Below are 283,003 nucleotides of genomic sequence, written 5' to 3' on the forward strand. Positions count from 1 at the left end.
AAGTAAATAAATCTTTAAAAAAAATATACCGTTCAGGTGTTGATTCTCCTCACATGGATCTGTAGATTTTATGCAATCCCAATCAAACTTTCAGCAGGCTTTTTGGGTAGAAACTGACAAACCAATCCTAATATTCAGATGGAAACGTGGTGTAGGTAGAATAGCTGACACAATTTTGAAAAAGAGGAACAAAGGAGGAGGTCTTATACCACTTGATTCCAAGACTCCTAAAGCTACAGTAAGCCAGATAATGCAGAATTGGCAGAAAGACAAACAAATAGATCAATGGAGCAGAATAGAGAGCCCAGAAATAGACCCACACAAATACGGACAACAGATTTTCAACAAAAGTTCAGAGACAATTCTGAGGAAAAGGGATACGCATTTCAACAAATGTTCTGCAAAAAAAGAAAAAAGAACATTGATCCATACCTTGCGTCTTATAAAAGTATTAATCCAAACTAGATGTAAATGTAAAACTGTAAAACTTCTAGAAGAAAATCTTGTCACCTTGGGTTAGGTAGGGATTTCTTAGATATTGCACCAAAAGCACAATCCATAAAAGAACAAATGGATACACTGGATTTCATCCAAATGAAAAAAACTTCTGTTATTTTGATAGATACTCGTATGAGACTGAAGACAAACCACAGACTAGTAGAAAATACTTACAAATCATATATCGGATAAAGGACTTGTATTCAAATACATAAAGAACTCTCATAAGTTAATAAGACCACAAGTCGCTTAAAAATGGGTTAAATATCTCCCCCAAGAATTGCTTATTTTGTTTGATAAGCTTATGTTTTCTCTGTTGGATGACCATTAAGCATACAAGACCACTAAAATCATTAGTCTCTAGGGGAATGCAAATTAAAACCGCAATGAGATATTACTATACTTCTGCTAGAATGGCTAAAACTAAAAAGACGGGCATCTGAGGAGCTCAGTTGGGTAAGCATCTAATGCCTCTTGATCTCTGCTTGGGTCTTGATCTCAGGGTCATGAGTTCGAGCCCTGCATTGGGCTCCATGCTAGATGTGGAACCTATTGAAAAGAAATTATTAAAAAAGAAAAAAAAGAAAAAGAAAAGACTGGCCACATCAGGTGCTGGTAAAGATGTGAAGCACCTGGAATTCATATATTGCTGGTGGGAATACAAAATGGGACAACGACTCTGGGAAATACGGTTTGGTGCTTTAAAAATAAAGTCGCACATATAGCTGCCATATGACCCAGCCATTCTGCTTCTAAGTATTTACCAAAAAGAAAAGGAAATGTACAGCATAAAAAGACTTATAAACCAATGTCCATAGCAGCATTATTGGTAAAAAGCAAAAAACTGAAAACACCCTGAATGCTCATAGCACGTGAGTGGATAAATACATTGCAGTGTATCCATTTGATAGGATTTTATTTAACAATAAAAATAAACCTATACAAGTGAAAATGTAGATGAATTTCAAAATAATGATGCTGAATGAAAGAAGTCAGACAAAAAAAAAAGTACAAGTATGTACTTGTATTAGTCTTCTAGGACTGCCAGAAAAAAGTGGCATGGACTAGGGGCTTAAACCATAGAGATTAATTTTCTCATGGTCCTGGAAGCTGAAAGTTGAGATTGAGCATAGGCAGGTTTTGTCTCTTCTGGGGCTTCCATCCTTGGCTTGTAGATGGGTCTTTTGGTGTCTTCATATTCTCTTACCTCTGTTTTTTCCTAACTTCTTTTTAAAAAATTCCTTTTATTTTGTTAAGTAGGCTTTGTACCCCATGTAGGGCTTGAACTCACGGCCCTGAGATCAAGAGTTGCATGCCCTGGGATCCCTGGGTGGCGCAGCGGTTTGGCACCTGCCTTTGGCCCAGGGCGCGATCCTGGAGACCCGGGATCGAATCCCACGTCGGGCTCCCAGTGCCTGGAGCCTGCTTCTCCCTCTGCCTGTATCTCTGCCTCTCTCTCTCTCTCTCTGTGTGTGACTATCATAAAAAAAAAAAAAAAAAAAAAAAGAGTTGCATGCCCTACCAACTGAGCCAGCCAGGTACCCCCTACACTCCTCTTCTTATAAGGTCACCAGTCAGGTTGGATGAAGGCCTAATTGAATGACCTCATTTTAACTTCATCACCTCTTTAAAGGCCCCATCTCCAAATACAGTCACACTCTGAGATGCTGGGGGTGAGGGCTTCAAAATATGAATTTTGGGGGGACACAGTCCATCTCATAACAGTATTGTATGATTGCATTTATATAAAAGTCTAGAAAGTGCAGACTAATCTCTAGTGACAGTAAGCAGAGCAGTGGCTGCTGGGGTGAGGACGGGGTGGGGGAAGCAGGGGTGGGAGGAGGAGATGACAAAGGTACTTGAGGAAACTTTTGGGAATGATGGATCTGTTCATAATCTTGGCTGTGAGCATGTTCTCATGGGTGTATGCAGGTGTCAAAACTTGTCAGTTTATGCACTTTATTTATTTATTTAGTTTATACACTTTAAATATGTGCTGTTTATTGAATGTCCATTATACCTAATATATTAAGGTATTTTTTTAAAGCAATTTGAGGGGTTAATTCTAAAAGGTAGTCTCCTTCAAGTGTCCTGGACCTGGTATACTTCCAGTTGCATCCTGTCCACCTCTGTCTACGAAGATCTGACAGGTGAGAGCATGCTCCCCATTCACCCGTTTCCTCTCCTCAGGCTGGGCTCCACATCACCTGTTCTCCTGCAGCCAGGCTGGTCGTGAAGCACCCCCACAGACCAAGCTTCTTCCTCCCCTAGGGTGGAAGGGGAGGGTGGTGGTGGTGGGGGGAAATGCTGCCTCCTCTGTCCAAGGTACTCCAGCCCCCACTGGCCACCTCCTCCTCCTCCTGCTCTAGATCTTGGAGTCAGCTCTGTGCTTGGCCAAAGCCTAGAATGTCCTCTCCCATCCCTTGCCTTCCTCCCCAGAATCTGGGGTGATGATAAAGCATCACTCCTGTGGTTATATTATATCATTGACACAGGTCACCTCGAGATAGGAAGACGTGCACCCTCAGAGGCAGAGCACTGCTCCGGCTGCTGGCAGATGAAGGCAGGAGAAGTGAAGTGTGGGAAGGACTGAACCCACCCCAAACCACGGCTGTTCTGGAGACAGAGGGGCCTTGTGGGTGGGAATGTGGGTGTCTCCAAGTTGCTGAGGGAAGTTCCCTGCTGACAGGCCATCAGAAGACAGGGACCTCAGTTCTCACTGTAGACTCAGGGATCCCATGTTGAAACGTGAGCCACCGGGGCAGTGTTGGGATGTGGGGCCTCGGGAGGTGACTAGGTCAAGGGTGGAGCCCTTGTGAGTGGGGTTAGTGCCTTTATAAGAGACTCCAGACAGCTGTCTTGTCCCCTCCTGCCATGTGAGGGCATGGCCGAAAGACCGCTGCCTGTGAATCAGGAAGTGGGTTCTCACCAGACACTGAGTCTGCCAGCACCTTCCCAGCTTCCAGAGAGGTGGGAAATAAATGTTTGTTGTTAAAGCTCCCTGTCTAGGGGTTTCTGTTATAGCAGCTCCAACAGACCATGGAAGGCCTGTGACTGCAGAGAAACCGGACTCTGAATTGAATCAAACCTGGAAGTGGATTCTTTCCAAGAGCTTCCAGATGATAGCCCAGCCCTGCCACCATCTTGATTTTGGCCATGTGAAACCCTGAGCCTAGACACCAGTAGAGCCCACCCAGATTTCTGACCTACAGAATGGTGTAATAAAGGGGCATTGTTTTAAATGGCTGAGTTTTGTGGCAACTTGTTACACAGTAGAACTCAGAGAGGAACTCTCTGGCCATCCCCCACCCCTAACACCTTGATTCTTTCCCCTCAGTCCCTCTGTTACCCACTAAACAATAATTCTGTCAGTGTTGTGAGACTCTATCCCATTCTGCTACTTAGCCCATAAAGGCAAAGCCAGTGTCTAACTAGCTCATCCATGAGTCCTGAGTACCCAGGCCTGGGCCCAACCTGCCACTGGCCTCTAATCAGTGTTAGTGAATGGGTGGATGATCCCTGAAGATCACTGTAATCAAGTCATCTTCCCTGCACTCTTTTTTCTTCTTTCTTTCTTTCTTTCTTTCTTTCTTTCTTTCTTTCTTTCTTTCTTTCTTTTCTTCCTTTCTTCCTTTCTTCCTTTCTTCCTTTCTTCCTTTCTTCCTTTCTTCCTTTCTTCCTTTCTTCCTTTCTTCCTTCCTTCCTTCCTTCCTTCCTTCCTTCCTTCCTTCCTTCCTTTCTTTCTTTCTTTCTTTCTTTCTTTCTTTCTTTCTTCTTTCTTTCTGATTTTATTTATTCATGAGAGACACAGAGAGAGAGGCAGAGACATAGGCAGAGGAAGAAGTAGGCTCCCTGTGGGGAGCCTGATGCGGGACTTGATCCCAGGACCCCAGGATCATGACCTGAGCCAAAGGCAGACGCTCAACCACTGAGCCATCCAGGTGTCCTTGCACTCTTCTTTCTCAGGAACACGACTATAAGTGGTCATTTGAATTAGAAGGCTTCTCATCAAATATTAAAACAAATGGGATCTTAAAATTATTGTTATTAATTTCATCTAACCAAGGCAGTTGGCTGACTACTTTTCACAGCTAAAATTGTGATTTAGACCCAGGAAATTTTTTGGGAAAGATGCAGTGATACTGTTGTTTTGTAAAACATGACTGACCAATTCTTAGGACTCCTGAGAAGTGATTAGGGCTGGAAAGTGGTCTGGTGGTTCCTGGAAAGGATAGACGTGGAGTTTCCACTTGATCTAGCAATTCCCCTTCCTGGTGTCTACCCAAATGAAACGAAGACATGTGTAAACAAATTTGTGTTCATGAAGTTCACAATAGCATTATTCATGATAGCCAAAAAGTGGAAACAACTCAAATGGCCAGAAATTGGTGAATGGATAAATCAAATGTGGTATATCTATGCAATGAAAAGTTATTTGGACACAAAAAGAAATATAGCTCAGATACAACCATGGATGAATCTTGAAGATGTTGGCCCAGTGAAAGAAGCCAGAACCAAAAAAGCACAGTGTATGATTCCATTCATGTGAGATGTCAGTAATGGGCAAATTCCTAGAAAAAGTAGCTTAGTGATTATGGAGGGCTGGAGAGAATGGGGATGATGACTACAGAATGTGGGTTTCTTTTGAGGGGGATGGAAATGTTGCAAAAGGGACTGTGGTGATGGTTGCATGACTCTTGTAAATATACTAAAACACTCCATTGTATACCTTGAAGGGGTGAATTGCATCTCAACATACAATTCACCTACAATGGTATGTGAATTAGATCTCAATAAAAAAAAATTATATGCCATGAAGGTAAGAATAAGAAAAAATGTATGGGTGAGAGCTGCAATCATTACAAAGATGGAGAAGTGGGAAAAGAAGCCCCATCCCCATGCCCTGCTGGGACACCACCACCAAGACTCTGAATCTGAGGAAGCTTTCCTGCTCTGCTGCAAAGGCAAGGGGGTTTTCAAGTTTAATCATTGGTGTGCTTGCACTTCAGGAAAAAAAAGATCTAAAATTTGGCATGTGAAAGCCACTGAGTATACGTAATCTTCAGATCTTCTCTAATGGGATGGATGATGTCATGAAGGGATATTCTGGGTTTTTTTTTGGGGGGGGGTTTCCTTAGAATCCCTGCTGGGCCTTCCAAGAGCCCAGGCTCCAGGACCTTGACACCTTCTGCCAGAGATGGGCATGCCCGCCTCTGTCAGGGTACACAGAAGTTCTGCTTGCCTAATTCCTACAGCGGCTGTGGCTGATCCCCCCAGGGAATTTCAGAATGGTTGGAAGGAACCCGCCACCTGAGTAACACTTAGAGTAGAGAGGGAAAGGACAGTAGAGAGAGTAGAGATCCAGGGGGACTTGGGTCCCCAGTGACTCTGGGTTCAGGTTCAGAGGGTGCCTTATCAACACTATGCAGGGACAGATGTTATTTATGAGAATCAAGTCATGGACCCTGGGTGGGATCTCAGTTTGGGACCTGGAACTGTCAGGCATGTAAATCTGAGCCTGGAGAGATAGTTGTGGCACCGTGGCCTGTCTGGGTCTCACTTCCTGTAACTTCCTATATAGGCTTCCAGTTCAGGTCTGGAAAGAACAGAATCCATCTTTGGCCTTTTGTAGACTTTTCCACTTGACCCAGGAGGTGAGACCTGGTGTTCGGTTGTTCTGAGACCATGCTGTTTTACAAGGGCATTTACAAGCATGTGGCATTTGTATTATTCTTCCTTGGGACTGTCTATAATCATATCTGACAAGTATGTTTATCCCAGATGGACCGAGATGCTTGGTTCAATGTGAAGGCTTCCTGATGTCTGCCCAGTCCTTAACCTGGAAGAAAACTCTGGGCCTCAGCAGGGGTGGTTGGCTAGAAGAGAGTCACAGGACCTGTGGGTAGTACCTGGGACCGCAAAGCCTGAGCCCCCCATCTGGTCATCCATGATCTCAGCTCTTCACTGGTCTACACATCTCCCACTGCGATTAACACGTCCTTCCCCACTTGGCCGCAATCTAAATGAGGTCTTCCAAGATTGAACCACTTCAGCTCCACGTTGCCTGAAGGTGCAGGCTCTGAAGGGCTTTGTGCAAAGCTCTTGATCTTAGAGTTTGCACAAAGGTGGAGTGATGTTAGGCAGCCGGAGAGGAGTCCTCTCTAGGTGGGAACCCCCTCTGGGTGCTACGATCAGCCCTCACCAGGGGGCGCCACACTCCTCCTTTAACGTTATCCTGGTCCGGCTTCCAGATTTTAAAAGCTCAGGAAAGGGGATGGCGCACCTTCCAGATTCTCACAATCACACCACTTTATAAAGTGCTTGTAGGCATTGAAGTTTCCGAATGAATAGCCTGATGATTTTCGGAGAGTAAACACAGCTGACCTACCTGACAAAGGCTCTTTGATAAAATAGCAACAGTGGACTCCAAACTGAGTTTCCTTCTTGGTTTCCACTCTGGTTTTCGTTCCATCTTATGACTCAAAAGTACTTTCTCCTTTTTCCAAGTATAGCATCAGTCCCTTCTGGAATCTTTAGTGGTAAAGAGACCCTGAGAAGGTGGATCTAGCAAAAGGGAGGCTTTCTCTTAAAAGAGTCTAATCAGACCCTAATCAGTCCTGGGAGCAGCTGCTATGCCAAGAAACTACACCAAAATGGTTTTCTTCCTTGGCTGCTGTCGATTGTTACAAGGAGACCATGGTGGCAAGTCTTGGCCGCACAGGGGCTGGGCCTCGGCCTCGCTTCTCTCCCACGTGTACCAAGGGAGGATTGTTCAGGGATTTATTCTCTGTTGTCACAGCTCTCATTGTCTGCAGGACTGCAGGAAGAGGAGCTGCCCGGGATATCTGGGGGAGCCTGGCTAGGGGTCCTTGGAGGGGGAAAGGTCAAGCCACTGCCGTGGAGAGGGATCTCAACTCTCCTACCAGGAGAGCAAGGTGTGGTGTGCAAAATGGTGTATGAGATCACATGTATGTAACACTCACAGGCATGCAAATTGGGGAGTCCCCTTCCCCTGATTTTGCCAGTAGGTGCAGGAGTTCACACTCATGTCTGGAACCATTCATGAGAGCAGTCGATGGTTATGGTCTGGGTCTGTGTTGTTTCCAAGTCTTCCGAGGGAGCCAGTCTTGCTTTTCCTCTTCCACTGTGGATGTTCTCGCCAGTGACAGGCTCCTGGCCTCACTGGACTCACAACGCAGACAATACAGGGAGCCTGGGATGTTGGGAAGGGTGTCAGAAGGCCTCACACACTCATTACTTTAGTTGTAGGGTCCTGAGGCCACTCCTCGGGTGGCTGGGGGTTCTGGATCTCAAAGGCAGCTGTGGTTTCACTGGGGGTCTCTAAGGGTCAGCTTGGCCCTCTGTTCCTTGGGGATCTGTGTTCTAGCCACCACTGCCCTGCATGGGACTGACCTCGGTGCCTCCGTGCCCCTCAGCCTCGTTTGGGCACATTCTAGCCCTCTGACATTTTCACAATGGAGATATCATCTGGGGCAGTGGGAGAGGATGCAAAGGCAGAAAATGATGCTCAGGCTCATTTTCAGAAAGATGTCAGGAAAACCCCTTGCTCCTTATCCCACGGCTTCCTTCTGGAGCCCTCTCCACAAAGCGCCTCACAGAGCAGGTGTCGTCGGCAACTGGGTGATGAAGGGGTACACACTCAAGCTCTGAATGATCCTTGAATTCATGGCTTCCTAGAGCCAGCTGGGTTTTTTTTTTTTTTCCTTTTTAATTGGAAGGACTCAATGTTTCCAACTTCTCATTTCGCCAAATAAGAACTTTAAGGATAATAGCTGTATACTATTCTGATCACTCTTATTTTTATTTTCTTATAATTAAAAGAATAGTCTCCACACCCAATGTGGGGCTCAAACTCATGATCCCAAGATCAAGAGTCACATTTTCCACTGACTGAGCTAGCCTGGTGCCCCTTTTCTGATCATTTTAAAAAAAGAAAGGTCTTCCTACAGAATTACTGAATCCCAGAGTAAACGACCAAAAGATGGTCTTTATATATTTTTTCTTTTAGATTTATTTATTTATCTTAGAGAGAGAGCATATGCAGGGAGGGACAGAGGGAGGGGGAGAGGGAGAGATCCCCAATGATCGCAGAGCCCTATCCCACGGATCCAAGATCACCACCTGAGCCCAAATCAAGAGCCAGATGCTGAACCGACTGAGCCACCCAGGCACCCCAGATAATGGTCTTGAATGGAGCATATTTAGCTTTATGAAACACTTGCCACCTTTGCCTTTGTCTTTTCTCATTTCGCTGCTTGTCTGTGATCAGTCCTCAGGCCCCAGCAGGCTCTGCAGACCTGGGGTATCTCTCGCTCCCCTTCCCTCCTCCTCCTTGGGACCTGGGGGGCCTCCGATGTGCCCAATGTTGCTTTTTCACAGATACCTGTGTGGTGGCCTTTTGCATGTCTCTCTACACATCACATGTGCCCTAGTGCATCTCCCTCAGTGCTACCAGCTGGTTTTGTCACCCTTGGAGAGTGGGGGTGAGTGGGGGGCTGCTCGGAGTGGCTGAGCCCAGGTGTTTGTATCAAATACCTGAGGGTCAGGATAGGACTTTTCAGCAAGTTCCCAATCTCTGTTGAAAGACAATGGCAAAAAAAAAAAAAAAAAAAAAAAAAAAAAAGAAAGACAATGGCCCCAGAAAATTTGTCACCCACTCAAGATAGGGGACTGAGGTGGCTTGCAGGTGGAAATGCTCTCTGCTGAATACAGCCCATGCCTGCTGGCCCAGAGCATCCTCCACTGTCCTGGCCTTGGCGCTGCCAGGCTCTCCGTGTTCCCAGCTCAGAAAACAATCTCAGCTTGGATTGGGGTGGTGCCTCTCGGCTTCTCTCTCCTGCTACTCAAAACATATAAAGCTCACATTTTCTCCTTTTCTGTCTCTCCACTTTCTTCATTTTGCCACTGCCTCTCCCCCATCACCCTCATCCCCAGGGCTTACCCAATGAGCCTCCCATTGCCTAGCTCTGCCATGTGTGCCTCCGACCTAGGAGGGTTAACTTTTTCCATATAAGGTGATCTGGAAAAGCTTTTTTCCTGTCCTATCTGCTCCCAGACACATTTCATCTCTGTCCTTCTGCATATATATAGTGGAGCCAGCCATGGAGCAAGAGACTAAATACCAAGTTGCATTGCTCTGGGTGAAGTCTTTCCTCCTGCTACAGAACATATTATTCAGACACTTGTTGAAGATGGTGAGGCTGACTTTATCCAAGGGAGGGGCATGGTGACAGGTGTAGGGACCACTGCAATGGGGTCTTGCAGTAGGGGAGGGAGGTTGGGCTCCACTCTGAACACAGCAGGGGCAAGTAGGAAATGATAGCCAAGGTGCAGGGTGGGGTGGGGGATGGGAAATTACTGAGAGGGAATGTCAAGGGTATAGAGGGTTCTGGCTAAACCCACCTAATGGGATTCCTGCTGAAGGCAGGCAGGGTGGTTAGACATCACCTAGGGGGTGGTGGGTGTGGGGGTTCTTGCTGAATTGATTCAGCAGAGTTCTCTCACAAAGAAGGGCACAGTTTGGGATAGAAGTTTCAAGAGCCTGGAAAGGTTTGGTTAAGCAAAGAATCTTTGTCCTCCAGCATTTGCCCCAAGGATAGTGGTGCGGGATATACACCATACCACACAGGGCTCCGTAATGCTGTGGTGTGAGACGATGGCTTTCCTACCTCATGGAACCAGCATTCTCATTAGGGAACAAAAAGTCTTTGATTAGGAAAAGACCCAGCTAAGGGGTGAAAGATGAGGCCCTCAGAGTTAAGAGAAAAAGAGGACCAAGAAACAAAAGTCTCCAAACACCGAGAGCTGCCCTGAATCATACAAGAGCTGGCGTTTGGGGAGAGGGAGGAAGAGGGGCACGAAGAGGCTGGAGGCGGGAGAAGGGGACCAGAAGTAGGGCGAAGGCCCGAACCAGGTTGGCAGAAATGGCTTATGGGTGTTTCAGATCAGGGAAAACGCTAGTAATGTTTTGTTTGCATTTGTACACTTGCTCCATCTCCCCAGGCTTTTCTCGAGAATACACAGAAACGTCTTCCGCTAATAGTGTTAGTACTTGGTTTTCAACTCAGACGAATGAGGCTGCACCTGCCGTGAGCTGGCGCCCAGGTGCAGGTAACGCGGTGGGGAATGGGGGCGGGAGACAGGGCCGGAGAGGCGCGATGGAAGAAAGCCCGGGGTGGTGCCTGTAGCTGCCACCTGCGTGTAGCAGGTTTGCCCGCACTCATCTCAGGATGGTCTGCATGCCACCTCGAGACAGACGTAACTCTGCAAATCTGCTCTTTCAAGGAGCATTTATGGATCACTGACTGTGTCCAGGCCTGCCACTGTAGGACTCTGAGGATGCAGGAGGAACCTGGACGCAGACACATGGTTGCTACCGCTCCCTGGAGTCACCATGGCTTCCATCCGTGAAAGTGTTGCCAGCAACTCCTGCCTGAAGGTGAAGTCTGAACAACGGCCCATTCCAGAAGATGGATGATGACCCTTTACAGCCCAGGCCCAGCTTACCTGTTCGGCCCCTCCTCTGAAATCCCTCAGGAAGCTCCTCCACCCTCATATCACGTCTGATTCCCTGGATGTTTCTGGAATGCATCAGGCAGGCTGCAAAACATCCATGCCCCGAATTCCATTCCCCCTCCCTCCAAACCTTCTCCCCTGGACCTTTCCTACCCATCCTTCCAAGCCAGCTTAGTGGGCACTGGCCTCGTGGCGCTCCCTACCACTCCATCTGCTCTCCCCACCCAAGTGCCACCATCCCTCCCAACCCGGCCGCTGCCATCATGCTGGCATCCGGCTCCAGTGGTGCTCCCAGTTGGCAGGGATGGAAGGCTTATCATGAGTTGCTTCCATTATGTCTTTCCTCCTGAACTGTACCAGCGAGAAGAGCCTTGTCTTACTCATCTTAGTGTCCGCCCAGTACCTGGCACTCAGTGAGCTGTCTAGGCAGCGAGGATGAGAAATGTTTTCTTTTTCTTCCCTTTTTAAAAAAAAAATATTTTATTTACTTAAGAGAGAGAGGAGTACAAGCAGGGGGAGCAGGAGTGGGAGCAGGAGAGAGAGAAGTAGACTCCTTGCTGAGCAGGAAGCCTGATGTGGGGCTGGATCCCAGGACTCTGGGACCATGACCTGAGCCAAAGGCAGATGCTTAACCAACTGAGCCACCTAGGTACCCCGAGAAATATTTTCACCTAAGGATCTGCAGAACTTTCCCCAGTGTTGGGAGGATAAGAACATCAACTCTGGCTGCAGCCTCCTCTCTGACTAATTTTCATTCAACTCCCAGTATAAATAGCTCCCTCTCCCCGTATCAGAAAACATCTGCTCCCACTAGCTGCCCAGGCCTGTACCAGCACTATAAATATCCTGGCTGCATCTTGGCTGCTCTGGCCCAGAGACCAAGAGAACTTGGAAGGAGTGAACACCAAGCAAGATGAGGGCAGCGGGAGCGAAGAAGCAGAGATTGCCCAATCTCCCTCTCTTGAACCTCCAGGCACAGGCTGACAGCACTTCCCACTTGGGCTTGGAAACCCCCACCGTATTCCTGGGAATTCGGCAGAGGCAGATAAATGTCAGCTACTCCTGGTCTCGTGGTTTTCAACACACTGTCTGAAGCAAAGACCCAACTCCTCTCTCACCAGTGGGGAGGCAGCTTGACACTCAAGCTGAGCCAGCCCTCCCCATTCCAGCAGGGTTCTTGCAGGATGGGAGATGATATGGCTTTGAAAGGGTTGCTTTTCTTGCACATGTATAAGGAATCATGTAATTCTACGCTCCTTGAAGCTACTTTTTCTATTTCATAAACAGAAGAGCTAATGTCCACGTAGTGTTGTACTCTACAACCTGCACAGATTTCCAACGAGGGAAAAAGGAGGCTCGTGCTTGGGAGAAGGGACGTGAGAAGTAGTCAGGTTCCATCTAAAAATACTAGCTGCAGACATCACATGCTGTGTTTGTAAAACCAGGGTATGGTACAGAGTTTGTGGGTGCCTCTTCTTCACTCACCAGCCTGTTTGATGCTCCCTGGGAGGTGGGGTGGCTGATTTCTCTTCAAACCCCCCGGTGAAATGTCTGACTGCCCGGGGACCTTCAGTGGCTGCTGAGTAACAAAAAGTTTGCTGGTTGCTTCAAGTCTACAGAATCTCTGTGCAGCAAAGATTCACTGAAGTTAGATATTTTCCCACCCAACTTGGCTGCTCCCAACCAGAAGCAGCTGCGGTGGGATAAGGGGAGGGGCCCTTCTTGGAGCATTCTCCGTGTATGGGTCTGAGTTCTCCAGAGAAACAGAACCAATACATATATTTACTGTAATGAATTGGCCTCCAAGGATTACGAAGGCTGAGAAATCCAAGATTTGCAGTCGGCAAGCATGAGACTCAGGAGAGCCGATGGTGTATGTTCGGCTCTGAGTCCGGTCCAAAGGCAGGAGACCAGTGTCCGGCTGGAGGACAGTCAGACAGAGAGAGAATTCTTTCTTACTCAGGCTTTCATTCTGTTCAGGCTTTCAGTGGATTGGCTGAGGCCCGCTCACACTGGGGAGGGCTTTTGCTTCTTTCTGTCCACCGACTCCAATGCTAATCGCGGCCAGAGACACCCTCACAGACACACCCAGAAATAATGTTTGACCAAATATTTGGACACCCTGTGGCACAAACTGACATATACAATTAACCCTCACACTTGATTTCCCCACGTTTTCTTTTCTTTTTTCTTTAAGATTTTATCTATTTATTTATGAGAGACACAGAGAGAGGCAGAGATGCAGGCAGAGGGAGAAGCAAGCTCCTTGCGGGGACCCCGATGTGGGACTCGATCCAGGACCCTGGGATCATGCCCTGAGCCGAAGGCAGACGCTCAACCACTGAGCCATGCAGGCTCCTCGATTTCCCCACATTTTCTGTCTACCTTCTTTCTTTCCACTCGCTGGGCTGCCTTAGCTCCTCTAGGAGGAAGTGGGGTGGGGGGTACCCCAGTAACTGGCCACTGCTTCCTTTGGTCATGGAAAATATTTGAAGCTGACACTTTCTCCTGTGAGGGGCTTTGGGGTTCCTCAGTGACGCCCCATAGGCTGGGGGATTGCTTACCCATGGTTCTCTGAGGGGACAAGGACACTGTAGCTAGTGCCTTAGCATCTTTGCTCAATCCTTTCTCCTGGCAGCCCTCACTGCATCTGGTGTGTGGGAGAACCGGGGGGCAGGGGGGCTCTGCATCTGATCATGCAGCCGCCTCCCTTGTTCTGACTCCAGTGTTGTTGTCATTAAGATTTCTCTGGCATGCAACAGGTGCCGGTTGTCTGATCCTCTGAACTGCTGGGCATGCACATCAGCTCTGAATGGCCCCCTCTAGGACCTTCTCACCTGCTCCCTCCCCTCATTTGTGGGGCACCCCGCAACTCCTCTGAAGACTTCATCTCTCTGATTTCTTGCCACCCTCTCTACATGTGAGTGGTCACGGGTTTTCAGCAGGCCCAGCTGAGCGAGTCAGCACCTCACCTTGATACACGGTGGTATTGGCACCTACTGGTTCTCTGCATTCAAATTGAAATAGCATCATTTTTTAAAACATCCTTCCTCCTTTGGATTAGCAGAGGGTAGTAGCTCAGCAGGTAGTTATAATAGGTACAGTCTGTCTTCTTTGGCTTAATTATGTTCTAAACATTTCCAGTGTCCTTGGATCGCCATTGAGGTAGAGAAGGTTGGAAGCCAGAGAGCCTTTGTGTGCTAGGGTCTTAGTGGCTTTAGAGAGGTGGTTGTTCACTTCCTGGAATCGGGCCCACAGTCAAGGAAGGAAGAAGGGCGAGGTGGCATTGATGGTCTTACCTGTCTTTTACAGAAAAAAAAAAAAAGCTTTTCCAGAGGGTCCTCAAAAGACAGGCCCCAATTCGTCCTTTGGTAGGACTGTGCCAGGACAAATTGGCTCTCCCAGCCTCAGTGGAGCTGGGCAAGGGAAGAGGGGGCTGGGAATGTCAACATGGTAGTAATGGCAACAGTATCTGTGTCTTGTTCTGTGTCACCTCAACTGAGATGGTGACTCTGCTCAGGAGAACCTTCCCCATCCTTCTCCTCTGCTTCCTCCTCATTATCAAATATTAATGGGCTCTCATGCATGATGCCATGTAGATTAGACACTAGATGTGGGCAAATTAGATTCTGTCCTCAAGGGACTCATCCTGATTCTTATAGGATCCCTGTAGAGTCAGAGACATAGAAGTCACACTTTTTACTATCACCCACTAGTAGGAAATTGTGGTGGTGTTTCAGCCTCAACTCAAGAAAATTCAGATGTTGCAAAGTGACCTGGATGTAGTGGGATGGGTCTTAATGACAATGCCCAGTGGGATGGACTTCAAAATATGAAGATGTGTATCAAACTGTAAGAGAGAAGAAGGAGGTTCTTTGGAACACCTGACCAAAAATTGGATCTAGCCTTAATATTTGTTTCTCTTTCATGGAAATTTTAGTTTGAAGTTGGTTCTGTCTAGACCTTTCTAGATAGGATTGTTGTATAGGCTGCAGGTAGTTGAATTTGCGCTTGAAAATTAGTTTTCTAGTTAGATATCATATGATTCCCTGAAAGTAGGCTGGCTGCACTCTCAGGCTGGTTCAGTGTTTTTAACGTTGTTACTACTTCAGTTCAGTAAATCTTGTCTTTCAGGCCTAAAATAGCTTCAAAGTTACCAGACTCCATAGTAGAGACACTTTGGCACCAGAAAGAATCTAGCTGATAATGTGAAGAGAGCCTTTTAAAATGTATCCAGGATAACATTATTAGGTTTGGGAGGGGGTGTCCTATCCCACTTAAATTGGGATAACCGATCAGGTGCAGGGGCAGAGAACATGGAGATGGAAATGTCAGTTATTAGGTCTGTGGGTATGTGGGCTTGCTAACGTTGCACTCCTGAAGCAGACGTGCTGATTCATCCTGTCTGGTTGAGAGCTGCCCGGCTGCCCTGTGTGTTCTCTGCAGCTGGAGGATCCCAGAAGAGGAGAGAGGGGGATGCTCTGGATATGTATAGTTCCTCCCCATCTGCCCAGTTAGGAAAGTGGCTCTGCTTCCTTTGGGAGAGGAATGGGTGGGAGGAGGAAGTGGTAAGGGGTTGGGGGAGAGAAGCAAGAAGTGTCCCCCTCGGAATTCCCTCTGCATGACAACATGATGTGGGAATACGTGCCTGCCTCTTCCCCACGTATATAAACTTAAAACATTATAAACATAAGCCGGTACAGTATGCTCTGATATGTGATAGAGCAAATGGCTGGGATTCTAGACGCTTCTGTCTTTTTATGGATCTCCCCCCGCTGACCTACCTGCCATGTGTAAGTCAACTTCTCTCTGCGTCTCAGTTTACTAATTACAGCCAGAAAGATAATAACAGCCTTCATATTAATAGGGCTGATATAGAGGTTGTTGTATTCAACCTCAGCCTTGCTTTTGTCTTATCACAGATTTTATTATAATGCTAGTTATTAATAAATCATATCACCCCCATTAGAAAAAACCTGGCATTAAATACACACGAAAATGGCTACATCCAGACAATGGGATATTGTTTCACTCTCAAAATGAATGGGCTATCAAGCCTCGTAAAGAGGAAAGCTCGGTGCATGTTACTAAGTGAGAGAAGCCAATCTCAAAAGGCTGCGCACTATATGATTTCAATTATATGACATCCTGGAAAAGGCGAAATTAGTAGAAGGAATGGTGATTGCCGGAGGTTAGGGGCATTTATAGACATGAAAATGGTTAATAGAGAGGCCTGGGTATATTTATTCTTAGAAGTCCAGCCCATTTCATTCCCAAGGTCTGCCAACAAATTCTTCCTCCATATTTGAAATGGAGGTCATGTCAGGCGGAGGGAGAAAACACCACTACTCGTCCAGTATAGACATTTATTCAAGCAAGCTCACCTTCCTCTTCTCTTTGTCCGGGCTGCCACGGGGCTCGCTGTGCTCACCCCGCACACAGAGAGCATTGCCAGGTCAGCAGTATACACTGTCCCTTCCACACAAGGAGTATTATTTAGTCTAGAAACTCTCAAAGGAAATATCCGCTTGCACGTGAAAAATCTCTGGAATTTCTCTGTTCCTTGCTGTCCAACATCCCTGTATCTGTGAAACCGCCTTGAAAAGCCTCTGCACACAGGGCTGCTTTGTTCCCTGGTGAGGCAGGCCCACTGCAGCCCACTTCTGTCCCTGCCACTGTCACTCCGAGCTGCTCCCGCCCCAGCCCCTGGTGGTGCCCAGGAAAAGAGAAGAGGAGGAGGAGGAGGAGGATCTTCTGCAGATCCGCAGTGAGAAGTTTTGCACAATTGCAGCAATCAACAGAGGAACAGAATCTCTAAGCTTAAACCCCGCAGTCCTGGAGTATCTAGGCCTCACTGCTTCTCACTCTAGAATTAAGACAAGGAGGACTTTGGATCTAGACAATGAGAAAAATTGTGGGCTCATTTGATTCCCTCCTTACCCATTTGATCTGCCCACCCCCAGCCAATGGTGACAGATCTGGAGCTTATTTAGATCAGGCCCCCCAGGGATCCGGGGGCATCCAAGGGCCTTATCTGTGAAGGTATAATGAACTGAGCAACTGCTATGCCATCTCTTTGACATAAAGACAGGGACACTCTTTCCTCCCCATTTCCTGGGCACCCCTCCACTGTTGGAGGACTGTCTGGTCTCCACCTGAGTCCAGTGGAGACCAGACAAGCAAAGGTGAAAGACCACAAACTCCTAGCTCATTTTATTTAATTTATTTTATTTATTTATTTTATTATTTTTAAAGATTTTATTTATTTATTTGAGAGATAGAAAGCCAGAGACAGAGCATGAGCAGAGGGGGAGGGGGAGAAGGAGAGGGAGAAGCAGATTTCCCGCTGAGCAAGAAGTCTTGATGTAGGACTCAATCCCAGGATCCTGGGACCATGACCTGAGCCGCAGGCAGACTCTTCACCCACCCCAGGCGCCCCTCAGCTCCTTTTCTAAACAAGTTTTATAAATATCTTTCTCTTTGTGCCAGCAGGTTGGGTTAAACCAGACTAACACAGGAAAGGGAAGGTGGAAAAGGATCCGAGGTAAAGAGGGTACCCTTTGGAAAACAAGAAGTATTCAAGTACCAGGTGTGAAAGTTTTAAATAGAAAGCTGCTTACATTGCACTTGGAATAACAACAGCTGGCACTTGGAGGTCCCGGTTCTTTTCAGAAGACTAACATTTAAGTTCCAGACAGTTCTGGGACAGTCTTAACATCACATGAATTCGCTGTAGCAAATGCCCCAGTGCAGTGGCCTGTTGTGTCTGCGCCTCTCAAATTCTGAGTTTAGGAGTTTATTTTCTGAGTTATATACTAAACCTCTCACATTCCAACACACACACACACACACACACACACACACACACAGTTTTTTTTAAAATGCAGTCATACATGGGAATTTATGACATCAAACCCTTAAAAATTTTGGTTTCAAAATACTTACTGGGGGGAAAATAATAAACCTCTTGATTCACAATTTTTTTTCTCTGCTTCTTGTTCATTCTGGAACTGTGGCTGGCACACGCTTAGGAGATGGGGTTAGGAGGCATAATCCGGTCTTCACATACGCCCGGCCTGGGCGCTACAGATCAGAATAGAGAGGCTGCTTTTGGGTCACTCCTAACCTCACAAAAGACTTTTCAAACAAGATGAAAGAAAAGAAGTTCTGGTCCATTGGAACAAACCGGTGAGCTTTCAGATGGCAAAAATGCAGTGAGGCTCCGGGAAGGCGCCTCTGTGGGGTGGCTGAGGAAGGAGGGTTACAGGCAGGGCGGAGGAGGTGATGGAGGCCTCTGCTTCCTCCAGGTGTCCTTTACGCGGACTTTCCAGTCAGGCTCTTGGCTGCAGGCGGTCATCCTTTTTCCTGTGGCTCGGGCATCTGCTTTCCAGCTCTCTCTGGAAAGCCTGCGTAAGGGCCGCCTGCCTGCATGGGCTGTCTCGCGCACAGCTCTACCAGTTGCACAGCCCTGCTCGCAACTGGGGAGCATGACCACATTTCAGATGCATTTCCTCCTAGGAGCTCATAAAGAGGCATGCTCAGTTGGCCCTGGCACAGCAAACACCTGTGTTCCTAAATCATGGAAGGCTCCGTCTCCCTCTAGAAGATCCCCACTTTCCTGTATTTGTTGGGAAAACAGAATATACAGAATCGAGGAGGAGGGAGAGAGGCAAGCGGTGGCCCAACTCCTCCCACATCTCCCGGAGCACAGGAGACACACAGTTTCCTTGAGCTTGAGAAACTCAGAATTCCTCCATCGCTGGTGTGCAGCAAACACTCAGTAAGTCTTGTGGGATGAATACACTGAGCACTGTTGTAGGCGCTGGGCTGTGACTGAGGCCAAAGAGAGTCAGAAATCCCTGCCTGCGTGAAGCTGGCTTTCTCATGGGTGAGGCAGATAAGGAATGAGACAAGTAGTGGGTGCTGCTTGAGATGGGGACACAAGCTTGTGAGAAATTATGGGGGAAAGGGACCTCTGAAGACAGTGGTTGGGAAGATCTCACTGCTGAGTGGGGGTGTGGGTGAAGACCCCAAGGAAGGGAGTGAGGGATGACACAGAAAGAGGGCTCCTGGTAGAGGGAGCAGCATGTGCCAAGGCCCTGAGGTAGATATGTGCCTGGTGCATTTAGCCAGGGTGGCTGCAGCCGGGTATGTAGACTGCATAGACAATGAGCCAGAGAGAGTGAAGGAGTGGACTTTGTTTAGGGTCCCATCTTCAAAATCTGCCAGAAGCATGTTCAAGGGAAAAGTCATTCAGATGATAAGGTGGCAACCGTGACACTGACGGATAAGACAGGCTACAGAGTTGATGGCAAGGACGGGGAGTTTGGGTATGTAATGGGAGCATCCTGGGTCTGAGACAGGTTGTGCTCTGGAGGAAAGCATGGAAGGGGAGTGACCTAACTTGCCCTAGAGCAGGTGCTTTGAGCCCAACTGAGAGAGATGTTTTGACATTTCCTGTAACAGCTGGACTATTTTTATTTTTTAAATATTTTATTTATTTATTCATGAGAGACCCACAGAGAGAGGCAGAGACACAGGCAGAGGGAGAAGCAGGCTCCCTGTGGGGAGCCTGATGTGGGACTCGATGCCAGGACTCCAGGATCACCACCTAAGCTGAAGGCAGACGCTCAACCACTGAGCCACCTAGGCGTCCCTGGACTGATCCTTTAAATAAAAGAGCATTGAGTCTTCATCCTAAAACGATCTCTCCTGAGGTCAGCTCACCCCTTTCCATCTGGGACAGCACCTCCTCCGTGTTGTCCTCCCGTCTACATCAGCAGTTATTGGCCTGTTGGGAGGTAAGAATGTGTGGCGTGGCACATCCTCTGCTCTGTCAACATGGAGAAAGGAAGCCGCTTTATCGAATCTGCCCTTGTATCCAGTTCCTAAACCATCTGTTGCTCCAGCCTCCCTGTGACCCCCCATTTTGTTAGGCAAAAGTGTTCCAGCATGTCGTGCCCACAGTTATTTTGGGATCCAAACCAAATTACTATCTCTAAGCTTCCTAGGACCTCATCCTCTGTGATAGAGAAATTGTTGCCAGGCTGGGAAAGAGCCGCTTTAGACTCTGACCACACGCACCATTGCTGCCCCATGTGACAGCGCAGGACTTGTGCCACCAGGCCAGCAGCATTTGAGTCCTGGCTGCTTCCAAAGACCTTTGGAGCCGAGCCCTGTCACTGCTGTGGAGCGTCACCTTTCCTTTCTACCCTCAGCAGTGTTCCCAGTAACTTCTGTGAATGTAGAGAACACCACTCCATAAAAGTGTGTTCTTAAAATGAGGGTTTGAGCCCATGTGAGCCTTTTTTTGTTTTGTTTTTACCAGTGTGGGGAGTTGGCTCAGGGGCCATGCAGGCCTGTGGGACATAGTTACCTTTGGAGGTGGCTTGCAAGGCACTCTGAGTCACTCTCACACCCCACAAATGCAGCCCTCCTGGAATAAATACTTGAAAGAAAAAAAACCCCAAACCCCAAACCTTACCCTGTTTCCTGGCAGTTCTGAAACTCCTAAGGGGTGAGATGTTGCAATACCAAGGGGGCAGGTTAGAGCGAGGTGCTGGGCTGTGGGAAACCTGGAGTGATCTCATCATGCCCGGGCCGTACGTGGGGCTCTGATTACTGCCCCGGGAAGTGTCAGCAAAGCAGGGAGAAGAGCCAGGCCCCAGAAATGCCAGAGAGAGTGGCTAACCTGGGTGAGCCGTGAGGTTGCTCTGGAAGCCCTGACAACCATGGTCAGATCCTAGCGGGAACGCTGTCTGCTGACCAGCAGCTCTGATTCCTTTGCTCAAACCCCAGCTGTGCTGGGGACTGACCTCATTCATGAAGTAAACATTGAATCAGATACCAGCAGGCCTAACCCTGGTTGAGTGGAAATAACATGGATGTTTCCATAATTATGAAGCTGCCAATTGGATTTGGCAAGAGGATCTCAAAATATGTCAATCGGAATGAGTTCATTACCTTTTCTTGCCAATTCAATCAGGGGCCAATTGCCTTGTTGCGGTTGAAATTATTTGTATTAAAATGCTTTACTTACATTTGAGTTTTTATATTCCAAATAATGTACTGGAAAGCAGCGTAGTCTAGCAACAGGAAGACAATCCTGGGAGCTGGTCAACTGGCCTAGCCTTGGGGGGTGGCGGGTGTGCCAGCGGTTACCGCTACGGGTCTCCTGATCCTGATCCTGGAGGAGCAGCAGGGGCTGCAGAGCAAGGGTCCTGAAATGGGTATGGTCACAGGTCTTGGTTCTGGGGTCCCAGCACGCTAGGTCGGGGGTCGCACCACGCACTGACAGCTCATGCATGGGGCATCCCTCAGGTTGATGCTCCCAGGCTACCTGTTGTTCGTGCCCTTGACTTCCCTTCTACCCTGCTCCTCCCTTTCCACACAGCCCATTGAGGGGATGAAAGCCTTGGTTTGTGACCCTGTTGTAGTGGGCACCACCGTTCATAAAGCAGTTTCATAATCTGAGGGAGAAATGATACTCGACGGCTGTTCCTTTCTTTTCCTCATATATGTGTAGAGGCATCTAGAGCCCAGTGTGGAGCCCAGTGTGGAGCCCAGTGGCCTGACCCAGCCCCAGCTCTGCCCCCACACAAGACCTTAGGCAGGTCACCTCTGCTCTCTTCAGTGCCTCCATCTCACCGTCTATGAAGACAGCACCTTCCCTCCGGGGGTGCTGTGAGGATACAAGGGTTAGTTCATGCACAGTGCTCAGAACAGCGTCTGGCTCCTAGAAGAGGGTCGGTATCTTCATCACTATTATCACTAGTCTGAATGAGTGCACACACACAATCCACAACTGCTGGAGTTGTGCATAGTGTAGTGATAAATTTACAAGGTGTAAATCAACAACTGCATTCTAGGCCTGGCAGTAAAGAAGCAGGCAGCCAGAGTTCTGACTGGTTCACTTTGTCACTTAAATTGGTTGTGCCGGGTTCATGTTTAGTATTTCTTCCTTAGAATAGTCATCTAATTTTTAAAAAAGATTTTATTCATTTATTCATGAGAGACACGGAGACAGAGGTAGAGACATAGGCAGAGGGACCCTAGGATCACGACCTGAGCCAAAGGCAGACGCTCAACCACTGAGCCACCAGGTGCCCTGATTTTTGATATTGAAGTAACTCAAAGAAAGGGGTCATCATTTCATTTGAAGGTGATTCTGCTGATGCTCAATTTCTGCGTGAAGTCGCAGGCTGAATAACCAGAGGGCCCTGTCCCCGGCCCACGGAGCTTTCTTCACCGAGTGGTGAGAGCAGTTGGTATTTTTCAGCCTCACAAAGACCCCGCTGTCCCCTAAAACTAAGCCATTCAAACTGTTTCCTTGTAATGCTGTGCCTGCTTTGGCTAAGCCTCCTCCCAATACCCTAGGCCCTCTGTCCACGCCAGGAGGGGAGGAGGCGATCCCAGGGACTTGCTCCTTCTCTGTATGCAGGACAACTGGGCCAGGTGGCAGATCTAACAAGGCCTGGCAGGGGGCTTCAAGCATTTCTGATGTCTCAGGGTACTCTGAGGAATCATGGAGAATTGATGCAGAGATCCTAAATGTAAATATACACACATATATTAATTGGATAAACTGAAGGCCAATGAACTTAGTTTTGATCATGGGCAACATTCTGGAGCGGAGAATCAAATGAATGGTTGCCTCGCATTTAGGAAGGGTGATGATAAGGGTCAACATGGAGTATAAAGAATGTCTCTCACTAGATTAGTGAATGCGTGAGCACTCTGCCATAGCGCAATGACTTTGACAATAGTTTGTCAGTTTCTCAAGAAATTCTTATGGACAAAATAGTGATGAAAAGCTGCTAGAGCTTGAAGGGCCATTAGCTAATCATGTGGCACATCTCCATTTAAGGTGACACCACTTGCTTAAGACCACCCAGCTAATTACTGTCAAGACTGGAATCTGTGCCTGGCCTTGTTTCCCAGGTGAAGGCCCCATCCAGCGCCTGTGGCTGCTGGGCACTGTGAGGTGGAATCCTAACAGCAGATGGGATGGTGTCCTCCTAGGGGTTTCTCTAGGGGCTTGCCAAACAGGTCTGTCCTTGGCTCTAAACTCTTCAACATTCTATCAACAACTTGGATAAAGCCAAAGATAACTGCTTATCAACTGTGCAAATAACACAAGACTGGGAGAGAAGGCCAACATGTTGGAATTATAGAATCAGGATCCAAATTATCTCAACAGGAAAGAATGATTGGTGGAATCCAACAAGATAAAATGTAACTGGAATACATGTAAGGTCCTGCATTTAGCTCCAAAAGGCGATTGCAAAAGTATAGGATGTGGTTGGAAAACATGTCCGACCTCACCCATAATCAAAGAAATGCAAATTGAAGCAACCATGAGATAATCATTTTCCTTTATCAGATTGGCAGTGATTAAAAGAATGAAAATTCCCCACATTTGGTGGCTAGGGTGTGGGGAAATAGGCTCTCTTGTAAACCACTTGTGGGCGGATAGACAAAAGCACCCTTGCTGGAAGGCAATCTGGAAATATACAGCAAAAGCTATAGAATGTACCATTTGTCCCAACAGCTTCATTTATAGAAATGTATCCGAAGACAGGTATACAAAGATTTACGTACAAGAATAATCATAAAAACACTGTTGAGCAAAGAATACTTTTGGAGGGGTGTGTTCCATTTGGGAACAGAAGTCTTGAAGCCTCAGAAGGGTACCTTACAGGTTTTGCCAAATCCTTGATGCTATAAAGAGGAAGGATCAGGGTCTGCGTAGCTCCTGAAAGCCAGACCAGGACTTACAAGAGATAGTACCCGTTAATTCTGTTCAAAATTAGGATGGGTTGGTTGCCTTGTACATTCCCCATCACCAGCACATTATTGCCCTCAGATCATGACGCTTTGTCCATGGTGTCAAAGAGGACAGTCATTGTTCCTTAGCTATTGGGATGAAATGCTCGTCCTGGTTACTTCCAATGTGAAGAGGCAATGAGTCTTTGCTGCATTAAATCATCAAAGGGTGGGGTCACCACTCAAGTTTAAGGTGGCTGGGAGGTCACACCAGGTTCCACTTCTGGACACTGAATTCTAGGAACAAAGTGAGAAATCCTCTTGCCATCCAACGCCACTCTTACTGAGGGCCTGATCACCCCCTTCACCCCAAATCTTTTAGGAGTGCCTGCTATGGGTTGGTCCCTCAAAGGTATACCTAAGGGAAGTTTTTGGCTGAACCTGAAGAAAAGACATAGAAAGATGTATGCTCCTCCTTCTCACTAAATCATTTCCACCGTATTTTGGCTTCCAGTACACAGATGTATGGAGTAAGCATTCAACTGCTCTATCTACACTTTTGCTCCTTTGCATTACTTTCATCTAAAACTTTCAATTTTGGGCAGCCCTGGGGGCTCAGTGGTTTAGTGCCGCCTTCAGCCCAGGGCCTGATCCTGGAGACCTGGGATTGAGTCCCATGTCAGGCTCCCTGCATGGGGCCTGCTTCTCCCTCTGCCTGTGTCTCTGCCTCTCTCTCTCTCTCTCTCTCTCTCTCTCTGTGTCTCTCATGAAAAATTAAATAAAATCTAAAAGAAAAAAAATAAAACTTTCAATTTTAGGGGCCCCTGGCTGGCTCAGTTGGTAGAGCATGTAACTCTTGATGTCGGGGTCGTGAGTTCAAGCCCCATGTTGGGTGTAGAGATTACTTCAAAATAAATAAACTTAAAAAAATAAAACTTTCAATAATAGTCATAAACCACATCTGCCCAAACTATATTAACTAAATTATATGCAGTACCCCCAAATATGGAGATACACTACTTTTGGATGCTTACCTTTCAGTTTATGAAGTCCCTTCCTGGGATGTCTTTCATCTAATCTTTCCATCAACTGTATCAGGTGGGCATTACTAAAAACACCATCATTAACTCTTGTTAATTCTTTACTGAGCTCTAACTTCGAGCCACTCTGTAGGCACTCCATCAGGTAGTCACACAACTCTGGAGCTGGGAGTAGCCCTCCCCAAACCATTCGGTGTCAGAGTAGTCCATCCATAGGACAACTCATCACATCACCAGCAACAGACATAGGTGGTCTCTGAGGTCCCGTACATTCTGCTCCCTCAAACCCCCATCTGTCTCCTACCCAGACCCCTCACTCTGAGCTCAAGTCACATGGGCCTGCATGTTTTCCAACTTGGCACCCTCCTTCCAGCCACAGAATTTCTACACATACTCTTCCCTCTGCTGGAAGTCCTGGCTTTCCTTCCTGTGTATCCTTTGGGTCTTGATAATGCTATGAGATGGATCATGCTTCCCCAGCCCTCAATTCATGTGCCAAAGCCCTCACCCCCAGCACCTCAGAATAGGACTATATTTGGAGACAGGGCCTTTCATGAGGTAATTGCGTTTAATGAGGCCCTTGGGATGGACCCTAATCCGATCTGACTGGTGTCCTTATAAGAAGAGATAAGGATATCTAGAGGGACAGCAGGGGAACAGGTGCACTGAGAAAAGGCCTCGAGAAGGCAGCCATCTGCAAGCCAAGGAGAGAGGCCCCAGAAGAAACCAAGCTTGTGACACCTTGATCCTGGATTTCTACCTTCCAGGACTGTGAGAAAATAAATTTCTGTTGTTTAAGCCCGCTAAGCCACAGTATTTTACCATGGCAGCCTGAGCCGACTGATACAATTGAGAAGTCCTTCTGTCGGGGATGCTTTCCCCACCTCCCCCCCCCACCCTCGCCTTTGGCACTATCTGGCTTTTACTCTGTCACACTTGTCACAGTTTGTGAATAATCATACATTTGGATGACTCTATTGCTATTGTCTGCATCCCTTCCTCAGGATGTAGACTCCAGAAGAGTGAAGAAACATGTGCATTCAGGTTCTCCAGTGTGTCTTCAGCAGCTAGCACAACACTTGCTGCTCCTATAGGGGCCTTTCTATATCATTGGGTGAAAGGCTGACATATTGTTTTAATGGCACTGCAAATGAGGAACTTGAGGCTCAGGAAGATTAAATTTCCCAAAGTCACCAAGCAGCTAAGTAGCAGAGCAGGACTGGAATCCAAGCCCCTGCAGCTCTGGCTCTTAACCACTACAGGACACTCCAAGTTTTTGTTTTTGTTTTTGTTTTTGTTTGTTTGTTTTGTTGTTGTTGCTGTTTGAATCTTAATCACCAGGCTGAGGTAGGGTTTGTAGTTTCCTCCACTGTCCTCTTTTCCCCAGCCTCTGTCTGGTTTTGAAATGCATCTATTCTCTCAACAGATACTTCCTGAGTGCCTGTCACATGCTGGCTTCTGTCTACAACAAGGAAAAAGAGACAAAATAAATACAATGGAGCCCAAGGGGAATGAAGGATGGGGGAGTCAGGCTAGTGTTTAAAGTCAGGAGGTTAGGGACGCCTGCATGGCTCAGTGGTTGAGCATCTGCCTTTGTCTGCCTTTGTCTCAGGTTGTGATCCCAGGGTCGTGGGGCTGAGACCTGCATCAGGCTCCCTGCAGGGAGCCTGCTTCTTCCTCTACCTATGTCTCTGCCTCTCTCTCTGTCCCTCATGAATAAATAAAATCTTAAAAAAAATAAAATCAGATTAGAAGGGCACCTGGGTGGGTCAGTCAGTTAAGTGTCTGACTCTTGGTCTCAGCTCCTGAGATAGAGCCCCACATTGGGCTCTAGGCCCAGCATGGAGCCCACTTAAGATTCTCTTTCTCCCCCACCCTCAGCGCCCTCCTTCCCCCCAAATCTGGAAGTTAGAGTAGGCTTTTTTTTTCAGTAAGGAATGTGGGAGCCGAGACTTGAGGTGAGGGAGGGAGTCCTGGGAATATTTAGGACAAGTTCCTTGCAGAGGTAAAAGCAAGTTCAGTGTCCCAGAAACAGAAACAAACCTGGCAAATGACCCATGTGGCTGGAATAAAGTGAGTAAGGGAGTCACAATGAGGAAAGGGGCTCAGCCAGAATCTAGGAGTCTGGTGGTGCAGGACATTTCTGGCCATAGTAAAACTTTGCCTTTCACTCAGTGAGAAAGGGTCTTTGGAAGGCTTTCACAGAGGAGCCACATGATATGACTTTTAACAGAATTTACACAGGCTGTCATGTGAACATGGGACTAGGGAGGAGAGGGCTGAAGGTAGAATCTGGGGGACCAGTGAGGAGGCCATTACAATAACCCATGTGAGACAGGATGGGGACTTGGTCCAGGATGGTGTCAGTGAGGGTAGGATTCTGAATATGTTTTGAAGAAATAGCCAATAGGATTTACCAACAGGAGGGATCCCTGGGTGGCGCAGCAGTTTGGCGCCTGCCTTTGGCCCAGGGCGCGATCCTGGAGACCCGGGATCGAATCCCACATCGGGCTCCCGGTGCATGGAGCCTGCTTCTCCCTCTGCCTATGTCTCTGCCTCTCTCTCTCTCTCTGTGTGTGACTATCATAAATAAATAAAAAATAAAAAAAAAGGATTTACCAACAGGACAGACAGAATGTTGAGTGAAGGAGAACTCAAGGTTAAGAGACTGAGAAGCTGGAAGGATGGAGATGTCATTACAAAGAACACAGGTAGAGCACCTTTTGGTGGGGGGAAGCTCATGAATTTTGTTCTGAACGTGATGAGTTTGAGCTTGCCTACGAGGCATTCAAGTTTTGATGCCAGATAGGCAGTTGTACCGTCAAGTATAGAGGGTCAAGAGGGAGAGGTCCAAACCCTCATCAACGAAAACAGATGGTGGTTAAAGTCATGAAACTAAATGAGATCACTTAAGATATTAAATGAAAAGAGAGAGAAGTCCAAGGAGCCAGTCCTAGGGGCACTGCTACATTTAGAGGTCAGGGGAATGAGGAGGAACCAGCAAACGAGATATAGAAGCCAGGGATGCAGCAAGAAAACCAAGAGTGGGGACGCCTGGGTGGCTCAGTGGTTGAGCATCTGCCTTTGGTTATGATCCCGGGGTCCTGGGATTGGTCAGCATCGGGGTCCCTGCATGGAGCCTGCTTCTCCCTCTGCCTGTGTCTCTGCCTCTCTCTCTCTGTCTCTGTGTCTTTCGTGAATAAATAAATAAATAAATAAATAAATAAATAAATAAATAAAATCTTAAAAAGAAAGAAAACCAAGAGTGTGTGGCACCTGAGTGGCTCAGTCGATTGAGTATCCGACTCTTGATTTTGGCTCGGGTCACAGTCTCAGGGTCCTGGGATGGAGCGTCCCGGAGGGGCTCCCCTCTCCTCGAGGAGTCAGCTTGAGATTCCCTCTCCCCCCTCTGCCCCTCTTCCTGCTTGCTCTCTCGCGCAATCTGAAAAGAAAACCAAGAGTGTTTGCAGGTCCTACAAGCTAAGTGATGCGAGCGTTTGGTGGAGGAGATAACTGTCTCAGATGCTGATGACAGAGCAGGTAAGGCGGCCGCGGGGAAGAGACCGAGTGTGCCGGGAGAGCGCACAGAGGGAAGCGGGCCAGGGACCGCGAATACAGACATTCTTTCAAGGAAGCTGGGATGTTTAGATAAAGGGAGAGAGAGATGAGCTGGGAGCTCAGGGAAAAGCAGAGTCACGAAAAGACTCTCTTAGGAAGAAATAGTGATATGCTTTTGGGAAAGACTTCGTGAAGGAGACACCGAGACCCAAAGGCGTTAGGTCACTCCTGGCACTAAATTTCCCGGGCCAGTCTCTTCTTCCCACCGGACCCTGCTGGAGGAATAAACTTTAGCTTCACTGGGGCCTCCAGCCTTACTCTGAATCCAGTCTAGGGCGGTGTGAATTTCTACTTTCCTCGGGCCGAAGCACTTCCGATATTTACTACCTCAGGTGAAAAAGCCCCTCAAGTCGCACTGTGGGCTCGGACTCTAGCTTTGAGGGTTCCCGGGAATCGCGCTTCCGCAAGGCGCGAGGGCGTCCGCGTTGCCAGGCGACCGCGGGGGCTCCGCGCGCTTCCGGAAATCCCCCGGGTCAGCTGACCGGCTCTCCTCCAATCCCGTCTCGGAGGCGGGGCCCGACGCACCGTCTCCATAGCAACGCCGTTGCCAGTCCGCGCTCCAGGCTGCTGCACCACGGGAGGCGCGCTCCGATGACACCACCCACCCCGCGGCGCCTGCATGACGTCACCCGGGCTCTGCGGAGGGCCCCCGCCGACGCGCAGGTGTGGAAGCGAGCAGGGCGTGGGACGCGGCGTCCGTGTGATGTCAGGTTGTGTCAAACACCACGATGTGAGCGAACCCGACGGAGGTCGGCTTGCAGCCGCGCCTTTCGCCTTCCCGGGAACCGGCGGAGGTGCTGCGGTTCCATCTGGCTGTCTCGGAGCTGTCTTGAGTCAGGCAGTCCTCACCTCCCGGTGCCTCCCTCCTTGCATCCTAATGCCCCCTACCAGGCCGAAGATGCTAGTTGAATTCCCACGCTGCCCATTCCAGCAAGCGTCCTCAGCAGGCCCTCTTTCTAAACCGGCGCCTGTGAGATCAGCAAGCAAAGTTTGTGGCTCTGGGTGCAACCAGAGTCCTACCGAGGGCCTCACAAATTCCCAGAGTCGGGACTTGTAGTTTGAAGGACTTGCAAGGACTTCTCTTGACTGCTTGTGCTTCTCTCACATTTTTTAGCCAGGATCGAAACAGTCGACGTGGCTAAGTAAATGCCCTCCAGGTAAATGAAGTGCCAGTGTTTCCAGACTCCTGGGCGGCACTGTGCTGACGCTGGGGATCCAGTGATGATGACATCTCTGCCATCCGGGAGAAGTCATTTCGTGGATGAATTCAAGAGACGTTTGTGACCTCAGCTGTGTGCTGGGCACAGTTTGGATTATGACTGTTCATTGAGAATGCAGGGTGATTTAGGATCTAGTGCGTGGCCAGGAGTCAGGTTTGATTTTGAACACAGGATCTGCTGAGTGATCTTGGGTGGGGTACAGATTCCCCTCTGCACCTTGATGTCATGATTTCTAAAAATGGGCATAATAATGCCTACCTCCTACAGGTGGATAAGAGCTAAACCTCATGCTACCGTTTGGGAGACCCTTTCTTTCTACTTTCTTGTGTTTCTTCTCAGAACGTACCAGGAGGACACCACCCCCCATAGAAGACAGCTTCCTGACCAGCACCCCGTGTCAGAGGTCATCCACAGATTCTCCTCAAATTGTTTTAAAAACAGCTTTCACCCAGACGCTGCTTTCTGTGGGTCTGTACGCTGAGGCCAAGTTATATTTAAGCAGAGCCCTCCTACCTCATCCCCAAGAAAGCTCCTCTAAAACCACCTACATCCAAAGGAAAAAAAAAATCCCTTTCTTCAAGTGCATGGTGACTTGAAGCATAACATGTGCAGTGTGTTAGAGGGTGGCCTGGGAGAATGGGTCGGCTCCTGGGTCTCTGTCTGGGGAGGAACAAGGCACCATAAGGGCTGGGGAGCGAGTGTCTGGCTCCCTTGTCACCACAAGGCCTGTGGTTTCCAACCCTGTCTGCATCCACGTCCCACTAAACAACAGTGGGAAAGAAAACAGACTTGCACACAAGCGGACACACACACACACACCCAGACTTGCACAGCCTTCAGAGGAAGTGGAGCACCAGATGTTCTGGGTTTCCTGTTCGATGCTTCCACAGCTGGTCGAGTCTGTGGTTGTGGTTTGTCTGTCTCGGGCTCATGTGAGAGACAAAAGCTGGGCTGACGGGAAACCTCCCCTCCCGGCCCCCCTTCCTCAGCTCTAACTGATCAGTCACACGGAAACCTGGCAGGTCAGACATTTCCTGAAACACCCAGAGCTTGGATTCTCCCAGGAGGAGGCTGACTCCCCCTCTGCTTGAGAAGCAGCCCCTGGGCTGAGGGTCAGCCCCCAGAGAACCTGGGGATGACGGCAGCGTCTCCGAATTTACTATTCATGGAGAGCTGCATCCCTGCTGAGCAGAAGGAAGCTGAGGCTAGGTTGCTAGAGTCACTGATCCGGGGCCTGGCATAGAGCAGCCCCTCAAAACACTCAGCATGTGCAGGAATGATGAGGAACAGAGAACTTCATCTCTGGGGGTTGGATCTAAAAGCTCTTGCTGGCCATCACTTCTTGCGAGTGGCTTTGGATTCAAACAGGCAAGGGTCTGACACTTGACGGTACTCCTGGTTTGCTGCAAGTAATTCAAACCTCTCTGGGCCAGGTTTCCTCATCTGTAAAGCGGAGACAGTTCTATCTATTTCACAAAGTTGTGAGGCCCAATGAGGCATGTGGATTTGCTTGATAAGTAGTCTTGCCCATAGTCACTGCTCAGTAAATCCTGGTTCCCTCTTCTCTTTGAAACACAGCCATTTATTTAAGGGTGCACCAAAAAAGCCAACCAAAGCATTGATCCCAGAACAAACGCCTGGTGGGGCAGTGGAGCAGGAGTGCCGCCGGTACAGGTGTCATCACCCATTGTAGGCAAAGGGGGCTGGGGCTATCCAGGGTGGGGCCTCTAGGCTCCAGGAGGGAACCGCCAGAGCCTTCCTCTGGGCGTGGAGGAGGGCTTGTCCCTGGGAGCTCAAGGGGAGAATAGATAGAGCTTTCCTTCACCCTTTAGCTCGGTGGTGATATTAATACTTACGGCTACTCTTCAGCCTGTTCTTGGACCTGGGCAGCCAGAACCCTGCCCTGAGCCCCAGCTTTTCAACAAGGCCCCTTGAGGCCCCCTGCAGCCGCAGTCCTCCCTATGGGTCATTGCCTCTGAAGTCTGATGGACTAGGTTCAAATATTGGCTCTGACACTCATGAGCTAGCTCTGCAGCCTTAGCAAGTTACTTTACCTCTCCGTGCCTCTGTTTCCTCATTTATCAACCAGGTAAAATAATAACCACATCATGGGGTAGCTGTGCTGCTGAATTAGTGAATGTATGTAAGCACTCGGAAAAGCCGCTGGCACAGGGTGGGGGGCATCACTAAAGGTCAGCTGTCGTGTGCCCAAATGCATTTGATTTTTTTTTAATTTTTATTTATTTATGATAGTCACACACACAGAGAGAGAGAGAGGCAGAGACACAGGCAGAGGGAGAAGCAGGCTCCGTGCACTGGGAGCCCGACATGGGATTCGATCCCGGGTCTCTAGGATCGCGCCCTGGGCCAAAGGCAGGCGCTAAACCACTGCGCCACCCAGGGATCCCACATTTGATTTTTATAAGAACTGGACGGCAGGTAGGTTCTGTACCTAGTTCCATTTCACAGATGAGAACACTGAGGCTCAGGGAAATGAAGTCAGTTTTGCAAGTTCACACAGGTAGTAAGTAGTAAGGCTAAGACTTCACTCTAGTTCTTTCTCATGTGTGAGCTTTTAACCGCCTCCCCCAGCTGTACTTTTTTCTTTTCCTCGGAGCTCCCCAGCCACCCCCAGAATGCTCAGCCTCTTCCTGCCTCCAGGACCTCACCCCCTGCAGTCTCCAGCTGGATTTCAGCTCTCAGGGCAAGGTCTTGACTCTTGACTAATGTTTCTCTGCAGGAACTTATCTTGCAGAGTCACTTTTTACAAGCAGTTGTTCCTAACTGGACAATAAGTTAATTCTAGAAACAAGTGCTTCTAGGACAATTTGTATTTTAACCCAGAGAAATGGGAGGGCAGCCCGGGTGGCTCAGCGGTTTAGCGCCGCCTTCAGCCCAGGGCCTGATCCTGGAGACCCAGGATTGAGTCCCACATCAGGCTCCCTGCATGGGGTCTGCTTCTCCCTCTGCCTGTGTCTCTGCCTCTCTCTCTGTGTGTCTCTCATGAATAAATAAATAAGATCTTAAAAAAAAAAAAAACAAAGAAATGGCCCTTTGGGGAGGATTTCACAAAAGCAGTCTGGCAGGAGAGATCTTTTGTTTTAGTTGGGGAGTGGGTCCTTTGCTAAACCCTCAAAACCAGCCACTCTGGTGCTGGCTTCGTCTGATAGGAGCAGCAGCAATGGTGTGGTGCCAGGGTTCTCAAATTTGGCATAATTATGGTCTGAAGAGCTTTGAAAATGCAGGTTCCCAGGCACCATCTCAGAGTCCACGAGCTACATTTCGAGAAATACAGGCATCATGGCAAGAGACACAAGACCTAGGTTCAGGTTCTCTAATTTAGCTGTGCAACCTCAGATGGACATTAAATCCTTCCGAGCGTCAGTGTCCTCATCCTTAAAATCAGAAATAAGCCTGTGTCACTCGCCTCATGGGGGATCACTGGTGAAGTACTTTGTGCTCTGTTACGTGCCTCAGGATGTGAGAGAAGTGTGTTTTTATGCAGTATTCAACCAAGGACTGCAGGGACCTTCAAAGGCAAGCACAGACGCCAGGCCCAAGTGCAAGGAAGCTCCCTAAATCTTTGGTGGGATAAGGGCCCCTCAATACACCCTCCTAAGCACTCCTTTGGGTGAAGGCTGAGGACTGGAGGAGGAGGAAGTGATGTCTTCCTTCCACCTCTTGGGTGCTGGTCTCTCCCAGCGAACAGCCTGGTAACATAAACCAGAGTGTGGTTGAGCACGAACCAGTCAGGGTGTGCTGGGTGATGGTGCAGAAACAATCTACCCTGGGTCTCAGCACTCGAACACAATACAAGTTTATTTCTCCCTCAACACCTATACATCCCAGCAGGCCAGCAGGCAGGTCTGCGGCACAGACTCGCTCAGGGCCCCAGGCGGACGGAAGGTCTATCTTGTGGCCACACCATCTGGAACACCCTGCTTCCAGAGTCAGCGGCTGGGGAAGAGAGCCTGCAGGATGGGGCATGGGCTTTTTACTGCCGTTGCTCAGTTTCATAGCCTCAGCTAGTCACCGGGCACAGCTGGGCCATGCAGGGGAGCACATGGCATATTTGGTGAGCATTCTTGCTTCTGCCACAGGATACCCCCAAGAATAGGAGATCGGAAAACCCTTGGCCCAGATTTTCAGCTTCCGTACAAAAACCCATGTCCCTTGAGAGAAAAGGCAGGAAGACTTCATTGAGTTGCTCTTGTACCTACATACTGAGAGATTCAGCTTTCCTGTCTGGTGGAGTGCCACTTTATTTGTTCGAGAAGGTGTTTTTTTTTTCTTTCCCTTTTGCTCATTCTTGTCTACCCTCAAAACGTGGGGGAGAGAAACCATTTGCTTCAGCCAGCCAGCAGTCTGGCCCAGGCCCCCTAGGATGAAGAGAAGCTGTTCCCTACCAGGCCAAGAAATATCCCACGTGCTCCCAGGGTCCTTTGGGTGCTGGGTAGGAGGCTGCCATGGCCAAGGGGCCTCGTGACCAGCTGCCAACTCCAGGGTCAGTCCTAGCACTCTGTGCAGAGCGTAGCTGAATGCAATGCAAACATCTCTGAAAATGGAGAACACTGGACTGGAACCCAGCAATTTGGGGCAGCAGTTTTCTGGAGCACATAGCTTGGGAATTTGCCTTAAGAAAATTTTCATTCCTAGAGTGTTGGTGGATAAATGGCACTTATTTGTTTAACCTCAAATCAAGCCACAGCCCCCATTTCTGGGCTGATTTGAAAGAGTTGTTTTAAAATAGCTGAACAAGCTGAAAAGCATGGGTCTACATTGCTGGAATGGCTTTGCAGAACGCGGCGGGCTCAGGAAGTTCCTGAATTTTCCATAGAATGTGACCAAGAGGCATGGGGAGGAGGGGAGACAAGCAGAGCCCGGGGCCCCTCTCCTGGAACACTGCACGTTGGCTGGACTGTCTCTGCGGTGGGTCCAACCTGGTCCTGGTCAGTGTCTCCTTGGGAGTTTTGGGGTGGGAGGAAATCTGGAAGATTCATTGCTGAGATCTCTGTTATTTGTCTGACCAGCCTCCGCTTCTGCTCTTTTGGTACTAGAATACCTCTGTCCTTAGGAGAATCTGTTTCATTGGTTTAGACAGGGCTGACTCAGTGGTGTGTTTAACAGATGGCTCTGGAGGGTGGACTGAAAAGCCCTGGTCTGTAGCATCTGCCAATTTCCATGGTGTAAATACTCTCATCATAGCCAATTTGAAGCTACAAACTTCACTTCACCGAACAACCAGCCCTCACAAGTACATCACTGGTGCTGATTTTACCCCAGCCAGGGATGGACACATGACCATGAGGTGCCTTATCAGAGTTCTTTAGGGTTGTCAGAGGAGGTTGGTTCTTTCCCTTGGCATGGCTAAATAGAGAGGATGGTAGTCTGGGGCTGCCAGCAGCTGTCTTGCCACTTATAGGGAGAGAATTTGTTCGAGAGAGAGAAAAAGGACACTCCTGGTAGCCTTTTTTTTTTTTTTTTCCTGGTAGCTTTTGAACTCCCGAATCCAGCCGTACCTGAAACTGGTGTATTCAGATATTCACATCAGTATTTCCCCTTCTTTGCCTAGGTACTGTGACTTGAGTTCCTGCCTATAAAAATGCCATGAATAACACAAATGGGCCACCCATAGGAAGCCAGTAAAATAGATCTGGTGTTTGTCTCTTGACTGTGGTGGTGATCTTACAGGTGCACACATCCATCAAGACTCAGTGAATTGTACACTCTAAGTGGGAGAAGCTTACTGTAAGTAAATGACAACCCAAGATGTTAAAAATGTAGATTGGGGTATGTGTAGGGGTGGGTGGGAGTGGCTTTTTCCATATTTTTTCTGCCAGGCAAAGGTTTGGGCAGGAAAGAAAGTGAAAGTAGAACCGTTCTACCATGTCATGTCAAGTGGTTCTTATTCTAACCTGTATCATGATTTATACCCACCGGCCTGCTTACCAGCTAGGACTCCTTGGAGAAGAAAGAGAGGAAGGCAGGATGGAAGGAGGGGAGGGAGGGGATGAGGAGAGGGAGGGAAGAAGGAAGGAAGGAAGGAAGGAAGGAAGGAAGGAAGGAAGGAAGGAAGGAAGGAAGGAAGGAAGGAAGGGCCTTTCTTGGAAGCAGGAGAAGCAGAGTTCTCCCAAGCTGAAGTTCAGTGTTCCCTTCTCTCGCAAGCCCTGGAAACCAGCCAGAGTTGCCATTATCCTTCCCAACCACTGAAAGTAGCCTTTAGAGCAACCACACAAAAGCAAATGGGGCCCAGCAGAGCTTTGCAAGGTGCTCCTTTGAGGAGGAGTTGAAACCAACCTGCTACAAACCCGGTTTTCCCTTTCTATCTCTGGGGTCTAGGAGAGGATGGGCTCTGGACTACGAGGGAGGGGAGAGCCTACGTTCGGCCTAGGGCCCCGGTCCCAGCCTCCAGTCCTGGCTCAGGGCTCTGAGGCTTCTGGCTCACTCCCACCCCTCTTCCCGTTGCTTAGGGCACCTGGGCCAACATCTCATCTGTGACACCGGCAGCTTAGTCACGATGGAGTTGAGAAATAATATTGGTAACAGCAGCTACTGCTACTTCTATCAGACTATTTGGCTGCCCACCCTGTATCTGGCTCGGCAAGCACAAGCTGATTTAATTTTCACAATCCTAGAGTTAAATTCTCCGATAATTGCCTTTATATAGATGAGAAAGCTGATGCTCAGAGAGGTTAAGTCATTTGCCTGGGGTCACACAGTGAAGAAGAGTCATTGCTAGGTCTCAACTCAGGTCTGTCTGGCCCAAAACCTAGCTTCCTGACCACAGAGGGCAAAGCACTGAATTCATAGTAATCAGCCCAAGCCACGTGAGCCATCCTAGGCAAGGTGAATTCCAAACGCCTGCCGCCCGCCTGTGTGAGAGTGCTCTGAGCAACACAGCTAGGGTAGAGGTTCCCAGGTACTGATCCCCACCTGCACCCCCCGCCAAGATCCTTGGGAGATTACTGGGGTGGGGGTAGAATGGGGCCACTCGGCTGCCATGGATCGGATCATCCCAGGACTGGCTCACGGCTCTGCCAGAGTGGCTGGGCACGCTTGCCCTCCCTGGCATGGGTATTATTCCAAATGTGACATAAGTCCTGTTCAGTCCAGCCTGCCCTACAAGCACCCCTCAGATGACTGCCTGGCCCCAGACAGAGGGAGTGCAGAGATCCACAGCCATTGATTGGCTTGCCTGTAGCATGAATGCAGGTGTGGCTCCTTGTCCCCGGTTCACTCTGGTCACGCCTGTTCTGGCCTCCTGAAGCTCCCCTTGGAGCCACCCCCTTTCCCACCAGCCCTTGTCTGCTGAGAGGCTGCTCCAAGGAAGGAACCGTTTTTGGCTGAAATTTTAGCTGAGTTCCAGGGATGCTGGCTTGGTCTGGTTGGGCAGTGTGGATAGATGGAATGGGGATGGGAGGACATGATGGCACGAATTGGGGAGGGGCCATAGGAAGAGGCTCAGATGTGGATGGAGAGGAGGAGAGTGGAGAAGGAGGAGGGGATGGGTATGAAGTGGCAGGGTGGTCCAGCGGATGGGATGTGGACCACCAGAGCAGGGAAGGTCCGTGAGCTTAGTGTGAAGGATGGAGGCTGAAAAGCAGGGAGGGGGAAGTGTGCCCCCCCCCGGAGGGGGGGGCTGGAGAGAGGAAAAACACCAGAGCGATTAGAGCAAAGAGAGAGCAGAGTGGGGTTATAAAACAGTTGTAAAACATAGTTATAAAATGATTATAAAACGTGACTGACTGGTGCTGTGTGCTGGGAGGGCCCAGGGGTCCTGGGCTGGGGAGGGCTGGGGAGGGCTGGGGAGGGTGGAGCTGCCCCAGTTTGGGGATGAGTGTCTGCTCTGGGTGGCTGCATGCCACTGTCTGGGCGTGTCTGTGACCGGCAGGAAGCCAGGCAGGGGCACCACCCGCCAGGTTTGGGCCTCGCTGTCTGTGGGTGTGCAGGGGGCAGCTGAGGGCCGCTCCACCCCAGGGGCTCAGAAGCCGACCTGGCAGCTAGAGGTGGGAGGTGTGCTAAGCACCATGATCTTTTCGCTCTTCAATTTTCCAAGCATTTACAACCCTGTGACCGGCGCTAGGTACACTCAGCTTTAGCATGCATTTATTTAATTTGCCCAGCCCTCCAGTGAAGGAGGCACTGTGCCCGTAGCTAGAGTCCAGTCTTCTGGGAGGTAACAAGCAATGGACCCGGGTCATTCCAGGAGCAGCTTGTCACTCTGTCTCCATGGAGAGGGGCAGGAGCCCAGCAGGGGCTGAGGCTGCTGGGGGCCCTCACATTTGACCCGGGGTGGCGGCTACCCCCCAGTGAGGGTAGTCGACCAGGAGTGCCCCTGTGCGTGTGCCAGGAGGGCAAGGCGACTCCAAGTGAGCGTGTGTGCTGTGTGTGCACGAGCACGTGCTGCGGGTGTGCATGAGCGCGAGTGGGGCGGGGGTGTGTGCTGCGTGTGCATGTGTGGGTGTGTGTGCACGCGTGTGTGCAGGGTGAGAACGTACGCTGCGTGTGCCTGAGGGCATGCGGGGTGGGAGCGGGAGCCGGGGCAGTGGGCGTGCAGGGTGTGTAGCGGCTCTGGGCGGGGAGCCAGCGGGAGGGGGGCCAGGGGAGCCCGGTAGTCTGGCTGCGGCAGGAAGTCGCTCGCCCTGCGTGTTCGGTGGCGTCGGAGGGCGCCTGCGGAGCCTGGGCCGGGACAGGATGCTGTGGTCTCCACAGAAAAGCGGGAACCAGGGAGGGAGTGGAGGCCCGGGCAGGGTGGGCGTGGGGCAGGTGCCCTGGCCTGGAGGCTGGAGGGGGGCCCGGCTGCTGTGGGGGAGCCACCCTCAGACACGGAAGAGTAAGGGGCAGGGGCTTTGCCTCCTGTTGGGGGGACGCTTACCTGTCCGTGTGCCCGCCGCCCGCCTGGCATCTCATTGCCTTTCCACCTCCTGGCCCCTCTGCTGGTCCCTCCCCGCCAGTCCAGGGCCCCGGAGCCCCATCCCCGCCCCGGCACCCTGCCTTCTTGGGCTCTGTCGCATTTCCCACCCACGGAACAAGGGTTTCTCCCTCATGGGCCCAACTACCCGAACTAATCTTTCAATGCTCCCCACCCTCCCCAGCACCCTGACCGCCATAGCCCAGGGCTGAGCTCAGGGATCCCGTATAAAAACCTGGCAGGTGGGGAGAGGGTCCCCAGTGAGACCTCATTCCCATGTTTCTCCTAATACCATTTGTTGGGATTAAAGATGGGGGGGCTTTGGCATGACACCCACGCGGGGCCTGGGTCACTATGTTGTTTTGCACGTCTCAACCTTTCATACTGTAATCCTGCATCTGGAAATTTAAGAATTTGACGCCATCTGGAAATTTAAGAATCTTAAAAACACAAAAGACTTTTCCATGTGAAGGTGTTCACAGTGGTGTTATTTGTAACAGTGAAGAATTGGAAACTCCCCGTATATGCTAAACATGGGAGAGCAGCCACAAGAATAATGTAGTCTATACACATAAATAACAGACAGACATTTTTAAAAGAGCATGATAACTTGGTGGTCACATAGAAAAGTTTTATAATAACATAAAATGATTGTAACTGTGTTGTGTGTTGTGTAACACACAACAATATCCCCACACCCAAAATGTTTGCATAGAAGGGACAGCACAATGTTAGAACTTTGGGTGATTTCTGATTTCTCCCTTTCACTTTCTGTAACAAGCATGAATACTGACACCAAGATTAATCATACCATAACGATCTGTTTCTTTTTTTCAAGATTTTTATTTGTTTATTTTAGAGTGAGCATGAGCAGGAGGGGTGGAGGGAGGTAGAATCTCAGTGAGGAGAATCTCCACACTGAGCGAGGAGCCCGACTCGGGGCTTGATCCCATGACCCCAAGATCATGACCTCAGCTGAAATCAAGGATTGGATGCTCAACCGACTGAGCTACCCAGGCACCCCTTAATAATCTGTTTTCTTATCTTGAAAGTCGTATGTATTTTTGGCAAGACAGTCCAATAAGGAAAAGAAGAAAATAAACATGGTAATATTTTGTGTATTTCCTTCCAGTCCTTTCTCCGTGCATATTTCTACATCTATAAATAGATGCACTTGGTTGACTAGGGAAGAAAAATCCCAAGGAATTTTGGAGGCGTTCTTTCTGAGCTCGGAGGTCTCAGTTGCCTGGAAGTGTCCTACGGCTGTGGGAAGTTAGGCCACTGGCCCAGGCTCATGGGGTAGAGCTGCTCCTTGCTCAGAATCTCAGGCCAGGGGAGCCTACCACTTTCGAACTGGGAGCCATCCCTTGGGAACCAGCTCATTGACCCGCTGTGCCCAGGCCTGCTGTCCCCAGGCCCATTGTCTGCACCGCACCTTCCTGTCTCCTCTATTGCCTTCTGAGGGACAGCAGAGCAATCAATCTGCTAATTAATCCTGACCTTTCCGAAGTCTGAAGTCTCCAACCAGTGGGAGACTTGCCATTTTCAAGTGGTTTGGGCAGCTGTTGGCCATGGGTGGGTGGGAGCGGTTTCTATCTCAGTTCCATGGGTTGGCTGATCAACAACAGATTTGGCCCTGGAGCTCTGATGGGGTTAGAGTACGCCTGGTCCTACCCTGAGTCGCCCTGCTGAGATGGGAACACTTCTCCCAGGGGTCTGGCCAAAGCCTCCGCCGCCCTGGCCCCCTGGGAGTCTGCTTGCCGCATTCAGGTGGCCCTACAGGGCAGTGGACTCATTTACCCCCACAGGTTGGGGCCAGCCCAACTAGCCCCCCCACCCCCTTTCCCAGGACTAGGATTGTCTCCTGGGCCTTGATCTCAGGGAAAGCACTGCCTTTGCTCTTCCTAGGAAATGCCCTGCACCCTGGGGAGGGTGGGGGATAAAGGAGGTGGGGTGTGAGGAAGAGTGTTCTCAGCGGAGGACCCCCTCCCCTTCCCATCTCCTCCCTCGCCCCACACCCCATCTTGTGGCCACATCTGCCCCTATGAATAAGATCCTGTGATTCAGAGCCTCTCATCCCCCTCCCGTGCCCCCCCCCCCCCCAACCACCCCTGCCTCTCAGCAGCTTTCTGATAACCACAGCTGTGTTTCTGTCTTGGTCAGAGGTGAACATGAATCAAGAGTCACTGGGTTCTGCCCTGAGCCGACTTTCCTTTGCAGCAGCCTGTTTCCACTTAGAAGGCAAAACAGGTCAAGCTGGCCAAGCCCTGCTTGCTGGGTCAGGGCGAGGACAGGGTGGGGAGGCTGGGCTCGGGACCAGGGCAGGAGTGGGAGGGTGGGACAGGGGCCCCCAGCGACTGCTGTCTGCACTGCCCTCCCGCGCCCAGGCTGGTACCAGGCACAGAGGAGGCCCTTGGAGTATTTTTGCAGAATAGATGCTCCTCCCAAGCCCCAGGGGTACATGGCATGGGATATGGTCAGATTTTACTTTTTAGTGCTGGGAACAAATTATTTGGGGTCATTCTCTAAAAGCTTAAATCTACCCAAAAAGCATCTGCTAAGCACCCACTGGGTATGGAATCTGTGCTTTGTTTTCAAGGGAAATCTCTGTCCTCCTGTTGCTGACCCGCCACCCGGCCCAGACTTGGAGCATCGCTGTCCCCAAAGTCTGAAGCCTTCAGCCCCAAGGGGGAAGACAGTGAGGCTGTAAAGACATGGCCTTATGGCCAGGCCTGGTATGTTGGAATTCAAATGAACTTCTTGGCAGGCCTGAACCACCCTCTGTGCTGGGAATGGGCCCTTCCGATTTCAGGGACAGAAAGTCCACTCAAGCTTTCCTCAGAGACTGGGGGACTGCTAGAAGGGTAACTGTGGAGCTAGAGCTGGGAGGGGGCTCAACCAGGCCACCCCAACAGGGGGGCACTGCTGTTTCCGCCTGCCCAGCAGCCCCTCTACCTGCTGATGAGAGCCTGGCTCCAGCCGGTGAGTCAATGTTCCCACCAATGCGGAGACCTCGCCCTCCTCTCCCTGGGGGTGGGCCCAGGACGCAGAGCCTGCCAATCAGGGTACCCACTCACACCTCTGGCTGCCGCGATTGGTTTAGGAATACGCCCTTGACCCAGACTGGCCAGTGAGAGCCCTTCCAGGCACTTTGCTGCTGGGCATGCTCTCTCTTTCCTGGGGGCTGCTGAGTCACAGGGATGGCAAACTATGGGTGTCAGATGACCCTTGTGATGGGCGTCAAGAGAAATCTTAATCTTTGAGATATGGAGAAAGATGGAGACCTGGTGACATCATTTGAACTCCTAGATCTTGATGTACCTGAAGCTGGCCCCACTGTAAAGTTTTCAGGTAAAACCTAATAGGTGCTCCCCTCCCCCCAAGCCAGTATGAATCGTGTTTCTGTCTCTTCAGACAAGCCCACAGTTACTGCTGCCTCGCCTCCACCGTGTTGGATGTGGCTTGAGTGTCCTCAGGAGGAACCAGTTCAAGTTGATTTTTTAAAAACTAGCCATGGAGGCACCTTGCTGGCTCCCTTGGTAGAGCATGCGGCTCTTGATCTAGGGGGTTGTGAGTTTAAGTTGCTCGTTGGACATAGAGATTGCTTTATTTTTTTTTAAGATTTTATTTATTTATTTAATTTTATTTTTTTTAAGATTTATTTATTCATTCAGAGAGAGCGGAGAGAGAGGCAGAGACACAGGCAGAGGGAGAAGCAGGCCCCATGCAGGAAGCCCGATGTGGGACTCCATCCCAGGTCTCCAGGATCATACCCCGGGCTGCAGGCGGCACTAAACCGCTGCACCACCGGGGCTGCCCAGATTTTATTTATTCATAGAGACACAGAGAGATAGGCAGAGACACAGGCAGAGGGAGAAGCAGGCTCCATGCACCGGGAGCCCGAGGTGGGATTCGATTCCGGGTCTCCAGGATCACGCCCTGGGCCAAAGGCAGGCGCTAAACCGCTGCGCCACCCAGGGATCCCCTAGAGATTGCTTTAAAAAAAGACAAAGCAAAAGTTGTAGCCTGGTGTACAGTCTTGATCCAGATTCTTTCTGCATCCTTGTGGCCCTCCACTCCCCCAGTCACACACACAAGCTTCTCTTGGCTGACCTTAGCATGGTAGACAGGATAATAGCCCTCCAAAGATGTCCACGCCCCACTCCCCAGAACCTGTGATTATGTGATCTCATATGGCAAAGGGACTTTGCAGATGTGATTGGAGTTAAGAATCTTGAGATGGGGGAGACTGTTTTGGATTATCTTGGGCCCCACGTAATCTCAGGCATCCTTATCAAAGGGAAGCAGGAGAGTCAGAGTCAGAGAAGGAGATGTGACAACAGGAACAGAAGCTGGAGTGAACTGGGGAAGGGGCCAGAGCCGAGGAATGTGGGCGGGTGGCCTCCAGAAGCTAGAAAGGCAGGGCTACAGGCTCCCCACTCAGAGCCTACGAAAGGAACACAGTGCTCCCAAAACCCTGATTCTAGCCCAGTATGTTAGTCTGCTTGGCCCGAGATAGCAAAATACCACAGTGTAGGTGGTTTAAACAATAGAAAATTATTTTCTTACAGTGCTGGAGGCTGTAAGTTTAAGATTAAGGGACCAGAAAACTTGGTTTGCGGTGAGGGCTCTCTTCTGGGCTGGTAGAGAGCTATCTCCTGGCTGTGACCTCACCTGATCTTTTCTTTGTGTCTCTCCCTCTTCTTATAAGGACCCTAGTCTTATCAGATGAAGGCCCCACCCTGATGACCTCATTCACATTAATTACCTTCCTAAAGGCCCTATCTCCAAAGGCAGTCACATAGGGGTTGGGGCTTCAACATGAGAATTTGGGAAGAGGGACACAAATCAGTCCATAACTCTTAGTGAGATTGATTCCAGACCTCTGACTTCTAGAAGGATAAAAAATAAATCTATGTTGTTTTAAGCCACGAAATCTGTGTTAATTGGTTACAGCAGCCACAGGACACTTGTACATCTCGCCAGCAATGCTCTGTCTCACCTTCATGGCTTCCCACACGCTGTACCTTCTGACTGGCGCTCTTAGCTGGTTAGGTCCTGCCAGGCCCTAGAGATTCAGCTCAGGTGTCCATGAAGTTTTTCTTGGCTCCATAAAATCTCCCGTTTATACATCTGTCTTTCTCAACGATGGGTGTGTATATAAACCCTTGCTGTTGACTCTGCAAAACCCAATGCTCTTGCCCTCTTGGAGATTTTGCTTCAATCAGGGAGCTGGACAGAGGGCAGGATCTCCACCTCTCTCACTTGCGTGTCCCCAGCACCTGGCAGCATCAGGTACATGGTGGATCCCAAACTGTTAAACTGACGCCAGACCCAGCGCGTGGGAGAATGGGTACCAGTCTGAAAGAGGCCCCGGGGTTCCAGGCCCTACCCTTGTACAAATCCCCAGGGCTGCCATTCTGGAAAAAGTCCAGATGTGGAGTCTCAAGGCTGGCTCATCAGGCAGGGTGTGCTTTGCTGGCTCTGAGTTCCCTGGGTCCTCTCGCACTTGTCAGGATTTCTCATTGCTCAGCCAACATCCAAGGCCAGCTTTGGGGCTAAGGGCACATGTAGACCATTCATCAGTCTGTGGCCTCGATGTGTCCGCTCTGAGCTGGGCTTTTCCCTGGCCCGCCTTTCTCAAGCTCATTGGTTCTCGACGTGAGAGAGTCCTCCCTCCCCCGTGCTCTAAGGACATTTGGAACTGTCAAGACATTTTTGGTTGTTGTCATAAGTCAGGCTAAGAGGGTGCTAATGGCATTTAGTGGGTAGAGGCCAAAGATGCTGCTGAACATTCCTTGATGCCCAGGACAGCTCTCTTCTGATACAAAGAAGTGTCCAGCCCCACATGTCAGTAGTCCTGAGGTTGGGAAACCCTGAGGCCTAATCCCACACTTTTGAATGATTCTTGGCTGGAGAGTGTTACTGTTTGGGTTATGGAGAGTTGTCACCTCTTTTTAGGAAAAGATGGGCAAAACTCTCTTGTATCGTGTCACAGTGGAGTCCTGGCCAGGGCTATCTGCCATCACATTATCTTCCTTTGAAGGCTTTCTGTTGAAACTTTGTTCTGGAGGATTCTACACGCTGGGGCCGTGATGTCTGGAGGCCACACTAGACTGAGAGTAATGTGTTCCCTGATTCACAACAAATCCCCAAGCACACCTGTGTTTCAGTCCCTGCTCATCTCAGCCCAGCTCAGGTGATTGGTGCCAGACTAAAGTCATCTTGGCCTTAAGATCCCCTGGGGTGCAAACCCTTGTCCTGAGCCTCGGAGCTTCCGCTTCCTGATTTGTGAAACCGAGACAGTTATACCAGTCATTTAGAGCTGCAGGGGAATGAGATGTGAGTTCACTGGAATGTTGGACCTGGCTTGTACTGGCTCATGAAAGGCAAATGTTCAATTTTCAGGAATTTCGTGAGCCAGTGGTTAAATATAGCTATCATTAATAATTCAGTTCTACAAACTTACAATTAAATGAATTATAAGAAAAACCAAGCTAATAGATACTCTTGAAATTCATCACTTCCTATTCGACTATGGTGTCTGCTCTTAAGGATATTTGTATCTACTGGAAATACTATGTAACAGTGGCTGCTCTGCTCCTCTTCTCTACTCCAGGTTCAGGGACCTCACATCGGCAGCTTGGAATCAGCCAGGGCGCAAGCATTAACGCCACGGAAATTGACCAGTGCTCATAGGACTTGCTTTGTTGTTTTGCTGATTTTCTAGATTTAAGACAGTGAGGGAGAAAGGGTAAAGAGGGAGATGAAACCTGAGAGAGAGTTGTGTCTCTGGTCATTCCATTGTGAGTAGCCCTCCAAAAAATTAAGGAAAACCTCTTCTAGTGTTCAAACACTATTATCCAGTTCAGCCAGGTAGGGAAGTCCCAATAAACATCTTCACCGTCTCACCTTCCCAGAGTCTTTCATTGCAATGGAAACACCGATTAAGCTTCATGTCAAAATCCCACCCACTCTTCAATCCATGAACTATTTCTTTCGCTGAGCTGGATGTAATGAAGCATTTATTTGCAGTAAAATTTATTTATTTACTTATCTATTTATTTAAATGTATTTTTAAAAAGATTTTATTTATTTATTTGACAGAGAGAGCATGAGGGAGCACAAGCAGGGGGAGCGAGAGAGGGAGAAGCAGACTCCCTACTGAGCAGGGAGCCCAACATGGGGTTCAGTCCCAGGACCCTGAGATCATAATCTGAGCCAAAGGCAGACGGTAAACTGACAGCCACCCAGGTGCCTTTATTTATTTATTTATTTATTTATTTATTTATTTATTTATTTATTTATTTATTTATTAAAGTATGCTCTATACCCAGCATGGAGTCCAACGTGGGGCTTGAACTTGCAACCCTGAGATCAAGACCTGAGCTGAGACCAAGAGTCGCATGCTTAACTGACTGAGCTACCCACACACCTCTGTGTGTAGTAAGATTTATAATGAACTTATGCATATATATTGATGGGATCATTGCCCCCCCCCATCCCCACCGGAGAACTGTTTGTTATACATTTAGCAGCACAGCATGGAAAGTGAGCCTAGATGTGGAAATTCTTCATGCAAGGAGAGGCTTCCACAGGGTCAGCACAGCCAACAGCCCTGCATCTGGAACTCTGTGTGTCTAAGCTGATATGGGGACTGGTTCTTGCAATCCTGGCCTAGAGGGTCCACTCTCCCTGCCCACCAAGACAACCTGAGTGGACATCCATGGGGCTACATGGCACATGCAGAGGCTGTGTCCTGGGCACAGGTGAGCATCTGAGAACCCGAAGTGGGCACCTCCTGGTTTGGGCAGGTCCAGTGCCTACCCAGTTTGTGAGATGGCCCAGAAACCCCAGGGTCCACCTGGACTGAGCAGGTTGGAATGGGAAGGTGTGAGCATGGGTGGCCCTTGGAGGTAGAGGCGGGGGTGGGGGAGGCCTTGAGGGGCACACTCAGAGTTAGTCCAGTCTAGCTGGCAAAATATTGGGTACCAGGTCATTTTCACTGAGTCACTCAGTCATTCAGACAGCATACTGGATACTGCCAGAAAGTATCCCATCTATGCTGGCACTGAACGGGGTGCAGTCATTCAGCTCATTCATCTTTCCTTCTCTTGGAGAGAAAGTTCTAAGAGAGAGAACTAAGAGAAAAACAGGCCCCAGTGGCTGGAGAGCATGGCTGGAATTGGGGGTAGGGTGGTGCCAGCATGGCTAGGTGGGAGGATGTGTTACAGTGACCACTGTAAACAGTAAACTCTAAGCCTGGCTCATGTGTTGCTCCTTTACTAGTAAAGCTCATAAGCAAATGTTGGTGGAGTGAAAACCATCAAGAGATGGAAAGCTCACTCCTGTGCTTCCAGGGGGAAGGAAGGAAAGGTTCTTGAATGTCTGAGAAGCTTCATGAGCGTCATTCTTGGAGGATAAGCCGTGTAGGAATCTCAAAGTCTGTAAAGACCCCCACCCACTGGGCAGAAGCTGAAAGGACACTATTCTCAGCAGGATGGAGCTGCCCAGGGAGATGGTTGGAGCCAGGGAGTCCTTTCCAAAGACCAGGTACCTCTTGCCTGGCAGGACAGGCATGTGAGGTCAGTAGGGCAGCCGAGTGAGCACTCAGGCTTTACGTAAAAGACCCAAAGACGAACCTTCCTGGGGCATTTCGTCTGAACCCCCTTCCCATGCCCCCTCCTGCTGGGAAGCCCCTCACTGTTTCACACATCCACCCCTAATGGAGCCAGATTTAGCAAGAAAAATAGGATGCCCAGTTACATTTCAATTTCAGATAAACAACAAATAACTATTTAATGTAAGTCTGTCCCCTGCAACGTTTGGCAACTCCATACCTCCTGTGCCTACCTGAACCAGTCCCTGGGCCAGCACCCTTTCTCCCCAGCCACCCCTCTATGTGGGCTGGCTGCTGAGCAAGATGGGCTGAGCCAGCCCCAAAGCAGGGAGCCAGGGTCACATCCAGATGCAAGGAGGAGCCCAGGATCTGGAAGACACAGAGAAGCAGAGGGGGGTCAGGCTAAACCTGTGAGGGCAGAGCTGGGCCTGAACCCGCATCAGGTCTCAAACTCTACCTCTCACCTGCTAAAGGACTTGCTGGCACCTCTCTTCTCTGAGCCCTTGTTGTCTGCCCCATCTGTCAGATGGGGATAATAATACTATACACAGGTGGCCGTGATGGTTACAGGGGATGGAGGGCACCCAGCACAGTGCCCAGCCTTACCGAGTGCTCAATAGATGGTAGGCATGACCATACGCTTATCCATTACTATATATATCATGTCATGTCATTACCAATGATTATTTATCACAATAATGAGCTATTATTGTTGTAGACTGGACTCTGGTTTTGCTGATTGTTCTACTGCCAGCATCTAGAATGGTGCCTGGAACACGGTAGGTACTCAATAAGTATGTGCTGAAGGACTATATCATGGGAATGAGAGCTCGGCCTCCAGGTGGCCAGGAAGGGACCAGGCACCCAGCAGCATCCCTGAGGTGGGCCTGGCCCATTCCTACCTGACCAAGCCACCCAGCATTGCCTGAATGATAAATAAACTAGACACATGGGAACATAGAAAACCCAGGCTGAAATGTGTGGCTTCATTTCCGCCGAGTTCTGGGAAATCAGACCTTTCTGACCTGGGACAGGAGGTGGGTGGCCTCTCGGTGCATCTGGGAATCCTGGCTCATCGTGGTCCCCTGTGGGGACGGAGCATGTTGTGATCCCAGCCCTACCCGTCCCTCCCGGCAGATGGAGAGGAACCTGGGAAAACAAATGCAGGATAGACAGCCACAGCTTCTGTTCCAGACGTCCCCCTGCCTGCCCTGGCCCTCGCTGGGGCCCCACCCCTGTGGCGCCCAGCATGCCTGGCCAGCGCTGCTGAAGGACACCGCAGCACCCAGCTCCGGCCTGAGCTCAGAGATTGGTCCCCTGGTCATTTGAGCAAAGGCACTTGCAAATTCCTGGGACTCTGAGCCCACAAACCCCAAACTCAGCATGTTTGAAGCTGAACTCCTGGCCTCCCACTGGGAACCTGCTTCTCCCCTCGTCGAGGAACACCTAAAGATTCAAGTCAATCACAGACACGATGACACCTCACTCCTGAACATTTATTTATTTAAAGATCTTTATTTTTATGTATTTATTCATGAGAGACACACAGAGAGAGGCAGAGACATAGGCAAAGGGAGAAGCAGGCTCCATGCAGGGAGCCAGATGCGGACTCCATCCCAGGACCCCGGGATCATGTCCGGCCCCCCTGCCGCTCACCCACTGAGCCCCCCAGGTGTCCCCCTCCTGAACATTTAAACAAGTGCCTTCTAAGATCAAGGACAGTCTCTTGTGCTACCAAAATTCCATTTGCATACCCAGGAATTTAACTTCAACGCCCGAAGAGTATATAAGGTGCAACCCATGACTGAATTCTCCAACAGCCCCTGGAATTAGCTGCTGTCCTTATTTTGCTTTGATCCAGGATCCAACCAAGAATCACACGCAATGTCCGGTGGTGCGTCCCCGTCGCCCTTCTGGCAGCACCTTGCCCACCGAAGCCCTTGTCCTGCCCCACGGAGCGGCTTCCACAAGCTCCCTGAGCGCAGGGCCCAAGCCTGTCTCCGCTGGTGTCACCCCGCTGCCCGGTGTTCCCAGTGTAGGGACAGCAGGCAGTCCATGCTTTCTGAAGCCGAATGGAGGAGACGACACACGTCCTGGGTGCTCACAACTCTCCTGTCCCTTCTCTGGTGAAACCCACCTCCTATAAAGAGGGTGCAGCTGCGGAAGCGCTTTGAACTCAGACCTTCACTCGGTCTAAACCATCTAAACCGCCTAAGCCGTCTAAGCCTAAGCCGTCTAAACTGTGGGATGTGCAGCCACGAGGGGAACGGGACCGAGGGCAGCTTGCAGCTCATCTTCGCTCTCCGTTTTTTTCCCTCTGAGGCTGCCCTAGTCTGACAGGGAGGGAGGCGAAAGGGGGCACCTGGGCAGGGATGTGGGGAGGAAGGGCCAACCGGAGCATCTTTCTGGCTCTTTCTGAGGATCTTTTATCTGTACCCCATGGCCATGAATGCCCAGGAGGTCTGGGGGATCCGGGTAAACGAGGCCGCGCAACGAGGACGCAGCAAATGCTTCCTGGATGAGGGACTCACTGGGTCACTCGCTCTGCAAGGCCCTGGATCTGGCAGGGAGAGTGACATGCTGGCTAAAATAACAATGGCCCGGACTGGGTCTTTGGAGGGGCAGGAAGGCCTTAATGGCCCTGCGAGACGGAGAGGTCATTCAGAGTCACCAATATTTATTGACACAGCCATGACTGTTCCTGGGACAGCTGTGAATCAGAGGAATTGCCGGGAATAGCACTCAAAGGCCAGACTCACACTGTCTGACCAGCGGCCGGCCGTGTCCCTCCCTCACCCCTGCCCCCAGCAGTGGGGCAGGAACCTCGCTGGGGCCCGTCCTGCCCGGACTCGGGTACTGCCCATGCAGGCTGGACGCAGCAGGGTGCCTGCTTCTGTAGCCTCCTGCACTAAGCCAAGACGAACCTCATTCCTTTGCTTGCTCAGTGCATCTTATTGAGCACCTACTGTACACCAAGCAGGGTTTTAAGCACTGAATTTGGTTTGAATAACCAATGCAGACTGAATGTCTGCATTTTTGAGCACCTACTGTGTGCTACGTGTGATCTGGATACTGGGTTCCAGTTATTGGTCTTTTATTTATTTATTTATATATTTATTTATTTATTTATTTAAATTTTTTATTTTTTTTTTCGGTTATTGGTCTTTAAAAAAAATCTTACTTATATATTCATGAGAGACACACAGAGAGAGGCAGAAACGCAGGCAGAGGGAGAAACAGCCTTCCTGTGGGGAGCCCGATGTGGGACTCGATCCCAGGACCCCAGGATCACGACCTGAGCTGAAGGCGGATGCTCAACTGCTGAGCCACCCAGGCATGCCTATTGGTCCTTTTTGTGTGCACCTACTATGTGTGTGTGCCAGGCATGGTATCAGAATGTTTGCCCAGGGTAATGCAAGGCAGTAAAGCCCAGAACCAGGCCCTGCCCTCACTTCCTTTGGGTCCTGACAGTGCTGCCTGGGGCTGGAGGGATGCAGTTTTCCCTCAGTCCAACAGGGATCCATGTGCCCCAAGGCCAGCCTGATAGGGGGGCAGCCCCTCAGGGGGGGCAGCAAGAGTGGGTGGCCCAGCTCCAGCCTGGGATGGGCATCCAGCCCTGGCCACTTACAAGGCTGTGCAGCCAGGCTGGCTGCGGCTCTCACCAGAGTGGCCCCCGTTGCTGGGAGACACCATGCAAAACAGTGCTGGCTGTTCTGCAAACCTGGCGTCACCCCCAGCCCTGAGGCCACTGCAAGGAGCCCAATCCCCTAATTAGAACCTGCCGGCTTGGCCCTCGCCCTCCCCAGGCCTGAGCTGACTTCAGTGGCCGTAAAACTTGCAAACTCTTTCCTGTGTGCTCTCTTGGGATGCAGCCTGCAGGAGCTTTAGAGGCGAGTCACTTCCCCTGGCCAGGGACGGGGCAGGTGCAGCTGCAGCCTCTGACCTCCCTGGCGGTGGAGGCTGTGGCTCTGGGGTGTAGGGCTGGCACACCGACCCATGCCTTTTGGGGCCTGGCACTCGGTGGGCACTGGGAAGGGACTGCTGAACAAATGAGCACACCCCTTCCCCCCCCCGGCAAAGGCCCCTCTCCAGCATCCTCACCACCCCAGTCTGCTTCAGCCCAGCTCCCCATCCTGCGAGGGTTGGTAGTGGGTTCTTCTCTGGGCTTCCATGGCATCTGTGCAGACATACTGTGTTGCCAGGAATTCCTCTAGAGTGGGGACAAGGTTCTGTCCGTCTCTGCATCTCAGCGCCCTCCTCTTGGGTCTTGGCTCTGCTGGGAAGGAGCCACCCTTCTTTCCCAGGGATTGGAGATAGCAAAGCCTGACTTCTTCTCCCTACAGACCCCCAGAGGCTGGAACAGCCTGGGCCACCAGTGTCTCTAGCCAGGTGGATCGAACTGGTTCCAGCTCAGAGGCAACTTCTGTCCAAGTCCGGGCCGAGATTTCTACTTGGAGAAGATCCCCATGGTTGGGCTGGCTGAGGACCCAATTCGGAATCTCTGACTAATCCCAGCTGTCCGACCTCTAGTCCCTGAGTGCAAGGGAGCAGCTGGCATAATCCTCCTCCCCAAGGTTCTCCTTGGCCGTGCCTATGTGAGAGGTGGGTCTGGGTTGGGCACCCCGAGGTCTTCTAGTTCCCCCTTTTGTACCCCACAGCCTGCAGAAAAGCTTGATCCCAGCCTCTGAGAACTGTGTGCTGTGGCTTCCAGCAGGGCCAAGCCCCGCTGCAGGTTTTCTGGAAAGATGGCTGCTCTTTTCTGAGTTCTAGGGGTGTTTGTCCACACCAGTGGCAGTGGGATTCCCTGGTGGGAGGCCAGAGGGAAGGGTTGACAGCCAAGGCAGGGACTTCAAAGGGCTCCTCTGGACTCACCACTTGGGCCTCCAGCTGCAGGATAAGCTGAGCTGCCAGCCTGGCAGCTGGCAAAACATGGCTCTGCTTGCTGGAAGCACCGAACAGCAAACAAGCTGCCCAAAGGCAGCTTTCTAATCAGAGTGACAGGAGGGTCCTCTCAGGGAGTGGGGATTGAGGGTGGCTGTAGGCAGCAGACATAGGCAGCTCCTCCCCGGGGGCAGAGTACATGGGATCCCCAATCTCTGAGTGTGTGACTGTGACCCTGCTTGGTCCTCGGCCACCTCCTCCAGGGGCAGGCAACTCAGCTTATGCTGATTATTAGTTACTCATTTGTGAGTGACCATACTGGGGCAGAGTGGGGATTGGATAGATTCTGGTCATGACACACGAGGAGGAGAGGAATCTAGCACTTAGTAAGCACCAACTGCATGCCTGGCTTGGTGCTTGATGTCGGGGATGGAATGAAGAAGAATCAGCTCATGGGGTGGAGAGAGGGGAGGATGTAAGTCCAGGCTGTGGCCTGTCCTGGGATCAGCTGGGAATGGGGAGGCCAGTCCCCTGTCCTCGGGTGTGGGGCCGGTCCAGAGAATGAGGTCTTTGGTGGGCTGTGGCCCTGGAAAGGAGGGAGGAGTGGAGGAGAGGAAGTGGTGTCTGGGCCGAGGCTGCAGCTGTACCTTCCTCTGAGCCTCTCCAGCTTTCCCTGGAGGCTCCAGGCCCCCTTTCCTCCCATCCCCGCTGTGATCCAAGCAGAGTCTGTGGGCCCCCCACCCCACCCCCCCGGGCCACCTGCCTCCTGGTCTCAGGCGTTCCCGTGTGACTCAGGAGGGTGGAGAAGCAGCCTGGACGCGTCTCAGCATCCTCTTCCATCTCCTCCCGGCTGGTGGCCAGAGCCCTCCACCTTTTCTGTGGGACCCGGATGGCCTGCCTGGCTCCTCGGTCCCACGGAGCACATGGGATTTGAACCCTGTTTCCACTCAGGAAAAACCTGGTACATTCCACTCAGGAAAAACCTGGCTTGTCCCTGGGTGTGGCTGGCTGGCCTTGGCCCGGGGCCCCGTGCCAACTGTGCAGCCAGTGCCGTGCCTAGGCTCAGACACCCCAAAAAGGCTGCTGCTCAGCCTCACTGATTTAACCAAGGGGTCATTTAAAATCTCACCAGGGGCCCCTGGCTGGCTCAGTCAGTGGAGTTTGCGACTCTTGACCTCGGGTTTGTGGGTTTGAGCCCCATGTTGGGTGTGGAGATTACTTAAAAATAAAATCTATAAAGACAATAAAATAAATAAAGTTAAATCTCTCCAATTGCTGGATCACCGAGAGCCTGGAATCCATCCAGAGGACAAGCCTGCAGGGACCAGGAATTATCCCATAGCTCCCAGCTCCCCCAGGACCTGTTCTTCCCAGAGGCAAGAAGCGGCACGGGCCCTGGCCAAGCCTGGTGACTAGGCTTGCCAGATGCTTCCGTCCCCTGGAGTCTAGTGTGACAGCACTCAGGGAGGCCCTGGGTTTTTTTTTTTTTTTTTTTTTATATATTTTTATTTATTTATTCACGAGAGACAGAGAGAGAGAGGCAGAGACACAGGCAGAGGGAGAAGCAGGCTCCATGCACCGGGAGCCCGACGTGGGATTCGATCCCGGGTCTCCAGGATCGCGCCCTGGGCCAAAGGCAGGCGCCAAACCGCTGCGCCACCCAGGGATCCCGAGGCCCTGGGTTTTTATGGAGTGGCCTCAAGGGTGACAAAAGCTCACACAGCAGTGGGCCTCGGGGCACCAGGACTGCTGGACGCTTTAGAGATGCACCCTCCTTTCCTTCTCCCCCCAGGGCTTGCTGGGACCTTCCCAGGACACTTATGGGGAGGGGGTCGTCAGCTCCTTGCCAACAAGCACCGCGGCTGGGGCTTACAGGCCATGTGGAGGCTGCCAGGATTCGCCCATTACACCAGTCAGTCCTGTAGGTGCCAACCCAGGGAACAGTGCTGGATCCACCACCCCTCCTGTCCCCTTGTAAATCTTTTACCTCTTTTCTTTTTTTTATTTATTAAAAGACTTTATTTATTTATGCATGAGAGACACACAGAGAGAGAGAGAGAGGGAGAGAGAGAGAGAGAGGCAGAGATACAGGCAGAGGGAGAAGCAGGCTCCATGCAGGGAATGAGGTTATGAGGTGGGGCCCTGTCTCATGGGCTTCATGTTTTTTTTTTTTTTTTTTTTTTTTTTTTTTTTTTTTTTTTTTAAGATTTTATTCATTTGACAGAGAAAGAGAGAGAACACTAGCAGGGGGAAGAGCAGAGGCAGAGGGAGAAGCAGACTCCCCGCTGACCAGGGAGCCTGATGTGGGGCTCGATCCTAGGACCCTGGGGATCATGACCTGAGCTGAAAGTAGACACTTAACCCACTGAACCACCCAGGAGCCCAATTTGTGTCTTTATAAGAAGGGACACTAGAGAAGCTGTTCTCTCTCCCTGTCCCCCCCCCCACCTCCCCCTGCCCAGGGCTGTGTACACACTGAGCCAAGGTCCAAGCACACACACAGTCAGGAGTGGTTGGCTACAAGCCAGGAAGAGGGCTTTTACCAGGAACTGAATGGGCCAGATCCGTCCTTGATCTCAGACTCCTCAGCCTCCAGAACCGTGAGAAATAAAACCCCGTTGTTTAAGTCATCCAGCGAATGATATTTTGTGTGGCGGCCTGAGGACGAGGTGCGAGGTGGGAGGGATGCTAAGGGGCCCATGAACCAGGAACCAAGGAACCCAGGCAGCCTCTAGAAGCTGGAAAAGGCAAGGAAGTGGATTCTTCCTGGAGCCTCCAGAAGTCAGCCCTGCTGACACCTTGATTTGGAGACCTCTGGCCTCCAGAACTGTAAGATAATCAATTTGTGTTGTTTTCAGCCGTTTTGCAGTACAGTCTGGTACAGCAGCCGCAGGAAGCTAAGGCAGGGCCCCGAGGCCCGGCCTGCCCTGTCTGCCCCGCTTCCCCTTCCCCTTCCCCTAGGAGCAGCCCCCGGCCCTTCCTCTGGGAACCCACTGCCCTGCCCGCAGCCCCTCCCCGGGCCACAGCCTGGAAACATCCAAACGGTACCTCTCCCTGTGCAGGGCAGGCCGCCGGGAGGCTGGGACTCTTGCTCAAACCGCGGGGAACCGCTCTTCCCACCGAGGTGGCCGAGGATGGACGTCAGCCCGAAGCCGTGGCTGGCCGGCTGGCCGGTGGGGGTGAGGCCCGCCCCGGGGTGCGGGCCACCCCTGAAATCAGGAACGCAGAACGGAGGGAGGACGCAGGTGCCTCCTGACCATCACCCCAGTCAAGCCCCATCAACTTGAACTTTCCGACACGGGAACCACTAGATCCCCTGATTTGCTTAACCCACTTCCAGGTGACACTCTGCCACTTGCAACCTGCAGCGGCTTATAATAATGTCACTCACTCCCGGCCACTGTGATGAGCTCAGGTGGGAAAGAAAGGGCTGGAATTACAGCCAGCCCCGTGGGAATCATCCCCACTCTGGCCTGTCTTATCTCAACAGCGGCCACTTCAGTATTTGGGGGGGGGGGTTAAGTGTGAATCACCGTGCTCCTCCTTGAACAGTTTCATTTGGGGAGCTTCCGTGAGAAACTGAGTCCTACCTGCTTGCTGTCTTCTACTCACCCTGGTATTGCACCAGGGGGAGGTGGGGACAGAGAACAGCCTCGCCCCAGGTGAGCACCTGCTTCAGTTCTCCTGGGCATCCTTCTGTAAAAGGACACCCTCTTCTCCAACGTTTTATTTCTATTTGTTTCTTTCTTTCTTTATTTTTATGTAGCCTCCACACCCAGTGCGGAGCCCAACGTGGGGCTTGAACTCACAACCCTGAGATCAAGACCTGAGCTGAGATCGAGCAAGAGTCGGATGCTTAACCCACTGAGCCAGTCGGATGCCCCTTCTACTGTGTTTTATTCCGTGACGCTCCGGAACAGAGTACGTGGGGAAGAAAGCGCACGTGGCTCTCTGGAGAAATCTCGTGGGTGCACATGTGACAACGGGTGGAGTAAACGTGCATTTATCAGCGGCCCCACAGACACAGGGTGGGCAGGGCTCCCTGTGCCCTTGGGCAGTCTGGGCCCGTCGAGGTCTCCGTGGCTTCTGTTTTTCACAGTCTTGGGGACAGTAGAGCCACCACTTTTGCTTTGGGGTCTGGGTGTGATGGGCACAGTAATAATAACTATTACTTAGTATCTTCCACTTGTCGCTTGGATCTTGGCTCCAGCGTCCCCTGCTTCCTTGAGGCTGCCCTGTGTGGATCAGGGGCTCCTGTGGCCTCCGCTTTCTGGTTGGGAAGCCCCATAGTGGTCTGGAGAAAGGGGGGAGGCTCAAGGCAGGGATTCTACGCTTGTATTAGTTTCCTGGGGTTGCCATCGCAAAGCACCCCAGACTGGGGGGTTTAAACAACAGGAATTTGTTCTTGCACATTTGGGGGGGGGTCATTAAGTCTGAAATCAAGAAATGGGCAGGGCCACAGCCTCCCTGGAGGCTCAGGGAGTGTCCTTCCCAGCCTCTCCTGGCTCTAGCTGTCTTTGAGCAAAAGAGAGACTTTATTGGCTCGTGTACATGAAAAGTCTGTGATGGTGGCCTCACCTGAGGCAGCTCTGGATTCAGGTGTGCAAATGATGGCTGAAGAAGGCATGTGTCCCTCCTGCCAGCTCCGTGTCTCTGTGCCAGCTCTGTTTTGGATGGTTGTGCCTGGGAGCAGTGGGGGGCTCCTGACCTCCTGGCTTCGGGTTCCCAGCAGAAAGGGGGCTTCTCTCTCAATGGGGCCTGCAGAAGTCCCAGGGAAGACACTGGTGGACAGGGTCACATGTCGGGTAGGTGGCTCCCCAAACGGAAATCAGGCTGCAGTTGAGACTTCTGGAAAGGGCAGGTGCTTGGTGGGGGAAGGTGGGTGGAAGTTTAGTCACTTGGGGCTGTGGGGGTTAGGAGGGGCCGGGCAGATATGGGACTAGGGCTCCTTCCACCCTAGCAGAAGGGTCCTCTCTAGCCAGCAATTGGGAAGGAAGGGGTGGTGGTCTGTCCGGGGATGGGGATGAAGGCACTTAGGTGCCGAAGGACACCCCACCTGGCCCCAGGGCTTCAGCACCATAAACCCTCCCTAGGGACGGGGCTGCTCCTTCAAAGTCTGCCGCACACGGACGTCCCCAGGTGCTCTCCAGGAAGGCTCCGATATAGTGAATGAGCAGGATGGAGCCCCATCTGCCACCTCTAGCTATGTGACCTTGGGCCAGCACCACTGCCCTCTGGGCCTGTTGTAAAAATGGGGCCTGCTCCCCATCACCGAGAGGACCCAAGGAGGATAAGCAGGCATCTGACAGGCGCCCTGTGTGGATCTAGGAACCTGACCTCTGAGTCCCACCTTGAGGCCTGGTGATGAGTCCAGTGCTCCACAGTGTCTCCTGTCTTTCTGGGTCCCCTTCATGTCCTCTCTGGTCATCTCGTGGCCAGGCCGCTGGTTGTTCCAGAGAGGTTGGCTGCAGGTCACATTCTATCCCTCCTGCCCTGTGCATCCTTGGGCACTGCCTGTGGGAACTGATGTGTGAATCAGGAGAGGGGCAGGGGAATGAAGCCATGGGTGGGGGGTGTTGGGGTTGAGGGGGTTGGGGGAACTCTGCTTTCTCCAGGCTGGGTGTGAGTACCAGGTCTTGTGCCAACTTGGTGCTGGGCCAGCGCAGGCCACAGAGGACGAGGCATCCGAGCATCTCCATCTGAACCCAGGCCCTGCCTCCTTGCAGCGGGCAAGCCTGTGCCCTGGATGCCTCTGTTTCAGCCTCTGTGAGGGCAGGACAGACCCCCAATCGCAGGGCAGCGCTTCCAGAGCTAAGGGAGGTGGAGCATGTGCGCGCCTTGCGTGGGGCCCGGTCACTAGTTGATCGAACAGCCCAGTGTGGTTTGACTTCACTCCAGTTGCTTGATCTCCAGCTGTGCTCAAACCATTCTTTCCTTGACTTACAGAATTTCCTTCACTTTCAGTTTTAACAAGCGGATGTGGGGCATTCTGATTCTCTGGTCTCTCCCTTCATCTCCCCTCTGCTCTGTCTTTGCTCCTCCTGTGCGTTGGGTGGGGGTCGAGGGGAGCAAGGTTCAAGGTGTATGGCCTCGGTCGCCCTGGTCTTTGCTGTCTCTCTCTGGAGCCTCTGGGGGTGGGGGCGTCATCTCCTCCTGTCCTTGCCCTCTGCTCCTGTCCCTGGGGAGATGCACCCTTGCTCCCTCACCCCGTCACTGGCAGCAGGATCAGAAGGATGACCTGTTACTTCCTGTGTCATTTGTTTGAGCCCAGTGGGGCCCATCCCCACCCCACCACCTCTCTTTGACTCTTGCTCTTCTGAGAGGTCCATCTGAAAGTATCAGCCTCTTGGTTCTTCGTAAATGTCCTTCTTCTGCTTGACTACTGGCCCCCTGGGATTCTGCAGCCCATACTAGGGGGTGAAATGAAAATTTTACTGACAAAGAAGGAGCCCGGTTTTCTGTTCCAGAGACTCAATCCAGCTGAGCCTGGGGGAAAGGAGGGGAGGTGGCACAGGGCCACCTTGTACAGGTGTTCAGGCTGTGTACTGCACAAGGGGGCCTCGGCCTATGAGGGCACTATTGTCAGTGTACACATAAACTGACTTATATGAGGTATGTGGGTAAATGTGGGAATGCAGGCCTGTGTATTTGGGTAGCTGGGGCAAGCCTCCTTTATGTGAACCCCACATTGGCCTGGACACACTTAGGGAGGCATCTGTACACTTCTGGAGCACACATGCATATGCATGTGTGCAGCTGTGCCTTCCCCTGCTGAGCTCTGGGGATGCCTTGAGGTCCCTCCACCTGCTTGCTGCTCTCAAATCCAATCCCTACCCTCACTGGGCTCCTGGGGGGCAGTCCTGAGGCAGGGTTCAAGGAATAAGTAGAGACCAAATAAATGAACAAATGAAGGAAGGGGCAAGTGACCAGACAGGGAGACAGACCTGCATCTCTATCAGCAACTGGGAGAGAAAGGAGCCGGCAAGCAGCTAAATGTCTGACCATGTGCTTTTACTTCCTGGGTTGAGCCACGCTCCGGACACAGGCTAGCTAGCTTCAGCATCTGTGCTGGGGGGTGGGGGTGGGGGGTGGGGGCGACGGACAGCCTTTCTCTCAGCTTAACCCCAAGTGGCTCTGGGCCTGGGTCTGCAGTCTCCCCCAGACCAGACTCGGGCCTTGGGACCAGTGGGTGGAGGGAGTACTGCCTTTAGAGTCCAGAGTCAAAGCCCCCCAGCCACCTGGGTGTCTGCGGCCCCGGCAGCAGCTGCACGGCGGAGAAAGGGAAGCACCGGGCAGAGGGCAGAGGCTTTACCAGGGCCCCAGTGGGCCCTCCAGGAGCGCCTGGCCTCCTTCCTCCCTCCCGCAGGGGGCACCGGCTCCCTGGTCCCCCGGGAATGGGGCTGGGGGTGGGGGCAGGGAGACGGGTGAGCTCTGTCCCAGCCAGCCCGCAGGGAGTCTGCTGGCCCCTCCCTGGGTTCTGGTGAGAGACTGGAACACAAAGCTATTTTTATTTATGATAGTGTCAGTGGGCTGGCCTCCGTCTAGACAGCTGGTGTTATCATTCGAGGCCATCCTGGAATGCGCAGCCCCATTTATTGAGAACAGAAGACAGTGTGCAGATTAAACAGCTCATAAAAATAAGCTAGGAGCTGACACTGGGCCGGGCAAACCAAGGTAACCGGCTAGGTCAACTGTCCACGTTGGTGTTGGACACTGGGATGTTTTCAGAGAAAACAAACCTCCATGTGGCTCTGAGGGAGCCAGTGTGCTCTGCTGGTGCCCCTCAGCAGAGGTGATGGCCAGGCAGGGGGCGGGGTGGGTGGGTGTTGGGGTGTGGGGGGAGGCTGCAGGGGCTCTGAAGTCTCTCTGCGGAGCCGGGTGCAGGCAGGGCTGAAGGAAGAGCCACCTTGCTCAGGACAGGTCTGCTGGGACAGCTGGGCCTCTGTTTGTGGAAACGTCAGCTTCCCCAGGGCCACCTAACACCCAGTCACCCTCTCCTGGGGCTTTTGGGCTCAGCCAGTGGCCAGTGCTGGTCACCCCAGTTATCTGGGTGACTGGTTGAAGAGACACATGTGCTGTTGGCAGGCTCGCCACCTCATTCACTCACTCGTTCACCTGTTTACCTGTTCGTTGGTTCACGGGCTCAGTCAACCCACAGATACGTCCTGAGCACTTGCAAGGTGCCAGGCAGTGACTCAGGCCTTGTCTTCGAGAGGTCTCAAGGCAGGTATGGGGGAGACAGACGTGAAAGCACAGACTCATATCCTGGAGTTCAAGGCCGGGGACTCTCACATGATCTGATCCTAGCACTCCCTGAATTAAAGGGCAGCCCTGTGGCTCTGCAGGAGGCAGCACCCTGGCCTCATTGCTTGGCCGTCCCACCCCCAGTCTTGCCTCTTGTGTACCTTCCAGCCCAGTGATGATGTCTACCCTCCCCAGGGGCCCTCTTGGCCTCGGAGCCTCTCTGGGCTGTGGGCTGTGTTTCAGAAGGCGTGTCCTTGGTCCTACCTAGGGCATGTGTCTCAGATGCCTCCACCTTGAAGAAGCCCTGGCGACCCCCACCCTAGACAAGGGTCCTGGCAGTTGCGTCCATGGGCTGTAAAGCCTCAACCCTTCCCTTGGGCCTTGGAGGTCTGGGAGGTCCCGGGAAGCAGGGGCTGGGGGCTGAGTGCCGTGTGTGTGTGTGTGTGTGTGTGTGTGTGTGTGTGTGTGTATGTGTGTGATTTTGGAGGACATGGCCCAAATCTCCAGTTCTTTCTGGAGGTGCATCCAGCCGCCCCGGGCCTCAGTGTCTTCATCTGTAAAATGGGGATGAAGACGATGTGGATAAGGGGCAGAAAGAGTTTGGGAGTGCGCTGGTGCGTGGTGAAAGCCTCCCCAGGCTGATGCCTATATAGCTCAATTGTTATCACTTTTCTCTTCACCTTTGAAGTCTGGCCACAGGGTTTGCCAGGAGGCTCCGCTCTCTGCTAGCATCGTGGGGGATCTATTTCTAAGCTCCAAACAGAAATGTCAGTTCCTGGAAAATGGAAAGAGGAAAAGGCCTTGGCCAAGAGTGGCCTTGACCAGCCCTTCTGAACGGGCAAAGCCGCCGTAGCTGAGGCTCTGATGTGGGCACGGTGGGGCCAGTGCTGGAGAGGCCAGGCCTGGGCAGGAGAGAGCTCAGTGTGGATGAGAAAGGCAGGGACCCAGCTCTGCCCCAGCAGACAATCCCAGCACCCCTCTGAGCCTCAGTTTCGACTTCTGAGAAGTGGAAGCTAGTGGCTCCCTCGCTGGCTTGCCGGGTATGGAGTATGCCCAGTGCTTGGGAGCATCTGGTGCTGGGTGGACGCTTGACTCCTCCTGTGAACAGAGGGCCAGGTACCCACTGCCGCGCACCAGATAAACCCTGCTAGCACAGCAGGCCGGCTGGTCCTTTGGGTAGGGGCAGAAAGCAATGTACTTTCTGGTATCTGGTGACGTCTTGCTGTCCCAAGTGCATCCTGGCCTCCTGCTCCCACCCTGGCACTGGCTAAAGGTACAGATTTGTTCTTCTGCATTACCCTGCAGGCTACCCTGGCCTTTGACATCAACGCCTCTCCCTGCGCCGGGAGCCTGTGTGGTCAGAGAGGGCCCTGTCCTCATTTTCCTTCAGCTTCAGGAAGCCCAATGGTTTCTCCTGCTAACCCTTCCAGCCTTGTGGGCAGCCTCCCCACGAGGCTTGAGCCTCCATTCCAGCCTCTTTTTTTGTTCAGCCAATATGTATTTATTGAACATCTATTATGTGCCAGGGTCATGTAGGGAATCACATATGGCACCTGCCCTCCCATGCCTGTGGCAGAAGAACCTCTGGGTCGGGTCCACTCTGTCCCCGGGTCACCCCCAAAGCCAAGTTCTGCAGGGTAGCAGAACACCCTCAACCACCCAGGGCGGCAACACAGGAGGGCGTCAAGAGCCTGAGGTTGGTGCCAGTGAGTGATTTTGAGTTCCAGCTTCCCCACTTCAGCTGTGTGACCTTGTGTGTGTGCGTGGGGGTGCTATCTGAACAACCGAGGTCATGAGGCACCCCCCGTTAAAGGCTGTCATGGTGATAGTACACGTTAATGTGCGAACAGCGAGTGCTTTAGCTGGCACATGGCGAGTTCTCGAGGTTGGGGTATTGAATAGAGGTAGATGTTATGATCGTGCCTACTTTGGAGGGTGGCTGTGGAGGCTCAGAGACGTGGTTTTGTTTTCCCAGGACCACTAAGGAGTCTCAGGGCTGCAGGTGGAGCCAGGATCTTTTACCCTCGTCTATTTTTGAATCTATTATCCCCAGGAGGAATAGGCTCCAGTTCCTGCTGGGCTCCTGCCCTGGAATGACTTAGGAGGAAGGCAGCCTCAATCTATTGGGATGTGCTGGGGTTCTTTCCACTCCCCGTCAGGCCCCATGACACTGCAGCAGCATCACAGGGCTGACCCGCTGACACCGTGCAGTGCCTGAGGGACCCGTCACCATGCACAGAAGAGGCCCAGAATCCCCCTTTCTTTTTAAAGATCTTATTTATTCATTTGACAGAGAGAGAGAGGGAGAGAGAGAGCACAAGCAAAAGAGTGGCAGAGGGAGGAGAAGCAGACTCCCTGCTGAGCAGGGAGCCTGATGCGGGGCTTGATTCCAAGACTCTGGGATCATGACCTGAGCTGAAGGCAGACTTTTAATAGACTGAGCCACCCAGATGCCCCATGGGGTCCCCCTTTCCCAGGACACACTGCACTGTGTGGGCTCAGAGTAGCCATCATGACTGCTCCCAGAGAAGACACCAGAAGGTAGGGCTCAAAGAGCCACAGGGACCAGCTCAGGCTCTTCTCCAGAGCAAGGACTGCTGGTGGGTTTAAGGGATGGAGCACCCAGGGCAATTCAGAGCCTCAGCATGGACCAGGAGCTGCCTAAGGATGGAAGAACTTCTGGATGTGAGCAGAACGCATGACCTGGGTACCTGAAGTTCTTTTTTTTTAGATTTTATTTATTTATTCATGGGTTGGGGGGGCGGCACAGACACAGGCAGAGGGAGAAGCAGGCTCCATGCAGGGAGCCTGACGTGGGACTCGATCCCGGGTCTCCAGGATCAGGCCCTGGGCTGAAGGCGGCGTTAAACCGCTGAGCCACCCAGGGATCCCCAGACACTACTGTTATTACTATTATTATATCCATGCAATCCTTCAATGGCACTCACTGTGCCAGACATTGTTTCTAGCACCTTTTAAAGAGCCACTCAATGAGCAGGTCTTATCACCATCCCTATTTCACAGAGGAACCTGTACAAATGGGCTCAGTCCACCTCCCACCTCCCCCACTGAAAAATATTTATCTCTCAAAACCCTGGTAGGTCATCCCTGCCCTGATCTCCTGGTAGGGTCCATCCAGAGCCCCTCTGCATCACTTGGAGCCCTATCTCTTGCACCTGCTGGTCTGTGCCCATCTACTGAACATCTTGCTCAGAAGCCTGCTTTTCTTTCTTGCCTTCTTCTTTCTTTCTTTCTTTCTTTCTTTCTTTCTTTCTTTCTTTCTTTCTTTCTTTCTTTCTTTCTTTCTTTTTCTTTCTTTCTTTCTTCTTTCTTTCTTTCTTTCTTTCTTTCTTTCTTTCTTTCTTTCTTCTTTCTTTTTCTCTTTTTCTTTCTTTTCTCTTTCTTTCTTTCTTTTTCTTTCTTTCTTTCTTCTTTCTTTCTTCTTTTTCTTCTCTTCTCTTTCTTTCTTTCTTTCTTTCTTTTCTCTTTCTTTCTTTCTTTCTTTCTTTCTTTCTTTTTTCTTCTTTCTTTCTTTCTTTCTTTCTTCTTTCTTTCTTTCTTTCTTTCTTTCTTTTTCTTTTCTTTCTTTCTTCTTTCTTTCTTTCTTTCTTTCTTTCTTTCTTTCTTTCTTCTTTCTTCTTTTTCTTTTCTTCTCTTCTCTTTCTTTCTTTCTTTTCTTTTTTTCTTTCTTCTTTCTTCTTCAGATTTATTTATTATTTTAAAGAGAAAGAGCATGAGCCAGGGGAAGGACAAAGGGAGAAGGAAATGATCTCAAGCAGATTCCACACTGAGCATGGAGCCCGACACAGGGCTTGATCTAACGACCCTGGGATCATGACCTGAGCTGTAATCAAAAGTTGAACGCTCAACTGACTGAGACACCCAGGTGCCCCAGAAGCCTGCTCTTCTGAGTCCGAATCCCTGGTGTTTCTGTGTGTCTGGCACAGACAGGCAGTCAAGACACGTTTGCTAAATGGGATAACAGAGGCTATAGCCCTTCTTTTCTTCATTCCCACAGGCCCTTCTGGAGGAAAGGTTTGCTCGTCTCCCTCATAGGCGGCTAGAATGCCCTAAAAAGCCTGCCTTCCAACGGTGAGTCTGGGCTGGTCTGCTGCCCCAGCTCATCCCCAGCCCATCTTTCCAGGAAGCTGGGGGTGGGGGCGATCCCAGAGGGGCACCCAGCTTCCAGGGATGGCTGCAGGATGCCAGAGGAGAAGCCACAGGACCGGGGTGGGGGGTGTTCTCTTGCAGGGGCAGGCATATCCAAGATGCTCCTCTTTCCTACTTTCTTGTAAGTGGATAAGACCTTGGGCATGTGTGGGCTCTAGCACAGTTCCAGGCATTGCCCCACACCCAGTCCTTTCAGTCTTTGCAACACCATGAGCCTAGCTGGAAGGTATCACTATTCCCACTTCACAGAAGAGGAAATTGAGGCTCTCAAAGGTGTCTGGAGTCACAGGATCAGGGACTGGTGCTGTGAAGTGCAAACCCCAGCCTTCCCGCCCCCTTGCCTGGGTCTGTCTGCACTTCTGCGGGTGACCGTGGGCCTCCCCCTGCAGCGGGCCAGCCTGGGAGCTTCCTGAATTCCACCACCATTCCTGGCTCTGTGGTGAGGACTCCCTGCTTGTGATCATTCCTGTCTCCGGTCCTCTGGAGGACTCAGAAGCGAGAGGGGTGCAGGGGCTGGGGCTGGGTGGTGGGGAGGAGCCAGGCTCCTCAGGGCGGCCAGGAGAGGCCGGCTGGAGGCGACCCCTTGCACTCCATGGGGCAGGGTCCCCCGGCCAGTGGGCTGTTCCTTCTGTCCCAGGGCCACCAGGCCCGGCTCCTCCCGGCACGGCCCGCAGAGGCGTCTCCTTCCAGGGAGGGCCAAACTCCAGCGCGCTAGCAGAGGATGTTTTCCTGCCCAGTGGACAAAACATTTCTGGCACTTTCAGCAGGGGACTGAACACTCTGTCCACTTTGGCTGAGTTCGGGGTTCCTGGACGGACACAAGTGTGCTTTCACATGCAGCAAGATTAATCACACAGCCTCCCTCCCTCCCGGCTCCTCACCTGCCCCGCCCCTTCCCTCATTGCCCGCTCTGCTCCAGAGCACACTTCTGAGAGGTCACTCCAAGTGGCCTCAGGAAGTGAACACTTGAATCATGTGCCTCCTGCCACAGGCCTCCTCAAGAGGAGGAGGGGCTGAGAAACACCCCCTCACCCCCAGCCCTGAGCCCTGTGAACCCCAACCATCTCCCGTTGGGCCCATCCCATCCCAACTCGCAGGGCTGGCCTCTGACCTGACACAGTGGCCTTGATCCAAAGGTTGGTCCTACTCGTGCCTCCCTGGAACTTCCCTGGTTCATTAGAATTTCCAGAGGTTTGGGAACCTTCCAGAATCCTCTGGATTGACTGTGGTTCCAGCCCTTGTTCCCCATGTTCTTCCATGCTTCATTTAAAAAGGCTGGCCTCAAGTGGCCAAAGTGAAATTAGTGGGTGGGACCAGGATGGGAGATCAGGAAAGAAAGGGAAAGGTCTGTGTCCAGACCTCCAGGGCCACGCCCAGGGCTAAGGGGGAACAGCCCTGGCTAGGAGGGCCTGCTCCAAGGATGCCCCATTGCAAAGCTGTTCTCGAGGGCTCAAGGTTTGTTTTAGACTCTGCCTCTCTCCAAGGGCCCAGTGGTACATATCAGATGGAACATTCCACAATCTTAGGGTGCTGGCAAGACACCCTGAAGTCAGGGTCACACTGCCACCCTAGGAAGACCTGATGCTCTGGAAATCGGGCTCCTACCCTGGCTCCCCTCAAAGCAGAACAGGCTTGGCCTGCACAGGAGGGAGGGGCAAAGCTCTACAAGGGCCCCGTGGGCCAGTGCCAGGGCCCTGAACCCGCTGGGACAAGCTGAACTCCAGCGGGAGGCAGGCTGCTAACCAGTAAGCAAGTTGTAAAAACCCAACTCAGACACAACATCTGGCAGCTGCTTCAAATAGTTCTGTGTCTGAAGTTGGAGTTGCTTGAGGCCCTCCAGTAAATCAAACCATGTGCAAAGAGGAGACTGCGCCGACCTGAAGCACCCTGCTTGGCAAGGCCCCAACCGTGCCTCCAGTCTCTCTTGCTCTTTAAATAGCCTGGGGCTCACATTCCATTTCCTTGTACGATCAATTCGGAGCTGGCCTGGCTGGAGAAGCTGCAGGATGCGAGCTACCTCATTCGGTCTCAAAGAAAGATGGAGGGAGATGGGCACTGAGACTCCATCCTACCCCTGGCCCAAACTCTGTTTCTGATGACCTCTGAGCACTGCCTGCATCTTCCAAGACCCTGCGACCCCTGACTGTAGCTGGCCAGAGGGACACCCAGAGAGAGCCCAAGTACTCTGTCTGCTGTCAGGTTTCCCATTCTCCTCACATCCTGCCCTGAGCCTGGCCCTATGGCTTCCACGTGCAGTCTTGGTGCCCACCCTATAGAAGAACAACCATCCATCCTAAAGCAGATATGCTCCGGAAGAGACGGGGGCAGAAAGGACATGCTGGTGTGGCTAATGATGCTGGGAATCCTTACTTTGTTGCCAGCACCCACCCTGAGACTGGCACTGGGTTACGTTCTCCATGCTCATCATTTTGTAAATCCTCATGATCAATCTAAGAGGAGGTACTATTCTGAGCCTTGGTCTTTTCTTTTTTAAAGATTTTTATTTTTTAAGTAATCTCTACACTCAACATGGGGCTTGAACACACAATCCCCAGATCAAGAGTTGCCTGCTCCACTGACTAAGCCAGCCAGGCGTCCCTAGGTGCCCTGTTCTAAAGATATGTGTAGAGGGTTGGATGATGGTCCTCAGACAGGTGGGTCTACGTCCTACACCCCATAACTTTTGAATATGACCTTATTTGAAAAAAAGCGTCTTTGGGCGCCTGGGTGGCTCAGTGATTGAGCATCTGCCTTCGACTCAGGCCATGATCCTGGAGGTCCAGATTGAGTCCTGCATCCGGCTCTCTGAGGAGAATTTGCTTCTCCCTCTGCCTGTGTCTCAGCCTCTCTGTGTCTCTCATGAATAAGTAAATAAAATCTTAAAAAAAAAAAGAAAGAGAGAGAAAAGAAAAAAAGGGTCTTAGCAAATGCCATTGAGTTAAGCATCTCAAGATGATTTTGTCCTGGGTGGGCCCTAAACCCAATGATGAGTGTCCTTATAAGACAGAGACACAGGAGGGAAGACCACATGACGACAGAGGCAGAGGTCAGTGATGTGATCACAAGCCAAGCACCGCCTAGAGCCACCAGAAGCTGGAAGAGGCAGGAAGGATTCTCCCCTCGAGTCCCCGACGGGAGCACAGCTCTGTCCACACCTTGATTTTAGACTTCTGGCCTCCAGAACTATAAGAGAATAAATGTGTGTTGTTTTAAACCACCCAGTGCATGGTAAATTATTACAGCAGCCACAGGAACCTCATGCAATTTGGAAATTGGGGGTCAGAGTGACAGCACAAGACCACATAGCTCTTCACTGTTCCATACTCTGCCTCCCTGATTATGAGGCTGATTTTTAGAAAACTGACCTCATTTCCATCCAGCAGGATGGAGGCTCTGGGGCCCAGGCAGTTTCCCTGCAAGATGCCTTCCTAGGAAAGCCTTATTCACCAACCTCTGAGCACACAAGGGTCTGGGGGAGTCCCAGGCAGTGTGTGAGACATCACATTAGCTGCTTTTATTGACCACTTACTATAGGCCAGGCTGTGTTCTACGTTCTTCACAAACCTGGGACTCACTGAATCTTCACAGTAACCTCAAGAGAGGAAATTTTCTCTCCGTTTTACAAATGAGGAAACCGAGACAAAGGGAAGCAATGGGGGAGGGAGTCAGGGAACACCCCCTTGGAAAGCCAATTGGAAGTGAAAGAAGCAGGACTGAAAGGTTACATGGAATATGGTCCAGTGCACAACAGGCAAATCCGTAGTGTCAGAGTGCAGAGTGGTGGTTGCCAGGGGCGGGCCAGGAGGAGTGGGGAGGGACTGCCAACGGACACGGGGTCTCCCCTGGGAGGATAAAAATGTTCTGGAAGCAGATAGAGGTGGTGGTTGCACAACATCACAAATGTGCTAATGGCACTGAAGTGTACACTTTAAAATGGTGAACGTGGTATTTTATGAGTTTTACCTCAATTGTTTAAAAACCCAGTTTGAAAAGGGAAAGGTAGGAGTCCTTGTACCCTGTACCTTCTAGGTCTTAGAGGGTCTGAGTAAGAAACTACTGCTGCCATGTCCCAGACGGGGTACAGCAAAGCTCCTGAGATCCTTGTTGGAAGTCACCATCCTGGGTGCGCTGGGGTGCTGGGTGTGCATCCCTGGCTGTCCTGGCTCCGGAGCCTGGACCCTCTGCATGGTCCTGCAGACTCAATATGCAGACCAGCTCCACGGTGAAGCTCTTTGCTTTACAGCTGAAGTTTGTTCTACTTGTGGCCATCACAACCCAGATGGCAAGTTTGTTTAACACGATCAGTGGGCAGGAACTTCCCAAAGTGCTTTGGTTGAAAAAGCTGTAAAAAAGTGGGGCCAATGGCCCAGGTGGAAGGAAGAATGGCTTGTCTGATCCTCATGCTGTAAAGAGAGGAGACAAGACACAATCGGGGAGAGACATGATCCTGGGGGGCACTGAGGTCATGGGACCCACCTGGGGAACCCCCAGTGGACAGCCCTGCTGGACGGCACCTGCACAGTGGCTCCGAGCTCCTGGTTCAGCTTTCTGGACTAATTTCCTTCGGAAAACCAAGGTTCCCTGCCTCCACTCTGGTATTTAAAAATTTTTTAAAAATTTATTAGAGAGAGAGAGAGAGAGAGAGAGAGAGCTCATGCACTAGACGAGGGAGGGGCAGAGGGAAGGGAGAAGCAGGCTCCCCGCTGAGCAGGGAGCCTGAAGTGGGACTCCATCCTAGGATGCTAGGATCACACCTGAGCCAAAGGCAGACGCCTAACCGACTGAGCCACCTAGGCGCCCCCACTCTGGTATTTTTCTCAGGCCACCTGGCTCACTCTTCTAGCCGAACGCTTCCTCACCCAGGAAGATGCTGGCGGTGCAGCCCCAGCTGGGGACTCTGCGGGACATTTGCATGTGCTCTGAAACGCAGGGTAGGGAGAGCTGATTTCCACGGAATCACCCCCACACTGGCGGTCTCCAGACTTCTCTGACTCATAGCCCCTGAAAGTCTCTGAAGGAAATGGGGAAGGCCAGGGGGTCTGCATGGGTACAACTCTGCAGATACCCCAGGCCAATGCATCAGACTCTGCTCCAATGTTTCACGAGGCAGAGTCCTGGACTTTACCAACTGCATCAACGTTTCTGGTATTTTGCTTTTTCCCCAGGGTGCCCTAGTGATTCAGATGCAGGAGGTACCTGCGAGGTTCAGCCGAGGGCCCCCAAGTCAGGTCCTGCTCTCTGTGTGCTTCTGTAAGACACAACCTTAGGGACGGCTGTGAGGTCTACCCTCCGAAGAGTCAGGGGAGGGATAAATGAGGCTTTGACTCTCCTGCCTACAAAGGAGACCCTGAAGGGCTGCAGCTGGGTCTGGCGGGGAGACAGACCCAGGGTAAGTCCATGCCACCTTCCATCTAGCCAGCTGCCCTCAGCCTGGGCTTCTCCATCAGGAACATTCCCTCTGCTCAGCAAAATCATTATCAGACCAGCAGCTGTGCGCTGGCCCAGGAAGAAAGGTTCCAAAGAAGTGTTAGCTTTCAGTTTTCAAGAAAGAAAAAGAAAAAAAGAGAAGAAAGAAGAAAGAAAGAAAGAAGAAAGAAAGAAAGAAAGAAAGAAAGAAGAAAGAAAGAAAGAAAGAAAGAAAGAAAGAGAAAGAAAGAAAGAAAGAGAAAGAAAGAAAGAAAGGAAGAGAAAAGAAAGAGAATAAAAGGGGAAAAGAGAAAAAAGGTCAGAGCCCCGCAGAGGACACGGAGGTCCGAGGCTGGGGCAGGATTTTGCTGAGCACACCAGGAGGACCGCCGGCCGCCCGCCAGCAGCTGAGCCCCAAGAAGCCCTCGGAGAGCCATGAGCGGCTTCCTCCGGGCTTGCTCGGCCAGGACATCATTTGTTGATTCTAGAGCCCAATCCCTAGCTCATGGTTTCCTCCTTGGTTGCCATGGTCCCGTACAGAAAACACAGCAAACTCCTGGCCCCGGGCAGCTCATTTATTTCAAATATTCCTTGCAGCTGGACTCCAACCATGTTTGGGTGTCTGGACTGGAGCATGAACTAATTGCTCTGTCTTCGCCCCCCCCCCCCCCCCCCCCCGCCCCCAGCTCCCCCAGCATACTTTATGGTTCAGTAAAGTCCACATTCCTCATCTCGCCGCCGAAGAGGCGCGGGAGGAAGGGTGGGAGGGAAGCCCGGTGCAGGAGAAGGAGGGGGTGCTCTTCCCATCTATGGCCAAGCCCCAGGCCGGCTACCTGCTCGAAGGCAGGGTATTAATTACAACCACATGGGCTGGTCTGCAAGATGGTTTTATTAAGACTGCTCCCTTCAACACGAAACCCTGCTCCCCCAGAAGTCTCTGGGCAGTACAAAGGGCCTTATTTTCCCTGGGCTTCCACCACCACCACCACCACCACCGCCGCCACCGCCGCCCCCACCCTGACCCCCTGCCTCCCCCTGCCACCTCCTTCAAAGCAAGCTGAGTTCCAACTGCAACCCAGACATGAACTCCAACCGAAAAAGAATTTCAGGCCACCCCTTTCCTCCCAAACACATCTGGGGAAGGCATCTAGGGCGCCCTTTCCCCCAAAACCCACCTTGATCTTTAGAGACTTTAGCCAAGAAGAAAGAACATTTACCAGGAAGCTGGTTTAGGGATGTTTGGACTGTTCTCAAAGACCAATTCCAGTCCAGGAGCTTCCATTTTCCAGAACAGAAGCGCACAAGCTTTTAAAGCATTTGTTTGCACACTTGCTGATGTGGCGGGCCCTGTCCTACAGCCTCATCTCATCCTCGCTGCCCTCCTAGAGATGGGCACTGTGAGGATTACCATTTGACGGAGGCTCATCCAAGAGTGCACAGTGGGGGAGGGGTCAGAGCCAACATTTGAACCCAGGTCTGACTCAGGAGTCCCTGTGCTCGTCGCTGGGCCAACCCACCAACACACTGAAAGAATTTCCCTTTCCTCAGCAACTTGTCCGGAAAAAGAGCTGACACAGTCGCAAACAGTGGTCTCCAAACTCTCTTAGGCAAGGTTGCTTGGGGAGTTTGAGAAAACTGCAGATCCCTGGCCTGGCCCCAGAAACGTTGATTCTGTTTATCTCAGGCAGGGCTCGGAGAAAACGTGCATTTTAGCCAACACCTCCCATGGGATGCCCATGCAGGGGGTGTGAGGACAGCTGGCCAGGAGGCTGTCAGAGAAGGGGACATGGGACTTTGGTCCTAGGGGTCTTGGGTCCTCAGACCAGGGTGCTTTCCACAGCACCGTGAGATCCTGAAAGGCCCACCGGGAGCTGAAATGCAATCTTGCCAATTCTTTGGAAACTAGTCATGACATGTGATCCTATCTAGGAAATTTCTTGACGATTTGTGTATCACTCACCAATCCTCTGAATAAGCCTGATTTTCCTGTCTTCTCTGCTAGAGGGTGAGGGGGAGGACCTGCCCACTGGAGCTGGAGGTACGATTCCTTCTACCTACAGCGCCTGGGCCCCGAGAGGGCTCACACGGGCTTATACCCTGCCCCTAAAAAGCCCACTGTCAACTCAAGCTGTAGACACAGGCGAGCCAGAGGCTCTTGCTGATGCGCAAAATCCTTTCTGTGAGGCTCAGAAAGTCTTAGTCTGGGCTGCAGGCTCACAAACTTCTGAAAAGGGATGGGGACATTCTAGGATCACCTTTCTAGGATTCGCCTCCTGCTGGGGCTCTCCTCACACCCTCTGCCAAAGTGTCCCAGGGGATCATCTCATTATCTATTGAAAACTAGACTCAGGGAGGCCTTGGCCACGCCTCTTCCCCTTTCCCCAAGGCACACAGAGGGACTCAAAAGTGGTTTTGTATTTTAATAAACTTTCCTTTATTAGGTTACTGACTATTATTAACCATCATAAAATAGAACGGGTGTTTCAAAACTGTACAGGTCACAAGGTTCTGAGCTGAGAGGAAAGAAGGGTGGGGCTGAGGTTTGGGAAACCGGGGACAGAGGTGCATAGAGATGACCAAGAGCCCACAATTCATCCAGCGTCCGTGGGAGACGGCTGGGTCAAGGCGGTAAGGCTGGGATCTGTGTAAGTAAAACTCTCTCGTGTGCAACATTCATGAGAACATGACCCACCCTGAAACAGGAGTGAGAAAATGTCTTTAAGAGTCTTATAGGTAAGGTTTCCTCCCCTTCCTCCCCCCTGGAAAAAAACCTCAAAATAATAAGGGGGTAATTTACATTCCTCACCCAGACTTGGCACCAATTTTGTGCTTTAAAAAATATACTCCACTGGAAGACTTTTTTTTTTTTAAAGGTACCCTACAGCAGCTGTTTAAAACATAATTCTTACAGACAAATATATATGTATATATATTAAACATTTAAACAAATAAAGTCATCTATTGTACCTGTACAGAAATGAACAGAAGTCAGATTCTAAGAGAGTTGACTTCAAGATCGAAGAAGCGGTGAGTACGGTGGCAGGGGCTGGGGTCTGCTACGTGGGGGGGCCGTGGCAGGGCACAGGTGGCCCTCTTCTGCTGGCTGCCCCTCCTCACCCCGCCCTGCTCCTTGTGTGGCTCTGGGGGGGGTCGTGATGAACTGAGGCTGCTCCACTCGGATGCAAAGCCCGGACAGGAACACTATGTGGAGGCCTGCGCTGGCTTCCCAGGGGCACCTCACTCTGCTCTCCCAACCCGGCCGCGCCCCTGGCTTCTCTGGGGCTGCAGACCCCACCCATCCTCCCTTCTTAGTTCTTGGGAAGCCAGAGCTTCTGAGGCTGCACATGGGAGATCTCAGCTGGGGAGGCAAAAGCAAAAAGCAACCCCCCACAGAAGACTAAGAAGTAAAACCACGTGCAAAGATGTAGGAGCTGGAGTGGTTAGGTGACTACTTGGAGACACAGGGAGCTGCCACGGCCCCTGCAGACGGGTCCCCTAAGACTCTCATATTGCACGTGAGGCTAACGTTCCCTGAGGGGCGTGCTCGAAAACCCGGAGCAGAGCCCCCTGGAAACTGTGGGCCCGGGGACCCACATAAAGACACCGTTGTGCCCACGTGAGGACATACCACAGACACAGCCCAACAAGAGGGGCAGGTGAGGCACGCATGTCCCCGGGAGGGGCAGGTAGAGCAAGAGCTACAGAACACTCCAGAGAGAGGGGAACGAAACAAGGTTTCCTTTCTAAATGGAATAAATAAATGGCTTTCGTTATTGTTAAAAGAATAAATACAGGGTACCGGGGGAGGGCTGACAGCCGTGGTGATGCTGGGCGCTCATGTGCCTGGGGAAAGTCTTGGCTTCTGCCTGGGTGTCCGTGGGGAGTTTCTGATGTCCTGAGCGTTGTCTGCTGTGCCACGGCCCCCCTGGCCTCAGCACCAGCCCTCATCTGAGCACCTCTTAGCCGCCCTGGGGTCTGCTCTTGGGGTCAGGGCACCTCCTCCTGGGACCTGGCAGGTGGGGGGGGTCCCCCGAGCCACCCCGAGGGCAGACTGGAGCTCAGTGTAGGGCTTCCTAGGAGTCTGTTCTCTGTGTTTTTTTCCAAAGAGGGACTGTGATACGGCATGCAGGGGACTTCTGCCAATGTCAGCATGGGGACAGAGGAGCCTGTGTCGAGCGGTCGGCGTCCGGCAGGGGCAGCGGGGAGGATGGAGAGGAAGAGCAAGGACGTCTTCCTGCAGCCGGATGCCAGTCCGAGGCACAGGGTACCGCACGGCGGCAGGCCGGTGAGGTGGCACCAGGTGTTTGTCGCGCTGGCGATGCAGGGTGGAGGGTCACTGGTAGAGGAGGTAGGCCTTGAGAGAGGCCGGCAGCGGCAGCGTGTGGATGTCACCCAGACGCTCCTTCCCGAGGGCCAGGCGCACTGAGCGGCGGCAGAGATCCATGAGCGGCAGGGGCTCGGCTGGGGGGACCGAGGAGAGAGCAGGGACAGGTTAGCACAGCTCTGGATGGCTCAAGAATGAACGATGCTAACAACAACAGCAATTGTAGCAGTGTTAGGTTCTATTTCATTATTTTTTAAAGATTTTATTTATTTGTTCATTCATGAGAGACACAGAGAGAGGCAGAGAGACACAGACAGAGGGAGAAGCAGGCTCCCTGCAGGGAGCCCAACGTGGGACTCGATCCTGGGACTCCAGGATCACTTCCTGGGCCAAAGGCGATGCTCAACCACTGACCCATCCAGGTACCCCACGGTGTTAGTTTTAACACATAAATAGTAATAAGACAATTTTACATTTTAAATCAACTGTTAATAGCTACCACGGAAAACCTGCTCTGGGCCAGGTACCTTTGTGAGCCCTCATTTAATGGTTTATTACAGTTGGCTATGAGGGACTCGATCCCAGGGAGGCATTATTATTATCCCCATTTTACAGATGAGGACACAGAGGGATAGGGAGTCCAAATAACTTGCCCAGGGTTACCGTGTTGGTAGGAGAAGGAGCTGGATCCAAACCCAGGCCGCCACTGCTCTCACTCAGTGGACAAGCCTTCATTGTGCATCTGATCCAGCACATGGAAGCCAGCCTGTCCCAGCACAGGCCCCAGCTCAGATCCCATACAGGCATTCAGGAAGGGAATCGTTCTATGTTAGCCCAATGCTTGTAGGTCCTGCAGCCGACCCCACCTCACTGGTGAGGGCGCTGAAGCAGGCAGGGCCTGATGTATCCGGGTTACATGCTGGGGTCTGAATCCAGGCAGTCCGAGCTCAGTAACCACACTGATTGCTGTCAATGAGGATGTAAGAAATGCTGGTCCAGGGGCGCCTGGGTGGCTCAGTTGATTGTCTGCTCAGGTCATGGTCCCAGAGTCCCAGAACTGAGCCCTGCATCAGGCTCCCTGCCCAGTGGGGAGTCTGCTTGTCCCTCTGATCCTTCCCCCTCTCATGCTTTTTTTCTCTCATTCACTGTCTTGAAAAAATACATAAAAAAAAAAATTGTAGGGGCACCTGGGTGGCTCAGTGGTTGAGCGTCTGCCTTTGGCTCAGGTCGTGATCCTGGAGTTCTGGGATCGAGTCCCGCATTGGGCTCCCTGCAGGGATTCTGCTTCTCCCTCTGCCTATGTCTCTGCCTCTCTCTCTCTCTGTGTCTCATGTATAAATAAATAAAATCCTGAAAGAAAGAAAGAAAGAAAGAAAGAAAGAAAGAAAGAAAGAAAGAAAGAAAGAAAGAAAGAAAAAAAGAAAGAAATGCTGGTCCAGAGACACACTCTATAGGAGGCAGAGCCGAGGGGCCGTTCCGGGCCCAGCCACCCCATAGCCTGAAGGTGCAGTGTCTACAGAAACCCTAGGTCCTAGGTACTTCTTCCCACCCGACACAGTGAGCTGAGGGCCCAGGCAAGGGAAAGTGGAAATGCCAGTCCAGCCTCAGCAACTGGGACCCTCAAGACTGTCCCAAGCACCGCCAGGGAAACTGAGGTCAGGGCTCATGGCAGCGCTGCTTCGGGCACCTGGATTTGAGAGGAACTTCCAGCTGCAGCCTACAGCCTGCAAGAGCACTTCTGTCCTTCTGTTCCTAGACAGCCTAGGATCTGTCTTCCCCAAAGGGAAGCTCCATGCAGCCTGCATCTCAGATAAACTCTGCTCCAGAAGTGTGCAAGTCACTCCCTGCCAGGCCCTGGAGGCCATGGGGACAGAGTGGGCCCTGGTCTCCCTGCAGTTGACTCTTCCTGGGTCTCTTCCCAGAAGCAGGGTGCAGGTGAGCACACCTGGAGCTGCTCAGGGTCACCCCCCAGCATCCTGGATGTGGAAAGAGCTGAAGTGAGGGCATCTGTGGCTTTGTCCAGGGTCTCCCCTTGACACTGAGACTTCCCTGTGACCAAAAAACCTGAGAAAAAACCCCCAGTATTTCCTTTGAGACCCCACTGCCCCAATGAGAAGTGGATCGAAGTTCTTCAATACTCACAACTGTGTCTCAGAATATTAAAAATACCATTTAAAAACCTCAACTATCGATGAGCAGATCCTATGGCTGGAGGTGTTGGGGGGAAATGGGGAATGATTACTGATGTGTTCAGGTTTCTTTGTGGGAGGAAGAGGGGGATGAAAGTGTTCTAAAACCAATCCTAGTGAGGGTTGCACAACTGTTACACCCTTTAAATGTGGGACTTGTACGGCCTGGAAATTACATCTTAACAGAGCTGTTAACAAAAGAATAAATCTGAGGCTTGGTAACACATTTATTAAATTCCTGGCTTCAAAAGAAGGCAAGCAACTGCTCTTCATCTCTCAGGGGCAGTTGGCCACAGCTAGACAGGAGAAGTATCTGAAATGGTCAATGTTGTTCATGAAAAGCTTTGAAATGGGGCCTTTCCTGGACAGCACAGGATGATTAAGGGGAGCCCTGGCTGGAGGCAGGAGGAGGAGCTACAAGCTCTTGCATGCTTTGGGGGCCAAGCATTCCAGCCTCCTGAGGCGCAGGGCCACCAGGTTTCTCCACCACAAGCCCAGAGAGCCACGAGTCTCCCTCATCGTAAGTGGCCCCACACCCAGCTACTTACTTCTGCCCTGCATAGCAGCCTGACTTCGAGCAGATCACTCCTTCTGCCTGAGCCTCAGTTTCCCCGTCTGTCAGATGAGGAATCTGGACCAGATGCTTCAGTCTCCTCCAGCTGAGATGCTGAAGGCCAGAAATGCCACCCAGTGGCTCTTGGCCTGGACATGCTGAGTGGCCCTTCAGCAGATCGAGTGGGGGGAAACCAGTGGCCCTTCCTCTCGTCCACTCAGGAGCTCTCTCTGTCTGCCACATCGGGCTAGCCCCTTTTTCCCCCAGGATGTGGCTCGGCCCCCATGGGGAGATGGAGGGGCTTCCCCTGGTGGCTGGGGACACTTGAGAAAGTATCAAGAGCCATTGAATGTGGCCAGAGAGCCGTGCAGAGCGACAGAGGGAAGGTTGAGAGGGAGTTCCTGTCACACCCTCTTAGCTTAATGGTTTCCCAGGCATCGCATGGGTACCCTCAACGAAGAGATGTTTCTAAATGGCAGAGCCTGCAACACCACCACCGCGCCCCCTCCCCCCACCCCAGCTTCCTTATTCTCGGTGACAGCCTACCTGAAATTAATGTCATGACCCCAGCAGCAGCTCCAGTTAGTGGAGCACAAATCGTGTGCCTGGTGGGGACTGTGCCCCCCACAATCTACAGATGGGGAAGTGACCTGGGGAGTAGAGAGCCAAGGGCTAATATGTGGATATGCATCCAGATCTAGCCAATTCCATAGTCTGGCTCTCTCTTTGCCAACATGACGAGGAAGCTCCTGATAGCCCCTTGTGCTTTACCCCAAGGGACAAGGACCTATGGCTACCTCCTTCCACCCCCACTGAAAGCAGCTGTGTGAGATGAGGGAGCTTCCTCTGCCTGGCCATCTCTGGACCACACTGAAAAATCCCGGTACGGAGGGGTAGTGAACCCAGGAGGGATGTGTCTTTCAGACATACCAGATCTGCCTGGATGAGTTGCAGGAGCAGCAACTAACAGATGCAGTGATGCATCTTGAGCCAAAAACATGACCAGCCATGCAAGCAGCCCATGGTGGGTCTGTTCTTGGGGGCCACAAGTACAAAAACAGGTCATTTCCCCCCTGGATCTTATAGGGGACAAACGATGATGCACAGGGCCATGGTCTGATTGTTTCTTAAAGGCTGGGCAGAGACCAGGAGTACACTGGCCACAGAAGTGGATGTGGTACCGGGCCATGGAAGATATCGGTCTTGATTTCAGTTGGTCACTAATAGATCCAAGAAGGTCTCCCTACCTCAACACTTTTGATGGGGGACTGCAGGCTCTGTATCCAGCTCCATCCACAAAGCCAGGTACCCACCGAAGTTCCACCAAAGAAGTTTCCAAACAGGGAAGGGAAGAGTTTATTTGATAACCTGTACGAGGGGCCTCAGCCACTAGGCCCACCTCCACGAAGCTGAGGCGCTCGTCCTAAACTTTACATCGTTTATATGAATGGGGTGTGAAGGGCACGGAGTTCAGCACAGAAACTGGGAAGTAAATCAGGTGCTATTTATGGAAAGTTGAGGAACTGGATGGGTATATGCAGGAACTTCCACATTTTTCAGAGAAATGATTACCTGGTGGCCTATCTGAACATGCATGGCCTGGCATGCCCGCCTGCGCCTCTCCCACAGTTCTCAGAGCGACTACACCTGACTCATGCCTCCAGGGCCTGGTGCTGTGCTAGTTCACGGGCTCAGGGTATGAACTTTGGGTCTGCGAGGTCGAGGACAGAGATCTCATGTCAGGAAGTGCCCCTGGTCCAGCCATGTTCACATTCACACCCATCGCTTTCACCTTCCTAAGACTGGCCTCATGCTTACTCCTACGAGTAGCTCACAGTGAAAATGCCCCATGAAATGGATTCTAGAAAGTCTTGGGTGGAGGACGGGCATCTCAGGATATGTGTGCATTTCCCCTCCACATCAAGCAGTTCTTATGAAAAAGAAGCAAGACCCCAACCCCTTGTACATGGCAACCAGGGAAGGATACTTGACACAGTGAGCCTAGAACAGCCTCTTCTCTCCTAAGTGGGATCTTTTCCCCAGAAGGAAGCCCTTGGAGGTTGGGGTGACTAGGAGGTTCTCTGGAGCCCAGCTGGAATGGAGGTGCAGGGGGGAGCCACCATCAGGTGAGGCGCCCCAGGAGGGCTTCTAGGGAGGCCAGGAGGACACCTGGAAGAGGTCACCAAGTGGAAAGTTTCTTGAGGAAAAGAGCTGAGCCCTCTCAGAACCCAGAATCCTGAAAATCCTCACCATACTCTTCTGGGAGCAGTAAAAGGGAGAATTTGAAAAATGGAGGAATGTAGAAAAAAGGATTCCTCAGTGGGAGACACAGTCACAAGCTGTGGGGGCAGGGAGGACCCAGGGGGACAGGGACTTTCCCTTGGGTGACAGCCAGTCTGCGGCTTGCAAGTAGGTCTTTTCTTTCTGTGCTTCTAGGGAGGGGCACAGGCAGGCCTGGAGGCCCAGCTGGGCCCTGTCTCCCCCTTACAAAGGTCATCTCCACCCCTTCACCCCAGGAAAGAGGAAGGTGACACCACAGCTCCTCTGGCTGTGGCTTCAGCCCCAGAAGGTCTCAAGGCTGGAGGAATCAGAACTAGTGGCCTGTGGTCAGAGCTGGCTGGGGACGGTGGGGGCGGCCGCACAGGGACACATTGATTACTCTGTGCCTTTGCTCTGGGCCCTGCCCCAGCAGGGGCAGCAACTCTGCTGGGGAGGGTGTGCCTAGGACACCAGGGAAGGGCCCCCCACTTAGCAACTCTGGCTGACAAGCTCTGCAAACTGCTACTCCCTGCTGAGGTCGGGACCTGGTGTCCGGGGTGGAGTGGGGTGGGGAAGGACGGTATAGAGGTCGTCCCAGACATCCCAGGGAGCGCTGACAGGTCAGATGGCCTCCGAGGCTGTGACCCCGGGAAGAGGTACCTAGCCAGCCCTGGCCAGACTCTGCCTGTCACACTCTGCTCCCCCGGGTGGGCCACAGATCTGGTCTTGCCATGACATTCCTCCTCCTCAGCTGCCTCAGAAGGTAAAGGAAACCCTCCTGAGCAGAAGACTTAGGTCCCCTTCGACCTCACCCAACAAATACCCTATCTGAGGGCCGTCTCGCCTTCCCTTCAGGGGGTGGCATGGGGGTCTCAGGGGGAATGATCTAGAGTCCCTGTCTCCACATCTATAATGAGGGGGATAGTGTCCTCTCTTCTAAATTCAGAACTCTCTGGATCCTCGGAATGTGACCCTCTTGGAAACAGCATCTTTGCAGATGTCATCACTTAAGGTAAGGTCATGCCAGAGAAGGGTGGGCCCTGAATCCAATGGCTGGTGTCCCCAAAAGATAAAGGCAGACCCAGGAGGTCATGTGGCAATGGAGGCGGAGATGGAGTCAGGCATCCACAAGTGAGGACTGCTTTCAACCAGCAGAAGCAGGAGGGAGGCCTGGGGAGGATTCCCCTCAGAGCCTTCAGAAGGGACCAACCTGTCGCCATCTTGACTTTGGACACCTGGCCTCTGGAACAGTGAGGGAATGCATTCTGCGGGTGGTCATCTGTTCCGGCAGCCCCAGGAATCAAACACACCATCCTTTCTGTCCGTCTGTAAACCCACTGCTCTGTCAGGCTTCTGACCCCACCCAACCCTGAAGACTTCTGTCAAGGCCACCAAAGATGGCCTTGATGTCAAAGCTGATGGACAATTCTCAGCCAGCACAGCACTTGACCTGGCATCACCTTGTCCTTCTGGAAGTCCTCTTTTCATGTGTTGTCCAGGCCACTCCTCTCCCCTTGAGCCCCACAGCCACTCTGTCTCCTCTCCCCTTCAACCGCCCTATCCTGAAATACAGACGTGGCCCAGCGCTCAGCCTCAGCCCTGCCCCCTCACTCCCTGGGTGATCTCATCAGGAGGCTCGGCCTTAAACCGCCCAGCCGTGGGTGACTGCCCCAGTGACCTCGATCCAGATTTGTAGAGCTACCGAGATGTGTGGAGTGAGAGTCTCAAACTTAACTCCCCTACCCTGGCCCAAGCCCTAGTCAGGCCACCTCTCCCCTGGATGACTGTCATGGTTCCTCCCCAGCCTCCCAGTGGCCACTCTCGCTCCCACCATTCATTTTGAGGCAGTAGCCAGAGCGATTCCATAAACGGGGCCCATTTATGCCCGACCAGGACTGGAAGAGACATTGAGAAGGCAAGGGAACACTCTGGTGTTGTCTGGCATCGAAACCAGTGGCCAAGGAATTCATGGAATGGATCACAGCTGCAGACTAACAGGCACAACTTTCTACCCAGATCTTTTCCTTCTGCCTTTAAATTTCACTGACTCTCGGGACACCTGGGTGGCTCAGTGATTGAGCGTCTGCCTTTGGCTCAGGTTGTGATCCCGGGGTCCTGGGATCAAGTCCCACATCAGGCTCCCCACAGGGAGCCTACTTCTCCCTCTGCCTCTCTCTCTGTGTCTCTCATGAATAAATACATAAAAATCTTAAAAAAAACTTTTTTCCTTGACTCTCCCTTGAGGGAGGCAGATTTGAGGCTTACCCTCCTGTCTCCTGGTTTGCCTGTCTCTCAAGTAAATCCTTTTCTTGCTGCATCCCGGTGATGGTCTGTGCTGCCCAGCGGGAAGGCAGACTTGGCTTGGGCTACAGCATGACATTTCTGGGGGGTGGAGGGTCCTCATCATCAACCAAGAGAATCCAAGGTGGGCTCAAGCCATTTGGCACTTGGGAGTCTCCATCCCAGACTCAGTTCATAGATGCAAATGTCTGCAACTCATTCCCAGGCCCGTTCCCTGCTCTGCTCCCCTCAACCTCCCCTCTATGTTTTCCCCAACAAGAAAATTTATAAAAGCATCCAACCTCCCATCGGATGCAGAGCTGACAGGGCATCTATTTCCAAGATGCGCATTTGGGCCTCCAGGGCCATCCTAGCAGAACCTTTGCCGAGCTTTGCTCTGACTAAGCAGAGGAATGATGCTGGTCGAATGTGCCCTGACTTGTCAGGTGAACAGGCCAGTCGCCTCCAGGCCGCTCGGGGCTCTGTGCTCTGTGTCAGAGCTGGCTATGTGAATGGAGAAGCCCAGTCAACTCCAACGCTGATGGACCTATTCCTGGAGGGGACAGGGGCTGCCCTGCTCTTGTCTCGACCAACGGTCTCAGTGACCTGGCAATGACACAGGGAGCCCAGTTGTTCGTTCATCTGTCTGTCTGCACAGAATGGGCATTACACTGACTAGGGCTGTGGTCACTCCTCTGTCAGGGCCAGGGCTCCTGAGATCCTAGTCCTGGGCAGGATGTGCCTAGTTCTCCCAAGGCCTGCCCACCCCAGCCTAGGGCAGATTTGGCTGTGGACTTTCTACTACCATCACCTGGGGTGAGAGACTCACAGAACTTGCTCTGCTGGTTCTTTAGATGATGAGGTTTGAGGTTATTTACTTGGGGAGGCTACCTGCCTCTGCCAGGAGTCCCATGACCTAGGGGTACTAGGCTGCACAGGTGAGGTTATTGCCATCACTCAGCCAAAGCCAGAGGCAAGAAGAGAGGGAAGGGGGGGGGGCGTGGACGCTTCCAAAGAGAAGAGTTTAAGAGTTCCCTCTGCCTTATGTCCCTGGATATTTTCTCTGATATCTTCCAAGGCTGAAGTAGGGAAGAGCCATGGGAGAAGCTGAAATTCTGGAGGCTTCCAAGACCAGAGTAAGCATCTGTGCTTCTGACCCCAGCAGGGCCTTCCCTGAATGCTCACGTGGCCTATGGGGTGCCAGGTCAGACCTGCCTCATAGGGATGGTCAACACAGGGCTGGGCTGGGCAAAGCTTTCTGCACCTTTTTTCAGGCTGGGCTCTGCAGATGGTAGAAAGGACCCAAGAAAGAGTAAGGGTCAAACATGGGGATAGATAGTTTTGGAAGCCTAGGACCTCCTGCCACCATGGGGTCCCAGCCCCGAAGCCAAACAGCCCTCCACCTCCTACACTAGGATAGTATCACCACATGGCTATTTTCACATGTGGTCTGAGAAAGGCCACTCCCTTTCCCAAAGGAAAGGGTGGAAATCACTGCTGATTCAGCCTGTTTCTAATCTACACACTCTTCTCCAAGGCCTCCTGACGTCATGACTGAACAAGCCAGGGGACTGTGGTCTAAAGGAGCCAACTCAGAAGCCTCCAGCACCAGAAGAGACTCTAAACCTGTCTAATGAACAAGAGAGGCTATTGGCTTTCATTTATGTAAGAGATCCTCGTACCCTCAAAACTGCAAATCCAAGCCCAATAATATGCTGGCTACTGTATGAGAATTTGGTCAACAACAGATCAAAATTAGAGGTAGATCAACCAGAAAGAAAGAGCAACTACCCATGCATCTATCCATCCATCCAGCCACCCACCCACCCATCCATCCCTTCATCTATCCATCCATACTCCCTTATCTATCCATCTATCCATCCATCCCTTTATCCATCTATCCCCCATCCAACCATCCATCCATCCATTCACTCATTCTCTATCCATTCATCCATCCATCCATCCCTCCATCTACTCAACCATTCTTCTATCCTACCATCCACTCATTCATCCATCCACCCATCCATCCATCCATCCGTCCATCCATTCATGAGGTGCTTGCTATCAGGTAATCTGGCAGATTCCAGCTAGAATTCTTCATTTAAGCAGAGGCAGGCAAGAATAGCCTCTGAGGATCCGAATATGCTGGGATATCTACTTAAAGACGTTTTAGTTTCAATGACTGTAAACTTTTGATCAGGAGCAGCCAGGACCCCAGGAGGTCCGAGAACACTGCCACATTGGACAGCACAGGACACTTACGGTCAAGTCCATTCAAGTAGCGCATGCGGATCTCACAGTGGCCCCAGACGGCGCTCACTACAGGATATAGTTTTTTGCCCTTGAGTCCTCGAAAAGCCACTCCCATGTACTGTCCGTCCACAATGAAGCTCAGAGTCCCGTCATCCATGTCCAGGGCCACGAGGAAGGAGTCGGGGACAATAAATGTCTCATCCGGCTCCAAAAAGGCCGGGTATGTTTTGCTTGGTTGGTTTTTGCCATCATGATAGAGCCGGTTGCGCCCCAAGTCCCAGCCCCAAGACTCATGGTTGTTCCCCACGAGGGTTGTATACCCGACAGAGTGCAGGGGGGCATCCGCTGTCGCCACTCCAACCACAGCGTGTGTGCCCCGCTGCCTCATGGCCCACGTGATCTGCCAAACATGCAGCCCACGCGTGTACCCAACTTTGCCCCTGATGGCATCTGTACTCTGGGCCACCGGATGCCGGTGAAAGATTAGCTTGTCGTCCTCCTTCACAAAGACATTGAGCGATCGGTCATTGTTATTCCATGAGTGGAGCAGCTGGATGTCGTAGGACACGGGGGGCATGTCTAGCAGCAGGTCCAGGCGGGTGGGCTTGCAGTAGTCCAGGCCCTGGAGCTCCTGCTTCAGGGGCCGGTACGTGGGGTCCCTCATGTCCACGGTCTTGATCCCTCCAGTGACCTTCTGACCCATGTTTGCCTTTGGTTTCACCTCTGCACTGAGTCCCAAAGCAAACTCATCAATCGTGGGGCCTTCCGTCTGGTTTTCCAATGAAGCCCAGATCAGTCCTAAGGAAGGTTGGTAGGCGGCCTCTGGGGACTGTAGGGCCCTCCGTGGTGCCTGATGGAAGGAAAGAGAAACAGGCTGGATGAGCAGGAGGTGCGGGAAGAAGGGGAATACAGTAATTAGGAGTATGAGGCTGCCCACGCAGGCACGTCCCAGCTACCTGATGCAAGGCAGGCCGCAGCCATGGCTCTGTCGCCACAGCCACACCACCAGGAAGGCGACAGGCTGTCCATCTGCAGTCGGCAGGGAGAGGTGGGCTGAGGGGCCAGCCACCACGCTCAGTGGTGTTGGCTGTATGGCACTCACCTAACCCTAACCCCAGTTTCTCAGAGCAGAAGGCCCAGTTGGCATGGATGTTGCATCAGCCCCAAGGCAATGGGTGTCCTCCTGGGTCAAAGCAAGGGGAAGCTGATTTCCCTTGCCTGCAGTCTGGAGGGAAGGTGAAGCCATAACATGCAACAGAAGTGGCCAGACCTCGTTTCCCAGCCCCTCTTCTCTTCTAGCACCGCTGCTTCCAAGGGTTCATGCCAGGGAAGGGGACCCTGGTGTAGGTAGAAAGCTCACTTGAGGGCTTGCATGGCACTCAGCTGGAAGGCCTCGGGGTCTCCTGGCTTGCGGTTCCCTGAAGCCACAGGGAACTCCCCAGCCAGCTCTGTGACCCTCCTGGGCCAGGGGTACCAGTGATACTCTTCCCGTGGCCCCTGGGCTGTCCCCTGATCAGGTGAGGACAGAGCTCTCACCCTCCTCCCTCAGGTGGTTCTGAACAACACTAAGAGGACCCCCACTTGTCCCTACCTGTACCCTTTAACCAGCAGCTGTTACTTGGCCCCTCGGGTGCCAACAGCCCATCTTGCGGGGAAGTCAGACCTCTGGACCCCTTGTTCCCACTCTGACTTCACCATCCCGTGGCTCCTCGAGGGAGGTCAGGGCCATGGGACTGGAGGAGAGATCTCACTCCATCTGTCCCGGTGTCTCCGCTGGCAGTGCCAGGAGAGTTACCTCCAAGGACGAGGGTCTGAAATGTGGGGCTGATCGACCACCCCCACCACACCTGTCCCGGTGTCCGGCCTTGGGTGAGGAAAAAGAATAGGTCATTTGGTTTCCGTTTTCTTCCCCGCAAGATTCTATTTATTTATTCATGAGACACACACACACACACACACACACACACACACAGAGAGAGAGAGAGAGAGAGAGAGAGAGAGAGGCAGAGACACAGGCAGAGGGAGAAGCAGGCTCCCTGTGGGGAGCTCAATGCAAGACTTGATCCCTGGACCCCAGGATCACAACCTGAGCCAAACTGAGCCACACAGGTATCCCTTTCTCAAAGGTTTTAAAAGAAACTCTTGAGATCGTTCCTAGGAGCACTCAGGTGTCTTAGGTGAAGAGGGCACAAAGGAATCTGCTGGGGGTTACTGCGGGACTCCCCTCTGTGGGTGGCAGGGAAGAGCACCTGCTGGGAGATGAGGGCCGCCGGTGGTGCAAGGGAATCCGGGAGAGAAGCTCCCAGCGGGGCCAGGAGGAGGGAAGGGATCTGCAGTGGGCTTGCTGTCTCTTGTGGTCGGTCTCCCAGCCGACCCTGAGCCGCCTCCCGCCCCCGGGACCACATCTTCAGGGCAGCTAGGCCTCTGGGAGGCTGGCTCTCGGGCAAGATAAGTGTCCCTATGTGGGAGCACTTGGATGCACCCCTCCCTGCCCCCTCATTGACCACATCCAGCTTCTCACCCTCCCCTTTCTGCTGTGGAATGGAAGGCTCACTCACTCCCTGAGGCATGGTCATTTTTTCAGAGACTCATAGTGTCAAATGTATGCAAAGCTGGTATAGAGCAGAGGTGTCCGACTGCAGCTAGAGGACCATCCCGGTTCTGGAAAGTTCTATGGAGATCATGACCTTAGTCCTGGATCCCCCAGGACAATACCAATTTCAAGCCTTCAGGCTCATTGACTCCTGAGAACCATCAATACTTTCAGGACTTGCCTGTGGCCCTGCGGGGACATCCCGTGGCTTTGGCACCTGCTTGTCTGGCTGTATGGGGGTGGAGAGATCTGGGGTTTAGGGGGTGCAAACATGGTCCTTGTAACTACAGACTGGGAGCCGCCTGGCTGCAGCCTCCCCAGACTCCATTCGAGTATCTTCCTGAGCTGGTCTGGGGCAGTTCTTAAAGTCAGAAGCACCCATATCCATCTCTGCCAGGACACCTCACTCTGGCCGGTGCCCTGCGACCTCTCAGTGCAGGAGGACCCTGTGGGGACCCAGGTCAGCCCTCTGGAGGACAGGGAGGGAGCTCTCAGGCCCCTGAGCTGAGACCTGTACACTTATAACTCTTACCTCAGCTAGACCAGGGATCGGAAACTTCCCGTGTACAGGGCTAGACGGCAAATGTTTTAGGCTTTGTGGCCAGGCAGCCTCAGCGGAACCACCCAACTCTGCCTTGTGGTGTGAAAGCAGCCACAGACAGAGCATAAATAAACGAGCATGGCCGGGTTCCAATAAAGCTTTATTTATAAGAATAGGCTGCTCCCCAGTCAGCCAACCATTGAGCTAGACAAGGGGCCGGGCACGTCATCTCCTCTGATGACAGAGCACTGCAGAAGGCAGGGGATGGAGGTGGGAAGGAATCTGATGGCTGCGAGGTCAGTCCAGCCTCGGAAGGAGCCGTCAGAAAAGACGGCATAACATCCCGGTGGCACCTCGGCTGTCTGTTGAGGCCAGTTCCGCAAGCTCTCCCCGCTCCACGGCCCCCTGGCCAGTCCATTGACATGGCCCTTGCGCTAAGCTCCCGCCCTCTTGGGCCATGACCCAGGGGACTGTCCAAGAGGTGGGGTCCTTCTGCCCCTGGACCACCTGACCTGGAGTAGCGGGAGCCCCTGGGAGGAAGGGGCGCAGGTAAAAGTGTCTGCAGCAGTGCGGGTGGCTCCCACGCAAGGGCACCCAGAGCCTCACCAGGGGGCACGGGCCACCCACTCTGCTGCTTCTGGGCCATCCTGCTGCAGTCACCCCAAGTGGGCAACCACCATAGCAACCCAGGCCACTCTTACCTTGTCTGTCACCTGCCTCTTCCCACCCTGCATCCACGCTACAGTCAGAGCCGACACTTTCTTCTCGTAGACCTCCTGCTGTCCATACCTGGCCACCTCCTTGCCATGCAAGGCCATTGAGGTGGTCCAGTTGCCCCTCCTTCCTTCTATTTTTAAATATGGCTGCAGAGATCTGCCCTTCTGTGGGTCTCCTGGAGCCCTGCCAGCCCCTTCTTGGGGAGAGCTGTAGGGTGCCCCCCCACCCCGGCCCCCGACCAGACGCCTCCCCAATCGCACCTCCCTACTTTGTTCTCCTCCACCAGCACTGCTCCTGAGGACAGGGATGGCTCTGCTGCTGCTGCCGCCACCACCCATCAGCCACACTCAGCCACACACAAGCTCAGAGCAGCAGCGGCTGCGGTGTCGGGGCTACTGGGCAGGAGGGAGTGAAGTCCCGACAGTGCCAGGCTGCGGCTCCTTCACTCCCTCTGCGGGAGTTCCTGTTCAGAAAGCTCACCCACATAGTAGCCTCGGGGTCCCCAAGGCCACACCTGCCTGCCCTACTCAGGGCCGTCCCAAGCCAGCCCTCAAGACAAATTCCTGGTGTACACCTGTCCCGCGCTGCCAACCTCTGATTGCCCAGGTAATAGCTTGCTCCCCGCTGCCCTCAGCCCCTGGTGCTTCCCAAGGCCCAAGGCACACCTGGAGCAGGGGTGAGAGGGGCGACCTGAGGCTCCAGGATGGGGGCAGGGTGGAGATTTTTGGACTGAGTGGGTGGATTGTTACCCTCCTCAGCAGCACAGATGCAGCAGGATGGGTGTCTCAAGGAAGAGTAAGAGTGCATTGTGTACACACACACACACACACACACACCTGTGTGCACATAGGCACTGAAATGGAAGCAAAGTAAAATATGTTCAAAGGAGCTCTACCTGGAGGACAATTCTTCTTGCATGTTACATGGAGTCGACAAGTCATTCTGGGTTGGGAGCTCTTAGTGGCATTTTTCTACAGGTAAAAGTAGATTAAAGTCTCCAAAGGGCCCAAGGAGAAAAATAACCATACAAGGATGGTTCGGAAAGTGCACAAGAGGAAGGACACTCTACACAACTGTCAGAGAGTGTGAAGTCATAACACAGAAGCACGCCTGATTGGGGGTCAAGTTCTAGAGCCAGTGAGGTCGTGGGGCTCAGTGTGGTCAAAGTCACCCCATACGGTTCCAGAAATGCCATATGAACAGCTTCCTCACTGGGAAGGGCAGGCAAGCTGCCCCCTGCCCCCCACCGCACTGCCACAGGCGTCTCCCTTGTCAGTTGGGCCACGTGGTTGTTGAGGAGTGGCTGGGCGGGGGTCACCAGGATTGAGTGTGCCCCTGAGGCTCCACTCTTCACGCTCCACTTCCCTCTGCTCCTCTGCTCCGCTGGGTCCACCAACCTCCCCCCACCCCCCTCCCAGGCCCAGCACAGCACTGGCCCCAGTCCCCAGGGGGACAGAGAAGAGGACCTGCCCCCAACATCAAAGCCAAGCTCGAGGTTGTGTCTGTCTCAAGCACTGGAGGGCTGGGAGTGGGCAGCGGAGGAGCACCCAGTGCAGGGGACGCAGGAACCACAGCCACCGGGCAGGGATACCTGTACTTCATACACTGGCTTTGTGAGCTGACCTGTTTTACCCTCAAGAGGGACACAGAGAGACATGAGCAAACACACCTTAGAAGCTTTAAGATGTTGCATTTACTTACAATCTCATGGATAATTTAAAAGCTCTGGGACTAGGGGTGGGGGGGTTGGGGGTGGGAGCAGAGAGAAAGGGTGTCTGCTGTCAGGCCAGATGCCACTAAGGCCTATGGTCTGACCTGTGGGGGGGGACCCCTTCCCCTCTCTCAACAACCCCCATCTCTCCCTCACTAACGCTACATATGCATCATCTTTGATGGGTCAAGTCAGTTCATGGTTCATTGCACAAGGGGATGCCTCCCCAACCCTCCAATGGGCAAAAGCATCCCTCCTACTATCCCTTGCAGCTGCCATGGGCTGGGTGACCTGTGCCTCCAGGACTCATCCTGTCCATAAAGGAATTCCAGGTGGACCCCTGGATTCTAAGCAGACAAGTTTCCAAAGCCTCCGGCTCCCACTGCTGCTACAGAGAGCCAAATTAAGGTGGTCTCAGTCCAGGATCAGGGACCAAGGCTCCTGTCACAAATGCCCGCTTTGGAGAGAGTTTGCTCGGGCCACAGCTCTCCATAGGGAGGAACACTAGAACCTCACAAACTATCTTTCCTTTCGTTTCTCAGACCCCTCCGGGTATGCTCTTCTGTGCCGTCAGATGGCAGGGAGGCCAGATCTGGAATTGGTAGCTGTGCAAGGAAGGATGCCCAGAACTACATACGGATCCCTATGGGGTGAGAGGAGCCAGAAGCATCCTCATGGTGCACTGCTGGGGCGGGGGGGTGTCTGTGACCTGGGCCAGGGCTCCATCTTAACCCCAGGTCTTTAGTGATCTAAGGCAGCAATTTTTTCTCAAGGGGAAGGGAACAGACACAGCAAATCTGTGTCTCCCGGGCACACATGGCAGGAGAACGGTGCCATGTTCTCACTCTACGGGTCAGAGTGAAGGGATGCTGGCAGACTGCCATCAGTGAGAGGGGACAGGGAACCATGTGGGATGCACAGGGTTAAAAAGGTTGGGAAGGAACTGGAGAGAATGTGGGGGAAAGTCACTCACACACAGGTGTGGGGGTGTGTCCAAGACATGCCACAGAGCAACCCCCATCCAGGTGTAAAACGCCCAGCAGTCCCCCAGCAGGTGCTCTTCCAGGGTCGTGTCTATGAAACCCAGGAGCTCTGCACAGGGACGCGCTCCCTGCCCTACGACCACACAGCCCTGAGAAGGAGACAGCCCCTCGGACTGCTGGCTTATAAATGTAACGTGATGCTCTTACATTTTAAAAAGTAAATTGGAGAACAATACACAGAACATGATCCCATTTCTGTAAGAACAGAATTTAAGAAGATTCTATCTGTGCACATTTATCTGTTTGTAGACATGGAGAAAGGGCTAAATGAATAAACATCAAACCTTTCACAATGGTTAACCCTGGTGGGGGGGTGGTGAGAGGGAAGATTTGTTCACTTTGAACGGTTTGGTTTTTTTTTTATGAGGCTCCACACCCAGCGTGGAACCCAATGCAGGGCTTGAACTCACTACCCTGAGATCAAGACCTGAGCTGAGATCAAGAGTCAGACGCTTAACCACGGAGCCACACAGGGGCCCCGACTTTGAACGTTTTTTGAATTGAAATTTTTTTAAACGCAAGTGTTACTTTGGTAATGAAATGATTTATAAGCGTGCGAAAAAAGAATAAAGGCTGGAGAAATACTGACAGTACACTTCCATCAACAAGTGGTTCCCAAAGCAATTCCTAGAGGCTCTCCACTCGTGTCACTTCGTCTAAAGCAAGCACAGGATAAATGTTTGATTTACGCAGGAAGATACACAGGAAGGATCCAGAGTCAGCAGAAGGGCTTTTAAAATAAAGGGTAGGGAGGGATCCCTGGGTGCGGCCCTGGGGCCATCCCAAAGAGGGACGTTATTCCTACAACGATTTCCCCCAAGACTTCCAACTGCACTGCTTCCAATTGGCAATTTTAATTTGCCCAGTAAAACCAGGGTAGCTACTAGTCTCCACTGGCCCCAAACAAGAACAGAACTGCTCTGTCCCGACACCTGAGACCCATGGCGGCTGCACCCTTGTTCTGTGCTCAGTGAAGGCCAGGTGAGGAAGGAGCACCTCAGCGGGCAGAGACAGGGGAGGGACAAGAATTTCAACCCTTGGCTCCCCGAGCTCAGCACCTGGCCGCAACGCTATACTGTCCCTTGGCTTAAAGCCACGCCTCTGCAGTTCCACTTTCCAAAAAAAAAAAAAAAAAAAAAAAAAAAAAAAAAAAAAAAAAAAAAAAAAAAAACACTTTGGAGTCAACTGGCCCCAGAGCCCACCTCCACTAAAAACTACCCCTCTGTCTTGTTTAAGGACAAGTCTGTTGAATGGGCATTAGTCTCTGACGGAGACACATCCAAGGGGACTAGTGACAAATGCACGGGGTGGAGGGTGAGGGGAGGGCACACACTCACCTCCCTTTTAGCTCAAACCCCCTCAGCGTGTCCGATTGACCCCAGAACAGTAAAACCATTGTTTTGACCCAAGACGGGGAAAGAATGAAATTCAGGATGTGGAACAAGGTGACCTATTTATAAAGCCTCCTTTCACCTGAAGATCAAATAAACTCCCTCCCTCCGCCTCCCCACCTCACACATCGGTGGTTGCAAGCCCAGAATTTTGCAAGAGAAGCATGCCCAGGAGCGGTCTGTTATTAGATCAGAATACAACCTCTGCAGCCTGGCTGAGTGGCTGCCCGGCTCTGCCTGCTAATTAGGGTGTCGTGCTCCTGTGAGCCAGGACTCGGAACCCTCTTGGTGGGGGAGCAGGCGCGGGGTGTCCGCCATGAGAGCCCGGCCACGAAGCCCCTGGCACGGGTGTCACCACCAGCAGGACAAGGCCATGCGGTTACAGTCCCCTGCCCCAACCCATCTGCCCGCTTGAGGAGAGATGCCTGGGAGCACCCAGGACAGCTGTGTGCTTCTCAAACAGGGATATAAAAGTAAGTCTCCCTTAGAACCACCAACAAAAAGTATTGGTCCCTTCTGGAAAGTTCTGACAAGTGATTTTGGAGAGAAAATCCTGCACGGTCCAGAGCTCTAGCCTCTGACCTCAAAAGACCAAGAATGCACCTGCTGTAAACACCTACAGAAGGACCCAAATTACTCACGGCACTTTCAGAAAGGGTGCAGATCAGTTGAACCTTGCCCCTGGGAAATCGGCATTACATTCATACAGAGACTAAAAATTAAAATAAAGAGTCACGACTGCAGCCTGAGGCAAGGTTGTGACGGCAGCAGCCTGTGCTTAGTTCGGATGAGAAGCCTTGTTCTTGGAGGGACCTCAGTGACACACAGTGACACATGGGGACCTGACCAAAAGTTTACAGGGAGCTGCAGATGAGCCTACACTGGGGGCTGGGCGTCCATCAAACTGGGCCTGGCTGGTACCCCAGAGACAGGGAGCAGGAGGGCAGGGCGGAGAGCTACACTCGGCCAGCTCCACAGGGACAGCCCACAGGAGCCCAGGGGAAAGGCCGGGGTACACAGGGCTAAGGGGCAGAAACCTGCCACCCCCAGGAGGATCTGGGGGCCTCAGTGGTGAAGCCTACCCTCCCTGACACAAGTGCCCGGAGGAGCCTCCGCAGGAAATAAGGGTTCTCTCAGGAGCCCTGGCATACTTCTAAGATACCAGTTGGCCTGCTCACCCCAGAGCCTGCGGGCCTGGAGCGATACCCCTGCCACCTGCCCCCATCAGGGAGGCCCCAGGAACAGAAGTCTGACCAAGCCCAGGCTTTAGGGCCTGGAAGCCTGAATGGGAGCAGGTGACACTCTCGCCTCCTCTGATGGGATTTGCCAGCTGGGAAAGGCCTCCTCTGGAGGGGTCCCTTGAGACTCGGTGGGCTGGCTGCCAGGGGAGTTAGAAGGCTGGTCTGCTCATCCTACCCTGCGACCCAGGTGATGCTCTCAAACCTCCTGGGGGCAGAAATGGTTGGGGGGAAGCAGCGCTCATCATTTCAATGTGGAGAAGCTAAAGTGCTCAACATGGCATCGGGCACACACAGTAGGTACTTACTACATGTTGCATCCTGCCTTCTCCCGTTCCCTCTTAACACCAGGGGACATGGATGGAATCTTGAATGTCTAGTGCAAAAGAGCACTGAGCCAGGGGATACTAGGCCACTACCAGTTATGGCCTTAATGGGCAGTCCAAGGAGCCCAGTCCCACCCAGGGGGCATCTTGGGAGTGGCTTGATGTCACTTGATGTCACTTGATGTCCACCATACTGCCCGAAGGAGGTGAGGAGGCAGGAAGCCCCAGGTGGGGATGAAGAACTTCACAAAACTCCAAACTAAATAATGTGAATTTCTTAGGTCAGGACCAGGGACAGAAAGTCCCAAAACTTTTCTCCAGCAGGAGGTAGAGGCCGTAGGGATATTCTACGATGATGCTCATGATAGCTATGGTGAGCTCACCCTGAGCTATGATGATGCTCAGGGGTGGTTCTCAAAGTGGGGTCCCCGGATCAGGAGGTCAGCATCACCTGCTGGTGAAGCAAATGCTCGGGCCCCACCCCTGACCCACAGAACAGAAACTCTGTAGGTGGGGCCCAGTGGTCTGCGTTCAATGAGCCCTCTGCATGATTAGGAGGCTGCTGGTTCAAATGAATTACGGCTCAACATTTTGGACTCTTGAATCCATGTGAAATAAGAACTGCCAGGCTCGGATTTACAACACCATTTTTTAAAGAACTACTTGTTCTATCTTGATTTGAAATATTTCAAGTGTCATACATGCTCATAAGAAATCTCAATCCAGAAACGTATAAAGTGTAAATTAAAGTGTCCCCCTCCCACTGGGGGTCAGTTCACTAAGGGGAAAGGATCACACCCACATGCTACTCCCCAGTTGGCTTTTTCCAAGTCATAGTATATTAGCTCCTGTGTCAATTTTATGTGTTAGGAGCCATATGTTATTCCATCATCATAATCTGTCACTTGTCTCTAGAGATGAATGTGTAGGTTGCTTATAGTGATGGTCATGTGTGGGGTTAGGGATTTCTCCTTGGCAGGGTGGCCTGAGACCAGCTTCCTCTTACTAGTTCATGGCTACCTTTTCTCTCATCACTCTTGAAGTCTTGGACCTCAAGGCCCCACCCTACTGTCCATCTTTAGCAGAAGAAGATTAAATGTCAAAGGAACCTCCGACTGGGCTTCCTGGTGTTGGGACTGGCCATGGTGCCTGGAAGGTGTTCAGATTTCTGCATAGCTAGCTGGTACAACTTCTTAACCCACAATGGCTCATGGACTTCCTCTTCTATGTTGCTGGACCTCCTCCTCCTCTCCTGTCAACCTGGGAAGTTCTGAACACCATCTGGGCTGCCATCTTGACAAGAGGGGCTCAGCAAATCCAAAGGCAGCGAATAAACCAATCCTGAACTTCCAGGCTGGCAGAAGGGTCCAGGTGCCATACCCCCATGGCAGCAGCTTGTCGCAGGGAGGACAAGGAAGGAAGTGGCCTCCCCAAGCTGAGACTTCTTGGGAATATTACACAGCCATCCAAGATGCTGGCTGGAAGGACCACTGTTCAAGGGGCAAGAAGAAAGGTCTGCGGTTTCAGATGAAATGAAGATCACCAACTGTATCTGCCCAAAGAGTAAAATCTAGAACATACTATAGAGGCATGCATGGGAAAAGAGATGACAAGGAAGCCAGAAAACTGAAAACGTGGCTGTGTTTAGTGTGAATTTCCCTTTCTTTCATATTTCCTTACTGTTGTTTTATTATCGTTGCAAAAACATACATGGATGAACTCCCATGTCTGTCAGTAGACGAACAGGTAAACAAACTGTGGATTATACATACAATGATGGAACATTATTCAGGCATAAAGAAACATAGAGGATTGACACAGGCTACAACATGGATGGACCTTAAATGAAATACTTGATGCTGGGTGAAAGCAGCCAGACATAATAAAAGATCGCATATGGCATGAGCCCACTGATATGATAAAGCCAGAAGAGTGACTCCATAGAGACACTATGCATGTTGGTGGTTGCCAGGGGCTGGGGAAGGTGGGGAGAAGTGAGAGTGACTGCTAAGGAGTTAGGGCCTCTTGTGGTGGGGGAATTAGAATGTTCTGGAACTAGTCAGAGAGTGGTTGCACAGTATCATGAATGTACTAAATGCCACTGAATTGTACTCTTGAAAACCGTTACGTGAATTTCACCTTGACAAACAAAAAAAGCACAAATGGATGACAGATGCCCACCTGTCCAAAGTGCACACGGCAGGAGGTGGGTGTGGAAGCGGCGAGGAAGGCCAGGAGCCGAGGAGGTCTGGCAGGTGGAAGGAGGCCTGTTCGCCAGGGTTACACACAGGGCCATGGCCAACAACATTCATATGTGGGGAGTAAGGAGCCTTCTAGAGCTGGGCTGCAGCTGCTCAGTGCTCTGCTCCCCACCACCCCCCTCTTTCCTCCAAAAGAAAAAGTGCAGAGCTGTGGTTTGGCAGACCCGCTGCCTGGACACAGCACCTGTAGATCGAGTTTCTCTGGAGGAATCTGGAGTGTGTGCCTGCATCTCTGTGCCTGTACCCAAAATGTGGTGTGGGGAGGGGTGACAACACATGCAGGAGCACCCTGCCCTGAAGATGAGGCTATGGAAGGACCCATGTCACAGTGATCACTGTCTGTGCTCTCCCCACTTGGGGAGCGAGGTGGGACAAGGAAAGCCTTGCTAGAATTCCCAGGCCCCTGCTTTTGCACAGAGCAAGTCAACACCCCAAGGCCACTCCAAATTGGCAGAGGTCCTACTTTGCGATACCAGGAAACCATTCTCGCAGCTCAGATCCTGCTCACTCCCTCTGTTTATGACGCTGGTGCCCGCCTGCCAGCTGCGATGCCACACCACAGGGCTTTGGCCCAGGCTGGGGCATGGTTTGACTGGACCTGTCACCACATGAAAACCTGTTCTCATGGGTTGAGTTTCTGTGTTCTCGTGAGGATTATTGCTCACAGACCTGGAAAGACCTAAGCCTCTTGGGCCAGGTGCCAACATCTCCCACCGACCCTCTGCGGCTGGACTCACTCATATAAAACATGGAAAGTTGGGCAAAAAACAACCACCCTTAAGGTCTATGTGCATACAGAGGTGTTACAAAATATCCAGGTTGCATACTCACCTGCTAGGCCCTGGGGGTCTGGGGGGCACCAGCTTCCCAAGACCCTTTCCTCGTTTCTTAGTCCCTGAGTACCTCAACTAAGTGGAAAATTCAAAAGTATGGGCTGCACATGGTTGGTGTTTAGGAAAGTAGGAGAGTGCCCCACCTATGCTGCCAGAGAGCATCTCCCCCCCCGGTGGAAAGTGCTAAGAATGGGCAAAATCAGCAGGACAGTCACCACAGAAGTGATCCAACCTGAGAGGTGGTCTATACATGTTCAGCTCATGAACACTTGGGAAACAGCCAAATCCAAGTAAGGTGCCTTAAGGTCAGAATTCATTCCAAAAAATTAGGCACCTACAATATACATAGTAGAAACCATTGCCTTTGTGGAGCTTAGTCTAGTGCGTGGGGGATGGATAGCAATCATTTGAACAACTCATGCAGGCTTCAAGGACAAAGGTTTTTATCTGTTGTGCTCACTGTGGCAGCTCCCATGCCTAGAACAGTGCCTGGGGCAGAGTAGGTGCTCAATAAATAAGTGTCGAATGAGTAAATATCTAATGCAGGGTCAAGTAATACAGGTCAAAGAAAAACAAGGCAGAGTAGTGAGGACAGAGCAAGGGATGGGAATAGGTAAGGGAAGGTTTCTCTGATACTGTGATATATGGACAGAGATCTGGATGAATGAGGGAGAAAGCATGAGCCTGCTTCAGAGGAAGAGCATTTTGGGCAGAGGGAACAGCTGGTGCAAAGGCCCTGAGGTGGAAGCATGCTTGGTATGTTGAGAGAATAACAGAGGGGCCATATGGCTAGAGTCCAGGGAGGGGAGGCTGTGGAAGGAGGCAGGGTAAGAGCTCTGCAGATGGCAGGCACACAGGCCCTGTGAGCCAGAGTAGGGACTCTGGATTCTGTCTTCAGTGTGATGAGAAACCAGCAGAGGGCTTTGAGCAGGCAGGGGGCACAGTCTGACTTCTGCTCTAACAGGATCCTGTTAGGCTGCTGTGTTGAGAAGAGGTTGTTGGCAGCCAGAGTGGAGGCAGGGAGACCAGCTGAAGAGTCAATGCAAGGATGTTGCTTGAACTTGGGAGGGTGGTAGAAGCGGTAGGATCCAGAGCGTAACCAAAATGAATTATAACCCAATAGGTGACATTAGGCCTTGTCTAATGAAAGGGCTTGTTGGAAAAAGGGCTTGTTTAAAAAAGCTAGTGGTGAGTGAGGACACAGACTCAGAGCCTGGGAAGATGGCGGCCTAACCTATGGGCCCTCTTGTTACATCTGCCCCGATGGGGACAGCAGATATTGGTTACAAAACAGGAGGGCCATTCAACAGGTTCCCCTGAGCTCTGGTTCTATGCTTCCCATTTGTCACCTTCAGAGGTGAACACAAATCTTTAGCACACCTGACTGTCCTACTCCTTACTGTATGTAAATAAATTACCTCAGGTTTATACCCCAGTCTATGTGAGTTTGTTAGCTCTCTCTAAACTACATCCAAATTGGAAACACTGGGGGGAAAAAAATCCAGTTCCCGAATCTACAAAATGTGGATGGACCACTATGACCCCAAGGGCCCAGATGGCCCCCTTGGGATCATCATCTGAGTAGCCCCAGTGCCTTCATCCAAGACTTCTTGGAACTGCAACAGGGTCAGTCAAGGGCAACTTGTTTACCAAGTGCCTACAAAGATGGAGAAGACACAAGCAGTCTGGAGTTGGGCCACTTGGGTTTAAGCTTCAGCTCCATGAGCTGGGAGACCTTGGGCAAGCTCTCGCCCTCCTCTGAGCCTTGCGTCCTCCACTGGAATGACAGGGGCATGACTGCTTGGCACCATGGCTTTGCTCTGAGGATCAAATGAGGAGCCCATAGAGAGCTTGGCACTTAATAAAGACCCAACACTGGTGATGCATTTGTAATTTAGGGGTTTGAGGAGAAGGGAGGGCGGGAGGGAGGGAAGCTGGGAGGGTTTCTTGGGAGAGCATCTCTGGTAGCTGTCCAGTGGTGGAATGCAGTCATAGAACAACCCCAAAGAACAGCCGCCTCAGGGTGTCCATGACTCAGCTCGGTGGCTGCCTCTGGCCATCTCAAGCTCATTAATGCAGGGAGAGGCCTCCTCAGGAAGCCCTCAGGTGCCAATGCCCCAAGGCCAGCAGTGGTTTTGCCTGCCTCTGCCGGACACTCCCTGGTGGCTCCCCAACGCGCCACCCCCCCTGCTGCGCCTGCTCCAGGGCGTGGTGGCAGCTGTGGCTGTCCTGGGCTCTGCTGAGGCCCTGTGGCCGGAGGAGGCCGGGACACACACATCTGGAGAAGTTTCTTGGGGAAGCAACTTTGATCTGGGCTGAGTCTATCCTACATATCACATCTGAGAACACAAAAGGAAGAAAGGGGAAGTGGGGAAAAAGGGAAATTGGCCCAATATCCATTGAATGGGCTAGTGGGGCAGGGGGGCAATCAGGCCTCAGGGAGGAAGAAGCCAGAAAGGATGTGCTTGCTTCTCCAGCAAGCTTGTCTGAACAACTTTGGAGACGTGAGCCAGCCCAGGATCGGCCATCCGAGCCGAGCCAGGTCCCATGGGGCCCTGGGTCCCCGTGAGGGCTGCAGGTGCACCCCACAAGTGCACACCTCGACCGCCTTCAGAAAGGTACTTCCTCTGCAAGCTGGACTTGCGGTGAAGTACAGGTGGCAGCAGGTTACCTTCCCGGGGAGCCGGTGGGAGGGGGGGCAGAGGATGCGGCCCGCCCCCGCCAAGGTCACAGCCACAGGGAAGCTCAGACCTTAGACCCAGGTGTGGGGACCCTGTGCTACCCGCCCTGCTGTGGCTGGGCCCCCCAGGGACTGCCTTCCTGGCCAGGCAGCGAGTTTCCACAGCTGGAGGAGGACCACAGCTCCTCTCCCGCCGAACACTGGATGTGTCTAGGGCAGTCCCAAGTTTCCGTTCCCATATCAAGAGCGCCTCTTTTCTGCTGAGGCAGCAGGACCTGCCAACAAAACAAGCGGCCAGGACCCACGGTTTTCGTAACACAACGCCTTCCCTTGAAGCGCAGTGAATCACCGAGGTTTAATCGGATCGGCAGCTGGGCCGGTGGACGGCATCTGTGTGACGGCGCCCCGGCGCCCCCACCGCCTCTCCACCTCTCCTGGCCCCCAACTGCAAAACCAGACACGACCGCGGCCCTGCACGCGGAGCAGTCCAACTCCTTCCCCGAGGACACAGCTGCTTTCGGGGCCAGGGACCAGCTGGTTACACCTGCAGCTGGCGGGGAGTGCAGAGTCTCGGGCCTCCCCAGGTGATCTGCGCCCGGGCGGGGGGCTGAGGGAAGGCGGCAGAAGGCAAACGGAGGGGCGTCCAGCCTCTCCAGGAAGCAGTCCTGAACGTACCTGGCTCCTAACAAACCAAATCTAGAAGCCGACAAGTTTCACAGAAGTAACGGGGAAGAGTCTGTCACTGCCAGACCCACCGGAGCAGGGGCACCTGAAAGGGGCTGTAGATTCCCTGGCCCACACCTTCTAGAAGCCTCTGGCCACTTGGGGTCTGGGAAGACCCAGGTTTTGGTGACACTGTTCCAGCCCTTCCTCTGCTCACAGTCCGGCAGGGGCTCCCTTCTACCCACCCTCAAGTCCTCAGCTCTCCAAATATCCTCAATCCACCAGCGACCCACGCCAGCCGTGCCACTGCTCTCTGGGAGCCTCACACTTTCCTGCAGCCACACATGTTGCAGTGCCGACCCTGTCACTTCAAACAACCCCACCTGCTGGAATCCAGTCCGCCTGTCTGTCCGGGCACTCCTGGTCACAGAGCCTTCCCGGGTCAGCCTCATGCACATCTCCTGCTCCCGTAAAAAAAAACCTCTGCCAGAATCACCTCCAGACCCTGGGTCCTGCCAGAACCTAGAAGGCAGGGCCCCTGTGGCCCCAAGTGACATCCTGGCTGAGAGCTGCCCCACACAGCCCGCCAGCAAGTGGCCTCACAGTCTCCCGGACACCTACCGGCAGATCCAGAGTTCTGGAATGTTTGGGGCCAGGGCCTGCGAAAGGCGTTGGGAGAGAAGCCCACGGGCCCTCAGGCTGGGGGAGCGGAGGAGGCAGCGCCCCCAGCCCTGCCAGCAGCCCGGGTCTGCAGGTCCCCCAGACCTCTCTCGCTGGGGCTGGATCAGCCCTGGCCTGAGTGAGCTCCACCGTCACCAAGGGGAAGCGGCCCTTGGTTACCACCGGCCTGGAGAACACAGAAGGCAAAACAAACAGTGGAGCCGCTCCTCCACTGACTCGCTCCTCGCTGCTGGGAACAATTACAAGGTTATAGGCCAGTTTTTAAAAGCCCTCCAGAAGGGAGGCTGTGGGCCCAATGGGAGGCCACTCTGTAACCCATTCCCTTCCTCCTGCTGCTGCTGCACCCTCCCCAAGAGCCAGGGAGCCTCCCTCCACCCCAGTCAGGGCAGCCCAGAAAAGCAAGGCCTGAAGTCACAGAGGAAGCGGGGCAGAGGCAGGATCTCAGGCAGACACTATACCCATTTCGAGGTTTCAAAACGACAGATGGGCCCGGCTTGGCAGCGGCTGTGAAGGTGACATCCCCAGACCCCAGTCCAGCCTGCAGGAGCAGCCTCATGACAGCACTGTCCCCTGAATCCCCTTCCCAGCCCCCTCTGGCAATGACCAGCTCTCCTGTCCCCAAACAACTTGCCATGAAACGAACAGAAACTCACCAGCTTACTGGGCTCCAGCTGGGGCTGGCAGGCGATGGGCCAGGATGGCACCGAGGCCATGGCCAGACTCAAGGCTATCCTCAGGGGGTACTCCGGGCCCAGTCTGGGTACTGATCCCCATTTGCCTCCTGTCAGAGGAGACCCAGAACTCCAGGCAGTTGGGTCACCCACGGGCAGAGGCACCTCTTGGCTGGGGCCTCAGTTATGTCCCAGGTCCCCAAGAGCAGAAATTCACAGGAGGGATACATTAGTGGAAATAGGGTAGGGGGGCAGCCCCGGTGGCTCAGTGGTTTAGCGCTGCCTTCAGCCCAGGGCATGATCCTGGAGACCTAGGATTGAGTCCCACGTCAGGCTCCCTGCATGGAGCCTGCTTCTCCCTCTGCTTGTGTCTCTGCCTCTCATGAATAAATAAATAAAATCTTTAAAAAAAAAAAAAAAGGAAATAGGGTAGGGGAAGAGCTGAGTGATACTCCTCACCCCAGTCTCAAGGTGTCCCCCAGGTGGTGGGGGAGGGGCCCATGCCCCCTTCCCTCCCCCACTGTGGATTTATACCGAGCCTTTAATATCTTCCAGCACCGATTCAAGCCCTGCTTTCTCTCCCTACTTCCACACTGAGAAGGTGGGAGCATCCCTCACTTCCCCCAGGGGACAGATTGCTAACTCTGGAGAAGGTATGTGGCAGTGGGTCCAAACCCCCAACAAAAGGAAGAGCCATGAGAATACCTGTCTTACCTTTGGAATCACCCCACCCCCACTCCTCCCACCCCACCAGGCACAGGAGTCAGGTTTTCCCCAGTCTTAGTGAAGTCATGCTGGTCTCAGGCTGGAAGACCCCACCCTGGTTTCAGGGGCCTCCTAGGGCACAGATAGAGAAAGAGACAGAGAGATAGGGATAGAGACATAGACAGAGAGACACAGAGAGACACAAGATGAGGCAGGAAAGGAAGCACGGGGAGCAGGAGGCAGGGGCCTGGAGGCCTCAAACCCTCAACAAATGTCCACTTGGGACTCCAAGTGACTAGAGTGTCCCCATCAGGAGGGCAGGGCTGAGGATGGGTGTGGGACCTGCCCACAGAGGGGCTGCTAACCAGGGGAACCTTTTCCATGTGAGGCAGGAGGGTTAGCGCCCATGACCGGAGGGGAGAAGGGTGGCAGAGAGCTGGGATGCACCTCCTCCCACCCCCAGCCTTACCCTGCTCCTTCCCCGCACAAAGCAGATTTTCTGTTCTCAAACCTGGGAGGTCTTGAAGTTAAAACAAGCTGACAACCTCAGTGACCAGGCAGGCCAGTGGCTCCACGGCCTGGAAGGGAGAGGTCACCTGGCCAGGTGCAAGCTTCCTGTTTGGGGACTGGCTCTGGGGAGAGAGAGGGGACCAGTGGCAGTGGCAGCTCCACCAAGCAGGCCTGGAGGCTTGGGGGCGGTGCCCCCTCTCCTTTTAAAAGGCACCAGTACCTTTGGAGGTGAAGGCCTGGCTCCCCTGAGTATCGGAGCCAAGCTCCCAGTCTCTCTGCCCCACCTGGCCAAGTCTCTGCTTGTCTGAGAGGGACCAGGGGCCAACTTCCGCCCCACCCTGCCCCTGTCACGGAGCTGTTCTCTCGGTGGGGGTGGGGGTGGTGCTGAACTGCGGGGTTAGTCTGAGATCCCCACTCTGACATGCTGGGAATTGAAATGGAGCGTTTCTAGGACAGCCAGACAGAAACTATAGGAAGCTCCTCCCCCGCTCCCTTGAGTTGATAGTTTCTTCCAGACCTTCAGGTGTGGACTTTGCTCTGAATGGGGGAAGTGAAAGGACCAAGACTCATTGGACTAAGACCTCAGACCCTCCTGGGAGCACCCCCTTCCTCTGTCTCCCTTGAGGACTCCCCACTGGGGCAAGGGACCACTGCTGCTTTCCCCAACAGGAGTTCAGCTAGGGAAGAAGTCACTGGGCGGTGTCTTCTGTTTAAAAATCTGTAAACTGGCTTTCTCTTTGTAGTCTCTCTCCTCCCACATTAGAGGAAAAATATAAACCATCAGGAAAAAGTAAAAAGCTTCTTGACACAGCCTTGTTCTTTTCAACTACAAGGATCTGTCCAGCAAATGTGATGGTCTGCCTGTCTGGCAAGGCAGAGCCTGGGTGGGGAGACCGAGGCAAACACACCAGAGGTGCCTGCAGCCTTGTGGGAGAGTCACAGCAGAAGCAGGTGTATGACCTGCAGGGCTGCAGAGACAGGTGGGGGGCGAGATGAGCCGAGAGAGGCAGGCAGGAGAGACACTCTGGGCAGAGAACCTGGCCAGTGGTGATGGCGTATTTGGGAACCCAAGGGAGGTCAAGTGATTAGAGTAGCAGGAGCATTTAGGGCAATAATTAGCGAGCATGAGCGCAAGACAGGGTCTGGAGCAGGATGGTTGAATGTCACTATAGGGGGTCAGGACTCAGGCACTCGGACCAGCTGGGGAGGTATCAGATCAGAAAGTTCATCTGGCCCCCTGGGCTTCCAGAAAGCACTTTAAAAGGAAAGCTAATGAATGTCCTCTCTTTCCATGGAACAGTTACAGTTGCTCTGCTTAATGAAAAGTGCCATGAGGGGCAGTGGCTTCATAAACACAGCAAGTGATGCCCTTTTATTGTCTCCAGGCTTGGGGACCCTAGTAGAGGAGGTGGCCTCTTGTGTGCCACTCCCCCTAAACACTTCCTCGAATACTTCTTGCTTTCTTTCTTTTACTTTGGGGGAGGTAGGTTAAGAACCAGGAAGGAAGAAAAAGAATATTTCTTTTAGGTAAACAAAATTTGAAATGCGTTATCAACCCAAGAAATACTATTTCCAACCAACAGCATGAGTAACGAATATGTAGTCTGCAAGAGGGCTGAGAGAATCAAAGACAATAATAGACGTGAAGAGGCCAACATTTCCCAGCACATAGTGGATCCTTCAACAATACCGGATGTTCACGCAGACCTCACTGTGAGGGGGGCATTTTTGGGGAACTTTGCACTTTTTACATATTGATGTATTAGGTGGCATAATAATTGTTGTTCACATGATATTCAAGGGGTCAAATTTTAACTCCAAAGATCATCCTCTAGCCACTGACCACAGAACCAGAGAACCATTACTTTCTTTTCAAGCACAAAGAGATCTTAAAGACCACCTAATGGGGATGCCTGGGTAGCTCAGCGGTTTAGTGCCTGCCTTCAGCCCAGGGGTGTGATCCTGGAGTTCTGGGATCAAATCTCACATCGGGCTCCCTGCATAGAGCCTGCTTCTCCTGCCTGTGTCTCTGCCTCTCTCTCTCTGTCTCTCATGAATAGATAAATAAAATCTTAAAAAAAAAAACAAAACACCATTCAATCAAAATGCTTTTTTTGGTAAAATGGTGCAGCTGCTGAGGTAGGTAGTATGGTGAATCCTCAAAAAAAATTTTAAGACTTTTTAAAAAATTACTTATTCATGAGAGACACACAGAGAGAGGCAGAGACACAGAGGGAGAAGCAGGCTCCCTGTGGGGACTCCGATCCCAGAACTCCAGGATCACGCTCGGAGCCAAAGGCAGACGCTCAACTGCTGAGCCACCCAGGTATCCCTTGAATCCTCAGAAATTTAAACACAGAATTACCATTAACATATGATCCAGCAACTCCAGTTCTGGGCATATACTCAAAAGAATTGAACGTGGGGTCTGGAACAGATATTTGTATGCCCACGTTCACAGAAGCATTACTCACAGCAGCTAAGAGGTGGAAGCAACCCAAGTGTCTATGGATGAATGCGTGGGTGAGCAAACTGTGGAAGATCCATACAATGGAATATTATTCAGCCTTAAAAAGGAAGGACATTCTGACGTGCTATAACACGGATGAACCTTGAGGACATTATGCTCAATGAAATAAGCCAGTCACAAAAAGACAAATACTAGTGATTCCACTTCTATGAGGCACCTGGAGTACTTAGATTCATAGATGGCAAGGGGAATGGTGGGTATCAGGGGCTGCAGAAAGGGAAGGGTAAGAGTTAGTGTTTCATGGGGACACAGTTTCAGTCTGGGAAGACGAAGATGAGAGAGTTCTGCAGGTGGATGGTGGTGAGGGCTGCACAGCAGTGTGAATGTGCTTGACACCACCGAACTGTACACTTAAAAGGGGTAAAAACGATAAATTTTATGTATATTTTATGTAAGAAATGCTTTATTTTAGGGGCGCTTGGTAGTTCACTTGGTTAAGCATCACACTCTTGATTTCGGTTCAGGTCATGATCTGGGGGTCATCGGATTGAGCCCTGCTTTGGGCTCCGAGCTTGGTGTAGAGTCTGCTTGGGATTCTCTCTCTCTCTCTCCCTCTGTCCCTCCCCTCTGTGAATGCACTCGGTTGCTCGCTCTCTCTAAAATAAATCTTTTTAAAAAAATGTTTTGTTTTATTGAAAATAAGGAAGAAAAACCTGAGGCATAGAAAAATTAAGTGAGGAAAAAGGGGTCCCTCTACCCTGAGCTACCAGAACAAATGCTGAACAAGGCAAAGGGATGTGGTCAGCCATCCCTGGCTGTGGCCCCCCATCCCCACCCCCTCAGCCAACTGTGGCCAAGGTTGTCCACACATGGAGCTGTTTTCCAAGGAGCCCAACTAGAGGGGAAAATCGGTCCAAGCAGAGAGATAGAATGTCACCATTTCTTTGGCTAACGGGCTCCAGAGACTTTTTTGCCAACCTCCCTTCTTCTCAGAATAAGGAAAAGAAAGGCCTGAATACTGACAGGCTGCTTCCAGGCCCAGTCTGAGGGGGTGGGCAGTGGGGGTGTTCCCCCACTATTTCACACTGGGGGTGCCTCACAAACCCAATGGGGAGGCAGGACCGGCAAGAGATATAAGTGGGCTTGGAGAAGAAGATAATTTCTGGAAGGCCGAGCCCAAAATGGCTAAGAAGCTGGGATAGGTTGCTGTCCAGGAAATGACTCATGTCTCCCCTGGTCCCTTGGGGCTGCTCTGGGAACAGACGCTGCAACAAGGAGACAAAGGTTCTCGAGGTTCTCACAGGAAGGCGGCTTCTGGCCGATTCCACCAGGGACTAGAGACCTGAGAGACACCTGGGCTGGTGGGCACCCTGCACGGCCCACGAGGGCGGCTCAGTGCCCGCTCCGGGCTGACGAGTGTGGAAATGGAGCTGGAGGGCCACCAGCCCAGGGTGCGCCATGGACTCGTTGCCCGCTCCTGCCACCACCCACACTTCCTGTGGCCTCTGTCACCCTCCACACGCTCAGGCTGCTGAGCCTAACAAGCTGTTGTGGGGCCCCAGCCACTTCAGGGGAAAGTGTTCTTCTAAAGTCATGACCTCCTCATCAATAAATCGAACAGCCTAAAACAGATTCTCCATCTCTCAGCCTTGTGAAAATACGGACTGTGTCCTTGACCTTGAAACATTGGTTTCGCGCTGGGCGAGGCTCCCACCCCAGCTCCTCTGCCAGCTCTTCCTCCTGCCCCTTAGACACAGATGCTCTGGACAGTCCCTCCCTCCCGGGGGTCCTCTGCTCTCCTGGCTCTAGGGAGCATCCCCCTTGACCTTGACGCGTCCAGCAGATAGCATCTCTCTAATGCCAACCCTGCCCCCACCCACAGCTCCCCCTACCCCACCCCGACTCAAGGCCTCTATATCTGCCGATTTCTCTCCTCATCCTCCCATCCTTCCAGATTCAAACCCCTTACTTCCCTGTACTCTTCTTGGCTTCCCACATTAGCACCAAATGTTATAAACTCCTTGCCCCTGTAATTGCTCCAATCTGTCCCCACTCTCATGTTTAAGTCACTATCACTGGCAAGGAGACCGCAAGAGTCCCCAGACTGGCCTCTCTGCCCACAGCGTCTCTTCGACCCAGCCCACACAACCAATCTTCCCGAAACGCTCTCATGTAGATGGCTTCCTTCGTTTTGAAAATGTCTAATTCAAAAACGTATAAAAGGGATTTGTATTTTCAACACCTAAAATGAACAGCTGTCAACGGTTTGTCACATGCGCTTCTGGTCCTTTTCCTGCGCAATGGTCAAATGGCCAGAGGACGTGAATAGGCAATTTGGGGAAAAAGTAAATGCAAATGGTGAATAAACATGTATGGAAAGATGCCAGACTTCCCTGGTACACAGAGACCCACAGAACTGAAGTGATAGAGTTATCCGTTGTACCCCCAGGTTTTTAAATAGTCAATGCAGAGATCTTGCTGGTGGGGAGGGAGGAGCTGGCACCCACGCGGCCAGTATGGTCTCAATGCATGCAGCTTTGGGGAAACAAAATCGAAACAGAAATCATCCCAGCAATTGCACTCCTGGGGCTTGGGCCCACAAGGATAAAAGTGGCCGTAGTAAGGATGTCTGCATAGGGTATATATTACGGAGACACTGCCATTGTCTGCTGCTCAAAATTAAGTGTATTGTCATGGATGGAAGAGTCATCAAGTGGATAGCTCTGGCACATCTGTACCATGAACCAGTACACAGCAATTTCAAAAATAAGGTTTACCTTATGACCCAGCAATTGCACTACCAGGCATTTATCCAAAGGATACAAACATAGTGATTCGAAGAGGCAACTGCACCCCCAAGTTTACAGCAGCAATGTCCACAATAGGTCAACTATTGAAAGAGCCCAAATGCCCTTCCACAGATGAATGGATAAAGAAGTCATACACACACACAATGGAATATTACTCAGCCATAAAAAAAAATAAATCTGGGATTCCTGGGTGGCTCAGCGGTTAAGTGCCTGCCTTCACCCCAGGGCATGATCCTGGAGACCCAGGATCAAATCCCACGTCAGGCTCACTGCATGGAGCCTGATTCTCCCTCTGCCTATGTCTCTGCCTCTCTCTCTCTCTCATGAATAAATAAATAAAATCTAAAAAAAAAAAAAAGAAACCTTACCATTTGCAATGACGTAGATGGAACTAGAAGGTATGATGCTCAGTGAAATAAGTTAGTCAGAGAAAGTCAATTATCATATGATTTCACTCATGTGGAATTTAAGAAACAAATGAACATAAGGGAAGGGAAGGAAAAATAAAGTAAGATTAAAATAGGGAGACAAACCATAAGAGACAGTTAACTCTAAGAAACAAACAGGGTTGCTACAGGGGAGTGGAGTGGAGGGGATGGGCATTACAGAGGGCATGGGACAGAATGAGCATTGGATGTGATACACAACTGATGAATCACTGAACTCTACCCCTGAAACTAATGATATACTATATGTTAACTAAATTGAATTTAAATTAAAAAAAATTAAGATTAAAAAATGAGGTAAAACCACACCAGTGAATCTGGAGACATTTCCACATGTGTTCAGAGAGAAGAGTCATGGGGACCATGAAAGATGAGCCTGTTTTAATAGAATAATGCTGTCCCCAAAGATATATGCATATATATCACTGGGCAGGCAGGGCGGTATGGAGCTAGGTACTTGGGGTGTATCAACCTTCAGTAAGAGATTTATGTCAAAGTAAAAACAACTAGAAGATAACATGTTGGAAAGGAGGCGGAGAACTGGAAACCCTGTACGGTCTTGGCGGGGATGTAACATGATGTAGGTGTTGCAGAAACAGTACGGTGGTTCCTCAAAAAAACTAGAAGTAGATTTACTGTAGGGCCCAGCACCTCCACTTCTGGTTATATGCCCAGGATTGCCAGCAGAGACTCAGGCAGGTATCTATACACCTGTGTTAATGGCAGCATTGTTCGCAGCAGCCAAAAAGCAGAAGCAACCACTGATAGGTGAATGGATAAGCAAGATGCGGGGCGCCCACTCAACGGAGTACTACTCAGCCTTAAAAAGGAAGGAAATCCTGTCACACGCTGTAATGCATATGGCCCTGGGGGACATTATGCTAAGTGAAACAAACTAGTCCTAAAAAGACAAATTCTGTATGATTTCCTTTACCTGAGGTTCCTAGAGGAGTCAGATGCTTAGGGATAAAAAGTAGAGTGGCAGTTGGGTGGGGGCAATGGGGATAACAAAGTATATTTACTATGATGAAAAAATAAATTTTAAAAATGACTTTTAAAAAAGCTGTTCTATACAAAAAAATAATAGTAATAATAATAATAATAATAATAATAATAATAATAATAATAAAGGTATCGACAGGCACGTAGGAGCCCAGAAGGGGAGATTGCTGTCATCAGGTGTTAGGGGAGCGGGCTGTCACCCACTCCATGCCCAAAGGATAAACTTCCAACCTGAGCACAAGGTATTCTAGAAGAACCTAGTGGAATGCTGGAAGGCAGCAGAGGCCCGTGGATGGACATGGCCAGCCCAAGGTGACCTCACAGGACCGAGACAGGGTCCATCTTGACCTCACTCTTCTCCTTTTCTCTGATCCCAGCTGGAAGCCAGAGGGAAAAGGAGTCCCTCGACATGGTCCACTGGTCCAGCCCCCAGGACCGGGGTCAACATGGGGTGTGGCAGGGAATGATCTGGGGGGGTGTGGAAGCCCCAGCATAAGTCCCAAGATTGTTTTTTTCTAAGCAAAGTACAATGCAGTATAATACAGGTGTCACCGTTTCAGTGAGAAAGAGAAGTAGAGTATATTATAGGCAAGGTTACATACACACAGCAGATCTGGATGGACCCCACCCCCCCCAAGAAAATGACTGTATTTGACATTCTATGGAGGGTACCAGGGTATCTGGGGAACAGGAGTTGATGGGAGGGGTAGACTTTTCACTATCTACTGTATTATGCCTTTTGAATTTTGAACCCGAGGGATACCGAGTTGTTGTTTTTTGGGGACAAATTTTCAGTTTTACAAGATGAAGAGTTCTAGAGATAGATGTTGGCAGTGGTTGTAAAACCCTGTAAACATGGTTAATGCTACAGAACTATACACCTAAAAATGGTTAAGACATGCTATGGACTTTCAGTGTGCATCCCCAGAAACGCATATGTTGAAATCCTAACCCCTAATGTGATCATACGAGGAGATCAGGCCTTTGGGAGGTGCTGAGGTCAAGAGGATGGTGAATGGGGTTAGTACCCTTATAAAAAGAAACCCCAAAGAGATGATCTTTCTCCCTGCCGCATGAGTATACAATAAAACAGCTGTGTACCAGCCAGGAAGAGGGTCTCACCACACACCACACCTGCCGGCACCCTGATCTTGGATGTCCAGCCTCCAGAACTCTGAGACGTACATGTTTGTTGGTTAAGTCCCCTGCCTGCGGTATTCTCTTGCAGCAAGCCAAGAGGATGAAGACAGATGGTAAATTTTATTTTTTTTTAAAGATTTTATTTATTTATTCATGAGAGACATGGGGGGGGGGGCGGGGGACAGAGACACAGGCAGAGGGAGAAGCAGGCTCCATGCAGGGAACCTGATGTGGGACTCGATTCCCGATCTCCAGGATCACACCCTGGGCTGAAGGCAGCGCTAAACCGCTGGGCCATCGGGGCTGCCTATAGATGGTAAATTTTATTATGTGTACTTCACCGCAACGTGAAAAAAAGGATGGAAAGACATGCTCCAGGTTAACATCGGTTTGGGATGGGAAATGAGAGAGACAAAAGGGAAGAGGGTTGTAGGCAGACACGAAATAGTCTCCCAAACGTGTCCGCCTGAAGATACGAATGTGTGTGGTCAGGCATCAGGAGGCTAATGTGGGGACCTCAGGATCAGGCGATTTGTACTTCTGTATATTTACATATCCCATATCCCTCAGCCTTCACGGTGAGTGCACATCGTAATCAGGAACAATAAGTTATTTTCGCCATGTAAAAAGATGACATACAGAAAAGCACAAGTGTTGATAGCACCAAACTCCATATTTTTTTCGTGCAGAATTGACAGCCGTAAGCAATGCTGCTTCAGATCGAGTCGTGTCTCCTGGGAGCGTCTTGTGAAAAAATCCCCAGCAATACGTGCATGCCATCCCCTTGGAACATGCATGATGTTCATCAGGATGTTCTTGCTCTAAAGCCCGGGGTGGCTCCGTCCAGCCAGTAGGACCAAGTCCAAACTTCTGACCTGGGCACCAAAGGCTATTCCCACACTCACCTCAGCTCACTTTGTCACAGAAAGGCTCGCTCCACCGCTTCGCTTGCTCTGACCAGCTACTCCCACCCCCGCCCCTCCATTAGACTCACACACCTGCCAATGTCAGGTCGCCCCACTCATCTGTCACTACAGAACCAGGAGACCCTCCGGAATCCCCTGGAAGTTGCACATCACCTTGAACAACCAGCTAACTAACCAATCAACCAACCAACCAACCAACCAAGTACAAAGGTGCCGTCTCTTTCCTCTCCGTATACTGTTCGCCTGTGAATCAACCTTGGTGTCTGCCCCACCCTAACTGAGACTCCTAGCAATTGTTCAACAATCGTGGGTGAGAAAGGACGCCCCACGTGCTTAGAACAGTGGTACGAGACCCACGCAGACCGTCTGGTTTCTTTCTCAGCACAAACGTGTGGCCATCGGCTGGTGTGCCACTCTGAACCAGTCTGTCACTCAGGGCAACCTTCCTCCCTAGACTCTGGGAATCAGTCCCGGAACAGGCTCCGAAGCTTTATACCATCAAAGTTTTGAGAATAAAACATCTGTAGAGTGGCACTACCCACAGGACAGTGTCCACGACCCTCCCACTGAACCCATCCACACCCAAGCTCACTGTCATTCCTGCTGCTTGTCCAAGGTCTCCCGGACTCTGGCACTGCCTTCTAGTTGGCTGCCAGGCTCACCTCCCAGAACACTCTCCATCCCAGTGCTTTGTGCCCTCCTCATACATCCCACCCACTGCCCCGCAGCACCTTACCTGAACACTCCATCATTCCCTGTCCACAAAGTCATTTCCCTCCTGCCCTGGCGTGAAGTCCTTGGCCCCGGGCACATGCATGCCCTCCATCCACTCAGGATTTCACCTTTGCCTCCCTCTTTAGCTGTGTCTCCCCATCCACGAATCCCTCAAGTGGGGGCACCAGACCCTAATGCGGAATAGAACCACCTGTGAATGTTCTTATACCTTCAGGACTCTTCAAGCTTCCTGCTGGATGCCTCGTGCTCCTGCCCTGCGCCACCTGGGGATTCTCATCTACTCTGTTAGAGCTCCAGCAAAACTTCCTACCACTGATCAGAGATCCCAGGAAATGCAGAGTCCACACTTAGTAGCTTAACTAAGCCAGAGCAGCAGTTCTCAAGTGGGGTGATTTTACCTGCCTCCCACCCAGGGGACATTTGGCCATGTCTGCAGACCTTTTTGGGGGCTACACCAGGGATGGGAGGTGCCACTGGTACCCCAAATAACCTCCAGGGCAGATAATCCCACATCAAAAAATTATCCTGCCTGTAATGTTAACAGTGCCCCAGCTGAAAACAGAGAGATGAACGGATGCAGTGCACCCCTGGACAAAACTCTCTTCATGTGGCCGTGGCCAGAAGCACAATCCAGGACACCCGCATCTGTGACTCTGTATCAGGGCAAGGAGGTGGCACCTCCACTCCACGGCTCTCCCGAGCCAGGAGGGAAGTAGCTGACTAGAAACTCCAACCCGACACCATTTCCAGGTCTCTGTGTCACCCTGAGCAAGACATTCGACCACCATGGGCCTTAGGTATCCCCAGCTGTAAAATAAAGTGTCGAAGCAGACTGGCTCTTCTGCAAATGGGGCTAGACAGATTCTTAAAGCACTGGAAAACTTGTTTCTGAGTTAGGGGAGATATGCTATGCCCTCCTGGAGTCACGAAGCCCATTAGCCTCTTCAAGGCTCAGAAAAAATCCTACAGGACAGACACTAGCAGGTGCTGTTCAACTCTGGTGCTTCCACACCCAAGGGAAGGGGATAGTCTTCACGCAGACACCTGCCCACAACGCCGCAAACTGCAAGGGACTCCAGTTTGCAGGGCCTCTGAATCTTCCAGCACTGCTGCTTTGTGATTCTCTGATGAGTAGGGGCCCTGCCTCCTTTCACTGCCATGACACTCCGGCTCTAAAGGAGTTGGTGCAAAAGTGTGCTGGAGTTGGGGGTGCTCTGCTGTGTTATGGAAAGGGACATTTTACATGCTCCGCCTCTGCAAACTCCCTGCAGAATCTACCATACTCCTCGAATCCCAAAGCATATCTCTCTGGAGCACTCATTTGTGAATGCAAGATCAGGGGCTCGCTTTTTGCTGGGTGAGAGCAGCTGGTTCTGAGCCACGTCGGGCCCCATCCCCTTAGTTCAGACCAGGGTTTGGCAAATGACAACACATGGGCCAGTCTCAACCACTGTCAGTTTTTGTAAATAAAGTTTTATCGGCACACAGCCATGCCCTTATATTGATATAATCACCTCTGGCTACTTTTCTCCTCACTATGCATAGCTGTGATGGAGAGATCACATGGTCCATAAGCCTAATTACTTACTATCTGGTTCTTAGAGTTTGATGACCCTTGGTCCAGACCTTACGAAATGGTGTCTGCCATGGAAGAAACGGGCCAAACCTCTCCCCGAAACTCCTCCAAGAGCCCGTTCCACCAGACCCAGGCCCCCACATCCACACGCAGGGGGATGACACATGATGCCCAAGCACAAAGCAGCGCCAGGATGCTGCTGCCTGCCACGCCACACCTGCCTACGCCCTCCTTCGCCAGGCACCTGCTCTGCCTTCCCAGGTGCACTTCCCCACCGCAGCCTTCCCTGGAACCCCCAGGGACGCCCCCTCCCTTCACAAGCCAGAACCCATTCACAGTACAGTGTACCAGCTTTTTTTCGGTTATGTACCGGGTTAGCAAACATTTAAGTACATATCTCCTAAAAGAGATATTATGCGTACCTTATGCTCCTGTGTTTCTGTATTGATAGACGACACACATTATGAAACACACATTTAAAAAAAATAGAAATTAGACAGGAAGAGGTTAAAAAAAAAATCAAGCTACGAATTTCTTCCCCTGCCTTGGCAGACCATCTTAGGAGAGGCGTTCTGGAGGCTGCGGGTTCCCAGCGTCACCCAGCACCTGCAGGTGCTCAGGCCTTCAGGTGGGGGCTGTGCTTCTTTCTCAACAAAGGGCAGCAGCTTCACCAACGGATGCACAATCATCCTGCTGCCCACCCAGCCCTGAGCACCTGTCCCAGAGGACCCCTGGGTTAAAGGAGGCTCAGGGTCTTGGGACCCAGGAGCCACCAGGCTGCAGGCAGGAAGGGAAGGATTAGGGACCACCCCCCCCCAGAAGGCACCAGCTCCTCCCTCAGCAGCAAGCACTGTGGCACATCCAGGGGGATTTTTGTGTTTTGACTCAGAGGCAATAGGTCTTTCAAATTAAGCCAACGCAGACCAAACTGCAGTAATGAGGAAAGCCCCTTGGACACAGCCGGCTTGGAGTTCACGCTTGTGCCAGGCCGGGGAGGGAAGATGGCTGGTGAGGGGGTGGAGAGCAGCCTGTGGCTCCCTCCTGGGAGGGGCTGCCTCTGGCACAGCAGCTTCAATGGGTTCTCAGACCTACCCCCCCAGTTCCCACCTGGGCCTCCAGCGCCCTCGCTCCGGTCTTCCCAGGCCAGTCCACCCACCAGGAAAACACTGGGCCCCAGGCAGTGACCCCAGGGAAGCTGAGGTCCCATCACTCCCCTTCTCAGCCTTAGCCACTGCTCAAGGCGCGATTTGGGGAGTCCACTCGGACACCACCCACTGACCCTCTATGGACACTTCAGAGGGCCTCAGGGGCTCCCACAGGGTCATCTGGCGGTCCCCATGGCACAGGCTCAGAAAAGTGACCTGAGCAGCCCTTGGGGAGTGCTGGGACCAAACTGAGGTCTTCCTCAACTCTCTCGAGGGTGATGCCTCGTTCCCCAGGAAATCTCATGAGTGCCAATGGCCCTGCAGACCAAAGGCAGGGAAGGCCAAACCCACACGGACAACCCTCCGTGTGACCTCTCCAATGTCAGGGGTCAGCCCAGCTACACTCCAGGGGACAGACAGAATGCACTCTGATCTCATGGACCCCAGACCCCCTGTAGCATCTTCTTTCTCCTGGGAAGTCCGGGCAGACGCAGGGACACACATACATCTTCCCTCGAGTTTTATGATGGAAAAAATTCAACCGCAGGGAGCTTAGTGCCAGCCCAGGAAGCAGGGCCACCCAAGTGAAAAGGCGGCCTGGCCTCACTGGGCAACTGGCTGCTTTTCGAGAAACACACCCTGCTCATCCACCACAAACATCAGCCTACAGCTCCCTGGTAAGAGGAGGGCTGCGAGCATGCCGGGCAAAGCTGAGGACGAGCTTCCGCTCTGCTGCCCGAATTGGTCCAGACGGCCTCCCAGGGAGAGAGCATGAGATCAAGTGCGAGCCCCAGCCATCAAGGAGGCAGGAGCAGGGACCTGGCCTCCTCTGTTCCAGGCCAAGCACCAAGCATGGGGCCAGCTCCTGACTGCGCCCCGCCCCCACCCCAAGCAGGCCACCAGGGTGGCCCAGGCCCTCACTCATCTCACGGTGCTGCTTCCCTGCTTGGAACCATCTGGTGGCATCTGTGAAACAGACAGGTCATCGGAGGTAGTTTACTGAGCGACCACGATGTACCAGGCACAGGGCCACCGCAAAAACAATGGTCAAACTCTCACTTACAAGAGCGTTTCATGACCTGGTTCTGACTACCCTTCTGGCCTCATTCCCCACCCCTTCCCTGCTGCCAGCCCCGCCCGCCAAACAAACACAACCACCCGCTGAAAAACAAGCATGGTGTCCCTAACAAGTAGGGGTGACGGTGAGGGTCTGACTCCTCGGTCCACACCCAGTTTCTCGTTCTGGTGATGCATCTCAATCCTGTCTAGGAGGGCTCCCTGTCCCTGCTCCCGGTCCTGGGCTCCAGGGTGGGCACCCGGGCTCACTTGACTGCACTGGGGCATCACCCACCCCTGTGATGGTGAGGATGCAGACCAGTCAGAACCAATCCTGGGGCCTTTGCTTAAATGACCTTCTGAGAACCAGGCCAGAAAGAAAAAAGGCAGACTAAGCTTAGCGAGAGAGAGGCACTTGCTGATGCCAGGATTTGAGCTTCTGGATCCAGCTATGCCTGAAACCTCTTAACTTTTTGGCTGCTTAATCCAGTTCAGCAAACCGGTTGTGTTTTGCTTAAGGCTAACACCGGGTTGTCTGTCTTTTGCAACTGGGAAAGTCCTAATCGACTCACAAGGCAAGCTTTTTGAAGACCACTTTTTTGCTTATACTGTGTCTTGCACCTGAATAGCCTGAGGTTACCAGGCTTCTTTTCAAGGAGACTTTGAAACCAAACTCAAATTCCCTCTGGAAAGCCTGAAACACACACACCCGTGTTACTTAGATGCCCCTACGCTGTGCGTCTCCATACCTGTGTGCTCTTTCCATTCATTCAACAGTCTCTCACATGTGCTGAGCACCCGAGCCCTGCCGCTTGGCTCACTCCAGGGGAAGATGCTGTGGCTGCTGGCTTTCTTTCCTGTCTCCCCCACCTTGAAGGAGGGACTGGTTTGCTCAAGCACCCAGCACAGAGTTCGGCACACAGCAAGTGCCAGATAAATGTCCACTGAAGGCAGAGGGAGCAGTCCTGCTTATCCACCGACATGTTACATTCAAGTGATGAATACAGAAATACAGAACCTGGTCTGTCCGGGAGCAAACCCTGTCAGTCCTACCTTCAGTCTATCCAGAACCCAGCCATCCTCATCACCTCACTGCCTCCTCCTGGCCCTCAACATCAGCCTCCTTTTGCCCAGACCCTCCAGGGTTCCACCCACTAAAAAGCAGGTGTTTCACAATGGCCCACAGGCTCCCTCCAAGCCCAGCCTCCTGCACCTCCTCCCCCTCTTCCACTCTGTCCTGCCTTCCTGGCCTTCTGGCTGTTCCTGCCACATGCTAAGCCCCTACCTCTGGGCCTTTGCACTTCCCAAGCCCCTCTGCATGGTACCAGGTACATTGGGCCCAGGCACTAGGGCGGCAATCCCTCAGTTCCATCAGACCTCTACTCAAAGGTCATCTCATCACAGAGGCCTTCCCAGCTAGCCGAATTTAAATGGCAAATGTTCTTTGACCCCAGCACTCCTGCCTCATGCCCCAATGACATGCCCATGACTTTCAGCTTCCCAATGACATTCACTTGGTTATTTGCTTATGACCTGTTCCCCAACAAGAATACTTGCTTCCTAAGGGCAGGTGTCTTGTTCACCTCTATGTTCCAGGGCCTGGAACAGTGCCTGGTACACAGTAGATGCTCAATGAATACTTGTAGAATGAGTAGCTCTTTCCATTCCATGGTGCCACCTGCCACAGAAATGGCCAAGCCAAGCTCCACAGAAATGCCACCTCCCTGAAAGCAGCACCTAGAGCCTCCACGTCTACTCCACCTTCTGAAAGGTGTAGTCTGACATCCCTCTTGCCTGTCCCCTACTGCTCTAGAACCTTCCCCCAACTGATTCGTAGCTTCTCTGCACCCCCTGCCTTCCAGGTCCCTCATTCCTTGAAAGCTCGGTCTCCAAACATGCAAGAGCTCACCACTAAACAGCCCAAATCAACCCTAATGTGCAGGGCGGGCAAGTGCCCAGACAGCACGAGGCAATCTTGGTCCCTTTCCTCTGCCTACACTGGCAGCTCTTTCCTGGAAAACCCCAAGTCAGCGGTGGGAGCAGGAGGCAGGCTCTGTCAACTGCCACATGCTGAGCCCTGGGGTCCCCACGTCAAGCATCCACACAAGCCCTCCATTCAGGGGCAGCAGCTGGCAGGTGGCTGCGCTTCCAGACAGGACTCCCACAGCCCCCCCAGCGCCCGCCTGGCACAGACCCACTTACAGGGCACCTCCCATCCCAGCCTCATCCCTACCACCCCCACCCACTTGGTTTTCCAAGAAAGAATGTGTCTGGTCTGGATCCGACAGCACTGGCTCCGCGACAGGAGAACAGACTTATTGTCCCAAACACCACCGTCTCGCCAGTGTTGGCTCAGAGAGGTCAAAGATCACAGGCGTTATCATCACAGTGGGCCGTGGCCCCTGGGCGGTCATACCCGTTCCCGGGGAGAGTCTGGGTGCTGGGAGGCGCTGGCCACCTCCTCCTCCCGCCGGGAGCTGCACACAAAGTTCCCTTTATGGGAACACGGCGGGCTGGGTGCTGGCAGTTTCAGCCTCAGGGAAACCAGGTTTGGGTTTTCTCTGAGGGCACAACCAGTCCTTTGTCTTGACTTTGCCCCATCCCCACCCGGCCGGCCGGCCTCCCTGTCGGGGACACTGTGTCCGGGACCTGAGCCCTTCCGAGCGGACCCTTCTGAGGCTGGGCCCAAATGTCTACACCACAGAAGACAGCAAGGCGTGTGGGAGCAGCACTGAACACAATCCACGCCCCCCACCAAGACCTCATGGGGGGCCTACCGCGCAGTGAGCAATGGGATCGCAGTGGAACCTGCCACAGAGGAGGGCAGCACAAGGGACCCCAGCGAATTGGGACACGATTCAGTGATGTGAGGAAATGTACAGCCCCACTCAATGCTGGCACTGTGCCCACCATGGGTCCAAACAGTGAAAGGACAAAGTGCTGTTCACCTGGAGCCCCCTCTGGCCGCATCGAACACACCAACTTGCTAAGAGAAGCATGAACGTGTGATCATCCACCGGGATTTGGTCCCCTACTTTGGCACACATGAAAGATGTGCCCTAAAAAACGCAGGAAAAAGAAACAGGAAAAAACCCCACAGATTATGCCTGAAGGGAGCAATCAGGGTGTCCCGAGGGGGGATTCTGGAGCTGGATTTTGGGTGCCTCCACCCCGCCGGCTGGTACGTATCAAGCCTGCCCGTGACACCCCGCACCCCACCTTGTGTCTGTATCCTGGTTCTCCTTCCTGCAGGAAAAGTCCCCCCAAATTTCACATGAGCTACAGGGAGGAAGGAAGGGAGGAGGCCCCACGCTGCACAGCCCTGCTGTCTGTGAGCACCACAGCAGACCTGACTCCTCATCCCCGGTATACCCAGCAGGGGTGCCAGTGGTGTGGACGTGGCCTTGTCTCCTGGAGGCCTAGGGGCCCTTACAGATCTGCAAAGGCTACCTCCCCAGAATCTGCCTAGGGGACTCAGGTGCCCAAAGACACAGGCAGCCAGGTGTGGGCAGGAAACCCCCTCCCAGAGGGGAGATGGGTCTGGTGTTCTCTGTTCTCTGTTTTGTGCACACCTGGATTCTATGAAGACTAAAAGTGAAGCCCGAGGTGAGCCCTCCATGGCAGACAGGGCTCCAGGCCGGGCGAGGAGGCCGCACAGCCCAGCACTGCCTTCTGGGCGTCAGGAGACGTCGAGTGTGCACCTTCAGGTCCCCCCTGTCATCCGGGCTGTGGGGAAGCATCTTCCAAGACCTCCCATGCTCTCCACCTGCAGTCCTGGAGTGACAGCTGCCCCCCAGCCAGCCTCGGGGAGGAGCAGAAAAACCCTGGTGATTTTTCGGAAGGAACATCCACCGCTGAGCACCAGGCGGAGGAGCTGGGGAGCCAGCAAGGGCCCGGGGGGAGCCGTCAGGCCTCCTCGGCTCCACCTGGCAGGAACTAGTCTGCTCCACGGAGACCGGCAGAGCCGCCGGCCCAGCCAGGGCACTCGGCGGAGAGGAAGAGGTCGGCGCTCAGACAGGAGGTCCGGAGTGTGGATTTCCCCTTGTCCAGCAGGGCTGCGGGGAGGAGGCGAGGCCGGCCGGGCATCGCAGGGCTGCGGAGGGCTGAGGTCCCCGAAGGCCAGAGTGGGGCGGAGTCGGGTGGGGCACCTCACTCCCAGACACTCGCAGCCCCTCCGCACACAGCATCAAAGAGTGACAGCCAGACACTCACCGCAGGGAAGGTCACATGTGGGTCAGTGCCGGCAGCACGGGAAGGGAGTGACCTATTTCCAAGGCCCATTCAGGAACCTCTCTGCCAGGCCAGACGTCTGACGCAGCCAGACGACAAAGGGAAGGGGGCTGGGGTGGGGGTGCGGGAGGTGTCTGATGGTCCAACACGGCACCCCTACCCATCCCAGGAGCCCCCACAGCTGCGCCTCCACCCCCTGCTGACCATTGGAGTAGCCAGGGCAGGGCCAATCGTGCACAACTACCTGCCACCCTGCTCTGGTGCTCCTGGCTCTCCAAGAATATTCTAATTTTCAGTCTCGGTGGAACGAGAGCTGGTCCTGGACTCCTCAGAATGTGCCCCAGGGTCCCCGTAAGCACACCTCTCCCTGAGAATGATGCCATCTCTCACACGGCTTGGAGGGACACCCGTCACCCCGGGCCTTATTCACAAACATCTGCTCCCAATCAACCATCGGTCAGGACTTCAAGTCTACCTGCAGACAGGATAGGTCACCATAGGAATTGGGGAGGAAGAATCAATGCTAATCTACTGAAAACTCGTGAACATCAGAGATGGGCATGGGCTTTAGAAGTGACAACCATGGGTTCAAATCCCAGCTCCGACTCTCCCCTAGCGAGGACCTGAGATTTTTCTGGTCCTCAGTTTCCCTGTCTGCAAAATGAGGACAATAACCTTATCTGTGTCACAGGGGTGGCTTCAGGGTTAGGCCATCCAGTGCACATGTGTCCTGGTGCCTGGTTTGTATTGAGTGCTCCCGAAACAGAAGCCACAGAGACGAGTCCAAGGCAAGAAAGGAGCTCAGGTACCAGGGACTAAGCCCAGTACAGGATGGGAGCTCAGGGGAGCAGGTATTGAAACCCTCTGCCCACTGCTATTCCCAGGGGTGCACTACCCAGGACAGCCTCTGCCCTTCTGCACAAGACACATCGTGGCTGCTCCTCAACTGGGGTAGAGGCTACAGAGCCCAGCGGCCACCATGGGTGGCGAGCACTGACCTTACTGTTGCTGTTCACTCCCCGGCCCCACTCTGCCCCACCAACTGCCACCCGAGATACCACTGCAGCTGAACGAACCTCCCCCGTGAGCTTGGCCATGCCTCTGGCTGGTCCAAGGCGCCCATCCTGTCTCTCATGACTCAGGATGACTCACAGTTAACATTGCCGAGATCGGGCTGGTCCTGGAGTCCACGGCACGGTCCAGGGACAATCAGCAGCTTATTAAAAAAAAAAGGGGAACCTTCCTTGCTGTGGGTCTCAGACGTGATGAAGGACAGGACTAATGAGCTGCTGTGTCCGCCTCCCTCATCGCTGCCTAAACTGCTCCAATGCACTCTTACCCACTTTTTGGCTGAGTAGTAAGTGTTCATTAAAGGTGTGAAGAGCCCAACTGCTCAGGCTCCTCCCTGGCAGGTACCAAGGTGATGGCCAAAGGTCAGGGCACTCTTGCAAAAGTCACATTGGGCCTGCTCTCTCCCAAGAGTGCACCCTGGGGCTTGGAGGCCACCCTGTGCCATCCAGGATATTTGGAATTCCACCCCACACATGCTTTCTTTGTAAAGAGTTCTGGCTTCCTGTACCACTAACCCAGAAACTCGACACTCAAAAGCATCAGCTAAGCCCTAGGAATGCGAATGTTTCAGGGTTTAAGGGCTTTTGTCAGGTGGGGGTGGGGTGGGGGCACAGGGGTTGGAAGAGAAGGTTAGGAGGGGGACAGGACTGTTGTCAGTACCTATAAGCACACTGCTGCCTTTTCTAGCCAAAGTGCATCTCATCCCTTGGCCTGGGGAGTGGGTCAGAGACTCAGGGATTCAGAGATGTGAATGGAACAGAGAAGATAATGCCTGTTTTAAAGGGGGAGGAGGTCTTCCCCTGGAGCCTGGGGGTGGGGAGTGGCCCCTCCCAGTCATACCAACTTTTCATGAGCAGAGCATCCCAGAATTCCAACCCACCTCCACCAGCCCCAAGAGTGAGTATGGCCTTAAACCGCCAGCGACATAAATGAAAAATCCTCCCCAAGGAAACAAGACACAGAGCCCACCTTCCAGGGCACCTTCTAAAAGAAAGCCATGATCAGCCTGGGTGGGGGGGGGTGGTCAGCCCCACAACTGGGATCAAGTGAAGCCTGAAAAGCACTCAGCCGATTCAGTCCTACGTGTGCTAGGCACTGTCTTAGGCACCTTGACTGCCAAAGGAGGCAGTCAGAGCCCCTGCTCTCATGGAGACAGACAGACATCAACAGGCAACCGCAGAATATGAGCTGATTGGGTCAAAGACGCTAACTTTTCCATTGCTGTTGGCTAGCCGGTTCGTTCATTCATCCGATGAATGAGCCCTTGTGGTGTCCCAGCCACTGTGCTAGATGGGTGCAGGACTTGATGGTGAGGACCAAGGTCTCCGCCCAAGGAGGTGTTCCAGTGATTCCCACATCCCTCAAGACCCCATGGTGCCTCCTGAGTTCCTCACAAGCTCCCGGGACAGGCACTGAGCATGGAGATCAGCTCCTTCAATTAATACATTAGGAACACTGAGCAAAGCCACTGGGTATAAGAAGCCCCATCGATAATGTGCTCTGGAAAAGATGCAAAGGGGTCTTCTGGCTCTAGGACCTTCCAAGACCTGCCAGTCAGACAAGAGAGCAGGGGCACACACATCTGTAAAGGACAGTGGGGAGGACAGGTGAGAGCAGGTTAAAGCCCAGCACAGGGGTAGAGGGAGGGAGGAAGTGTTGCAGGTAGGCCCCCAAGATTGAGATCCTCCCAACACACAGAAGGGAGTCCTTGCCTCCGGAGAGACAACAATGATTATCATTCTTCAGTCTGTGTTGTTTCTGCTATAACCCCCTGCCTAAAACAATGACTGGCACATTGTGAGTGCTCAGTAAATATTTGCAGAAGGGAGTTTCTGCTCTGAAAGTTTAAGAGGGAAGCAAAGAAAAACCAAAGTGGGGGGTGGGAGACACCCAGAAACAGTGAAAAAGAGACACCAACTTGGGCATCTAGAATCCCTGGCAGGGGACCTGGCCCTGTCCTGAGCAGGTGAGTCCGGCTGCCACAACATAAATCACCTGACCCAGTGGGACAGGAAGTACACATTCCCCTCCACCTCTTGGAAAAGGAGAGTGTCCTGCCTCTGACCCCAGGACCAGGCAAGCAGGTGGCCCGCCCAGGCCCAGACCCAGTCAGGGTCTTCCCAGGAGGTCTGGGGCTGGAAGCTGGGGGACAGGCTTCCCACCTAAGGCCAACAGTTCATGCAACCACAGGACCAGTCAGTATGGACTCAGGAGTTCTCTCAAAATGACCTATTTCCAGCCGCCAGGTGGGACAGTGTTTGGGGGCCCCACCCTTCCAGAGGTGGCCCTATCAACAACACCCCCCACCCAAACCATGCCAGCACCTGTCAAGACACCTGGGACTGGAAACATCCCATGCTTCAAAGCTACATAAAACGCATGGCCCCTGCCACCCCAATCCAATTCCCCCTCAGTCCCCTTTCCACACTCCCGTGTGGACACCCGCTCCCTCATTCAGCTTCTCCCCACTGCACATGAGCATGCAGATCACATGGCTTCACCCAGCCTCTAACCCAAAATGGTCTCCACCTCCTCCTCAACTCAATTCAGGGGGCTCCAAGGAGGGGTGGGGTAGGAAGGCCCCCAGGACTGTCCTCATCCCTCCTGCCGGCCTCTCCTCTGTCCTTGCCCTTCAAGGCTCCAGATGGGGGTAGCATGGGAGGGGAAGCCCTGATCCTGTGGCGCAGGGCGTGTTCCACAGGCAAGGTGAATGACACGTGGCTGCAGTGGTTCACAGGGCCCAGCCTCCGTCCACCTCCTCTCTAGCCAGCCTGCCATGTCTGCACACCGACTGCTGCAGGACGACCCTCGCCTGGGCTGGGTCTCTGGGCCAGGGGGCCTCTCCTGCGAACTCTCCCTGCACCAGTCACACCGTGTTGTAATTATAGCTCAAGTGACTGTCCCCACCAGACAGCACATCCTCCAGGGCAGGGGCCTGCGTCGTCCACGGTGAACCACCCAGATGGCTGGGTGTGCCTGAGAACAGTTCTTGGAATGAAGCAAACAACTGCCCACCAGGCAGCAGCCCCACGATCTTCGTCTAGCCCTTATGGTTACGATTCTGCAAGGGGAGCATTGGAAAAGGTTAAAGATGTGGAAAGTGAGACTCGAAAAGTCTAATGTGTCTGGGATCCAGGTCAGAAGCCAGGATCCAACCTCATGGTCATTCCAGGACGTACAGGAAGCCTGGCGAGGTGGCGGCTGGATGGAGTGTGGCAGGAGTGCTATGTGGGCTACAGGTGCAGGACTGCCTGGAGGTGTGCCTACGCCAGAGTGGTGTGTGTGTGTGTGTGTGTGTGTGTGTGTGTGTGGTGCAGCCACTGCTCTGCATGGGCAGTCATGGCCCCGGGTGCCCATGCCTATCACCGGGCCCTGGGACACACCATCCCTCTCTGTGCCTCAGCTTCCCAGAATAAACGCCACGTTCCCCCCAAGCTACCCGGAAAGGGAGTGAGTCTGGCAGCTTCCTGTGGTTCCCACCTGGCTGGCAGGGGCTGAGCCTGTCCATCCCGCTTCCCCGGGCTCCCAGGGGACGCCCAGTCACACTGTCTTGCCCAGTCCGGGCTCTCCAGGGCAGGCCCAGGGTACTGGGAAGTTCCAGAATAGCATGGGCTTAAAAACCCAACCAGGGCAATCACACAGGGTCGGGACTCCCCTTGGGTCTTGGCCCGTGTCTGTGTGTGCCGTCGGCCTGGCCCACTCGGCAGCCGGCTTGCAGAGAGCTCTGGCAAACATGTGGGATCAAGGGAGGCTCGATGAAAAATAAAAAGCACCCATCCAAGAAGCCTGTGGAGCTGCTGGGACTCAAAAAAAAAAAAAAAAAAAATCGGTTCCCTTTGCCACAGGAAATCAGTTGCGTGTGGCTTTGAAATGGTCTTTTCCCACCTGGTGATGTGAAAATCTCCCTCCCATGTGTACACACACACACACACACACACCCTTCACCTCTTGCCCTGGGAAGGCCATGAGTTTGACTCTGGCTTCCAACCTGGATCCCAGACAAATTACTTTCCACATCTATAAAAATAGATAGAACAGAACTATAAAAATAGGTTTCCAGATTCCTAAAAATCCTGGAGTCCTTGATTTTAAAGGTATTAATTAAATGCTTATTACACACTGGGTACCACCGCACTCCCGGAGGTTTGGGATACGGACAGCCTCTTCTGCCAGTGACAGATCTCTTCCCTTCTCTCTCTCTTTCTAGTTTTTACACATCCTAAGGTTCAACTTTAACATCGCCTCTTCCAGGAAGCCGTCCTGGATCCCTCTGCTCAGAGTAAACTCTGAATCCCATCTAAATACTCCAGAACTCTGCTTACCTCTCATTGCCTTTAGGACCCTCTGCCTAACATGATATTCTTTGAGAGTTAACCATATATCTGGCCTCTTCTCTTCCAGAAAGCACACAAACAAGTACTCAAAGGCCAGGACTAAAGATGATAAATTCCAAGGCATGTTCCCTCAGAGCAGGAAGGCACGTGGGTGGTAAGGCCCCACCTCACCTCAGGCCTTGAATCCCAGTTATGGGAAGGACAGCACCTTTCACCCATGTCAACTCACTCCATCCATGTGGTACTCTTATGCCCCCATTTCACAGAGGGGAGACCGAAGCCCAGACCACAGAGAGAGGAAACACCAGAACAGTACAGCCGCCTCCACCTGACTCCCAGGCCAGACTCCTAGCTGCTCCAGCCCCCAGACCCAGATTAAACACAGTTTCCCAAGGTGGCTTCCTCCAGAGAAAAAACCCTTAAACCAGAACATCACACAGGGCTGCGTTTGTGCCCTGGGGCAGCGGGACGCCTGTGGGCTCCGAGATGCCCAAACAGTCCCTGATCTCTTGGTAAACAGCTACTGCCCCAAAACCCCCAGGTACCTCCTTCATCAATCAGCCCCTTTGCCACCTTCACCCTCTCACCATCCAGCAGTGACAGAGGTCATGCCTGGCATAGCAGGATCCTGCCCCAGGCTGACACGAAGGTCTGCCCTGCACGGCTGGTGCTCACGCCAAAGCAGCATGCTAATATTACCAGGTCGAGCCTGTGTGAGAACACAGACTCACACCCACCCACCCGCACCCACCCCTCCTTTGTCCCCTGGGAACCGCCTCTCACCCTCTAACGTGCCCAGGCACACCACCATCTCCACCTCACCTGAAGCAGGTGGCCCCAGCCAGCAGGGGAGTGTCTCCTTCCCAGGCCAGGTCCCCCGGGGGCTCCAGGGTGGGCGAGGCCAGCCATCCCACCTGGCACCGTCCTCCCACCTCTCCCCACCCTCCTCCCAGGCCTGCAGGGCTGAGCGCGGAAGCCCACGGGGCCCTGCACCTCTCTGAACTCCCGCACCTGGTCCCCGCTTGTCCATGACTAAGCAGTTTCCACCTCGGAGTCTGCCTGCCAAGAGGCCCCGCTGGCCGCACGGCCGCACCGGGATGCCCGGAGCCGCACACACTAAACCCATCATTGGCCAGACCTCTTCTTGGGAAAGAAAACCCCCTCCATGTTTTGTTTTGTTTTGTTTTCCCCTAAAATGAAACAAATCCACCCACGTAGTTACTGGAAACTCAAGCTTGTGAAACTGAACCGTTTGCAAAGAGAATTAGTCAGCAAGCTTGTGAGTAGCGCCTCTGTGGGTGGAGCGGCCCGTGCTCTCGAGGTTCCCGAGCCAGGAGGGAAGTGGGGGTCCCAACACGCAGGCCAGGTCCCCCAGACTGCCGGTGACGCGGCTGAACGTGAGGGCGAGCCTGTTTGCGCCAGGTGGAGGGTGAAATGCGCTGCTTACCGCGTCCCCGTCCCCACTTTGTGAAACTCGGTCATGAGAGATCAGACTCGTATTCAGATCCCACCCCATCCAGTTAGTTGAACCCCTGTGGGTCTCAGTTTCCTCATCTGTAAAATGGGGCAACAGAACCTGCCAGGAACACTGCCAGGCTCACAGGGACCATCTATGGGAAGTGGTTTGTGTCTGGCACCCAACAGGCGGCAACGCGTGCTGCTGCTTGAGGAGGTGCCTGCCACCGGGGAGCTGTGGCTAGCGGATTGCTGTAAGGCTCTGTCCCTCCAGTTCTGTCCCTCTCGCTGCAGCAGAATCGGCTGAGCTGGTTTCCAGCCCTGCTGCCTTACCCAGGAGGCAGCCTGGGGAGGTGGAGGGGGGCCAGGCCAGGCGCCCATAGGTACAAGTCCAGTCCTGGATTCCTAAGCCCTGAAGCTCCGTGACCTTGTCTTCTTCGCCTGTACAAGGAGGGCTCAGACATTTTATTGTGTTGTTTCTTAAAAAACAAACAAACAAAAACCCCACTAAGTTATTTGCCAAAACCACCTGGATTCCTGGATTCTCTTAGGTGGAAAAAGAAACGGACCCCACAGTGACCCCACAGTGCGGTGGATCCAGGGCTGGGTAAGAGGCCACTCCCTGACACAGGATACACGCGCTCTGCTTAGCCACAGCCCTCCCTCTCCCTAGAGCCTTCCACCCGGTGCGGGTGCGGATGCTTCATTAGTGCCTCCCTCCCAGCCTCTGGGGGCATCTCAGTTTGTGACCCAGTTTAAAACCCTAATTTTATGTAGGAGCACGACCTCAGCCACTTGTCACTAGAAATATCCACAGTAAGTGTCCCTCGGGAAGGTAATTAAAGTCTGATGCTGCGGGCTGATTTTTCTTGGAGAAAAACAAGACGATGTGAAAAGACCTACGCCCCAGTCTGGCCGAGGGCAAATCAAGGAGGAGACAGTAATTCTCTGAAATTCTTTACGTGATTTACTAGACGGAGTGCAGAAGCGAGGGGCTGGGGTCCTATCCTCAGTTCCCTAATTGCTTCCCTCTCCTTTCGCTAATGAACCAAGAGGCCTGGCTCTGCCCTCATCCCTCTGGACGCGCAGATGGTGGGCAGTGGGGGTCCAGATGCTGAGGCGCGGGCCTCCCAGGGAGGCTGCTTGCAGAACCAGAAACCACCCCCCCGCCCCAGCTCTCCCAGCTGGCTATGGTGTTCTGTTTATTTGAGGGGGCAGGGGAGGTGGGATTCGGTGGACACAGCCGGATCTACTCACAGCCCAGCAGAGATGCTGAAAATGTCAAGTGAGCATTTGAGGGCATTCTCAAGGTGTCTGGGTCACTCCTGAAGGGAAAAACACAGGATTTAGGATCTCCAGTCTCTTGTCTCTCTAGTAACACATCTTCATTCAGTTTCTGCTGAGCACCTGCTAAGGGCTGGCCAGCGAGATGCAGCAGGGACAGACAGGCCGATGGGAACCAGTTATCATCCAGTCTGCGCCCTCGTACATCCTCCACCTGGGGACCCATCCTGCATTCCCTCCTTTGTCTGACTAAGGCTTCTCTCCTCCAGAAAGTTCTCATCCCCCCCCCAGAGCACCCCCAGCACACTCATATCACGTAATTCAACACTGTGTGGCAACCCAATGACTACTGCCTTTTGACCCACTCCCCATCCCACCAGATCATGAGCCTCTACATGCTCAGAGGCCTCGTGGGGCAGTGATTCAGAGCATAGACGGGGGATGCATCCAGCCTGACTTCTTGGCTGTGTGATCCCAGGCTAGTTATTTGACGTTTTGGGGCTTCAGTTTTCTCATCTGTAAAATGGACACAATCAACTCCACTCTTGGGAGCCCTAAGTAGGTTAATGCATGGAAGGTGCCAAGCATGGTGCCTGGCACATAGTAAGTGCTCAATAAACAGTAAATAAACTGGTCTAAACCCAGGAGGAAAAGTCAGTGTGCACAGTCCACTGGGGACACAAAGACAGCCCTGGGCCCAGCTTTGGGCAATTGGAAGAGTAACTGCCAGTCATTTCCCCTTTATAGCCTCCATAAAGCCCCAAACTCTACCTAGGCAGCTGTTAACAGGTACTTTCCAAGACTGAGGCTCAGTGAGATAACAAGGCATGAGATTGTCCAATCCTCACAAAATGCAGCTCATGAGCTGCTTACCCAAGGAACTTCCATGACTGTACTGCTTCTACTGGTGCCCACACTCAAAAGACTAGAAACTGCAATCCCCTGACCCTGGTTTCCACCTACAGAGAGTGCTGGCATAGTGAGAAGTCACAAATTCAAGGATGGTGTTGCTGGCTGCCATCAAATCAACAAAGTGGACATTTACAGTGGGTGAACTGCATGGCATGTGAACTGTGTATCAATAAGACTGCGGAAATTGAATCCTGCCTTAGCTCCTGCTGTATGCACTCTGAGCCTTGAAGAGACTGCATCCCACTATAATACCCAGAAAAGTCAGGTTCTACCTGCTTTGTCTTTTTAAAAATTCAGGGGGAACAGTGACACCAAGGCAAAAACTCGTCATCACAAGGGCTCTTGTATCCTCATGCTTGCGTATTCTCTGGCTTAAGGTGTGAAAGACAACTCCATTTTTTCACATTGCCACACCACAGCTATTTTATCTGGTTCCCCATGGATGCTCCAAACCCACCTTCCCAGAAAGAATACAGAGGTCACATCCCTGACACCCAAAATATGGCAATCGAGCCACATTTTGTGCCCAATGCCCAACAAGTTGGGGCAGAACCATCCTGCCTGGCCCCCAACATTGACTTTTACCTGCTCCTGCCCCTCACTGAAATGTTTTGGGTGAAGGGCAGAGGCAGGAGGGGGCGATAGAAAACCACCCTCAGTCTACTTCTAGGACACTGGCCCCCAAACTTATTTTCAGCAGTTCAATTTCCCCCAAAGTTAAGTCTTGCACAGAACCCTACTTCCCCCCCAAAAAAAGATCCAAGTCAGATGCTCTGGTCTTCCCACTTGGGCGCGGCAGCCCGAGGCTCTACATGAAACCAGGGCCCAGGGGATGTGGCATCCACAGCACAAGAGCCCCATCGGGGCTTCTCTGGGGCTTCGATGTTACCCCCTGAGCAGGACCTTTGCAGACAGGAGGGTGTCCCGTGCACAGTAAAGAGACACATGAATGGTGATAACACTGCACTGGGTCATGGAGACGTGGGGCTCATGAGACCCATCTCTGTGCCTGCATAGCCTCTAAGTTTTCCACTTAAAATATGCATGTAAACATGGACAGCAAAGGAAAACCTCAGGGGTGGTGAGACACCTGAAGGATTGGGGGGGGGAACCTGGTCTCAGTTCTGGACTCAGCTCAGACATGGTCCCCTGGGTCGGTGCCATCTGGGCATCTCCCTCAGCACAGGGACCGTGACAGCCGGGACAGCTCCGGCATTCAGCGAATGTTGGCTGGACGATGAAGCTGGAGCCGTCTGGACATGGCTGAGTGAGACACGGTGGTGAGGAAGACGGGCTTGCTGCAACCCTGGGGGGTACAGGGTGGGAGTGGAGGGGGACAAAACATGCAAAATACAAAACAGCTCAAATTTGGCCCAATAGGATAAAACCAGAAGGAGAGAGGGGAAATCCCTATCTTTTTTAACACTATGTATCTCCAAAGATGATGAAGTTTGTTCAAAGAGACCCTGACATTTATATATAATTTACATATAATTAAACACATTTCACACTGGTGTTGCCCCTTAGGGTGATTCTTTCAAGCTTCACAAATGCAAGGTGACGTTTCTCATCAGAGCTTCTAAAAATCTCCAAATTGCAAAGACCCTCAGACAAGCAAAAACCCTCACAGGTCTCCCCCTACACCCTCCTCCCAACTTCAGAGTAATTAGGCAACGCACTTCTGATTCCCAGGTTTTCTGATATGTCCAGGGGGTTATCCCTCAGAAATCCATGTAGGTGCCCCAAGAACTTGGCATGGGGCCCCTCACCCTGCACAAAAATCACCATGCTCTGAATCCTGTGTTTTATGTCAGGATTGCATGAGGCGTCCTGGGATCAACCTAGCAGGAAGATCCTACTCATGTGGCCTGTTTCCTGTGCCTTCCAATGGTGGGAAGTTAGCTCTGGCGGGTCCAGGAGCCTCAAAGAGCCTCCCCATGCTCTCACCAGAGGTTCAGGCCCACCCCTGCCATAAACCTCAGCCTTGCTCAGACCTGTAGCCAATTGCTGATGGTTACGGTCTGCTAGGAGAGTCCCAGAGCGTCCAGGAAAAGGACCAGGGGCTTGATTTGACTCCTAAGAGGACCTGGCCAGAGTATTCAATGAAGGAGGCAGAGGCAGATGGAGACAAAAATTTCTAGTTTATCCATGCCTCTTAGGAACAACTTTTGGGGTGAATGGGGTAGGAAGGGATCTAGGGACACCTCCTATCCATCCGCCCAGGGCCTGGCATTCGAGGCCTCCCTGCTGTACAGCAACCTTCCTATGATCCTCCTCCTAATGGTCAGTCCCTCCTCCTTGGGGTCACTCTACCTCCCTACCCCTATCCCGAGACCCCTCCCCCAGCCTAGCACAAATCGTCTGGAACAGTCACAGGAGGCTCTCCGTGCCCACCCAGCACACCTGACAGCTAGCCAGTGATTCCTGTGCACACCTGTCATCTCTATCTGCTCCATCACAGACTCTCGCCAGCATTATGCCTGGGGACAAGAAGTGCTAAATGCCTCCCCCCCCCCCCCCCCCCGCCGTGTGCTCAGCAGTCACAGTATAGAGAACAGAGGCTGTGGATTCAGGCCAGCCTTTTACTATCCACGCAGCTGTGTCTCCTCCAGCAGCACAGAAAACATCTCTGAAGCTCACTTTCCTTATTTGTAAAGGGGCAGGCCAGACCTATAACTCCTAGGTTAATGTTTGAAGCATTAGAAATCCGTCTACAACAGCAAGTACAGTGCCTGACACACAGCAGGCATTTGATAACAGTTAACACCATTTCTGAAAGAGTCATGCTTTGAGCAGACAGGAGTCGAGACAACCTCACTGAAATATTTGCCTGAGGGTGGGAGAGAAAAGGCAGGGGAAAGTTGTCAGGGGCTCCAGCAACGATAGAGCCAACATCCCCGGAGGTGTGACAGGTCAGGTCTTCTCCTATGCTGGGGGACACCCCACTGGTGTCCTTTCTACAAACCGCCCCCCACCCCACCCACAGCGATGGCACCAGGGCTCTGCAGGGTCCCCCAAGGCAGGGGAACTGCTGATCCATTCAAGGGTGGACACGGAGCAAATGGCACACTGGTCAGGGCATCGCTGCCCCACCCAGTCATGTCCCAAATGAGACAGAGACAGTCCACTCCCTTGGGGCCTGATGGTCGGGTCTCAGCAAACACCCACAGGAAGGAGACAGAATGACCAGCTAAAGCCAAAGAAAGCCCTGGTGCCAGACGGGCCAGCAAGATTTGAAAGTGGCACCGAATTGCAATACTGCCAGTGCCCACTCCTAGAAACAGCTGCCAGCTCCAGGTGGCCTGGGGGAGAAGCAGCTCCATGAGCTACTGACCCCCAGCCTCGGAGCCAGTCCACGTGGGGACACATGTGGCATTGCTGCTTGAGATGGAGGGGGCGGCGGGTGGCTGCACGAAGTGAGCCTGAGACAAGGTCATGCCCTACAGGCCACATCTCAGATTTGGGGATTTTCCCTAAGAGCAACATGCCTATGGATGGGTTTCAAGAGAGGAGTGGACATCACCAGGTGTTCATTTAAAAAAGATCACCGGAAAAAGTTTGAAACAATGAAAAAGACGGCCAGCAGCAGGAGAGCAGTGGCGATGGATACACAGAGGGGCAGGTGTTTACAGTTCTAGGTGAATGTTTTAGACAAGCTGTCTGGACAGAGCTGTCCCCACCTTCAAGTGGCCCCTGAGTGAGCCACGAAGGGAAATCCAGCTTCTATTCAGGAAACGCTGCAATCTTCCATGCCAAACGTAATTAGCCAGAAGCCAGACACAAAAGGTCCCAGAGTGGATGATTCCAATTATAGGAAATGTCCGGAATAGGCAAATCCATAGAGACAGGAGGCGGACCGGTGGCGGCCAGGGGCTGGGGGTGGGGGGCAGGCACAGTGACTGCTAACAGGTATGAGGTTTTCTGTTCGGGTGACGAAGATTTGGGGAAGTGGGTAGAGGGGCAGAGGTGATTGCACAGCATTGTGAATGTCCTAAATGCAACTGAACTGGTCACTTTGGGATGGTCTGTCTTAGCTTATATGAAATTCACCTCAATTTAAAGAAAAGGAAGTAGTCAGGACCCCAGCACATATTAAGAGGCAGTGAGGGCTCTCCACCGGGGCCCCAAACCCATTTCTGCTGGGAGTGCCATCATATCCTCACAAACTTGGGGCCCCTTCTGACTCTCAGTGACCCGCTATGTCCAGTTATCAGGCCACAGTGACGTCTGGTCTTCTAGCCTCTCACGTCACTTATTTCTGCTTCTTCGAGGCAGAGCTTCATGGGTAAGGGTGTAAACCCAGGAGCCAGGCTGCAGGGCTGGGCTCCCAGCTCCTCCCCTTATTGCTCAGTGGCCCCAAGCATCTGTCTTCTCATCTGTAAAATGGGGCAGCACCGTCTGCCAGGCTTCACAGACCACATGAAGCCTGACTTCACACACACGTAGCACCTGCAAGCGCACCCAGACTCACCAGCCTCCAGTAACTGTTGTTACTAATGGGGCTCCAAGCCCAGCACGGTGCCTGAATTTCTGTGCTTGGCCTTTCAGAGCTGCCTCTTGTCCACCTGACCTCTGCATGTGCTCTTCTTCCTCCATCATGTTCAAACCATCCTGGCCTGGCTTTCCTGTGCCCCTAAGCTGGACCCATCTGCCTACCCCAGTTCCCCAACACTCCACCCATCTCCACAGGGAAGAGTTCTTCCCAGCCCCTCCCCACGCCATCCCAGCTCTGCTCTGCCCAAAATGCTCTTCCCGGTCCAATCCTGGCTACTCAGAGTGAACACTTGCTGAGTCAACTCTTCTGGAAGCAGCATCCACCACGAGGAGGCCACTCTGCTATAGGGACCCACGGCCAAGGGGGTAAAAACGACAGACCTAGAGGAGTAGTCTCCCCACAGGCCCTCAGCATGGCCCTGAGGAGCCCATGTCAGAGCTCCCCCTCCCTACCCCATAGGCCCCCTCCTGGTGTCTGCCAGCTTCTCTGCCCTCGCCTAGCCCCAGCCAGCGGCACACTGGCCCCACTCGCCTCCCATGCCTGCTGTCCTTCCACCAGGAATGCCCACCTACCTCCCCCCACCCTCCCCACCACGCCCTGGCAAGGTCATCACTGGAGACAGGCTGATCTCCCACACCAGACAGAGAGGTCTCCGAGAGTGACACTCCCCCTCCCCTTTGTATCCTCAGCCCAGCAGATGGGCTGCATACTGTAGGTACTCAATATGTGCCTACAGTATGCAGCCTACTCATTCTTTCAATATGCGCGAATGAAAGAATGAATGACAAGCAGTCCAAAAATAGTGAGAGTGGAGGCTTGTTTTGGACTTCTGGAAATTCTCCCGGGGGAAGTTCTGGTAGGCACATTGAAAAGGGCACCAGGGTCTATGGTGGGTGGGTCTGTTGGGGACGATGCCACCCCCCGCCCCAGCACATCGAGACTATGCACTGTGGCCAGTGCTGATGCACGTCACCTTCCTGAACCCCCACAGCCGCCCCACCAAGTGGCGGCTAGGGTGCAGTTAGGGTGGCAGAGGCTCTAGGGGAAAGCCTGGGTCCAGGTCATCCAGCAACCAGGGCCTGGCACCTTCCCAGAGCCCAGATTCAGGTCTCTCCAAGCCCGCTCAGAAGCACTGAACTACCGGCCCTGCCCACATCCAGCCGTCTTGTGGGTATCCAGTAGGAGCCTACTATGTGTGCTGAGCACTGAGGGCGGAGGGATGAGCGACACCCACAAGGCCTGGCCCTGCCCGCTCCCCAGCCCAGTCCAGCAGGATGACTGCCAGCTTCCCCGTGGTTCCTCGAGGGGGTGAGTGTGTGTCTGGCTTGGGTTTCTGGGTGGAAGGTGGAGGCAGAGCCGCCGCAGGAGCACCATGTGAGCCACCGGGCCTGGGAGGAGGGAGGCACGTGGGAGTCAGGGTTTAAAACCTAAGCGAGACGGGCTTGCAGAACATCCAGGTAGAAAAGTGCTGGACTGCACGGAACATGGGTGGCGGGGGGGGGGGGGCAGTCAGCGAGACATAGATGCAGGGGATTGAGACTGTGAGGGACATTAGGAGGTGGGGGGGAGGGAGGATGCTGGGAGGGAAGGACGCCTCCCCCCCAACGGAGGCTGGTGCAGAGAATTCCCTAAGCAGGAAGGAAGGGCAACAGCATCAAGGCAGCAGGTTCAGTGATTATTGGCAGTTGGGCCAGTGCCATCCAGGAGCTCCTGGAAAGACCCAGAAGTGCCAAGGAAGCAAGGAAGTGGAGACCAGAGGCATTGACCTGGGAGTGGGAGGCAGGCTGGCAGCAGTGTCTGGAAGAGCTGCTCCTCTTAGCCTGAGGGCAGCTCTGGGGGCTCAGGGACCAAGGGGAGCCAGAGCCCTGGGACTCCCTCCACCCCATGACCCAGGCTCCCTGGGCCCTGCGAGCTCCCACAGGCAGCCTCATCTTATGTCCGAGCAGCTGGAGGGGGCAGCAGCCTGTGGGGCTGGGCCAGTCGCATCAGGGCAGAGAGGGGGCCCAAGCAGCCCAGCATCAGTGCCCTCCTTCCCCGCACCTCCCCCCCCAGCACCCCAAAGGCCCATGACGAGGCCCCTCCCTGGAGCTGTGCTTTCAGGGAGTGCAATAAAAGGAGACTAAGAGTCCATCCATGGATGAATGGATAAGCAAAATGTGGTAGATCCATACAAGGGAGTATTATTCAGCTTTAAAAAGGAAGGACATTCAGGGACGCCTGGGTGGTTCAGTGCTTGAGCATCTGCCTTTGGCTCAGGTTGTGATCCCAAGGTCCTGGGATCGAGTCCTGCATCAGGCTCCCTGCATGGAGCCTGCTTCTCCCTCTGCCTATGTATCTGCCTCTCTCTCTCTGTGCCTCTCATGAATAAATAAATACAAATCTATACAAAATAAGATAATTTTTTTTTTAAATGGAAGGACATTCTGACACAGGCTACACCACAGAGGAACCTGAGGACAACATATGGGGTGAGATAAGCCAGTCACAGAAGGATAGTGCATAGGATTCCACCCACCTGAGGGATGTAGAGGAGTCAGACTAGAATGGAGAGTGCCAGGGGCTGGGAAGAGAGAATGGGGAGTTGGCATCTAATGCAGACAGACTTTGAGTTTTGCAGGCTGGAAAAAAGAGTCTGGGAGATGGACATAGAGGCAGCTGCCCAGTAGCGTGAATGTGCTTGATGCCGCACCACTGCACACTTAGGGGTGGCTGAGACAGGAAATTTGATGTTATGTACATATTACAATAAAACAAGAGATAAGTTAGAAACCTCCAAACCGAGGGAGGCCTTCCCACCTGGCTCCTGGGCAGCCTGGCACCCACTGTGGAGACCCTACGCCCAACCCTCACTGTCAGAGGTGGACCGTCCAGAACACACGCAGGCCCAAGCAGGTACACTAGGGCCTGAGGATGCTGGTACAAGGGTCTCTCCCCCAGTGCTAGATGAAAATGCCAGAGCAAGGGTTCTATTCCCAGGCATGCCTCATCTCATGCCAGATGCTCTTCTGCAAACCCCCTTGAAAGGAAGGTTCCAGAGTTTCTGTCTCCAGCCAGGCCTCTCTCTAGAGCTCCAGGCCTAGCTGCCATCTGGACACATCCACAGACCACTTCTACCTAGGAGAGGCTTAAGGCACCCCCATGCCCCTAGCCCCTAGCCTTCTCTATCGGGTCGCCATCCACTCTGACCCTCAAACTAGCCAGGAGGCTCACAGACATTTGTAGTTCTTCATACTTCTTCATACCTTGTGTCCAAATAGTTACCTAACCTGAGGATTCCACCTTGAAAATGCCGCCAGCCTCTGTCTCAAGCAGATGGAAACAGATGCAGCATGACACAAGGAAACATTTTTAATCATCACAGGCCCCAAAGCAGAGACAGCATTTGCGTGGCCACAAGCAGCCTGTCTGGCAAGGGCTGTTCACAGTGGGGGCAGCTGTCAAGACCCTGTCACCAGGCAGATCCTGGATTCCTGCCCCCTGTGGCATTTACATCCCACACGGCCTTAGTCTTAGGCCCAAATCACCCACTGTGTCCCTCATTTTCCCAGAGACACCCCAAGGGTGGCAGGTGCCCCCACGCTCCTGCATATGTTACCCGCACAGTGGTGTGTTCAATCGAGACGGTTAAGCTTGGGTTGAAGCTTGGGTCAGGTGCCATGCTTGTTGACAAACCACTTCCACATCCTCTGCCGCCCAGGCCCATCTCGAAGCCCATGCCTACACGAGGCCCAGCCTCAATGGGGAGCAAAGCAGGGTTGTGCCTTTCAGGTTCTCCTCCGCATCGCCAAGGGAGGCCCATGGGGAGCCGAGGCCTGTGGTTGACGTGGTTTGTCCCATGACCAGCGGACTCATTTATTTGCAATGTTAAGCAATGAACAGGACTCTTAAAACACAAGACAAGCCAGAAGCTTCCCAAAGACTCTGGGAGGGAGGTGGTGGCCACACCAAGACAGATCTCCCAATGAGCCATCCTCCTCTTGCTGCAGCCAGGAAGGACCCTTAAGTCCAAGTCAGGAAGAGTGTGCTTACCTCAACCTGCCCACAGTGGGGTCAGTCTATTTCTTTTTTTTTTTTTTTTTTAATTTTTATTTATTTATGATAGTCACAGAGAGAGAGAGAGAGAGAGAGAGGCAGAGACATAGGCAGAGGGAGAAGCAGGCTCCATGCACCGGGAGCCTGATGTGGGATTCGATCCTGGGTCTCCAGGATCGCGCCCTGGGCCAAAGGCAGGCGCCAAACCGCTGCGCCACCCAGGGATCCCGGGGTCAGTCTATTTCTTTGAGACTTGAGATTTCACTTAAATGCTTAGCAAGGACTTACAGGAGACCTGACACCACATCCGAGATTTGTATCAGAATGGTCCAGCATGAGTGTGTGCGTGTGTACGTGTACACCTGTGTGGGTGTGTACAGATGTATGTGAGCATGGGTGTGCATGTAGGTGTTGACACTTGAAGCTGGTAAGGGGATCCTACACCCTTCTCCCAACTTTGGTATATATTTGAAATTTTCCATAATAATAAAAATTTTTTCATTAAAAAAATAAGGGGCACCTGAGTAGCTCAGAGGTTGACTGTCTGCCTCCGGGTCAGGTCATGATCCCAGGGTCCTGGGATCAAGTCCTGCATCGGGCTCCCCGCAGGGAGCCTACTTCTCTCTCTGCCTCTCATGAATAAATAAATAAAATCTTAAAAAAAAAAAAAAGAGCTTAGGCACCAAAAATAGGGTTAGAGTTTTGTTCTGCTCCTGGTAGCAGCAAGACTACGGCTGGATCATATGGCCAGCCATTCCAACCTCAGGAGGAGGTGGATGGTAGGAGAACCAGCTCACTGCCTCAGGGTTCTTAAGAAAAGTACAAGGGTTAGTGTGTCAAGGACTCAGATGAGAGCCTGGTACTAGCATGTGCTATAAAACCATTTCCTACTCTCACTACCACTACCACCGTCATCATCAAACAACATCATGCCTGTAAAGCATGCAGCACATGCCTGGCACCTGGCTGTGAGCTGGACTTTTTAGATTAGGAGGGACTCACTCTATCAGGTGACTGGGAAAAATAAAAAAAAAAGCACTATTTTGGAAGTCTAAAATAAAAGTCTGGGTTCATCAGTCAGGCTTGTGAGGGAGGGGCAGGGTATTGTATCCTTAGGCTGGCAGAGGCACACCTACGCCTGCCCTGTGCTTTTGCCCAATAAAGATCCTCGTTCTCAAACTTTTCAGAAACCAAAAAATAAACTGATTATGCACAAGAGCCACAACCTATTTCTTGAAAAGAACTGGTGTGAAATTCCTGGACAAAACCCTCAAGCTGTAGAGTCAGAGGTTTTCCTAAGTGTGAAAACACAGCAGTAGGCAAGTCTCTGCTCACCCAAGGAAAGGAAAGGTCCAAGGGACCAGGCCCAGGCAGGGGAGCGCAGTCTCCATTGTTCCTAGTGAACAGGGTCAGCACTGGCCTCCACCAGCTAGACCCCCGTTCTGTTCCCAGGCTTCAGAGGAGAAATTAAATACCTACACTGAATGCCTGGGGGACCCACAGAGTTTTAGGAGGCAGCCCCAGGAGCCCACTGAAGGGTGGTTTTAGCCTTGTTGGAGCAGCGCAAGGAATGTAGCCTCACCCAGCAACAAAGTGACATCACCCAGGGCCCCTGGCAGGACCACTCCTTCCTAAGAGCAGTGTGACCCCTAGAACCCACGATCACCCCATAGCCCCGACCTCCCTGAAATCAGGTCTGCCCCTGCTTGCCCCGTGACTGTCAGAACCATTGTGGTCCACGTGCCACTGCTTCCCTGATGTAGCCAGGCTGGGAAAGAAAAGGATTCGTAAAGTTTCTGCATTAGGCCACTCTACACCTCCCCACTGGCAATCTCCGCCCCCCCCCCCCCACCGCCCTGGGTAAAGCACTCTCTGCAGAAGAAAAAGGAGTAAGAAAACAAGAAGTGCTTAAAATGATCTAATCTTGTCCATCACCTTACAGCTGGGGAGGTGTGAGGGGCCCGGCCCATGACCTCAGCACCAGAGGCTGTAACACTCAGCAACAGCCAGGGCTACGGACAGCCTCTGTAAGTCAGCCCCCCTCCCCGGGCCTCTGCCGGGAAGGGAAAGGTTGGCCTACACAGATGCCCTGTGAGTAAGATAGGGCTTCCCTAGCTCCGTGATTCCTCAGCAAAGGGAAGCCTGTCTCTGCCCTGCATGCTTAATCTAGCACTTTCCACCACCTAGAGGGGGAGTAGCAGAAAGGGATGGGGCAGAGAAGGGAAGAGAAGCCCCCACTGCCTTCCTTGTTTGCTGTCCTCCCAACACCAGGGGTGCAGTTCTGGGGCCCCCTCCCCAGCTGCCCTATCCCAGGAGAGAATTTTGCCAAGGACACCAAACTGTAGTCACCAGGGATGGCGTTTTTACCATCACCACCTGTTAAAACTCAGCTCATGACCAGTTTCTGATGCTACCGGCTAGAGAGTTTAATTAAATATTACTCACTCAGGAAGCAGCCCCTGCCAACTCACCCTCAAACCCTCGGGTTCATTTTCAGAGAAAAAGAGAGAGAAGGAGAAGGAAGGCTGTGTCCACTTCAGCTGGCACGGGCAGGGCGACCGGTCCGCACAGCCCACTTTTGAGAAAAAAAACCAAGCAAGGAATAGTCAGGCCAAGCAGCTCTCGGTAACCAGCAGCCCCACTGCCAGGTTACCATAGATGGCACGCACACACACACACACACACACGTACACGCACACTCATAGAGACACACACTCACCCCAAGCAGATGCACTCACCACACTCGCCCCAGGCGCACACTTACTGATGTCCACAGATACACAAAGACACAGAAACACACACTGCAGACACACACACACACTCACGCACACTTAATCTCCCAGACACACTCGTACACACCACCCTGACGTGCTCAGACACACACACACTCACACACACACTTGCAGTCTCCCATCAGGGGAAGCCACCGCGCCTGGGGCCAGGAAGCATTCCAGGAGCCTTTGCCCTGAACCCAGACAGGACAATCACCAAGTCCCCACACAACCGGGCCGTGCCACCGACAGACCCAGGCTGCTCTGGGTTGTTTTTTTTGTTGTTGTTTTTTTTCTGTTTTAATCGATCTGCTGACACAACACTCGGCTCCCCCCTTGGTGCCGGGAGAGGCTGCGGCGGCTCCGGGACGGCGGGGAGGGAGGCGCCGCCCGGGGTGTCGCCCGGCGGGCTCCCTGGGGGAGGCGCAGCCGCCAGGGCGGGGGAGCCCCGAGGGGGCCAGGAGGGCCGCGCCGAAGATCCGGGACCCGACTGGCGGGAAAAGCGAAACTAAGTTCGCCCAGCGGGGTCGCGCTGCCCCCGGGTGGGAGGGGCAGGTCGGTGCCCCCGCCTCGGCCCGGGGACCGTCGCGGGAACTGGGGCCTCGGCGCCCGGGCACCTGGGAATCGGCGGGGGTCCCTCCCCGCGTCTGCAGGCAGCCGAGCTTCCACCCCCGGCGCCACGGTGTCCGCGCCGCCAGGACCCCCGCCCCGCCTGGCCCCGCCGGTGGGACCCCTGGACGCCGCGACCCGCGCCCGCACCCGCGCCCGCACCCGCGCTGGGCGGCGCCCGGCCCCCGCGCCCGGGACCTGCGGGAGGGAGGGGTTCCCCGCGGCCCCTCACCCACCAGGGCCCCAGCGCGCAGCCCCGCGCCCGCCAGCCGCTCCCCGAGGGCCACGGTCCCCGCGCCCACCCCGCGCGGACCCCACCCCGCGCCCCGCCCGTGCCCGCTGCCTACCGCGCCTGGGAGGCCGCCGCCGCCGCCGCTCTTGGGGCCGAGGAGGCCGCGCCCGCCCGCCGCGGGGAGAGGAGCGAACTCGTCTCCTCCCGCGGCCCCGGCGCCAGCGCCTGGAGCCTCGTTCCGGCTGCGAGCGCGCGGGGAGCCCGAGCGCGACTTCTGTGCGAAGAAGAAAAAGCAGGCGAAGGCTTTAAAGTGCTGCGCGGGGAGCGCGCTGGGGGCGGGGCCGGCGCCCCGGGAGCCCCGCCCGCCCCGCCCCGCCCCTCGGCCGGGCTCCCGCTCCCGCTCCCGCTCCCGCTCCCGCTCCGCCGCGCTGTGCGCTGTGCGCTGTGCGCTGCGGGGGGGCGGCGGGGCATCCTGTGCCGGGCGCCCCCTCGGCCGCCCCCCGCCCCCCCCTCGGCCGCTGCGGCGCGCGGGGAGGCACCGGAGCGTGCGTCCCTCCGGAGGCGTCTTTGGGAAACGCCGGGCAGCCTCCACCGGGCGAGAGGCCGGGGTGCAACACCCGCGGGGCCGCGGCCGGCCGGGGGAGGGGGCTTACTAATAATAATTTTTAAAACCTCTGGGGACGGTGGGGTTTGTTTCAATAACCTCGGGAGCAAGGCCTCGCTTGCCTCATCTGAAATTCCCAGCAGCTTAAAGTTCCGTAATTCGGAGGCGCAGGAGAGGAGGACGCAAGCCGCGGCCCATCCAGGGGCTCTCCGCCCCGCCCCGGAGGCGCTGCCGTTCCGGTACCCACCCCCCTTCCCTCCCCGGCCCCCACCCCCATCCCCCCTGCTCCCCCACCGCCAGCCCAGGCGCTGGGGTCTCTGAACTCCCGAACCCCGCGAGGGCTCAGCGCATACAGCAGGCAGCGCTCCAGGAGTGTTTGTGGAATGAATGAGCGAGCGATTGCCGGTGGGTCCCCCTCCCCGAGGACTTCGTACAGAGTGTCCCGTGGCTCGTGGCTCCTCCAGGGAATGCCCCTCCGCAGCCATAGAACCGGGAACGTTTTAAAGAAATTCGTGTTTTAGGAGGAAGATCCCCCTGCATCTCTCACCCGTGTGTGTAGTGTCCACCGAAGGAGGTGGGGGAGCAGCGTTACTGGAGCGGTAACAAAGTGGTCGAGTTTTTTTCATCTTTACTCTAACTCTGTAACTATATCAGCGTAATATGAGATTGCTGTGGTCAGACCTCTAAGGTGAGGGCGCCCTAACTGGTGCAAAGGCCCTGCTGGGTCAGAACCTCCAGCCCAAAAGGACTCTGTTATCGTTTCAGGTATCTCACTTCGCTGTGCTGAAAATCAGCTTTGTTTTGTTTTGAATATAAAAATTACTAAGGCTCGACTAGCTACCTTGGGCAGAGTGAGCGTTGGTGGGCATTCTGGTGGCTCAGTTAACGCTGCCACTTCCAGTTGTCTAGGAACCCAGGCTGCTCAGGTGGGTAGCCACGGTCAGCGATCCAGGGCTGGGTGAGATTTCAAGAGAGCCCAGGACCCCCCTTCAGCCCCTTTGCAATGTGAGAACCGTCAGTTGTCCCAGGATGGAATAGCACTTGGAAGAACTGTGAAAACACCCAGGATGGCAAAGGAGTCTTTCCAAGTTACTGGTATACCCCCAGAGTAACCTAATTCCTAAAAAGGACGGCCACTTCTGTGCTTCGGGTGTCTCCCTTGGAGGAGTAGGCATGGTGGGGTGTGTTACGCAGGGAGTGTATGCCCCTCGCTCCGGCTGTTGTCAGCCTCCTGAGAGGGACTCCTCCAGGCTTCACCTCTTATTCTGGAGGAGACCTTCTGGGGCAGACTGGGGCAGATTGCGTGTAATTCAAGTGGCAGGATCTGTTCATTTAGGGCCAGAGACCCCACCTTTGATGTGAGGGCCCTGAAACAGATGGTTCCCAATTAGGAGTCTTCAGCACTCCCACTCCACCCTCCTTCGGCATTAATCTTAAAATCTCAGCTCTGAGCCAGTAGGGTAATTAGATCCTGCTGACCTAAATTTCCTAAAGGGATCTCTGGGGAGTGAGGCTTCCTCCCCACCAGGACTCTGCGCAGGTAGGTATGGCCATGGCTGGAGAGCTGATGATCCAGCAGTGACCCACTACAGCATGGAGCATTGTTGCACAATCATGGAGACCAGATTGTGAGAAAGGGGTGTATACTCATCCTATCAAAGCTGATACTATTATTTGCTTAAAAGATACAAAATCTTACAATATTGTGACATCAGCTGATAAACATCCAGGAATTTGAAGACTGACTCAAGTCTGTGCTCTACAGGGGTGAGTAGGGAGGGGGGTGGCTCTGGGCTCCTGGTGGTGCCACGCCCCCTCCACCCCCACTCCCACTCCACCCACACATTTCATCATTGGCATCCACACACACAATTTGTTCCTTTCTGTTATCTGTCTCGGGAGAAAATTAGTAGATAGCAAATTAACATCAGCTGCTTTTTCTGACAAGAGAAAAATCTGTCCAGAAACATGTTGGACACCTTTTGAGCCCTCTGAGCAGAATCTGTTGCCCTCACACGCTTGTGTCTCCTGGGGCACTCATTGTCTCTAGGTTCCTTTTGCTGCCTGGAATAAACAGATGGACAAAGGATTTTTATCCAGCACTGTCATTCATTGCCTATGTGACCCGGAGCTAGTTCCTTAACCTCTCTGAGACTCAGTTTCCCCATCTGTAGCAATACTCTATGTGTTCTCCAGGATTTCCAGGGTTGCGGGGAGGCAGGGAGGGGCAATCATCCAACAAATACTGAGTTTAACATGGGCAGGACAATGTGTTAGAATGAGATCAGAGGTTTTTGAGAAATTTAAAAATAATAGATGCATTTTAGATATTATTATTATTGACAATAATAAAAAATACTTTCCTGGTTAAAGTGAGGAATCCATAACACAAAAGAGTGGCAAGATCCACCAGAACAGAAAGAACACTGAGGCATATTAATATATGAGGCACATACTGCATTCCTATCATGAGATATACTTAACTTGTGAAGTGAAGCTGAAATAGAGGGGGACTTATCTTACAGAATTTTGATCTTACAGCATTCATGAAATAGTACACTGATGCATTTTATGCTCTTGGCCTTAAAAAGCTGTGGGTGTCACACAAGGTCATGTATTGTTAGACAGCGACACCTGCCGGCAAAGTATGATATTGCAGAGTAGCTCTATCAGACATTACTTATCAGAATAAAGGGAAAGATGCAGAGCCCAGTTTCTGTAGCCTTTTTTTTTTTTTTTTTTTAAGATTTTATTTATTCATGAGAGACACAGAGACACAGGCAGAGGGAGAATCAGCCTCCCTTCAAGGAGCCTGATGTGGGACTCGATCCCAGGACCGTGGGATCATGATGTGAGTCAAAGGCAGACGCTCAACCAGAGCCACCCAGGTGCCCTTCTGTAGCTTTATGAGACAGTAGATGATAACCAAGATTGAGGAGACTTCCTGTGACCTTGAGAAGAGATGCTCTTGGGCATGTGACACTAATTATCGTAAAGTTCTTCAAAAACACTTCCAGAGAAGGAAAAGTGAAAAGGCTGTGATCTTGATGCCTGTCTTAACTCTTTACTACAGTCTTTCAGTGTAGTTTTTCCTCATGGGACAACATCTTTAATTATAGAACTTCAATATTATAGAATTATAGAACCCCATCATAGAAGTGAAGTATCCTTCCAAGTATTTATTTATTTGGTCCTTCAGTATTTTTTTTTTTTTACTTCAGTAGTGAGGAACTGAATGAATAAATATTAAACAGCACTATTCTGCATGCTGGAGGGAGAATAGTAAACCAAATAGACCAGGTTCCTGACCTTAGATAATTCCAAGTTAAGTGGGAGAGACAGACCATAAATAGTAAGTGAGATCATTTCAGATAATAACAAGTGATAATAAATAATCATTTTATGTAAATTTGCTCTGTGATCTATTTTTCTTTAAACAGAGGTCAAAGTGGCCTCAGTTCAAACTTTCAGACTCTCTATAAAAATTCTAGAGAGGTCATCTTTCCGTTCCCAAATGACAGATCAGAGACCTCCAGTATTCAGGGACTCGTTTTTCCTTCATGACCCCACAGCACGGTTTGCTGTATTTGGTAGACACCTTAAAAAATGAGTCCAAACTGACTGGTCAGGCCTCTGCTCCATCCTCATCTCAGGATGAATTCCAGTCCCCAGTCAGGGGGTGAGCTGCCTCGCTCCCTCAGCAAGCACTTACTGGGAATGAGCTGTGTGCTGCTCTGTGCCAGGAGCTTGTGAAGTTAGCATCGATCCCACAGAGACCAGTTTGAAGACTGAGGATGGACCAGTTTCCATTCTGCTTCACTCCTAGGAAAGCATCTCCAAGAGCTTGGAACTTTGGTTCCGCCACCTCTTCTGCACAGAACCTGGCACATTCTGGCTGGGATTGGTGATGCCAGCTCCGGCTGAGCTGTTTTCTCATCAAGGGCATCCTAAACCTTTCTTTTAAGGGATGTCAGGTTGGAAGAAGGAAGAATTAGGCATCCAAACCCATAAGATGGTCATATATATATATATGCTAACATTTATTGAACACTTACAACATGCCAGGTGCAGTGCTCTGTGCATTATGTATATCATCCCCTATGAAGTAGGTACCATGATTATCTACATTTTACAAGGGGGGACATGAAGTGATTTAGCAGATCATCCAGAGTTGCATGACCAGTAAGTGGCAGAGCTAAGACTTGAACCTGGAGCAATTTCTAGAGCCCCAGCTGTATGTTGGCCCAGGTCAGATCGATGCCTATGAACTCAGGGCTCCTGGTGCAGAGAGAAGGTCAAGTGCTGCCTTGTCAAGCCTGCAGAGGGGTCAGGTACAGAGCAACAGCCAAACAGGAGACAAGCCTGATGAGGAAATGAGTGGACACCACCCCCAAGGGGTGGCTCTGCAGCCAGGTGGAGGCTCATCACAGTGATCAAGAGAAGAGTGAAGCCCCAGATGGCCAGCAGTTGGGCTCAGCTCCACCTTCCATTTATTTTACCCCCTCAGTAACTCTCCGCACCGCCTATTCCTTGCCCCCTCCTCTGCACACCCACCCTATGCCTTGTGCATTGGGGTAAAGATCTTGTCCCCCAAATCCTGCTCACCCACAAATTGTGAACATGACCTTATTTAGAAATAGGTCCAGAATGTCATCCAGTTAAGATGGATTAGGGTGAGTCATAATCCAATGGCAAGTGTCCTTACAAGAAGGAGAAGTGGCGATGCCTGGGTAGCTCAGCAGTTGAGCGTCTGCCTTCGGCTCAGGGCATGATCTTGGGGTCCGGGATTGAGTCCTGTGTCAGCTCCTTGTGGGGAGCCTGCTTCTCCCTCTGCCTATGTCTCTGCCTCTGTCTCTGTCTCTGTCTCTCTCTCTCTCTGTGTCTCTTGTGAATAAATAAATAAAATCTTTAAAAAAAAAAGTTAGAAGTGGACACAGAGGAAAATGTGATGTGATGTCCGGGGTTGGAGTGATGCATCTATAAACCAAGGATCACCAACAGCTGCTAGGAGCTGCGGAGGCCTAGAAGGATTCTCTCCTGGAGCTTTCCGAAGGAGCATGGCCCTGCTGACACCCCAATCTTGGACTTCTAGAGTCCAGAACTGTGAGAGAATACATTTGTGTTATTTTAAGCTACTGGTTAGTGGGAGTCTGTTACAGCCGCCCTGGGGAACTGATGCACATGCTCTCATCACGTGTTCCCATCACGTGTTCCCTGGATGGCTGCCACGGCCTCCTCACCCACCGCCCTGCAGGCACTCATGGCTCCTCTGATCCATTTCCCACTCAGCAGTGAAACTGACCTTTGCAAGATGCACGTGGCACATGGACCCCACTTGTGCTCTTCAGACAGAGTCCAGGATTCTTACCTCGCCTCCTGGCTCTAGGTGGTCTGGCTACTGTGGCCCTATAAACCAGCCGGGCACGGTGCCCTGTCCCACCTCTCCTGGCTCCACTGCTTTCCTCTGAGTCCCATGCTGCCTCCTGCTGAGAAGCATCCCTCGCAGCCTTTCCACCTGGATTTCAATCCCTTGCCCCGTTCCTCTTCCTGCTCCCAGCTCCCATCCTACCTGACCTGATCATTGCCTCCTACTGCACACTCTCCTACGTACATCCCTGACCCCCCTGACACTTGTCATGGGGAGAATTTTGCATTTATCAGTGTAAGATAAGATAAAGTTATTGCAGACCTTATCTCAGACCTCTCAGACCAAGGGCATACAGTGGCCCTTTGTAACAGTCAGCTATTGCTGCATAACTAACCACCCCAAAACTCAGTGGCTTCCAGTTACGATCATTTATACTCACATTTCTTCAGGGGGGTGTCCTGCAGTCCTGACCTGGTGTCTATGCTTTGGACTGTTATGCTGCCTGGCTTGGCTCATCCATCTGCTCTGTCTGTTCATCCTGGGGCTCAGGACAAAGAAGCCCCTGGGAAGTGCTTCTCCTGGCAATGACAGGGGTACCAAGAAGGAAAGGTCCAGAGTGCTTTTGAGAGCACATTTTTTTAAAAAATTTTATTTATTTATTCATGAAAGACACAGGGAGAGAGAGGGGCAGAGACACAGGCAGAGGGAGAAGCAGGCTCCATGCAGGGAGCCCGACATGGGACTCGATCCCGGGTCTCCAGGATCACACCCTGGGCTGAAGGCAGCGCTAGACCACTGAGCCACCCGGACTGTCCAGAGAGCACATTTTGATCTCTACTTGAGTCATGTCTGCTTGCTCCACATTGGTCAAAACTAGTGACATAGGCAAGCCTGGTCCTGGGGTGTGGAAGGAGCTTCTGCAGTGGATGGAGTGTGTGTGTGTGGGGGGGGGCAGTCAGGGGGACAGTAAATATTAACTGAATGAGAATCTAATCTCCTACAGTCCTCAATCAATATTTGTTGAGCAAATGTATTTGTTTGAGCAAGATTAGTCATATGGAAATAAAGGGATAGTCATTAGAAAAAAAGGGGCAAGGGACAAAGAATTCTAGAATTCTCGGGAGGGTCCTGGGTGCGTTGCTTGGTTCACATGCTTCTGGTGTTGGCCTTTTGGAAGATGTCTCCTGGAGACCCCACGACTGTCAGCATTATGCTCCATGGGAGAGCACAGGGCACCCACCACCTTCCCTGTGGGGTGAGAAACACCAGCCCTGCCAGGCCCTGGGGGACGCACCAGGAGAGGAGCCCCTCCTGATCTCCCTCCTGTCCCTTGGGACACTGGTCCCTCATGCCTCCAGCCCGTGGCAGTTGGCCAGTCAGCTCTGGATGCCACTGTCCCTCACCCACTTGCACCCAGCAATGCCCTGCTCACCTCGGTCACCTGCCTCAGAGACCCCCTCACCAGAAGCAGTCAGCAGGACAGTGCGGGGGGGACATGCCAACACTTTCCTTCTTCACTTGGAACATTGGCTGGGGAGCCTTTGGCTCACAGGATCCCCAAAGGTCAGCACTGGGGGCAGGGAAGATCCTTGAACACCGTGATGGCCAGGTGGGGAAACCGAGGCATACAGGCATCAGTGACTAGCTCAAAGTCTCAAAACCAGCTGGCACAAAAACCAGAGATTAACCTTAGCTCTTTAGATTTAAATTCCAAAACTGGAAGCAGAAATATTTGTTAAGTCTCTCTTTGTACCACTCAGAGATCACATTGGGGAGCCTTCTTCCTTCCTCTGGAGTGAGCTCCAAGCTTAGCCCCAGAATCCTGTATAGGAGACTATTATTATTATTTCTGTCATACAGGTGACAGAAAGGCAAGGTGGCCACGTGGACTGAGGCACCCAACCACCAAGTTGAACCTTAGCCCAACCACGACTTCAGGAGAATCACCTAATCCCTCTGCTTTAGCCTCCTCGTCTGTGAAAGGGGGATAGTAATAGAGATCCCGTGAGTGTTCAGCAGACCCTCATCTTTGTCTTTTCCTCTTCCAGACCCAGGCATCCCTGTGCCAACAACCCAACTTGCTTTGCAGGTGCGCTGGCAGGCTTCCGTGGGGGTAAGCTAGCCCTGACCCCTGGGCACCCTTCTGACCACCTGCACGAGGCTCAGGAAACTGTGGGACCCCGCATGGCCTGTGTGTGGACAGCCCAGGGGTGCAGTTGGTCACTGCCCGTAGGAGCAAACCTTCGCCTAATGGGATATGCCGGCCAGGGATCCCTGGGTGGCTCAGCGGTTTGGCACCTGCCTTTGGCCCAGGGCATGATCCCGGAGTCCTAGAATTGAGTCCCACATTGGGCTCCCTGCGTGGGCAGGGAGCCGGCTTCTCCCTCTGCCTGTGTCTCTGCCTCTCTCTCTCTCTCATGAATAAATAAAATCTTAAAAAATAAAATGGGATATGCAGGCCAAAGGAGACGTTCTTATTTCTAAAATGCAATCCTAGGGGCACCTGGTGGCTCAGTTGGTTAAGCATCTGACTTTTGGTTTTGGCCCAGGTCCTGATCTCGCTGTTGTGGGAACGAGCCCTGTGTCCAGCTCTGTGCTCAGTGCAGTCTGCTTCAGATTCTTTCTCCTTCTTCTGCTCCCCTCTGCTCACCTGCAGGTGCTCTCACTCTGTCTCTCAAATAAATAAATACAATATTTGAGAGACAGAGTGAAAGAGAGAGAGAGCATGAACAGAGAGAGAAGCAGACTCGGGGCTTGATCCCAGGACCCTGAGATCATGACCTGAGCCAAAGGCAGACGCTTAACTGACTGTGCCACCCAAGTGCCTCATAATAAATAAAATCTTTATAATGGGATTCTAGTGGCTTCCCTGAGAGGCTGAGTGGTAGGTTATAAGACCAGCTCAGGGGTGCTCCTGTATACTGAGTCTCTCTCTTTCCTTGTCCTCTTACCCTCACCTCTGTTTGCAGTCCCAGGCATTGAGAGGATCGGCGTTCGTTTCATAAAGCCCTTGGAACTATGCCTGGAATGGAGCCTCCGTAGGTGACAGCACCCATGGTTTTTCCTGCCATTACTGTTACTCTCATCATAGCAGAGCTTTAAGGAAGGGGACTTCTAAAAAAAAAAATAAAAAAAAATAAAAAAAAATAAAAAAATAAAAAAATAAAAAAAAAAAGGAAGGGGACTTCTGGTGACACATGGCCAACTGACCACTCATAGTTATCTGTCTCCCTCCCAAAATGGGATTTTTCGAGTATGAATGCCTGAGGACAAAGAGGATGGGCAAGAAGACAGCTGATGAGGGACGGCAAAAAATTTCAGAGTGGGCAAGCACAGCAGAGCCAGCATCTGCAGGAGGAAGCTCCGAGAAGCCAGCCACCACACCCCACACCCTGCAGGGCTTGGGAGGCTCAGGAGCTGTCCTGCGTCCTTCCCTCTGCAAGCAGCGCAGGTTGGAGAGAAGGGGGATCCCTGGTATGAAGGTACATGTGAAGGAGCTGGATCCACAAATCCCTCCTGACCAGGTGCAGCCAGGCTGTTTCCCACCCACTCTGGGGAGGCAGGTAACCAACTTACAGGTGCCCTGGGCTCCGGACACCAGGCAGGGTGGAGGGGTGTGGGCGAGGGGTGTGCCTCATTGAAAACAACCAGATGAAACCTAAGTCTGCCTGCTGAGCTGGGACTTTGCCCCTTCCCCTTCCCCAACTTCCCAGGGCTGCCTTTCCCCCCACAGACAAGAGACCCCAGGGAGTTTTCTTGGGGGTCTTTGGAGGGAAGGGGCACCTGGGTGGCTCAGTAAGCATCTGCTTTGGCTCAGGACATGATCCCAGGGTCCTAGGATTGAGCCCCGAGTCATGCTCCCTGCTCAGCGAGGAGTCTGCTTCTCCTTTTGCCCCTCCCCTGTTCATGTTCTCTCTCTTAAATAAATAAATAATCTTTTAAAAAAAGAGATTTGGAGGGAAGAATTTGTAATAGGAAATTAAAAGACAAAGTAATACTTAACTATAGAAAACACACACACACACACACACACGTGCACACACACACACACACACACCAGAAAGGAAATGTAATCATAGCATACTACGTGGCTCAACTGTAAACGATAGAGAATCATAATAATGGGCTTGGTGACCACCTGTCTTACTGTGATTTAACTCTATTCTGAAGGTGGGAGGAGAGTGAAGGTTCTCATCAAGATGATGACTATTATAATAATATTAATGGCCAACGCTTATTGAGAGCTTATGTGCCAGGCCCGAAGCACACTTGCCGGTCCACTGTCTGCTCCTGTGAGCCTGGGGACGGGTGGGGGGGTGATACTACTACCCCACACCACAGATAAGGAAACTGAGCCCGGATGAGGTGAAGAACTTGTTCGGGGGTTGCACCATCATAAATGGCAGAGCCTGGCTTTGAACCCGGGTAATCTGGCTCAAAACTCTGCATCATAACCATTATTCTGTGTAGTTTCCTAGATTTTACACTTAGATAATGTCAAAAATGAAAAAATATGAAGCAGTTATATAGACAGGCTATTGAAAAATATGGCAATAAATATTCAAAATACTGGCCAAAAGGAGTTGCGAGTAGTCCCCTCTTGGGTGTTACCACTGGGCATGGGGGGTGGGGCAGGAAATGGCTGGGGGGGAGTTGCTTTTGCTTGTAGCCCTCTGGTATTTTAAAAAACTATTTGCATGTATTATTTTGATTCAAATACAAATCAAATCAGGAAAGATGCTTCAAAGGGTACAAGAGGGATCTCCAGTCCCATCCCCCCCACCACCAGAGACAAACCCAGGTCTGGCGGCTTCCTGTGTGTCCTCCAGACCTGCCTGCGCTCTGTAGCATGGGCGCTGCTCATCACACCCATCGGGATGTCTCTCCTGTGGCTCTCCCCTTAATAGCCTGTCTTGGAGCTGGCTCCCATCAGGGCACAGGGGGCTCTCCAGCATTCCACTGCATGGTTGTGGCGGCACATCTAGCTATGTCTGCCAGCTGCAGGGGGCCCTGGGCGAGCTCTTCCCCAAGTGCCTGAGGACCTGTATGGCATCAGCCACCAAGACGGGAGCAGAGCCATCAAGCCCAGTGGCCTCTCGTCCTTGGCAGAGTTCAGACCCAGAGAGAGAGCCACTGTCCGGGCCACTGGCCACTGTTGGCACAGGCCCTGGGAGGATCTAGGGTCAGTAACCCAGGTGGCCCTGAGCATCAGAGCCTCACTGCCCCCTTTTTGTTTTATGGGTCATCTGGTTGCCCTCATCCTGTGATTTCTATGTGCCACGGATGCCCAGCACCTCTCTGGATGAGTGGTGCCCTGGGATATTGAGTCAGCTACATGCCACTCTGGTCCTCCCACTTGTCTCCAGGAATCCCCTCAGGAGTGAGGGAGTCCCCTCCCTGTCCTCCACCCTGTCCCTGCTCCGTCCCCTCTGAGAGCAAGAGCCATCTGCTCAGTATCCAGGAAGCTGAGTCTGGGTGAGGTCCCCAGGGTGCCCACTCAGAACCCAGAAGGAGGAGGACTGGGGTGGAGTGAGTTGAATTTCCTTTCTATTTAAAGAAGAAACCCAAGTCAATATTTTTAGGTGCCAGCTAAGAAGTTGCTTCCTTTGCACAGGGTCCTGGTCTGTTGTGTGGCTGGGTGGTGGCTGACCCAGCCTGCAGGGTGAGGGGGCAGAGGAGGAAGAGGAGCAAGACGGGGTGGGGGTTTCCGTCTCCCTGAGATGCTGCAGGATAGATGCTGACATCTGGTTTTAAGTGAGGGGTCTGTTTTTTCCTCACTCAACCAATGGGTTTGCCCGGAGCTCCAGAAGAAACTTGCAGGAAATTGGTGGCAATTCGAACCCAGGCTCCTTCTGGCCTCTGGATTTCGTTCAGATACCAGACCACCCAGGCGGCTGGCACTTAGCAAGAGTGGGCTGAGCTCTGTCTGGAAGCCACATCTGGGAGACACTCCAGGGCGGATGCTAAATCCAGGCCCATCTGTAGGATTGTCAACCTGTGTTTTTCTGTGCCAGCAGGGCCGGTTGCAAGAAGGTGCTCATGTGGGGGTGGCAGGGGGGGTCAGCTCTGTCTGCCAGGGCAGCTGGGAGGGGCACAGGGACTAGCAGAGGCCCAGCGGGGAGCTCTGCGCCACCCCCACCCCTCGTGCCCACCAGAAGCTTCTGGGCTTTGGGGCAACAGATGGGAGGTAGAGCCTCACTTGTGCTGAGACAAGGCACGTGGGCAAAGTGAGGCCAGGGTCGCTTTGTGGGTCATGCAAAATCAGAACAGCTCATCGGTGGCTACCAGGCCACCTGCACCTGGAGCCCCACGGTCCCCTGCTCCCCCTGCAGCACCTGAGAACTCTCTGTTCAGGGTGTTTGAGTCTTACCAGCCTGTCATTTCCTGGGTGCAGGGCCGCGTCTCGGTCATCCTTGCAGAAGACAAATCCCTAGTGCTTAAGAGACCTGCAAGTGTTAGAGGAACAGGCTTTTGGTGGGTGGGTACGTGTCCCCTGCTTTCGGTGGGGCCCGTGCCTCTGGCCACCCGGGCATGCTGTGGGTCTTGGCTGCTGAGGCCCCCATGGAAACCCAGCTCTGCACCTCCTTCCCGGAAAGCAAGGTTTATTATCCTGGTTGACGGTGGTGAAATCAGCCCCGTTGCTCCGCAGCTGCACAGCAGGCCCAGGATTTGAACCCAAATATTTCTGACCCCGGGTGCCAGCTCTTAACCTCACAAGCTGCTGTCTCCTCCCAGACGTCTTGGAAAGGCCAAGGACGGTGGGAATCCTGGGTCCTTGCTCCCAATAGCCTGCTGAGGGGGCAGACATGTGCCACGGGCTACGTGGAGCATCTCTGGCTGTTGGCAGCAGTCCCTCCGAGAGCGGGAGCGGGCTGTGTGGGCAGAGCCAGCAAACCTTGGCCTCCACCACTGATACAAAACACATGGCCACGCAGCCTGACGAACTGCTACCGATCCAGTCATTGACAGAGTCCACAAGCACCCACCAGACGCCAGCTGGGTGCCAGGCAGTGGGGCCAGAGCGCCAATGGGGAGGGTGCCAAGTGACAGATCACAGCCTGGGGTGGGGAGGGAGGCCCTTGCCGCCTCCTTCACGGCCGAGTCCCCCACATGCATTGTTATCTGTGGAATAGTGACCCCAGGGGCAAGCTGGTTTGGCAGGAGGGCCGACCCCCTTCTTGCTGGGCCCTCACACCACAGGCAGACCTGGCGGGACCCCTCCTGGGCTAGAAGCTCCTGAATGACCCCCCACCACCCCGGAAGTGATGCTCAGGCTTCCCCTCCCCCAAACCACCCTCACTTACCTCCAGTGGGAATGTTTTTGAAGTCTTGTGTTTTATATCCGAAAGGGGTGGAATTTTGCTCTTTGCCCAGGGTTGTTTTAGCATAAAAAGAATATTTTTGTTGAATTCTTGAAGCAGGTTTCTCTTTTTTCCTTAGAACAGGGTGCTTAATTTGCCCTGTGTCTTCACATCTTCCCAACTCTAGTGGTGATCACGCTCCACAATGCCCACATTCCTCGGCTGGCCTCAAGGCCTGAGGGTCAGGCCTCTGTGACCTCTGCTGTCTCCACCCCCACCCCCGCCCCCCGCCCCGGGACTGTCTTATTCATCAGCACAGGACTGCATGTGGCCCCTGACCCAATTCAGGCAGCTTTAGGTCCACTGCCTGGGATTCCCTGCGTGGCTCCCCATCTCCTCTGCAGGCTGATGTCTACTCATCCTTCCACACTCAACTCAGCACCGCCTCTTCCAGGAAGCCCTCTCAATCCCCAGGTGGGGCTCAGGGCTCTGCCCGTGTCCTCTGTAATGCCCTCTAGTGTCAGGCTTCCATTTGGTTTTAGAGTGATGTTTCTTATCTGTCCATCCTGTATTATCTAGGACTCTTTAATTGCAAATGATAAAAATCCAATCCAATTGGTTTAAGCCTGAGAAAGGGTGAGATTGGTTGGCTCACCAAACTGAGGAAGGCATGAGTGGAACCAGCCTCTGGGTGATGGGATGTGAGGACCCCTTCGTGCCTCTCATCCACCTGGCTTCTTTCTCTGGGCCAGGAGGCCTGGCTGCCTGCTCCCCAGGCAAACACACACACAATTCCCAGTCACAGGACAAAACACCTTTTCTCTACCAGCTGCAGGTAGAAAAGTGCCATGGAAGGTGTCTCAGCTTTTGGTGCACACGCATGAGAGTAATTTGAGCAGAGCTGGGAAAGAAGGTCTTTAGGTAGGTCTGGGCCCATCGTGGAAACGGCAAGGGCTGGGGCAAGCCTGAGCTGTGGGTTGGCAGGGAGGGCTGTGTGCACCCCCACCCCCAGGCCTGAAGGGCCAGTAGGAGGCCACAGGTACTGGAGGGCCAGGGGAGAGACCCACAGGGAGTCCGGGCCGCAAGAGCATCCGGGCCTTCCTCCAAGGATGCAGCCACCCTTCGCAGCTGGAGTGACAAGTTACCCATCCAGCTCTTGTCCTGTTAATGGACCCAGCCGGAGCCAGAGATGCTGCCTGTGCAGACCAACCCCTCGGGGGTGACGGGAGGCTGATGGTGATGGGAGCAAACAGATGGAGGGTGGGTGAGAGCTGACGACACCCTGCTGTATCAGCCTCCCCGCTGGGCCTCCCTGCAGCCTCCAAGGGGCCTGATGGGCCCAGCCTCTGGCACCTCCTTCTGGAGTCTGTATAAAGGGGTGCTGGGAAGGTTGACATCAGAGTCCTACACCCCCTCAGCACACATTCAGGTCTATTAGGGGGGCCTCCTCTCTTCAGGGTTTAGGACAGATAACTCCTCAGTGGATGAGGCTCCGGCAAAGCCTGGCAGCAGGGGCACAGCTGAGCGGGGACATGTCTGGCTGCCTCACAGGAGGCTTTCCACAGGGTGTGGGGCAGCCCAAAGTGTCCCAAAGATCAGGCCCTGGGAAGGGGCCCTGCCTGAGGGAGGGGAGCTGCAGGTGAATCCTGGGATGAGAGCAGGAGGACAAGGTGGCCTGGAGCCCGCTGAAGGAGAAGGGAGGAACGAAGCCTCTTTGTGGGGTTCTCGAGAAGGTCTCTGCCGAGAAGCCCTCCAAGGTGGCCCTCCGAGGGGAGGCCACAGCCCCAGCCCGGCCCCCAGCTGCCTCTGCGTCACCTGTGGTCTGGCCAAGGGAGTCGGGAATGTCACTGGAGCTCAAGACACCGCGGCCACGCCTCCTGGGCCCTGGCTCTCTGTGGCATCTCAGGGTTTGTGAAAATCCTCTCTGGCAGCACCTGGAGTCGGAACATCTTCACGGATCAACCAGGGCTGAGAGTGGAGACGCCCTGGCAGCCTTGTTTCAGAGGCATGGAGGGTGGTTTCAGCAGTTTGCTGTGGAATTCAAGTTCGGGTTTGGCCCCCAGGCTGCTGCTGGGGTTCCCCCAGGGAGCTCTGCTCTCAGCACCAGTGGGAGGAACCCGGCTGGAAAACGAGGCCCTTGGTTTGGGTTTCTCGGGGGATGACTGCTTCCAAAATCACTTTATGATGGGAAAACCTTTCAGGTGGCCGTTTCCTTCCCTGGAACTCGGGATAACTGCTAAAACTATTATTTCTATTAACGAGATGGCCCTGATTTCTGAGGACCGGTAGGCGCCGAATGAGAAGTATAAGGCTTTTCCCATGTGTCCAGCCCACGGGAAGGATCCATCCATGTGGGTCTGGGCCAGCGTGCTCTCCCTGGGGAGCAATCCAGCGGGTTGGCCCAGCACCCCAGGGATGAACGACACCCCCACCTCCCAGCCCCATCTGGCCATGTGTTCAGAGATGGGCCCTACCCAACGCCCCATGAGGAGATACAGGGCAGGCATCTGAGCAGGAAAGGGGACACAGTGCTTGACTTGACAAGAGCATCTCAACTCACCACGTCCAAGAGGGTGCACAGTGTGGGGCGGGAGGAGTCAGGGGGTTCTCCAGGCACCTCCTGGTGCTGCCACCGCAATGACCCACACTGGACACAACAAAGTTCCCCAGGTTCGCTGGCAGAGCCAGGAGCCGGCCCCACACCCTCTCTTCCTCTGGCATCTCAGGCCATCCGGATGCTGAGAGCTGCAGGCAGCCACAGGAAAACCTATCTGCACACACAGCAGGGTTGCCAGGTTAAACACAGGATACCCCGGTAAATTAGAATTTCAAAAAAACAACAAATAATACTTATAGTATAAGGAGTATAATACATTAGTTTAATATGTCCCAAATGTTGCATGGGACATATGTCTACTGAAATTGTATTTTTGTGCTTTATGTGAAGTTCTAATTTATCTGCATGTCCTATAGGTTTATCTGCAAATTCTGACAACCCCAGTGGAAGGGAGCTGAACTCCGCTCCTTGACGACACTGCCTGACTTCCCTGGATTTAGTTGTGCTGAAGCTGCTCTGCTCCGGGCCCTCCAAGGATGGGAGACTGGCACTTCCTTGTTCTTTCAGATCTAATCTGAGTTGGGCTTCTGTCACTTGCAACAAAAGGAGTCGAGGTTGAGATAGCCAGTGATGGCTACAGTTCAGGGGGAAAAGCAACCCCAGAATCCAAGGACTTAAAAACCCAAAGGATAGCACTAGGGGCTCAAGAACTCTCGAAGGAGGGTTTCTGGGGCTGGTGCCCTGGCCTGCAGCTCAGCAGGTGACCCCTGCTTTCCCATCTCCTCCTTCCTTCACACTCTCCTCTCCTTTCCTTCCTGGGCCATTGACTGTTGCTGTGGTTATAACTGCAGAGTTCGTTGTCCCATTACAAAGTCATTCATGTTTACCATCTCATTTTAAACCCCACATTTCCATAAATTTAAAAGAACAGAGAAAGGACACCTGGGTGGCTCAGTGGTTGAGTGTCTGCCTTTGGCTCAAGTCGTGATCCCAGGGTCCTGAGACCAAGTCTGGCATCGGGCTCCCCGCAGGGAGCTTGCTTCTCCCTCTGCCTATCTCTCTGCCTCTGTCTCTGTGTCTCTCATCAATCAATAAATAAAATCTTTAAAAAGAAAAACAAAAAGAGCAGAGAAGCTTTTTTTTTTTTTTTTTTTGCAGTAAAAAAACATTTTGTTACAGCATTACCTCCAGCAGGCAAATGCTAGAAATAGTGAATGTGTTCAATGACTGGATAGAAATGTTCATCAGGACGCTTCTGTTCCATGGGATGTGCATGGAACACATGCATGGAAGCCAAACATGAAGACATGAAGAAACATGGAGAATGTTCATGAAAACATATGCATAAAAAGAGCAGAATACAGAACCCTGGGATGGTAAAGATAAAGTGTCCTAGGACAGGTCCCTGAACACAAAAATAATAGTTAGAGTGGTGGGCAGGCATTGTGGATAATTTTTCCCATTTCACGTTTTTTTTTTAATGGTATTTTTTATACATAACTAGAAATCCAAAGGGTATAAAATCCACCTTTACGAATTGCTTTCCCTCTTGGTTGGATGTGGGAAGGGAAACAGACCTCAGCTTTGCAACCATCGTAGTTAAATTAATGGAGAGGCTAAATGAGGAGGAAGGGACTGCAGTAAAAACAGAAGTCACCCTCCAGCCCAGCCCCAGCTTTGCTCTCAGGGTCAGCAGACATCGGCCCAGTCCCCCCAGTTGGGTGCAGCCAGCAGGTCTTGGTGACAACGGCCTTCACCTGGCTACCACCCCAGCTTAATGATGTTCTCTGCTGTGGATCAGCAGAAACAAGCCCTTGGGAAGAGGAAGCGAGAGCTGGCCAAAGTGGAGGCCCTCTCTCACTTGGAGCCCAGGTCTGGGGATCTGATGGAGGCTGGGGAAGGGCAGATGGCCTGGCTCCGGGATGGCCACTGGCTGAGCGCTGCTGTTTTACCCAAAGGCAGCACCTTCTTTCCCAGGAGCACCTGCTTCTGAGGTGATCCCATAGTTAAGGGTGTAGACTTGGGTCAGACAGACATTGGGGGCTTTGCCAGTTGGTAGCTGGACCTTGGGCAAGTTAGGGAACCTCTTGATGCCTTGGTTTCTCATCAGCAAAATGAGGTCTTAATCTGAGCTGTGGACACTGTGGCTGTGGTGGCAGTGGCCTTTCACTGTGTCCGTGAGCTCCAAGGTGTGGCCGTGTCCAATAGGAGGTCATAATGACCTTCAAGGGCACTTCTGACAGAGTGGTGCAGGTGGAAGTAGGTAGGGGGGCCACTGAGAAATCTGCTAGCGAGGAGGGCATTCCTGCAAAACAATCTTTGTGTTCGAATGCTGAGAAGTGGCACAGGTGGCTAATGAAGCAGAGGAGGCATTTCCCAAAGACGGGGGTGTGAACCCCAAATAACAGAGGGATGGAGGATTTGAAAGAACGAGGAGCATGGTCTCCATGTAGATAGGGTCTTTGGTTCCTGCAGGATGCCCTGGGCTGGAACAGAGCCCGGCCTTGAGCCAGCAGCTGCTCCGTATCTAAACTGAGTGTCCCTTCCCTGGGGCCTGGCCCCCTGAGGCTGGGCGGTGAGGTGCTGCATGCTCAGCCTGCACCCCACACATGTATAGGTGGAGGGATGCATGCAGCCAGCACACCGTGGAGCCCGGGCCTCCATGGGAAGGGGCACGGAGAGGGGGGGTGCACATTCAGAAGACAAAGGAGACGCAGTCATGCCTTCACCTTCCTGGATGGGAGAAGGTGAGTTTGGGCATCAGAAGTGTGACATAGTGTGGCACGGAGACCACAGGAGGCAACTGGGAGAAACATTAGGAACCCTGGACGACAGCAAAATAAAAATCATTGAGCTACCAAAATCCAGAGCCGGGGGTAGGGGTGCAGGTGACGGGAAGCTGTGTGAGAGCCCATGTCTTTACCTATTGAAGTCAGCAGACCCCCAAATCGAAATCGAAGCATGGAGTTAAAAAGCCATGCTAAAAACCAGTGAGGACCCCAGCCTCTTAATGTTTTCGATACTTCTCATGTTAAAGAACCCTTTTTGGAAATAGTAGGTCTCGTGTGACCAAGTATTTACATGGAGTTCAGCAACACTTTCAATTTCAAGGAAATAATTAACGCACTATTGAAGTTGAAATTAGCTTCAAGAGAAGGATCTTGTCTTTACAAAATATTTTTGATCTGTTCTATTTGTATCCATGTCTTGCAAGAAGTTCACCTAATGCCACTGTTGCTTGTTTCCGGGGAATTTTTTTTTTTTTTTTTTTTTGCATTTCTTTGTGTGCTTTTGGGTACAGTTAAAATTCAGTTATAGGGATCCCTGGGTGGTGCAGCGGTTTGGCGCCTGCCTTTGGCCCAGGGCACGATCCTGGAGACCCGGGATCGAATCCCACATCGGGCTCCCAGTGCATGGAGCCTGCTTCTCCCTCTGCCTGTGTCTCTGCCTCTCTCTGTGTGTGTGTGACTATCATTAAAAAAAAAAAAATCAGTTATACCCAGCATGCATTATTTTTACCAAAATATGCGATTTTGTTTTTTTCCAAAAAAAAAAAAAGGCCAATATCCAAAGATCTTATAGTGGTTAATGCTGAGTGGAAGTGATCTACATGGATTAGTATTCTTTTTTTTTTTAAAGATTTAATTTATTTATTCATGAGAGACACAGAGAGAGAGAGAGAGGCAGAGACACAGGCAGAGGGAGAAGCAAGCTCCATGCAGGGAGCCCGACGCGGGACTCGATCCCAGGACTCCAGGATCACGTCCCGAGAAGGCAGACGCTCAACTGCTGAGCCACCCAGGTGCCCCTAGTTTAATATTCTTATCTTTGCTTTTCTGTATTATTTTTTTCTTTCTGTTTAAAATGAAAGCATGCAGAGCAGCAGGGAGGGTGTAAGTGGTGGCATGAGCCTAGTTTTATGATTTTTATTTCCAACAATGCTTCTTCAAACAAAAAATATGATGGCAGTGTCCACAGGCCTGTCGGGGCTCGGGACGAGAGAGGGGAGCGGCTGTGCCCACACCCCTCAGGATGGCAGGAGCGGGTGAGGCACAGGGGTGGGGGGGGTCGCGCCTGCCAATGTCCGGCGGCCACATTGTCCCCTGGCCCCGCTCCCCACCTGCGGTAAGCCGGAAAGTCCCAGGTGTGAGGGTAGACCTTGCCTCACTTCTGCACGCCCCCCATCACCCCAACATGAGTACTGGCGCCCGTTGCAGCCGCTGCTGTGAAGTGGGAGATGCAATCTCCCCTGGAGGTGATGCCATGTATCAGTCTCCCCTCTGGCTGCCACACCCACCTTGTCCTCTACCCATCTGGCCTCTTGCATTGGCTGCCCTGGCTTCGAGAAGCTCTGCCGATGGCGCCCTGTGGAAGCTTCGCGGTCCCAGGCACCAGCCCTGTTCTGTCCTCACCCACAGACACCTACCTCGAGGCTCCCCAGCAGACCTGCCTGAGCCTCTTTTGGTGACTCTCCCCCAGGCTCCTGCTGGGGAGATGCATTACTCCCTGCATTACTGAGATGGCCCTGCTTAGTAGGTCCTCCAGGAGGAGGCACCTGTGAGCAAGGACTTCAGGACAGTCCCTGAACTTTCCCAGCCATAGCTGACAATTTTTGTCCAACTTTCACGATCACTCTCTATCCATTCAGTCACACGTTTACTGCGCCGCAGGCATGTGGAGTCTCTGGGGTCTTGGTACTCACTCAGTGGACAGGTCAGGGACAGTGGGCAGATGGGGGAGAGAACAGAGGACAGTCAGTGGCATCCAGCCACACCGTCCCCCTCTGCTGGGGGCCCAGGGTGCAAGCTGACGCCCTCCAGGGCTCTGGCTGTGGTCCCACAGGGCTGGGAGGAGACTCCGGAGAAGCCCTTTAGGCCAGGGTTTCCCGAGCTTGTCTGCCAAGAGCTCCATCCCTCCTGCCCTTCTGACTTGCTTTGCAAACACTTTGGTCAAGCAAGAAAAATGGTCCAGATGAAGAAACCACCAAGAGCCAAAGCGCTATAGCACTGGGCCAGCCAGAGCTGGTGTGGCCACCCTGGACTGATGAAAGCCTGGCCCGGACGGAGCCATCTGCCCTCCTGATGGGCCCCAGCCACCTCTCGGGTCACTGTGGGGTTTCTGTTGGGCTTCCTCACCCCCCGCCCCTCAGCTGTGGTGCCTCTTAAGTGTATTCCTTGCCACAGGTGACAGCCCTATTTTCACTAATTGAAGCTCCTGCAAATCAATGATCAGTGGGCAGTATCACGGTGCGACTGGTGTCTGGGCCTGGGGTGGCTCCCTGGGCTCTGCTCTGCCGTGCCCCTCACTCTCAGGCTCCTCGTGGCGGGCGAGGGCTGCCAGCAGGTCCAGGACACAGAGCAGCTCTGGCTCTCATCCTTGAATTCACTCTGATTTGATTGACAGTCCCCACCGAGCCAGTCACTGCAGCTGTGGGCATCGGACGTCTTGTCTCTCCAGGACCCCTGAACACAAGTACACGGAGGCTCCCAGGGAAGGGGGCGGGGGTGGGGAGACTCTCCACTGCTGCCTTCACAGACACCAGCTGGGCCCCCAGCAGACAGTAGGGAACCAACACCGTCTCTCCCCCAGCTCTGGGCCACCTCCCCAGAAGCACATTCTCGGCACACTTCCTGGGATGCAGCAGAGCCAAGGACTCTCTGGTCCCTGGGGACATCATTCTCTGGATGAACCTGTGGCTCTTGTCACTGCCTCGTGAGGTCACCACACCTCCTTGGGGCCCGCAGCCAGTGAATCTCTGGCTCCCATACCCCCACCCCCCATGGTTCTGACACTTTATCTGACCCCTCCCCCAAATCTTTAGGTTCCTGGGAACATGACACAGGTTGGAGGTGAAAACCGACCAGAGGACACAAAAATGACCAACTATGGCCATCAAGCCCTGCAGCTTTCAGAGGAGCTCCCTCCTGGTGTCTCCTTCTCAGACACCACAATATACCCCCTCTGGGCAAGGTTTTCCCCAGCTGGTAGGCTGCCAGAAATGCTGGGCGAATGGCTTAGAGACCCATGAAGTCCAGTCACCTGGCCCACTGCGGTCTCTCCCAGGAGGCCTGTGGGCCTCGTACCAATGGGATGCAGCTGGCTTGCCCCCACACACCTGCACCTGCAATGAGGACGTCAGGAGGTCTTCCCTCCCAGACCTGACTCACCCCCCACCTCCAAGAGCACGCAGAGCACAATGGCCAGGTCCGAAACCCACACACCCTGTCTCCCAGAGGAAGAAGGAGAGCATGGACTGTGGCAAAACAATTTTATTGTTTAAAAAATAAATGTTACATTTGACATACAAAAAGTCTTTTTAAAAACTCCATTCTGAATGTGTCTCATGGTCTGAGACATCTTTGAGTGTTCACCACTTCCATAAAAACCAGGGGCAGTTTCTCTGCGTGAGAAAACAAGGCACATTCCTGCTGCCTGGCAGAGAGCAGTTTTCATGCCTACTGTCGCCCGGCCACATAAGGGACATGGTCTCTCTGAGAAAGGAGCTTCCCTGTCTCTCTGCTCGCTAGCAGCCCAGGCTGGAGTGTCCCAGCATGGGACAGAGAAGGCCCGGACACGGCCCTGATTATAACAGACCCTGGTTTCCACACTGGCCGCCCCCACACCGCCACACCCCTGTCTAGGTCTCCTGCCCGCACCGGACCAGCACGGCCTTCTGGCTGAAGGCTCTGCACTCAGGCCGGGGCAGCACCACCCTCGGGCCCAGTGGAGGCCCTGCTGGTTGTGGGGCCTGGAGGAGCAGACTGCACAGGTCACACCTCAGACAGCTGGATGCACCCTGGGCCCTGGTCTGGAGCTAACCCAGGGTCCTTTCCTTTCCCAGTTATGTATCTTGTGACATGTTCTAACTGACCTTCCTAGACTTCCGTAGCGGTAAGGCTAAAGACCCAAACTGACAAATTTATGTAGTGTCTGTTTGCACTTCCACTTTCAAAGCAAACGACTAGCCAATATGCTCCACTGGGCTCTGAGCAAATGCAAACATGTTTACCTGGCCCTACACCCGAGGGACAGAAGAGATGCAGAGACGCGCTGTAAAGCACCTGAGAGCAGGGCAAGAGGCTTAGACAAAGACCATCCTTGGGAATCAACAAACAAGTGGAAGCATAATTCACCTAGACCTACGCCCTATCTCACCTTCAGGTCACACACAAATGCAACCCCAGGGATCTGCTTTGCAAACAGAAGCGACCAGAAGCTGGCTGGGGAGGTAGGTTCCCTGGTGTGCTATAATTTCAGAAAGGCCTCAAATCCTGCCACTTCTGTCTCATGCTGGTGACAGTGCTAATGAACTTGTACCTCATTTAGTGATGAGCTGTGGAAGTCGTGCTCAAAGACCACCCAGAGCTGTTGGCTGGGCAGGGGGGAGGGGAGGGAGGCCAGAGCATCGCCTCTAGGGAAGACATCTGCTCCTGTGCATCCCCAGAAAACATGCTGGCCTGGGTTCCCACTTGCTCCACCTGGTGGAGACCTGTGTGGAGCGAAGGCTACTCTGAACGGGGGCAGTGATCTGCTCTAGTGCTGATAGGGCACCCAGGGACTGTGGCTTCGTACTGAGACTGCACAGTGTGGGGCACAGGGCACCCCATAGCCAGAAACACAAGATGAACGCTGGGCCGCAGAGCCTGTGGCTTGGGTGACCTGCCGGTGAGCCGAGGGAAGAGAAGGCAGGCAGGACCCACGCGGGAACCAATCCACGCTTGCAACCAGGCGACACCCGTTGCTAGAATTCAAATGCCCAGAGCCTCTGAGAACTGGGAGAACCAACTGAGCCCATTTTCCCCGTTTATCTGCCTAGACACCCCCTCAGGTTCCCATCGGCTGCCAGATGCTGGTTAGGCTGGCGGAAGTTCCCTCTTCCTCGAGGGGAGGTCACCTGAACAAAGCGAGCAGCCCCCCAGGTGCCACCAGCATGGGCTGCAGACTGTGGCCCATGGGCCCAGCAGAGCAGTGGTGGGAGGTATAGGAGGGGTGCAAGCAACAAGGGCTTCAGGTCAGGATGCTGACAGCAGGGGACGGCCTGACACAGGTCTGGTGACACGGGGGTGGGGGGTGGGCAGCAGCCCTCTTCAGGCCCTTGCCCCCCTGGGGTCTACCTTTCGAGGGGCGGGCAGCTGCAGATGGTGCTGGCAGGCCATCACGGGCATTACCAGTCTTTCCTGTGCCTGGTTCATTTGAGAACATGCTGCCAGGCAGCTTCTCTACAAGTGGAGTAAGTTCTGCAGGGTCCTGTCTGCTCAGGATAAAAGCCTAACTTGATACAACTGATGCTGAGTCTGCTTATGTGAGGCTGCGTGTATTTTTGTTGGAAAAAAAAATTTTTTTTTTGTTCCTGAAAACTAAATTGCGGGAAACCGCCCCTTAAGGTCTGGTGGAAGCTTCTTCCCTCCTCTGTCACACTGCCCTCAGCTCTGTACAAACGGGGAAGGAGGGAGCAAGGCAGAGCAGGAGTAAGCTCTGGGCCTGGGGCCAGAAGCCTGTACTTGGGGGAGGACGCCCCAGAGGGGCATCCTGAACCATCAGTTCGCTGGCAGCGAGCTTTGATTCTTCGCACCTGGAGGCCCAAGAGCGGGAATAAAGCACTGTCTGCAGAGAAACAAGCAGCAGGAAGGTCAACAAGGCACCATTTTTTCACTTGCTTAGCAGGAAACTGCTCCCAGATCAGAACCACAATCTAGTTTACAACAGCCTGGAAAGTCCCTAGTTCATTCCACACAACAAATAGTACCGTGCTTGCTCTAGAGATGCTCATTTGCTGTGGAGGGGCCCTGGGCCTCTTCCAGGACCCCAAGGGCATGCAGGCTTGCGACCACCTCGGAAGCGCCCCTTTGAGCAACAAGAGCCCCCTGGGAAGGAGGGGGCAGGACAGGGCTGGCACCCAGGCCTGCTGTCAACAGACAGGTTCAGGTTCAGGTTCAAAGTCATCCAGAAAAAAGACTGCACCCCTTTCCTCAGGGTTGGCTGAGAGGGTAGATGAGACCAAGTGAGCAGGGCAAGCAGGGTGTGAAGCCCCAGGCCTGGTCCTCTTCACTCCCCAGATGAAGGCTCCTCTGCCGGCCACGCCGGGAGGGCCGGGGCGGTGCAAGAGCGCCCCCACGCGGCCACAGGTGGCACCACCCGGCCTGCAACCACCTGCGTCCCCTCAGGAGCATGGCCCACCAGATGCAAAAACAAAAACAAAAAAACAAACCAAAAAACCCTAAAATGCGGACCCCCAGAGAGAAAGAGAGAGACAGACATCCAGACCCGGCAGTGAGGTTCCGCTTTTCTGAGGTTAGCTCTCTTGGTGTAAGGAGATGTCCTGTCCAGACGGGTCATAAGAGGCCAGGGACTTTTAACACCAGTGCCTTTCACATAGAGAACCCCCACTCGGGCACCCAATTCACATGCACGCATCTCAAATGAAAGCCAGAATTCTTTGAAATCCATTGCCTTGAAGAAAGTGTAAACAATCAAAAGCAGAGAAATACACTTTGCGATGCTCCTTCTCACGAAAGCCCTCGGGGTGACACCAACACCTGACACAAAGTGTGACTTTACAACAAGAGAGCAGTCACACAGAATGATTGGTCTTATTCCTTTACGGTAATGTCTGGGGAGCATGATGTGGGAAGTTGAAATAATAATTAGTGAGAATATTTTTAAAAAGATTTTCAGAGGGACCCTCCACACACTAGTACTGGCCCAGCACTAATCAAGAACAGAGGACCCAACCCGCTCCAAACAGAAGCTATCTATTTGTTCCCTAGGTGGTCAGCAGTGTTGGCAGTGACATGAGAAGTGGCAGGAGGGGCCAGCAGATAGCAAGTAGGCAGGCTCCGTGTCACCAAGGGGTAGCGAGGAAGGTAGACTGCCACTTGTCCCCCGAAGGCTGCAAACTGGCCACATTCCTGAGAAGCTGGTGGGCAGCCAGTGTGGCCTAGGAGCCGCCTGGCCTGTGGAGGAGGCCTGGCTCCTGTCTGGGCAGATCAGAGCACCTGGACGGTCTGGACCACTGACATCACATCTCTCCCCACAAATGATGTGTCCCATCACAGAAAGACTTAACCGAATTTCCTGGTAAAGTGAGAGGGTATACTGAGAGTATACACCCACCGGAAGTCCCCTGAGGTGCAAAGGACCCTCTTGATTGAGGGACCCCTGGAATGGCCGAATCGTCTATGCCCACTGCGTATCACAAGGGGGTTGGCTAGAGAAGGGGGAGTGGGGAGGGGCCTCCCCCGCGCAGAGCTGTTCATCTACTGAGAAAGGAAGCTCCAAATACCAGTTGTGAGATTTCTGGGACCTTTTAACTTCCTAGTTATCTGTTGCTGTGTTACTACTACCATCCTTCATCTGTCTGAGAGTCAGCACAGGGACAGAGCAGGAGGCAGCCACAAAGAGGCCAGGACAGTAGACTAAATGTCAAAGTCTCAGAAAGAAGGGAATAGATGGGAGAAATAGGGACTCAGCCAACTCAAGGTCTCTGAACAGTTTCTAGCACCCTGCTTTGCATGGGCTCTGGCCTGATGAACACCTGTGCTCCCTTCTATCATCCATATTTTTCTTTTGCACAGGGGCCTGTTCAAGGATCACCCCTTCCAGGAAGCCTTCTCTAATTAACCCTAGCCATCGTATTGCTATTGAAGTTGGGAGCTTTCACAGTGTTCTATTTGTGCTGGCTGGTATTAATGCGTAACTGCTACAGCTATGTTCTTAAGGGGGCTACTTCTCTCCTAACTTGGACTGGAAGTTCTCAAGAGCAGAGACTCCACTTCTTATGTCTGTGCCTACCCACCACAACTAGATACAGACTGTCAAAGGGATTGGGATAAGGCCTCATCCTTTCCTCTCTGGGGCTTAACCCTGAGGCATCGGGTTCCAGAGAGCCGGGGCAGGTGGTGGGATGAAGAGGAAGGGGGCAGTACAGGGGAAAGCAAGCATGGGAGTGAGCAAAGGCCAAAGGCACCATCACCCCAAAAATGCCTCATAGTCCATATACCAAACCAGCTGGCCAGAACTAGGCAGGACACCTGAAATGGGCCACTTCTTGGGCTCATGGCCTGCGCGGCTCACCAGCATCGTGATCTCACGCTTCACTCTGCCCATGACCAGGACTGCCACCTTCCTGGCACGGTTGATGAGGGGCAGGCTAAGGCTCATGCGCTGGTGTGGCTTGTAGGGGCTCCTGGTCAGCACTACTGGCTGTGTGCCATCCAGGCCAGCAGGGGACTGTGGGAAGAGGGAGGCTGTGTGCCCGTCCGTGCCCATGCCCAGCAGCACCAGGTCAAAGCTGCTGTTGGTCACCAGGGCTGAGATCTCGCTGGCATACATCTGGGCCCCCTGGTCCTCCTCAGCACAGAGCCGCTGGTGCAGATGCACAGGCATGGGGTGGATATTGTAGTAGGGGACCCTGATGTACCGCAGCAGGTGAGCCTGCAGGCCCTGGAAGTTTGACTCAGGATCCCAAAGTGGGACACAGCGCTCATCCACCAGCCACAGATGCGTCTGGGCCCAGGGGAAGCCAAAGTGCCCAGTGGCCAGCTGCTCCAACAGGGGCACAGGGCTTGAGCCACCAGAGAGTGCCAGATGGAACTCGCCAAACCGCCGTACGGCCCGCACAGCTGTGGCCTCGATGTCATCGGCCAGCTTAGAGATCAGCTCCTCAGGCCAGGCCGAGATCAGGGGGCTTTCCCGGTACTTGGCCGTAAGAACCTGGAAGTTACTGGGCATTGGAGCAGAACCTGGCCCAGGCACCAGCTGCTCCAGCTGCTGCTGGCAAAAGCGCAGCTGGGCGCCACTGAACTCAAAGTCCAACAGGAACCCATTCTCAGCTCCTCCTGGGTAGAGGCGTGGGACCTCGTGGGCCAGGCTGTCCAGCAAGGGCGTCCAGAAGACCCAGGAGGCCAGCAAGTTCTCCGTGGTGATGAAGGAGTCCTTTCGGCCATGGAAGATATGAGATATGAGGACAGAATAGGCATCCTGCTCCCTCACGGGGCTGTAGACATAGTAATCAGAGATAGGGCGGCCGAAAAGGTGGAGCCCGGGTCGGCCCTCCACTTCCTTCCAGCTCTTGGAGGGCAGGGAGGGTCTGAACAGGTTCCGACTGACCAGCACGGCAGGGCTGCCCAGCTCACCATGTCCAATGTAGAAGATGATCTGTCGAGGCAGGCACTGGCTCTGGTCCACCACCCAGCGCTTCTCGTTCTGGGCACAGTAAGCCTGGTTCCTAAACAAGATCCGAATGTAGCCCACTCTCTCATCCAAGGCTTTGCCAGACATCAAGATGAAAGGGACGCCCTCCCAGCGAAGGTTGTCCACGTGAACAAGGATGCCTGAGATGACAGGGGACAGTGGAGGTGACATTCAGGCACAGAGAACCCAGGACTTCCAGTGCACCTGCCTTCCCTTCTTTACCACCCCACCAACCTTTCTCCTCTCTGAATGGAGCACCCCTGGATGCTATGCTCATCCTTTCTAGCATCTTCTCCCCCAAGCCAGTCCTCAAAATCTAGCCTCTAGGCAACCTCAGATGCCCACCTCTGTGAGGCACCTTAAGAGTCCTGGCCTCCCCCAGCCCCAAGCAAAGAAAACTGAAGTCTTATGGTGGAGGCATTTCTGACTCTTGGTCGGGGGAGGAGGATCCTTGAGAACCCAGATGCGCATGAGGCAAGGCCAGACAGCAGAGAAGAGGTGGGCTGGGGTTCTGAGCCAACAGCAGGGTGGAGTGCACGTACGGGGGCTGCAGTGGGAGGGGGGCAGGCACCAAAGTGGTGGAAGCCAGTGGCTGAGGGCACACCTGATTTGGGTTCCAAGCCTGGTTTTTCCATGTACTATCTGTGCCTAACCTTGGGCAAGTTTCTGAACTTCACTGAGCCTCTGGTTTCCTGACCTCTGGATGGGGGTAGCAATCATGGCTGCATCACGGATCTGTGCACCTGAGGATTATATAAGGTAGCGTATATCAAGTGCCTGGCATGTTGGAAGTGCCCCATAAACAGTCACTGCTTTTGTAGTAGAGTTTATTATCTGCAGCCTTAGGGAGTCAGCCCTTTCCAGGAACGCTCTGGGCCTAGGGAAGTGTCCATAGGATGGCTCGAGAGGACATTTGTCTGAGCAGCAGGGTGACTGCCTCCTGGCAATGCTGTGGGCTGTGGCCAGACAGGTGGATAACCTCACTGGGGGGCTGGATATAAGCGGGAGCCAGGTCTGAACCCGGCTCAGAGAGCTCTGGAAGTGTGTGTGGATGTGGACTGAACTGAGACCATCACTGGGGTGTCCTTTACCAAGAACGACCCAAAAGGTGACCTACTGCTGAAAGACGGTGGAAGGCCAGAGAGGCAAAGGACTTTCCTCCTTGGTGATGAGCACCCCCGTGAATATCCCTCCTGAGGTCTCTTCCAACCCAAACCAAAGGGTGTCTGGCCTTGGAAGGCTGTGGCCCCAGAGCCCACCTGCGAAGGTTGGCGTCAGGCTGTAGAAGCTGTCTGGCTTTTGCTGCTCTCTGCGCACCTGCCTGCTGTACGCCTGGTACTGGCCCAGGACAGCACTGCCCTTCTGCAGGCCCCGCAGAGCCTGGAAGGCCTGCAGCTTGTGCTGCAGCACAGCCTTGGAGCTGCTGATGTTGTAGGGTAGCTCCATAGCCACGAGGGTGAGGACCTCTGTCAGGTGGTTCTGGAGCACATCTCGGATGACACCATACTCCTCATAGAAGCTGGTGCGGCCTGCGCGGGAGGAGGAGGGGAGGCAGAGGCTGTCAAAGACTGGCAACATGCCCAACTTCCCCGAGAAACACCTGGACCCCCGCCCTGCACCCCTGCCCTGCCCGCCCACCCTGCAGCTGGAGTCCTCATCCCTCAGAGAGCTTATAAAAATGACTTATGTCAGAGCAAACCATTTTTTTTTAATATATGAAGTTTTTTTTTTTTTAAGATTTTATTTATTTATTCATGAGAGACACAGAAACATAGGTAGAGGGAGAAGCAGGCTCCATGCAAGGAGCTCAACGCAGGACTCCATCCCAGGACCCCAGGATCACACCCCGGGCCAAAGGCAGGCGCTAAAGGGATCCCGAAGTTTTTTTTTTGTTTTGTTTTGTTTTTTAATTTATTGATTTGAAAGAGAGAGCGAGAGAAAGCATGAAGGGGGGAGGGTCAGAGGGAGAAGCAGACTCCCTGCTGAGCGGGGAGCCTGATGCAGATGGGGTTCCATCCCAGGATCCTGGGATCATGACCTGAGCTGAAGGCAGACACTTAATCATCTGAGCCACCTAGACACCCCAGAGCAAACCTCAACAAAAGAAGGAAGGAGAGTGCCTGAGCATTTTAAGTGAAGCTGTCAAACTCCTTGGCCCTTCCTAAGAATCTGCGTGGGGAAGGGTCTTGTCCCAGCAAAGGCCAGAGGGCATTTATTTGCAGATGGGTGGCCAGACTCCTGCTCTCCTCAGGAATTGGTGGGTGGGTGTGGTGCCAGAGAAGGAGGTGGCATTATGGTGAGGGCCTGGGCTCTAGGGTCCCACTGCCACTTAGTACTGTGTGATTCTAGGCATTCCCTGACTTCTGGGTCTGTTTTCGCACCCTGCCATTAAATGGACTAATAACCACCAGCCCATTACTAAGGGCACAGCTGAACCAGGCAGTGTGCAGGTGCGAGGGCCCTGCCCTTGGCTTTCAGTGAGAGGGAGAGAAAACAAAGTAAGTCAGCAAAGAAATTACAGGGGCACCTGGCTGCCTCAGTCATTTGGGTGTCTGACTCTTGGTATCAACTCAAGTCTTAATCTCAGGGTCATGGGTCCAAGCCCTGCATTGGGCTCTATGCTGGATGCAGAGCTGACTTAAAAAAATAAAAAAGAAATTACAGACAGAGTGAGAAGAGGGCCTGAGGACTCCAGAGTGAGCTGCAAAAAAACAGGGAAAGATGATAAAGGAGCCTTCAGATGCACACACCCCGAGGCAGGAAAGAGCTCGGCTGTGATGGTCTACAGGAAGGTGAGCAGGGCTGGCGGTACCAGCAGTACCAGCTTCTACCTTCAGAGGAAGCCAGCGGAGAATCTGAGGCAGGGAAAGACGAGATCTGGTGCGCATTCAGAACAGATTCCAGACCACTGTGGGGAGAATGGATGCAGAAACAACAAGCCCACGGCAGAGGCCACACAGTTGCTCAGCAGAGTGGCAACCAGGCTGGAGTTGACGTGGCAGCAGAAAAGCCAGAGGGAGTGGATGATTTGTTACAGGATCAGAAGTGACTGGGCTTGCTGCACACTGGTGGCAAGCCTAAGCCCAAGGTGGGGGCCAAAGGTAACTTCTAGAACTGAGGCCTAAGCAAAGAATGGGCAATGGGAAGGCCCCACTGGGAGAGGAGCAGTTTGACGGAGGGGAAATCATGAGGTCCGTTTTGTGTGTGTTTAAGTGTAAGACCCCCAGATGCAGACACCAGCTTGGCAGGAGGGCAGGGTCCTGCAAGGGTAGAGGAGAGTAGCACAGAAGACATTGAGCAGAGAGCCCCGCCACAGCAGCTAGGTGCTCACTGTACCCCTTCCGCTCACACACACACGGGGTCCTGCACGGCAGCCACCACCATTACCCCTGCTGCACACCAGATGGAAGCACTGAATGTCTAGGGCCAGCACATGCAACACTACACCACACCCTCTAGAACTCAGGGCGAGGTCTGATGATCAGCGACTCAAATACATACAAGCCCACAGTCTCACAGCCTGGGCTTCAAATGCACAACACCTCACAGGGCATAGTTCATACTCCACCCACCTGCCGACACCCAGCCAATCCAGAGCCTTATAGAAAAGGCCTGACATCATGACAGGAGGAGCAATCATCTGTCAAAGGCTTCATGTGAGTGAGCTGGAACTTGGGATTGGGTCTTCACCCACTAACATCTACCTGTCCTGCAGGTCCCTGCTTCTAGAGGGTTTCACTGACCCCTTGGCCTGCACTCCTTGGGGGCCCTGTCTTCTGCAAGCCCAGGTGAATGACTCAGTGCCCGCTCGTCCCTCTCTCTGCCACACCTGAATCTGGAGCAGGTGAGTAGGAGCTCACCTGTCTGCCCACTGCTGTGTGCCCTGTGCCTGCCACAGCCCCATGACCATACCATGGGACCCTGGACAGCAGAGAACATGAACATCCATGCTCACAGAAACACAATGTCGAGAGAAAAACATGCTTGCTTTGATAACATAAAAATTAATTTTGAAAATAGGATATAAGATGAACTGTATACATAGAACTCCAATAAATGAAAAACACAACTGGAAATTAGAAATGCAATGAATGGGTTTTATGAATTAGAAACAGTAGAAAAGAGTCAGCCAACAGAAGACACAACTGAAGAGATTATCCTGTATGCAGGATAGAGAGACAAAAAGACCCACACTCTCTCACTCAGACACACACACAGGCACATGCATGCACACGCAGTATGTCTCCTCTTCAAAACTAAACAACATATTGTCTTGGGAATCAGACCTACACAGAAACAATCAAGAGCAGCAAGGGAGTAACTGAACCAAAATCTGGAATAGTAAAGGAGAGGAAATGAGACAGAATTTGGGGAAGGACACAAAGAGCTCTTTTTATTATTTTATTTTTTTATTTTTTTTTAAGAAGCTCTTTTTAAACAATGCTTGCTGGGTACACTGGTGTTTGTTATATCACACTTCTTCACATCCTATACACATTTAGTAAGAATTCTTTTTTATCTAGTCAATATTTAATTCAAACAAGCAAAAACAAGTGGTCCCTAGTTTAGACCTGCTTAGCCTCACATGCTCCCTTCCAGGGGCCACGCAGGGTCCCCGGCACCAGTCCGAACCACCTGCCCCAACCAGGCCTGCGGTGCTCGGTCACGCCAGCTGGATGGCGAGCAGGACCAGCCACGACTGGCAGAATGTGCCCTGAATTCAGCCCAAGATGCCAGGCCTGGGAGCACCCGGCTTGTGGGGCAAGAAGTGGAGCCAGGAGCCCGCTTGCAGGAAGGCACCTTTGTGCTCAGTAGTGGGAGTCTGACTCTCTTATTCTCAGCCAGAAATTAGGGTACAGCTCTGGCCAGTCATGCTAAACCCTCGAAGAGCTGGACAATCAGCTCAGCGGGGCCAGCCAAAATGCCAAAAGCACCCCTGTCCCCGCTCCATGGAAACAATGCCTGAGCTCCCCTAGCCCCACAGAGTTCTGGTCTTCAAGGTTCTTAGAGTATGGTTGAGAAGGCATCAAGAAAAGACAATAATTATAGTAACAGCATCTACCAGTCTATTTATTCCTCATGGTAACAATCTATAAGGAGATCTTACTTTGAAAATACAAATTTTGGTGATCCCTGGGTGGCTCAGCGGTTTAGCGCCACCTTCAGCCCGGGGCCTGATCCTGGAGACCCGGGATCAAGTCCCACATCAGGCTCCCTGCACGGAGCCTGCCTCTTCCTCTGTCTGTATCTCTGCCTCTCTCTCTCTCTCTCTCTCTGTGTGTGTCTCTATGAATAAATAAAATCTTTTAAAAAATACAAATTTTAATTTTAAAAATACAAGGAAACTGAGGTTCAGAGAAGTTAGAAATAGGGCCACACAGCTCACAAAGGGGTAAATATGAATTTGAACCCAGAGCCTGCAATTCTTACCATCCCTTTTAACTTCCACCACTCCCATTTAAACAACCATACAATGGCATGAGCACCAGTGACTTGGAGTGAGAAGCTAGTGGAGCTTGGCTCTGGAAGGATGGATCTAGGTCAAAGGTCAAGGGCCCCAACACAGTTTGCCTGGTGATGGTAAGCCTGGTCTAGCAGAAGCAGCCAGTCTGTGATTCAGAATAGCAGAAATCAAGAACGGTTGGAAAGGGCCCTGGAAACTCGGCTGAGAAGTCAAGGGGCTAGTATAAGTTTTTCACCTTCACTGGTTAAACAGAACTACCGTATGATCCAGCCATTTCACTCCTATGTGCACACCCATGAGCAATGAACACATAGTCCACACAGATGCTGGTACGTGAACCTCCACGGCAGCATTATTCACGATGGCCAAAGAGCAGAAACAACCCAAATGCCTATCAACTGATGAATGGAGGGATAAAGTATGGTCTGTCCATACAACAGAATATTATTCACAATAAGAAAAGAAACACTGGTACATGCCGCAGCATGGATGCACCCCGAAACCATGCCACTGTGACAGAAGCTAAACACAAAAGGCCACCACTGTGTGATGTCGTTTAGATGAAGTGTCAGGAACAGGCAGGTCCACAGAGAAATCAGGTCGTCTGCTGCATGGGGCTGGGAGGGAACATGGATGAGGATGGAGGGTACAGGGTTTCTCTTGGGGGTGATGAAAACTTTCTAAAACTGGCTGTGGTGGTGGGTGCATGACTGTGAATACACTAAAATCTCCTGGATTAAATGCTGTACATGGGGAAATTGTCTGAAATGCGAATTGAATCTCTAATAAGACTTTTTCTAGCAAGTATCAGAGCAGAAGTGGAATCACATAGGGGTGCCGTGGGACAGTGGGGCTATCTCCCATCTACCTGCGAGACAAGTTTATGGAGAGCGGGCTGGTGGTGGTGTAGCAGCAAGGCAGCACTCGGGGCAAATGAGGGAAGTAACAAGGGTCACAGCAAATGCAAAGACATTGGTTGGGGAGGAGTAAAAGCTGTGTGGGAGGAGTAAAAGCTGTGTGGTGCCTGGCTAGACCTGAGAGGCCACAGGAGTCATGACCTGGAGTATGGTCTCTGGAGCCAGATGTAGGGATTCAAGTACCTGCTCTGCCACCTTTCAGCTCTGCAACCCCACGTGAGCAGCTCTCCCTCACACAAAGAAGAGGACAGTGGCGTCCCTCCCTTGCAGGGCTGCTGTGGACGTTAATGAGTTAACACATCTATCTATGGGGCTTGGAACAGTGCCTGGCACACAGGAAGCACTGGCAGGTCCTGCCTAGGATTTGTATTTTTACAGGAGCTGAAAAAGAGGGGCTACTGGCCCGGCAGCACAGAGGGCAGTCACCATCTGGAAATAAAGAAGGCAGAAAATGTAGCTCGTGTTTCAATGACAGTTTAAGTTCTAAATCTGCTGAGTCTGAAGTGGTGACATCCTGTGAACATCTCTAGAAGGCCAGTCAGAGATAGAAGACTAGAGCTTGGAGAGGCAACAGAAGTCAGAGATATACTGGATTTCATCAAATCCAAAATGCCAATCATGGTGAAAGCATCACTGGTTTACAACCACTAAGAAACAGCCAGACCATGGACTATGTCAACCACGGCACCCCATCAACAGTACATACAATTTCTGAGATGTTCAAATGTAAAATTAAAAAAAAAAAAAAAAAGGTGTGTCCTGGAATTAGTGAATTACAGATTTAAGGGTATAAACAGGATAGTTAAAGCTTTGAGAACAGATGAATTTTTGATGAAGAGAACACAGCAGAGTCCTCAAAAGCCCTGTTATCTGTTTACTATTCATTAGTTTAGCAAATCCCTAAGTAGCCCTCTTCCTATTTTTATCCTCTTACACTCCACGGGGAGAATGCACTTCACAGATTTACTACCCGCTGTGTAAAAGAGAGCTTCCTTTATTCCTTAATTTCAAGCTTCAGGGGGTGCCTGTGTTTAGCACAGCCAGGAGACTTGTGGCCTTCCATCCCTCCTTGGTTAGCTCTGCCTTTTCACCTCTCAGGGAGAGGCCACACAGTGAAGCACAGGATGGGAAGTCATGTCAGGGGATGGGCTCTCCCAAGGATGCCAACCACTCCATTTTTTCCCTAGTCATCATGGGCTGATTTTTCCTGAAAATGATCTAACATTAACCCCTGACATCTTTTCCTACATTGAAAGTTGAGGGTTAGAAACCCACTGATGTATTAACAAGGGCAGAAAAAAACTCCACCAGGTTGGACAACTGGAAGCAAGACCCCCATAAACCTGGCTTCTAAACAGTTCAAGTTCAAGACTAACCCAAGACCATAAGATCACCAGCATGGGGATCCCTGGGTGGTGCAGCGGTTTAGCGCCTGCCTTTGGCCCAGGGCGCGATCCTGGAGACCCGGGATCGAATCCCACGTCGGGCTCCCGGTGCATGGAGCCTGCTTCTCCTTCTGCCTGTGTCTCTGCCCCCCAACCCTCTGTGTGACTATCATAAATTAAAAAAAAAAAAAAAAAAAAAGATCACCAGCATGGGAGACCCACTGCTCTGCCCTTTGGCTGTGCTGCCCCTCAAACTTTCATGGGGTAGTATCCCATGGAAGGCAGGAGAAGCTGTGTCCCACGTGCTTGGAGAAGACCTCCATGGGGCACCTGGCTGGCTCTGCCGGTAGAGCTTGTGACTCTTACCTCGGGATTATGAGTTTGTGCTTCAAGTTGGGTGTAGCGATTACTTAAAAAAAAGAAAGAAAGAAAGAAAGAAAAGGACCCCTACAAAGCTACCAGACTGGCAAGGACAGGAAGGACAGAGCACCCAAGGTGAGCAAAGCTGTAGGAAAAATAAGTACAAACACATATTGCACACGTTCTAGAAAACAGCCTAATGAGACGTAATAAGAGTAATAAAGTCATTTCTACCATGTGGCCTAATAATTCCACTTCAGAAGCATACTCAAAGGAAAAATATTTTTTAAGTGTTCATAAGTGTTCCAGAATGATAGTGGTTGAACAACTTTGTGAATCTATTAAAAACTATTAAACTGTATACTTTAAAAGAGTAAATTTTATGATATGTGAATTATATCTTAATTTTTAAAATTTTTTTTAAAAATTTATTTATGATAGTCACACACAGAGAGAGAGAGAGGGAGGCAGAGACACAGGCAGAGGGAGAAGCAGGCTCCATGCACCGGGAACCCGACATGGGATTTGATCTCAGGTCTCCAGGATTGCGCCCTGGGCCAAAGGCAGGCGCCAAACCGCTGCGCCACCCAGGGATCCCTATATCTTAATTTTTTAAAAGCTTGCAAAGTACTATTTAAAATGGCAAAAAGTGAGAACAGCCAAAATGCCTCATAATAGGGCAATTCATTTTCTGTGAAACAAAATCGAGCAGAAATAGAGGTTATACTTTATACAGACTGTCGATATGTGCAAGTTTAAATACATATTCAGCTATATATATGAGACAAAGAGAGATGGTATTAGGTGAAGAACAGACATGAAAGAGTATTACAGACCAGTAGGGTCCGTACATCACCCAGTATACGTCACAGAGAAGTCACGGGGAGCCCCAGAGAACTCGGTTGCTTCCTCTCCTTGACAGCTTGGAAGAACAGCATTTCTATTTGTAAAGTATTTCCACGTATGTTATTTTACCTAATCCTTAAACCAACCATGAGAGAGAGGTAATGGGGGGAGGGGTGGTTACCATCATTACACAGAGACATGCTGAGGAGGGCACCCCCTCCCCGTCGCCTCCACACTGTGGGAGATCTGGATTTTCCTGGGAAAACACAGATTTCAGAACACCACCACTGAAAGCTAGCTGTGATCCCAACCGATACCTTCAGGGAGAACTAAAAATAAAAAGCAGGGAGGGCCAAGGAGAGAGCAGGTCTGCAGGCGGGCTGGCCAGCGTGCTCTCTGGTCAGGAGGCCTGGCGGCTGCCCCAGCTCACCTTGCAGATAGCTCTGCAGGAGGGGAGCACAGCAGGCTGGACAGCAGGACAGCTGGTGCGCACCTGGGAGGACCCCGGCTGCCTTGGTCTCTGGGAGAGAGGCATGAGCTGGCCAATCTGACCCTCAGAGGTCAGCATGCACCATGCCCCTTCCCCAGTGTCCAAACAGGGACCCTCCCAGGCAGGGAGAGCTACACCATCCTCAGGGAGTCTCCCTTTCTTCCTACCAAAAAAAAAAAAAAAAAAAAACACCTTCCAGCCAGAGGGGAAAGTAGGGCAGCAAAGAGACGCAGAGACGCTACGAGCACATCCTGGCAGGAAGGCCAAGTGCCAAGGGCCTAGACAGACACTGCAGCCACGGGCACAGTGGTCAGAAACCGTGATTCTGAGGTGCCGCAGACCTTGGATCACATTCCTGCTGCACCCCTAGAAGAGAGGACAGTCCAGCCTGGACGGCTGCCCCTCAGGCCACTCATGACGCAGCCCTCCTTTCCGTGGGGCCCCTCAGGGGCCGTGATGAGAGCCAGGCGGGGTCATCCCCACACGGTGGCTCAGTGGCCCAGCCCCGGTCACTCCTGGTCCAACCCACAGTACTGCAGCTTCAGGAGACTCCTGGGCCCTAGGGTTTCTGAGGCTCTGAGAGGGGTGCCTCAGATGAAACTGAGAGGAGCGGGGGGCCCTGGGACTTGGGAGGAAGGCTCTTCTTTTCCTCCTCCACTCCTGCTCTCTCCCTCCTGCTGTGCAGTGGCCGTTGTGACACTGCAGCAGATGCCTCTGGGCCCCAGGCTGCGGCAGGGAAGGAGAGCGGCTCACACAGCCCATGGCTGCAGAGGGGGGCAGGCAGCTCTGATGTTTGGGAGGTGAGGGGAGACATCCCAACCACCTGGCTGCTCAAAAGCTCCCTCCTGGGGCCTGCAGCAGCTTGGGATCTGGCACTCAGCCAGAACTGGGCTGCTCCAGAGCTTCTCTGTGCAAGAGTCAGAGGGGCTGCACATCTGAAGCGGGCCCTGGCCAGGTGGGGGATACAGCCACCGCCCTTTGCCCTTCTGAAGCTTCACAGTCAGATTGCTGGGCTCTAAAGCCTACCTCAGAAACTTCCAGGCCATGCTCCATCTCACCGTGGCTACCCTCCTGAGAAGCACACTGAACCACAGCAAGGCATTGTGACCTCTAGTAGGAGGGCAGTCCTTCCTCCTGCCCACCTCCCATCCCCGACCCCAGGAGGAGACACAGCCCAGGCCCTGATGAGCTGGTCACAGGGCTCACTGGCCACGGAGTGGCTGCAGGGTCCCCAGCTCCTGTCCCTTCTCTCCAGCCTAGACTCAAGTATCCATAAGGGCCCCCCTGAGGGACAGTGAGGATCAGTGTTTGGGCCTCCAGAGCTACACCAGGCCACTTTCTCAGCATGCAGAGAATGCTTGTCCTTCTGGGTTCCCAAGGCCCAGGAGACAGGGATAACTCACTGTTGCCAGAGGCCCTCCTTGCTACAGGGATGAGCACAGTAGCAGGAACTCAGCCCCTGTAACCCTGGTCTGGGCCCAGGTATGCAACTAGCAGGCAAATAGGCCGACCAAGGAGATCCAACCCCCAGGACAGCTTCAGTCCCCCTGGCCATCTCTGACAGGGACAGGTGGCTGAACTAGCCCACTGACCACACACTTACTGGTTATAAGTCCCCCAGGGGCTAGTGGGTCCTCTGCCTGCCTGCCTGCTCTGTGTCTCTGTGCCTCCAGGCTGAAGCCACAGGGCCCAGAGGAGTGAAAAAGCTGTGTGCTCTGGAGCATGGCAGCAATGAGACTTTCCCCTCAAAATCCACACTCTGCAGGAAGCTGGGCCCATGCTTTGGTTCCACATAGCAACCTCCAAAGCAGAGCCACTGTGCCTTCCTTTCTTGACCTCGGCTGTCTACTGCTATCCAAACCTGAGACTCCCCTGCCTCAGGCCAGGCCTTGGCAAATAGATCTGCCCGGGCCTCGGCCCACCTTTCTATCTTGCCTTCTCCCTTCCTTTCTCCAATATCCAAAGGTACCTTTGCTGGGGTAAGCAGACTTTTAGTTTGCCTAGCCCCTGGCTCCCAAGGGATCCCACAAAAAGAAACCCTACAGATGACATCAGAAACCAAAAGGGAAATGGGGTGGGAGGCCTGGAAGGAACACAGGACAACAGTGTCAAGTGGTTAACTCCAGATGCCAGCTCTTCCCCAGCCCAGGGTGGGCACAGCAAGGACTTACTAAAAATGGGGGAGGAGTCCTGGTGTCCCAGCCCTGCTGGTGGCTGAGCCAAATCCAGGCAGAGACTGGTGCTAGCCTACAGAAGGGGTGACAGCAGCACCTTCCCATCCTCTACCCCCCACACTCTCGGCGCCAGATCTGAGGTGCATCTCTCTGCAGATGAAGCAGGAGCAAGGCCTAGCACTCACCCCCACAGGGACACAGCACAAGGAGCAAACCCATAGCCTGAGCCCCTGCTGAGGACAGGAGGGAAATATGGAGGGGGAGGGGGAGGTTCTTGAGACCCACGAAGGCTCAGTGAGTGTGGAGAGGGCTTCTGCTCTGGTATGGGCTCCCGGCTGGAGAAACCCAGCTCCTCTCTAGGCCAGCCATGCCCTCAGAGGCCTGGCTCGCGGGGCCCCTCACACTGCCTGCCTGCATCATTCATTTTGGAGTCTATACAGATATAGCCTCTCCCCCAGTGACCTGCGAGGTATCAGGGGCTGAGGCTGTGCCTCACACACTCTGCACAGCCTTGAGCTCCCCTCACACCCTCTGCATGGCCTTCAGCCCCGGATATACATTTGAAGAGGAAGGGAGGGAGGGAGGGAGGGTGGACAGAATAGCCAAGGGAAGGAGAAAGAAGAGGAGGAAAAGGCAAATGGAAGGAGACAAGACCTCCTGGACCCCCACCAGGCCCGAAGAGTCTGTGGCCCCCAATCTGCCCAGGGGCACACTGCAGGATGGGCACAGTGGCCCTGGGCACTCCAGAGCAGGCTGCACAGAGCAGCCAGCGGGATGAACAGGATGCCGTGGTGCAGAGCCTGGGTTCCAGAGCCAGACTGCACCCCAAGAACCCAGTCCTGCCACTTCCTGCTCAGTGACCTTGGCCACATCACCAAACTAGGTCTGTAGGTAGAGGCTAATAATAGGACCCACCTCATTTGGCCATTGTGTTTTTTTTTGGGGGGGGGGGTGGCTGACACAAGAAGAATTAGCTTGTACTGTCTCAGGTAAGAATGGATGCTTTGAACATAACCATTGATGCTCCAAACAGCTGGAGAAATCCCAGAATGCCAGAGCTCTGAGAAGCCTCGGGAGGTGCTATCCCCTGCACGCCACCTCACAAATGATAGGAGTGACGTGCTGAGGTCACCCAGCAAAGACAGGCCCAACACTCCCAGGTCCACACTGCTCATTCACTTGGTATTTATTTGGCACTTCTGACATGTATGCCAGGAGCCAGAATGGAGGGGCCTGGTGCCTACAGCCCCGAGAGTGGCACACTGGACCCGGAAAAGACCCAGAAAAGACTGGAGGGTAGACAAGGGAGGCAGGTGGCTGACAGTGTGATGGGAGTGGACCCTATGGAGAACGGCCCTCGAGCAAAGCCCCCTGAGAAAGTGGCAGCCAAGCTGGGAATGAACAACCAGGAGGGACAGGCAGTAACGAGCAGGTGAGAAGAAGCATCTAGGCAGACCGGGCCACCTATATAGTACAAGGTCTGAGGAGCCCCTGTGCAGCTCTGAGGGTCTCCACAACATCCATGTAAAACTCAGGTTGGCTTCCAGGTCTGTGTCCCCTAAGGGCAGCAAGGACCATGTGGGCTTTGCCTGTGGGCACCCTGGGGGTTAGCATGGTCCAGAACTGGGCATGCAGCAGCCCTGGAGGGAGACACATGCCAGCAAAATCCTCCCCAAGAAGCACCAACCAAGGCAGGCAGAAGCTGGGCAGATCCTCCTGCCCTGCAGGGCCCGATGCCTTACCAGGCCCAGAGCAGGTGGAGGTTGTAGCACAGGACCACTCACGCACCTTCTGCATCCACTGTCTCCTTCATGATGATCTCCACCCGCTCCACATGGTGCCGGTTCCAGAGGCCATCTAGAGCCTTGCGGTTCTGGTCTCGGAAAGGCAGGATCTGAGCCACGGCCTGCCAGGGAAGGAGACGGTTATGCTGCTGATTCTCAGGATGAAATAATCCTGACTCCAGGGGAGGGCCCTGACGTCTCTACCCCTGGCTCAGTGAAGATGCTCTCAGGAGCCACAGTCCCTGGGCTTTAGGACTTCACAGCTCTATACAGTCTCCAAAAACTAAGTGACCTCCACAGGATTACCAGCTTTTTATTTTGCAAGGAGAAAAATATTTAAGATTACTTATCTTCTATTATCATCAACTTTTATTATTTTTAAGATTTTATTTATTTGAGAGAAAGAGAGAGAAAGCACGAGAGAAAGATCACAAGCAGGGGGAGGGGCAGAGGGCAAAGCAGACTCCCCACTGAGCAGGGAGCCTGATGTGGACTCGATCCCAAGACTCCAGGATCATGACCTGAGCCAAAGGCAGACACCTAACTGACTAAGCCACCCAGGCACCCACTATTACCATCAGCTTTTAATAAAAGAAAGATATTTTAACACCAAAAATGGAGCAAAAAAACCTTTAGGAAGTGCTCTTTTTTCATTTTCCCAGAAACAAGTGAAAACCTCACCAGGTCAGACACTGGTCCAAGAACCACTCTTTGGGAATGTTGCAGCTCTAAATAAGACTGGCTAGAAAGCAATGCCTCTGTCCTGGAAGACTATGAGATGCCCACACACGTGGCCCTGGGCTCTCCAGCCTGGTCACTACCAAAGAATACTTCACTATGTGTTCTCTGCTGGGGTTTCTAGGAAGGGATGTTCTGGAGGTGCTTGGAGGGTATGCTCAGAGTGAAGTGGCCAGCCGGCCTGCATCGCCTAGGAGCTCAGCCTCATGCTCTGCCACAGAACCTGACTGGGAAGCATGGATGTAGGCTCTGTCCTCACTGTAGGACCTTGTTACCAGCCTTCTGGCTCAAAACAGAACTCAGAAAAACAGAGATACTGAAAAAAGGCAGACTGAGTGTGGAATAAGTTAATTCTAATTCCCACACCACGACCCCCTGGAAGTCAGGCCCACATCTGCATAGAGGATGCAGGGCAATGAGAAACAAACCACTGGAAACATGGACAAAGGCCACGCAGTCCTGCCCTTGCTGATCTGCTTTTCCTGCAGCCTCTCACTGCCTGCCCACTTTCAGGACAGCCATGGGAGCTCGGATTTCGCAATGGCTTCAGGCCTAATCCCACAAATCGCAGTGTGGCTCTGTCAATGGGGTCTACCTATCTACCCGGCTCTAACTCTGGCAAGCTCCCAGGTGAAGCTCACCTGCTTGCCCAGGTAGTGGTCCACCCGATACATCTCCTCCTCTTGGAAAAAGCTCCCGAGCTCTGTGGCCAGCTGCTGGGCAGAGACGTAGTCATGGCCAAAGGGTTTCTCCAGGACAACCCGCAGCCAGGCGCCCGGGCCTGGGCGGCAGCTGCTGTTGATGCTACGAGCAATATCCGCATAGGCGAAGGGTGGCACTGAAAAGTAGAAAATCCTGCCAGCCTCCCGAAGGCCTTCATGTTGGAGCTGTGCCTCAATGTCCTTGCTCAGGGCCATGTAGTCCTCATTTGTTTTCAGGTGGCGGTACTGGCTCAGCCGCTGGAACTGGCCCTTGAGTTCGGCACAGCGCCCAGGCTCCATGTCCTCAGGGCAGGAGAGGGACTCCAGGACCTTGGCGATTAACTCTTGGCCCTGCTTGGTGGAGGTCAGAGCAGCCCCATGGAAGCTGAAACTGTAGCCCTTCCCCACTTCATCCAGGTACAGCTGGAACAGTCCCTGCCATAAGTATTTTTTGGCCAGGTCCCCAGTTGCTCCCAGCAGGATTATGGAGACATGGCCCTGGAGCTCCTGAGCCTGCAGGCAAGCCAGAAAGGCCATGCACACTGCCACTGTGAACATCTTCCAACAGCCAGGGGGCCTGGGCAGAGGTAGGACAGACAAGGAACAGGAAGGATCAGACATGGTTCAGGTGGCTGGGATGTGGAGGTAAACACATTTCTAGGCTATCAAACATTTCCTGTCTGGCAAAACACCACCACGTGTTTTCTCAGAAAAAAATTTTATAATCCCACAGCTTGCCCCTCCCTCCTCAGCAGCTTGGATTCTATGCCAGGAACAGGTGGGTAGGGAGCCTAGCCTGTAAACAGGGACTACACCCAGAAAGGTGGTAGGCCACTTGCTGGAGACGGGCCACTGTGCTGCAGGAGGCACCAGGGAAGCCCGCAGGGGCTGCCACGGAATTGGAGCTGTCCACTCTCCAACCAAGGCCAGTCTTGTTCATGAGCACAGGTCACCAGGACCATCAGGGCAGCTCAGGAATGGAAACAGGCCCTCAGGTGCTGGCTGGAACTGTGAGAAGATATGATCATCCCCGCTCATCCTCCTTTTGTTTATCCCATGGCCGCTGGGCTCCAAGCACAAAACGATTCCTAGGAACTTCCACAGTGTAGGGATTCAAAACATAGACACTGGGGACCCCTGGGGGGGCTCAGTTATGCTTAAGCATCCGACTCTTAGTCTCAGCTCAGGTCTTGATCTCAGAACCTGAGTTCAGGCCCTGAGTTGGGCTCGTTGGGCTCCACACTGGGCAATGGAGACTACTTTAAATTAATTAATTAAAATAAAATAAAAATATAGTCTCTGGAACCGAGTTTGAATCCCAGCTCAACTCTTTACTGTTTGATCATGGACAATTATTTAACCTCCCCATACCTCAGTTTCCTCATCTGAAGTGGGGGGTAATAGTGACCTATGCTGTAGAATAATCATAAGAACAAAATGAGTTAATATTTAGAAAATGTTCAGGACTCTGCTTACCACTTATGAAGCACTGCCTAAGTGATATTACTATGATATGTTAATGATAGTCGCAACACTGAACTAAGTGCTCATGTGGGGAGGATCTTCTGGGATCCAGAGAGAAGTCCTGAAAACAGACCAGTGGAGTGGATACTATTCCCCTTCTGCAGTGAGAGAAGCCGAGGCTCAGGTGGTGAAGGGGGCTAGGTGAGGAAGTGGGGGGCTGGACAGGCACTAGGTTCTCTGGCCTTTGAGCACACACACAGTAAAGGCACACCACAGCCTCCCTGGGGGTGGGTCTCACATTTTAGCTGGTTTCCAGCCTAATTTAAAGCAGCTGACACATCTGAAAGGCCAGAGGCCTCAGAACTGCCACAAACGCACCAAAGGATTTGCTTTCACCTGCGTCTGTCCTGATCAAGGCTGTGGGGGCTTACTATGTTGCGTTCTTATTCTGGCTCTCCTGTTCAGTCTCCCACCAAGGCCAGTGCTCTGAGGGCAAGGGAGGAGTGGTGATGGAGAAAGTAATCATGGTCAGAAACACGGCTCTCAGAAACACAAGGGGCAATGGGGCCCGGCCTGGGGCACTGAAGCAGTGAAGAGAGATTCACTAAACCCTCAGCTAGGACACTCTAGTGTATTGGTCAGGCAGGGAAACTGAGGTTTCAAGAGATACCTGGCCAGCTCACCCTCCTGTATCCCTATACCATCCTCCATCCTGAGGACAGCCAGCAACCCCTGCCCCAACTTTTCCCTCTGCCTCTTCATCTCTCTCTGTCAGTGGCCAAACCAAGGCGAGGGTCCAATTGCAGTATCTGCATACCAGACATTTCCACTGCTGAAGCTTCAACTAGGGGATCAAGGGACCAGCTGAGTGGCCTCCCAGGCTTCTCCTTCCCCTCCCCCTTAACCTGAACACTCACTTCCAAATCAGATGGCCCACTGGACCATTCTATACTTTCTTCTGCTTCCCAATTCCTGTCCTTGGCCCTTTATGCATTTTATTTCTCAACTGGCCATCATCTCTGTCTGGAGGGAAGAAAAAGCTGCAAGGTCAGTGCGGGGAAAGAGGCAGTGAGAAATCTGAAGCCCAGAGAACAGCCTGGAGGAGGAGGAGCCTCCAGCTGGCAAGCTGCATTTCAGAGCTCCTGATCCTATACGGGTAGCAAGGGCTCTGGATGTGCCGGGAACAAGAGGAGGAGCTCAGGAACCTGAGAGAGCCTGGTACCAGGCAGGTGAGGGAGCTCCAAGGGCCAGCACCCCTACCCCAACTCCGTAAGACTGCAGAACTGTCATGTCACCAAGCCAGAGGCCCCAGCCACTGTGCTAATCAGCTTCCTCAGTCAAGTGGAGGAACATGGCATTTGGGTCAGAGGACCAGGGCTCAAGACCACCTCCCCCTGGTGTGTGATCTAATTAAGTCACCTATTCGATTTGGGCCTATATTTCCTATCAAACAGGGCTAGTTCTACCAAACTAAATGGGGGGGTCAGAAAGATCAGCTGAGGTGACACACGTGACAAACCCTATGCAGATGTGAACTATGTTAGCTAAATGGAAGGCCCCTCCTAGCTCCTAAGGGTGGCATAATGCTGCTGCTGTCAGGAAAAACCGAACGCCCCTTGTCTCAGGGGCAGAAGGCAGCACCGAGGAACCAAAACAGGCATTCCCATAACATTCCCCAGACTAGCCCTGATGCCCTGCTCAGAGAGCAGGGCGACAATGACAGATATGGCTGTCCTCCCTGCTGCCCCAACAGGGACATAAACAGGCTCGGAGAAGCCCACCAGAGTCAAGAACAGGGTTCCAGGTCGGGAGTGGCGGTGAGGGAAACCAGATGGCCCCAACACGTCCACCAGTGGTCTAAACTGCTCCCGTGCTATGAGGCTCTACTTCTGAAGGGTTTTCTTTTCTTTTCTTTTTTTTTTTTTTTAAAGATTTATTTGACAGAGAGAACGAGAGAGCGCAAGCAAGGGGAGCAGCAGAGGGAGAGGGAGACACAGGATCCCCATTGAGCAGGTAGCCTGATGTGGGGCTTGATCCCAGGACCCCAGGGATCACGACCTGAGCCGACCTGAGCCGAAGGCAGACGCTCAACCAACTGAGCCACCCACGTGCCCCTTGATGGGTTTTCTGAAGCACTTCCTCCTGCCTCCTTGCTTGCCCTAAGAGAAATGAGCCTAAATACGCCTCCTAAAGTTACACACTTGAAGTGAGACCAGAAGCATGGATGCGGCATTCCAACAGCTGGTACTGCCATGAATGGTTTCTATTTTTAATGAATAAGTAAATAAGAAAGCTGTTGGTGAAAAGTTCAAAGAGCCCCAGCACAGCAAGGATAGTGGATCAGGCAGTGGGTTGGACTGTGCGGTGGCTCTGCTCTGGCTCCTGGGGGAAACCACATCACCGTGCACATATCTTGGGCCCTGCGTAGGCCTCCGTTCCTCATCTATAGTGTGAATAGACTTAGCTGAAGCACCGCTACTTCACTGCCTCCAGATCCTCTGTTTTCCATGGAAAGGAAGTAGCCCCTCTCCTATCAGGGAGATGCCAGAGCTCCGCCTTCCTACAGGGCAGTTAAGTGCTTAGTGCCTTAGAGCCGGGCAGCAGGGCCAGGGAAAGAAGGCTAAAACAGGAAGCAAGGGGCTGATGGCTACGTGTCATTCGAAAGTTAAGACAAAACTCTCTGAAGCTTTAACTTAAATGTGTGAAGGATGCGATTTCATTTACAACAATTATTATTCGAGAAACCTGCCAGAAACACAAAAGCAGAGCTATGGGAGCCTCTTCCAGGCAGGTGCAGAAGACCTTCTACAGACAGGCGCATCTCAGCCTCAGGCCTGATGAGGCACATGTACACAGTCCAGGGCACCTTTCATGGCACCCCCACCCAGTCGGAGGGGTTCCCATCAGACATCCTGGCGGACTCACCTTTTAAAATGTAGCTAACATTCCCAAAGCTTCAAACGCTGACCCGGCCCAACCAGAAGGATTGGATCAGAGTCAGGGTACCAGGCTTTGTTTCTGCCCAAGCAAGACTGGCAGGAATGGTGGCAGGGAGGGGCCTGCAGCCGTGCCTGAGCCACCTCTGCATGGACCCAGCATGTGCTGGCACTCCAGTGCAGGGTGGTTTCTGGTAAACCACAGGAAGCAGCAGCTCCAGTCCCCTATTCCCAGCAGACGAGGGGCAGGAGTAAAGTTCAGTGGCTGCCGCAGCCTGTTCCTTTCCCAATGCCACACTGACACCTCTGACCTCTATCTTCTGCTTGCCAAGCAGGAAGAAGGGAGGTTTTCTTCAAATCACAGCCCATGAGTTTGGAATTTTTGAAAGAACATGTGGGAGTAAAACAAGAGTTCAAACTGAAGATCATTTTTAACCGAAGTGGGAGGGGACATGCCCAGTTCTCTCTACAATCACCAACACCAGCATTTTTCCTGCACTCTCCTTGTTCGGGCCCATCAGCACCCAACACACCCTTGCAGGTCAAATCCTTCAGCCGCTGTGAGACCTGTACTCCTTCCCTACTTGTTCCCCTTGGCTAGACTGGGGACAAGACTTGCAAAATCAGGCTCTGGGGCCCTTTCCCTGCCCTGATCTCAGAGAATCTTTATACCCATCACCTCTTTAGGTGTCTTGGTTCCCTGTGATCACAGTGGTGTGCTGGAGCCACCTTGTACTGGCACACAAGATTTCAACTGCTGCATTTTCAGGAATTTTTCAAGCCAAGGGTTAAACACAGCCATTATTAAAAACAAAATCGCACAATTTTATAGCTAAATAAATTATATTAAAAACAAAGATAATAAATACTTATTGCAGCTTATCCCTTCCTAATTATTTTACTACGTTTTATTCCTAACTCGTGCTCTTTACGTTTTTTATACCTATTGTATGTGTAAGGTGAAGATACTCTCTACTGCGGTGCTTGCAACAGCCAATTAGGAATATTGCACCACAGATATTGGCAAATGCTGTAAATCGGGCTCTCCATCACCAACCCCCACCCCTGCTGAGTCGTTATACATTTACCAGCATGCCACACCAGGCCTTCATCTCTGGTCTGGGCTTTCTCCCCCTCAACTCTAGGCTGATACAATCAGCTGCTCCTCTGACACCATTAGCTGGATGCCTACAAGACTTACTGTGTTCAAAATCGAATGGATTTCTCCCCAGAAGTCCCCAATCTGGTCCAAATGCAGATTCCCCCAGCCTCAGTAAATGGCAACTCCATCCTTACAGATGCTGAGACCAGAAACATTGGAGGTCATCCAATCTGTTAGCAAATCCTATAGTTTCTTTCTTTCTTTCTTTTTTTAATCCTATAGTTTCTATCAGCAAAATTTATCCAGAACACAGCTACTAACCCACCACCTTCCACCACTCCACTCTAGTCCCAGCCACCATTACCTGTGGTCTAGATTACTGTAGGAACTGCTTAAAGGGCCTCCCATTTCTGTCTTCCCCACTCATTACCTCCTTGATCTCTTTTGCTACTGTGCCTCCCTCTCAGCTCCAGCCACCCATCCTCCTGCCTCAGGGCCTTTGTACTTGCTGTTCGCTCTGCCTGACCTACTTTTCCCTGCAGATGTCCACATGGTTCACTCCCTCACTAACTTGAATTCTTTGCTGAAATGTCACCTTCTCTGTAAGGCTTTCTCAGCCGACTCTAAAATTGCAAACCTCCCACCTCCATCTCACTCCCTGCTTTTCTCTCCGCGGTACGTATCAGTCTCCAATACATTGTCCTTGGAAAGTATATTTGTTTTGCTTAGTCCTTGCCACCCCTCCCCTCAAGAATGTAAGTATCTAAAACCGGGCCCAGCACACAGAAGGTACATTCTAAATATGTGCTGAATGAACAAATAAATCCCATCTGCAGAACACCACTGTCACCTGTGTAGGAGCTATCTGCATCTGAATGATGGCACAAAGGAAGAAATGTCTACTGCTGACCTCAAGCACAGTGACACAGCACACCTTAACACCAGCTTCCTAACCGTAACGACACGATTAATAATAAAAAGAAACATTTACAGAGTATTTAACTATATGCCAAATACTAGAGCTTCACATTCAACAATGGATTTAAATTCTTGCCACAGCCTATGAGAAAGGCACCATTATTACGCCCATTTTTAAAACAAGAACAGAGGAAACCAAGGTGCACAGAAGGAAAGCCACTGAAGGGCAGACAGTTCAGAGGTGATCAGATGTGAATACGGGCAGTCTGGCTTTGGCACTTACCTCCCACCTACCAGGAAAACACGGAATCACAACCCCAAGTGGTGAAATTTAAAACACTGTATTGGCGTGGACACCGATCCTGCCCCTCTGAGAGACTGGAGCAAACCGTCTACTTCTCTCATGTGTCGAAACCATGGAGTAGGAAAACAAGTTGATAAGAAGCACAAGATGAGGCAATCCATATAAAACACGTGGCAGGACACTTGGCATACAGTAAGCACCCAAGAAATGTAGCTTCTATCATTATTAAACCAAAGGTATCTTGGGTAAAGTTACTTTTCTTGCTAGCTTCTTGGAATTGCTACAAAATTAATTAACAAGCGCAACAGAAAAAATGCCAAGGAACAGCTCATCAACAGCTTCATGACCCTCCAGTCATACTGATGAAAAATCAAAGAAATATCAGGCTAAAAAGGTTAAAAGTCCCCACTCCAGTCCTTGAAGGATTTATAATCTGGCCCAAAGAAGAGGGGCCAGCATAAACCCCTTCGCTCTGCAGCCACAGGCCTATCACCTACCTACCCAACTGTAAAATGGGGATCCATCCGCCTCATTTCAAATTTGGGCTAAAAAAAAATCCAGTTCGTGGCTGCAAAAATACTTCAGGGGGCAATGGTTTTAAGAGCTCTCCCAGACGGAGAGCCACGTGGCTCCCAACTCAGGGCAGCAAAAAGCAAAACCAGACTTCCTGCTCTGCCCCTGGGTGAGGGTCTGGCAGGAAGGGTGGGCGGGGTGAGGTGGGGGTGGGGGGAATCTGGCATCCTGCAATGACATCTTACCTTGTTCCTATTCCATCAATAGTGAGAAGTGGCGGGGCCACGGATGGCCAAAGGTGCCTCTTGGTTTCCCTTTTAGATGACCTGAAACCATCTGACTGTAAGAGTAACTTAGTGAACTCCAATCTTTGGATAAAAATAACTTGAATGTTTGCCTAGAGTGGTTATTTATTGGGCAGTCATGGACCTCAAAGAAAAGTTACACAAAGTACTGTCTGAAAAATAAGCTCCGTTCATGCCAAATAGGGAGCATTTTGATCTCAGGTGCTCCTAAAAACTTACCAAAAGATTAGCCTCATAAGCTCAAAGTCTATCCACCATCCATCACTGCAGAGAATGCAGAAAACAGTTTGAAATATGCCCACTCCACCAGTCTCCCCGAATTTGCTCCCTTTCATGAAGGGGGGGGGCGGTGGGGAGGACAGGGGAGGTTGAGTGGGCAAAGAATTTCGGCTTATGATCTTTCCAGAAGTTCTCACTTCCGACTGCATTCAAGTGAGCTGGTTTTCAGAGATGCAGATAGGTTCACTCCTGGAAAACTATTCACTGCTGGGTGTATTGCAAACGCTGATTGAAACCTGAGGGCTCCTGCCAAAAGTTATAATGACCCCAGGGGGAAAACAAACAAAAAAGGCAACTGGAGGAGGAAGTGAGCGGTCTGTGTGCAGGGCGCGGGGCCGGGCGGGCGCTCGGCGGGCTGGGCTGCAGGCCCCGCGGGAGCGCGGCACACGCCGCGGCGCCGCCCAGAAGGCCCGAGAGCTCCCGGGCCGCGGGGCCGCCCCCCGCCCCGACCGCGGCCGAAGGAGCCGGAGACCCGGCGGGGGAGGCAGCTTACTTCATCTGGGCCGTCGGAGCCGGCCGCTTCTCCGGGCAAGGTCGGCGGCGGCGCGGGGCGCGCGACACTGCGGGCCGGGCTCGGGCCAGGCCGCGGCCCCGCGCATCCTCGTCCGCAGGCGCCGCCCGCCCCGACAGGTGCGTGTCACGCGGCCCCGCGTCGGACGCGCGCTCGGGTTTCGCCGAGAGGAACCGGGGGCGACCGGCGCGGAGGGCGCGGAGGGCGCGGAGGGCGCGGAGGGCGCGAGGCCGAGTCCGCCCGGCCGCCCCTTCCGTGCCCCACGCGAGCCGTGGCAGGACCGGCAGCCCGGGGGTGGTCCCCCAACCCCGACCCCCCGCGCGCGGGCCCGGGTCCCAAACCACAGCGGCCTCGGCTCGCGCGCGCGCAGTGGGGCCGACTCAGGGGCGCGCGCGCGCAGTCGGGTCCGCGGCGAGGGGCGCGCGGCGGAGGCGCAGGCGAAGCCACGCCCCCTAGTTCGGAGTCGCCCCGGGGGGGGGGAGGCGGGGCCTCCGGAATGATTTCTTGGTTAGCGTGGATGGGGCGGGACTTCAGAGCGAAGTGGGCGGGCAAGCGGCGCGGCTGCCCTTCTGGTCGCCAGCGCAGGGTTCTGCTGTGCATCTGAGGCGCTGCCCTCTGAGACCCACGAATGGCCGGGGAAGTGGTTGTGTCGTGGAGGAAGCCTGGAGGGCGGGTGGCCGGGTCGTCCCCAGGATCTGGCATGAGCTGTGGGACCTGGAACAGGTTACCTGACCTCCTCAGGCCTTGCCCATACAAGGCCTTGCCCATCTGTACAAAGAGCAGCTTGGTTCATCCCACTTGCGACGCCCCGCAGTGGTGATTTAGGTGATTTAGGGGTCCGAGAGCTCACTATGGCCCCGGCTCCGCTTTTAGCTTCAAATCTCTGCTAATACCCACGTGACCTTGAAGACCCAAGCCTGTACAGTAGGGGCAGTAAGAGGATGTGCTTCAGCGGTGATGCGGCCTGTGACAAGCACTCAGTAAATGGGAGCTTGCACCTGTGTGCCATTATTAGCAAGACACAGTAAATGGGGCTAAGCCCTCCCTGTATGGTAGTGGCAGGGTGTGTACATGGGATGACATGGTCATTGCTGCTGCTTTCAGCACCCAGGGGATGGTACACTAGTCCTCTACCCTTGTCCTTACCAAGGTCATGCAGCATCTAACCCTCACCCTGCCGCGACCTTGTGCCTGCTTTTCTCCCAGCCCTACAGGGTTGTGGGCGCTCCTAGTGGCACCCCAGCCATCAGAGAGGCAGCTGCTGCTTCCTGAGTGAAGATCCTGAGTGACCTCAGGTCATTACGGCAAGGCCACCCAGGACCACCTCCTGGATATGAATCCCACATCCCTACTCCTGGAGCATCTTAGCTCTGTCCCTTCTCCAGATCCACCTTCCTCCCAGCGCAGGGACAGGAGAACACATGGTCTCCTCTGCTAAAGTGTGCAGACCACCCAGGAAATGGATTCTGACTGGAGAGGAAAAGCTGGTAGCAGCCTTTTATTTCACAAAGGTTCCATTAGGGGTAGTGCATTGAGAACTAGTAGAGGGAACGTGGCAGTGACCAGCAAAACGGAGTGGAGCCAACAGGCAAGATTGCCACACAGGATATTGGGCAAGAGGGTTCCAGGAAGACTGGGAAGCCAAAGTGGGTGGAGCCCCACTGTCAGCACAGCCAGGGGGCCACCTGGGGGCTTGCAATGAGCTGCCAGGCCTCAGGAAGAATTAAGGCCATACAGGGTGGGACCTGGGGAGAGGGTCAAGAAGCCAGGTATCCACTGGCTGGAAGTGGGCAAGAGGGTCTGGGGCATCGGAGCCAAACCAGTCTGGGTGATACCAGGACTCTTGGCCAAGAGCCCTTCCCATGTTTTGTAACCCTGAGTGCACCATGCCTCACACAACTGTGTAAACTGGGGCTGAGGGAGGTACAGATGAGAGAAGACAGGTGCCCAAGGACTAAGACGAGCCCAGGGGATATTTCCTAGGTCCCTAATACAGCCATCGCAAAGGTGATCTGTGGGTACCTTGAGGACATAGTCAAATCAATCATAAGCAGCTTTTTTTTAAAAGAGGTGTTGATTTATCTTAGGGAGAGAGAGAGTGCACATGCACATGCAAGCAGACAGAGGGGCAGAGGGAGAGGGAGAAAGAATCCTCAAGCAGATTCCCAGCTGAGCTCAGACTCCCACTTCCTACCAAGGGGCTTGATCCAACCATTCTGAGATCACAACTAGAGCCAAAATCAAGAGTTGGCCGCTTAACTGACTCAGCCATCCGGGCACCTCAATTGTAAGCAGTTTATTAAGAAAATGCATGTGTCCACTTAGGTGTCAGTGGGGTGGGGTCTGAGGAGTGACTTGAAATGAGCCTAGGATCTCACAACTGCTTTCCCTGCTGGTCCTTCCACTCCCATGCATCACTGAGATGTTTTTATTTCTCTACCCTCCCCCCTTATTTTTAAAGTCCTTATCTCAGGCTCATCCTGACTCTGTACCTTCTAGTCTGATATGGACCAGTACTTTGCTTTCTTTCCATCATGAAAACAATTTGGTCTCGGGGCACCTGGGTGGCTTACTTGGTTAAGCATCTGCCTTCAACTCAGATCATGATCCCGGGGTCCTGGGATGGAGCCCCACATCCAGCTCCCTGCTCAGTGGAGAGCCTGCTTCTCTCTCTCCCTCTGCTGCTCCCCCCTGCTTGTGCGCTCTCTCTCTCTCTCTCTGTCAAATAAATAAATAAAATCTTTTTAAAGAGAAAAAAGAAAACAATTTTCTTTTCAGGTGTAAGAGTATTGCCCCCCCAAACCCACAAATCTAAGACCTTGCCCATTTGGGCGTGTTACTGGCTTCTACACATTTGCCTACCTGAAGCTTTTCTCATTTCTGTGTTACCAACAGCTACAAGACAATCCAGACTACATCACAGAGGACAAGGTGTGCCCCAAGCCCTCTGAAGGAAGCCAGAAGAAAGGAACAATAACCCGTGAGGCATCCTGCGACCCAGACTGCGTCGGTGGCTTTCCACCTGTCAAGGAGCACCCTATAGTTCTCTTCGTGAAGCTGATTTTTTTTCATCTTCCTAAACTGTAGGGTAGGCAGAAGTCAGGGTTAAGCCAGCCTGCTTCACAGACATGGAAAGTGAGACCCAAAAAGATGAATGACTCACAAGAGATGTCTGTGGAGTTAGAAATAAAATCACGTTGCAGTTTCTATTTTCAGAACCACTCACTAAGTCAGCTCTGCTTGTTCACTCTGCTTTTTGCACCAGGTGGGGAGGGGGAGAACAGGTGTTGTGGATTTTCAGCCACAAGTAGATCTTTTCGTCCCCAGACATGAGAAAGCTCAGCACTCCCCCTCCCCCTCCCAAAGATTGGCTTCATAAAGTCTACATGAAGCAGCTCTGTATTGTTTTTCTATTGCTGCCATGACTACTTGCCACCATTTAGTGACTCAAACAATGCAAACGTATTATCTTACAGCCCTATGGATCGGGAATCCAGCATGGGTCTCAGTGGGCTCAAGCCCCAAGGCTGCAGGGCTGTGTTCCTTTCTACAGCAGCCTTTTTCTTGCTCATTTGGATGCTGCCAGAAGTCAGTTCCTTGTGGCTTGGGACTGAGATTCCTATTCCCTAGCTGGCTGTCAGCTGAGAGCCATTTCCAGCTTCTAGAAGCTACCATATTCCCTGGCTTTTGGTCCCCTTCATCGGTCTTCAAAGCCACACAGAAGGTTGAGTGCTTTAATACCTCCTCTTTTTTTGGGTTCATCTCTGACCCTTCTGAGAAAGGGCTTCTGCTGTTTGTTTGTTTTTTAAGATTTATTTATTTATTTTTGAGAGAAAGGGAAAGAGTGTGTGTGAGCAGGGGGAGGGGCAGAGGGAGAGAAGCAGACTCCCCACTGGGCGTGGAGCCTGACATGGGGCTTGAATCTGTGACCCTGAGATCATGCCTGAACTGAAGAGTCAGATGCTTAACCAACTGAACCACCCAGGCGCGCAGTTTTTAAAAGCTTCTGCTTTTAACAACTCACATGATTAGACTGGGCCCACTCAAATAATCCAGGATGATCTCTCCCGTCTTCAGAGGCCATATCCTTAGTCACATCTGCAAAGCCTGTTTTGCCACGTAAAGTGACATTTTCACAGGTTCCAGACATTAGAGCTTGGACATCTTCAAGGGGTCATATTCTGTGTGCTACAAATTATAACTTTCCAGAGTCTCAAGCCCTCCTGATAGTCCAGGATCTTGAGGACTTTCTACTAATAGCTTTATTAAAATATAACTCACCCATTTAAAGTGTAAAGTTTATTGGTCTTTAGTGTGTTCACTGAGTGGTGCAGCATCACCAATATCCATTTAGAACACTTTTATCACCCCAACAAGAAACTGTATGTATTAGCACATACTCCCTCTGTCTCCCCAACTGTCTGAACCCTAGGCAGCCTCTAGTCTACTTTCTGTCTCTGTGATTTGCCAATTCTGGACATTTCATATACATGGAATCATAGAATATGTGATCTTTTGTGTCTATATACATTAGATACACATACATATAATGTGTACTTACATAATGTTTTCTTTTTCTTTTTTTTTACATAATGTTTTCAAGGGTCATCCATGTTGTAGTGTGTATCAATGTTTCATTCCTTTTTTTTTGTTTGTTTCATTCCTTTTATTACTAAATCATATTTAATTGTATGAATAGGCAGCATTTTGTTTATCCATTCATCAGTTCCTGGGCATCTGTGTTATGGGTTATTTCCACTTTGGGGGTATTATAAATAATGCTGCTATGAACATATGCATACATGTTTTTCTGTGGAAGGTTCTTATTTCTCTTAGGTATATACCCAGGAGTGGCATTGGCCAATCTTATGGTAACTCGCCCATTAACTTTTTGAGGAACCACCAGGCTGTTTGCCACAGTGGCTGGGCCAGTCTACATTCCCACCAACAGTGTATGAGCTTTCCTATTTCTATTTCTCCACATTCTGGCCAATACTTGTTATTATCTGACTTTTTGATTCCAGCCATCCTCATAGGTGTGAATTGGTATCTAATTGTGGTTTTGATTTACATTTTCTTTTTTTTTTTTTAGATTTTATTTATTTATTCATGAGAGACAGAGAGAGAGAGAGAGAGAGAGAGAAAGAGACATAGGCAGAGGGAGAAGCAGGCTCCATGCAGGAAGCCCTATGCAGGACTCGATTCTGGGACCCCGGGATCATGCCCTGAACCAAAGGCTCAACCTCTGAGCCACCCAGGTGTCCCTTTTTTTTATTTTAAAGATTTTATTTATTGATTGATATACATTTTCTTGATGGCTTTAGACATTGGGCATCTTTTCATGGGCTTCTTGGCCACTTGTTTATAACCTTTGGAAAAATGTCTGGTCAGATTCTTTACCCATTTTTCAATTGGGGTGTCTTTTTGTTACTGAGTTACAATTCTTTTTTTTAATTTTTAAAAAAATATTTTATTTATTTATTCATGAGAGACACACAGAGAGAGAGGCAGAGACACAGGCAGAGAGAGAAGCAGGCTCCATGCAGGGAGCCTGACATGGGACTCAGTCCCATGGGCTGAAAGCAGGGCTAAACCGCTAAGCCACCCGGGCTACCCCTTTTTTAAAAAAAAAAGTTTTTTTTTTCTTTTAAGAGAGTTGTTACAATTCTTTATATATTCTGGATATAAGTTCCTTCCTAGGTAGATGGTTTACAAACATGTTCTCCCATCCTGTGGGTTGTCTTTTCATTTTCTTGATAGCACCCCTTGAAGATCTATTTTTCCTTTTGTTGCTTCTGCTCTTAGTGTCATGTTCTAAGGAGGCTTTTTGTTTTTGTTTTTGTTTTTTTGTTTTTTTTTTTTTAACATGGCTGTGATGCTGAACAACTCTGGTCTTTCCCATAAAACAAGTAAGATCTAACTGACAGAGTATACTGACCCTTGAAGCAGCAACCCTCAGGTTTCAATATAGGCCTGGGTATTTTTAAATAAGTAAGGCTAGAATGAGCTATGGAGTTTTTAAGAATATATTGAGTGATAGATGGCGATTACATCAGGTGATCTGAACAGACCTGCATAGGTAATAAACCACGTCACACAGGTAGAATATGCCAGTACCGACGTGTATGGCTCCCCATTTCAGTAAGACTATGTGGTTCTCTAGAGGAGGAAGAGGTGACCTTCTCAGCTTTTTATTGGTCAAGTTCTACTAAGGCTTGTAGAATTACCTACCATCAGGTCAATGCTTCTGTCTAGAAGAGGCTTTCAGTCCCATGGGCTGAAAGCAGGGCTAAACCGCTGAGCCACCCGGGCTACCCCTTTTTTTAAAAAAAGTTTTTTTTTTCTTTTTTTTTAAGAGAGTTGTTACAATTCTTTATATATTCTGGATATAAGTTCCTTCCTAGGTAGATGGTTTACAAACATGTTCTCCCATCCTGTGGGTTGTCTTTTCATTTTCTTGATAGCACCCCTTGAAGCATAAGCTAATTCTGTAATGATATCCAACCGATCTATTTTTCCTTTTGTTGCTTCTGCTCTTAGTGTCATGTTCTAAGGAGGCTTTGCCTAATCCAAAGTCGTGGAAATTTATGCTTGCATTTTCTTCTAAGAGTTCAATAGTATTAGCTCTTACACTGAGACTTTTGGTCCACTCTGAGTTGGTTCTGGTATATGAGGTGAGAGGTAGTGGGTCTAACTTCAGACTTTTGCATGTGGATGTCCAATTGTCCTAGGATGCTTTGTTGGATTAACACATAATGTGCTCTGAAAACATTGGTTTGGATAGTCATGCAACATGGACGTGACCAAAGTCCCTGCCCCGCCCAGTGAGACAGTCCCCAGCAGACCAATGCCTGACACATAATACTCTTAAAAAATGCTGACAAATGAATGTCATTGAAGGTGGGGAGCCAGAGCTACCAGGTTCAGCTGTTGGAGTCCCCTTCATTTGGCACATGGCTGTGAGTCACTCCGAGAGTGTTTTCTCTAAGCACCCTCTTGGCAGCAGCCTGAGAGGTGCATTGGTGCCCTTGGGTAAGAGAGATAAACCAGTAGTGCCACTATAGCCCAAGCCAGATCTCTGGGGGGGAAAAATCCCAAATTTTGTTCTGAGGCTGCCCAGGAGGTAAGGAGTCAAGAGAAAAGAAGAGAGAAGATGGGGGAGCAGCTGGCCTGGATGTGAACCAGGACAGGGGACCTTGAGTAACAAAGCAAGAGGTGCCTGTACTCAAGGTCAATGTTTCTTGCCTTAAGCTTCAAGAGTCAAAAGCAGGGAAAAGCTCTTGGCTGGCAGATGAAATGAAAAGATAAAAGTGCTGGCAGCCACCCCAGACATCTCTGCACCAGCAAAAGCTGCATCGTATCCTTTGGGCCAAGTGGAGACGCAGCCTGGGGACAGCCAAGCTTCTGGAACAGGCAATGGATGAGCCTGGGGTCTGGGGAAGGATAGGGAAACCTTTGCTGGGGAAACGTGATGGTCAGCAGGACCTCATGAGACAGTGGTTGGTTTCCCGTTGGCTTCTCCAGGAAGCAGGCAAGCTCTGTCTCTCCTGGCCCTGACACTACAGTCATCTTATCTGGGGGCTGGGAATGTGGGAGCCTCTGGTGAGCCAGCAGCTCCCTTGTGGCTGCGGGGTCATTGCAGGGGACATCTCCATTGTCATCAGACCCTTCCACTTCTTCCCTCTTCAGTGGTGGAAATACAGGGAAGGTGCCCCTTGTTAATTAGTCCAGTGCTACATGCCAGTCTGTGGAGGCTCGGGGGTTGTAAACATGGACAAAGCTCCTGTTCACTGGGAGCTTCCATTCTACTCCAGGTGGAGGGGTGGGGGGGGCGCATGTAAAAGAATGAGTACAGAGTGACAAACGCAAGGACCACAATAAGACAGAATAATGGAGTGGAATGTCCCTGAGGCAGGAAAGGGTGTGGAATCTCTGAAGGATGGAGGGAAGGCCAGTGGGGAAGAGCACGGAGCAAGAAGTGTCCCAAGCCTAGTTGTGCAAGGAGTGTCCCAAGCCTAGTTGTAGGTGCCCTTGAGGATGGTGCATTTTATTCCAACTTTCAGTGGAAGGCTCTGGGGAATTATGAGTAAGAGAGCAACACAATTGGTTTTCATTTTGGAAAAGGCCCCGGGGCTCCTGGACCATGGGCTTAAAGGAGAAACACATTGAGAGGGTGGGGGTGGGGGTGAGGGGTGAAGTGGGGATGGTTATCAAAGGGTCCAGATAGGCAGGGGAGGGGCACAAATGTGTTACTATTTTTTTAAATGTGTTACTATTATTCAGGTTTGGCAAGACCAACTGATTAGGAGAGACTGTCATTGAAAAAGTAGTTTGTGACAGTCCCCGGGAAAGAGGACAGGCCACAGGGCTACGTGGGGAAGCCCCAAGGTCAGTCAGAAAAAAGGTGGAAGGAGCCTGGGAAAATGTGCACAAGGTTCCTGTGGGAAAGCATGGGCAAGGCAAGGTAAGAAGCCTGAGTATTGGCTAGTCTGATAGTTTCATCAGGCTCTGGGCCACGGAAACTGCTCCCTAGTTGTCAGTACCTGGTTCTGGGGGATTCAGGCAGGTGGCCCTGAGTGTGACAGCATGATAGAGGAGGTGGTTGGGAGTGTGGGCTCTGAATTGGTTGGTTTGTGTATGAAATGCATACTCCAGGGTAAATAATTTACGATCTCTAGGAACTGGCTATTGTAAGAAGGGCAAGGCCCTCCAGAGCCAGCCAGGCTGCAGGTGTCAGAGCATCAGGGGCTCCTGTATCTTATGGAGAGAAGTTTGGGAGACAACATTGGCAGGATTGGCTGATGGGTTAGACATAGGAATGAGGGAGGAGGAATCACCGAGGATGCTGCCTGGGTTTTGGTTTAAGCAACTGGGTCCCTCACTCTCAAAGTAGGTCTTTGGGAGGTCAGAAGACATAGCTCCCCCTAGGGAGCTTAAACTCTTGTAGGGAAGACCAGCTTCAAGTTGGGAAGGTTGGCAAGTCAAGTGGCATTAGGCTCCCTGAAGTATGGGTGGACCTTGCCTTAAATCACAGAAATATTGCTAAAAAGTATTGCATAATACAAACATTCATAGTAACCATTTAGAAGTCCTATTTCTCCATGGACTTACATTCATTTGAGAAACCATGACTTCCATGATGAGGGGCTCTGCTGCCATCATCCAGGAATGTTATGCTTTCCCTAAACTCGCCTTATCTGTCTTAGAAAAATCTCTTCATGGGAATTTAAGATGAAGCCTTTCAAAAATATACTCTTTTACTCCATGTAAATAATTGCTTTTTAACTTTCTTGTTTTGTAAGATCATATTTCATCAAATTCAATTACATGTAACAGTAAATAACTTCTATTATTACTTGGAATCAAGATTTAAACAACAGTACCCATGACATAAAATAATTTCTGTGTGGATTCGATTTGATGGTATAGGTTCCACGAAAGGTGGGACTGCTGATATATTTATATCTGTCACAAAGCTATAAAGTAGTATCTTCCTGGAATACAACCTTGACCTGGTAAGGGACCAGATGGGCAGGGGATGTTATAACACCTAAGTTAACATTCTCGAGTGCTTGCTAATTTAGATATCACACAGCAGCTACTGTGAGGGTGGAAATATTGATTGCTGGTGAGAAATTTGATTGTGTGGTTTGGGGCAGGTGATAAAGGTCTTGAGTGGCTTTCTCTGACTAACCTCCCTTGATGCTGGAACATCCCATCCCATCAACTGGAAATCACACATTTGAAATGATCATATAACACCTGCAAATATCTATTGTTATTATTTTTTGGCCTCCGTTTTATTTTTTATTTAAAAAAAATTTTTTTTAAGTTTTTATTTATTTATGATAGTCACAGAGAGAGAGAGAGAGGCAGAGACACAGGCAGAGGGAGAAGCAGGCTCCATGCACTGGGAGCCTGATGTGGGATTCGATCCCGGGTCTCCAGGATCGCGCCCTGGGCCAAAGGCAGGCGCCAAACCGCTGTGCCACCCAGGGATCCCTGGCCTCTGTTTTATAGGAAGCGTCTTGTCTACTACACTATAAGCACTTTGAAAGTGGTCTGTCTGGTGGCAACTGTATCTTATGAATACAGACCTCTCCGCAACACCCAGCACCAAACTCTCTTTAGCACATACTTGGGTTAAATACTCTCTATATTACATGTATAAATGAGTGAATTAATTAACATAACATAGGTGTCCTCTGGCAGATCTTTATCGGATCAACTTTTTTTAAACATATGTAAGAAGTCAGTTTGGTTGTGCATCAAAGGACACTATTGAGAGAGAGCAGAATGAGACAAAATTCTGCAAATCATATGTCTGATATGGGATCAATATTCAGAAGATAAAGAGAACTCTTACAACTCAACAAAAAAAAACGAACAACCCAATTAAAAAATGAGCAGAGGACTTTAAAAGACATTTCTCCAAAGAAGACAGACAGTAAGATATACAATGGCCAACAAGTACATGAAAGGATGCTCAGCATCACTAGTTGTTAGGGAAATGCAAATCAAAACCATAATGAGAGCCCACTCATACTCACTAGAAGGCTACCGTCGAACAAACCAACCAAAAAAAAAAGGGGGAGGGGGATAATAAACAAGTGTTGGTAAGGATGTAGAGAAAACAGAACTCTCATGCATTACGGATGAGATTATATCCTTGTACGGATATAAAATGGAGCAGCTGCTGCAGAAAAACAATTTAGAGGTCCCTCCAAATGTTCAACATAGAATTACTATGTGATCCAGAGATTCCATTGCTAAGTACACACCCAAAATAATTGAAAGCACAGACTCAGATACTTGTACATCAACATTCATGGCAGTATTTTTAAAAATTATTATTCATGAGAGATACACAGAGAGAGGCAGAGGGAGAAGCAGACTCCCTGCAGTGAGCCCAATGTGGGCCTTGATCCCAGGACCCCAGGATCATGACCTGAGCCAAAGGCAGATGCTCAACCACTGAGCCACCCAGCCCCTTATGGTGGTATTATTCACAACAGTCAAAAGGTAGAAACAACCCAAGTGTCAGCCAACAGATGAATAGATAAATGAAATGTGGTCTAGCCCCACAATGAAGTAGTATTTGGACACAAGATGGAAGGACATTCTGATACCTGCTACAACGCAGGTGGATGCTGAAGAGGTTTATGTTTAGTGAAATGTGAAACATTTTACGCCAGACACAAAAGGACAAATAGTGTAGGATTCCACTTACATGTGGTACCTAAAACAGGCACTTTCAAAGGAGACTGAAAGAATGATGGTTACCAGGACCAGGAGAGGGGGAGATGGGACAGTAGCATTTAATGGGAACAGAGATTCTGTTTGGGAGCATGAAAAAAGTTTTGGAGATGGATGGTAGCGATGGTTACTCAATATCATGAATGCTTAATTCCACTGAACCATATGATCAAAAATGATGAAAATGGTAAATGTTATATTTTGTCACAATTTTAAAAATCACTAAAAAGAAGCCAAGTCACATCGGGCAGCATCCCACGGACAAGGGGCTGAGAGGTACTTGGCTTGGGTAGCATCATTTAACCAGGTGCCCACATGTCTCTGCTGCACCCCAGGATTACATCAAGCCAGTCATCCTTTTACCTTTGTCTGGGGAGGGTTGGACACATGGATGTTTATCCCAGGGGCTGACATCTGCCAGAGCGGGGACAGCAGCCAATGTTCATGAGGCAGAACGAGAACTGCTTAAAGGGTCCAGACCATGCCTCCATTGCTCCTTGTCCTTCCCAACACCCCAGCAATGCCTGTCCTGTTGCAATTTTATTGTAACAGGTTAGTCATGTGTTAGCTGAAGTCAGATACTTTGCCTTGAAGACTGGTCCAGTATGGGAGAGTGCTGAGTACCTGTTAAGTTCCCGTTGCGAAATAAAAAGTTTTGCATATGAAATTCAAACACATGCCAAGGGCTCTGAAATATGACATTCCCGGGACCCATGCAATCGGGCAAGGCAACAGTGATGCTCTCCTAATTCTCATAGAATGAAGCACCACGTGGATAAGGTCCCCAAAAGGATTTATCTGTATTAAGTTCCAGGATGCTTGGTAAAGTCAGAGCGAGGCTCTCAGGTATTTGAAGAAATCCAAATTGCAAATAGAACCCTAATGAGTGCAGCTCCACATAAACAGGTATTTAGAGGTGAGGCAGGAAGTGTAAATGGAGCTCTACTTAATGCATGTGCTAATTGTGTTTCCCTGCAATTGGGACATCAACCCTGACTGTCTTAAAGCTTTTGTGTGTAGCTGGTGATTGGGCGGGGGTGGGGGGAGATGGGTGTGTGTGTGTGTGTGTGTGTGGCAACAGGACTCCCCAAGTGCAAAAAAGAACAACTTCCTATCCCCCCTGATGGTGTGTAGCTGGTGAATGGGGGGGGTGGTGGACAGGACTCCCCAGGTGCAAAAGAAAACAACTTCCTATCCCCATGGCTGGCTCAGACCTGCTGGGATGCTCTAACTCCACCCTTGGATGAAATCGAAGGAGGAAATCTGACTTTCCAGGCCTGGCTCTCTAGCCAGGATTTTAAATGTCCAGTCCCATATACTAGTCAAAACCCCAAAGTTACAGCTTCTCCCCACCGCCCAGCTCCTGGGGGAGGTAGGGGAAGGGCTGGTGCATGCTTCTACCTGCTATCTGTAGTCCCTGCCTCCTCCAGAATCACAGTTGGGGCAGGAAAAAGACACAAAAGGGGACAGGTGAGGTTTACCAACTGGGAAGCCATGGATCGGCATGAGTGTTCAGCAGGGATCTGAAGCCTACCGCACCAGGCACTTTGGAGGGTCTTTGGAGACTCCAACTGGGAGGAGCTCACACCTGCGGTCCTTTTGATTCCAGTGAAAACACCTTCTCTGGCTAGTCTTCTGTTATTTATTTGTAATCCCACCCCCAGCCCCTAGAGATTTGAACTCATCCTCTGGTTCCCCCTCCATGCCTTCCCTTCTCATCTGGCTGGGAAGATTTAAGAACCCTCCTAGACGCACAGCTGGTCTGCAGAAGCTCCCACCTCAGACCCTCTGCCTGGGGAAGAATGTCACTGCCAGGGGCTGCTTTAGCCACACGTCCCCTCTCTGCCTTCAGATGTGTCAGGGGAGGGCCGCATCCCTGGCGCTGGGGCCTGTGTGCCTGCCCTCTGAGTTCTCTCCAGAAAGATCCTTCCAGTCTGCTGGAGAATAGGGGAAAACAAGCCACTGCTCCTCCACATGGGGGCGATATTCACAAGACACTGACCCCTAAATGCCATCTTTTCCCTGACCTCAAAAGTGCTGCCCGCTTTTTCTTCTTCATTGTAGTTGTTGGATGTAAAGCGGTCCAGCTGTCCATACCTCACTCTGGAATGGGGAATCATGGCCTCTAAAGACTGAATGGAGCCTGGGTCCTTTTTAGTGTCCCTCTACACATGCTTCTCATGACCACAGATTGTAGGCAAAGCAAGGAGAGTCTCCTGGCAAAGAGCCTGCTTCTCCCTCTGCTTATGTCTCTGCCTCTCTCTCTGTGTGTGTGTCTCTCATGAATAAATAAATACAATCTTTTTTTTTTTTTTAAGAATTTTGCTTAATAGTAAATCCAAAAGGTGAAAAATTCTCAGCAGAACTTCAGGGAGTCATGCAAATCATTCAGGGGCTTCGGGGGGCCCAGAAAATTACTCCAAAATACCAGTTGCAGGTAAGAGCTCTAGCGGCTAATGAAGATCTTCACGGCCCATGCAGAGCATCAGCAAACTGGAATCCTCCTCCAATGGGTGAGTTTTGTCCAGAATATTAATGAATCCACCAGGGCCTTTCTCCAAGGTACTGCAACATGGATGCAACCTAATTAGAATGCAACCGGGTACCCTCTTGGACCATTTCACATTCGTTTACCACCTCTGGGAGCAGGCACCCCAACGGCAGGTCCCCTTCACCCAGCGTTCTCTCCCCTCCATCGTAGCACCCTGCCTAGCACATGGTGGGATCTAGATATGCCCCAATAGAATTACAGTCTAAGGATGGAAAATGGGGTGATCCACAGAGACCAGGTATTTATTCAAGGGTTTACTCCTTTCCTTAAAAACATTCTTTTAAAATTAGATTTGAGATATAAAAAAAATAAATCTGCTGCTTTATTTTATTACTCTTCTGATATATTAAATTATGCCCTTGGTGGTTTAGAACTGTAACCAGAAAAGTCTATAAAACAAAACAGTAAGCATGTTAAAATTGCCTGTATTTTTAAAAAGTGGGCCTTTAACATCCTCCTGCAGAAAAGGCCAGGTGCCCTAATAAATGAGGAAAGAGGACACAGTGTTCTACTGAGCCCATTTGCCTCCCCAGTATCCATTCGCCCTCTCTTCTAGTAACAGACACTTGATTTTATTCAGTGTGGCAATGTACACAGTACTGCATTTCAAGCTTCTCTTACAGCTAAATATGACCACATGACTAAGTTCTGGCCTATGAGATATAAGCAGAAGTTGTCCGAACAGATGAAAAGGGGGAATAGACTGCTGGCATGTGCTTTTTTCATATTCTTCCTCCACCTGCTCCTTGCTTCTTGCCTAGAATGCTGATATGACAACCGGGGCTTCAGCAACTCTTTTGGCTCATGAGGCAACCGTGAGGCTGGAGGTTTAAGAATGGAAGAAGAAAAGGTAGGAGGAGCTCAGGTCCCTGGTCACCTGGTGGAGCCGCCAAGATATCCTAGGACCTTTGACCTCTAGATTTTTTTTCATTTGCAAGATAAATTTCTGTTTTGTTTGTTTCTTTATTTCCAGCTTCTGTCATTTACTCAGTTTTGCCTGTTACATTTGTCATAAAGGATCACTTAAGCACCAATCTTTTTTTTTTTACCCATTTTGGAAAAAAATCTTTCCAGAATGCATGGCACACTCTCTTGTCTTTTTAAAGTACCCACATAGGGCGCCTGGGTGGCTCAGTCAGTTAAGTGTCTCCCTTCAGCTCAGGTCATGATTCCAGGGTCTTGGGATCTAGTCCCCGCCAAGCAGGGAGCCTGCTTCCCCTTTCCCTCTACCTGCCACTCCCCTTGCTTGTGTTCTCTCTCTGTCTCTGTCAAATGAATAAAATCTAAAAAAAAAAAAAAAAAAAAGGCTTAAAAAATAATAGGCAACCCATATAGTGAACATATAAAGTCCCTGGATTAAAATACAGGACACCCAGTAAATCTGAATTTCAGATAAGCAACAAATAATTCTTTAGTAGAAGCATGTCCCAAATATTGCCTAGAATGCACTCATATGAAAAAATAACTTGCTGTTTATATGAAATTTAAATGCAACTGGGAGTCCTGCATTTTTATTGGTTAACTCTGCCAGCCCTAACAGAACAGACCTTTTTCCTGCTGTTACTCATGATGATGTGTATGGCGATGCCTTGAGGGCCTACTGAGGCATGTAGGGCGACCAGCCCTTCTGTGAAATGGACCTAGATTTCTCTGCTTTTCAGTCTTTGTCCTGCCCTCACAATATTTCCTTATCCTCTTTGATTGTCGGTCTGTCAGTAGGTCTGTCTGTCACTTGGATTCCTGCCTAGATAAGAGGGGGGCAGTTAGAGCTGCCTTGTGGCTTATGTGAGCCTTAAATGTGGGAAGGGATGGGGCAGCGCCTGGCCCTTAGGACGCCTCCGGCAAGTGTGGTAATTACTGTGCAGTGGGCAGAGTAACTGGATAGTCCAACTGGAGAAACAAAGATCTAAGGAGAAAGCTTCGATGAGTAAAATGTGAGCAACAAGGATGCTGAGGTCGCTGAGAGGAGACACAGGCGGGGGGCCGGGGGCTGGGAGCTGAGGTCACCCAAAAGCTTGAAGACATGCACCCAGCCAGTGTGGGTGGAGCCGGTGGGTAGCATGGGTGTTGTTATGTGTTCCCCAAAATTCACATGCCGAGGCCCAGACCCCCCAGCACCTTAGGATGGGACTATATGAGGGATGGGGTCTTTCAAGAGGTGACTGAGTTCAAATGAGGTCATTAGGTGGGATTCTGATCCAATCCGACTGGTGGCCTTAGAAGAAAGGTTAGCACCAGACCCGCACAGAGGGACAACCACACAAGGACCCAGAGAGAGGATGCCATCTACACACCAAGGAGAGGGACCTCAGGAGAAAGCAACCCTGCCGACACCGTGGTCCCGGATTTCCAGCCTCCAGAACTGGGAAAATAAATGTCTGTTGTTTGTGCTGCGCTGTCCACACCCTCTGTTATGGCAGCCCCAGCAAACCGGTAGAGGTGTTGCAGCAGAAGGCTGCGGAAAGGTGGCAGCAGGCCGAGTGCCTGGACACAGAAATTGGTCCCTTTATCCAATAGATATTATTATTGCTACTGCTGTCCTTACAGATGTCAGGGAGCTCAGCAATGAACACTGTCCTCCCTGTGAGGAGGACAGAAACCTAAGTGAAGGACAAACTAGAGAACCACAGGCAGTGGCAAGTGCCAGGCTGAGGGACTGTCCGGGAGGGAGTGAGGAGCAGGGAGACAGGTGCCAGTCCAGGGAACCAGTCAGAAGAGGCTCCAAGGATTGGGAGCAGGGAAGAAGGGGCCAGCTGGGCAAAGGGCTGTGTCAGGTAAGGGAACTGCAAGGGGCATTTTCTTTTTTTCTTTCTTTTTTTTTAATATTATATTTATTTATTCATGAGAGACACAGAGAGAGAGGCAGAGAAGCAGAGGGAGAAGTAGGCTCCCCATGGGAAGCCTGATATGGGACTTGATCCCAGGACCCCGGGATCACAACCTGAGCTGAAGGCAGGCGCTCAACCACTGAGTCACCCAGGTGCCCCTGCAAAGGGCATTTTAAAAAACCCCAAGGAGGCCATGCCGCCAGAGCTCAACATGGAGAGTAGCCAAGAGGAGGCCAGGAGTGGGTGCAGTGGGCCTGGGCCCCAGGGAGGCGTTTGCACTTACCCTAAGATGAGGGGCAGCCAAGAAGGGCTGTGCCCGTAGAGGAGGCGAGCTCCTTCCGGCTGTGTTGGCAACAGCGGGGGTGACTCCCAAGGGCATGATCTGAGCAGCCGTAACTCAGGCTTCTGGGGAGCCAATTTGCACTTATGCTGGAACACCAGAAGTCCCCAAGTGGCGGAGGTCATAGGTTTGCCTAGAATTGGTAAAGAATTCCACTGGGCACAGTGGAAAAAAAGATATAAATGCAGCTTCTCCTGCACACTGGGCGCTGCTCTGGTGCTGAGGACACAGCAGCAATGCAACAGCCAACTTCTCTGCGTTGGGGGAGGTGGCAATCCAATGCAGTGTGGTTACAAATCAATAAGCGTACGATGCCAGGCACAATATATCAGCTCAGAAGAGAAGTAAAAGTGAGGTGAGAAACAGGGGGAGGAGGCGGTGCTAGTGTGCTACTTGGAAGAAGGGAAGGACTCTCCCATAGAGGACACTTGGGCACAAACCAAAAGATCTGGGTTCCACAACCAGAGTGGTAATTTCAAGGACCCCAGGAATGCTTCCTGGCACTGGAGAGATTTTTCATCTGGCATCGGGGCCCAGGAATGCCCCTATCAATCCCCTGCAGCTTCCATACAGACATTCCTGGGAAGAACCTCAGCCCCAGCCGGCGCACCTCCAGCGGAGATACGTTAACAATCTGTGCTGTGCAAACTCACCTTTGCCCAGCATGGATGGAAGTTGTGTCTCTCCACTGCTCTGTGCATAGTAGGTGCTCCAGAAACGTTTTTTAAACGAATAAGTGTGAATATCCATGGAGTGCCCTGGTAAGCCCGCAGATGTGATAAGTGAGCATTTATGATTCTGTTCAAACATACCCAGAGGCGGATCAGGAGGGTAGGAGAGGGCCATATGATCACTGACAAGGAAGAGGCAGGAGGAAGAGACAGTGTTTGGGGTGGAAGGGCTGTTGCTGATCAGAACCGGCTTTCGCTCCATCATGTCGCCTGGCTCATGGCAGAGGGAGCACATGACGAGGTTATCAATATGGGGTAAGAGATTCAAGACACAGAAGGCCTTTATCCCCTGTTGGAAACAGAAGCCGCCCTCTTGCACCCCCTCCCTGGTGATGGTGGTTTTGTGTTGGGAAGCAAAGGCGAAGCACATGGAAATCATCACAGAAGGCTTTACTCATCCGGAAAGAAAAACCACTGTGGCGCATTCGACACCCCGGTCCCAACCCAGATGTTTTGCTACCCAAAGGTCGAGGGACTTTTTATGAGTTAAGATGTAGGGAATCTCCTGACTCAGATAGCAATCTGGAGCTTATCTCCAGGCGGTACCACTCCTGGCCCTTCAGGCCTTTTACCTCACCCTAAAAAGGGAAAGACCCTGAAATCAACCCTAGAGTGATATTTTAGAACAACTGCCAGTTAGAGCACTCTTCCTAGGTGTCACCCAGTTTTCTCCTGCTGTTATGGGACATAAAAGAGAATTGTTGCATATTAACCTCACATAAGGCGGCCGGGGAAGGAAACAGGCTGGATCTGCCTTCCACCTCCAAGCATGCAACCTGAGCGAGGCCAGCATGGGAGACAGAACGAGGAACTGCACGTATTTTTTCCCAAGGTCTAAGTTGACAAGGTCATTCGTAAGCTAAAGATACAAGGACTTGGAGTTTAAGAAGAAATCTCTTGTGTGTTAGAGCTTGTCCTTGAAAAAGGGGAAAGAATTGGTGGGTTTGCTAAAACACCATGAGCAAGGCGAAGTAAAACACAGGACCCATAATGTTGGCAGTTCCTGAAGACCACTGTCGTTCCTAAGTTTCTTCCTTTTCCTATTGGTTTAAAAACAAATGCTCATTTCATGTTAGTTATCAACCTGGCAGGTGTTTTGCTAATCACTAGTGACACAGCGAGATGTGCAGAGATATGGCCCCTCCATTCTCAAGGTGATCCCGCACGCTCATCAGCAGAGTTGTGTGTTTGGATGGGCTATAGAGCCGTCCTAAGTAGGGATGGCAAAGAATGGTGTCCCACAGTATGTCAGCACAGAGTACACATCCAAAAATGTCCAGTATCTGCGAAAGAAACAAATCCGAGATGTGGGTTGGATAGCAAATCAATGGTGTCAAGTTGAGAGAGAGAGATAGAGAGAGAGAGAGAGAGGAGTCTGCAGCCCTGGCAGGAATTAGCAGAAGTGTGGTTAAGAGCGCACATTCTAGAACCAGATGGCCTACCTCCCACCACTCGGTAGCTGTGTGACCCAAACTTCTTTATTGTCTTGGTTTCCTTGACTGTAAAATGGAGGTGATAAGGAAGTACCTGCCTCAGAGGGTTGTTGTAAGAATTAAGTCAAGGTTGTTGTAAGAATTAACTCAAAATGAGCAGAGCCCTTATAAAAAGGCTGAATATTCCATAGATGTAGCTATTCACTTCTTCTAACCAAAGGGGTGGGCATGTCATGGCATCTTTGAAGCCTGAGATGGGATTGGCCGGCATCACATCTCATCACTATTGGTTCTCATAGGAAACCTTTCATCAGACAAGGTAGTGGGCTGAACAATGGGGCCCCCATAGATCTGTTCAGCTGCAATCTGTGAAGATGAATTTATTTGGAGAAAGGGGTTTTGCAGAGTAATTTAGGATCTGAGGATGAGACCAGGCTGGATTAGGGCAGGTCCTAAATCCAATGACAAGTGTCCTTATCAGAGGAAAGACAAAAAGAAAAGTAAGACATCCAGGGAGGAGACTGCGTGAAGAAGAAGACAGAGATTGGTGTGGTGCATCTACAAGCCAAGGAATGCCAGGAACTGCCTGCTACCACCAAAAACAAGCTGACAGAGATGTGCAACAGATGCTCTCTCAGAGCCTCCAGAAGGAACCCACCGTGCCAACACCTTCGTTTCAGACTTTGGGCCTTTAGAGCTGTGAGACAATCATTTCTATGGCCTTAAGCCACCAATTTTGTGGCAATTTGTTACAGCAGCCCTAGCAGATGAATGCAAATGATATTTTGGGTCTCAAAATTGGAGGACGCTGAAGAAAGCTCCTTCTGCACGGCCTTGCCTCTAGCAACAAGAAAATGACTTGGTATTCCTTGGCCTAAGTCTGCAGACCATCTAGGGAGGGGATATTGAGTGACAGAGCAGAGAGTAATCCTCAAGGTCATGTGAGGAGGTGGCCGGGACAGATGGCTCACCTAAGGTGATGACAGGTACAGGGGGAGGATGACAGGACGAAGCATCTGAAGATCCAAATTCTAATCTAGGTTCTGTACTTCACTAGCCAGGTCACTGTCTTGGGGCTCAGCTTTCTTGTCTGTGAAATGGCAGGATTGGGCTGCGTGCTCTCTGGGGTCCCTTCCGCCGTGACACTCCATGAGTCTGCGGCCGTCCGCCACGGCCGCCAGGGGTGCAGCCTGGAGGAGGACAGTGCCAACAGCCTGACTGCGGCTAGGTCCTTGGCTCTGTCCGCTGGCACAGCCTTACCTGTCTGCCAAGGCCCCAGAGCGAGGAAGGTGGGTGAGGGCGGCGGGCACGATGCAGTGCACTGCAGCAGCAGTGTGGCCGAGTGTGTCCCAGGCAGGGCGCAGCAGCAGAGCCTTCCCTCCTGGTCTGTTTAGAAACAAGTCACACACACCGCGTCTTCCTTCCGTAATGAAACATATATGGAATTGATGCAATTGGTCCCTCTGAACTATTTATTTATGAGTCTCGATTGCCCTCCCCCCACTTTCTCCTTTACTGTCCTTTCTCAGACTCTGAGTTGGCATTAAATTCAAAATCGGGGGACACTTCATGTCCCCCCCACACCCTCCTCGACTTCTGGGTTTATCTATTCTGCATCACCTCTCATGAATTATACTAGGATGTGCCATTCTAACCATATCTGCATTTAAAGCGCTTCTCTCCCCTGGAATGTTCCCAATTAAATCCCTGCCTCAATCTTTAATGATACTAACTTGCAGAGACGCAAGAGCAAAAACTTTAAGAATCATGGACGTTGTCAGGACAAAATTTACACTTTGTGGGGCCCACCCTGTGTGTTTCACGTGAACACAAATTTCTTAAGTGGGATTTTCTTGAAACAAAGCAAAAAATAGACATTTCCAAACTGTTGAAATTTTGCCAGGGGACAGAAAGGAATATTTTTCTATTCTTTTTACTCTGGGTCTTTCTCTGTCCTTTCTCAGTAAAGTGATGGTGTGGTCTTGTCTGAAGCAAAGCAGACCATCACTCGTCACTCGCTGTCTCTGCTCCTTCCTGGGCATCAGGCTCCAATTCCCAAACTTCAGAACAAGTCCCACCTTCTCCAAAATGTGGTCCCAGAAAGGAAGGAATTAAGGATTCCGCAGTCCCGGTCCTCTCCTTTTTCTTGTTCTTGTTCTTTTTTTTTTTTTTTTTTTTTTTTTTTTTTTTTGCAAGAAAAGCATCTTCAGGTGAACAAATGGGGGGAGGTGGAGCAAAGCCTTGGACCTGGTTGTGAGGAAGTGTGGGGAGGGAGGAGGTTCTTTGGAGATCTAGGAGCGGGCATCTTGCAGTGTCAGGGGTTTAAATTAAACGGAGGGGAGGAGGAGAGACCATCCCGGCGGCGCCTGCAGCGTTGACTCCGGGCATCATTTCGGTGCAGGGACCCAGCTGACACTTCTTATTTCGGGTCCTGCCTCCCCAGCAGCAGTCTGCAACTTGCCGGCATCCGGGCAGCACCACGGCAGCTGATGAGCAGAGGAAAGAGGTAACTTTCAGGGAGGGGTGTGTTGGCTTCTTGATGCTAGATCAGCTCATTTCACAGGCTCCTTAGGCAGGCGGCAGGGAAGATCCCCTTTCCTTTGGGTTTCAGAAAGCTTTCTCCTCTGAGAAGCTTCAGCCCTCTCCCTGCACTTTGCGGAAACTCCGGGCTTGATGAAGTTCCTCTATGTCCTTCCCCGCATGGCTTTCCAGCCGAGCGGTGCAAGGAAAGCTGAGTCAGTCGCTCACAGCGGTACATTTTTCAAAATGATTTTAAGACGCTGTTTGGATTATTATTTTTAATGGGGTTCTTTCTCGTGTTGGTTTCATGTTTGCACCTTGTGTTTTGAGGAAGCTGCAAAGAATGTTAAGTTTACGGAGGAAATTTTGGTGGGGGTTTTACGGTTTAAAAAAAAAAATTCTACTCCATTGCAGTCCTGCTGCAGTCCCAGCAACCTGGTTTAGCTGCAGAGGCTCTCATGGTGCCGTCTGCCTCTCCTCTTTACCCTTGCTAGAGTCGGAGTCTCTGATTCCCACCTGCCTGGCTTCTCTAAGCCCCCCCACCCATTCCCTCTCTCCTTGCCCACCCACCATCTGCAAAGGACACCGTAAGTGAGCTGATGTTCGTGACACTTGGGGTTTGAAGGAGAATTTGGGCACTGCAGCTTTAAGAATGCCGTACTGCGAAATCTTTCTCCTTCAAGTGACTGCAGAAGCTCTTCGGCAGTGGGAGGAGGCAGCTGGGGGGGGAGGGAGAAGGGGGGAGGGGGTGAGGGAGGGGAGGGGGAAGAGATTGGGATACCCACTCTCCGGGTCTGCCCCTGTGTACCTCAGCCTGGGGAGCACTCAGCCCCAGGGCAAAATCCAAAAGCCCGATCAGGATCTTACTTTGGTTTGGTTTCCCTCTCCCGCATGCTTGGGGCAGGGGACCCCACAGACTTATGGATGAGTTTAAGCTTAGTCCTTGCCTCGGAGCGCGCGTTTGTATCTGGTTAACTGGCTCTCTAAGTTATGGGGAATCGGGCTGAGGCATTCGGTCCATCTCTGTTGTGATTTTTCCTAGCGTGGCTTGAACCCTGGGAACACAGGTGCAGCCTTATTAATCGGGGGTGGAGGTTTTCGTCTTCTGGGTAAACTGAGGCGAGCTTTGGAGGGAAACTCAAAATGCAAATTACTGTTTGCGATCACTGGGGCAGAGGCTGCGGTATTTAAGAATGGATGGATTCCCTCTGTGTTAGTAGCAGGTATTGAATGATGATACATGGGGTGCCTGCCAGTTGGGGGGCTCCATTGGGGGCTCCTCTAGATGGGATGGCACAGCAGCAGCTGAAAGCACACTTTGGGCAGTGGCTTTTTCTGGGGAAATGAACAAGCAGCTTAAGGCCCCTGAGCTCTAGTCTTTGGGACCAGACTCCTCCCCACCTGGCCAAAGGGCCGCCCCAAAGCCAGTCGCTGCCTCAGTAGGTGCTGGCTGGAGGAGCTCCCAGGCTGGCACTGCTGGCATGGCATTCCCGGACATGCAGTGCTGGGATCCTGGTCTGTGCTGAGAGTGATGTCATGCAGGGCCAATGCCCGCAGCTGCCCAGGTGGTCCCAGGCACTGGTAGGGCTGAACTCACAATTCTCCCAAAGCAAACGGTGTCCTTTTACCAAAAAAGAAAACAAAAAAAGGCAAACAACACACACAAAAAAACCCATATTCAGTCTCACAATAAATCAGCACTAAGGATGTGCAGCAAACGTCTCAGATATAAATTATCCAGGCAAGCCCCTGAAACAGCAACTGGGCTGAGGCTGGCAATGTGCCATGACCTCCGTGAGTTCCTGCGTCGTGTTCTGGTTCTTGCTGGAGACGGGAGCCAGACTGGAGGGCTCGTCCTGAGAAAGCCTGCCTGCTCTCGGCCAGCGGAGCCAGAGATAGAGCTCCCTGGGGCACGACAGGTGCTCCTATCAAGCCTCTATAGGCGTTTGGGAAACTACATGCTCACAGACCAGTATTTCATAGAGTCTCAGACCACATAACCACCCAGACTGGAGGAGCACCCCATTCCCAAATTAAGAGTGTCTTTCTGCTTCTCTACTCTGGCCATCCCCATTCTGTCCCAGAGAGCCCTCAGTTTTGCTCCAGCCATTTTAATACATTCCCTGTGTATTTAAAACCATCTCTGACCCCTGCTTATAAATCTGGGGTGACCGGGGTCAGGTGCTTGTAGGACTCCCTGGTGATATGCAGCAACTTTATCTTTCCAGACAAGCATCCTTCGACAGGAAAGATATCGAGCCTGGTCCACCCAAACCAGTCACTGGGGTCCTACGTTCTGGGGCTTTTGAGGTCAGCTTTGTGTGGCACTGAAGTGCAGTCTCATTGGTGCGTCAGCCAGAACTGGCCCTCCACCCCCGCCCCGGAAGCTGCTAGGATGTGTCATTTGGACAAACCTTGAGTTTTCCCTCATCGATGGGACAGAGGTGTCGGTGGCCTTGCCACTCTGGGGAGGAGGAGAACAGAGCTGGCAGGCTCAGGCATCTCCTCTCCCATCTGGGGCCTCCCCACCCAGCCTGGATGACAAATGAGCATCCTTCAGATCTGCAATTAATTCCTTTCTATCTGGAATTAGCCAAGAGAAAAGCCTCTAGTTGATGCAAAGCAAGTGTTGCTGTGCCCCCCCTGCCCCAGCATGCCATCCAAGTGTACCAGTCTCTGGGCCCCTCAGGGAGGTCAGGTGACACAGGAACTAGCACATGCGCTCTGAGGGGGAGTAGGTGACCCTGAGCCTAGCACTCTGACTCTGCTGGGGTTTTGGGAATGAGCTCCACTGGCTGCTAGTGTGAGATGAGTGGGGGGCTTCTCACTGCAAGCAAGGTGCCCCTCCCCACAGGCAGGTGCCATCTGGGCCTGAGTGACAGCAGTAAGGCAGCTGGGGAAGAAGCAGTCAGGGTGACAGGAGACCCTCAGGGTTGGTAGGTGGGGGCAGGCCCTTAGCTCCTGGATGTCCCGGTCTCTGGTCTCTGGGGCAGCAGACAGGGAGCTGGTGAGGTAAGAGCTGGCCTAGGATAGCAAGGGGTCAGCACTTCCTGGGTTTTGTCAGGCAGAAAAGCCAACGTGATTGGCATGATTGGCGATGATCGCCGCACACCCCCACGGCCCCCATGGCAGACCCACAGGCCTGAGAAAAGGAATCTCCCCTGCCCTCCCGTGGGTCAGACCTCCGCGGCCTTGGGCCTGACCCCACAGTAACATCTAGGTGGGGGATATGGGCCTGGGCTGCTTTTTTTTTTTTTTAATAAAATAATTTTTATTGGTGTTCAATTTACCAACATACAGAATAACACCCAGTGCTCATCCCGTCAAGTGTCCCCCTCAGTGCTGCTTTTTAAAGAGAATTCTCTCTTTCCATCCCCCGGAGTCCTCAGAGGCGGGCTCACCGTGCTCCCCTAATTGCTGAGAGGGGAAATGAGGCTAGAGCTGGTCCCTGAGTCAGGTGGGGGCTGTGCCCAGAGGCGCGGGGTGGGGGGGTAGTGGTGGGGGTGGGTACGTCTGGGTCGGAGGCTGGGGCACCTCGCAATGCACCAGTGCTGAGTCAGGGCTTCTCGGCGCGCTCCCCTCCCACCCCGCCCAGCCTTGGCCGGCCCTGCCATCGCTGCTGCTGCTGCTCCAGGTCCTCTTCTGCAGGGGCAGCTGGAACCCCACGCTAGTGCAGGTCCCCCCGCCCTCCCCGCTGCCCGGGCCAAGTCAGCAGTGCTGGCGGCTGCAGGGCTGCAGCGGGCGGTGCGGAGGCCCTGCACCACTGCTCCGGCGGCGGGCGCGCTGGCGGGCTGCTCCTGCTCCTGCTCCTGCTCCTGCTCCTGCTCCTGCTCCGTCCCGACGGCCACCTCCCGGAGGCTGCGCGCAGCCAGCGCCGAGCCAGGACCCGGTCCTGATTGGTGCACTGAGTGAGTCTCGGGCTTTATTTATACCACCTTTTCTTCGCGACTCTTCATCAGAGTTGACGGCTGGGGCAGGAGGCAGGAGGCAGGAGGCAGCCTTCCCCGGTGGGCAGGATGACAAACAGGGCTCCTGCGCTGACTGGCTTCCCGCTTCCTCGGACGAGCCTTGGCCATGGGCGCCTGGATACTCAGCGTCCACCAAGCCGGGGGCACATTCGGAAGCCCCCACAGAAGAGCAAGATGGGCAGCACCTCGGAAGGATCAGGAGGGAGGAGGCTTTGAGATGAGCCCCGGGGAGCTGTGACCGAGGCCCTGGCTTTGGACCTCCTGCCCCTCGCACCGTGGACACCAGTTTGGAAAGCGAGGCTGCCTTTCCAGTAGGGGGGTAAGGAAAGGATTCCCACCTCAGCATCTTCTTGGGTGTGAGCAGAGGGACCTTCTCGGACTGCATTCTTGAACGCTCCGCTCAGGATTGCTGGAAAAGCCTATGGAGACAGACTGAGGCACGGAGACGATGGGAGAAGGTTTTCTCCCCATTGTCATGGAGGCAGTAGCAGGAGGTTAAAGACGACGGAGGAGGTCCAGCTTCCCCTGCAGAGGGAAGCCCAGCCAGCAAATGTGGGTGGGGTCCTGTACAGCTGACCCTCCTGGGTGATGCGAAGGGCTTAGGTGGCAGGAGCCAAGGGTCTGGGGGACGGAGAGGGCAGCCCCAGGGGGTTTAGCCAGCACCTTGCGCCCAGAATAGCAACCTCTGGTGCAGGTTGTCCTTTATGGCAGCAGCAGGAAAGTACTGCTCCACTCGTCCTCAGGGGCCTGTTCCTGGCAAATGCCCCATCGCCTGGCAGGATGGGAAGTGATGTCACGCTGCGTACATGAGCCTACTCTTTGGGGGCTGTTCGTGCTTGTGAGACAGTTCAGAGACTGGTGTCTCTCACGGTCCTGGACCCTGGACGTCCACAAGGAGAGCCCTGGTGCTGGTAGCCAGCGCTCTTTTTAGTGTCCCCATCTCTGGAGGCTGCTCTAGGAGCCTGCATTGCGCTGGGAGAGGAGGGTGACTGGAGAAGGGGAGGAGGAGGAGATGGCAGGGGCCAGGGGCTGTAGAACCTGCTCTGCATTGATGTCATCAGTTTGGGGGCCCTGTTCAGGCCCATGACTGCCCCAGAACTCACACCAGGAGCCCTGATCAGCCTGGGACAGGCACTGCGGCTGCCAGTCTTCCTGCCAAGGGCACGGGGACAGGCGGTTCTCCAGGGGACCGTCTGCACCCTCCGGGCAGAGCCAACTGGCCAGCTCCATCCCTGCAGCTCCTCCAGGGTCGAGGTCTGTGGAAAGGGTCCGTGAATGGAGGGTCTGGGTTTCCACTGGAAATGGGATGCTCTGGTGTCCACCTGGTAAAGCAGCAACCCCAGAAACCCCAAGACGGGGAGTACCAGGGAGGCAGGTGGCAGATGGCAGGAAAAGGCTTCAGAGCCAGACCCCGACCCATGGGTGTCCCACTGACCATCTTTTGCTTTCTATCTACCCAATGTAGAATCGGCAGTTTCTCTGCCGTGCTCACTCACGCAAATCTGATTAAGGACCAGAACCTGTCTTTCCTTTTATGCATGTAAACTTTAACCTCCCAAATGGGAGATACTTAGAAATCATCTGGTCCAAGCCCCCGGCTCAGAGATGAGGACAGGGAGCCCCAGAGACCACTCGACTTGACCAAGGACACAGGAGGCTCAGGGCAGACCTGGGAGTCTCTGGGACGTGCTTGGACCTGGGCCTGTGGGACAAGGATGAAATCATCAACACTGGACCCACCCTAACTCTGGTGAAATAGGACAAGGTAAGGAAAGTGGGCATCGGGAGGTGGCAGGAACCTGAGCTCCTGAGGACCATGGGCAAAACGTAATGGCCATCAGGTCGTTCTGCCCCGGGACCTGGGTGCTGCCTTTGAGCAGGTTTACGGCACTTCTGGTTTACAATTATCGTGGGGTGAAGTGCCGGGTGGGCCAGGAGGTGGGGTGCGAAAACATGGGGCTTCATCATAGTTGCTTTTCTGGTCAATTCCAGCAAGTGGGGCCTCTGGCGCGGATGGCGGTTATCGGAGCTGTAAGTCAGGCTTCCTCCAGCAGAGGGCGCCCGAGGACGTGGGAAGGAAGCCCAGCCGCTTGCCGCTCGGGGGCGGGCTGCGGGGTCGCTGGGGTGCCCGATGGGGCTTTTGGTTTTACTTGGTTCACGCCGCCGTCAGGCAAAAGAATTCTTCGGGATTTTGTTTCAACTAATAAAAGAAAGGAGGACTGGCCATCCTCGAGTAAGGTGGCAAATGACAGATGGGCCTGCCCACCGGCGACGCTAAACTGAGAGCGTCCTGGTCCTCTTGCAAGATCTTCAGGCCACGCTTGGGTTTCCGGTGGGGACCTGTGCCCACCCCTGCTTGGGGATCCACGGGGGTCCACATGGATTGGCCACTGGGTTTGCTCGTTCTTGTCCCATCAACCTTTCCTGATGACTCTGTCTTTTTGTCACTTGGTTGGGGGCTTCTATTGCAGGGTCTCAGCTCACTTTTGCATGGGATGAGCTCCGGCCGCCTTCCCATCCCCCGCGGTTCCTCTTGTTCAGTGTTGATTCGGTGTTGTGAATAGGGCCGATCTGAACACCCTGGAAACTAAAATGCGGTGTACTGGTGACCTTCAGGTGCCGGGAGGTGAATTAGTGCGATTATGGAGAAGACAGTCCGTTTTCTTGTATCATGAGATTACTTCTCTTCTCCGTGATAAAATAGGTTGCACAGGTCACACATTATTGTGCCCTACTCACCGCTCTTCTTGTGACAGTGTGAGATGATAAAATGCCTACGTGCGGAGATGAAGGCAGGTGAACTAAGATCGCACGTCTTAGTTCTCCAGTGTAGGGCAGGTCTGAGACTGTCGTGCTTGTGTGTGCACCGCGTGGACTCCCGGACAGAGGAGCAGGGCAGCTGCTGGGCCCCTTGCTAAGATGTGGGTGGGGTTTATGCCGACATGACAGAAATGGGGACAGTTAACCGAGTGATTTGACTGGGGCAGTCTCAAGGGGCACCGGTAGGCAATGCGTGGCTTTCTGACCCTCTGACAGTGTAAAATTGTTACCGTCCTCCCGCTTGCCGCAATTTTGCTCTCCGCAGTGTCCCTCAGTCAACCGCGGTCCGGAAGCAAAAGATCCTCCTTCTGAGCTATGGTCAGATGGTCGATAGTAGCCTAAGGCTATGTCCCAGCGCCTAGTCATTCACCTCCCTTCATCTCCGCACGTAGGCATTTTATCATCTGACACTGTCACAGAAGGGTGAGTAGGGTACAATAAAATAGAGACACAGAGAGTCTACATTCACACAACTTTTATTCCATTATAGTCTTATAATTGTTCTACTTTATTATTCATTATTCTTGTGCCTAATTTATAAATTAAACATTAATGCAGGTGCACATGCATAGGAAAAAACATAGGGTATATAGGTTTATCCAAGGTTTCAGGCACCTACTAGGGTTCTTGGAACACATGGCCCTGCAGAGAAGGGAAGACTACTATCTATCTCCCAAGGAATTCTTTTTTTCTTTTTTTTAAGATTATTTATTTCTTTGAGAGAGAGCGCCTGTGCATGAGCAGGGCAGGGTGGAGGGAAGGATGGGGGGCAGTGTGGTGGGGTGGGGAGCAGAGGAAGAGGGCGAAGCAGGTTCCCCACTGAGCAGGGAGCCCCCTGCAGGGCTCCATGCAGGACTCGATTCCAGGATCCTGGGATCATGACCTGAGCCGAAGGCAGACACTTAACGGACTGGCCACCCAGGCACCCCTGTATATCTCCCAAGGAATTCTTGATCATACTTTCTTGATAATATGATTCGACCCCACAAGTATTTATCAAGCATCCACTCACGTGAGAACTGAGGCTGTGAATAGGTGCAAACAGTATAAAGCACAGTCCCTGCCTTTAAAAATCAATAGCAATATCACCGTATGACAATACGGTGGCAAAGCACCAAGGGATGGGGTCACTTCTTAGTGACTGAATTGACAGTTCTGTTTCTGCCTTCTCCTCCTTGAACCAAGTTCTGGTCAAGAGTGGGCACTTGGACATTGTGCCAGAGTGACAGATCACTTGAGTTCAGAAGCAGGGTAAGTAGACCCATCCAGTCCTGGGGCTCAGGTTCCAGTGCCTGGGTCAATGCCCATTACTTGCTTTCTTGGGGTATCTTGCTGTGGGGTCTATCTGCTCCGGGTGGGGCATTTGGCCTGGGCCCTATGTTCAAAAGAACCTTCAGTCTTTTTTTATCTGTTCTAGTGTACAGCACAGTTCTCTCGTATTTGGGGTATTTGTTAAAAACATTCTGTTTTAAAATATTAAATGTTTGAAACACATTTTTTTAAAGATTTTGTTTATTTATTCATGAGAGACACACACACACAGAGAGAGAGAGAGGCAGAGACACAGGCAGAGGGAGAAGCAGGCTCTGTGCAGGGAACCCGATGTGGGACTTGATCCTGGCACTCCAGGACCACGCCCTGGGCCGAAGGCAGGTGGCAAACCACTGAGCCACCCAGGGATCCCCCTGAAACACATTTTTTAACCCTATTTTGACATTTCTTCCTTTTTCAACCTCCCAGGTCCCCTACAACGGGGAAGTGGCCTGCATGTCTCACGTCCTCTTTGAAAGGCCAGGCCATGTCCTCTGAAAGGCCAGACCACATGCAAGGCACTGCCACTCTGGTTTAAAGGTCACCTTGCCCTGCAGCCCACATGTTGCAAATAGTCCTTTCAAGGTCTCAGAGATACCAGGCTTCCTTCTGTGTCATAAATGTGCTTATTTCATAGTAGGGAGTAGACTAGGCTCAGGCATTTTTGTTTGTGTGTGTGTGTTTTTTTTAAGTACTAATTTGGTTTTTCTTCCTCTTCTTCTTCTTTTTTTTTTTTTTTTTTTTTTAGATTTTATTTATTCATGAGAGACACACACAGAGAAGCAGAGAAGCAGAGACATAGGCAGAGGGAGAAGCAGGCTCCCCATGGGGAGCCTGATGCGGGACTCAATCCCAAGACCCTAGGATCAAAACCTGAGCCAAAGGCAGATGCTCAAGCACTGAGCCACCCAGGTGCCTGTGGTTTTTCTTTAAAACTGAAGGGATTAGATAGGCCTGGCTCATGATAAAAATGTGAAGGGCAACCCGGGTGGCTCAGCAGTTTAGCACCGCCTTCAGCCCAGGGCATGATCCTGGAGTCCCAGGATCAAGTCCCACATCAGGCTCCCTGCATGGAGCCTGCTTCTCCCTCTGCCTGTGCCTCTGTCTCTCAAGAATAAATAAATAAAATATTTAAAAAAATGTGAAATGGGCCAAGCTTGTCCTTGACACTCCCCACTGCCTTCACCCCACTAACCTACCCCACAGGCTCAAAGGGACCCAGGTCACCATGGGGCCTCTTTTTGGTGCCTCTGCTCAGCTTGGCGGCCTGAGCTCCATGCTTTTGTTAGATCTGACCCATCTCTCTCTCTCTCTCTCTCTCTCTCTCTCTCTCCTCAGAAGTTTGCAAATTCTGTTGTGGACACCAGTGCATGTAGGTCCCTGGAAGGCACACGCTCTCTGACATTTCCTAGAGACTGCAATGCTTTAACTCAAGAAAGAAATTCCTCCTAGCAAAATCACCCTTGGGAGAGAATGTTGGTGAGGGACCCTTGAGCAGACAAGCCAGGTACCCCCAGGCTACCTCCACATGCACCTGGCCCTGCAGTTGATTTGGTCTTCATGACTTTTTTGCTTCTTAGGTCCTTGCAGGCCAACAGTGGCTGCTCTCCCAAGGTGTTCCTTCTGGGCAAGTGGAGAGACACAGCCCCAGCAAAGAAGCCCGGTGAGTGCCTTTATCTATTCTAGCCAGAATTCCAGGTGCTCGCCACACAGTCTTCTGAGGGCTGTGCTAAGAATTCTGCTTATTTATAGAAAGACATGGGTGATGCTAATCCACAGCTAAGTGCGAGGGTTGGGGCAGTGACCACAAACACAAGTTGGCAGTATCTACCAAAGGATGAGGATGTGCGTTGGTGTGGCTGAGTAGAGAAAAGGGGGTTCCCTTAAGGACAATGACCCGAGTCAGTATGGGAGTCATCCCCATAATCCTTATGTTGGAAATATTTATGTGTCCTGGGATGTGGGTGACTTTCTGGCTTTCTGCTGAGCTGTCATCCTTTAGAGTAGACTCACTGTCAGGGGGCAGCCTATTCCACCAATTACTGTGTCTTTTTACCAGCTGCCTGGTTTTATGAGGGCCCCACCTATGCTTATGGCACTTCCCGCTCCATCTCATCAAGGGCCAGGTGTGGGACTCTCTCACCTTGCCTTTCAACAGGATTGACTCTTTCTCCTGTTGAATAATCCACATTTCCTACTGGCATGAGGTCACTCTTTTTTTTTTTTTTTCCTTTTTGATTAATCAGTAGAATAATGTAGGTATCTGCATCAGAAATAAGGTACTTATGTTAATATTTTCTGAATTAAGAGAGAATTGCCACTTTGTACCCCCATAGCCCTGTGGCTGTAAGAGATGGGTGTTCTAACCATGGTCCAGAGCATCTCCTTAGTAACTGTCACCTCTTACGTCTCACTGGGGGTTCAGGATGAACACGGGCTTAATGGTTATAGCCTCTGGTTCTCATTGGTGATGATGATGTTGGTGACAGTGTTGGCCCCAGGGCCCTGGTCTGGTTCCTCTGGCCTCCCAGGTAGCAGAGAGGACTTCTTGGTGTGTTTCAAGATTGGCAAGGAGGCAGATGTCACTGGAATAGAGTAGTGAGCAGGAGCGCAATAAGACATGAGGTCAGGAGTCAGGGCCAGGTTTATTTGAAGATTTTAGGCCATAGAAGGGACTTTAGCTTTGACTCTGAGCAGGGAGAGGAGCCACTTTTGAGCAGAGGAGAGATGTGACTAGATTTCATTCTAAACACCACTCCTGGATGCTGTGCTGATGACGGGCCTTGGGGAGCAAGGGCCCAGTAAAACTGTAGGAGGCTGTGACAGTCACTCAGGCAAAAGCATGACGGTGGCTTGGACAGTATAGGAGGGAAGGCTGTGATGAGAAAAGCGTCTAGGTTCTGGCTTTATTTGAAGGTGGAACCAGCAGGCTTTGCTGATGGACTGGATATTGGGGGAAGAGAGAAAGGAATCAAGGATGGACAGCAAGGATTTTTGCCAGGGTGCTGGAAGTATGGGGTTCTTATGCATGGAGAAGGAGGAGACTTGAGAGAAGCAACCTAGGGCGGCCAGGTGTGATCAGAACTTCAGTTTGGCATGTGTCACATTTTCAGATTCCTATTACATATCCAAGAGACTTTGAATTGGCTGTTGGCTCTCAGAGCCTGGAGGTCAGCAGAGAGGTCATGGCTGCTGATAACAGTTTGGGAGTTAGCAGTGTACAGAGGAGATTGATAAGCCATGAGGGTGGATAAAATCACCCAGGGAGGGTGTGTAGGTGGACTGAGCCCTGGGGTCCCCTGACATAAAGAGGTGGGGGCTAGAGGCGGGCCCAGCAGAAGACACTGAAGGGTGGTCAGCGGAGTAGGTGAGAATGAAGACAGTGGCCTCCAAAAATCCAAACGGAAAGGAAAAAAAAAGAGTTTCAAGTATCAGGGAAGGATGAGCCGTGTCAAATGGTGCTGAGGGGACTTGGAAGTGGTCATGGGGTTTTGCAGCACAAAGGTCGTCGGTGACCCTGACGAGGTATGAGTGGTACAAAAGCAAGCTTCGGTGCTGCCTCCTCAGACCCAGTTGGCAAGAAAGAGGATCCATCGGACTCAGGCTCATGGCAGCCTTCAGGTTCTGAGGATGCCACAGGCTCAGGGGAAGCTCGTCCCTTCTGCCCTGGGTCTCGTGTGGACGGCTGCAGCTGCAGAGCCCCAGAGCTTATCCTTTTGTGTCCAGTGACTGCAGAGAGACAGCCTCCAGGCTGTTAGTCTATGGGGCCAACCACCTCTATTTCTGGTCCTATTGGGAACTGCTAGGCACGCAGCACTGGGCTGCCCAGCACAACTGACACACCAGACCTTTCAAAATATTCTGCCCAAACTTGGTCGGTCACACTACTTCCTTTTAAACACCATCTTTGTCCTCATATTCAATAAGCCAGTGACAGCAAACCGACACATGATGCAGCCCAGGTCTACGATTTCCCGATCTTCTGGGTCACCCCAGGATAGGCTTGAGAACTGCATGGTCCCATACGGTGGCCACTTGCCACATGTGCTTGTGCACCAAGGAACCAAATGTTACTTTTTTTTTTATTTTTATCTATCATCTATCTATCTATCTATCTATCTATCTATCTATCTATCTATGAGAGAGAGAGCGAGAGGCAGAGACACAGGCAGAGGGAGAAGCAGGCTCCATGCAGGGAGCCCAACGTGGGACTCGATCCCAGGTCTCCAGGATCACACCCTGGGCTGAAGGTGGCGCTAAACTGCTGAGCCACCCGCGCTGCCCCTAAATGTTACCTTTTATTTAATTAATTCCAGGAGCCACGTGAGGCAAAGGCGTGGAACTTTCTCACCTTCACGGACACTTCTATTGGACAGCACCATAGTAGTTTCAACTTTTTAAATTTGAAGGGAGGAAAGAGGGGGGAGGAGGCAGCCGAGGGCTTCTGAAATTGTAGGTAAAATTTTGTGTGATGTGAGTTGTTTTTTTTTCCCCTGGAAAGGGTTCATAGCTTTCATCATATTCTCAGGGGATTACATAACCCCCAAAGGGTAAGAACCATGAATCTGGAGCAATAGATGGTAACTACATCATCATCATCACCATCATATATAATATTTATTTTATTTTTTTAAGATTTTATTTACTTATTTATTTGAGAGAGAGAGAGAGAACATGAGATGAGTAGGGAGAGGGGCTGAGCAGGGAGCCTGATGTGGGGCTCAATCTTAGGACCTAAGGGTGATGAGCTGAGCCAAAGGCAGATGCTTAGCCAACTGAGCCACCCAGGTGCCCCTCTTATTTTTTTTTAATTAGGCTCCACACCCAATGTGGGGCTCACACTCATGACCCTGAGATCAGGAGTCACATGCTCTACCAACTAAGCCAGCCAAGTGCCCCTATATGTTATATAATGAGACATGTATTTCTTATGTAACATATGTCATCATATATAGTGTGGGGCGGCACCAGGTTTACTTAACCAGAGAAATTGCCTTTCAATGTTGTGTGTTGTTCATAACGCTGGCAGTGGAGTTGTGAAGCCATCTTGGAGTGGTCTTGTCCTAGGAGAAACCACTCAAGGGTCCCTTTGACACTCACTGGCTTCTGGGGGCAATTTAAGACCAGAAGCATCTGGCTGAGGAAGGGCTATAGCCAGGGCAGCTGTGTGGCCCCCCCACTGTGGAGGTAAAGGTGATTAGAAAGGTGACTAGAAGGTGGCAGTGGGCCAGTAAGCCTTGGGGAAGGAGAGGGTGGAGTTTAGACCTTTCCACTGTCTGGGACGGATGGGGATGACCCTGATGCAGTTGGACAACAAGAAGGAACACACTTCAAAGGTGTCTGGGGAACGAGCCATTGGAAGCCCACCTCAGCAGCTAGGAAGTCCTAGAGAAGCAGGTAGACCTGGCACCCCAATACCCAGGAGGCTATGGTAACACAAACAGGGGGTTGTGGCTGACTCTGGAGCCGGACCACTGGACTCACATCCCAAACTAGCAGCATGACCTTGGGGAGCTTTCTAACCTCTCCACGCCTCAGTTTCTTCATCTGTAAGATGGGAATAATAAAAGCCTAGTGTTTTTATGAAGATTAAAAAATGTCATTTCTGTAAAACACTTGGGCCCAAGCCTGACCAAGGGAGACCCCCAGTGTAAGTCTTTGTTAGATAATCCAATATGGATCAGCAAGACTTTCTGTCTCTAAAGAGCTAGACACTGAGGGTAGTGGGTCTGCTCTCTCCAAGACATGGGGCATCCTCCTGCATCACCCTGCCCAGCTGTACCTGGGGAAACCAGCAGACCTCAACCTGACCATCCAGATCTATTCTGGAGGGATGATGGAGGCAGTAAGCAGGACTGACAGCCTTGGGGTAAGTTGCTGCTCCCAGGGTTCTTTGGGCAGGGCCTATGTCCTTCCTACCATTCTTAGGACAGAAACTGGCCCTATTTTCCTCTTTGAGCTGGAGAAATAGGATGTACCAGTTATGTATATTTATGAAAGCTGCAGGCAGGGCAAACAGATCTGGGCAAATCTCACTTCTCTGGACTCAGGGTTGGGGAGTTTTCATTCATTCCAATAAAAATGGAGGGGATTCCCCTCTGTCCCTGCAGCCTTTGTTAAATAGTGTCTCTGTGTTCTGAGGCTAAGCATGCCTTTGGGGTTCAGCAGAGGTCCAAATCCCAGGTCTGTCACATTTTTTTTTTAAGATTTTATTTACCTATTTAGAGAGAGAGAGAGAGAGAATGAGCAAGGGGAGGAGCAGAGGGAGAGAGAGAACCTCCAGCAGACTCCTTGCTGAGCCCAGAGCCCGACTTAGGGCTCGATTTCATGACTCTGAGATAAAGACCTCAGTGAAATCAAGAGTTGGATGCTTAGCTAACTGAGCCCCCCAGTTCCCCTAGATCTGTCACTTTTAAGCGATATGACTGAAGCTTCTCTGAGACTCAGTTTATCACCTGCTAAATGGGCATAATATTAAGGATCTCATAGAGCTGCTGGGAGTCAAGTGAGACCAAGTCTGTAAAACACATTAACAGAGTATAACATAGAATAAGCACCTGATAAATGGTAGTAAATAACGTATGTATGTATTCATTTGTATTAAATATCTACCGATCAATCAATCCATAGATAGATATCTCCTAAGAATAAGCTGACCTCTCTGTCCTCAATTAGGAAAAAGACTGACTTGATGCATAAGCCAAAGGGTGACTTTAGGAACTGGAAAATAAACAGAACTCAAAACTATGTTTAGTTAAAATGCCCAGTCAGCATAGCAATGAGTAAACATTTCAAAGTAATTCTCCCCTTTGTGCAGCACTCTTCTTACATTTTTTTGCTATTTTTAATCTGGTGGCGATTTCTTCACCAGCCCAACCAGTCAAGTTGGGCTTCCTTATTCAGAGATGGGGCCTTGAAAACTGTGCTTGCTGACACAGGGCTCTGTAATGCTAGGGGGACTCCCTGGAGCACCCCCATGTGCCGTGTGCACATACCCAGACCCCTCCACTATTACTCTCCCAAGTGATTCTCTGATGTCAGGGTTGCAGGGAAGAAAGTCCCTCTGTGCAAGAACTCTTTCTTCTGCAGGGTCCAGTCTGGGGCTGTGTCCCTGTAGTCCTTTCTTCGAGGGCATAACAGACAGGCTGCCACAGCTTCCTGGCCACTTGCCCCTGAGATGGTCACAGCCAGGGCCCTGGCATAGCACAGCTACAGCTGTAGGATGCCTGACGCTCCTGTGTTACCAACAACCTGGATTAGATCTGTTAGCAGTAAGTAAGTACCAAGAGTGTCAGAGCTTTCAGATGACTGGTGGGGCTCTTGCCATGTATTTGTAGCCAATAAGGAAGACTGGTGACTCCTTTTTTCTTTTCCTACTGAGATATAACTTACTTGCCATAAATTTTACCACTTAAAAGCGTACTGTTCAGTGGGTTTTAGTGTATTCCCCAAACTGTGCCCCATCCCCATATCTAATCCCAGGACATTGTTTGTTTGTTTGTTTTTAATTCACTGTTTTGCACAAGATTGATCCATAGGTTGACTGGAGAGTGGGACTCCTTGGTTACATTTCAGGCCTAAAGGCTTCTGGCACATTGGTTCACAGCTATGACTGGGATGTGGACTTTGCACAGCTGGAGGCATACACTGAAGTCTGCCCACACTACTTCTATAGCCCCCTCTCTCCATAGCCCTGCTTTGCTCGTAAGTCAGGTGTATGTGTATGTCTGGGTGCTTGCTGGGTCCTAGGTGAAGTACAGATGGCTTGGCATCCTTGAGCCTGGTCGGGCTGGGCACAGGTGAGTGAGACAGATTTTGGTATATACTTTGTAAAAAGTCCTCATTTACACAAAAGTGCTAAAGGAAAAGAAAATCAGGCCTGGATATGGTTTGGCCTTTCTGGATGAAAAAGTGTGTTAAGAATCTGATTATTCCAATGCTTTAGTTGCCAGAACCTGGTGTCTCCAAAGGGAATGCATTCAACTGTTGGCTGCCCGGGTCAAGGCATTTTGGTGGTTCTGCAAGGAAAGCAAGAAGAGAAAGCCAATGAGGGCAAAAGCACTCAGACAGGATGCTCCCAGGTGCTATATGCATACGGCGGAGAGCTAATGCATCCTCAGGGCCTGGCATCCCACAGAGTTCCCTTAGATGAACTGGGGTTGACCCGAAGTGCCACCACGTGCAGGCACTGTATCTCATGCTGTGTATCCAATTTCCCCGAGGGGCAGAGGTTCCGCAGGATTTACTGACTCCTTACCTCGAACTTGATGCTGTCTGTACACACAAGAACACCAAGGCCTCGAGAGGCTAAGCAATTTGCTAAATTGAGACAAAATGGCAAGTGCTTCAGAGGTGAGGCCGGGGGTCTCAAAGGCGTGCCTGGGGTCCTGGTTCTGCCTCACTCTCTTCCTTGTGACGGTGGCCAAGTTTTACCTTTCTGATCCTCGGCGTCCTCACCTGGAGATGGGGGCGGTACCAGTACCAATCGCACAGGACTGTTTGAAGATCCTGCCTGGGGAAGGGTTTACGATGATGCCTGGCACACTGAGAGCACTCAGGGCAAATGAGCTGTTATTACGATTGGTCAAGGTTACACCCAAGTCAGGAGAATCCCCTTTTCCTTTCCATTGCAGTGTGCTGCCTCTAGAGCCACTGGCCTCATTTGAATCTTCCTGAGTCTTTGAGGATCTGGGAAGAACATCATCACCCCATCTGCCCCACGATGATGGCCATCCTGCGGTGAGGGTGGCTGGGGAACTGTCCCCTACCCTGCATGGTGGGTGTGGGGGAAGGTCGGTCTGACCTGCAGCCATCCACCTGCACCTAGACATTCTCACCTGCTGGCTAACTCTTTACTTTTCTAGGACTGTTCCAGAATCCCCGGGAAAGTGTGGGAAACATTGGGCTCCACAATCTCTGTGGACTAATCTCAGGATCTTCATCCATCAAATGGGGGCAGCCCACCTGGCCTCCACTTGCTCCCTCCTGCGAGCCCAGATGTGATGACACTCCAGGGCAGCCAGGGCAGCAGCCGCTTCCCTGCCGTCTCCACAAGGACTGTTTTCTCCCCAGTACGAGTCGAATGAGCTTCCCCTGTCGCTTCAGGGAGCCGCCGCATCACCAAATCAGGAGGACCTTCGCCCTTGGGTCGGTCTCGGTCGCGTCCCGGGGTAGGAGACAGACGCCTGCGAGGTGTACGTGCCTCGCACGGAGTCCTGCGGGTGTCGTGAGTGTCGGGTGTCTGCGAGGAGGGGAGAAGGGTTTGCTTCTCGCGGAGAGATCTCTGTCCTGCAACAACCCCCGGGGCAGAAGCGCTTGCGGAGGGATCCCCGGGGCCGCTTGTCTCCCAGAGGTCCCGGCAGGTCGGGCTGAGCGGGATTTAAGACGGCTGGCAGCGGGGTGGTGGCCGGGATCTCCTTCCCCACCGCCGACAGGCGAAGCGGGGTCTTTGGAGCGGCCCCTGCACGTGCGTCCGCACTAACCCCGAGGGCGGGCCTGCCCGGGAAACCGCGAGAAATGGGAGGCGCGCACCTTGCGGGCGCCCGGCTCCTCCCCGCGACTCCGAGCCGGGACGCGTCTGCGCCTCCGTGCGGGTGGCCCTGGGAGGCCGAGCCCGGCCTGCGCCCCCGCCCGCCCCGCGCCCGAGGCCGGGGCCGGGGCCGGGGCCGGGGCCGGGGCCGGGGCCGCGCCGGAACGCGGGGCGCGGTGAGTGGGGGCGGGGCGCCGCCGCTGGGGGCCGGGGCCGGCCCGGGAGCCCTTCCCTGTCTCCTTCAGCCCGGGGCCGCGCGCGCCCTCGGCGCCCTCCCGGCCGGTCGGCGACGACAGGTCCAGCCCCGGGACGCCGCCTCCGCCCGCGACGGCCGCGACGTTGGTGCCTTCTCCCCTCTTCCCCCGGGGAGGCCGCGCGGGCCGGGCATCGCGGTCCCCGGGAGCGTGGCGACGGCGGGGCGGCCCCACGGCTGGGCGCGCGCCGTCCCCCTCCAGGGCGCACCCCAACCCCGACGGGCCCGGCGCCCGCAGCGCCCCCGCCCCGAGGCCCGCGCAGGCCGGCCCCGCCCCCAGCGCCGCGCCGGGCCACCTGGCCTTCCGTGCAGGTGCGGGGAGGCCGGCGCCCACCCGCCCGGGGCGAGCCCACTCCGGGGGCTCTGGGGCCGCCGGCCGCGTCTCCCGCCCCGGGGCCGGCCGGTGCGCGCGGGAGGAGGACCTAGAAGCGGACTCTGCCTGGGCTTGCCTGGGCTTGTTCAGAGCCGGGCTGCTTCCCTCGGCGACCACGCGGATCCGGGGGGATTTCGGGATCTTGCGGGAGCCCTGCAGCCCGGCGCCGGCGAGGAGGGCGCTGGAAGCCCGCGGCCCTGCTCGCCCCGGGCCTCGGCGTCCACGGCCGGCGCAGGTAAGCGCTCGGGTTCTCAGTCTGCTCAGAGTTCGGGAAGGGGGCAGGAGCTTGAAGGCTGATCACGGGAACCCTGCTGAATGTGCGGCCTCCGAGTCCTAAGGAGAGAAATTTCCAAGAAGCAACAAAATGCTCTTTGATTTCATAATGTTTGGAGAGAAAGGGATGCCTTTTCTGGGTTTTGCGTGGCTGGTGGTTTCTTTCTACCTCACTCTCCGTGGTGGGTGCAGAAGGGCTCGTGGGTCTGGGGGTGGAAGTGGGGGGCTCTGGTTTTAGGGCCGCTGCTTTCCCAGCTGCGAGGGAAGCCCGTACCTCGGTTTCCTGAAAGCGGGGGGCCTGGAGACTAGCTCCCCACGGTGGCTATGACAAATCTCAGCAGATATGAAAAGTCCTGTGGTCACTACGGAAGTGTTATATTCGGGGCCCAGTTTGCCAGCTTGCATTTTTAAAGAGAGGAACGGGAGAAGGGGTTTCAGCCTTCCAGTCCCGGAGGTGGACATGAGCCCTCCACCCCCCTCCCCCCACAACCCCCTAGTGGCCAGAGCCGGGTCCAGCTGGGAGCTGCAGGTCAGCATGGAGACTGGATCAGCAGATGGCCTCCGCAGGAACTCCCCACCCCCAGGTTAAGTGGCTGTGGCCTGGTAGCACGGACAGGGCCCATGCTCTTGTGCCTTCACTATTTCTGTGCCTGCTGAGGGACAGGAAGCAAGGGGACAGCATGGTTGTGCACAAAGACTCCGGGCCTACGCCCTCCTGGTATATTCACTCGTGTCTCCTGCAGCGAGGAGTGGCTGGGCTTCCTGGGTTAGTGCCTGTGGACTCCTTTAGCAGATGCTGAGAGCCACAGCACGGGGCCAGGAGGGCCCACTGTATGTGAGGCCAGTTCTGCCTCTGCGCCCGAGTCTGAGATGCCTTTGGGACAAATGGTCACTCCCCTGAGTGTCCACATGTGGCATGTGCCATAAGTGCTGTGTGGTGGTAGCAGCTGAGATGGGTGGCTGGCAGGCTGGGTGCTGGGCAGGAGGTGAGGCTCCTATACTTGCCAGCCTTCCCCTTGAGGGTCTGTCCAGGGGCAGAGGGCTGATGGGGAAGCATCAGCTGGTACCCTGGGGTCCAGTGGCTTCTGCTGCCATGTAGGTTAGTGGCCTGGCTCCTGAGCTTCCCCAGCTTGAGGACTGGCCAGTGCTGTCCTGCTTTGCCCTGCCAGTCCAGTTGTCTGTCTGGCCTCAAAGATTCCCTGGTTCACACACGTGGCAGCCACAGGACTGCACTTATACTCCTTACCCCGCACCCTTGGTGCACATCACAAATCAATCATCCTAAACACACTCTGGCCTTGGGTCCTTCCATCCCAGCATGCTGGGTGGTAGTTCCCACGGGTCATGTAAGCTGATCTTCTGTTGGAGGAAACTGGCCTTACATGGACACAGCAAACATTTAAAACAGTGTTAGGTTATGATAAATGCTCTGAAGGGGTAGGAAGGTGAAGAGTGCCAGAAAGGGGTTGTTAGTGTTGATGGGGGAGGGAGGGCTTAAGTCATTGAGGAGAAACCTGAAGAAGCCAGGAGAAGCCTCCTCAGGCAGAAGGGTCACCAGCAAGCACTAAGGTCTGCTGTTTGGTGCATTTGCAAAATCGACAAGAAGACCAGTGAATCTGGTGGTGAGCAGCAGCAGGTGAATTCAGGCAGGAGTCAGCTCATTAGGACTTTGTGTGCCTTGGGACTTTGAAATTTTAGGTACTTTTTTTTTATTTTTAAAGATTTTATTCATTTGTCCATGAGAGACACACAGTGAGAGGCAGAGACACAGGCAAAGGGAGAAGAAGCAGGCTCCTCAAGGGGAGCCCGATGCAGGACTGTATCCTGGGACCTCGGGACCTTGCCCTGAGCCGAAGGCAGATGCTCAACTGCTGAGCCACCCAGGTGTCCTGAAATCTTAGGTTTTAAAACTACCACTCAGGCTGTTTTGTAAAGAATATATAGAGGTGAGAGTGGTGGCAAAGAGACCTACTGGAGATGTTCCTTGGACTGGTTAGAAACCACTGTGGTTCAGACCAGGCTGTAGCATCGGTTTTGAAGGGAGAACCAGCAGAGTCTACTGCTGGGTGGTCACGGGAAGGTAGGACGCCACACAGAGGAGATGAAGATGACTCCAACGTCTGTGGCTTGCACAGATGGGTGAATCATTTATCGAGGGGCGGGGAACAGGCTGCTGGGTTTTATGGGCATCTGGAATTCTGTTTTGGCTACAGTACGTTGCCTGTTAGACACCCCACTGGAGATGGTGTTGGGTTCTGGCACCTGGAGTGTGGGAGATTGGTCAGGGCAGGGGTGTCTTTGTGACTAAGGTGGTACCGAATGCCAGGAGATCGAATGAGGTTGCAGAGGGAATGGGTGGTGGAGCTTTTAGGGAGAGCACGAGGCAGAGGATAGTCATCTTGGAGAATGGGAAGAAAATGGTTAGAAGTGATAGAACAGCACTTGCCATCTGGCAGATGTTTGATAAATATTTGTGGGACACTTGGATGGGTAGGTGCATACATGATGCATGCACGCATAAAAAGTGGTAGGATTGGTGTGCAGAGCTGAGCATGAAGGCCAGCTGGGGAATGTAATAGGATAGTAAATCTCTGGGATTTCAGGGGCTCACAGGGCTGGGGCAGTAGAAAGGATTCGGCCTGAACTTGGGAGAGCAGCCAGGCTTCAGGGACAGTTGGAGAGAAGGGGGTGGCATTAGCAGAATTAGGAAGGCACGAGGTGTGTTTAGAAGTCTGTTACAGGAGCTGGACTCTGGATGGGTGGAAGGTTCTTACAAAGGGAGAGTTGGTGCAGCAGAATAGCTGAGGCCCCTCGAGAGGGCCGGGGCGGGGGCAGGGGGAGAAGCCGGAGAGTGGGAGAGCCTGTCCCCGAACCCAGTCTGAGAGGGCGACAGGACACCCCCCCTACCCCTCATCCCCATCCCCAACCCCCGTGGCAGAGCCAAGCTGCCCAGGTGTGGCTGACAACACACTCTCTGGTCTCTGTGAGGTGGGGAAGGCATGAGGATGATGATCTTCATTTGTGTTAGATGCAAATCAAGGTGCAGAGAGGCTGTGGGGCTCCCCTCCTTAGGATGGTGTGGACACAGTCCCACCCCAGAGCCCCCTGGCAGTTCTGGCCGAGTTGGTACTTGCTGCCTCGTCCGAGCAGGTTGCCTGCAGGTCTCTGTTAGGACAGGGAACAGAAACATCTGTTACCTCAGACCTTAAGGTACAGAGCACCAGCGCCCATGGAAATCAGCACCTTTTTCTTTTAGGCTGTCTGGTGGCGAGGGCAGCCAGGAGGGCCATCCGGGGCTACTTTAAATTTCAGCTTGAGGGATTCAAGAGCCCTTAGGAGTGAAAGCGTTTAGTGGCTGGCCTTGTGGCTTTCCCCTCTTTGCCTGGCTGCAGATGCCACGCAGAGGCTGCTAGATGCCAGGGTTTGGCAGCAGGTATGGATCGGTTTTCTCTATTCATAAGCATCTTGGTTCCTGTTGGGGCCCGAAGTGTCCACGAAGCACAGGACTTTCTGATCAAGGACTTGGCATCCAAGCCCATCTGCCACCAGCCGTGTGAATCTGCATATAGTACTTAACCTTCCTTGGTTTGGTTCCTCATCTATAAAATTAGGCTTATTGAGACACTTGGGTGGCTCAGTGGTTGGGCGTCAGCCTTTGGCTCAGGGCATGATCCTGGGGTCCCGAATTGGGTCCTGCATTGGGCTCCCTGAATGGAGCCTGCTTCTCCCTCTGCCTGTGTCTCTGCCTCTCTCTGTGTGTCTCTCATGATTCATAAATAAAAAATAAAAAAAAATAAAATTAGGCTTATTGTGTTAGGACCTATGTTGTAGAGTCGTGGTGTAAAATACGTGAGATAATGTGTATAGACTGTGGCCCAGGATGCACTGGCAGCTATTAGACATCCACAGAGATAGAGAGCTTTTCTTTCAGTACTTCCATTAAATCTAAAGAATCTTCCTCTACAAAGATAATATTTAGTGAGGTTTTTTAGTTGTTTGATTTTTGCATTGCAAATAATTTCTCTCAACTTCCCCTTCCTAAAAATTGATGCTTTCATTTTTGTTGTTGCAGCTAACTAGAATTGCCGATTTTTAAATGGAGTAAAATGGAGGTGCTTGGGTGGCTCATTCAGTTGAGCATCTGACTCTTGATCTCAGCTCAGGTCTTGATCTCGGGGTCATGAGTCCGAGCCCTGCACTGGGCGTGGAGCCTACTTTATTTATTTTTCTTTTTTAAAGATTTTATTTATTTATTCATGAGAAACACAGGAGAGAGAGAGAAGCAGAGACACAGGCAGAGGGAGAAGCAGGCTCCATGCAGGGAGCCCAACATGGGACTCGATCCAGGGTCTCCAGGATCACACCCTGGGCTGAAGGCAGCGCTAAGCCCCTGAGCCACCCAGGCTGCCCTGGAGCCTACTTTAAAAAAAAAAAATCATTAAATGGAGTAAATTGCCTTGGAGTGATACAAACAGAACGTACCTGCTCCCAAGTCGCTGCCTATGAGCGCAGGTCGCAATGGACCCCCGTGTGCTGTGGGGGAGCTCCCGTGCATCAAGTCCAGTCTCATCCTGAGGCACCACCTTGACCTCTGTGGTACCAGGTGACCTCTTACCATTTGATGTTAATGACCTCTGTCATTTGATGCTTGGGTTGTCTCCTTTTTTTTTTTTTTTTTTTGGCTTGTCCTCTTCTGAGAGTGGTGCTGACTCACTACTCCCAGCTTCCCCCGCTGACCTCCTGCAGGCGGGCACTTCTGCCCAATTCCTGTCACCTCCCCTGGGAAGGTAGATGGTAAAAAGGGAGGGTCCATCCGGAGGAGAGAGAGTTGTCCTGACAGTGGGAGTGTGGGGGGCAAGGGTGGATTGAATTGAATTGATTCCTAATCCTAGCGTTAAACATATACTGAGGCTGTCACATCGGGTCATGATAAAATTAATTAAAACAGACTTGAAAGTGGATAAGACTACTCATAACCCCTCTATTATGAAACCTACCGCCAATGGTGGGGTGAAGCCAGTTTAAAATACTGGATCAGGTGGGCAGCCCCAGTGGTGCAGCGGTTTGGTGCCACCTGCAGCCCGGGGTGTGATCCTGGAGACCCGGGATCGAGTCCCACGTGGGGCTCCCTGCATGGAGCCTGCTTCTCCTTCTGCCTGTGTCTCTGCCTCTCTCTCTCTCTCTCTGAATAAATAAATCTTTAAGGAAAAAAAAAATACTAGATCAGGTGATTGACTCCTGATCGATACAGCCCCACCTCCAAGACCTCCACGAGGCCTCGGCAATTGTCAGAATTGTCGCCAAACTCCAGAGGAGTTTAACCTCCCTTGCCTTCGACCTGGAGAGACAGAGAAACAGTTCTTGAGAATCTGAGAAAGTTGCTGGGTCCGGGAGGGAGCGGTGTTGAATTGACTCACCCTGGGTACCACCCCACTGTCTGCCTGCCCTGATCACCCCCTGGCTCATCAGGGCATAACCAGATGAGGGGCGCCGGGTGGGATACAGTTGGACCTGAGAGATTGCACGGAGGGAGAAGTGGGATCGGCCAGGGTGATAACCACAGGCCAGACGGTGCTCACCTTGGGCCTCTTCCGTTTGTCTCAGGCCAACGCTCTCGCCAACCACCCCAGGTTCCAAGCCCGCGTCCCACTTTGGCGCCCACTGAGGACTGTCCTATCCCCTCAAATGCATCTAAGTCCACCAAACACTGCAGACCTTCCATTCCCTTAGAGCCGCTCATAAGCCACATCATTCAACACTGATTGGAGGGGCAAAAAGCCAACCCTTCCCCCCAGCCTCTCATGCTCTTCCCGGCACCGAGGAATCACACCTTCCCCTAAATGCTAACAGAGATGGGAGCTGCCGCGTGTTCGCATAGTGCTAATTATGTTCATTTATGTGAATTGTTTCTATTTAAGCCTAATTACTGTCCTGGAGGCTAAGACTTCTGCTGTCCTTAAGTATGTGTCAAATTAACTTTGTTAAAAGTTGTCTTTACGGCAGCAGAGAGACAGAATGTGGTCTGCGAGTGAGATGGCCCTCGTGTTACCCCTCATTTCCTCAGGGGTCCTGGGCAAGAATTGAATGTTTCCCCGACCTGTTTTCTTACCTCGGAATAAAGAACTCCTGTGCTCAGAGTCGCTAGGAGGATGCCAGGAAGTGGTCTTTCGAACTCCTCCATCCACCCCTGTCGAAGGCTAAGTAAGGTAGCAGCGGGTGAGATAGACTGTCGCCGCCCCCACAGACTCTGTCGTCCAGTCAGGACAGCAGAAGGTTGCATAAGTAATGCACAAACAACAAACATTTATTGAGCTCTTACTGTGTGCCAGGTGCTGTTGTCAGCATTTCTCAAATCTTAACCGATTTAATCCTTGTGTCAACAGTAGGAGGAAGCTAGAGTTGTTCTCGCTTTGCATGTGAGGAAACGTAGACGTAGACGTAAGTGTGGTCATGGCAGAGCCGGGCTCCAATGCACGTGGCATGACTCAGCTGCTGCCGAGAAGGGGTGACCTGCAGGGTGCCCCGGGAATGGACATGGGCATGCAGGCACTTGGGGGACTGCAGAAGGGGAGGCACATCCCACCACCAGCGCCCTGTTCGGTTGGTTGGAAGCCAGTCTCGGGTCTCCCCCCGCCCCCCCCCCCCCACCCAACACACACCCAGGAGGAGTGGATGGCACCAGGGTGCTTGGCAGGGTCTCTCCACCGCAGTTTCTAATTTTTATTTGTGGATCTTTTGTCCTTATAGGTTCCTGTCCCGTCAACAGTTTGCAACCTAAAGAGAAAAAAAGTGGTTAGGACACCAGGCAGCATTTCTTACATATTTTCCTGATCCGCCTGTATCACAGGTATCTGCCCTCCAGGGACTTAATCCCATCATGGCTATTTCCATGGTTAAACGGTCCCAGGAATTTGATAAAAGAGAAATCATGCTTGGGGTAGAGTCAGCAGAGAGAAGGAAGAGCCCAGGGAAGAATTCAGATGTTTCATCAGAACTTTAACATTCATCCATTCATTTATTTATTCTTTTCTTCCCTCATTCGCGTGTTCACATGCCCGGCACACCTGGGTGAGTTCCTTCTGCGCTGTGTGTCCGCTCCGTGCGGGCCTTGCTTACAGTCGTGGCCATGTCCCTCTGCTGCGTCCCCGGTAGAGTTAGTGGGGAGGAGCAGGTGGGTGCCCTCTGCCTGGGACATCTTGGGCGGTCTCACTCCCTGGGGGCAGGGGGACCACCCCAGAGTCCACTGCAGGCACAGGCAGGCAAAGGGAATAGCATGTTTCTTAAAACAGAATAAACACAATTCACCTTTTCCTGCCGAGCTGGATTATCATGTTGAATGTTCGGGGCTGTGCTGGGTAGTGTGGAACCATGGCCTGAGGGCCCCAGCTTCAGACTACCGGGCTTTTTCTATGTTTTATTGCATTTCCATCACTCTGTTCTCTGCCCCTCACTTGTCTCCCCTGGTGAATTTGTCAGTGAATCTGATTTCTTCAAACCTTCTCCACCCTTTTGAGTTTCTGCTTCTAAATTGCTGTGGACCAGGAGCCCCTGGATGGCTCAGTGGTTGAGCGTCTGCCTTTGGCTCAGGTCGTGATCCCGGGGTCCTGGGATTGAGTCTTGCATTAGGCTCCCCACAGGGAGCCTGCTTCTCCCTCTGCTTATATCCCAGCTCATCTCTCATGAACAGATAAATAAAATCTATAAATGAATGAATGGGGGATCCCTGGGTGGCTCAGCGGTTTAGTGCCTGCCTTCGGCCCAGGGTGTGATCCTGGAGTCCCGGGATCAAATCCCACATCGGGCTCCTTGCATGGAGCTTGCTTCTCCTTCTCTCTCTCCTTCTGTGTCTCTCATGTATAAATAAATAAAATCTTTAAAAAAGAAAGAACGAATGAATGACTGCGGGTCAGAAATCCCCATCCCCGTGACAGGTTAGCACTGTGAGCTATGAGTTAACGAGTGAATCTCAAGGGCGATCTTGCCTCCACCCCAGTATCAGAGGAAGGGACAGGGTGTCATTTGAGAGTGAAGCATGTCTTTGATTCCTTGCTTTTTAAAATTGTTTCTTAAGATTTTATTTATTTATTCATGAAAGAAACAGAGAGAGAGAGACAGAGAGAGTTCTAAGATGAATTTACCTGGTTTTGAATTTCAGCTAACTATCACATTGGGGTGACAGTTTATCCAAGGGGAGTATTAATGAACAGAGTATGTGAATAGTCACAGAACAGTGCATTGGGGGTAACCATACCTTCTGAGGAAAGGAAAGAACTCGGTGTAGAAGTTTGTGCTGCTCAGAGGCCTCTTTCTTACTCCTCCCTCCCTGCCCCCCAACACCCTACCCACCCCACCCCGTGTTGCTGTTTAATGAGTTAATGGATGACTCCAGGGCTGTGTTTCCTGTGGCGGCTGTAACAAATTTACCACAAACTTGGGGGGTGGGGGGGTTACAACAACAAAAATTGATTCTCTCACAGTTCTGGAGGCCGGAAGTCCCAAATCCAGCAGGGCTGCCAATGCTTCTCCCCCGCCTCCACCTCCCCTAGCCTGAAGGCTGTGCAGGAGCCAGTCAGTGAAGCCAGCAGGAAGGATGCTCAGGGCAGGCAAGGCAGGGCCACGAGGCCCAGGCACAGGAGAGTCAGCATCAGTGGGCCAAAGCCCCTGGTCTGTGATCTTGGAGAGATCTCCCCTGCCACTGCCACCCCCACCTACTGTCCAGCAAGCTGGTTTGTGGCTGACATTTAAAAATTAGAGAGCTTTGTTTTTTTGGCTCGAGCCAGGTAGCAGATTCACTCTGCACCCGAATGCAAAATCCCACCCCCACCCCCCCGCCCCCAACAGGACGAGGCTCCCCGCTCAGCCAACTGAATCTGCACATCAGGGTGTCTGTATTCTTTTTTTTTTTTTAATATTTTATTTATTTATTCATGAGAGACATGGAAAGAGAGAGAGAGAAGCAGAGACACAGGCAGAGGGAGAAGCAGGCTCCATGCAGGGAGCCTGGTGTGGGATTTGATCCCGGGTCTCCAGGATCATGACCTGAACCGAGGGCAGATGCTCAACCACTGAGCCACCCAGGCATCCCATCTGTATTCTTCTGAGGGCAGGTTTTGCCTGGTGAGCCCATGGTCAGGCAAGGTCTGAGGACATGTGGTACTTGAGGGCGTCGTAGGTGGAAAGTAAGCCATCAGTATGCAGGGACAGGAGCAGAAGGGACAATCCTCAGGATCCACACACATCTCTCCCTTATAACTTCTCTCAGGTCAGTCTTGAGCTGTCCGACCATTGGGACACTGGGTCCTGATGCTCTTATGAACACACTTGATGCTTGAGCCCTTCCTTTGGGGGATACCAGTTGGTTTCCCCACTAATTCACTGCCTGGTGCAGTGGATTCGTATCTGATTTGGCTTCTGTATGTCTTCCATTCTCTTTGGTTCCGCATCTCAGATCACCAGTTAACCCTCTGAGCTGCAGCCCTCGCCAGGACTCTGGACTGGGGCTACGGTGAATGGCTCGCCTCTTGCATGACCCCCTTCACCAGACCCCTGTGACTGAAGTGACTTCTCTATCCTGCCCACTGGGAATGTTGCTGTTGTTTACCTTTTAGCTGATCTTCATAAGCTAAAGGCGTATGTACAGACACAAACCTTAGATGATTATTCTGAGTATTATTTTTCAACCTACCTCTTTTTCTTTCCAATGTTTTACGATGTTTGCTGAACTATTAAAATGTGATGGTTTCTGGCTGAATGTTGCAGCTCTAGTTTTGCCTTGGATGGCAACAGGAAGTAACTGCTCATGAGAATGTTAGAGTTTGTGAGTTGTCCCATTGGGTCAAGCCCTGTCTCCCCAGCTCCGGTCTTGTCTCTAGGTGTCTGGTCCCTCTTGCAGTACAGGGGAACTTGGAAAGGTGACACCATGTGTGAGTTATTCACCAGCCTGTAAGAAAGCCAGTAGAGGGGAGCCCAGAACTCATGATGGAAAGCAGTAAGGGGTTGAAGTGGTAGGGATGATGCCAAGTTCAGGCCTGAGGCTGAGGCAAGGATTTTAAGTGGAAAAGCAGATCTCAGGCCCCAAGGGTCAGGAAGTGGGGGTGCAGTGCCTTGTTTGAACTCCTAGCAGACTGGGTGGCTAGCGATTGGCAAGCTTCTGGATTTTAGTCATGCATGACGTTCCTCAGTGTGAACCTCAGTGGTGAGTGTTGGATCCAGACCCTTATTTGGATCTGAGTGGATGTCGGTGGGGATGGTCACCTGCTCAGGGGGTGTTGGCAGGAGACAGGGGGGTGTCGGGCCTGCAGCTTTCCTTCCCCTGCCTCCCCTCCGTGCCCGGGCTCCTGGTCTGGCACATGAGCTGTTTTTCTCATTTCCCTGTTTGGCACTAAGCTCTGTCTCACCACCTCTACCCTTTGTCTTTGGCCTTTGTGGTCTTGCTTGGGCCACTTTTCTGGGGTCTGGTGACCGGGAACAGCAGCTCCGTGCAAGCCTGCCCTGAGCAGGTGAGGTGTGTTCCCAGGGAAGTAGGTGTGGATACAAGATATTTCTGCCCTCATTCTTTCCTTTTAAATGTTCTTTTAAAATGATAAAATTAGTACAACGCTCGTAAAAAGTCAAACAATCCAGAGGTAGATGAGGCTAATGGGTTAGGCCCATTTCTGGCCTGCGTCTCCTCACAACTCCCCAAAGGCAGCCACTGTCAGGTCTGGGCTTATGTCAGCTCCTGGGTTTTCTGGTGACCAGTTGCTGAGCCTGTGGCAGACCAGAAAAAACTCCAGGAGTGTGATGTGCTCCTTACATTTCTGGAGCTTCTGTCTCTGCAGGACTCACATTCCAGGGTGCACAGTGAGGTGCAGGGGTATCCCCCAGATGTGTCTGCCACCAGCTCAGCCCTGTACTCCTGGGGCTCACCAGGCAGGAGCTTGTCTCAGGAGGTCTGAGGTGGACTCGATCAGCTCTGCCTTCATGTGACGTGAGGGTGGACGCGCCCGGCTCTCCCTTCCCTACCCCCGTGCACTTGGACGTGTGGCATCTGCTGTTCCACTGAGCTGGCAGGTCAGGAACGCAGAAAGACTCTGCTTTAATGGGTGAGGCTTGTATTTATTCAGGCAAGACAAACTGTGTGAAAGTTCACTGACGCCCGTGAAGCACCTGCCACCGGGCAAGGTTACCTGCTGTGACGGCGGAGGTGTCATTGTTCTTTTTCCTTGGCTTCATAGCTTCAGTCTGTGCCCTTCAGAGCTGAGCTGCAGTGGGGTGAGCCCCGAGGTCTGGAGCCCTCTGCGAGTGGCAAGTGAGAGCCTGGAGCAGCTGGGCAGCTCGCCCAAGCTGAAGTCTGTTCCCGGAGGTCACTCCAAAGATGCAAAGCCCATGATCACAGGCAGGAGGGGTCCCCACCAGTGGCCCTCTGGGCTATGGGACATGTCAAGTGACTAAAAAGGTGACCAATTGCCCAGGACTTTTAAAGAAGAGAGAAAAGTATTTCTCATTGTGTTAGGCTGTTTCCAAACTGTTTTCCAAACTGACATTTGGGGCAGGGTGATTCTCTGTGCCGGGGGTGTCCTGTCCGCCATGTGAGACATTTAGTAGCATCCCTGGCCTGTACCCACTGGATGCCAGTGGCACCCTCCACCTGCAGTTGTGACAACCCAGAACGTCTCCAGATATTGCCAGCTGTCCCCTGGGGGACAGACACCCCCCCCCCCCCCATTGAGACCCACCAGACTCCAGGATTCAGAAATGGGCTTCCTATGACCACTGCTTGGGCATCATGAGCTGCTTCTCGCTTGGGTGCAATTTTTCTTTGTTCCTTTTCCAAAAGGCTGACCTCATCCGCCTCATTTGTTTGTTTCCTTGACTCACCCTGCTGTAACCACAAGCAGCCTTCCTACTTTGAGGGATCCCAAATGACTTATCATGGGACTTTATATGTAAATTTGAAAGATTCTGGCTGCCTATATTGGGGGCAGGAAGCCTCAATTTCATTTTTAGCTCTGTTTGATATGCACTCCCCTAGAGTATTTCCGAGCATGGGGAGCTCCTGCCGACAATTTTACTGTGAGCACCTTTGCAGTTTGGTTTTCTGAAATCGCTGAGCATTTCTCTCCCTAAGTTTGGGTCTTAGCCCAGTGACTAGCAGATGATCTAAGGGCCAGGGCAGTCTGAAGTTGGCCAGAGCTTGAGGGATTTTCTGAAAGCCTGTGACCTGGGACTGGCTGTTTGAGAGCGAGGAGGAGGAAGAGGGAGTCAGGCCCTAGGATGGACCCACCCGGGATCATGCCACAGGGCTGTGCATCAGGCCCCTTGAGCAGGGCTGGCCTGTTTGCTGGCTCCTCTTGGGACCAGAGTAAGGGAGAAGCTGACTTTGAGATCCGGCTTCACAAAGCACAGTGTTGCCCTGAGGCCCGACATAACTCTGAGGTTGGAGGCCTCGCCTGACCCAGGCAGCCTTTTCCTTTGCTCCTTTGGGGAGTGAGGTCACCCCCGAGGAAGGAGGTTGGGTTCTGCTTGAGCTCCACCACTGCTTCTCCCTTGGGCAGCTTTCCCTGCCTCACTGTCTGCTCAGGGAAATGGGTTCTGGTTTCCTGGTAGGGGCTTTAAACTTAGCATCTGCCCTTGCACTGGAAAACCCCAGTTATCAGAAGATCTCAGTAGTGCCCACAGCTCTTGGATGCTACCGTTCTGTTCTGCAGTGGCTCCCAGAGGTTCGGATTACTAGGCCACCTCCAAAGCACACAATTTGAACTTGAGCAGTGGTTGGGATGCCCCTCCCTCTCGCCTCCTTCCCACACACCTGTGCTGGGAGCTCACACACTCACTATGGACTTGCACTTGGTGAGCATTGGAGAGTGCAAGGGAAGAGAAGTTAGGTCTGGCTGCCCAGGGCTCCTAGTCCCGGATGGCAAGGAAAGGACCCATGATGCTTGTGGACTCGAGACCACCAGCCCCACCAGCTGTGCCCCTCAGCACCTTGGTTCAGACATCAAGCCAGGACCCCCTCTTGCAAGCCAGAGAGTATCCCAGGTGCTCAGTCACCTTTGTTGAAGGTGTGGGGATAGGCAGGCTAGGTGAGCCTGTGTGTGCTCAGAGCAGAGTTTCTCGAGGGTGCCTGGAACCTTTGCTCTTTGGGGCTGTTCTTCCTGCCTTTACCTGCGCCAGAGCCTGGTGGAGCTCTGAGGCTTCCGGATTCCAGTGTCAGCGGTAGCCAGTCTGCTGGAGTAAAGCTGCCTTCCCAAAATAGCCACCCAGAGGGAAAGAGCAGCCCTGGAATTTGATCCCAATGATGACCATGACGGCCTTGCTCAGGCTCCCGGTCCCACCCAGCTCCACCTCCCTGACTGTCACCCAGGAACTGTTGATGGGTGTGGGAACCGGGTCTTTCCTGTCTCCTCTTCCCTCCTTCCTCTTTGTTCTTTCTCACCACCAGCTTTGAGATTAGATACAAACAATTCAGGAAAGATGTGCCAGCACGGGTGGTGGTGGTGGTAGTAGGGGGTGATCACAGGGTACAAACAGAGGAGGGAGCGCCTCTCCACAGGTGAGTGCACACCTATGGAGGGGCCAGGTGCTGGCAGAGAGCCCAGCCCCTGGCAACCGAGTCTGGTGCCTGGCCCCAGGTGGCAAGCCCGACAGGTCAGACAGGTGGAGCCGGCCCTCAGCCCACAAAGCAGGTAACCTGCCTTTTTTTCCCCCCCTGCTGGTTTAGTTCACTGTCAACTTCAGGGAACATTTACACCTTGAGAAAAATACTTTTGGGATTAGTAGAGAAAATCATGAATTTGTTTCTAGAGGATTTACTGTGTGTGTGCAGGAAATTTGGCCTTGGCATTAGAAGACACATTTCTAATTGTCTGATCTTTTGTTCCGAAAAGTAAATGTCTTAACAGGGCCTGGTTGCTTAACGGTGAGTGGGGAAGGCAGGGCCCCATCAGTATCCCAGGTGCTCGGTGATCCTTATTGAGGGGCTAAGGACCAGAGTTTTTCAGTTAGTACAGATGGAAAGCCTGTGGAAGGCTCTATGGTGGTTAGATGGGCTGTTTTCCATAAGGGGGGGTTTGGGCTGGGGGCTCTCTCTGCCTGGCAGCAGGGCTCAGTGTTAAATCAGGGCCGCACCCTCAGTCTCTACTCTGAGAAGCACTTAGGGGGTGGGGGAAGTGCCGGGCTTCTTCCAAAATTCAGATTTATGTTATAGCCCCTTGGGCTGGATTTTATTTTGAAATTGTCTGTGAAGTTCTGAAATTATGAAAGCCTGTCTCTGCAGCAGTTTCACTCCCGCTGTATTTAGCCCTTAGTGTCCAGGGGGATTTCTGGTCAGAGGACAGGAAGGGAGTGCAGGTCTAAAGCACAAACCCAGGACCCTGTATCCGAAACCAGGACTGCTTTTGTCCTGTCAGGCATCATTGAAGGTCCAAGTGGTCCGGGCGCGCTCCTCTCTGCTGCCGTCAGGGAACATCACCCACCAGGTCACTGGAGAGGGTTCAGAACAGGGGCCACCTGCCTAAACTGTCCTTGCTCCATCTATTTGTGCAGGGAGAGGACGGGGCTGCTGTTTCTGCTGCCGTTGAAACAGATGTTTTTGTTAAATGGTTTTCCTTTTTTGTTTTTGTTGTTGTTGCTGTTGTTTTTTCAATTCCAAGGTAATTTGTGATGTTTAGATTGCTTAGATCATGGGATATATCTGTTAGGATTCCTTCCTTTGCAAGTAAGACAGCAGTTCTACTCAAACTGACTTAAGTAGTTGGAACAGTAAGTGTTGTACAAAACCCTAATTCCAGAGGCTGGAATGGGGTGGCGGGGTGGATCCAGGGCTCGATGATGTCGGGGCGTTAGGTTCTCTCCATATTTCTGCTCGGCCATCCTCTGAACAATGTCTTCTATCTACCAGCTCTCTTCCGGCCAGCCTTCCTGGGCACCTCTTGTTAGGAGTGAGGAAATCCTTCTCGAAGCCCCAGCAGACTTTCCCACACATCTCATTGGCCAGAATGATGACTGAGGCCTGGCCAGCCCCAAAGGATAGGTGGCAAGGGAAGGGGCTGGCCGGGATGGCGTTGGTGAGGCCTGTGACTCAGAAGAGGCTGGGCTTACCTGAGCCAAGTCAGGGCCTGTGAGTAGGAGCAGAGAGGCACGGATTTGGGGCAGGTAACCAGGATCTGCTACATCAGAGACTTGAAATTGATTCAGATTTCTAACTGGCTTGGGGATTCAATAACCAATAATAATGCTCACTCTGAAAATACATGTATTTAATACTCCATTCTTTTTTTAAAAAAAAAAAAGATTTTTTTTTATTTATTCATGAGAGACAGAGAGAGAGAGAGAGAGAGAGGCAGAGACACAGGCAGAGGGAGAAGCAGGCTCCCTGCAGGGAGCCCGATGTGGGACTCGATCCTGGATCCTGGATCCTGGGATCATGCCCTGAGTCAAAGGCAGATGCTCAACCACTGAGCCACCCAGGCGTCCCAAAGGGAGCGTAATAGTCCATTCTTAACTCAAGGGCACTTCTAGAAAGTCACGGCGTCTGCTGTTCCCCGTTCACTTGCCAGACAACTCCTCTTCCCAGTGAGCTGGTGGTCCCGGTTGGTGGTCCTCAAGCATTTGAGCTGTTCTCCCTCCCGATGAACGTGCTGCTTCAGGCCTCCATCTTGTAAGGACTAGAATAGGAAACACTAAGAATTCTAAATATTCAGAGGTGTTAGCTGAGTAAGGTCCCCAGTTCTGCAGAGGGCAGAGGCAGCAGGCTTCTGGCTGGCAGCCCCCAAGAGCCAGCAGACATGCATGCCATTTACCCAGGGATGTTGCAGGTCCAATGGAGGGACAAGCGTGCACCAGTGTCACCTACCAGGGACTATGTGGCCTTTTCTTTTTTTTCCAGGGAAGGCACAAGTGGATCCTGAAATTCAGGAGAAACGGAGGTGCTGCCTGCCCTTCTGGGAATGCTGATTCCCCTCGACCCAGACTGACAATAATTGTTAAGGTTAAAACATCCGAGTAAGTCTTTTATGGACTTGTCCCAGAGATCTCCCACTGTTGTGTTATTTTTTTTTACCGTGTATTTAGGCTTATTTTTATTTTTTTCCATTTTACTTAGTTATCGTACAATGCAATATTGGTTTCTGGAGCAGAATTCACTGGTTTATCACTTACATATAACACCCAGTGCTCATCACAACAAGTGGCCTCCTGGATCCCCATCACCCACCTAGCCTCTCCCCCACCACCTTCCTCCATCAACCCTCCGTTCTCAATTGTTAAGAATCTCTTATAGTTTATCTCCCTCTCTCCTCCCCACTCCTTTGCATATGTTCATCTGTTTTCTTTCTTAAGTTCCACATTTGAGTGAGATCACATGGTATTTGTCTTTCTCTGACTGGCTTATTTCACTTAGCATAATACCCAGAATTCCATCCACGTTGTTGCAAATGGCAAGATTTCGTCCTTTTTGATGGCTGAGTAGTATTCTAGTGTGTGTGTGTGTGTGTGTGTGTGTGTGACATCTTTATCCATTCATCAGTTGATGGACATTTGGGCTCTCTCAATAGTTTGGCTATTGTTGATAATGCTACTATAAACATTGGGGTCCATGTGTCCCTTCAAATCTGTATTTTTGCATCCTTTGGGTAAATACCTATTAGTGCAATTGCTAGGTCATAGGGTAATTCTGTTTTTAACTTTTTGAGAAGATTCCATACTGTTCTCTGGAGTGGCTGCACCAGTTTGCATTCCTTTTTATTTTTTTTTTATTTTTTTGCATTCCCATCAACAATGCAGGAGGGTTCCTCTTTCTCTGCATCCTCACCAACACCTGTTGTTTCATGTGTTGTTCGTTTTAGCCATTCTGACAGGTGTGAGGTGGTATCTCATCGTGGTTTTGATAGAGTGATGCTGAGCATCTTTTCATGTGTCTGTTAGCCATCTGGATGTCTTTTTCAGAAAAGTGTCTATTCATGTCTTCTGCCCATTTCTTCACTGGATTATTTGTTTTTTGAGTGTTGAGTTTGGTAAATTCTTTATAGATTTTGGAGACTAACCCTTTGTCTGATACGTCATTTGCAAATATCTTCTCCCATTCCGTAGGTTGCCTTCTAGTTTTGTTGATTGTTTCCTTCAGTCTGCAGAAGCGTTTTATCTTGATGAAGTCCCAATAGTTCATTTTTGCTTTTGTTTTTCTTGCCTCAGGCAGTGTGTCTAATAAGTTTCTATGGCCGGGGTCAAAGAGGTTGCTGCCTGTGTTCTCCTCTAGGATTTTGATGGTTTCCTGTCTCATGTTTAGGTTTTATGGCCGTTTTGAATTTGTTTGTGTGTGGTGTAAAAAAGCGGTCTGGTTTCATTCTTTGCCTGCTGCTGTCCAGTTTTTCCAACACCATTCATTGAAGAAACTGTCTTTTTCCATTGGATATTCTTTCCTGCTTTGTTGAAGATGAGTTGATCATAGAGTTGTGGGCACCATTCTGAGTTCTCTATTCTGTTCCAGTGATTCCTGTGTTTGTTTTTGTGCCAGTACCATACTGTCTTGTTGACTACAGCTTTTGTAGTAGAGCTTGAAGTCCAGAATTGTGATGCCTTCAGGTTTGCTCTTTCAGGGTTGCTTGGGCTATGTGGGGTCTTTTGTGGTTTCATACAAATTTTAGGATTGTTTGTTCTAGCTCTGTGAAAAATGTTGACGTTATTTTGATAGGGATTGTATTAAATGTGTAGATTGCTTTGGGTACTGTAGACATTTTAACAATGTTTGTTCTTCCAATCCATGAGCATGGATTGCTTTTCCGTTTCTTTGTGTCCTCTTCAATTTCTTTCACAAGTGTTCTGGAGTTTTCAGAGTACAGATCTTCTATCTCTTTAGTTAGGTTTATTCCTAGGTATCTTATTGTTTTTGATGAAATTGCAGATGGAATCAATTCCTTGATTTCTTTTCTGCTGTTTCATTATTGATGTGTAGAGATGCAACATATTTCTGAACATTGATTTTTTATCTTGCAACTTTGCTGAATTCATGTATTCTAGCAATTTTTTGGTTGAGTCTTTCTGGTTTTCTGCGTACAGTATCATGTCTGCAAATAGCAAAAGTTTGACTTCTTCCTTACTGATTTGGATGTCTTTTGTTTCTTTTTGTTGTCTGATTGCTGAAGCTAAGGTTTCCAGTACTATGTTAAATAGTAATGGTGAGTGGACATCCTTGTCTTGTTCCCAACTGTAGGGGAAAGGCTCTCAGTTTTTCCTCATTGATGATGATAATAGCTGTGGGTCTTTCATATACGGCCTTTATGATGTTGGGGTATGTTCCCTCTATCCCTACTCTGTTGAAGGTTTTATCAAGAAAGGATGCCATGGGGTGGGCCACCTGGGTGGCTCAGTGGTTGAGCACCTGCCTTCGGCTCAGGTCGTGATCCTGGGGTCCTGGGATGAGTCTGCAATAGGGTCTCCTCAAGGAGCCTACTTCTCCTTCTGCTTATGTCTCTGCCTCTCTCTGTGTCTCTCGTGAATAAGTAAATTAAATCTTTAAAAAAAAAAAAAGGATGCTGTATTTGGTCAAATATGTTTTCTGCATCTGTTGAGGATCATACAGTTCTTATCTTTTCTTTTATTAATGTGATGTACCATGCTGATTGATTTGTGAGTATTGAACCACCCCTGTAGCCCAGGAATAAATCCCACTTGATTGTGGTGAATAATTCTTTTAATCACTTGCATTTTATTGAGAATTTTTGCATCCATGTTCGTCAGGGATATTGGCCTGTAATTCTTTTTGTGTGTGTGTGAGATTCCCCACTCTTTTTTTTTTTTAAGATTTTATTTATTTATTCATGAGACACACACACATACACACACACACACACACACACACACACAGAGGCAGAGACAGGCAGAGGGAGAAGCAGGCTCTATGCAGGGAACCTGATGTAGGACTCGATCCCGGGTCTCCAGGATCACGCCTTGGGCCAAAGGCAGCGCTAAACCGCTGAACCACCTGGGCTGCCCAAGATTCCCCACTCTTAAGGCAGGTTTCTCTCTGCCCAGGCTCTAACCTGGATGGAAGTCACTCACTGATCTGGGCAAGTCTCTGAAGCTCCTCTGAGCCACCATCACCTTCCTGCCGCTGAGTCAGGTTTTTGGAGATCACTTGCAAGAGCACAAAAATTTCCTTCTAGCTTTCAACATCATTGTGAAACTCAAGAGGACACTTAAATAAGACTGGTGGTGAAAATCGTGGTAGAAATCATTGGATTCCAGGCCTGGCGGGGGAGGGAGCAGGAGCACGTGGTGCAAAGCTGTGACTTGTTCTCACTACCAGGCTTCGGCCCCCAGAACGGGCATTTTAAAAGTGCTTGTTCTCGTGGTTCAGAACTGCTCACGCTTGTAATTTTGCACGCCTGTGATTTCTTGCCCATCTCTCTCTTCATGGGCACCCCAAGGCCCAAGATGGCCTCCACCCTCCCTGCCCAGCCTGGGGTCAGCACATTGTAGGTGCACAGTCAGCAGCTGATGGAAGAGATGTTCGTGCTTGCTGAGACATGTGCTATCGGATTGGGAAGGTTTCCTGAATGAATTTCCACATCTCCTGGATGAAGAGGGCGCCTCCTTTTCCAGGAATTGGAACATCCAAGAGCCATGTTGCCAGAATCCACTTTTTCTTTAGCGCCTAAAATTTAAGTGCTAGGAACTTAAAACTCCCTTGGTAGAGATGACTTCTGGTTTTCTTGTATTCCTCCCAGCTCCCTGGACCCGCAGCCCTGGCTCTGCAGTGAGGGGTGTTGGGCCGGGGACTCAGGAGAGACTCTGTAGGAAGTGAAGTGACGGCAAAAATCAGGGCTCTACTGAGCCTCGGGCCTTTGAAACATATTGTGTTAATGCAGCAGAAGCTCTCCTGGTGGTTGAGCCAAAGACCTTTCAGTAGAAGAGAATGTACATTTTAATCTAAGTACGTTTACTCTGACCTTGGGTTGCAACTTGGCAGGAAAGTCTGACTTGGTTCAAGACTGCTGCCTTGCCTGCTTTATTTTTATTTTTATTTTTATTTTTATTTTTATTTTTTTGCCTGCTTTATACTTCGGGGAACACAGTCGGATTTCATCCACTGACTGATTATTCACCCTTGCCTAAAGTTCTGACCTCGTGTCTGTGACTGGGGAGATTGTCCCTGAAGTCCAAGCCTCCCCTCTCTGACTGGGAAGATTGTCCTCTCTGTGAGGACCCTGGACTGAGGAAGAAGAGGGAGGACACTGTCCTGGCCACTATAACTGCCAGATCAGCCCTGGCCCCTGGGAGTAGCCTCCATAGGCAGACACCTTCACCCGCAACACTGCCCAGATTCAGAAAATGGGGTTCTGCGTGGAAGTTGGGGGCAGGGGCTACTGAGCAGTAGAAGGTACATCTGGTCTTGCTTTTTTAAATTTTTAAAAAATTTTTTAATTAATTAATTAATTTATTTTTTATGGTCTTGTTTTTCTGAGCCATCTTTTCCTTTGGTTCATTTTCTGAGCTAGAGGCTAGGCTGGATCCAAGGTGCAGCACCTCCTGGTCTCCCTCCCTCCCTAGAGCTCTGTGAGTGCTTGACCTTGCTGGGGTTTGGCGTGTGCCCCGTCCCTGGGAAGCATGCAGGCTCTTCCACCGAGCTGCCCTGACCTCGTGCTCTGCAACAGCAGTGCCAGGCTTGAGGCCACTGAGCGCCCCCGAGCCTGTTCCCGCCTCTCACACCACCATTGGCAGGGCCAGCCCGCCCCAGATGCTGTTCTGTACTCACGGGCACCACGAGTGCTGCTCCTGCTTCTTTCCCACGCAGCTGTCTTTACTGTGGGGGGCCTGCTGCTGTTTCTAGTACTTAGGAGTCCACCTCGTCCAGCCGGCCCGGGAGCCCCTCGGCTCCTGCTGGCCCCTGTGCTGATGTGAGGATGGTCACCACAGACAGTGAGTGCCATTGGCCCCGTCCCAGGCCCACTGAGTGGTCAGGAGCTCCAGCGCGGAGCCAGGATTCCTACTTCACGGGCCTCCAGCTGATTCTTGGGCACAGGACAGCCGTTGCCAGTGCTCTGACCTGACAGATGTGCTCTGCCGGAACTCACCTCTGGGATGAAACTGACATATTACAGGTGCATTTTCCACCCTAGAAAGCCATAATTAAAGCAGTCTGGTCTGGCTTGCTCTAGGCAGAGCATCACGGGTTCATCTGTTTGGTGGCAGAAGGCTAAGGTGAGAGCAGGCTCCCACCATCTCCGGCTGGACACCTAGCAGCCGAGGAAGGAGGCGGCATGTGCTCTGTATCCTGCTGAGCGTGTGTGGCAAGGCCGCAGAGGGGCTTTCTCCTCTCGGGCAGAGGCCCTGCCCACCCATACGCCGTCTTCATCCACAACCACTTGCGTGAAACCCGTTTCTGGGACCTCCCGGGCTGGGGAAGGGGACACAGTGACTCTCCCAGGAACACCACCCCTGTGTGTCCCCACCCCACACAGAAGAGGAACTGTCCATCAGTGGTCCACATCCAAAGAAGCTAGTGACTAAATATTCTAGAAGCTGCTGTGATGGTCAGCTGAGGCGTCAGTTTGGCCAGGCTGCAGTACCCAGTAACTCAGCCAAACACCCATCCGGGAGCTGCTGTGAAGGCCTTGTGCAGATGTGGGTGGCATATGTCACTGGTTGACTTTTAAGATTATTCTCGTTAATGTGGGTGGGCCTCGTCCAATCAGTAGAAAGGTCTTAAGAACAAAGCCGGGGGTTTCCCGAGGAGGAAAGAATCCACCTGTGGACTGCAGCGTCAGCTCCGGCCTGAGAGCGCCCAGCCTGCCAGGCTGCCCTAGCCAGCCCCACAGTCATGTGAGCCAGTTCCTTGAAATAAACCTCTTCATCTGTATCCCCTCCTGGTTCCACTTCCCGGGTAGGATGCTGACTGGTCCACTCTCTTGGGGGCGCCCGGGATGGGGGAGCGTTGTTCTCTTGCTCCCTTTTCGTGTGGCTGTAAAGTTCTAACCTTTTCTCTTCCTGGGAAGTGATGACTTTTTTTTTTTTTTTTCCTCTCCTGGTCAGTGAGTGGCGGGCCAGGCCTGTGGGGAGCTGTTGCCTGTCCCCGCTTTCTCCACCGTCCTCTTTCCTCCCCACGTTCCCTTCCCATCCACAGGTCCGAAGGAGAGGCAGAGCAGGCCTGCCCCCTGAGTCATCGTCAGGGCCAGCTGTGAGTGTTTCTTTGGCAGTGTCTTAGCTGGTTGTTGTGAGTAATAGTGAAGGAAGCAATCAGCAAGTATACTGCCCTAGAAGTGCTGCACGTTGTTGGGCCCAAGAGGGAAGAAATAAGCGAGAGGCGCTCGGAGCCAGCGTGAGACGCCAAAACCAGGATGTTGGAAGCTCTGCTCCGCCATGTTGGTTGGTAAGCCAGCTCGGGGGCCTGGAGCGGCCTGTTCATGGATGCTGAGGGGGGAAAAGCACCCCGGCTGGCTTAGGGAAGGTTTTTGGCTGGGAGAAGTTTGCACGCAGGAATAATAAAATCCAGCATTTACAGAGCACTTGGTATGTATGAAGCCCTGCTCTAAGCACTGGAAATGTAGTCTCAGGAGCAAGGGTCTGTTGTTACTTCTGTTTTACAGAGAAGAAAACAAAGTGCCACGGTAACAGGGGATGTGGCTGATAGAAATGGGGGATGGGATTTGAACCCGAGCAGTCTGGCTTGAGAATCCTTACTCTTAACCGGTGGCTGGTATCCTTGGAGATGGGCCTTGGGTGGCATCCCTGCCCTGTGGGCCGGCCTGCCGTGCAGAGTGGCTTGAACATAAACACACACCATTCCTCTTCCCCCACGAGGCAGATTGCGAAGGCAATCATTAGTTTTGGTGGGTGTGCCTGGGTGGGCATGAGGAAATGTGTCTGCCTTGAGGAGGATTTTTCCTTTTCAGTCAAGGCCAGGCCCAGGATGTTGACAGGAATGAGAAGTTGCTGGTGTTTCTGCCTCAGCGGCCAATGAGGAAGGTTCCTCCATGGGAGCTCAGCTAAAAGAGTCTGCTTCTCTGGGTTCACCCAGCTCTCCCTGCAGATGCCAACTTTGGGTTTGCCTTGGCAACAGGAAGGGGATCCAAGCTACCAGTAGTTGGGCAGCAAGGGCACAGGGGTCGCTTCTTGGGCCACGAGGTACATCCATGGCCTCCAGTGAGCCCGGATAACCCATCTTCAGGCCCTGTGCTTTGAGAGAGCCCACTGAACCAGCCTTTGGTCCTCGTCTGTCTTGCACTGGTGCCTTTGTGCTCTTTTTTTTTTTTTTTTTAAAGATTTTATTTATTTATTCATGATAGTCACACACAGAGAGAGAGAGAGAGGCAGAGACATAGGCAGAGGGAGAAGCAGGCTCCATGCAGGGAGCCCGATGTGGGATTCGATCCCGGGTCTCCAGGATCGCGCCCTGGGCCAAAGGCAGGCGCCAAACCGCTGCGCCACCCAGGGATCCCCTTTGTGCTCTTTGACGGAACCATGAGTGCTCCAGTCTCTGTCCCACTGATTTCTTCCACTCTCCAATCTAGTGCTATATAGAAATTCACACAAGTCTGAGAGGTGAAGCCAGGTGTCCGCTTTACTCCTCTGACCCCATTGACTAAGAGAAGCTTCTAGAGTCCATGAGGTGATGGGCCTTCTGTACCTTTGATGCAGGCCAAGATAACACCTGCTGTGACCCCCACCCCTACCGGCCTTCACACACCCCCATTGTTCCTCCTCCAGCCACTGCCTGCGGCACCTTCCCTGCTCATGCCCACCTGCTTGGACCCCATCTTTTGGTTCTGTCTTGTCGACCTCTGTGCTTCCTAGCGCTGAGGGACAAATGGGCCTGCTTCCATTTAGACCACTTTATGTAAGACGGAAGACCCATTAGAAAGGTATTCTGAGTCTAAGCTTGGCCCTGACGCATTTCTGGTCCAAGCCAGTCCTCCTTGTCTTCATGCTGGAGAGCAGAGTGGGCAGCCAGGCTCTCTTGAGCAAATCGGATTCCTGTGGGAATTGTTCTGTTTCTCCTCAGAGCTCAGAGAGCTTGCCTCAGAGAGGGCCCCTTTGTAACGCACATTGGACTGGCCACACCCGTGCCCACTTGGCCACAAATTCCCCTGCGCTCCCCAGACCCGTGGAGCCGGGCGTGGGCTGAAGTGGGGCCGATGGAATGCCCGGAATGCCGGCTGCAGTGACAGACCAACACTCAGATCCCTCACGGGAGTTTTGACCAAGGCAGCATTTGGGATGGCTTCTGAGCAGAAGTCTTTTTATTTTTCCCAGTTTTAGGCAGAAATGAAGAATGCTTGCCTTCTCCCAACCACCAATTGATTCAGGATCTTGAGCTTTGCAATTTTAATTTTAAGAACCACACTCTTGGGTTGTGATCTAACTGGCCTATTGAGTTCAGGTAAAATTATTTGCAAGTAACCTCTTTTGGTATCTAGCAGTGCTTTTTGTTTTGCCAAAACAGAAACCAGAAAAATGGTGCTTCTCAGATACAGTTCACCTGCAGAACTTCCTGAATGATAAGTAATGAAACAAATAAGCAGGCTTTGCGTCCATTCCAGTCTTTGTAGGAAACCAATGTCTTTTTGGCAATTTACTTCTGCAGTCTTTAGAACAGATACATAGGATATACTCTGGCATTTTTGTATCTGACAGTAGATTGGGACAAAGAGGGGCCACTTCTCCGTCTGTCTCTCATGCACGCACACATGCACACATACTGGATCTGAGGGCGCCCACATGATAAGTCAGGGATGGTGACAGCCCTGTGCCCTGGACACTTGGCTTTGCCAAGACTCCCTTTGCTGTTCCCCAGTAGCAGGGTTGGCTTCATGGACTTGTCACCTCTGTGCTCAGCTGGGCCTGTCTTTGGACTTGAAATTTGTAATTTTTGGACAAAGGTCCCACATTTTCATTTTGCCCATGAATTATGTCGCTGTTTCTATCAGCCTGCCACAGGCCATCAGGCTGCAGGTCCAGAGGACTCTTGTGCCACATCAAACTCATAACCTGAGATGGGATCCGGCCTTGGGGCCCACTTCCCCGGAGTTCCTGGCACAGAGCAGGCGCTCCAGCAAAAGACATAACTGACTCATCCAGAGGGTCAGGGTGAGTGGAGCTGAGTGGGACCAGAATCTTCCCTCCAGCCGCCCCCGGAGGATACACACAAATAGGGAACTCAGGTCCTATGCATGGGGTTGCCTCAGGTGGTAATCAGAAACTGATTCATCAGAATTTGGAGAGGAATTTTGGTTTGGTGAATTGTATCTATTTGGGGATTATTCTGTTAATTTGCTGGGGCTGTCCTAGCAAAGAACCACAGAGTAGGTTAGCTTAACCAACAAAAATTTGTTTTCTCTCAGTTCTGGAGGCTGGAAGTCCAAGGTCAAGGTGTCAGCAGGGTTGGGTCCTCCTGAGGCCAGCCTCCTGGCCTTGTAGGCTGCGTCCTCCCCTCCGCCTTCACAGGGTCTCCCCTTTGTATCCACTGTGTTCAAATTTCCCCTTTGGAAAGGGCCCAGTCATGTTGAATTAGGACCACCCTAATGAGCTCATTCTAACTTAATCACCTCTTTAAAGACTCTGTCTCCAAATAAAGTCAAATCCTGAGGTTCCAGGGCTTAGAATTTCAACAAATGAATGGCGGGGTTGGGGGCGGGGGTGCTGGGTGGTGGTTGGACACAGTTCAACCTGTCTCTAAGATTATTCCAGGCACTTCAGAATCTTGTTTTAATAGCTCAACAATATCTTCCCAGTCTGAGAAGGCGAGAATTGTCGACTCCAGGGTCTGTTCTCCAATGCAGGAAGAAGCGACATGAGACTCAGTGGCCAGCAGAATGTGGCTGTGGGTGGTTGCTCAAGGGTGTGAGGCGTGGGTTACTTAATACTGGCTTCCAGATAGACACAGGAAGAGTGACGGTACAGAGGATGGGAGCCAGCTGTTCCCAAGTCCTGTGGGGCCTGAGCGAGAGGAAATGAGTGTGAGCAGGATTCTGGTCAGAGCCGGGAAAAGACCTTCAGGCCTGAGGGTGGGGTCGAAGGTGGGGGTCGGAGGCTGAGGTCGGAGAACAGGAAGTGTGGTCTGGAGACCCACACTTGGTCACTTGGGGTGTCCTAGGAGGCAGGGCCGGGCTTATAACTGCTTCAAATGGCCTATGAGCTTCAGGGGCCCTAAGTCTGATGCCTCCATCTGGGGCTAGGCCTGGGCATCTGTACACGTAGGAAGCTCCCCACGTGAGGTGATAATTATTGAAGCTGGTTCATGGCTTTCTGGAGCTTCTTTTACTTTTGTACTTGTTTGAAATTTTCTGTAATTAAATTTTTTTTTTTAAAGGGAGGGGGTGTCTGGTGGCTTAGTTGGTAGAGCATGTGACTGATTTTGATTTTGACTTGATTACAAGCTTGTGAGTTCGAGTCCCCCGTTGGGTGTAGAGATTACTTAAAATCTTAAAAAGAGAGAGAAGGAGGGGGGGGAACTCCCAGGAGCTTCTGCTGCCAGCCCCGGTTAGGACGAAGATGGGAAGGAGGAAGCTTTGAACCTGCTTCTGGGCTCCCCTTGACCTGGGGGGGAGCGGCGCCCCCTGGTGGCGAGAGGCGGCACGACACACACACACAGCCGGGTCAGGACCTGCAGTCCGCGTCCAGGACGGGGTGTGTCCCAGGAGGACCCCAGAGGAGGAAGCCAGGCAAGCCCTCACAGCAGGTTCCTAGCCTTTGTTATATACCACGGACCCCTGTGCCCACCTAGTGATGCCTGTGGACCCAAAAGATAAAGGCGAAAAATAAAATACTTGGGATTACAAAGCAGAACAATCATAATGCAATGTAATTATCCAACTAGTTGATAAAGCCACATTTGTTGTAGCGTAGATATGTGCCCCTTATCAGCATATGAAATAAGATCCAGCAGAAGCTGTGCTAATGATGACTATAATTTAAAAAGAGTGATGAGCATTAATGGCCTTTAGAGAAATCTGCATCCGTGGTATGAAAATGTCCGCAGTTTGTGTTGCGGACAGAATCACAGGTGCTGTGAAAAACTCCTAGGACTTGTTACCTGTATTTGTCAGGGAATGCTACATTCCTGTGGGAAGTTGGTGAGAGCAGAAGTACCCAGTCATCCTCAAGGTTACTGACCTAGTAAGGGTAAGGACCCTGCTTTAGGAGGCAGGCAGGGCCCCGCTGCGCCTACCTCAACGTGGCCCAAGTGACCGTCATGTGGCTGCTGCATATTCTTATCACTCATCCTGCAAACACTGACGGAGGACCCACTGTGTGCAGACACCCTGCACGACGCAGACCGGGTCTCTGCCCTTAGCAAGTGTGCAATCTATGGAGAGACAGGTGATAAATACACATAGGTGCCATCTTCCTATTGACTATCTTACATGTAATATAACAATGTTTCCTGAAAATTGTTATGTAATTCTTCGTAGCAAACATTTTCTCTTAATTCCGTTTGCCTTAAAGCCACGTTTTCAAACTAGTGAAGCCCAGGGTCCCTTTTTATTTTTTATTTATTTTTTAAAAGATTTTATTTATTTATTTGAGAGGGAGAGCAAGCACAAGCAGGGGGGGGCAGCAGGCAGAAGGAGAGGGAGAAGCAGACCCCCCATGGAGAAGGGAGCCCTATGTGGGGCTCAATCCCAGGACCCCAGGATCATGACCTGAACCAAAGGCAAGCGCTTAACTGACTGAGCCACCCAGGTGCTCCATTCCCTTTTTATACAGCAAAAGAAATCTGTCCTCTGGAAGATTCTGAGGGGCATCTGGGAAGGAGGGGTGCTCATGTGTTTTATCTCCTTCCCGAACTCATCAAGAGTCCCTTCAGAGTCACGGCTTGTTCACAGAAGCACTGTTCACAATGGTGAAAAGGTGGAAACAACTGAGGTGTCTATCACCAGATGAATAGAGAAGCAAAACAGTCATACAGTGGACTATTATTTGGCCATAAAAGGAAATGCACGGGCTACAACTTGGGTTGACCTTGAAGACATCATAGCAAGTGAAAGAAGCCGTACACAGAAGGGCTACCTGTCATCTGATTTGGTTGGTATGAAACATCCAGAAAAGGCAAACCCATGGAAACAAAAAGTAGGTTAGTGGTTGCTAGCGCTGGGGAGAAAAGGCAGTGGGGTTACAGCTTAAGGAGTACAGAGTTTCTGTTTGGGGTGATAATAAAGTTTTAGAAACAGTGGCAATGCTTACATAATCTTGTGACTGTCATTGATGCCACTGGTTTGTGTACTTAAAAATAGTTAAAATGGCAGTGTTTTATGTGATATGTATTTCACTACAATTAAAAAAAAAATCACTGCTTAAAGATATCTTTCTGGTTACACCACGTGACCCACCCCCTCCCCCATGCTTTCCCAGTCACACAGTGGCCCTGGCTCCCTCTTCAGTCATCCTCCATACTTGGTCCCTGGGAGCTCTCAGGTCTTGTGACCTAAGTGCTACCTTTATGCTGACTGCTTCCCATTTTTGTCTCTAGATAGGTCCTCCCCTGGAACTCTGACTGCTCCACCACTTGGGCTGTCCAGAGGTAACATAATGTGTTCAGAACCGAGCTCCTGCTCTTGCCTCCCCAGAAACCTGTTCCCTCCAGTGAAGAGCAACTCTGTCCTTTAATCTTAGAAGTTTAGACTGTTTCTTGACTCCTCATTGGCTCACATTCACATCTGAGCCTCCAGTAAATCCTCTCATCTCTGCGTCCAGAATGTATCCATGACCTCAACCTCCACCATCCCTTGCCTGGATGATGCAGGGGCCTCTAAGCCAGGCTTTATTTTTTACAAGTAGCTTGAGGCACACCTCTGCTCAGCCCTCCAGTGGCTCCCATGTCGCCCAGTGTGTAGAAGCTAAAGCTCTCACATTGACCAGAGGCTTTGCATGCCCCCCTTGCCCCTCTCTGCCACCACTCCAGCCACAGTGGCACCTGCTGTTCCCTGAACAAAGAAGCGGGCTCCTCCTCAGGGCCTTTGTGTGTGCTCTTTCCTCTCTGCCCAGGACATTCTTTCCCTGAGTGACCCAGTTCTCACTCACTCAACATCAGGATCTTGTCAGACACCATCCCACTGGAGTCACCTTCTCTGGACACCTGTATGAAGCACCCCCTTCACCCACCCCACCCAGCACCCCCTGGCCCTATTACCCGGCTTTACTCTTCTCCCCTACACTGACCACCATCAGACACATTGTGTGTTTGTTGATTGTTTACCATCTCTCTTGACCAGAAGGTGAGAGATTTGGTGGTATTCTGTGTCATAACTTCAGATAATTAGCAGCAGCTCAATAGATAAGTATGGAATGAATAACTTAGTAGAACCCTTTGATTCACTGAAATTCTACAATATTCTTCAAACACTGCTTCCTTATAAGCACTAATAAATTACTTGGCGTATGTATAATGTCTCCACTTTACAAAACAAAACCCTGGGCTAACCCTCAGACCCATCTTCCCTGTATTGGCTGTTTTTTTGTTTTTGTTTTTAAAGATTTTATGTTTAAGCAATCTGTACACCCCACACAGGGCTCAAACTCAAAGCCTGGAGATCAAGAGTCTCACACTTTGCCCACTGAGCCAGTCAGGCACCCTGTATTGGGGGTTCATATTGGTTAAGGCAGAGACCAGGGTGCTGTAATAAGGAGCCCCCCCCCATATCCAGTGGCTCCAAGGAAATAGATGTTTCTTCCTCCCGCGCACGCCGGTAAAGGGGAGCGGGCCCAGTTAGCGGGCACCCTAACACCCACCTGGGTTCAGAGATCTGGGTTCTTTCCATCTTCCTTCTGCAGTATCCTGCAGATCGTGCTCCTGGTCTGCATGTCCACACTGTGTGGCTGCCTCAGGACCTCAGCATTCCGATGAAAGGAAGGGGCAAGAGTGGAAGGCCATGTGCTGTGTTTGAGGGCCCACACCTAGAAGTAGCCCAGTGTCGCCATCCACCTTTCAGGTGAGGCCAAGTCATATGAGCATACGTAGCTGCCAGGGGCTCTGGGGAAAAGCAGGCTCTGGCTGGGTGGCCATGTGCCCAGCTACTACCACATTGCCAAAGAAATAGCTGCTGTTGGCTCCATTTTAGAGATGAAGAAGCTGAGTCTAAGAAACAAATCACTTGTTCAAGTTGGTGCCCCTAGCTAATCTTGGCAAAGTTAAGTGGCCCCTTTTAGGTCATGCAGTGTATCTGTTTGCTACCCCTGTGTCACCAGTGACACAAACTTGGTGGCTCCTAAATCAACACCAGGTTATTATCTCACAGTGTCTGTAGGTCAGAAGTCGATTGTGACTCAGCTGGATCTCTTGCTCTGGGTGTTGCACACCCTGTGCTGGCCGGCTGTGTCCTCAGCCTCCGCGTGCAGGTGGCTGTGGTTTTCAGGCCACCCTCATTTCCCAGCAGCCTTCCCACATTCATGGGCCCACTGGCGACATTGCAGAGGGCAGCGGTGGGATCCTCACGTCAGAGCCCCCTCCTAGGGATCGCCCTCACTCTTGACATTTCCCTGATTTCCTCTTTTGCTACTAGCCAAAAAAACCTGCTTCTTTTGAAGGGTTTCCTCTCTGCCCAGGACTGGGCCAGGCCAACCTGAATAAATCCTAGCCTCTGGAGGCCCATTGACACAGGACCTGACCTGTCAGCACGGGCCACAGACTGGGTGGCTTAAATGGATAGACCTTGCTTTCTTGTGGTTCTGGAGGCTGGAAGTCCCAGACCCAGGTGCTGGCAGGTTTGGTTCCTGGAGAGAGCCCATTTCCTGCCTTACACATAGATGGATGGCTTTTGCCGTATCCTTCCATGGCCAAGAGAGAAGCAGCAAGCCATCTGGGGTCTCTTCTAAGGCCACTAATCCCATCATGGGGCCCCACCCTTGTGACTTCATCTAAACCGAATCACTTCCCAAAGACCCCTGGCTCCTAATACCATCATACTGAGGGTTAGGACTTCACATGGGCTTGAGGGGCGGAGAGGACAAACATCCAGTGCATAACAGGCTTCAATTACGTCTTCAAAATTAGCCTCCCAGCAGCATTTAGTGTTTGGTTAATACCAGAGGACAGGAATCTTGGGGGGATGGGGTTGGTTTTTAGAATCCTGCCTACAGCTGGGGTTAGGACAGGAACAAGATTAGAACTTGGGTTGTCACTGTACCACAGGACCCCTCTCCTGGGGCCAGCAGTGTACCTCAAGGCAGTGCTACCTGCAAAATGAGTCCCCAAGCAGAGGTACAGAGAAAGATAGCCTTTTCTTCCAGTGGCTTAGCTTTTTAACAGATCTGGGTGTCTAAGAACTGCAGTCTGGGGGCTCCTCAAAACCGAGGCCTGGGTGCACAGGTGAGAGGGCTGGGTGCACAGCACACCAGGGTGGGAGGTGGGAGGGCTGGGTGCACGGCACACCAGGGACAGCAGCTTTCAGAGTTTGGGAGGTGCGGAGTGGGGAGGCTCAAGGTGTCGGGAGAGAGTTTAAATACATCCCACTGAGACCTGAGGGCCTCTGTGGGAACATAGCCCCACAAGATGGTGCCCCTTAAAGAGGGAAGAGGCCCCCCGACTCCAGAAACGCGGCTGGTCAGGCTGGTCCTGGCCTTTCAGCTGTGTGGCCCAACGGCCTCATGAGCATGCCAGGGGTTGCATAACCTCCTTGGGGCGGGGGGGTGGAGGTGGGGGAATACAGAGAGGGGGCCCCTATGGGCCGAGTTCCTCTTCCACAGCATTGCTCATTGTGGCACCGGGGAAGGTAGGGGCAAGATGGGCCATATTCTCCTCCAAACGGGGAAATGAGAAAGGTGACCAGCCCGCATTTCTATCAACAACGTAAGAAAAAGTCCCCCTTCTGTTCTAGTTTTTAAAATCATGTACATGAAGGGGCTCCTGGGTGGCTCAGTTGGTTAAGCATCCAACTCTGGGTTTTGGCTCAGGTCATGATCTCAGGGTCCTAGGATCAAGTTCACGTGTGGGGCTCTGACTTCAGTGGGGGGTTGGCTTGAAAACTATCTCTCTCCCCCCCCCCGCACCTCTTCCTCTCTCTCTATTTCTCTAAAAATAAATAATAAATCTTTAAAATCACATACATGGCTAGTTACTTAGGTTGGTGTTACACTCTGAAAATTGTTTAGGGCTCCTCTGACTTCGAGACAAGTTGTCACCCCTTTTGCTGTTGTCCGAGGAGGAGGATCTTGTGCCAGTGACTGGGGGGGAGAAGGGAAGAAAAGTCAACCAAAGCCGATCTGCCTCTGGAGCCACTGGCCATGATTATGGGGCTACTCCACATCTGGGCCCCTCATTCTGCAGTCAGGCAATTGCAGTGCAGGGACGGCAGTCATGATGTGCCAGGGCCTTGGACATGGAGCAACAGACAACTGCCAGCTCGCTTGGCGCAAATTCTAGAGAGATGACTTGGGGTCAAAGGAAGACTCCATCTGCGTATCTTACCAATTCCCCAAGGGGGACGGAGGGAGGGAGGGCTGGGAGCCCAGAAGTGGAAAATGTGGCTCATAGGGATTGCATTCCCTGTGGGATGGGAACCGTTGGGGACAGCCTGGAGCCTGAGGTTTTTCTGGGTCCGCTGTTCTCTGGGTCAGTCTTCCTTGTGGGGCCAGCAGCCCCTGGGATAGGAGAAGCAGAGCCCAGGAGCTCTATGGAGAGGTGGGGAGCCTGGAGTCAGTGGCTCCCTTTGGTGGAGACCATACTAAGTAGCTTAAAATCACCCAGCAACCTGGCAGTCATGAGTCTCACTTCCTAGACCCTCGGGGCAACATTGGGGAGCTCAGGCTGTGGAAAATTAGCTACAAGCTTCATTTGAAGTGATTTGAAGGTATATCATTGCATGTCTCTTCCTCGCACCAACCGCCCCCCCCCCCCCCGCCCCTGCCATACCTACAGTGAGAAGTCTGGTTCTTTGAATATTCTTTCCCAGTGCAAGGAAAACCAAGTGATCTCCTGACCAGACTTGCCTGTAAAATAGCCAACCACTCACCTGGGAAGGTGGGCAAAGGGCTTTCATTTCAATAAAGCAAGAAACATATAGTCAGGCCTGGTCTGTGACACAGCCTCTTGCCGGACCTCTCCTGTCCCTCATCCTCCCTCAAACATGCAAAGGATTAAATGACTCTGATCTTGATGGGAGAGGGGGCAGTCTATTCCAGGCTCTTGCCCAGCCACGTGCCAAAGCCCAGGGCTGATTGCACAATCCAAGCCTAAAACTATTCATATCCGTAAAAAGCTGAGAAGCTTCATTGACAGCACTCTCTGCTGCTGCGGTCTGTTCATTATCTGGGGTCCTCTCAGGAGGAGGTCAGGGGCTTCTGAAGTGACTCAGAAGGAAAGCAGCTGCTCTTCTGCTCTGCAGAGCAAAGTCCATGAATATGCTTGCTCAAGCTCTGAGAATTGTTTTTAGTAAATTCTTTTCTGATTAAAGAAGAATATATGCTCATTCCAGCATTGCTAGTAATAGCCCAAACCTGGAAACAACCCGTGTCCAAAAGCATTGGTCTACATTCCAAAATGTAGAATGGATACATATATTAGCCATACAACAGAATACCATATGGTGATCAAAATGAATGAACTGCTGCAGCTTTGTGTGAGAACGTGGGTAAATCTCACAAAAATGATGTTGAGCAAAAAGCAGAAGACACAAAAGGAAAGTAGAGTGTGATTCCATTGATGTGAAGTTCAAGACAGGCGAACTATACCATTTTGTTTAGGGATGCATGCATGAATGGTTTTGTAAAAAGAAAGGAAGTGACTGAAGCGGAAGAAAGGTTTGGGGAGGTTTCTGGTGTGCTGGAAATATTATATTTTTTGCTCTGGGTGAGTATTTGTTGTATAATATTAGATTGTACCTTGTATTTTAGGTAATTTTCAGTATGTATATTTCAGAATACAGTGTTTTTAAAAGTTAGATCCAAAAGGTCTATGCCTATGATAATCTTTGCCTTTTGTGAATCACATGCAAAAGCAAATCTAATGTACACTAAAACCCACAAAACATCATTGAAGGAAATTAGCGATGACCTAAATAAATGGAAAGCCATCCCATGTACATGGATAAGAGGATTTAATATCATTAAGATAGCATTATCCCCCCAATTTATATACAGATTCGAAGAAATCACTATTAAAATCCCAGCTTGCTTGGTTGCTTGTTTTCTTCTTTCTTTCTTTCTTTCTTTCTTTCTTTCTTTCTTTCTTTCTTTCTTTCTTTCTTTCTTTCTTTCTTTCTTTTTCTTTCTTTCAAGAAATGGAAATGCCAATTTGGCATATGCAAGCAACCCCAAACAGCCAGAATAATATTGAAAAAGAAAAGTAATGTTGGAGGACTCATACTTCCCCATTTTAAAACTTACTACAAAGCTACACTAATGAAACACTGTTGTACTGGAAAGGAAGGAAATATAGGTGTAAATCTTCATGAGCTGGGACTAGGCAGTGGGTACTTGGATATGATACCAAAAGCACAGCAACCAAAGGGTAAAAAATAAGTACATTGGACATTGTCAAAATAAAAACTTTTATGCTTCAAATTATCAAGAAAATGAAAACACACAGAAGGGAAGATTTTATAAGTCATATATCTGATGTGAGTCCAGTATCCAGAAATATAAAGAACTCCTACTCCTTAATACCAAAAGGACAGAAGAATAGGCAAGGGAATGGAAGACATACACTTCTCCAGGAAGAATATGCAAAGGATGAGCCAGCACATGGAAAGATGTTTCATATCATTATTAACTAGAAAAATGCAAATCAAAGCCACAACGAGACACCACTTCACACCACTAGGATGGCTAGAATAAAAAATAATAATAAAAAGTGTTCAGAAAATGGAGAGAAATTGGAACCCTCCTGCATTGCTGTAGGAATATAAAAAGTTGCAACCAGTTTGAAAAAGTCTGGCAGTTCCTCAAAAAGTTAAACACAGAGTAACCATATGACCAGCAGTTCTATTCCTAGATGCATAGCCAAAAGAATTGAAAAATGGGTCCACAAATGTTTAAACAGCATTATTCATAATAGCCAAAAAGTGTGTTATCAGCATATAAAAACGGAAAATGTGGTGTACCCATTCATTGGAATATTGCTTGGTCATAAAAATAAATGAAATATTATACAAGCCACAATGTGGATGAACCTTGAAAATACTCCAAGCGAACGAGGCCAGTCACTAAAGAGGACCTACTATCTGATTGCATGTATGCAGGTACCGGGACTGGCAAATTCACAGACATAGAGGGTGGGTTAGGGATCTCCTGGGGCTGAGAGAGGCAGTAAACGGGGAGTGAGTGGCAACAGTTTTTCCAGGTGAAATCATTGTGGAGTTAGATAAAGACGGTTGCGCAGACTTGGGAATATACTACAAACTATGGAATATGGAATCGTACACAGAAAAGGGTTATTTTATGGTATGTGAATGGTATCTCAATTAAAACACATGAAATTTTCAAAAATCTAAAAACCAGTAAATCGGGAATTAATTTAAAAAAAAAAAAAAAAACAGTAAGCTTGACTTTACAAAATAGCATGTTCATTGCAAGAAAGAACAAACACACTTCCTTCCCAAAGCAACCGTCCCTGGCCTGCGAACAGCGCGGGTACCGCTGGATGAGGAGTGACGATCACATTTGTTACTAGTGGAAAGAACGCCCCGTCCCCCACCCCCACACGCCACACGCCACACACCAGCTGGCTGAAAGGAGGGTAACACTAGTCCTAAAAACGCCAGTCGTTCCCTCTGCAGGACGGGACGTCCTAGCCATCTGGCGAGAGCAGGGGCGGCCCCGGCGCGGCGGGCAGGGAAGGGAACGTGGGAGCCCCGGGGTGGAGCCTGGAGGGCGCAGGGGGCGTGGCTCAGGGTGGAGCTCGGGGTCCCGGCGCCTCGCCGCGGGCCGCGGGGCGGACGGTGGAGGGCGCCGGGGCGGGGGGCGAGGGCGGGGTGCGGAGGGCGCTGGGGGCGGGGGCGGGGCAGGGGCGGGGCCTGGGCCGGGCGCGGAGGGGGGGCGGGGCGGGGCCGGGCTGGGACGCGGACCGCGGGCGCGGCGGTGCCCAGACGGCGGTGGCGGCGGGAGCCGCACGCGGCCGGGCCTCCGTCCCAGCGGCGCCGCGGCCCCCTGCCCGCCGGGCCATGCCGCCGCCCGCGCCGCCCACGGAGCTGGTGCCGTCGGAGCGCGCCGTGGTGCTGCTGTCGTGCGCGCTCTCCGCGCTGGGCTCGGGGCTGCTGGTGGCCACGCACGCCCTGTGGCCCGACCTGCGCAGCCGGGCACGGCGCCTGCTGCTCTTCCTGTCGCTGGCGGACCTGCTCTCGGCCGCCTCCTACTTCTACGGGGTGCTGCAGGACTTCGCGGGCCCCTCGTGGGACTGCGTGCTGCAGGGCGCGCTCTCCACCTTCGCCAACACCAGCTCCTTCTTCTGGACCGTGGCCATCGCCCTCTACCTGTACCTCAGCATCGTCCGCGCGGCGCGCGAGCCTCGGACCGGCCGCCTGCTCTGGGCCTTCCACGTCGTCAGGTGTGTGGCAGCAGCGCCGCCCTCCCCGGGACTCCCTCCCGGGCCCTGCCCTCTGCCCCTGTGGGCCTCGCGCCCTTCCGGCGCCCGCGTCTCGGTCGGACCCCTGGGGGGGGCTCACGGGTCAGGTCCGCTCACGTTCCCGGGCGGAGAGGTGGACCTGCCCCGAGCGTCGGCTCAGCCGCCCGGCACCTGCCCGAGAGGTGGGGGCCAGAGCTGGGCTCCCCTAACTTGGAAGCACCTGGAGAGATGGCAGGGACACCTGATGCCTTTTGCCTCCTGCTTCCCTGCTTTCTGGCCGCTCTGCTGCCCTTGCGGAGAGATTCCTCGTTCTCAGGCCGAGAGATGAATTAGGTGATGCTCCAGGAGGGAGAGGGTGGCTGCTCCCGGTGCCACCCTGTGCCCCAGTTGGTGTGATGCGTTCAGCCACTCCCAGGCCAGCTACCCTCTGCCAAATGCAGGGTTTCTGCTGTAAAATTCCCGAAGTACCTTCTTCATTATTTTGTCTTTGCTCATCTCTAGACTCACACGATCTCGAGTTTCTAGGGTTTGGAATCTGAGGGTGAGGTCAGTGGCAGAGGCTGGTCTGGGAGAGGGCCCCCAGCTGCCTGGAGTCTATGAGAGCAGAGTAAACCCAGGCCTTGCCCTGCCCTGCCCTGGCACTAAAGCGCCTCCTCAGGTAACCTTCACCTATGGAAGGTTGGCCCCTTTCTGGTGTAATTTCAAGATTTGAACATCTGATGGTGTCCTGCACCGCACTCAAGGCAGGAATTTTACAGGGCTTGTTTCTCCTTTTCCCTCTCCCAGATACCAGCACCAAATACTGCCCTAATTATAGGCTCTCTCTGTTAAATACTTGAGTGCTTTCCACGGGACCAAACTGAGGACAGTCAGCACTTTGGTAGAGACAGGTCACCTGGGTGTCACAACGGTGAGATCACAAGCCTGCGAGAGTCATTTGACCTCTAGGTCTCAGAACTGCTGGATGAAGGCCAGCTGGTCCCTGGGAAACTAAGTGGCCTGCTTCTCAGCTGTTCATGTCAAAAGTTTTGCAAGGAGCCCACAGTACCTCAGATGCTGCAGAGACCCACAGGGGCTGCCTTTTCTCCCTTTGCCCCCTCTCCACCCTGGCCTCTGCGTATTTCAGAGACCCAGTCTTTGGCAGTCTTGCTGGGTGTGGACAGCATGTACACCAGAGTTCACATGTACTTGAGAAGGAGCCTATGACTGGACCTGTCTTTGCCAAGAATCTTTTCTCTTGTTTTCCCTTCTTAAAAAATATATTGAAAAAAATATTGAAAACAATATTTTTTTAAGTGATGAAGAAAACCTGGTGCATCTTATAGAAAAGGTACATTTCATAATGAACCTGAGTTGGGACTTCCTTCTGTTCAGTCCTAGGGGTGTTTTCTGTGATGCCGAGGGAAAGGCCTCCTAAGAAAGCCCATGTGTCCTCTGTGCTGGCCATAAAAAAGAAGGGAGTTGCTCATCTTGTCTGTTGAATGGGATCCATCAGCTTCTCAAAAGAAAATTACTAGGGTTCCCCAGGTGGCCTTGGACTCTGATCTCAGCAGCTCAGGTTTTGTTTTTTTTTTTTTTTTTTTTGATCAGCTCAGGTTTTGATCTCAGAGTCAGGAGTTCAGGCCCTGCACTGGGCTCTACACTGGATGTGGAACCTACTTAATTTTTTTTTTTTTTTTACCTATATCCAAGCTACAAAGGGAGTTTGACAATTTGTTCTTTGGAGCTCCCTTTCAGAAGTTAGCTCAACTTGCTGGTCTAAGAGAATTGGTAGGAAACCTGTCTAACAGGTTCATTTATTGACCTAGATTCCCCAGGCTGTATTGCTAATGACCTTGCTAAGGGCTCTCCATCAGCTTTCTTTGGTGTTGGAGTTTATAATTTTTTAAGACCTGTTGACATGAGAAATCTCATCTCCAGATGTAGTCTCCATGGTCATCTACTTTTTAACCATTTCAGACAACTGAATATCAGTCCTCATCAAAACTTCAGTTTGGGAAAGTTTTAAAATGTGATAACATAGAGGTTGAGAATGTCTATTGGAGTTTTTATGAAATGATTTCTTTTTAAGATTTTATTTTTAAGTAATGTCTGCACTCAACGTGGGGCTCAAACCCACAACCCCGAGATCAAGAGTTGCGTGCTCTACTAGCCAGGTGCCCCTGAAATGATTTAAAAAAAAAAAAAAAAAAAAAAAACCAAATATCTTGATAAATAGATATAGGAGATATTCAGACAGAAGAGTCAAAATGGCTCATAAATATACACGGGGAAAAGCTGACCCCATCAATAGTCAAAACAATACAAATTATAACAATGAGGTACCATTTTCTCCTTAACTTAGAAAAAAATAGTAAAGTAGAATACTAATATGATAAATGCTGGTAAAACTAGTATTTTATTTTCCTACATTATTATTGGCACTGTAAACTGGAATAATCCACATAGAAAGTATTTGGTTCATACCCCTTGATCCAATAATCCTATTCATAGGGACCTAGTGTAAAGAGATAATCCAAAATACATTCAAAGCCGTAGGTACAAAGGAGTTTGTACAAGAATTTGGAAGCAACCTGAATGTCCAAAAAATAGAGGAGCGATAGGTCACAAACTACACTTCACCAGAAATGTTACACAGCCATCAGATACTGGCTCTGAACTCTGTAAGCCATTTTTAAATGGTTTTTAAATGGTATGCTACAATGTTAAGTGAAAAAAAGCCATTTATAAAAGCGAACCACTACTTCCCAGAAAATGCCTGCACAGACCCCATCATAAGACCTGACCAGGTTCCCTTTACAGAAAGACTTATTTTCTTTGCCCTCTGGGAGAAGGAGGGCAGCTTAGACTTTATCCTCAAGGAAATGGCATTCTTTTTTTTTTTTTATAAATTTTTATTTATTTATGATAGTCACACAGAGAGAGAGAGAGAGACAGAGACAGAGGCTCCATGCACCGGGAGCCCGACGTGGGATTCGATCCCGGGTCTCCAGGATCGCGCCCTGGGCCAAAGGCAGGCGCCAAACCGCTGCACCACCCGGGGATCCTGGAAATGGCATTCTATCACGAGTTGCATCTGGCTCCTGAAGGCTTGCAAAGTGCTGGTTCGTTCCTTAGCTCATTGGCCACCAGTAGCCCTGGGGCCGGGCAGGTTGGTCCTGCCACAGCTGGTGAGACTTGCCCAAGCTCACATGGCCATAAATGAGGGGCTCAGGGTTAGAACTCCGAGGGTCAGTCCTCGGTTTAGGATCCCATCTTGTCTCTTGGCCCAACAATATTTTTTTAATTAAAAAATTTTGGGGACACCTGGGTGGCTCAGTAGTTGAGTGCCTCCCTTCGGCCCAGGGCGTGATCCTGGGGTCCTGGGATCGAGTCCCACATCGGGCTCCCAGCAGGGAGCCTGCTTCTCCCTCTGCCTGTGTCTCTGCCTCTTTCTGTGCCTCTCATGAATAAATAAAATCTTTAGAAGAAATTTTTCTTTCATCATCAAACTCTTTTTTAACTTTCCAGATTTCTGCCATGACAGACATTGTATCCTGTTGGCTTTGTCTTCTGCATTTATTTTTCTGGAACCATTTAAGAGTAGATAGATGTCCCCAGAACCCCTCAGTCCTTTAGTGTGTATTTCCCTAAGCAAGTGTCAGTCTCTTAGGTAACCACACACACCTTCCAGAAGTAGGGAAATGGTATAGCAGGGAATGATGCTATTACCGAGGGTGGACTTTACAGAGATTTTGCCCGTCTTCTGCAGAGATTTCCCCAGTAGCAAAGGGAAACCCTTGGCTTGTGTTTGACTTGTTAGGTCTCTATTCTGCAATCAGCAGTAGTTCTTTCTTGGTATTTCAGGACACTTCTTTGAAGAATACAGGTCCATTGTTTTGCAGAAGGTCCCTCTGCTGGGCTGGCTGGTGCTTCCCCTCGAGTGGTTTCAGGTTTTGCACTTGGGCTGGAATCTAACAGAAGATTCTCACTGCTCCCTCTCCAGGGACTTCGATTTGTTCTGCCTCTGGTGATAATAATTTTGATCACCTGATTAAGGGTGTTGCCTGCCAGTTGTGCACAGCAGTTCCTGTTCTCCTCTTGGTAATTAATAAATATCTTGTCGAGATAAAGATCTTCTTATGCCTCAGACTTTACCCACCCAGTTAGCATGCATTGATCTGACAGTGTTCTGAAGCGAATTTCCTGTTTTTTGTTGCCTTTCTACGGCTGTGTGAGAATACTCAGCATTCAAGGGAAAGTCCTGTATTAAGTCCCTGTCCACTGTACGTGAGCTATTGAGGCAGCCTGACACGGACACCCGATATCTTACAGTCACATGGATGTGCATCTGTGAGCATTTACAATACCTTCTCTGAGAAGGTGCCCAGAAGCTCAGGCCCAGAGCCACTGTGGGTGCCATCAGTTCTTTTCTGGTCAGAAACCATCCCTGCTCCCCTGCTGATGGTGAGCTGCCCCTCAGAAGCAGTTGTCAGAGCGGTGGGCTCCTTCTTCTGAACGAGGCCGGAGCAGGGTCGGTGGACCATCTCCTGCACCTATGTGCCCAGGCACCACCGTAGCAGGTGTCATCCTGTGTCCTGTGAGCAGGGGAGGAAGGCTGGGCTGGGGGGAGCCTCACTGCACCAAATTGGAAGGAAGGGTCCTGGCCAAGCTAGCCACCTCAGGAAGCCATAGGGTTTCTTCTGGCACGAGGTGGGAGCAGATGTGAGCATGACCTCTGGCCCCTGGGCCTACCTGCTCCCACTCCCTGGAGGTTGCCTGGGGGTTCTGGAGGAAGAGTCTGTGGTTCCCAAGCTCACCATCAAGACCCCTGCTTGATGGGGGTGGGGAGTGGGAAGTTCTAATATAGACAAAAGAGGAAGCGAGGGCCACGAAGGGGAAGATCCTCTAAGCTCTTTGATGGGAAACTAGCTCACTGTGGGTCTCAGTGATGGGGCCCCAAGCAGGTGAGTCTGAATGAGGGTTGCATGTAAGCACCTGCATGAACGGTACCCCCATGTCAATCGGTGCTCCCCAAAATAACAAGAGTTGAATTGGCTTTGCTTTTGCCCTCCTAAAAAGTTTTTAGAGGGCACTGCTGCATCGTGAGGTTTCTGTACAGCGTTTTGTGTTCATGGGAAGCTGTCCGCGGCCCCAGGGGCTGTGAGAAAGCAGATGCTGCCCTGGAACCCCCTGCCAGGGCAAGTGCCACTCTGCCCATCCTTACCCGGCATCCAGTCGGTCAGGACCTGGCTGGGCAGGAGAGTGTCTCTGAGCATTGCAGGGTGGGTTTGTGACACCCACCAGCACCAGGGCTGCAGAAGGGGCACCAGGGTGTGTGTATGCGTAAAGTTCCTTTGGACACCCCCCTTCCACACTCCCTTCTGTGCCCAGTGCCACAGAGTGACCTCGTGGTGCCGGGCTAGTGGCCGGCTCCTCAAACTTCTCCCACGACCTACCCCTCTGCCCCACACTCAACAATAAGTGCCCTTTGTTTAGGGAAGAAACCTCCAGGCAGCCACAGGCCTTGTGATTCTCTCCACCAGGCCTGGCTCACTGCAGCTGTGCTTCCCTCTGCACAGCTCTGTCTTGCTCCCAAGAACTCTCTAAATTGGCACATTGTTGCACGGTAGTTTTGTTCTGAAAGCATTTTTTGAGTTAACATTCAAGGTTTTCCGTAGGCCACCCAGCACATAGACCAGGCACTGCTGTTTGTGGGAGAAGACTCTTGTTTCTTTCCCATCAGACGCCAGCCCCCTTGTGGAAACATCTGTAGGAAGAGTGAGGTTTGGGGTGGAGGGAAGAATGCAGGAATCTAACGGTGGAGGTGGATAGACTCTTTGTGCAGAGTCCGATCTGTGTGAAGTGCAACTGTCCCTCTAGGTGTCCCCCACTGTGACTCTGGTAGGAGAGATTTCAGAGACCACTTACCGGCAGAGCTGGGAACTCTAAGGGAAACCCAGAGCATCACTGTCCTGGAGACAGGCCCCCTGCTCAGGGTCAGATGACCAATGGCAGGGAATTCAGGCATTGGGGATGGGATGGCTTACTCACCACCTGGCTAATCCTGTGGTGTTTCTGGTTCTGCTCCCCTGGAGGAGATATAAAAACAAAAGGACACTAGGGCCCCTGGCTGACTTGGTAGGTAGGTCATGCAACCCTCAATCTCAGGGTCTATGAGTTCAAGCCCACGTTGGGCACGGAGATCTGAACGGATTTTTGTTGTTGTTGGTTTACCCCTCCCCTAAGCTTACTGAGGGACCCCACCAGTCCAGATGTGGTGGGATTCCCAGGAACTAGCATGTGTCTCTTCCCCATATTTCGTAGAAAGCTTCCCTAGTCATCTCCTGGGGCTGCCCTAATAATGTACCACAGACAGAGTGGCTTAAACTAGAGAAATCCATTTTCTCATAGTCCTGGAGGCTGGAGGTCCGAGATCAAGGTTGGCAGGGTTGGTTTCCTCTGAGGCCTGTCTCCTTGGCTTGTAGATGGCCATCTACACCTTTGGTCCTCACACAGTCTGCACCTGGTGTGTGTCTGTGTCCTAATCTCTCCACATAAGGTCGACAGTTGTGCTGGATTAGTGCCCATCCTCCAGACCATTCTAATTTAATCACCTCTTTAAAGACCCATCTCCAACTATAGTCACATCCTGAGGTGCTAAGGGTTAGGAGACTTCGACATATGAATTTGGTGGGGACACAACTCAGCTCTTAGCAGCCTCCGAGGGAGGACAAAGCCATCTTGGACTCTGGCCTAGGTTTTCAGGTGAACACAAGCGAGAGGGTGTGGGCTTCTGGTGTCCCTCCAAGTGGGGGATTGTGTCCAGAGTGTGGCCTTTGGGCTTCTTCTATCCAGGTGACCCCAGCACTGCTTCTCCTCGGCCTGAGTTATAGCTTAACAATCTCGGATTTAGAATGTGGGTCACAAGCATCCACACAGAGGCAGGACAATTTGCTCACAGTTCTGGTCTGCCTACATGTGGGTGTCAGGGTGCTTCCTCCAACCACAGGAGTTTCTAGGTCATAATCAACTAAAGCCCATGATTTTTTTCACATGCTGTTATTCAGCTATATTTTACTTGTTCTGATTTTAATTTTTTGGTTGCCAGCTTCTTTATTAGGAGGGAAAATATTACATGGTCTGTGACAGAAATTGGAAGTATGCATTTCTAGAAAGAAGGGATTATGTCACACATGTGTTTCTAGAGTATCTTCCAGATTCACAGTGCCTACAGCTCAGGCCAGCCACCTGGCCAGAGAATGGCTTGGCTTATCTGAGCTTGCCAAAAATATGGACTTTCTCCTCACTCTATAGGTGGAGAACCTGGGACATCTTCAGCTCTTTACCCCTTTTTATCCTCCACCCGATGGCATCCTGGAGCCAGCTGGTGAGACCCAATTATTAAATTTTAGGGCATTTTGTGAGCTGATTATTAAGTATAATCATTAATAAAAACTAAACTATATAAACTTATAAGTTGTATTTAAAAGAGTAGTAAGAGTATTAAAAATTACATCTTAATTATTTTACTGTTATCTGTGCACTTGAGGTTATTTACAACTATCAAATCTATGAGATGGAAATACTGTCAATTACTGTCCATCTGTCCCCAACCACATGTATTGGTGGCTTGAAATTAGTCACAGTGGGAGTATTGCACCATGAAAAACAGCAAGCACCACAGATCAGGGCTTGGTTTATTTTGTTGATTGTGTAGAGTAGAGGTCAGCATACTTTCCCTGTAAAGGACCAGATAATAGGTTTTTTTCAGCTTTACAGGCCATCTGATCTCAATTACAGCTATTCAGCCTCTGCTCTTACAGTTACAATAAAACTTTATTTAAAAAAGCATAAAAAGGGCGCCTAGGTGGCTCAGTGGGTTAAGCATCTGTCTTCAGCTCAGGTCATGATCCCAGAGTCCCTGCTCAGCAGGGAGTCTGCTTTACCTTCTCCCTCTGCACCTGTGTGCATGCTTGTGAGCTCTTTCTCTCAAATAAATAAAAATCTTAAAAAGAAAGAAAGAACAAGAGAAGAAAGAAAGAAAAGAAAGGAAAGGAAAGGAAAGGAAAGGAAAGGAAAGGAAGAAAGGAAGAAGAAAGAAAGAAAGAAAGAAAGAAAGAGAGAGAGAGAGAGAAAGAAAGAAAGGAAAGAAAGAAAGAAAGAAAGAAAGAAAGAAAGAAAGAAAGAAAGAAAGAAAGAAAGAAAGAAAGAAAGAAAAGCAAAACAAAGCAGAGCAGACTCTGGCCAGATTTGGCCTGAGGGCCATAGTTTCCTGGACTCTTTATCTAGATTTGAGAAGATGATAGAGGAAACATCAATAGTCAAAATTATACCTAACAGTATTCCTTGTATGAACTTCAGCAGAGGTGGTAGTCAGATGGGGCAGGCAGGAAGCCAGGTATTTAAGGGGTGAGAAGACATGGTATTGTGGAGCAGGGGGGAAAAAAAGTAGAAATACTCTTCCAGGGTTGGGAAATTAATATCCGATCCCACAAAGAAGTTGCTCCCTAGTCACCATTTGTCTTCTCCCTTAGCTTTTCCTTACTTCACATTTTTCTTATGTGTGAAGAAAAATTAAAGCATAAACAACTTCATGTCATGGAACTACTCTCATTTGCCAACTGCAACCATAGTGTGTTGGCAAAAATTGAGTGCATTCTGTGAGGCTCGATTGGCTATACGGAATTCACCACAAGGACCGTAGTGTGATGTGTTATTACCTGCAGATTGTGTGCTTCACGTCTTTTATATCAGTTAAATTAATAATAAACGTATATGTGCATGCTTACACACGTACATACACAGGCACCGGCATACAAATCCTTTCTGTGTACAGAGCCAGTTGTGAAACACTACCAGCACACCACGGCCCTTACCCATAACTCACAAGTCTGGTAGAGCCTGCTTTGCTGGGTCATTAGCCTCTCCCTCCCTCCCACTCCATTCCCACCCCTCCCTGACATTGCTCCTTACCACCTCCTACTTAAATACCTCCCCAAGCAGCTTCTGGCCATCTGCTGAGGTTCAAACAGTGACTCTGATTGATCAACCCACATTCTTTCTTTCTTTCTTTTTTTTAAATAAAGATTTTATTTATTTGAGAGAGGGCTAGATTGAGGGAGTATGAGGAGGGGAAGCAGGAGGGACAGGGGGAGAGGGAGAAGCAGGGAGCCTGGGATCATGACCAGAGCCAAGGCAGAGGCTTAACTGACTGAGCCACCCAGGCGCCCAATCAACCCACATTCATAACCCTTTAAAGCCTTCTGCCTGTTTGGTCTTCTCTCTGGCTACCTCCCAACACAGACTTAGCTCCAGATGCACCCCAGTAATACAGAAGAAACACTTCGCTTACTAGCTTTCCTAGGACAAGCCTGAAGTCACAGAATGGATCTGTCTCTGTGGGGGGCCCAGGTCTCCCGTGAGGGACGTCAGGAAGGAGGAATCACTGCCTGTGAGTGCCTGCCCTGGGCGCACCCTGTGTGCTTACTTCCAGCCGGGAAGGCGCCCCTCCAGCCCCTGCCCATCCTCCTGCAGGGTGAGGCTCTCTATACACCATGCTTTTCCCCATTGCAGGATTCCTTGGAGGAGCCCCGTAAACCATAAAGCCATGAGTAGCAAGACAACTAAAAGCTTTTTACTTCCTTTTCAATGACAATATGTTCATGCCTTGAAGAGCTAAGGAGCAGATTGGGTCACTTGCCACAAACTTCACCCATTCAGCAGGTCCCTGTTCTGTTCCTACCAGGCGCCAGGCACTGTTCTAGATGCTGGAAAGAGCAGTGCACCTGCCCTCATGGAGCTCTTTGTTGTGACACGTTGTCCTCAGATGCCCCCAGGATGGCATGAGTTTTTTTGTTTTGTTTTAAAGATTTTATGTATTTATTCATGAGACACACACACACACACAGAGAGAGAGAGAGAGAGAGAGAGAGACATAGGCAGAGGGAGAAGCAGGTTCCCTGGGAGGAGCCTGATGCGGAACTCAATCCCAGGACCCCGGGATCATGACCCAAGCCAAAGGCAGACGCTCAACCACTGAGCCACTCAGATGCCCCTAAATGGAAACCCTATATTATGACAGAACAGTTTGACGCTAATATATGTCCACTTCACAAATAAGTAACTGATAGAACAAGCATCTAAAGTGGACAGACTCCTGAGGGTAACTTGGTACCTTTCTCATCACCCTTTAACTTCTGTGGGGTTTTTGTCCCTTTTGACCTGACTGAACACAGCACTTCTCATTCTGGCAAGACTAACACTCAACTTTGGTCTCATCAACTGTTCTACAACTTTCTCTCTAAAAGAGCTGCTACTGGCCGGCTCAGTGGAAAGGCATACTACTCTTGATCTCGGGGTTGTGAGTTCTAGCCCCCCATTGGGTATAGAGAGAATCCTTAAGTAAATAAATAAAACTTAACTTTAAAAAAGCAGCTGTTGGGGGATCCCTAGGTGGCTCAGCAGTTTGGCGCCTGCCTTCGGCCCGGGGCATGGTCCTGGAGCCCTGGGATCAAGTCCCACATCAGACTCCCTGCATGGAGCCTGCTTCTCCCTCTGCCTGTGTCTCTGCCTCTCTCTCTCTCTCTCTCTCTCTCTCCCCCATGAATAAATAAGTAAAATCTTAAAAAAATAAAACAGCTAGGGGCAGCTCCCTAGGTGGCTCAGCAGTTTAGCACCGCCTTCGGCCCAGGGCATGATCCTAGAGACCCAGGATCAAGTCCCACGTCGGGCTCCCTGTGTAGAGCCTGCTTCTCCTTCTGCCTGCGTCTCTGCCTCTCTCTCTCTCTCTCTCTCTCTCTCTCTCTGTCTCATGAATAAATAAATAATTTTTTTTTTAAACAGCTATTGCTCACACAGCTCTCAGGATACAACCAATTTCTGACCTCAGGGTTTTACTGATGACATGTCCTGTTTACATACTGCTCGTCTCCCAGCAACTGACCTGGGACATAGGCCCATAGGCCCGTGTGTACTCTTCCCAGGGGCAGGAACCACATGGGCCTCACACGTTCCTGGCACCTGCACTATAGGCCAGAGTCCTGGGACGTCGGACACGACTCACGGCAGCAGCGGTCAGACACAACAACACACTTACCGGTGCCCCAGACGTACACCAGTCAGTTTATTCTCATGACAACCTACTCTGCTCTAGGCACCGTCACCATCCCCCACTTGGTGGAGAAAAACACTGCTGCGTTGAGGCCAAGTCAGAGTGGGGCCTGCTTGAACCCTGTTCCTTGCATGGCTGCCCAAACTCCTAACCACCTCACTATCCCACCATGAAACCTCTGTGGGTCCCCTGGCCCATTTAAAATGCTTCACAAGCAGCCTGGTGTGGGGACACTGGGAACCTTGGGGCTCAGCTCTCATCTGGCTGTGTTGCCGTCAGGATGCGCTCTCAAAAAGTCAGCCTGGTGCTGCCCTAAGAGGGGGCCCCTGCCCCAGGCCTTATGCTTCAGAGGCCACCTGTGACCTTTGCCAGGAATACCCTTCCCATAGAGCAAGGAGTCCTCAGGCCCAGAGAGATGTGCCCACCCAAGCCCCTGTTCCCCCTCCTAGATCCTGCTGCAGGTGCACAGGACCCTAGCATTCCCTCCCAGGCAACCCCAAGCTGCCAGTGCATGCACCCCTGGGCCCAGGTGGCCACGGGGGCTGTGTGGGTGAGACATGGGTGCATGGGCTGGTGTACGCTGGCATGCAGGCCAGCCTGGGGGCAGGAAGGAGCTACCCTCGCCATGCCACAGCATTCTCACACCAATCACCAAGGAGCCCAGCAATTCTGAATGAGAACCCGGCCTCTGAGGGATGGTGGTGGGGGGCATCTGTCAGGCAGGAGGCCAGGACATCCCTGTGTCCTCTTACCCAGGCTCTGCGACATTAGGGTGGGCCTGGCAGGGCTTGGGCAGAGCGGGGCTAGGTTGGGGGAGTTGACGACTCCTGCCTTGCTTTCTCCAGGGATGCTATGTGGTCCAAGGTTTGGAGAGCACAGCGGCCAGTGGCATTGCCCCTGCTGGCTTTGTTGGGAGCCTGACCTGCTGCCTCCTGTCTGCCCCTTGTTCCTCAGCTGGGGGGTCCCGCTGGCCATCACCGTGGCAGCTGTCGCTCTAAAGAAGATTGGCTACGATGCCTCGGACGTGTCAGTCGGCTGGTGCTGGATCGACCTGGAGGCGGAGGACCGCATCCTGTGGATGCTGCTGACCGGAAAGCTCTGGGAGATGCTGGCCTATGTCACGCTGCCCGTCCTCTACCTCCTCATCAGGAAGCACATAAACAGGGCGGTAGGTACCTGCCTCCCCCCACCCCACCCCCAGCCCCCTATTCTAGAACTTTCTGGGGCCACTGTGCCCTAGCAGCCTGGTGCTGGGCTCGACCACTTGGGGGACAGGCCAGGGTGACGCATCATGGGCTGTCTGGTTTGCTAATTATGCAGCCCTGGCAGGGGTGGGTCCTGTCATTTCTCCATCACGGACAAGGGAGTAGAGGCTGGCGGAGGCTAAGGGCCCCCTAGGCTCACCCAGACCGTGAAGCCCAGGCCACTGCGGCCACTGCCACTGCGTGTGGAGTCCAGGAGGGGAGCAGCGGCCTGTGTTCTGGGCCAGGCCTCTGCTGCCCTCTCCTGGCAGGCCGCCGGGCTTGCTCCACCGGGAGGGGAGTGCCGCTGCCGGGAAGCAGCATCCAGATCACTGAGCCGCCGTGGCCCCGGGAGACGAGGGCGTGAGATCCCGGAACGGGCCACAGGATGCCTCAACCGCATTCCCTGTGGTCACTGAAAATGTGTCATCAATGCAGACTCTTCGGGGTCTCAGGAGCTCAGCAGGAGCCCGGCTGGCTGGAAATTCCAGGCAAGAAAGGTTTTCCTCTGGTGACGTGGAAAATCCTTCCTTGTCCCTGACTGCGGGCTCTGGGCTCTGCAGGCCGAGGCGCTGCGCGGCTGCTCATGGTGGGGCTGCCAGGGGCTGCGTGGTGGGGCTGCTGGGCGTGGGGGCAGGGTGGGATGGGGGGAAGGGTGGGAGAGTACTGAAGGGGCCCCGAGCCCAGGCCCCAGGGCACCACGGCCATGCTGGGCTTTCTCTTTGCCCCATTTTTCAGGGGCTGAAGCTGCAGGGGGGGTATGCCCCCCTTTATTCTTTCGGGGTGTATGTGACATGGCAGCCATTTCTGAGTTCGTAGGGTGCTTGTTCCCTGCGGCTCCTGCCTGTGGCTTCTGGAGTCTAGACTTCGGGTTCTCTTTTCACTCTGAAATTTCCCGGCCTTGCCACCTCCCTGCCCCCCTCTTCTGCTACTGCTGGAGTTGCTGAGCGGTCCTGAGGGGCTTAGTGATTGGTTTGAAATCCATCTTCTTGCTGGTCTCCTGCCTGGGCTGGGGACACCCTTCTTGGCTCCTTTTCTTCCCTGGAAAGGTTCTGGGCTCCCAGATGAAGCATCCCAGGCTGTCCGTCTGCAGCCGCCCTTCCATGCACCCCTCTTCCTTGCCCTTCCAGGGTGACCTGGAGCTGTGCCTGGGAGCCCAGCCCCCATGGGAGAACAGATCCTGTCTTACAATCCTGCAAGTGTTTCCAGAAAACCGGAAGACTAGTGGGCAGGGAGGGGTAGGGGTTGTTCCCTGCCTCTAGCTAGGAAGGAGAGCTAAGAATAAGTGAGCTGGGGGCACTCCAGTGGCTCAATTGGTTAATTGGCCAACTCTCTTGGTTTCAGCTCAGGTCAAGATCTCCCAGGGTCATGGGATCAAGCCTCTCGTGGGGGTCTGTGCTGAGCACAGAGTGCTTCAGATTTCTCTCCCTTCTCTACTCCTCTTTCATGCACTCTCTCTCTAAAATAAATAAAAATAAAATTTTGAAAAAAAAAATAAGTGACTTGGAGCAAGCTTTACAAAGAAGAGTTGCCAGGGTATGTGGCTTCTCTCCACACGTGGGCTTTCAGTGTCCCAGACACTGGACCAGGCTCAGAAACACATCTTTGTTATGAATAGCTGCATCTATGGCTACAAATTCAGTTGTGATCTACAGATGGAGCCTCCCCCTTCCTCTCACTGAAGGTGTTCCCAGGAGTGGGGAAGTACAAAGCCCGCGCCTGCTCCCCTGTCCTTTC

At 51.8% G+C, this 283,003-nt stretch overlaps 3 protein-coding genes and 5 long non-coding RNA genes across 30 annotated transcripts in view; 4 read left to right on the forward strand and 4 right to left on the reverse strand.

Moving 5' to 3' along the window:
- Positions 1-19,482: 19,482 nt before the first annotated feature.
- LOC140630122 (uncharacterized) lies at positions 19,483-30,238 on the reverse strand. Of its 6 annotated transcripts, XR_012027910.1 has the most exons (6): positions 28,716-29,078; positions 28,116-28,281; positions 25,802-26,301; positions 24,834-24,907; positions 21,074-24,096; positions 19,493-19,867 (listed from the first exon to the last, which is right to left on the reverse strand). It is a non-coding gene; the product is annotated as an uncharacterized lncRNA (long non-coding RNA). The 6 variants fall into 6 exon arrangements; XR_012027911.1 differs by having other exon boundaries at positions 19,483-19,867; positions 21,074-21,254; positions 21,653-26,301; positions 28,716-30,238; XR_012027909.1 differs by having other exon boundaries at positions 19,487-19,867; positions 21,074-24,907; positions 28,716-29,092.
- Positions 30,239-41,742: 11,504 nt separating this feature from the next.
- Positions 41,743-65,028, forward strand: LOC140630123 (uncharacterized). Its single transcript, XR_012027912.1, has 4 exons — positions 41,743-41,939; positions 51,552-51,810; positions 55,856-56,010; positions 64,352-65,028. It is a non-coding gene; the product is annotated as an uncharacterized lncRNA (long non-coding RNA).
- Positions 65,029-72,319: 7,291 nt separating this feature from the next.
- SPSB1 (splA/ryanodine receptor domain and SOCS box containing 1) lies at positions 72,320-141,368 on the reverse strand. Of its 6 annotated transcripts, none has more exons than XM_072819746.1 (3): positions 141,178-141,368; positions 83,777-84,617; positions 72,320-74,370 (listed from the first exon to the last, which is right to left on the reverse strand). In XM_072819746.1, exons 2-3 carry the CDS (start codon positions 84,468-84,470, stop codon positions 74,243-74,245), a joined length of 822 nt encoding a protein of 273 aa, XP_072675847.1. In that variant the 5' UTR covers positions 84,471-84,617; positions 141,178-141,368; the 3' UTR covers positions 72,320-74,242. The 6 variants fall into 6 exon arrangements, with proteins under 6 accessions (XP_072675847.1, XP_072675850.1, XP_072675848.1 ...); XM_072819749.1 differs by lacking the exon at positions 141,178-141,368 and adding an exon at positions 139,922-140,025; XM_072819747.1 differs by lacking the exon at positions 141,178-141,368 and adding an exon at positions 127,985-128,052.
- A 21,778-nt stretch (positions 141,369-163,146) lies between these two features.
- Positions 163,147-192,468, reverse strand: H6PD (hexose-6-phosphate dehydrogenase/glucose 1-dehydrogenase). Of its 12 annotated transcripts, none has more exons than XM_072819752.1 (7): positions 192,258-192,468; positions 191,705-191,749; positions 191,426-191,506; positions 183,884-184,520; positions 182,509-182,626; positions 170,344-170,613; positions 163,147-169,224 (listed from the first exon to the last, which is right to left on the reverse strand). In XM_072819752.1, exons 1-7 carry the CDS (start codon positions 192,260-192,262, stop codon positions 167,861-167,863), a joined length of 2,520 nt encoding a protein of 839 aa, XP_072675853.1. In that variant the 5' UTR covers positions 192,263-192,468; the 3' UTR covers positions 163,147-167,860. The 12 variants fall into 12 exon arrangements, with proteins under 12 accessions (XP_072675853.1, XP_072675861.1, XP_072675863.1 ...); XM_072819760.1 differs by lacking the exon at positions 192,258-192,468 and adding exons at positions 189,545-189,644; positions 190,647-190,758 and having other exon boundaries at positions 191,426-192,075; XM_072819762.1 differs by lacking the exon at positions 192,258-192,468 and adding exons at positions 189,545-189,644; positions 190,647-190,763 and having other exon boundaries at positions 191,426-192,075.
- On the forward strand, positions 192,150-196,559 carry LOC140630127 (uncharacterized). The gene is made up of 2 exons (XR_012027913.1): positions 192,150-192,394; positions 195,171-196,559. It is a non-coding gene; the product is annotated as an uncharacterized lncRNA (long non-coding RNA).
- Positions 196,560-228,604: 32,045 nt separating this feature from the next.
- Positions 228,605-231,628, reverse strand: LOC140630128 (uncharacterized). The gene is made up of 3 exons (XR_012027914.1): positions 230,998-231,628; positions 230,291-230,545; positions 228,605-230,051 (listed from the first exon to the last, which is right to left on the reverse strand). It is a non-coding gene; the product is annotated as an uncharacterized lncRNA (long non-coding RNA).
- Positions 231,629-232,204: 576 nt separating this feature from the next.
- On the forward strand, positions 232,205-267,866 carry LOC140630129 (uncharacterized). Its single transcript, XR_012027915.1, has 3 exons — positions 232,205-232,423; positions 248,330-248,445; positions 251,473-267,866. It is a non-coding gene; the product is annotated as an uncharacterized lncRNA (long non-coding RNA).
- A 636-nt stretch (positions 267,867-268,502) lies between these two features.
- GPR157 (G protein-coupled receptor 157) overlaps positions 268,503-283,003 on the forward strand; it is an 18,284-nt gene continuing 3,783 nt past the window's right edge. For both annotated transcript variants that reach the window (XM_072819764.1, XM_072819765.1), the window contains exons 1-2: positions 268,503-268,915; positions 280,980-281,193. In XM_072819764.1, coding sequence (XP_072675865.1) covers positions 268,533-268,915; positions 280,980-281,193 — 597 coding nt within the window. In that variant the 5' untranslated portion in view covers positions 268,503-268,532. The remainder of the gene's footprint in view (positions 268,916-280,979; positions 281,194-283,003) is intronic.

This window comes from Canis lupus, chromosome 3 (genome assembly GCF_048164855.1).
Source record: "Canis lupus baileyi chromosome 3, mCanLup2.hap1, whole genome shotgun sequence".
Taxonomy (NCBI): domain Eukaryota; kingdom Metazoa; phylum Chordata; class Mammalia; order Carnivora; family Canidae; genus Canis; species Canis lupus.

Coding starts and splice junctions, on each gene's coding strand:
- SPSB1 (XM_072819744.1), bottom strand. CDS start 100,321: ATGTCACTTGGGGCCACAGGGGCCCTGCCTTCTAGGTTCTGGCAGGAC. Junction 84,618..100,147: donor GGCGGACTGGATTCCAGCAG/GTGGGGTTGTTT, acceptor TCCTTCCATCAG/GCACCACGGAGGGCCCTACA. Junction 74,371..83,776: donor CTACTTGAATGGACTTGACC/GTAAGTGTCCTG, acceptor CGGTCCCCCCAG/CCGAGCCCCTGCCGCTCATG.
- H6PD (XM_072819751.1), bottom strand. CDS start 191,913: ATGCAGTCGGAAGTGAGAACTTCTGGAAAGATCATAAGCCGAAATTCT. Junction 191,507..191,704: donor CTTATGAGGCTAATCTTTTG/GTAAGTTTTTAG, acceptor AGATGGTTTCAG/GTCATCTAAAAGGGAAACCA. Junction 169,225..170,343: donor CCTGACGCCAACCTTCGCAG/GTGGGCTCTGGG, acceptor CTGTCATCTCAG/GCATCCTTGTTCACGTGGAC.